We start from the raw sequence: 288358 nt of genomic DNA, 5'->3' as shown, positions 1-288358 counted from the left end.
AACCTCTATGTACTAATTTGCTTATGAACTTACAATCTAAATTTCCCATTCATGTCTTCTGGTCTAATGGCTTTGGTTTAATACATCCCCTAGTCTAGGGTTTATCTCTAGTTTATCTGGCTGACTCATGATTAAGACTTGCTTTGGATTCCCAGGCTTCGGTTCAGGAAAAGAGCTGGTCATGAATCCTTATTTCAATTTCTGGTATGAGGGGGATTGTATTTCCCTTAAAGAATAGCTAACAATGAAAGGTAATACCAGGTCCTGTCTCAATCTCTTCTGCCAAATAAAATAAAGCTCAAGATTGAGATAATTAGCTGAATAATACTCTACTTCCTTTTATTGTTTTCCTGCCTTTATGTCCTTCCTAGTACTTAAAGTTAATCATCACTTTAAAATTTGTCTGCTTTATTCATTTTTATTTGTTTTAAGGGATAAATTTGGGAATCAGTTTAATATATGCAGCCCAAACTGTCTAATGAGATACTTTGTCCTATAGTCATTCTCCATATTCAAGAAACAATTTACTTCCATTCACAAACATTTATTTTGGAATGAAACCAGTCGCTGTGCTCCTTTATAAAGATAGGAAGGATTTGTTCTGACTGGGCTTGAGAATAACTAGATTCTCACACAGAGTTGGAAAAAGTAAAACTGCCTAAATAGAATGATGATTAGTTCAGAGGGCAGGATTAGACTAACTAGAAAGGCAAGTTGAACCCCTGAAAAATGTGAACTATGAAGAAAGAGGGAAGGATACAAAGATGTGAAGGAAAAGAAGGTGGAATGGATCATCTGATTCCTTTGTACTATAAAAGAGTTGAGAAAGAAGTATCAGTGACTTTGAAAATTCAACACAATGGTCTTGCATCATGGGAATTGCCTATCTTGGTTGTCTAATCTAGGCTGCAATTCTACTGAGGTTAAGCTTCCACTTAAGAGGAAAGCTTTGGTTTATAAGAAGATAGGAGAAAACTTTTTCTTCATCTAACAGAATCCTGAAAGGTAGCCTGTGGTAATAATAATAATAATAAGAGCAAATATGTGTGTGTGCACATACATACACACACACATATATATAGGTAAACAAATACTTGTATAATACACATATGTGCATATATACATATATACACACATCACAGATATAATATATGCATATATTTATACCCTTAAGGCTTACAAAATGCTTTAAATATTATCTCATTTGATCCTTACCATAACTGTGGGAGTTGGGTACTATTATTATTTCCACTTTATAGATAAGGAAATAGGAAACAGTATCACAGATGAGGAAACTTGTCCTAGATTACGTGCTATTAAGTTGTGTGAGCTGTTTTTGAACTCAGGTCTGTCTGCTTCCAGTTCTGGTGTTCTTTGCACTAAGTATATAAACAAGTATAACCTTAAAATTAGGATGAGAAATGGGAGTTTAGAGAGATGGTGATTTGTTATGTCCCAATTCTCTCACCTATCAGTGCCTTCTCTTCCCTTTCAAAATTGTTGTCCAGTCACTTTTTGGTCATGACCAACTCTTGATACCATTTGGGGTTTTCTGAGTAAATATACTCAAGAAGTTTGCCTTTCCTTCTGCAGCTAATTTAACTGGTGAGGAAAATGAGGTAAACAAGAATAAATGACTTGCCTAGGATCATAAAAGTAAGTTTCTGAGGCCAGATTTGAACTCAGGAAGATTAATTCCAGGATTACCTTCCATCTACTTGTGTTGTTGTGTGCCTGTTGCATCTGGACATTATACCAACACCATGCCAGGAAACTGATTTGCTTTCATTTGAGATATCTTAGTAAGATTCTGAAGACAACTTGACAGAATAAGATACCAAACACCAAGATCCTCTCTTGAACTAAACAGCCAAGCATTCCAATTCCATTGCAGATAGCACAACTCTGTTGGACTGCCCACATCACTCAAATGCCACATGGATCCTTGCCAAAAAAAAAAAAAATTTTGCGGAGAACTCACACAGGTCAAGGACTCAAAAGGTGGTCAGAAAAAATGATACAAGAACATCCTGAATGTCTCTCTTAAGAATTTTAGAATTGATTGTTTGACACGGGAGACACTGACACAGGACTTCCCAGCATGGCATACCCTCATCAGAGAAGGCACTGTATTTTATGAGTGAAGCAGAACTGAATTAGTTCAAAGGAAACACAAAATACACAAAATTAGAGAAGCTATCTCATGTTCATATGGACTATTTATATTCAACCAGTGGCAGAACATTCTAAGTTCATATTGGTCTGATAAGCCACAGTTGGACATACTATAACTCAGCTCTAATGTGGTGATGTCATTTTGGTCCTTTTTGAAAACGAAGGACAAAAATCATATCTTTAACATACAGATTTATTTGCATGTAGTCTCCCTCATTAAAATGTGAGCTCTTTGACGGTAGGTTCATGGTTTGCACAGTGTTTGACATATAATGAGGGAGAAGGAAAAAACAAAGAGAAACAGATAACTCCTATGGACTATTCTCTTCCAGTCAATTCTATAGTAGGCTAGAGGAGAGAATATGAAAGTGGTATGAGGAACTCAAGACTTTCCCATTTCAGCTATATGTATCATCATATCCTCTGCACAAAGGAAAAAAGATAGGGCTCATTGGTTCAGTGAGATCACCTATGTCCACAGTGACAATTATAAGATTTTTTTCAATCTTTTCTATCAGCATAATGCTTTCCTCCATAGTCATTTAATAAAGATCTACATCTTAAGCTATTCTCTATCCTATGTCATGAATGAACAATTTAAACCTTGTAAAATCCTAGAATCACAGAATTGGAAGTGACCTAAAAGGTCATCTAGTCTGACTTTTACCCAAAGTGTGAATCTCTTCTACACTGCTATTTAAATAATAAAAATTTTGAAAAGGAATGACCTGATTTTTTTTCTTTCTTGACATATTTGCAGAAAAAAAAGACAACATGCCTTTATACAGAGAAAAAACTGTGACAGAACCACGTTTTAACCCTGGCTTTGACCTGGACTTGTTATATTATGTTGGCTATAACATTACCAGGCAGTTTTTTTTTTCTCTAATAAGGTAATGGGACACAAAGCCTTATAAATACCATATGAGAATTATAAGAATAAAAGAAGAAAATGGGTATAAATAATTTTTAAAAAGTAAAAAAGCAAATTGTGGCATTACATAAACAGTAAAACATTCATTTAATATGTTGAAAGTAAATAGAAAGAATTGTTATATATGTGCTATATGCATATATATGTACAATATATGTATACAAAATAATAATTTGTATATCCTGCTATTATTATTACATAGTACTTTAGTGACCTGAATTTTATCCCTCTTTCAACCCTATTTTGCACAAGTCACCCATGAGACTTAAGATAATGCAGAAACAGAAAAACAGTATCACTAAAAGATGGTTGCTTTTTTTTTCTTTCTTTTCTTCTTCCTTTTTTTAAAAATTTTTACCTTTTTCTCATTGAATTTCATATATTTCATGCAAAAGATTGCTGAATTTGCATTGATATATCTAGTATTCACAAGAATGCTATTAGGAATACATTACTTATCTATATTTTTGAAATATTGAAATAATTCAGTGTTGATCCTTTTCGAGATAGATTTGTTATGTTTAAACTGAAGTGATGATAGTATTGAGGCTCCCACTAGTTTCTTACAAGTTGTGGTGATACCCCAGATATCTAAACACAAACCAAAGGCTTCCTTCAAGAATTTTGATTTTTGATTTAAATTGCAATAAGACTGAAACCTCAGAAGCTCTCTTCTGGTGGAGGAAGAGAAGCAGCCAAATAGCAAAGCAATGGATAGTCATAAATCATTCAGAGCCAGCCAGGAGAAATAACAACGGCCTCCTCTTCTTGCTTGCTTCCCTCTTACCTTTTAAAGTCGATATACCTGCAGAAGAAAGGAGAATACTTAGATGTAGAAATATCGAGTTTAAAAAAAATTAAGCCCTTTAAAATGTAAAGGATTTTATATATGTTATAGGACTTCTCATGAAAGCAATCCAGATTAGTCTTAGGAAAAAAGGAAAAAGTTTTTTAAAAAAACAATTCATCACATTTATTTAGTCTACACTTTGTGTAATCATTAAGTAAAGGGAGAATAAAATGGGGTCTCAATGAAGGAATTTCAATTTAAAAATTAGAAGCTTAATATGTCCACATTTTAGCTCACAATCTGGTTTCTTGTTCTGGAGGTGTCTATATGACATTAATATGTGTTTACATATATGAAAAGCCTAGACTGGTTAATCCTTAGGGGAAAATATACTGATACAAACATGGCTTTTGAAAATAGCTATTATAGCTATTTTTATGAGCAGAATTCTAACATCCTCTCATTGTCTCCAACATAAGACAGACACTTTCACTGGCTAGTATTCAGTTCTGTTATAACATGTGGCTAATAATTCAACTGGTTCTTTCCCCCCCCCTCCTCCCTCCCCTCCCAACACCTTATGAATGATATTTAGAGATTTAGAATTGTCTTTGGGTACACCTATCCAAACAGTTATCTTCTTGGTTGTGGATTAAATGTAGATCTGGATGTTGAAGGAAATTTACATAAGTGCTGTTTGTGAAAGCAGAAGGCTCTGCCTTATATTATCAGCAGAACATTTAAATCTTAATGACTGGCATTGTTGTCTAAAAGACGGTGTTTTTCCTGCTGAGAAACTGCATTAGATTCAAGAAACAGAGCTCATTTCCATTCACTCAGCAGTCTCTCTAGAAATGACATGCAGTGCTTGAAACTGTTTATTTCCAAATTCAGGCCTCCCCCGCATCAGTCATCAGCTTCAATTACCAGTTTTCCGGAGCCAAGCCATCAGGCAGTCTGACACCAGGGTCCAACCTAATTCCCACCTTCTCCAAAGTCAAGAGCATAATGTGCAGATGAAAAGGTGGAAAATAGCCTGGACTTCATTAGCATGCAGAGCCTGGTTGTTCATTTGCTTGCCGCGAATGAAAGTTCTGACACTCGGTGCTTTCTGCAAAATGAGAAAAGTCCTCTTCAGAGTATATGATGTCCTTACTGGCAAGGAAAGGTCATCAAAAAGGCAGACACTGACCTTGCTCCCTGTTCTTCATGACTAGTTTATTGATTCCAGGAACACCTCATTACATGCTGGATCAACATATTATTGCCATGTGCAGTGACTGAATTGTTTACAAGTGTCTTTATCACCCGCAAAAGCCTTCCAGATGATGCACGACTACACTCATTTGGATGTGACCTGCCAATTATATGTTATCCGATATGTTGCTGTATGTCTTGATCCCTGACCAGGTCTGCTGCCCTGCATCAGCACAGTCCCATTTACTACTTCTTTCTAACCGCTCTTTGGGAAAGTATCCATTAGCCTGTCACTGTGTAAATTTGTTCTGGTTTTGGGTTTTGTTTTTGTTTTTTTTCCTTTACCTTCACTTCGGGAAATCTGAGTGTTATTGCTCTATCGTTTGCTATGCATTAGGTTTATAATCAGTTGGGGGAAAAGAAATTCTCTTTCTCTCTTTCTCTCTTTTTTTTTTATGGCACCGCTGGATAACCCACACAATTTGCAATCAGTATGCATGACGAGAGAGTAATGTGGCTTGTTACAAAGCTTGCTTTGCCTACATATAGGCCCTACGAGAGACCTGTCATATTTTATTTGGGCACAACCACTGCAAGCCACTGCACAGCTACCATTTTAATCTTTCATTACAGACACTTCTATGGCTCAATAAAAGAAAGAGTGGAATAGCAACTCGATTAAAAAGTCAGTAAAGAGAGATTGGGCTACAAAAGAAAAGGGGTTATCAACACAGACGGCATCACACTTGCAACCTGGACACACTCTCTCTATTGTAGCTTCTACAACTTAATTTGCATTTCCCTTCTCTGGCATTATTGGACTGGGTAACAATAGTGACAAGTCAACAAATTGTATCTATTCCCAGAATATTGTTGAGGGAAACTATAATCTGCTGATTGAATTATTTGTGTCAATTCTGCCCACGTGTTTGGGGATAAGGTCATTTACATTTCTTCTTACCATTCCCAAATAACTTTTTTGAAGGGGGAAGTTAGCCATATTACATTTGACTAAGTAAATGAAGAAAATAATATAAAAACAAAGATTGTTTTCTATGTCCCTATTTAGAAGCAATAAGAGAGGGAATTGAAACTACATCAAGGATGAATCCTTAGAAATCTGATTTCTGCAAATGTATTCTTGTAACAGCTATATGTATCACTGAATTTGTTTGGTTTCTTCCTTTGCATTTGATATATTTGCTCTTGATATATTCCTTTCACTTTCCAAAGAGAGTATATGCTTCTGTTACTGTCATTTCTTTGTTTTCCTTCACTTCCAATTGGTACTGCCTTTCTGAAATTTGAATAATTGAAGAAAATTCAATTAAAGAGCAAATAATCATTTGGGCACTTTTAAAATACCAGAAAACTTGCTCTGTTAAAGAGCCCCATAGCATATTAAAGGACACTGAATTCTGTAGTGACATCAAACCAAAAAGAGATATTGGAATATAATGACTTACAGTTTAGAAAATATGTTAGGAGAGGCTTGGAAGAAAAAGAAGTGGTTGAAAGAAGGAATGGTAATGTAGAATATTAGAAGTGAAGGAATCTACTAGATCTAGTCTAACCTCCTCAATTTATAAATGAGGAAATTGAGGATCAGAGAAAATAAGAACTGTCGCTTTAAAAAAGTTAGTGACAATACCAATATTTTGAACCCTGGCTACTGTTCAGGGCTTGCTCCCTTATAATCACTTGTATTTGTTTTAAGGATCATATGTGACCATAGATTTTGGGCTGAAATTGACCTTAAACATAATTTAATCCAAATTCTTCTTTTTTAAAGAGTTGCTACCTGAGGCCCTTCAAGGTGAAAGGATTTAACAGAAGTCATAAAAATGGAAAATGGCAGATCTAAGACTTGAATCTTGATCTTCTAATTCTAAAATGTCAATATTTCATCACATGATAAACTAGAGTTAGGTCCATGGGAAAAGCCTTTGCAGTCTAAATCTGTATTTGGTATACGAGGTATATTTAAAAGAATTGTCTCACTTCATTGCTTTTTAAAATTGGAAATCATCTAAAATGAAAGTATTTGTCATTGTCTGCTCTTTACAAAATTTTAAGAGTTTGTGACCAGCTTGTCAGCAGAATTTCCTCAGTCTTTGAAAAGCTACATAGAAATTCCTAGGCCTAGCATTCATGCAGTAGAGTAGAGCTGTGAAGTGGTCCAGTTGTACTGGAAAAAAAATTAGAATTATGCCCTGAAAATTACCCAAACTAGGGTTATAACCCATGGAGATCAAAGAAAAATAAAAAGTTTCTATGTGTACGAAGATATTTATAGCAGTTCTTCTTAGAGTGGCAAAGAAACTAAGGGGTACCCATCAATTAGGGCATTAGGGCATAGCTAAATAAATTATAGCATACTAGTATAATGAAATACTGTTACGCCATTAAGAAATTATGCAAGACCATGAACTAATACAGAGTAAAATAGGCAGTCAAGAAAACAATATATACAGTGACTACCAAAATGTAAAAGGAAAGCACAATAATACATTAAAACAATCAAAAGTGGATATTACAAAATTATAAAGAATAAGCATGGGTCAAAAGAAGAGACAGAAGAGGTTCCTATTCCATCTCTTGTGGGAGTGGTATGTATGAATATGTTAGCTATTGCACTTATTGAACTTTCTCAATGTTATTCATTGGTTATACTCATTCTTCTCTCTTTTTTAACCTTAAAAATACCTATATAAGATGATTGTCTGGGATGAGGTGGGGGAGGAAAGATCATGGGAGGAACAATGATGATGTTTGCTTTTTAAAGAAACCAACAAAAACTTATTTTTAAAAGGGAAAATATCAAAGAATCCAGAGAAAACTGAAAAGATTTATTTGGACTGATGCAAAGTGAAGTGAACAAAATCAAGGGGACAACTTTATACTAAACCAGTTACATTGTTAAAAGGAAGAGAAGAAGAAGAGGAGGAGGAGGAGGAGGAGGAGGAGGAGGAGGAGGAGGAAGAGGAAGAGGAGGAGGAAGAGGAGGAGGAGGAGGAGAAGGAAGAAGAAGAAGAAGAAGAAGAAGAAGAAGAAGAAGAAAGAAGAAGAAGAAGAAGAAGAAGAAGAAGAAGAAGAAGAAGAAGAAGAAGAAGAAGAAGAGAAGAAGAAGAAGAAGAAGAAGAAGAAAAGAAAGGGAGGGAGAAGGGGAGAGGAAGGGATGGAGGAAGGAAGGAAGGAAGGAAGGAAGGAAGGAAGGAAGGAAGGAAGGAAGGAAGGAAGGAAGGAAGGAAAGAAGGGAAATTTAAAGAGAATTAAGAATTCAGTTCAATGAAATAGTCAGTCATGATTCCAAAGAAACAATGATGAAGCATGTCTTCAGAGGTGACAGACTAATATGCAGAATTTGTTTCTCTTGATTATGCTTATTGTTGATAAGAGTTTTGTTTCTTTTCCCTCATCCTAGGAGAAGCAGAAAGATACAGAGAGGAAAGGAAGAAAAAAATGAATCTTTGGTCATTGAAAATATTTTAATTTACTTGCAAAATAAAGAAATACCTAAACATAGGGAATTGACAAAATCCATTCTATTTAACAAGCACTTATTATATATCAATTACATGCAAAGTACTGGGGACAGAAAGACAAAACAAGTAATAGTTCCTGATTTTAAGAAGCTTCCATTATACTGGAAAAATGCCAAGTAATGGAAGGTGGAGAGGAGGAAAGGAAATATAACAAGTAAAGTATCAGAAAAGATCTTGTGTATAAATAGTACCTGAATCAAGTTATTTTATGTCTAGACAAAATCATACAAAAAAATTTTTATGAAAGGTGGAAGAAGGCTCTATCTTTTTGTCACTAACCTGTGATTATATATCACCTTTTCCAGCTAAAAATGAACATCTGTGTTATTCATGGTACTGATCTCATCATTATATTATGAAATTGCCAAATTTGGAAGATATCATCAATTAAAGGACTTCTAATAGTAGTGGATAATCTTTCAAATAATAATTTGAAGCAATAGATAATTCTTCAAACAACAATTATCCATAATAATCCTTCAAAAGCAGTATATGTAAGCATTTTCTGAGGACTGATCAAACATTTTTTTAAATGGGTTTGTGCAAAATTTTTCCAAATCATTCTTAAGAGAAAGGCAATCAAAACAACTCTGAATCTTCATTTCAAAGTAAAGTATCAAAGATGACAAAATAAATTGTTAATATTGAAGAGGTTGTAAAAAGATAAGCACACTATATATAGTGTTGGTAGAGCCATGAATTGGACCAACCATTCTATAAAGTAATTTGGAATTATATTTTTAAAAAGTTCTTAGAATATTCATATGCTTTGACCTCAAAAATCCACATCTCTGCATATATTCTTAAGGAAATCTAAGACAAAAAGAAAGGTCACATATTCACAAATATATTCATGATAGGCTTTTTTTAGATGCCAGCAAAAAACTGAAAGCAAAGAAGGTGCTCATTTATTGAGACATGGCTAAACAAATCGCCATCTATAAATATAATGGAAAATTATTGTGCTATAAGATGTAAAGAATATGAAGGATTCAGAGAAGAAAGAGAAGATATGGATTGAAGTAAAATGAAAAAAAGCAGAATCAGTAAAATAACACACTCAGAAGAAATAAAAAAGAGGGAAAGAATTTTGTAAAAATGCACCTCTCTCCTTTCCTTCTATGGTATGCAATATTGTATACAGACCCAGGTGTTACTTCTTTTTTTTTTTTTGCTGAACTGCTTTTTTCCCCCTTTCTTTTTTAAGTCTTTCTAGGGAGAAGGGAGGGGATCCAAAAATAAAGATAATGCAAAAACAACATATCTAAATAAAAATTAAATTTAAAAAGAAAAAGGAATTAATAAGTGCATATGGCAATGGGTAGTAATTTCTTAATGTAAAAATTGTTTCTGCTTTGTCAAAAGTTTTGCTTTCAAAAATTTTGTTTCTGCTGTACTAAAGATAGTTATCTTCATATTACATTACATGAGTAATGATTGATTGACTTTGAGTCACATACCTTTTGTTTATCCCTCCTGATTTTTTCTCAAAAGTGGAACAATAACAAAATGGATGTGCACAGTCAGAAAGTAAGGTGGTGTAGTGAAATAATCCAATGATTACTAACAACAGATTAATTTATGACCAACATTTTAAAGGGTAGTTAGCAGGTACACTGGATAAAGTACTGGGTCTGAGTCAGGAACACTCATCTTAGTTCAAATCTGGCCTCAGATCCTGACTAATGGTCTGATGCTAGGTAATTCACTTTAACCCTTGTTTGTCTCAGTTTCCTCGTCTGCAAAATGAGCTAGCGAAGGAAATGGCAAGTCACTGCAGTATTTTTGCCAAGAAAGCCTGAAATAGGATCGCAAAGAGTCACAGGACTCAAATGATTGATGTAACTGCAGTTCCCTAGCAATTTCTTATTTTTGAGGTAGGGAAAAGTATGCTCTTTTTGACTGAATCAATAAAGGACTGAATCCTGATATAATGAAAACTGTACTGGTACATACATACTAGAATCAATCTGTCTTCTCTATCTGTCTCTGACTCTCCCTAATTATGACTGTGCTACAAGAAATTAACAATAACTAGCATATATGTATGTGGGTATGTATACTGCCCTAAGTTTTACAAAGCATTTTGCATATATTTTCTCACTTTAAATATAAGTAGGTGAGGTAGGTGTTATTATATTATTTCTATTAACTGACAGAAATTAAGTGACCTGCTCAGAGTTACACAGCTAGTATCTGAGACCAGATTTGAACTTGTCTTTCTGACCCAGTTTGCTACTCTATCTACTATGCCACCTAACTGCCTATGAAGACTATCAATAACACAAAGAAACATGGGAAGATTTATTCCCATTATTAAATAATTAATAAGCAAATTAAATTAGAATTAATATTAATTAAATAAGAATTAAATAAGCAAAACCAAGAAAACAATATAGACAATAACTATAATATTGTAAATGGAAAGAATATCAACAACAAAAAAGCCTGAAATTTAATACTTTGAAATCATAATTTTCAAACATGGTCCCAAAGAACTTTTTTTTTTAAGAGGTAAGAGACTATGTGTAACATTGCAGATAAAGACAAACTGTTTTTGGTGTGTTGCTTAGTTTTTACTAAGTTGTTTTCCCTCTCTCTTTTGTTCTTTGTTTTTAAGAGATAATTCTAGTTGGGGGGGGGAGGAGAGAGAGAGAGAGAGAGAGGTGGAAGGAAACATTGGGGAGTGTAGATAATTAAAAGAAAAAGCAATAAAAATACATTTACTGCATTCCTAAACCATAATAGTAGGTACCTTTTCCTCTAGAACTTATCTCATGGATTTATCTTTACTGACCATATCCTCATACAGTGATGATATAAGATTATAGGATTTAGAATTGGCAGTGACCTTGCTACTATGTTGATAAATATTTAACAACCAGCTCTCCAGAGGGGAAATGTACACAAAAGACATTTTACAGTTTCATTTGTATTAACATTTTCCCCATCACTTTCTTAATTCTATCAATCAACAAAACAATAAATTAGGTCTCAATTTGTAGCCTTTGCTAATTTTGAGATGTAAATCTGAAAATGGGATAGTCAGTTCTGGTAAATCAGTTCTAATTAGTTTCAGCATAATCATGATTTTAAGAGTTCATATAATTTCCATCACTTACAGATTTGTAAACTATGTCCTGGAGAAGTAAAATAACTTGGTTAAGGTCATACATATAGTTATGTATACAATAAATATGTACCATGTTCATCATAACACCACTAGGTGGCTTGAAAGACACGTTTGTATTTATTGCACTTTACAAAACCTTTTTACAGATGTTATCTCATTTAATTTTCACTGTAGTCCTTTGAGGTAGGCAATAAAAATATTGTCACATGAATTAACAGATAAGGAAGCTGAGGTTCAGAGAGCTGAACAAATTTGCTCTGAGGGCTACAGTTAATAAATTGGGAGGAGTGGGCAAGGAAGCAAGATCTTTGATTTCAAAGTGCAGTATTCTTTTTACAATAACATTGTCTTCTAGGGAAATAGAACAGATGGCCCTTGTTTTCAAAATGAATGAGAGAGGACTATCATACTGACAATTACTATTTACTATCTATGTGTGACTGAGTGAGGATAAACTTTCTGGGCCTTGGTTTCCTTTCTATAAAATAAGGGGATAGAACTAGATAGCTTTTAAGGTCCTGTTCAAATATGCGATTTTATGCTTCAGATAAGAAATACTACAGAAGCGCCAAGGAGGCATAGTTCTTTGCACAAGGTAGGCATTGAATGATAAATGAATAAATGAATGAATTAACGGAGGCACAAATTATTATCAGCTGGAGGATGATGTTATCACAGAAGGCTGATCATCGCCAATCTCATACTCTTTCTCATTACATATATCCAATCAGTTGCCTACTCTTGTCTTTTCTATCCCCACGAAATCTCTCATCTCTGTCCTCTTCTCCACTCCCAGAGGAGTCACCCTAGTTCAAGCCCTCACTATCTTTGCCTAAACTATTGCAATAGTTCTTTAATCAGACTCCCTAACTCAACTCTCTCACCACTACAATCCTCCACACACTTGTCTGAGTGATTTTCCTAATGTGCAGCTCAGAATCCTGTCACTCTCCAGTAGTTCCTTATCACTTCTAGAATCAGAGATAAATACCTCAATTTCACATTTCTAGTTCCCTACTTCTGTCATCACAAGCACCATAGTATGGCCAAACTGGCTTTCTTACTGTTCCTTATGCACAGGACTCCATGTCTCATCTTTGTGGGATTTCCCTCTCTTTGTACTGTCACCTCATTCCACAATAGCAAACCTTTCCACAGTTTGAAATCTCTACTTTCATTTAAGGCTCTGATCAAGTACAACCTTCTACATGAAGGTTTCCTAAGCATTTTTTTCCTTCGTTTCTTTTCCCATCCTAGCTACTAATATATTCCTCTCAAAATTATCTTGTATCTTGTATATATTTTGCACATACCTGTGTACATGTTGTCTATACATACACATACACACCACACACACACATACACACCATACACACCACACACACACACACACACACACACACACACACACACTACTTAGAATGTAAACTCCTTGAGGGCAGGAACACTTGTTTGTATTTTTATCCCCAGCCCTTAGCACAGTACCTAAAATACAGTAGGTATCTAATCAGGTACCTACTGATGGAAGAATCAGCAAGGGAAAGTTAGATGATACAGTGGATATAGCGCTGACCCTGGAGTCAGAAAGACCTGAATTCAAATCTAGCCTCAGACATTTAACACTTATTAGTCGTGTGATCCTGAGCAAGTCACTTAACCCCATTGCCTCACAAAACAACAAACTATATTAAAATACCCTCTAAATCACTAATAATTGAAGAAATAGAAATAAAACAAATCTGAGTTTCTATCTCATACCTATCAGATTAGTAAAAATAATAAAAAAGGAAAATGACAATTAGTGGAGGACATAAGATGGGCCCACTGGCATGTTGGAGGAGCTTGGAATTGGTCTCACCATATTCTTTGATCCAGTGATACCATTATCAGACCCATACATCAAGGAAATCAAACTTAGGGGAAAAAAAACAAAGAAAGCAACTTAGAACTAAGTCCAAAAAGAAAATATGCTATTCATACTCTGACATTATCATACCCATACACCAAAGAAATCAAAGAAAGAAGAAAAAAACATACATACTAAAATATTTATTATGGAGCTTTTTGTTGTAGAAAAGAACTAAGAACAAAAAGGTGTCTATAAATGGCTGAACAAATTACGGTTTATAATGTAATAAAATATTACTATGTCATAAGAAATAATGAAAGGCAGTGGTGTTAAACTCAGAAACAGATCTCTGATGTCCAATTATTAACTCAGAAAATTATAAATTAACATTATATTTTTATTTATTTTACTTTAACATATCTCAACTACACTTTTATCTGGTGAGTTCTAATGAAAAGGATGATTTCAGAGAAATTCTATGTGAATTGATACAGAGGGAAATAGCAGAACCAGGAGAAAAATTTATATTTCTAAAAATGTGATAATTCTGACTCTAGAGAGCCCATAATAAAATATGATACCTAGAGGTAATGAACTCAAGGCACTGAATAAGACTTACATTTTCAGTCATGGCAAATATGTGACTATGTTTTATTTGACATTATTTAGTTACTCCATAATTTAAAGAAAATAATTGTTGAGGAAAATGGAAGCTGAACTATGTAATAAAAGATAGCTAGGAGAAGGGTAAAGTCTAAGAATGGAATACACTGAATAAGAATGCAAGAAAAGTTAAGTGTAAAATATATTTAGTAAATACTGACTATCGTGGGCTGACTAGAACAGAAATGTAGAAAGTATGGTTAGAAAGGTTCAATAAGATTATATAAGATCTAGAATGCTAGATTTAGGAGTTTGAACTTTATACTGAACAACTATAAATACCGAAGTTCTAATTGGGAATTGGGAGAAATATGTTATGAAAGTACTCTTTCTCAAGATTAATTTGGTAATAGTACAGATTGAATTGGAAGGAGAAAGAGGCTAGGAACAACTAATTATAACCATGAATTGAAGGTCTATACTTCTCTTGTTTGAAATAATGAAATCAGATTTAACCAACCAATCATTCCATAAACATTTATTAAGTACCTTCTATATTCCAGGAACTGTTTTTTTTTTAATTAAAGCTTTTTGTTTTCAAAACATATGCATGGATAATTCTCCAATATTAACTCTTGCAAAAACTTTGTATTCTAATTTTCCCTCCTGTCCCTCACCCCCTTCCCCTGGATGGCAAGTAATCCATTATATGTTAAACATGATAGAAATATGTTAAATCCAATATATGCATACATATTTATACAATTATCTTTCTGCACAAGAAAAATCAAATCAAACTGGAAAAAAATGAGAAAGAAAATAAAATGCAAGCAAACAACAACAAAAAGAGTGAAAATGCTATGTTGTGAACCACATTAAGTTCCCACAGTCTTCTCTGGGTGTAGATGGCTCTCTTCATCACAAGATCATTGGAACTGGTCTGAATCACCTCATTATTGAAGAAAGCCATGTTCATCAGAATTGATCATCATCTAATCTTGTTGTTCCACGCACTGTTCTAAGCACCAGACTCTATGATTATTGATGTATTTATGGAGGTCTATCCCACTCCATTTGAACACAAAAGGCCAGGACTTCTCAGTCAGATCAATCAAAAGGTGTTTATAAGGCCAAGAGTTTCCATCAATCAAATAAAGACATAAACTAAGTACTAACAATGTCCAAGTACAAGTTGATCAAGTTGGGAGAAAGTATAGACTGTTTTACACTCTTAGATAAAATGAGCTGGTGTTATGCAGAAAGTATATTAGGACTAATTGAAGAGCTTTCAGCTGGTTTAGAACCAAGCATTCCAATGGTGAGATATTCTAGTTGTACAATAGCTTCAGTCAAGCTCTTGAGAGGGAATAGCTTTTTGGTTGTTGGATTTTTGAGGGATGGGGAATGATGAGTGAGAAGGAGGGATAATTAAGAGGGAAGGAAAGGAAAAAGCATGTCTCTTTTTCTCATCCATGCTCATCCATTGACCCCAGGAAAACCTTGCAAACTCCAAAACTTTAAAAAGTTTGAATACTTGTGATGTGAGTGATATAGATACCAGATGATGGTAGGTACCAAAAGTTGGGATTCGGATATGTGAAGAATTCTGTTTGCAAAAGGTAGATTTATATAGGGGAATAGGTTACAGACTAAATGAAGGGTAACAATAGACATCAAGAATGGTAAATATGAAATTGAATGGAAGAGCATATAAAAACAAGTTCCTCAGTGGAACTCACAATTACCCAGTAGAAAGGGAGTACTCCATGAGATTGGGGCATGCCCTTAGCTGGCAGGCTGAATCCTGAAAGGGACATAGTACTCTAAAAGAGTTAATTAGCTAGAAAGAAGATAAATGGAGTTGAAAAGCATAATAGAGTTAGGGGAGAGACTATGTGGCATGGGAAACGGGAAGAGAAAAGGGAGAATATGCTAGAAGACAGAAGCTCAAAGAGAGACAGCAGCCATGAGATGGCTTTAACCTCAAGTTAAAGATCCCTACAGATCTTTTGACATAATTTGGATTTCTGACTGGAGGATGTCCACAAAGGGTAGAAGCAGGGAGCTAAACTGATCTCTAGCAAAACCTTGGTCAGGAATTCATTTTTATCAATTCCTCTGCTAACCACACTTAACATTGAAGACCTTATAAGTTGAGACGTCCCATTTGTTCTGGTAAGAGTGTTCCCTGATGCTGACAGTAGCATCTATGTCAGGAGTTGAAAGACACTTTGAAGACAAACTATGTTGAAGAAAGACAGCTTCAGGATTCCTTTTTTTAATTTGGAAATCATTTAGAGACTAGTGTTTCATGATTTGAGCCTAGTGATTAAACTGAATACCACAATGCCAGAAGAATATTGATCATTAAAATAATTAATATTCTTAAAAGGCCAAAATGAATTACATAAAGGCATACAAGATCAAATATAACAAATCTGGAAGAATATTGATATTAAAGCAATGGGTCATGCAATGGGTCATTGATAATAGCTTACTTATATAGCAATTGATAATATATAAACTTTTTTTTTTAAAATAGGCTTAAAACAACCCTGTGACGGGGCAGCTAAGTGGTGTAGTGGATAGAGCACTAGTCCTGGAGTCAGGAGGACCTTAGTTCAAACGTGGCCTCAGATACTTAATACTTCCTAGTTTGTGACCCTGGGCAAGTCACTTAACCCAAATTGCCTCAGCAAAAGAAAGAAAGAAAAACAATCCTCTGAGGTAGATATTGCTAGTGGTTGTGTCCCCATTTTATAGATTAAAAAACTGAGCCCAAATAGTTTTATTCAAGAAGTATAAAAGCAAGCTATAAGATTAAGTGTATTAGATTGAACATATAGTAGGTAGAACTCTACCATTAGTTGGCTATGTAAACTAAGCCATATAATTTAATCTCTTTCTGTATGTTTCCTAAGCTACAAATTGGGACTGGCTCATAGTAGGCACCTAATAAATATTTATTTATTGATTAATATTTGTCCTAGATCATCACAGGACTGTTTGTGGATAGATTATGATAACAGATATTTTTAAGATGTCTTCTGAAAGCATTATAACAAGTGTGGAAACTTGTGAAGGAAGAACTTCCTTTTCAGATTTGCCTTCTTAGAAAAGGCTGAGAATAAAAACAACCTTTCTAAGGGAAATGGATTAAAGGTAGAAATCAAATTTTAAACAATGTTCCTAGTTTCATAAATCAGTGATAGTTCTCAGTAGTTTTTCCTTCCTCCTCCCCCCCAAAAAAAACTCAAGAGAAGAGTCTTCTTCCTTTTGTAAAAAAAAGATTGTGATCCTAGTAAGGGGACCCTTTCAGTCTTTAAGGGGAGTGGTCAAGGAAGGAGTGGAATACAGTAGTACTAACTGGAACTATGTACCTGGCACTCTTAAGTGTTATGTTTTGTTTGTTTTACAAATATTACCTCATTTTATCATCATAGCAACCCAGTGAGGTGGGGGCTATTATTTTCCCCATTTTACCATTTAAAGAACCTGAGGCAAATAAATTAAGTGACTTGCTCAAGCTAACACAACTAGTATCTGAGATGAAATTTGAACTCAGATCTTCCTGATTTCAGGCTTAGCATGATCCACTGGGTCAATAAATCTTTTTAGATAGTTAAAGATTAAATAACTGTATTCTGAAATGTTAACCCAAAACTGTGTTTTAAACTATCATGACATTTTCTTTGTTCAAGATTAATACAAATGTTACATCATCTTGGGGGAGAGAGAGAGATACCTGAGGGCATGGGTTAGGAACTAGGGGAAAGAAATGATGGCATTTTGGAAATTTTTCTGTCTAAAGTAGAAATTATTGAGTAAAAGATAAATGTTAACCTGAATAAAATTGTTTTCTGTCATATTTGCAACCTATATAAAGAGTACAACATTTATATTTTTTCAACCAACTGAAGCTGTTAGTGCTATTATGATTATTATTAATGATAATCATACATCATATTTATAAAGTACTTCAAGTTTTCAAGCTTTATATCCTTTGAACTTCACAACAACCCTGTGAAATAAGCACTACATGGTATTGTTATTTCAAAATTAGACTGGATATAAGCATAAGAGTAAAGTCAAAATCACCTCATCCCGTTTAACCCCATGCATTTATCTATTGAGAGCACAATTGTTCATTCTATGAAAAAGGCCTGGAAACAGGGAGTCTGTTCAGATTGGCTGAGGCACTTGGTCACACCCTCTGGAGCTAGTGTAAAACCATTTGTCATGCCTGGGATTGAAAGAGAGAACATGTTCCATCTAAACTGCAGAGAAGGAATCAATCTAGAGGAGAGGAACAAAACTCTGTGCTAGGGCCAGACCTTAACTTCAGTTACCCTTTATCACTGACTGGGTGATCTCTGAAGGATCTAAAAGAACTCTCAATATTCTATCTTCCTTAGCAGGCATTTGTGGAACAGTTCATGGCAGTGTTTATATCAGGAAATAAGAACAAACTGGAGATGATAAAATAGCAGATTCAGTCCTCCAAGAAATCCAGATAAAAAAGTACATTTATACCAAAGCAGAAGCATCTTACAGACTCCAACAAAGGAACTTGCAGAAACTCTAAATTTTCTAACACTTGGCCACATATGTTCTTGAAACTGGAGCCTGCTCTCCCCACTGATTTGTGGGAGATTGAAACACAGACTTTTGGAGAAATATTTTATATCAACTTTTCTTTATCTCTCTAGTAAATAACGCCTCTTAAAAACTAATTGAGTCTAACTAACTGACATCAACGAATAGGGGAAAACCCACTGGTGAGTACTTGTGAGACTTGTGAGCTATATAGCACTAGAAACCATATTTCTCTATCTTTCAGGTCTAACTCTAAAGTCCTGAGAGTATAGTAGCCATAATATTTGTACCTGACTCATTAGTACAAATGTGCACTGGGATAATTACTCCAGAGTTTACACCTATCACACAGTCGCAGAACAATTTAGGAGATATGAAAGAAAGAGAAAATTTTTCTCTAAAAGATGAAAGAACAGGTGACCTGGATTGGTCCAAATTTAAAGATGGGCTCTTTAGACTTAAAGGCTGGTGGTGTGGTTAATGTCTTCCCCACACTGGGATGGCTTAGTATGGAAGATAGTACACATCACAGATGATCAATGAGATTGCTCTAAAGCTATCGCTAAAAAGAGCTGCTAGATTAATCATATTGATCAGAGTGACCAATTGTTTTGGTGCTGTGCAGGATAAACTTTGATTTTTCATATTCTTCTCTTTTAAACTAAGTGAGAAGAGAAATTCAAGACCTACAAGGAGTAAATACTAGCCATGTGGACTATGGACAAGTCATTCAATTTTTCTAAACTTCAGTTTCCTCATCTGTAAAATGGGAATAACAATGCTACCAATTGTAAGGAAAAGTGCTTGTGAATTATGAAACATTAGATAAATGAGAACCATCATCAAACAAAGATCCACTTCTTAATATCTATATTCTTCCAACATTATTAAGCTACAAGATGTGGTACATTATTAGGTAATAATTCTGAAGAAATAGAATTTAAAATCACTCAAAAGATTAAAGAGATAAAGAGGGCATGATTAGGGTAAAACATATTCTCATAATGACTATGAAAAAGAAAAGTTGCAGAGATAATGGGTTCTGGGGGGGGTGGTGATAACTAAGTGCTGATTAGATGGGTTGCATTTAGATATTCAGTTAGAAATTTCCATCAGTTATTTAGAGTTATGGGAGTGGAGTTTAGAAGAGATAAGGCCTGGATGTCTCCACTTCTTCACTCCCTAGGACTATGTAGCAATAACTTCACTTAGACATTTTCTATCTTTCTGTAATGACACCATTCTTCTTCTCTATCTCCTGCTCTGAGAACTGCTATCAAATCAAGTCTCCCATTGCCTCTGAAAAGGGTATGTCAATTGACTACCCTATTATTCTAGTCAAAGTCTGTAAAATGGGGATAACAACATCATAAGGTTGTTGTGAAGATCAAATGAGATAACATATGTAAAGCTCTTAGCAAAGTGCCTGGAATACAGTAGGAGCTATATAAATGTTATTCCCTTTATCTTTCTCCTTTTCATCTTTATTACATTCCACACCTTTCCCTGGCCTTCATTCCTGTATATGAATTGTTTCCCCCATAAAATGTAAGCTCTGGGAGAGTTAGGAAAGTCTAACTTTTCTATTTGTAATCCTGGTACTTAGCATAGATCTTGGCCATAATAAGCCTTAATAAATGCTTTTTATATGTGCAAAGTAGACTAAAGGGATTAAACAGACACAAAAAGAATCAGCAGAGAACAGCATCATGAGAACCTAGAGAAGAGAGAATAAACACAAGAAGGGAATGTCAAAAAGTGTGACAAATGAGAAAGGCCACTGGATTTATCAATAAAGTGATTTTTTGAGAATTTGGAGAAGAGTAGTATCATGTAGGTAGAGAGGGAAACAAGAATGCCAAGAGATGAGAAATGACCGGGATGTAAGAAAAGGAAGACATTGAGTATAGCAGTTTTTTCCTAGGAATTTGGCTCTGCAAAGGAAGAGATATAAAATAGTAAAGAGAGAGTTTTTAAAGGGCTATGGGTCAAACTCTAAAGATGATTCCACATAGATCAAGAAGGATCAGTAAGACATGTAGAAGGATACCTGTTAACAGAATAACAGAACAGTCATGAAACCCCAGGGAGGAGAGACTATTTAGAAGAATGAAGTAGTCAACAATGTCAGATTCTATTGAAAAGATAAGAATTTTCTGAAGGGCTGTACTAGCCTTTTTCCAGAACTCTTTTAGTCCAATTGGCATCTTTTTGTTTATTTTTTTAACAGAATCCCAAAGTAATCAAAATGATGGAATGCTAACAATTCAGCTAAAAAAATTTTAATGATAAAATTACAATATGAAGGCAAAGTGTTTGAGATGATCTAGTCCACATTTTTAATATATTCTATTTCTAAAACATGAGTATTGATCTAATTCTAACTGAAAATAGATTTTTTAAAAAGATAGAAGGAAGCTAATGCAAGTGGATGATATGCAAATGTTTGTTTAATAGTTCAAAGCAATCTTATTAGCTATCAAATGAATATTTTCCCCCATTGGGTTTGCACTGTTTTAAAATCTCTTGTCCTCAGTCCATACTTCATATGTCTTCAATAAATGCATTTCATTCATTCATTCAAGACAAAATGTATATAATCTCCCTAATACCTTTGAAGTGATCACTAGTTTAAAGTAGGAAAAAAATGAAGAATGGGAAGGTGGTTGTCAATAAATGGAAATACACAACACATATTTAAATGTTAGTGTTCTCCAAAGTATCTTGGAAGATTTGAATGAGTGGCTTGTATTCCTAACTTTAAATTATCTCAAATGGTTAATGGCCACATTTTCCTGTAATACTATGTTTTTCAATCCTGTTTGGCACACATATACACACACATTCACATAATACACATACATACAAACACAAAACTCTTGGACTAAGTCTCACTTAAGCAGCTACTATTCTGTTGAAATGTGTTAAAACCGTGTGTCTAATCACAGAGAAGCCAAACATTTATCAGGATAAGACTTCCCAACTCATCAACTTTAATGGCAACCAGACGGCATTTCTGGAGAGTGCTCATTAGTTAAAAAAAAAAAAAAAAAAAATTCCTGGTAATCTCCCTATTCCATGGCTTTTACTTATCTAGTCAAAAACAGTCATATGCCCCATCTTCATTTTTAATGATGATTTTTTTGCCCATATACTACCCTGAGATTTAGTCACACAACTGTAAAGAAGATAAATATAAAGCATAAACCAACTGCAGCCAAAGAGGGATAGATAGCATACATTAAAATGAGTAACATCAGAACTGCAGTTGTTTAAAATTAGAACCATTCCCAAAAGACTCAAAACCTTGCCATTTAAGGGGGAAAGGGAGAACTCTTCATATCGTTCAGCTGACTAAGGGTGTCTGAATCAAAGTCTGAATTTAATAAAAGGAGGCAGAGAAAGAACCCACAGCATAAATAGAGACTATTTATCTGCTTACAGGACCTTGCTAAGCCTAGTAGTATCTCTGTCTATGTGGGAAGACCTAATGAAATTCAAGAAGAAAAAAAATGTTCAAAATAGATGTGAATGTGCTTGATAGAAGACTATTGTTATGCTCTTGTGACACACTGACTTATTTTCTGGAAAGGTAATTCTTCACTGAGTCCAGGAGAGCATTGTCTTCATTGTAAAGTTGGATGCTTAAACCTGTTGTCTGAAAGGTTTGCCAGTATTTAAAAGGCTGCTATCATGCTCTCATTAAAGTGCAAGAACAAAGTACTATAATATTACTGTTTCAAGATTACTCAGAATTTGGGTGTAGCTTTCAATGGCCTCAAGTATTTAGTATAAGAAGCAGAAAATGGAACAATAAGTGATTTAGACATAGGAATCAAACATATATATGTTATGTAAATGGCTGAATATATATTACTACTGAATCCTTCTCTGATACTGAAAATCATTTCTTTCCCACAGAACAATTTCAATGTAAGTGAAGGTTTGATATAAACAGATTTGCAATTTGCATGTTATAAGACATCGATCAGGTTTCCAATTTTAATTCAATATCAAATAGTTTCCATCTGAGAACTATTCAAGGAAGAGGACTTCATTTTATTAGGAAAGAAAGAGTTTCACCAAAGATAGACTTGGCTCATAAAGAATTGCAATAGTGGATAAGATAAGCAGTAGTAGCTTTTGTTTTAAACAAAAAGGATGAGAAAGAGGGCTATTTATTGGGAGGAAAACAGCTAAACTTAAAAGATATAAATAAAAAGCACAAGGAAGATTTGGTTAGTTTTGATAGAAAATTCCAAAAAAGTTTTCATTTAATATAGAGAAGCCAATCACTTTGGTTGCAGTAGATTTCTCATGAAAACTGTCCCATAATTCTCTCACCCTGTGGAAGAAGGGTAATATGTGTATGAAGAGAAATGGATTAAGATTAGAGGGAAGTTGGAAGAATGAGAAGTAGGACATAAGGGGAGCAACTGGGAAAGCTTATGTGCAGCTAAATCCTTTAAGAACAATTTACCTCTCGATTTAATGGTTATTCAATTAAAATTCATCCATAGGTAACTTTTACTCCACCCTCCTCTAATAGAAAGAGGATCAAAGTTTTCGAGTAAGAACTGGATTTGTCTCCAACACTCCACACCTAATTCCTATAACAACATGTTTAATTTAAAATTAAAGCATTGGGGTTCTTTAATAAATATTGATGTTCTCCATAATGATTAAGTCTAAGTAGGAAAAAATCTTCTGAAATTGAACCCTCTGTTAAAAAAAAAAAAAGCTACATTAATGGCTTAATTTAAACACTGCTTCTAGTGAGTTCTAGTAAAAACTTACTAATTACATTTATAAGTTAAGAATTGAATGTGACTGTGGGCAGCTAAGTTACTGCATGAACTCTGCCAGCCCCATTGTACATAGGGGACCTTGCCAAAACGTTTTCAAAACTGAATAGTCATTGGGTTGGCAGATAATTCAGAAACTATTTGTATGAGCTGTTTATCAAATTATTAACTGCACAGATGTTGTTTGGCTGAAGAGCAGCTGAACCTTCTCTCTGCCAGCCGCGGAGACAAAGGTCTACGGGAATAATTGGAGATGTGCATGGAATATTAAATTAATTTACTGCTCTTAATTCTTATGCAAATCCTGACCTCTGATAGAGCCTATCAATTACCCGACACACAGTGAAAAGGAAGGAGACAGTTTCTTTTTTTAAGAACACGGAAAAGGAAATATTTGCAATAAGCAGTAGGTAGGAGCACCGAATACTGGAATTATTTAATTGAATCTCGAAGTTGCAATGCGGTCCTTCGGGAATAAAGACGCCGGGCGACTGGGAAATTGCAGTGAGGGGATCGGAAAGGGGGAGGTAACCCGGAGTATCCAGGAGTTTGCCGAAATAGCTGCACATCTGCTTTGGGGAGGGGGAGAGAATCAGGGATCAAAGCGGCAAATAAAACATTGATTTTCAAGCAAAGGCCCAACTTAAAAGAAACAATGACAAACTTTGTATATGTAATTACCCAGAGAGCAGTCATTTAGCCTGAGAAAGGAAGAATTGCAGTAAGCTTTGTTTTGGGGGAGAAAATGAGTCGAAGGATGCAAGAAGCGAGGATTCCGTATTCTGGTCCATTTTGTTAAAATGATCATTAACTGGGATTAGCAAAAACTAATCGCGATCCGCCATCCGCAGTGTGCTGGCCAAGGATGTCCAGTGTTGACTGCGGAATTACGTATTATAGGTAGGAAATCAAGCCTAGTTAAGGCTTGGCTTGGCTTTATTTAAAGCATTAAAAGGCTTCACTGAAATCTGCCTTTTAGTCAGAGGCAGTTTTATAAATTTTAAATCACACAGTCCTATCCAAAAAAAATTAGTTGGGAGGAGGAAAAAATAACGCAGTACGCAGATACTCAATCCGGGGTTTAAACTGAAGACCTTTCCGCGGCCACTCTCCGACTGAGCTTCCGGAGCAATCCCGCGTGGTCCGAAAACCAGTGCGATGGCCGTGATGGCTCGGGATGCCCTGCAGCCTCGTGGCAAGAGCTGCTCTTCCCCGCCGGGGGCTTCCCTTGGGCCCATTTGGGGGACTTGTTCTAAACGCCGTGCTGTCTACCTACGATTTAGTGAATGTTTAAAGACTCCTGTCTCTCGCCTTTCATCATATTTCAAATGAGGATAAATAAATAGGATGCATAATGCGATCGGTCTATCCCCGACCTTTGCAAGACCTCAGCAGTGAAATGAGGTTTCCAGCTCCTTTCGTCACCTCCAATATGCACTGCCTTTCAGCTCTGCGCTGCCCAAACAAAGGCTATACAACAATATCAATTAATCATGCAGCGGGCAAACAAGGAGATTTATTCCACTACAAATAGCCTCACAGAGAGATGTTGAATGGGTGTGATTAGCATGTGAAAAGAGGAGCACAACTCCACAGTTCAACAGCTAAAGAGCAATTTGATGGGGCTGGGATGGGGAAATTACTTGATTAGCGTCTGTTGGAAGAGATCACGATTACTGCGCCTCGGCTGTGAATCCTGCCTCTGAAACAAAACACTATGCTGCTGCAGGAACTCGGGGAGCGAGCGGAATAGAGCATGAAGAAAGGGGGGAAGGGAGTAGAAGGAGGAGGGAAAGAAGGAAATGAAAGAGAGGGAAGGAGGAAGTGGAAAGGAAGGAAGGAACAGGGGGAGAAGGAAGAAGAAAGAAGGATGTTGGGGCAAATTATTTAACTCCTCTGCACTTAAATTTCCTCACCTGTAAAACTAGAGGTTGAGCTAGATAAACTCTGGGGGTCTTTTCCGTCCTCAAGTCTGTGGTCGTATGATGATCCCACGAAAAGAAGGATAAGATCATCCAGCCAGAATAAAGAATGAGTGTGTATTAAGGGGGAAAGAAAGAAGCAAAAAGGGACCATCCCAACCACAACAAAACTTAAAAATCTAGGCCTGCAAGAGATAATGGAGAATATTTAAATTATCTGTATTTCCTGACTGGTTCTTCAAAAAATTAGAAATAAGTATACCCTGATCTAGAATGCAGAAAAAATCAAGGGGTGAGGGGGAAACTACCTTGCTTCCTGAATCCTGTTTTAAGACAGAAAGTGAAAGTGAAGGAAAGGGACCTCTAAAAATCCTTCCCTTTGCAATTGTAAAGAGATTTAGGTACTGTAGAATGAGAATCCAGAGATCTGGTTTAAAATCCTGGATCTGCCCCTTTTCTCTCCCTGTGAAGCTGGGCAAATTTGTTATTTTCTCTGACTCAATTTCTTTATCTGTAAATTAGAGGATTGAACTAGATAATAACCTCTAAGATCCTCTTGAACAACACTATCAAGGATATATTTCCAAGGCCTAAATCATGACAAAATGTCTTCATAAATATATATTTTTAAAAGTATCTTCACACTTTCTTTTTTTTTCCCCTAGAAAAAAAACTTACCTTCTGGACCCAAGTCTAGTAGGGAGGAGGAAGGAGAAAAGTTTCAGTATAAAATCAAATACTCTCATCTTTTGGTATTAAGGAAGTTGTATATAGGTGGCTGCAATCACTTTGCTGCAATCACTTTGTCATCCAGGCAAAGGCTCTTTGTGGAAAAGCTATTCTGAGTATTTGGGAGCTCATTACCAGTGCAAATAACCAAGGTTTCCTTCTCAAATCTCCTTGCCATTTCTTAACCTGGACAGGGAAATACTTCATGCAACCAGCATTCGTTTCATTCAACAGAATTTTTATTTCAGAGATGAGGGGGGCTTGAAAGCTACCTATTTAATATTCCTACTGACAAGAACAGTCAGAGAACTTCACTTTCAGTTAGAAGATTTAGGTTTGAGTAACTTTATGCAGACTACTAAATCTGGTTGAATCTCAGTTGTTTATTGAATGGTCTGGCCTGTCTTGTAGTTTTTCCGCTGAGGATCAAGTAAACTGATGTGTGTGAGAGCTTTTGTCAACTAGAAAGTCAAATACAAATGCAACTTGGGGAGCAGTGTGACATAACAGATACAGAGCTTGGAATCATGAAGACTGGATACAAATAATGCCTTAGACACAGCTATGTGACCTTAATGAAATCACATAAATTCTTCCAGCCTCAGTTTCTTTATCTGTAAAATGAAGGTGATAATAGGAACTACTTTCTAATTTTGTTGTGAAGATCAAATGTGATGATATATGTATATATGTAATACTTTGCAAACTTTGAAGTATGATAGGCATGTTAATTATTTTTTATTATTTATGTGACCCAGAATCAGTCCTAAGAAGTTTTTAGGAATGAAATTATTCTTTAGTTCCCAAAACTATGTGCATTATGGCTTGATATGTTCTGACTCTCAGACTCAAATATAAGGATTGCAGGTGAAGCCAGGATGGTACAAGAGGCAGCAGTAAAGGCATAATCACAGCCCTTGGCAGGGGAAGTTTGTTTTAAGCATGGTAGATCCTTGCCCTCCTCCCCTGGATTGTAGAGCTCATAGATTTCTGAGGAGATTCACTAAAGTACTTGCCAAGATGATCTGCTTTCTCCCTATGCTTTTGTTTACTTAGGAAAAGTAAACCTCAGTAGGTTGACTCTTATTCAGAAGAAGAGTGTCCTGGCCTGAATCCAAGGGTTGGGAAGTCCTGGATGAAGAGTGAGAGTCTGGAGTTAAAGATAATCTTGGTAAAAGATTCTCTTTTAGAGTAGCCTGTGGTTCTTCATGTTTTCATATGAATCCTACTTTTATTTGTCTGAAAGAGGATTTAAATTGATTAAACATATGTGTAAAAGTGCTCTTTTCAGATGTTGTCTAAGTCATAGCTGAAGGGAAAGGAATAGGGCAGATAAAATCCCTTCTTAGTGGACCTAAACATTCCCACCTATGTCTGTAAATAGACCTCCATAGAATCAAAGTCATCCATCATTTCTGATTCTCACTCTACTGATCCCTCACTCTCCTTTCCCCTCATCTAATAAAGGAAAATTACATTGAATTTTGATTAACCCAAGCTCTCCCATATCAGAATATTTAGAAAACTATCCTTCCCTATTCCCCTTGCTCTTTTACCAGGTGAAGATACCCCCCCCCCCAATTACTCAGATTAATCCCTCTGGGAATTCTGTCCCCTCAAGAGAAATCACCCTTTCCTCACCCCACCCCTAATCTGTATATCCCACCTAATGCTTGTCCCATGCCTCATTTCTGAGGGACAGGTAAGTTGTAGGGGCTAGACACATTCCGTTTCCTTTATTTAAAAAAAAAAAGTCTAATTAGCAATCCCTAGAAAGACATTAATATAAATATGCTGAAGTCTTCGATGACCAGATTAGCAGAGGTTCATAGTCTTAAAGGAGCACTACACCTTTGCACAAATGAACCAGGAAAGCAAGGGGTAAAATCTTGCTTTAAAAAAGGAGGAAAATCGAGAGCATCGAGCTTTGTAGTTCAAGTACCAATTAACAAATTCAGCTCATTGCTGAGCACTGCTTATCAGTTTCTAAAATGCCATTGACTGCAGATTGTGGTGGAAACTTGGTCTCTTTTCTCGTCCACCCTTTTTCTCCTCCTCTGTCTCTCTTGTTTTCTCTGGACTCTGCACTTGGCCTGGAGAAGGAGCTATCAGGAGAGAAAGGCTAGTTCTCTTTTTCCACGACTTCTTCCCCTTCTTTTTTCCGGGACCACGGATCTCCGCAATCTGTTCAGTGGGGCCAGCAGACTCGGCTCAAGGATGAACAAACCTGATCGGACTGTGCGCCAGAGAAAAGGAAAGCAAAGAGCCCCGGACAGGGAGTCAGAAAGCTGGAGAGCCGTTCGGGAAGGTGTCTTGGTGCACAGCTTAGGAGTGATCCGTCTGCTTGCAGTATTTTGCGATGCGTCTTTCCTATTCAAGACCCGAAAACAAGCGTCGAAACCTAGGGGCCCTAGTTCCCGAGTTTTTAAAAAACAAAAACCAGCCCTCTGGATCACTACAGACGCCTCCGAGGAGTTGCCGATCTACAAAAGAAAATCAGTACTTTCCCCACCTATCAATTTTTCTCCACTCTAAACGCAAATGTTATTTTTTAAGTTGGAAGCTTTGGCCTGCGGCTCTTTTTTCTTGTGGATGCCGAGGCTGCAAATTTTAGTTCAAAAGCAGAATGTTTAAACCACCTCAAATTTAGGAGGGAGGAGGTGCTGAAAGGGGGAAAAAGAGGGTAGTGATAGAGAGAGGGGTGATTGCCTTTGATAATTTCCTTGCTAGAGGCCTATAACAGTGGGCCAGATTTGTTCCTCCCAATAAAGAACGCATAGAGTTGTTTTTTGTCCTTTTTTACAAAGTTATACCCGGCTCACATAATATTTCTCTGAAAAGCAAACGAGGAGCGCTGCAATTTATTCCAATGGGTGGTTTTTAAGAAGCTGGCAATTTGAAACGGCTGGGTGTTATTTAGTGCAATATGAAATCAAATGATCCTATTTCTCAAATAACAGTGTCTGTGAGTAGAAGTGAATACTCTGAAAGGGTAATTGTCTCCTGATGATATTTCCATTATACCCAATCTTGGCCTAAATGGTATTCAGCGGCTAGACTGAAAGCGAAGGGTGAAATCAATACACACACACACACACACACACACACACACACACACACACACACACACACTAAAAAGGGGGGGAGGATGCAAGAGAAAAAAGAAAGGAGAAGAAAAAAACTTGCTTCTTAGCAAGTGAAAAGGACTTTGCATTCCATGCAGCTGCCTTAAAATTGTCATCTTACAGGTTTCTAAAATTATCAAACTACCGGAATCACTTTGCTGTCCAAGAAAGAATAAAACCCTTATTTTATCACAACTTTAGGCAGGCTTTCTAAATTAGAAGTTGCCATAATTCTTAAAGTAAATCTAACATCCTTTTGTCTTTTCTATCCTTTTAGGTTCCAATATGACTATAATTGGATCAGCACAACCTAAAGCTTAGTACCCGTAATTTAATATTGAGGAAATGAGATTCTTTGCTTTGAAACTGTGTGTTTCAGTTTATGACTTACCCAGCCCAATTTCCTGAAGACAACATTCGTTTCCGTGGCCGTGAAACCTATGTCCTAGTGTTAGTGCGCGTTATTTATACATGTTGTACCTTTTTATTGATCATAGTTTATCCCGTACTTTGAAAGGGGTCTTCCCTTGGCCAAATCACTCTCATCGGTGGAGAACAGGTGCAGGGAAGTATCTTGTGTTTGAATAAAGAGCACACATTTAGTGGATATAATGGCAAGTGTGGAGAGAGATTATGGGTCCGTACAATAGAGAAGGTTTCAGCAATCTGCTAACGTACCAATCCTGTGAGTCACCAATATAAATACAGTTTTATCTTACACATTTCCCCCCTATTACATTATTCCTGTTTTTACAGAAGGAAACCGAAGTTATTAGGCCATCCTTGTTAATTATTTCGTTATTAACGTTCCCTCAAGGAGAGAGTATTTCTTATTTTAAAAATCTGGAGAAAATCAGTGGAAATTAACAAAACAATCATTGGTTACGCAGAGCAAAGAAATGAGGAGCTGTCCAGTATTTCAGCAACATATTTGTGTCTGTGTTGAGACAGGAGAGAGAGAGAGAGAGAGAGAGAGAGAGAGAGAGAGAGAGAGAGAGAGAGAGAGAGAGAGAGAGAGAGAGAGAGAGAGAAGAAAAAGGAGGGAGGGAAAGGGGGAGTTCCCCTTGATTCCTTCAACACCAACCTTGAAACCTTGGACCACTCAATAAAACAGAAGTGTCTCTCCCGGGTCATTACAGGTGTTTTCTCCAGTTAGTATTTGGTTGAGAGATAGATTTTATAGTTTAGTGAGTCTCATATTTTCTGTTAGTCATTTTAGTCACCTGTTTTGTAACTTGAACCACTTAGGAGACCTCTGCCTATCGATCTTTTCCCTATTTGATGTACTATTTCTTTATGTTCCTTAGGGGTTTCCTGCTGCCTAACTCAGAAAAACTGTGGCCGTGTGCATTTGCTCCTTGCTATCTTTGTTTACCAGACTGCTTCTCACAAACGATTTACATTTTTCTCTCCTGACATTATTTTTCAATCTCTGGAAATAGCTTATAAAGAAAGAAGAGTTAATTCCTTCAAATCCAACGATCATGTTCCACATATGCATTTAACTAACGAGGGAACAAAAGCGTCTTTCACACACACTTTTTTTCCCTAACATAGGTAAAACCTCTCAACCTTGGGGATTTTATTTTGCATTTTTAGGCACTGGGATGACTATTAGAAAGATTATCTACAGGTACAAATGACTGGGGGGGAGGGGGTCACCTCTTAAACGAAAGTAGAGTGCCGGAGAGTTGCTCTTGAACTGACCCTCCCGAAAAATCAACCAATGGAGAATTTCCCATCTGGCCATTTAGGGCATTATTAAAGACAACTCTTTCCGAGAACTTAGTTTGTCTTTTATTGCTAATCCTCTTCTCTCCTCATTTGAAAGGCAGCAGAGATTAAGTTTAATGGATATATTATTGGGACACACCTGCCTCTTTCTGGGACTTTCTCTTTCCCTCGTAGATGTTAATTTTTTTAATGTAGTCTTTTAAATAGGAGAATGAGCCTCCCTCGGTCTCACCCCATTATGTGTTATCTCACTACATCCCTCCTCCGGTTTCTCTATTGAAATGACAAAATAAGCAGAAGGAAATCCAAGGAGCCCACTAAAAAAACAGCCTCTACACATACAGACACGGTGCTCTTAATATAAGGAAAAGGAGGGACCTACCTTCATCCGCGCCTAACTGAATAAATCACGGTGGGACACATAGTAGGATTGGGAATGAGAGGCGGTTGGAGAGCAATGAATGAAGTTTACTAAGGGGTTGGCAGCCTTCTAAAGAACTGGTTCTCAGTCAGACTCCTTTAGGGAAAGAGGTGGGAATACGCCAGGCTTTTTATTCAACCCCTTTACTAGGGTGAAAAAAAAAAAAAAAAAGCAAGAGCAAAATAAAGGACTAATCCTTCACTTAAAAAAAAAAAAACATTAAAAGATAAATTGAATGATACTATTTTAGCCAGTTTCCCTCAACTCCTCCTTTTCCCTCTTTTTCCTAAGGACCTAAAACCGAAAACCATAAGTAGCAAAGCCCCGTAAAACCACAACGGATAGGCTTTGTTACTTCAAGCAGGCTAATTTTCCTAAAGGAGTTTTAAGGTGGTTATTGGTCAGCGGTTTTCACCGAAACATCTCTCTGTACTGCATGTTCCCAAAAACTATAGTGAAGGTTTCTGATGCGGGAAGTTTCTCCCTGTGAGTGAGAGGAGACAAGGGTAACGGCTTGAGAAAGGAAAAAAAGAAAGAAAAGAAAAAAAGAAGTGTGTTTTGTAGCGAGAAGGAAAACTACAAGCTGATTCCGAGACGGCTTGCCTTCCCAAATGTTCTGCTCCAACCTGATGCATCTTAGAAAGAATCCTTTCAAGAAAAAGGAAAAAGGCGACGCATTTATCTCGGAAAACTCTTAAATTCTCAGTTCCCTCGGGGGACTAGAGGTATATTGCAGCAATATTTGGTTTTTGTTTGGTTTGTTTTTAAAGATATTAAGGATTTGCCGGTTTCAAAGGACTAGGGTCACTTTGGACCGTGACCTAAAAGGTAGCTTTACCGCTAGAACTGAGAGCTGCTTCCTTTAACCTTTACCTGCTTTAGCATCTGAAGAACAAGGCAGTAACCCAGTGAAGGCCCAATGCATTTGAGTCCTCCTCCCCACAACCTATCTGCCTGCTTCTGCGATCCCATCCAGCTTCTCTTAGAAAAGATCCCGTTTTTCAAAGGCTTTCCTTTAGAACTGGATTAAATTTGGTCAGGAGTGAAGAGCCTGCAATTCTAATCTGTGGCTAGGTTGTCCTCCCTAGAAGTGTATTTTCTTTCTTCACCTATCTCTACCCCCGTTACTGCCAACTCTTTCTTTCCCTTTCCCGAGTCCCCACAGTAATCACACACCTTTTCCTCTCCTTCCCTTCACTTCCCGCCCGGCCCCTCACTCTAGGAACCCCCACCCCGCCCCGCCCTCCACGCTTCTCCTAAGTGACCTTCAGGAAACCACGAACCTTCTCACCAGAGTCACGCCCAGGGACACCAACCCCAAGGAGGCATTGTGCAGAGTCTGGCGCTTTCCTGGCTTCCCCTGGCGTTGAGTAGTCCTCCAGCAGTGTCCGCAGCTTGGAAGAAATTCTTAACCACCCCCCACCTCCACCCACTTCTAATTGAATCACACGCGATATTAAAATATCAAACATTTAATTAATCATCGCACGATTTATTGGAAATATATAAACTGTTAAGTTCCCAGATCCAACTACACCCCCACCCCCAGCCTATTGGAATTGTTATATGGATCCCCTGGGGTGTACATTATCACTCTCCCCCCCAAAGATATACACCCATTTTCCTACAGTTTTAAATGTCCCCTTTCTTCTTATCACCCTAAAATGTTTAAGAAGTCTTTTTCTGATTGGACTCTTCATTTTGGTCGAGGGTCTGTCAAATGCATTACTGTCCTCTATTTAGTATCGAATGTATATCTAGATTATTAAGAAATTCAGTCAGAATACCAATCAAAGGATTTTAATTTGCAATTTTTCGGCAGAGTGAATTCGACCTGAATTTTTGTTCGTCTTCATTACACATCGTTTATGTTGTTATGTTATGTGTTTGAAATACAGATTGACTAAAATAATTGAAGCTGTTTCAAAGGATTACTTTAGAATATAAAGAGGCATTTTATATATTAAATACTGAATAGGAAAATAAATTCTCAAATCCTTAATTTGCATTTTTCATTCTCTTTAAAAAAAAAAAAGAGTACATAAGTTTAGTATGCAATTCCAAAGCCATCCATAGGCTATTACTAGTATTACCTTCTGATTTTTTCCCTCCATAATTCTTTTAGGTAGATTTTGTTAAAGCTAACAAGCCAATTAGGAAGCAACTTTTATATACTGTTAGGTGTCACATAGTAGAAGGAATAATTGCTTCTATTGAAATATCTTATTGGCTCAGAAGATGATAATTAATAAGCATTATTTTAGATCTTACAGAACAATAAAGGAACAAAATAAAGGAAGATCCTTCCTACATTTTCCTGAAAGGAAGCTGTCTGCACATACAATATGGTTTGGGGCCTAATTCAATTGAATTTAATCAAACAGCTATTTTAAAAGCAAGCAATTTGCAATCAGCTGTTTGATTAAATTAAATTAGTGGTTTTCAAAATAACTGATTTTAATATATGTTAACTATATGTGTAGGTTAAAAATGAATCTGAAAATAGTACAACACAGCAAAGAATTTCTAAAAACTGATTTACTAAGCCCATTCTTCTATTTGGTTAGGTGTGGGAGAAAAGTTTCCTAATATTTCCACTGAGGATAGTTATGTACTTTGTCTGTCTTTCAAAAATATGCTTTATAAAAAAAAAAAAAAACTGGTAATGTCTCACCATGAACACATGACTATAAATGTATACAATTATGTATGAAATAATTATACGTAAAAGATAAAATATTTTACATTTCCAATTGAAAGTACAGTAAATTTTAAAATTCTCAAAAATATCCATGATAAGTATTATATTAAATGTTCACATTTTTATTTTATGATAAATATTTGTCTGTTTCCCATAATGCTCATCAACCCAGATTGAAGGAAGCAAGTTTAAAATTATTAACCATATAAACTCTACTGCCATGGCAATAAGCAATAAGTAATAAGTCTAGTTTTTATTGCAAACATCCCATCACTAGGAAAAGAAAGAGAGAGAGACAGACACATACACACACACACACACACACACACACAGAGAGAGAGAGAGAGACAGAGAGACAGAGAGACAATGAGACAGAGACAGAGAGAGACAAAGACAGAGAGAGACAGAGAGAGATACTTGCTACTTCATCATAATAAATACTGTATAATAATTAGCAATCAAAATGATAGTTTGCCATTAGCTCATATTGTTTACATCTTTGATCAAGCATCTTCCATTAACTTTAAGTTGAAATTAAATAAAGTGGAGTCCTGAAAATTGTCTGGTAAAATAAGTGTATTTGAATAATTAGAGCAAAATCTAGATTTTTTCTCCCATTTAATTTAGTTTGTCCAAAGGAGCCTATGAGAGTTAAAAACAAAATCTGTAACAATTATGTATTCAGTGGGAGAAGCCATTAAAACTTGTAACTTGTATTCCTTTCACTCATATAGCACTTTCATACTTATACAAATGCTTTCATAAATTATCTCATTTGGTATTCAGAAGGCTCCTATGAGATAACTAGTTCAGATAATATATCCATTTACAAAGGAGGAAATTATGATGTATAGATTACATGACTTATTCATGTTCATACAGCAAAGTCAAGAATTCAAATCTTTGTCTCCTAGTCTTGTGTATTTCTCATCTACTCCACAATTTAAGATGTGCATTTAAAAACTTAGGAATTATTTTGGGTAGAGAAGAACTGGAAACAAATCTGATACCTATGAATTAGTGAATTACTGGGGGAAATGTGAGACATAAATATAATGAAATATTATTGTGTTGGTTAATAGTGAACTTGAAGAAAACAGGGAAACTTTGGAAGACTTCTATGGATTGATACAAAGTGAAGAAGAACCAGGAAAAATAGGATACACAAGTAGTAAATATAAATGGAAAGAACAACAATAGTAAAATTAATGCTGAATGTTTTGTAATTACAATGAGCAAGCTTGATTGTTAATAAGAAATATGAGAATAGGAAATGTAAAAATGACAACCTCCTACTTTGCAGAGGTAGAGTACTATAGATGTGGAATGGAAAGGGAATAAATATTTATTAAGTGCCTACTATGTGCCATCTTTCATGGCCCAAATTACTCTTCTATGAAACAACTCTCTTGATCATTCTAGATAGAAATAACACCTCTCACATCCCAAGTCTTCAACTTTCTACTGTTTATACTGTGGTGATTTTCTTCTTTTAAAATATAATAGTTCTCTCTGGGAGAGAGCAGGTTTCTTGGGGAGGTTTTCTGAAGGCAGCCTTAGTTTCAGTTAAGAGTAATAATCACCCAAAATGCAGCCAGCTGGTAAAAATGCAAACGTTTATTTTCTCTTTTCAAAATAGCCAGGTTAGTTGAGACCTATCTCTCTGCTTGGTTCTAAGAGCTCTTGCAGCTTTGTCCTTTGCTTCTGCCTCTGCTTCCAATTCAGCTCCAAGTTGAATCTGTCTTGTCTCCGAGAGAGGGCTTCTGGCTCTTAATCTCCCAAAGTGCTCTGTGTCTGCAGCAGAATGCTCCTCCGCAATCCAATTCAGCTGAACTCTCTTGACTGGGCTTATATATATGACTCTTCTGAGAGAATGGGATTATGGGTTTTTTACCATAGTGCTCTCTGGCCCTAAGAGCTTCAAGGGAGGTGTGAATTCAGATATCTCATACTAAACCCTGAAATCTCCCAAACAGGTGAACTCCAATGAGTAAAGGTGTGAACACAAGCATTGTATCAATTAATTCTACTTAGTACCTTGTTTCAGGTTCTGGCCCAAAACAGCTCCTTGTAGGATTAGATCAATGATACTGAACGATGCTAAATTATGTAACTATTGTCTCTATCAATTCTAATGACTTAATTTGTAAAGATTCCAACATTATACTATTCATCTAATAAACTATAATTTGTACAGTTATTCGTGTACCCATCTCTCCAACTTGACTATAAGTTACAGGATAGTAATAATGTGTATATGCAAATACATACATACATATGAGTTAGTGTGTCCTTTAGCGTAGCATAAGTTGATAGAGAGTTGGCCTCAGAGCTTAGAGTTTAGGTTCAAATTTTACTTCTGAACATACTGAGCTTATGATATAAATTAGACAAGTCATTTCACCACTGGGTACCCCATATAAGAAGGTACTGTTTTGGGTAGAGGATGTTTCTCCCCTATACTGAGGAAATCAAACAATAAACATTTATTAAGTACCTTCTTTATGCCAGACAATGTACTAAGTACTGGGTGTGTGGGGAGAACAAACAAAATGAAACCATCTCCAATCCCAAAGATTCCATTAGGTGAGACAGCATGCACATAAATAAGTATAACACTATATGGATAGAATATAAATTTTGGGAAAAGGAGGACACTTGTAGCTGTAGAGATTAGAAATGGCTTTGCAGTAAAGGGGCTGCTTCCACAGTTTTGAAGAAAACCTACTAAGAGCCATTGATAAGGCAGATTTACATTCTAGACATTTGGGTGCATTTAACCTGGGAAAAGGCAGGAAGGATTGTGCATGAGGAACAGCAGTAAGACTAATCTGGTTGGACTGAGGAATTATGGAATTTTATATATATATATATGGATATATTTATATATCCATATATATATATATGGAAAGATAGGTTGTGAAGGATTTTAAAAGTTAAACAGACACTCCTAATGGGTATGTTGGAGCTGTTGCATGCCGATTCAGAAGAGTTGATAATTAAATTTTCAGTGTGAGCAGTTATACTTTAGATATTGGCAAATGCTACAAATTAGGACTTAATTTATTGTTTTGTTGATTGTCATATGTTAATACTACAGATTATATTTAAAAATGTGTCATGCATGCTTTTTTGGGGAAACTAGTTGATGAACAATTACCAATAAAGTTTTGCATTTTGATCTAAAAAGATCAAAGACAGAAGAAAAAGATTTACATTTACAAAAGTTTTGTTAGCAAGCCCTTTTTGCTGTAGGAAAGAACTAGAAACAAGTGGGCATCCATCTGTTCTGGATGAATCTAGCACCAGTATCTTATTAGTTCAGTTTTGATATTGGGATAAAAGGAGGTACTTGCAAATCATTGAACAGTTAAAACATCGACGAGTTTCTCTAGAATTCCTCTGCCAAGAAGGACCTTGTTTTTCCATGTTCATCATAGTCTGGGCATAATAAGCATTTGTGCCTACTGTGGCACAGCGTCTAATGATTTCTTCTAAAGGAGCATTTTTGCCTAGCCCCCATATAATTCTCTTGCAAATCTCATTGGCATTTTCCTTAGCCAAATGTCTAGTCATTATTTCTGTTGCTGCATTGTCTCCAATGGTTCTTATTACAGCTGTTTGTAAACGTCCCACAAAATCTGCAAAAGGTTCATTGGGACCTTGCTCTATTTTTGTGAAAACATTATTTCCATCTTTCTGTCCAGGGAGAGAATTCCAAGCTTTTATTGCGGCCTTAGAAATTTGCTCATACACTGTTATGGGATAATAAATCTGTTCTGAACTCTCTGCATACTGACCTTCTCCAGTTAGTTGGTCAAAAGTGATTTGTCCTGTTTGCCTATTGTGTTGGGCTTGAATCCTACATAATTCATGAAACTCTGAAAGCCACAATAAATTTGTCCCGGCTAGACAAGTTTTCGTTATGGATTTCCAGTCATTTGGGGTTAGGATTTCATAAGACAAATTACCAGTAACATCTTCACATAAGAGGATGTAGCCCCATAAAGAGTGCAACCCTTTTTCAAATCTTTAATTTTCCCAAATAAAAAGTGTATTTTCTCTCTTTTTGACCTGAGGAGTTGAGCTCTTCATCACAGGATATGCATTTATAAAATCAGATATATATCTCCTTCATTTTTTGCCTTAATTAATGCTTTTTCTAATCTTGTCAAATTCTGCTTTACAGGAGAAGTTGACTGTGTTTCTGTCTCTCTCTCTCTCCCCTTGTTCCACCCATGAAGGTTAATTGCGGAGGGAGGGTCATGAGATGTGAATCACTAATTCCTCCTGCTGTGAAGTATCACACTCAGAATTGTAATTAACTCCATTCTCATCTGATTCATCTTCCTTTTCACCTAGTAAAGTTGGCATTTCTTCCTCCTGTACTTCCTTTTCATCATTCTATCACTTAAATAACTTCTTTAGACAACTGTATTACATTATATGTATTAATTATTGAGTTATGCCCATTTTTATCATAGAATTTACAAAGATCCTCTCCAACCAATTTCCATTCATTTAGATCTAATTCCTTATCAAGAGAGAAACAAGGACATATGTCCTTTACAATTTGAAAAATTCAGTGATTTGCTGTAAACTTATAATTAAACCTTGCTTTCCATAATTTGACAATGCTCTCTAAACATTTCCTTGAACAGAAACAGGCTGTTTTCTAAATATCTGTCCCATCTTAGCTGAAATTCTACTTTAACTCTCTAACAAAATTCTTTGTTGCACTCACCCTAATTTCTGGGTTGAAGAGTCTTTTCCACTGGATCAGGATCAGAGGCTTTTCCACTTGAATCAGGATCAGAGCTTTTCCACTGAATCCACTGAGGGGTCTGTTTGTCCCACGTTCAGGGCGCCAAAATGTGGTGAGCTTTTTCTTCTCAAAATGCAGCCATGATAAAAGTTCAGATCTTTTATTATCCCAATATAACCCGGTTAGCTTAGAGGCCTATCTCTCTGCTTGGTTCCAAGAGCTCTCTCCGAATGTCACCAAATCCAAAGGTCTGGTCCTTCAGCCTCTGCCTCTGCTTTCTTCAGCCTCCAGCCAGCTCCAACTCTTCATGTCATTCCGCTGAAATCTCGACTTGTAGCGTCTTCACTCTCTGAAGAACTTCGACTGCCCATTGGCCTATTTATGCTCCTTCCAGAGAGAGGGATTATAGGTTTTCTCCCATAGTGCTCTCTGGCCCAATGACTTCAAGGAGGTGTGAACTCATTGAACTCCAATGAGTAAAGGTGTGAACACAAGCCTTGTATTGAAAAAGACTTTAGGTGTGCTCTATTCTAGCCCAGAACTGAACAAGAATCTTCTAAATAATATCCTCAACAAGTGGTCATCAAGTATTTGCTTGAAGATTTCTATTGGCAGAGAACTTGTTATCTCAGAAGTCATTTCAGTAATTTAGTAGATTTTAAGATGTCCTTGGCACTTAGCATAGTGCTTGACACATAATAGATACTTAAGAAATGTTTATTGACTGAGTGCTCAAAATTTACAGAATTAAATCCATTTATTTTAACTCACTAATTTATTGAATCAACAAATATTAAATGTATTTTAAAATATCGAGGGAAAGGGGCAGAAATATATACATACAAACATAAGTTAGAGAAAGAGGGAAAGGAGAAGAGAGAGAGAGTATCTAATGTAGTAGGAAATATGAACAGCAGTGTTCCTTGAAAGGTGAATTGTCCCATTTGTAAAAGACTGTATCCAGAGAAGAACTTTAGGTGAAGGAGAGCTCCAGCATTTAATAATAATGAATGAAACAGAGAAAGTTAAGGATGAAGGAGGGGAGTTGCTTCAAGGAGAGATAGTCTCTTGATTTCCTAATAATGTTCTACATGAAACTATCACTATATAAGCATAATTTTACCTCAGGAGTTTCTCTCTGTTAGGAATAATAGTTTGGTGGCAGAATGCATAGGATAATGTATCTGAAGTCAGGAAACGAGGAAGACTTCAAATCCTTCCTCAGACAATTACTAGCTCTGTAATCCTGTACAAATCATTCGGCATCAGTTTCCTCTCATGTAAAATGAAGATAATATTGTACCAGAGGACTGTTGTGAGGGTCAAATGAGATAATATATATAAAACACTTTGAAAACCTTAAGTACTATAGCTTAGCTATATTATTATATGTTAGCTATTATTATAGGGATATAACATTGCATTAGAAAAGGGTGATCCAGGGCTTTGGAGATGGTGGTGCCAGAGGCATCTAGAAAGAATGAAAAGCATGACATGACTTAAATCAAAGTGAGATAACAGTAGACAAATTACAAATTGAGTTAGGATACAAGATTAGGAAGGGATCAATAGTAAGAAGAGGTCAATAATAGGAAGACAGCTTGTATCATGACAATTCTTGTTCTTTTAAGTTTCTTTTGATGAAACTGAAGAGCAAATTTACCTTTCTTTGGTGCTCAAGATCTATTACATAATATATCATCATTATAATTTACCTAAAAGGAGATTGTTTGCTAAAAGTAATGAGTGTATAGCACTTAAATGTTAACTAGGTTTCAAATGTATACTATTGCAAGAGTGTAGATTAGAGAGTGTAGATAATTCAATATAAATCCATTTCTGTTACAAGAAAAAAAGAATTGCAAAGTGCATCTTGTTTTGATTTTAGATAAGTAATGTCATCTTTCTTGATAACATTTGTCAGAAGATGGGGGCAAGACCCTTTCTTATCTTCATTTGATAACAATATTGAGCTTGCATTCCCTTAAAACCTTCAGATCTTTTTCAAATACTTATGTCATTAGATAGCTCTCATTTTACAGTTGTGAAGTTCCTGGTTTGAGGATTTTATACTTATCCCCATTGAATTTCATCTTATTTGATTTAATTTCATTCTACTTGATCTGTACTTTTTGGACCCTGATGACTCTGCTTTTCAAAATGTTAGTACTTTTCAGCAGTTTTGTATCATTTGTATATTTGATGATCATGTCATCTATGTATTTAACCCATTGGTGAAAAATGTTAACTAAATCTAAGCCAAGCACAAAACACTTAGGGAATAGTTAACTAGAGACTTTTTTCTGTCTTGGCATTGATCTCCTAATGATTACTTTTTTAGTTTGGCCAACCAGACCCAAATCATCAAAATAGTACTACAGTCCAGCCCACATCTCTATCCATTTCTCAGAAATATATCATGAAGGACTTTTTCAAATGTTTCACTAAGGCATAGGTATGCTAAAGACATAGCATTTTCTTCATCTCCAGTTTAGAAAACTTGTCAAAAAAGGACAGAAATTAATCTGGCATATGTTTTTGACAGAATTATGCTAAATTAAAATAAATCACTTGAAGTCACATAATTACTATGGAATATATTCATATGACTAAAACAGCATTGTATAAACTAGATATCTCTGGATCTAATGACTCAAATTCAAGAGCAGTGATATCTACTATCTACTGTCTAGCTACTATCACTATTCTTTCGTTTATTTGAGGTTTCAATTCCGAGATTTCAATTCCTCATTAGTCATTCATTTTCTCTTCTTTCTAGTTCACTATTTGACAGTAGAAAGAGTAGCAAAGTAAGGATTAAACAATTTTACTCTTTTTTATCACCTGTTATAATTATCTAATTCCCCAAAGTAGAAGGCCCCTTCCTTCTTTGATCTTCTGTTTCTCCTCTATACAATTTTTAAAGTCTCTTTTGCCCTTAGCATAAGTTGTCTAAAAATGGACACTCTTGAGTGTATTATTAAAGGATCATAACACTCTTTCAAATTCATATTCCATTACTTATTCTTGCTTCTACCTTCTAACATGTCTTTTTTATGAATGTATAAATGAGGCAAAAATTTCTCTTTGAACTATATTAGTTCTTTTAGATAGTTCCCTTTTTTATTCTCACTGGAATCATTTTTATTTACAATTTCACAATTAACGATGTCCTCCAAATTCCTTGTCTTTTTTTCCTTATGTCCAGGTGGTAGGTAGATGTTTTGTAGGAAGACTGTCTCAAACATATAGCATGGACATATCATTGTGTGCTCAAAGAAAGGCAGAATTTACATCTTTAGCTTCTTCCTTTATTCTTCTCAAAAAAAAAAAAAAAAAAGAGTCAGGTAGATGGTGCAGTGGATGGAGCACTAGCCCTGAAGTAAAGAGGACCTGAGTCAAATCTGGTCTCAGACACTTAATACTTCCTAGCTGTGTGACCCTGGGCAAGTCACTTAAGCACAATTGCCTCACCAAAAACAAACAAACAAACAAACAAACAAACAAAAACTTTATTTCCTGCCAAGAGGAGAAGAAGAAAATTGGGGTTAGAAGCTGACTATTCTGTTCTCAGAGAGAAGGGGTATGGGTTTAGAATTACATCTATTTTTCTCCTTGAAATATTGGTAGACTAAGAGATATGGTTTTTTAGGTTCAAACTAACTTCTGATCATTGTTTGATTAATAAAAGAAGCAGGACCCCACACTTTGTAATGGTTCCTGGTCTTCACAATGAATACAGGTATAAGATAATATTTGCATAAATACTTAGCACAGTACCTTGTACAGTACAATAACAAATAAATTTTTTTCCCTTTCCAATCTTTCATTGGCTAGTTTACAGGGATTTAGAATTGTTCTCCTTGTCCTCAGGACAATAGCTCCAGAGTTACCATTTCAACAACACAAAGGACATTTTTTTAAAACTTGGATTACTCTGTATATTATATATACACACATGTACATATATATATATATATACACACATATGTATATACATACATACATACATACATATATATATATTACCCTTGAACTAGAATCATAGAAACTTAGAATTTGAAGGGACTTCAGAAGTCTTTTGTTGGGATTTCCCTTAACCTGTCAGTTGAGTTATAAGAATAGATTTAGTACTTCCTTTTGTTTCAAATCCTTGTAGTTAGTAGCACTTGTTGAACCTGATAAGAAGTACATCAAAGTGGCAAATAATTATGAAATCAACCAAAAATTATTTTTAAGAGAGTCTAATAATTTCAAGATACATTAGTGAGCTTACTATCTTATTGACTGACATTCACACTCCTGATAGTTCAATGCTGTAGAAGCTTTCCACATTTAGTAAAAACCATATTATTTCACCACACTAAAGACTTCATTAATCAGCACAGACAATGGTTTAGCTTTGCTTTGAGTCCAAGGATTGGATCTTCAAGCCTTTTACCTTCTTTAAGTGCTTCTCTCTGTCAACAAAGGGTTTGATCCCAGAGCCCTTGTGTGTGCATAATTCCAATTGACTTCAATAAGGGTTGTAAGCACATTAGAGCTCTAACATAGAACTTGGCAAAATAAATGAATAAATGAACGACATTTTTTTATTGTTGCTCTTGTTAAATTTTAGCTATAATAAAAACTTCATCTTTCAGAAAATTATATATTATTGACTAAAATAATAAATTACAATGTAAAATGTAAATATTCATAAATAAAAGAATGTCATTTCTTTTGTTAGACTGGGTTTAGAAAAGATTCTTATTGTGGTAAATTAAATTAGATGAGTCCCACAAAATGTTTGTGAGTAAACTAGACTTAACAACCTCATTTTTCCTGATCCATTACTATTTCTTTCTTTTCCACCACTTTTCTTCTTTATCTACCTTCCTTCTGCTCATAACCCTTCCTTCTTCTCTCTGCATTTCTGGCTCGAAAATTATTCTGCATTTTGACTTCCTCTCCATTATGCAGGACTACTGAATTTGTTTCTTCCTATCTGTTTCAGGCTTTAGGTGACCAGTTAGTTTTCTTCCTCACTATATGTACTGTACAAATGTACAGTAAATTTTTTTTAGGTCAGACAGTTGTGATAATTTAATTTAATCTATATATGTTATGTTTCTGGATTCAAGTAAGAATTGGAAAATACATGTGAAAAGTTTTTGTGATCTTGCACTAATCTTTCATGTAGTTAATGTACACAAGTGATATAATGATAAGGTTAAAAAAAAGTTATGAAGTAAAAGCCAGGGTCCAAGATCTCTCTATAGGGATGAAATTTGAGAGGGGTAAATGCAAATTCTTATACAGAAAATAAATTTCATCATTATAATATGGGGAGGGGGAACAAGGATATTTATTTTATCTTTAAAAGATCTGGGGGTTTTAGTAAACTACAAATTCAATGAGCGTCAATATTGTGATACTGACATCCCCAAAAGCTAATGAAACCTTGGTCTGCATAGAAGCGGGGTGTTCAAAATTAGGAAGTTAATAGTCCCACTGTACTCTGACCTGATCCTCATCTGGAATATTGTGTTCAGTTTGGGACATAACAAATAGAAGTAAATTGAAAATCTGAGGAACATCTAGAGGAGAACAACAAAGATGGGTTTCAAAAATCATGCTATTTGGGAACTGGGTGAAAGTAGTTGGACTATTTTACTATAACAAAGAGCAATATGATATGATAGACAGATAATAATTTTAGAATCAGAGGATCTGGATTCAATTTCCTACTCTACTACTTATTGTCTTCTACCAAAGTTATTTAATATTCATAGGTATTGATTTCAATTAGAAAATGTAGATTTTGAACTAGATTGTTAAGGTTTACTCTAGTTCTTTGATCGATAAGTAATTGAAAAGCTGTGATGAGGAAAAGGTTTAAATTTCTGTGTAACCACATAGAACAAATATAGGAGCAATGTGTGGGAGTTGAAAATAAGCAAATTTGAATTTTTAAGGAAAAGTTTCTAACAATTAGAGCTGTTCTCAGGTGGATTTCAGAAAAATCTGGAAAGACTTACATGAACTGATGCAAAGTGAAGTTAGCAAAACTAGGAGAACATTATACATAGTAACAGCAACATTCCACAGTAATAAACTATGAATAACTTAGCTCTTTTCAGCAATACGATGATCCAAAATAATCCCAAGGGTCTCATGATGGAAAATGCTACCCACATCCAGAGAAAGGGTTAATGGAGTCTGAATGCAGATCAAAATATACTGTTTTCGATTTATTTTTTCATGGTTTTTTTTTTTTCTTTTGCTATTTCTTCTTTTTCAACATGACTAATATGTAAATATGTTATATGCAATTGCACAAATATAACCTATATCAAATTGCTTCCCATTTTAGGAAAGGGAGAGAGGAAGGAGGGAGAAAAAATTTGGAACTCCAAATTTTAAAAAAATGAATGTTTAAAATTATTTTCACATGTAATTAGAAAAAATAAAATACTATTTAAAAAATCAAAACTATCCAAATGTGGAACATTCTCCCTCAAAGGTAGTATGTTGTCACTTATTTGATGTTTTCAAGCAAAGATTTATTGTATAGGAGAGATGTTTGTTTAGGTAAGAGTTGGACTAGATAACTTCTCTGGTTGCAACCAACTTTAACATGCTATTTTAATAACCCTCTACAATACCACTTACCCTAACTCTTACTTGTATTAACAATTCAGTTTCCCAGAAGTCAGTTGACTGCTTTAAGGGTCCTAAACTCAAGTCAAGAAGCATTTATTTAGTGCCTACTCTGTGGCAGGCACTTAGTAAATGCTAAATAGTAGGAATATAAAGAGAGACAAAAAAAAATTCTGCTTGGTGGGCAGAAAACAAAAGATAACATGCAAACAACTATGTGAAATGTTCTGGTTAGCTTTCTGGAGACCCTTCAGACAAGCCTTGGTATCAGTGGGGGAAGCAGGAGAGTCACCACAAGGCTGATGAAGATGGAATGTCTTTCCCTTGAAATCTTTCTGAGTCTGAGAGCTTGAGCTTTGTGTTCTCCAAGTCTGTCTCTGGCTGAGTTTGTCTCAGGTTATATGCGCTATTACAATGACATCATTACAGTATACTCAATATAAACCAATTATTATATCACTAGAAACCATTGTCTTATCAGTTCCACTGAGTTAACACTTTGTTTAAATCAATCATACTGAGCCTTAAGTCCATTTCTTCAAAGTTCCTGCCCTTTACAACTATGTGTAAGCTAGATATATACATATAAATTGGAGATAATCAGCAAAGAGAAGGCAATAAGATTATTGATAATTGGTAAGGACTTTTTGCAGAAAGTCCCTAGTTGAGACTTGAAGCCAGGTATGAGAAAATTTTATGGCATTGTTCTTAACTTTGCATAGCTGAGAAGTTACCTCTTGCTTAAAGATTAGATATATTTAAGCTTAATTTAGGACCTAGGTTATGCTGACAGAAATCCAGTCAGCTACAAAGGTTGATGCAAAGAACGTAGAGTTTTTTCCATCTACATCTCAAGTAACCTGTATTTTTATCTGAAAACTGCCTCTGTGCTGGCCAGTGATCTACTGTTTCTTGCTTCTTTGTTTGAATCCTATAATATATGTAATTTACAGATATGTGGAGAGAGTAGGCTACCTCTTTTTTGGCTCTCAACCTCTGGTGGATGACTTAAACTTTTTTCTAAATTATTTTTTAAAATATTTTTGTTCTCAGTTCATAAATTGGTGTTAGAAGTGGGATCGCTGATGATCTAAGAGGTGGGATTTAACCTAAACCCAAGACTATTCTGAAGAACTTATGATGAAAAATGCTCTCTATACCCAGAGAAAATACTGATTGTGTCTGAATACAGATTGAAACTTTTTTAAACTTTATTTTTCTTAGGTTTTTTTTTGGGGGGGGGGGGAAGGAGAATTTATGTTTTCTCTTGCAACATGACTTTTATGGAAATATTTTGCAAAATTTCACATGTGCCTTCTCAAAGAGGGGGGAAGAAAGAAAGAAAATCTCAAATTCCAAGTTTAAAAAACAAATATAAAAAACTGTTTTACATGTACCTGGGATAAATAAAAATATTAAATAAAGCAAAAACAAAACAAAAATAAAAGGAACATTCAATTTTGACCCTGGAGTAGATCTTCAGAGTCCAGACTAGATGTCTGGAAAGCTAGCGGGCTGTGCACTATCTTGACCTTACTCAAGAAGGGTTAGAATTAGCCTAGCCACCCTTTTGGACAAATGAATATTATTCTTGGACTGATTGCCAAGAGTTTTTTGGGGAAGGGATAGAAATCTGTCCTCTGTTAATTTGGCCAATCGAACCATATGAGTTTCCAGGAAAGAATCCTTTATTGGTTGATTGAGTAACTCTGAAGAACTGTTTACCTAACATTATTCCTACCTTCATTTCCTGAGGACAACCCCAGATTTATGAGGATAGTCAAAATAAACTGTGCAGGGTTGAGCCTATTGTGGGCTGAATACTCATACTCCAACAAAAAGGATCCCTTTCTTTTTTCCTTCTCTATCCTCTCTACAAGCTTCTTAGGAAAATCTTTGTCTTACTTATTTGTAGTTACTTGTTATTTGAAAATTTGCTATCTTGGAAGATTCCTGAGGGAAAAGTACAGCCAGTTAGAAAGACTAATATAAAACAAAACAAAAACCCGGTCAGAAAGTTTTGAATTGTGGGAAATATTAATGAAGTTTCATACTTGAGATAGTTTTTCCAGTTTTCTGCAATATGATACTAAACTTTTCTTGTTTTTTAATTTTTAATAGCTTTTTATTTACAAGTTATGTGCTTGGGTAATTTTACAGCATTGACAATTGCCAACCTTTTGTTCCAATTTTTCCCCTCCTTCCCCCACCCTCTCCCCTAGATAACAGGATGACCAATACATGTTAAATATATTAAAGAGATACTAAACTTTTCATTTCAGTAACAGGGACCTATTCCCTCTTCAGATATTCAATAGGAGATAAGATTTTAAGAGGAAAGAAAAATTTAAAAAAATCTTTATGATACTTGACTGTCATTTCAGCCCTGACAAATTTGGTGTTACATGGATAACGTTGAACAAGCAAAGAAAGAACATTTTTCCTGGCTTATAGAAATCTGGGGCATTCCCAACTAATTAAAGACTAAATTTACAATTAAAATATAGTATTTTCGCTATAAATTTCCAAATATGGTTTGACGATTTTTGTAAATTCTAAAATATTTTGAGAAGAATGAGAATATGAGACTACGGAGGCAGTTAGATGGTGCAGTGGATAGAACACCAGCACTGAAGTCAGGAGGACCTGAGTTCAAATCTGGTTTCAGACATTTAACACTCCCTAGCTGTGTGATCATGGGCAAGTCACTTAACCCCAATTACCTCAGCAAGAAAAAAAAATTGATAATATGAGACTACCAACATAAATTTTTGGAAGAGAGCTAACTGAAAGCAATATACTCCATAATTTGGGAGGTTGTCATCAAATTTTGATGATTTTGAGATTTGAATGATTCAATATATGACTCTTAATTCAGATTTTATTTGGTTGAGTTTGTCTTAAAACAAAATTATAATATGATTTCATTTAAATTGAGGTGATTTGATGTTTTACCCTCTATAGATATATCAGATCTTAATGGAAAATACATATTGATATCAAGGTGAAAAGTGTATTCTATACTATTCTTTTAAATGCAACTATTATAGATTTATAAAATTATTTTCTGTGTAAGAGATTTTGAACATGCATTTAACTGAACTGCTATTTGACTTTTAAAAGTTCTATGGTGTGTTTGTAAAATCCATAATATTATTTATGTTATTGTTAGACTTTTAATTGTTCTCCTATTACTATTTTTGGAAAATTAATGTTTAAGGAATATTGTTAATTTAAAAATTCATATCCAGAGAGGTGATACAATTGTATCAATGGAAATTAACTCATTTTCATGAGGATTCTTATTGGTATAGTTTAAAAAATCTACCAAGCATTTAATTGGATTTTTTTTTTTTGCTTAAAATGAATGATGATACAGTAACTTAAAATTTGGGGAAAATATCATAAACTTTGTTAATATCTGAGATGATTTTCAGAAATTTGCAAGATTTTCATTCTGGATTTTCATTCTGAGTGAGGTCATAAATCTTATTAACTCTGTGAGAGAAGTTGCTGAAAGAATGTTGTGATATTCTAGAATAATAAAAAGTAGTTTACTGAGAACCTAGGATCTCTTATAGTTGAAGTAAAGGGACTTACAAGTTGATTTTATAAAGAGTAATTTTGATCTGATATATTGGCAACACTTATGGAAAGTGAACTTAGAATAGTATGTATTTAAGTTACATCTTTGAGCCTACTTAGTATTGATTTCAGATTGAAATCTTTTATTTTGAGTTGAGTTAATATGCAATGCCTCTGATTTATTACAATGGGATACAAGTATGAAAGATCTTATTGTTGTTAATTTTGCTGTTCTGAATTTGTTGTCACTAGTAGTTATATATATTCATGTATATGATTAGTCTTTAAAGTTTCTCATTCTATCTGGGTTGTTTGAGGATATATTCTTGAAAAGGAAGACAGAGCAATTAGGACAAAAATGTGATGTGATAAAAATGTAAAAGTTTTAAATTTTAATGGAGTAATAAACTTTACTCAGAAAAAACAACAAGATAATTTTCTCTAAAAACTAATAACATATGTGTGTATACACACACACACACACACACAAGACTTTCAAATGTTTCTATTAAGAACAATGACAAAAGGATAAGTATAGCTCCATAAGGTTTAAACTGGTTTTTACCACCTGAACTAGTTATTAAAAAATCAAATTAATCATACTACTCTTTCACAACTGCCTTAGAAATAAGGCCTATTCCAGAATTTCCAAGGGAAAATGTTTCTGGCTATCAGACAGTTACAGCTACATGAGACAGCTAAGATTCATTATTAAATAAGTTGATTGTAATTTTACTTAGTTTACCTACACAGTCTTTTAAACTAGGTTTGTTTCCTTAGTTTATGACTGTATGAAGTTATGACAATTTTATGATTTTGAAAGAAGCATGAGTTTTATTAGTTTTTCCCTTCCTTACTCAAAGAGATTCACAACTCATTAAAAGATCACAAAGTGTAAATCATCAATGTTTGCTCATTTAAAACAATGTCTTGCAAAATAGTCAATAACTTTAATAATCTAGTGTTTGACAAACCCAAAGACCCCAGCTTTGGAGATAAGAATTCACTATTTGACAAAAGCTGCGGGAAAAACTGGAAATTAGTATGGCAGAAATTAGGCATTAACTCACACTTAAGACTGTACACCAAGATAAGGTCAAAATGGGTTCATGATCTAGGCATAAAGAATGAAACTATAAATAAATTAGAAGGATAGTTTACCTCTCAGACCTGTGGAGGAGGAAGGAATTTATGACCAAAGAAGAACTAGAGATCATTACTGATCACAAAATAGAAAATTTTGATTATATCAAATTGAAAAGTTTTTGTACAAACAAAACTAACGCAGACAAGATTAGAAGGGAAGCAATAAACTGGGAAAACATTTTTATAGTCAAAGGTTCTGATAAAGGCCTCATTTCCAAAATATATAGATGATTGACTCTACTTTATAAGAAATCAGGCCATTCTTCAATTGATAAATAGTCAAAGGATATGAATAGATGATTCTCAGATGAAGAAATTGAAATTATTTCTAGCCATATGAAAAGATGCTCCAAGTCATTATTAATTAGAAAAATGCAAATTAAGACAACTCTGAGATACCACTACACACCTGTCAGATTGGCTAGAGTGACAGGGAAAGATAATGCGGAATGTTGGAGGGGATGTGGGAAAACTGGGACACCGATACATTGTTGGTGGAATTGTGAATACATCCAGCCATTCTGGAGAGTGATTTGGAACTATCCTCAAAAAGTTATCAAACTGTGCATACCCTTTTGGCTTATATTCCAAAGGGACCTGTCTGTGCAAGAATGTTTGTGGCAGCCCTCTTTGTAGTGGCCAGAAACTGGAAACTGAGTGGATGCCCATCAATTGAAGAATGGCTGAATAAATTGTAGTATATAAATGTTATGGAATATTATTGTTCTGCAAGAAATGACCAGCAGGATGATTTCAGAAAGGCCTGGAGAGACTTACATGAACTGATGCTGAGTGAAATGAGCAGGACCAGGAGATCATTATCTACTTCAACAACAGTACTATATGATGACCAATTCTGATGGACATGGCCCTCTTCAACAATGAGATGAACCAAATCAGTTCCAATAGAGCAGTAATGAATTGAACCAGCTATACCCAGTCAAAGAGCTCTGGGAAATGAGTGTGAATCACTACATAGAATTCTAATCCCTCTGTTTTTGTCCATCTGCGTTTTTGATTTCCTTCACAGGTTAATTGTACGCTATTTCAAAGTCCGATTCTTCTTATGCAGCTAAATAATTGTATAGATGTGTATACATATATTGTATTTAACATATACTTTAACATATTTAACATGTATTGGTCTACCTGCCATCTGGGGGAGGAGGTGGGAGAAAGGAGGGGAAAAACTGGAACAAAAGGTTTTGCAATTGTCAATGCTGAAAAATTACCTATGTATGTATCTTGTAAATAAAAAGCTATAATAATAAAATAAAATAAAATGATGTCTTGTCTTTATATTACATTAACTGAGGTAGTGATTTAGTAGAACTCTTATTCTTAAAGTCATTAGGTATTATAAAATTAAAGTTCTTAACTGAATGGTTTGATGTTTATTTTCTTTCCCAGTTTTTAAAGCCTTTAATCAAATCGTTTTCTCTAACAGACTATTGATTTTCAAGGTGCACTTCCACAATTCTTTAACATTAGCATCTTCTTTAATAAAGATTTTGCTTTTAAAAACAATATTACTTATTTTTCAGTACATAATACCAAATGCTTTCTGTTTTCATATGTGATGCTTTTTAATTTCATATTCAATGCTAAGGCTTCTTGAAATCAATTATGCTTTTTGAAGTTAGTGAGGAACTTTTTTGAAATCATGTAGTCAAAAATTATGTAGCCACTATACTGAAATCTACCATATAGCATCCAACATTAAATATAACTTCCAATTATTGAAAATACAAAGAAACATCTATTAGAAATAAAAATCTGATTTTTTACAAGTGAGAAAATTAAGTAATTTAAAAGCAACTCAAATGAACTATTCTTACTCTAAGAAATTAGGATTTCATAAAAACCTGTTGAATTATGTTTAAATTTATTTAAATATGTTAAATATTTAATATTTTAATTTTGACTTTCCTATTCATTGGGATTTTAAGTGGGAAAATGATGCAATTACTAGGTTTCTATACAATATGATGCAGTGGAAAATGTTCGTCATTTTGAACACGGGGAGCAGAGGTTATTAGCTGTGGAATTGAGTCCTATATATACATATAAAATTCTTGCACTTCCTGCTTCATAGGGCTGTTTTGAGGGAAATGTTTAGTAAACTCTAAAACACAAGATGGACTTCAGCATAAAATGTTGCTATTTCTTAGACTGCTCCAAATTAACTCTGTTCTTCTAGGCAGATTATGTTCCTTAGTATACCCTTCTGTACAAAGGGTTTACTTTTTTCTGTACAAATAATAATATTCACCTTATCTATCTTACAGAATTATTGTAAGAACAAAATAATGCATGTGAAATTCACTGGTACAATATGCTATTTGATTACAATGGTATTACTAGCATAGTGTAGAGAGCTAGAACTCTGGAGAAGTATACTTGAAAACAAGGTGTTAAATAAGTGGAATGGATGAGATAATGGTTCTCTAGTTCACATATATATTTAGTTCTTAGTATGGTGATGTAATATTTCTCTGGTTCACACATAGTATATTGTAATGATGTAATTATATAGGGTATTTAAACTGGGGACAAAGTCAGACTTAGAGGGAGACTGATTGAGACTGTCAGACTGCTGAAGAAACTGGGTCAGACTGAGTCAGACTATGACAGACACAGACCGTGAAGGAGACAATAAAGACTTCGGACTCTATTCTTGTCCATCCTCCTGGTGTCTATCTTGCTGAGACCAAGGCCCTTCTGGAAAAGAAATGTCCAGAAAGCTAAGCCATTACAGCTTAGGGTACAAGTGCCAAGAGAAGATGGATGCGAAAGCCTCTTCATGGATAGGAGAGATTCCTGAGGCATGTATAAAAAGAAGGAGCCCTTTGTATTAGAAGGATCAAGTGGGTCTCAAAAGGGAAAAATAAGCTGAGAGCAAGTGGACTTGGAGATGTCTGTGGACAAAAAAGTTTTGTGAGACCTATTCTCACTTCAGACAATGTGTAGTTGAAGAAAGGAGGCAAGGAAGATGAAGATTTGATGAATTTATGTTAGGAAATGGTGAAAGGAAGGGAGAGATAGTTATCAGGAAAGATAAAGGAAAGTTGCACAGAGAAGCAAGAAAAATATGAAACTGAGCATATATGAATTAGTGGTAGTATGACTGTGCTGTAGACTGTCCTGATGGAGGGTAGGATTGGGAAGGGAGAAGTCTCCTCTCTAGCAATCCTAAATTCTTTCACCATTAGAAATATGGCACCAACTTGAAGGGAAAGATGACTTCCTTCCCTCGAAGCAGATCTAAGCATGTATACATCTTTAGATGTATACATATTTAAATGTATATATTCACATATACACAGAATTATGTAGTAGTATAAGTTGCAAGGATTATACAAAATCCTGTGGGAAGATTTTGAGAAGGGAGAGTTTTATTGACTATGAGTTTAGGTACAAGTTCTTCCTGTATATATAAAACCTGTTCTATGTTTGCGATGTTTTAATAACCTGGATACATGAATATGTGCAGATTTCTAGGGCTTTATACTTCTCACAGAAGGCATGGAGATACTCCCTTACTAAGCTGATTTCTTTACTCCAACCTATCATCACACTATTGGTCTAGTTTCCCAAAGAAAGACTACCATGAGACTAAATTCAAACTCTCTCAACATTCCAAGGGTAATTGTAATGTAAAACAATGTACTTTCCTTACTCACCACTTCAGCTTTCAGGTTCTCATCAATCTATTTCTTTTTATACATATCAGCTACTCAGAATGCTGACATTGTTAAATTTCAAACATAATAGTAACAATAGCCAGCATTTATGTAATAGCACTTTAAGGTTTACAAAGTGCTTTATAATTATTATCACATTTTACACTTACAACAACTCTGGTAATTGGATAATTATTATTTCCATTTTGCAAATGGGGAGACTTGTACCAGACTATGGTTAACTTATTTAACGTAATCATTAAGTTAGCAATAAGCCAAAAGATAATAATATCACAGATGCTGATAACATATTAAAAGAAAAGCAAGACTAATTCATACCTAAACTTACTCTCTTATCACTGATTCAGGATTTGTGAGAGAGTCACACAGAAACCTAGTTAGTCATACAGAATTACCTGAGTGAGAAAAATCAGTGTGCTTGAGGTAATTTACATCTCTAAACTTCAAGCTTTGATATTGGTCCATTCAGAAATATCTACAGGAACAAATCTGTTACTTTTCTCCAAATGAACAAAAATTTGATCCCTCCCATAACCTCCTCCTCCCTCCCATAGCCTCCTCCATGAAGAAAGGAAAATAGAAAACCCTTGTAAAAAATATGCATTGTCAAGCAATTGAACAAATTCACACATTGGTAAAACGGCCATATTTCCAAGAGTTATTTCATTCTGTTCTTTGAATATGCTTCATCAGGAGCAAAGTGATTCAGTGGACAAAGCCCTGGGTCTAGAGTAAGTAAGAAAGACTTAAGTTCATTTGAATTGGCCTCAGACATATGCTTCATCAGGAGCAAAGTGATTCAGTGGACAAAGCCCTGGGTCTAGAGTAAGTAAGAAAGACTTAAGTTCATTTGAATTGGCCTCAGACACTTACTATTAAAATCACTTGACCTTTGTTGTTTCATTTTCTTCATCAGTAAAATGGGAATAATAGCACCTACCTTCCAAGGTTATTGTGAGGATCCACTGAGATTATAATTTTAAAGTACTTAGCACAGTGCCTGGCACAGAGTAAGTGCTATATAGACTTTTGCTATTACTATTAATTGTAGCATGTTTTATGATCAGTCTTTTGGAATCGTGATTAATCACTCCATTGATCAAAGATCTTAAGTCTTTCAATTATAAAGTTGTCTTTATAATGTTTTTTTGTTATTGTTTAAATTGTGTTCCTAGTTCTGTTCACTTCATCATACATCAATTCATATGTCTTACTAGATTTTTAAAACAATGTCCCTTTAATAATTTATATTGGCACAATAAAATCCCTTTATATTCACATATCATAGCTTTTTTTAAGCTATTCTACCAGTTGATGTACAGCTCCTTAGTTCTCTGCCAATACATAAACTTTTCCTTGTCTTTTATCTCTGTTAATAAACCTAGTAATGATATCCTTGGGCCAAAGGGTATATACAATTTGGTAATTTTGGGAGCATAGTTCCAAATTGCTCTTTGTTCTACCTTTCTTCTTATCCCAGTAGGGAATCAGAAATTTTTTTCTCCCAAGTAAAATTCTTGGCATAGGGAAGAAAGATAGTTGTTTTTGCTGGTTAATTTTAAATGTAATTTGGCCTCAGAGGAAACAAAAAGATCATCAAGAAACATAATTCATTAACTAGATTATTAAGACTTACAAAACCATATTAAATATTAAAATCATGTGTCATTCAGATGGTGAGAAGGATTGTTTTGTTCCTTCCTGGGAACCTCAGTACCATATGTTGCATTGGTTGTCATGGCAAGTATTCTTTCTTATGGAATAATTACTATCAAAACTTCCCAAAGTCCAAATAGCAATTAAAAAAATTTTCAAGTCAGCAAATTTGTCTTGAAGAAAAAATGATGGTTTTTAACAAATGAAGTATATTTAAACCTATGTCCTTGACTTTCTTCCTACTGGGACATATATCTCAGACCCATAAAAAGGTGATCATTTGCATTTATTACTAGTTTTCACCTTAGCTCCTCTAATGTGATCCTTTGTGATCTTCTGTGATAGCAGAACTCCATATTACTAATTTAGTGAAACAAATTTACTTGCTCCTATAAGCAAGTATAAAAAGTAAGTTGACATACATAAGTCAATTCTGATTTTGCACTGATGAACAAATTAGTGATTTGAAAAGCATCTATAAGGAAATAAAAAGTATTCTGCTTGTAAAGCACTAGTGTTGATTATGTAAATGACATTTTATATAGAATAAATTATTTGTGATATGACAATGACTACTTTGAACTTCTGTCAGGGAAAAATATTACAAAATATTTAATTCACATAATTCTCTTAAAAATTCTGCTTTAAGGGGACAGCTAGGTGGCACAGTGGATAGAACACCAGCCCTGAAATCAGGAGTACCTGAGTTCAAAATCTAGTCTCAGACACTTAATACTCCCTAGCTGTGTTGACCCTGGGCAAGTCACTTAACCCCAATTGCCTCAGGAAAAAAAAAACACAAAAAAACCCCAAATACTGCTTTGGTCCTTATCTACCTTTCATGACTTCTTGATTTATTTGGTCCCTTGCTTCTATGATTATATAATGATCACTAATCATATTTCATGATGAGATTTTCCTCCAAATACAGAGAACAGAGAATTCAATTATTTTAAAAAATGTTCCATTCTATGATATGTTTTCTTCTGTGATAGCTATTTATTTTCTATAAAAATAAATATTTAAATGGTTTATATGTGACATTATATAAATACATTCTTACATTTTAAGTTAACATTGCATTTCAAGTTAATTTTTCATCTAAAATATTTGAAGAAAATTTGAAGAAAAATATTTTTATTTTCATAAGAGAGAATTTTTCTTGCCATCTATCTTTTTTTATTAAAGCTTTTAATTTTCAAAACATATGCATGAATAATTCTTCAACATTAACCCTTACAAAACCTTGTGTTCTAATTTTTCTTCCCTTTCCCCCATCCTCTCTCCTAGATGGCAAGTAGTCCAATATATTTTAAACATGTTAGAAATACATTTTAAATTCAATATATGCATACATATTTATACAATTTTCTTTCTGCACAAGAAAAATCAAATCAAACCAGAAAAAATGAGAAAGAAAATAAAATGCAAGCAAATCACAAAAAAAGAGTAAGAATGCTATGCTGTGAGCCACATTCAGTTCCCACAGTTCTCTGTCTGGGTATAGATGGCTCTCTTCATCACAAGATCATTGGAACTGGACAGAAGTATCTCATTGTTGAAGAGAGCTATGTCCAACAGAATTGATCATTCTATAATCTTGCTGTTGCTGTGCATCTCCTGGTTCTGTTCATTTCTCTTAGCATCAGTTCATGTAAGTCTCCCCAGGGCGCCTTGAAATCATCCTGCTGATCATTTCTTACAGAAAAATAATATTCCATAATATTGATAGACCATAACTTATTCAGCCATTCTCTAATTGATGGGTATCCACTCATTTTTCAGTTTCTTGCCACTACAAAGAAGGCTGCCACAGTGCACATGTGGTTCCTTTTCTCTCCTTTAAGATATCTTTGGAATATAAACCCAATAGAAACATTGCTTGATCAAAGGATATGCACAGTTTGATAACTCTCTGGACAGAGTTCCAAATTGCTCTCCAGAATAGTAGGATCCATTCACAATTCCACCAATAATGTATGTGGCCCAGTTTTCCCACATCTTCTTCAACATTCATCATTACCTTTTCCTGTCATCTTAGCCAATCTGAAAGATGTGTGGTGATTTAACACTTCTAGCTGTGTGATCCTGGGCTAGTCACTAACCCCAATTGCCTTGGCAAAAATAAATAAATAAAACGTTAAAATGGGACTATTTAAGTAATTTATTTCCTCTTCTATTAATCTGGGCAATATATATTTTTGTAGGTATTCCTCCATTTCACTTAGATTAGCAAATTTATAAAGTCTGGCAAAATAACTCCTAATTATTGCTTTAATTTCCTCTTCCTTGTTGGAAAGTTCTCCCTTTTCATTTTTGAGACTAACAATTTGATTTTCCTCTTTCCTTTTTCTAATCAAATTAATTAAAGGCTTATCTATTTTGTTGCCTTTTTTTCATAAAACTAACTCTTAGCTTTTATTTATTAATTCAATAGTTTTCTTACTTTCAATTTTACTAATCCCTCCTTTAGTTTTAGAATTTCAAGTCTGGTATTTAATTTTGGGTTTTTAATTTGTTTGTTTTTCCCTAGCTTTTTTAGTTGCAAGCCCAATTCATCCATCTTCTCTTTCTCTATATTATGCAAGTAAGCATCTAAAGATATAAAATTTCCTCTTATTACTGCTTTGGCATCGTCCCACAAATTTTGGTATGTTGTCTCATTATTGTCATTCTCTTGGATGAAATTATTGATTATGTCTATGATTTGCTGTTTCACCCATTCATTCTTTAGGGTTAGATTATTTAGTTTCCAATTAATTTTTGGTCTATCTTTCCTTGGCCTTTTATTGAATGTAATTTTTATTGCATTTTGATCTGAAAAAAAATGCATTTACTATTTCTGCCTTTCTGCATTTGATTTTGAGTTCTTTATGCCCTAATATATGGTCAATATATATAGGTTTCATGAATTGCCAAGAAAAAAGTACTCCTTTCTGTCTCCATTCAATTTTCTCCAAAGCTCTAGCATACCTAACTTTTCTAATACTCTAGTTACCTCCTTAACTTCTTTCTTATTTATTTTGTAGTTTTATTTATCTAGTTCTGAGAGAACAAGATTGAGATTCCCCGACTAGTTTAGGTTTGCTGTTTATTTCTTCTTGCAGTTATCTTAACTTCTTTAGGAATTTAGATGCTATACTATTTTGTGTATATATGTGTAGTATTGATATTATTTCATTATCTAGGGTACCCTTTAGCAAGATATAGTTTCCTTCCTTATCTCTTTTAATTAGATCTATTTTTGATTTTGCTTGATCTGACATCAAGATTACTATCCCTGAAGCATAAGAGATTCTTCTCCAGTCTTTTACCTTTACTCTATATGTATCACTCTGCTTTAAATATGATTTTTATAAACAACACATTGTACAATTCTGGCTTTTAATCTGGTCTGCTTTTTGCTTTTGTTTTATGGAAGAGTTCACCCTATTCACATTCACAGTTAAAATGACTAATTCTGTATTTCTCACTATCTTATTTACCCCAAATTATGCTTTTCTCTTTCTTTTCCCCCTTTCCCTCCTCCCCAGTATTTTGCTTCTGATCATCACTTCCCTCAAACAGCTCTTCCACTTTATAGCTCCTTCTTCTTTCTTAAACCTTTCCCCTACTATTTCTGTTTTCCCTTTTATTAGTCTCCCCCTTTCCTTTCCCTTTTCCCTTCCCCCTTCCCTATAAGGTGAGATAAGTTTCTCTGTGAAACTAAATATGTCTAATATTCTCTCTTTAAGCCAAATCTGATGAGAGCAAGATTCGCACAATATTCATCTCCCTCCTTTCTTTCCCTCAATTATAATAGGTCTTCTTTGTCTCTTCATGAGATGTAATTTCTCTAATTTTACCTCCATTTTCCTTTTTCCAGTACAATCCACTTTCCACCTCTTGTATATTTTTATATTATATATTATATACATATATTATATATGACAGTAAAATCAAATTATACCTTCATTCTCTATGTATACCCATAACAAAGATATTAATTCTCAAGAGTTCTTTCCTTTTTTGCCTTTTTATGCTTCTCTTGAGTTCTATAATTGGAAGTCAAATTTTTTGTTAAGCTCTGGTCTTTCCATCAGAAATAAATGAAATTCACCTGTCATTTGTCATGTCATTGAATGTTCATCTTCTTCCCTGAAAGATACTGTTTAGTTTAACTGTATAGTTTATTCTTGGCTATATTCCAAGTTCCTTTGCCTTTTGGAATATTTTATCCAGGCCTCTAGATCCTTTAAGGAGGAAGCTGCTAGGTCCTGGGTAATCCTAATTGTGGCTCCTCAGTATTTGAATTGTTTCTTTCCAGCTGCTTGCAATATTTTGAGCTTGGTCCAATAGTTCTGAAATTTAGCCACTAAATTCCTTGAAGTTTTCATTTGGGGGTCTCTTTTAGGAGGTCAGTGAATTCTTTCAATGGCTTTTTTACCTTTTTATTCAGTTTTTCTTGATAATTTCCTAAATTTCCTAAAAGATAATGTCTAAGCTCACTTTTTTCATCATGGTCTTCTGGAAGTCCAATAATCCTTAGACAGTCTCTCCTAAATCTATTTTCCATATCAGTTGCATTTCCAAGGAGATATTTTACATTTTCTTCTATTTTTAATTTTTTTGGTTTTGCTTGACTGATTCTTGATGTCTCATTGAGTCATTCATTTCCATTTGTTCAGTTCTGATTTTTAGTGAATTATTTTCTTCAGTTACCTTTTCATAGTTCTTTTTGCATTTGGCCAGTTGAATTTTTAAATGAGTTGTTTTGTTCTATGAGTTTTTCCCATTTCACAAATTCTGTGTTTTTAAGGAGTTATTTTCTTTTTCCATTTCACAAATTCTGTTTTTAGGGTTTTTTTTTTTTCTTTTTCCAATTCACAAATTTTTTTTTTTTCAGGGAGTTGTTTTCTTTTTCCATTTTGTCAAATCTATTTCGTAAGAACCTATATATTTGGAACTATGCTCAAAAAGTTATCAAACTGTGCATACCCTTTGATCCAGCAGTGTTTCTACTGGGCTTATATCCCAAAGAGATACTAAAGAAGGGAAAGGGACCAAAATGTTTGTGGCAGCCCTGTTTGTAGTGGCTAGAAGCTGGAAAATGAATGGATGCTCATCAATTGGAGAATGGTTGGGTAAATTGTGGTATATGAACGTTATGGAATATTATTGTTCTGTAAGAAATGACCAGCAGGATGAATAAGAGAGGATTGGCGAGACTTACATGAACTGATGCTGAGTGAAATGAGCAGGACCAGGAGATCATTATATACCTCAACATGAGGATGTGTTCTGATAGAAGTGGATTTCTTTGACAAAGAGATCTAACTCAGTTTCTATGGATCAAGGATGGACAGAAGCAGCTACACCCAAAGAAAGAACACTGGGAAATGAATGTAAATTGCTTTCATTCTTGTTTTTCTTCCCGGGTTATTTATACCTTCTGAACCCAATTCTTCCTATGCAACAAGAGAATTGTTCAGTTCTGCACACATATATTGTATCTAGGATATACTGTAACCTATTTAACATGTATAGGACTACTTGCCATCTGGGGGAGGGGGTGGGAGGGAGGGGAAAAATCAGAACAGAAGTGAATGCAAGGGATAATGTTGTAAAAAATTACCCTGGCATGGGTTCTGTCAATAAAAAGTTATTAAAATTAATTAATTAATTTTTTAAAAAGAACCTATATGCTTTTTTCATTTAATTAGATCTATTTTGTAAGGAGTTTTCTTCAGATGCTCTGAAGTTTCCTTTTCCAAACCCTCTTACAAAATTTTCATTTCCTTCCCCCCTTTTTCTTCTACCTCTCTTTTAAGATCCTTTTTAATTTCTTTCAAGAGAGTCTTGTGAGATGGGGACCAATTTATATCACTCTTTGGGGGCTTCATCTGATCATGGGGATCAGACTATCTGCTTTTTGTGACCTTGGGGTTTGAAATCTCTTTCACCATAAAAACAATCTATGGTCAGAGGGTTTATTTTATTTTATTTTAATTTTTGCTTTTTTGCTCATTTTTTTAAAAGTTGAGGTTTGCTTTTAGGGCAAAGGGGAGATGGTTCAAGCTTTCTCTAGAGGCGACAGGAATTATGCTGACTAACTTCAGGTGCTGTGTAGGCATGACCAGGTCCTGAGAAATTCTGGTGTTTAGGAGCCCACTTTTTCTTTTTGTATTTATATTGAATGTCTAATAACTAGTCTGCTGATCTACTTACTTCCAACCAGGGCAGAGTAGCCAACACTGCTCTAGATTCCTCCTAATAATCTGCTACCTGCACTTTGCATCTGTGCTTGGCCTGCTTATGCTTGGCCCATCTCTCTCTATGCCCAATTGAAACTCACCTTTTCTGGAGAATTATCTTCTGCTAGTAATTTGTTACACTCCCAACATTCATGAGTCACTACAAAACTAGTTCAGTGGCTGAATTTGCTGTTAATTGAGGATCATGGGGAGAGCTCAGAAAAAGACATGTCTCCTCTCCACCATCTTGGCTCCACCCTTCTTGCCACCTATCTTTTAAAAAATTATTGGTTTCTTCGGAATTCAAGAAGGGGATTCACAAAAAGAGAATGGCAAAGCAGTTCTTGATGATACTAGTATAATCAGCAGGTTACCTTTCCTTTCTCCTTAATGAATTCTTGTTTGTAATGGGGCAGACGTTACACTATAGGGCAAAAGCCAAGCTACTCATTCATTATAACATGCTATTTAGTTTTCTTCTTTTCCTCTCTTTGAAATTCAGCTTTTTCAGATGAGAGAAATGGGAGTAGCTGTTAGTGACCATCTTCCACCTAAAGTGATAGAAATATAGAAATATTGTATTACTTCCATTATAATTACTAAGTCAGCAGGCTGTCTTTCTGTAAATCTAAAGTAAGGCAGCACTCAACTCATACAAAAGAAGAGTCTATCATGAAGAGCAATGTCACACATGTCTTTAGGTTTACTAGAATATTTTATCCTATAGAAGAAAAATTATCCATGTTTTCAGTCAGAAGTAAGGTGTTGATTATATAAATCACTCTAGATATATAGTCCTGCATCTGGCCATTCAATCATTAGAGCTTTTTTCATTTCACCTTTTTTCCACTTCAATCATGAAATTAGCATCAAGATCATTCTGATTCAATTCTGATGGGGACACACCAAGTGTTCAGGTTTAGGACTGATTGATGGTTTAAGTTCCAACTTGGAACAAAATGGGTCATTTATAAACTACCATTTTGTGAAAAAGAAGAGGAAGAAGGTAATAAATATTTATTAAGTGCCTATTAAGGGCCAGATACTATGTTGAATACATTATAAATATTATTTGAGTCTCACAACAACCTTGTAAGAGAAGTGCTATTATGCCCGTTTTACAGATGAGGAAACAGACTGAGAGAGATTACATTATTTGCTCAGGCTACACAGTGAATATCTAAAGCTGGATTTGAACTTAGCTCTTCTTCAACGCAGTCTCAGCATTCTATCCATTGCACAACCTAGCTGTTTAGTTTACTTAATAGCATTGAGAAGTTATTTAACTAAGATACAACATTGGTTCAGATGGAGAAAACTCTCTTCACTTTTACATTTACCACAGTTTGTTGATCAGAAATATATTTGTTGACTGGAAGCACATTGAGACATAGGTCAAGCCTGAGAAACACTTTGGGTATTTCTACTTAAGGAGCCAGGAAACTATGTTAATAGTTTGAGCCATAGATTTGTGGCCAATTAGGCCACAATTAATTAAACACTTAAAGTATTTAGGGTGGTTTCATTTTTTTAGGATAAAAGTTAATCTAGTTTATATGAAGTAGATGTTATTCCTGCCACATCTAATTATCTGAGCATCAATAGTTTAGTGACATGTTTCAAATAATTCCAAATTGTTTTTAAACTGATTGGACCAATTCACAGTGCCACAAAATGTATTAGTGTGCTTATCTTTCTGCAGTCCCTATAACAGTAGCACTGTCTTTTATCATTGTCATTTTGATGACTATGAGAAGAAGCCTCAGAGTTGTTTTAATTTGCATTTCTTTTATCATTTCAGGTTTGAAGTGTTTTTAATATGGTTGTTGATCATCAGCATTTCTTCTTTTGAAAAAAACTGTTCATACCTTTTGACTATCCTTTGGGGAATGGTTCTTAGTCTTATCTCCCATAAATTTCTTGAATATTAGATGTCTATCAGAAATGTTTTTGCCAAAAAAACCTTAACTTATAATTTCTTTTCTTAGTCAAACTATATTTTTTGGTTTATGCAAAAAGTCTAAATTTTAAGTAAATGAAATTGTTTTATTTTATCTTTTATGATCATCTCTCTTACTTAAGAATTTTTCCCTTAACTAGAGATCTAAAAGATACCTCTTCCCATTTTCCTTTATTTTTATGTGACTTTTTATATTCAGTACCTATTCATTTGGAACATCATTGTATTTAAACATAACATAATACAGGCACTCTTACAAAAAATTATTTTAAGAAGTACAATAATAAATCTGCAAATTTATTCCCCCCAAATATGGGAGGCATAATCTCCCTCTCTCTTGAACTACCTCATTCTCTGTAGAAGAAAAAGGAGTCTGGTTCATAACTTGGTTCCCAGACAGCAACTTGGAGGTTCAATTCTTGGGTATCTTGACTCTCAGGGTTGGGCTGGCTTGCTGCACTACCCTGCATGCAATCCTGCCTCCAAGGTCCCAGTAGCTCAAACTCCAGGGGGGATTATCTCCAGGATCTAAAACTGAGGATGGAAATAAGAGCCAGGGTAAAAGAAAGGTGGGGAGGAGCGCGGGAAGAATTCTCCTTTCTCTCTTACTGGTTCAGTTCATGGCTTCCCAGCTGGGTACAACAGATGAGAGCTTCTGAAAAAAGCACAACTGAAAATATGGCAGCAGAGAACACAGCTGAAAAAAGAATGAATGGCTTGGTCTCTGCGGTTGTAAGGACATAGGCAGTGAAGGGAAACTATCTCTACACATGTGGTAGGCAATGCAGTGGGCTCCATCTTAGGTAAACTGGGAATGTCCAAAAGGCCCCTTAAAGGAGTCTCCATGTTAAAACTATGCCCAGAGAAGCCCAGTCTTTTTTGACAGTCTTATTTTCGGGCATTTCTGAGATAACCAACTTATTTCAAGTAAATTGGAATCAGCTAGCTAGTTAGAACATTTTTTAAAGCACTCACTATAGTATACTAGGCATTGTAATAAACATTTTGGATACAAATAAACAAGCAAAAGAGTCCCTAATTATGAGAATGTTACATTTTAATGGAAGAATCCATCACATTAAAGGGAATTAGGAATGAAGATGGAGCTAGATATGATAAAAATCCAGGTACTTCTAGCACAGAGTCCAATGTGGTAGTGGTGATGGTTAGGTAAGGGTGATGGTCCCAATGAGTAGAAGTGAGTTGATAGTTATTTCTGAAATTATACAAAAATCACCGAAAATAGCTTAAATTTTACATATTTAAATTTTTGGGAAAATAGAAAAATGCATTATTTGGTTTAAGCTGTCTATGAATTAGGGTAATGGTGTACTTGTGCTATCTACCAATAAAGTGAAAAGTTACACTCTACTCAATTATGAAACCATCCGAGCAAGTATGAAGAGTCTCTGTAACATATATTTCTTCATTCTTCATTCTGATAAGTTGACATGATTATTTTGGGATATAAGAATAGTAGGGGTATAAGGAGGAAGGGAAGGGGAAAATTTTAAAGCAGTGTGAAAAAGAAGTCAAGAACTACTTCTTATATGCCTTCTATTGACTAGAGTCAGGGTAGATAACTTCTCTGTTTAAGAAAGAAAGTAAACATGGTTTTTTCTCCTTTTCCCACAAGCTACATTGATTTTGGACTTCTTTGGAAACTTCCTTTATACCCTCAGAAGTATTCTTCCCCTTTCTCCCTCCCTTTTCATCTTTCTTTCATATATTGTCTTTTCCCATTAAATTGTAAGCTCTTTGAGGGCAGGATGTTGTTTTTAAAAAAAATGTAGTTGTATTCCCACACTTAGTACAGTATCTTGCACATGGTAGACTCTTAATATTTATTGACTAACTGACCACTATGCATCAAGCACTGGAGATAAAAAGATAAAAATGAAATAGTCCCTGCCCTCAAAGATTTCACATTTTGTCAGGGAAAATAATATACACACAAAAAAATATATAACATATACTAAGTAAGTGTAAACTAATATAATAATATAGGGGAAAAAACTACCTATTAGGTTAATAGTTTAGAAACCAAAGTTATGTCCCTATTTCTGCCACTTAGCAATCTTCAGAAGCTGAACATGTCATTTTTATTGTTCTGTGCCTATTTCCCCATCTGTAAAATGAGGAAAATAATAACTGCCTTATTTTATGGAATTCTTATAAAGACACAATGGTCTATGTAAAAGTTATTTTTAAAAGTCCTATTCAAGTACAAGATATTTTAAACTATATTCATTTGATTTAAAGAAATCCTATGTGTTCATCAGTTTATATTTTGTTAAATTGTGTATATTGATTGCATGATAACTTAAAAATGTATTCCAAAATTCATTTAGTTTTTATTTCATAAGCATATAGTTATATGACTAAGAGGATACTAGAATTTCCATTTATCTTACAATTTTTAAAAGACCTAAGAAAACTGCCATTCTGTGCTAATTCTACCAACATAATAGAGATTTTCAGCTGAACATCAATCATTGAAAGGAGAGAGTTGCAGAGAAGCTATTTCTATGATATTGAAAGTAGAATAGCTATCTTGAATCATTTCATGCAAATTTATACAGTGTCTCCCATCTTAGAATCTCAAAAGAACTTTATAAGCAAAGTGACAGTAGACATATTTTATAGAGAAAATCAAAATATTTAGCAGTTTAATGATTTACAAAGTCTAGGGCCAACTTGTGACTTAGAGGATATTTGTAAGTATCCTCTAGCCAGGTCTATATAAACCAAAACAAAGAAGTTTGATGTAATTACTGTAGTAATTTAAACAAAACCCTACTTTGGCTTAAATTAATCAGTTATTGTACTCTATATTTCTGTTCAGATATAGGATCTTTATCCTGGTTATTGAGGATAGAATCTCTTAGCTACTTAGAGACTTTTCACATCCCTGCCAGGAAACACTATTAAAATAATTGAGTTAAACTTAATAAACCACAATTAATGATGGAGATAGTTAATAAATATTTTGATATCTTTTTATTTCCAAAGATATATACCTCTCTCTCCTCTTCTCCACCAACTGTATTCCTTATAATAAACAAGAAAATGGGGAAGTAATTTCATAAAACTACACACTAATTGAATTTGATCATATGTGCAAAGTTCCACCTATTGATACTCACTTCTTCAGGGAAGATCAAGAGAGGTACATTTTTACATCTCTTCTTTGAGGTCATTGTTGGTCATTTTCTTTTCATTTCAAGTGATTTATTTCTTTGTTGTTGCCATTGTTCTTTCCATTTGCATTACTGATGTATATGATTTTTCTTGTTTTTGTGAACTTATTTACTTCAGTTCTTATGTCTTCCTATATGGCTGTATCCTTCCTATTTCTCATTTCTTATATAATAATAATACCTCATTACATTCAATGTGACAATTCATTTAGTCATTCTTTGTTGGGGGACAGGGCAATTTTCTGAGAGCCTCCACAGCTGTGGATCTGAATGAGTTGTAAGGTAAGGTAGGATTATGGCATCTGAATGAGTTGAGGACTAGGAATGAGATAAATTGGAGGCAGAGGGGAGAGCAGAGAGGTCAGAGAACAACAACTGCCTCTCAGTCTCCTTGTATCACCTTCTCACAAGAGAAGATCCATTCTGGGTTGGAGCTCCAAATAGCCACTGTCAGGTAGCCCCTGTGTATTTCCGCAGCTCTCCTGTGTATTCCAACAATTCCTCAAATCATGGGCATCTACTTGGTTTCAAATTCTTTGCTACACCAAGTAATAATCCTTTAACTATTTTTATTTTATATGGGACCTTTGATCTCTTTGGGATACATTTCTATAGCAGTGGGATCTGAGTCAAAGAGTATGAACATTTTAGTAACTTTCTTTGTAAAGTGCTTTCCATATAGCTGAAACAATTTATTTACAGCTCCACCAAATGCATTCATAGATCTATATTTTTATAGCCCTCTAATATTTGTTAATCCCATCTTTTGTCACCACTGATGATATCTTGGGTGTGAGTGAAATCTCAAGAGTTGTTTTGATCTGCATTTCTCTTATTATTAGTAATTTGGGACAATCTTTCATTTGGTTGTTAACATTTTGCAATTCTTTTGGGAATATCTTCTGATCACTTATACATTGGGGAATAGCTCTTCATCTCTGTTACCTATAGATATAAAAATTCGAGAAATCTGATGCAACTTTTCTCCCTCTAATTGATAACTTCTGTCATTTTGTTCTTGAAAAAGCTTTTTAATTGAATTTAATCAAAATCATCTATTTTATTTTTTTGTGATAATCTCTTTTCCTGGTTTGATTATTGCAGTCATAATTATGAAAAATACACGATCTGATTCTTTGCTTTTTTTTTTTTTTTTTTTTTTTGGCAAAATGAATAGAATACTGGGCTTCCTTAGTTCAAATCTGGTCTCAGACACTAGCTCTGTGACTCTGGGCAAGTAACTTGGGTTAGTTTGCCTCAGTTTCCTTAACTGTAAAATGATATGGAGAAGGAAATAGCAAACCACTCCAATATCTTTGCCAAGAAAACCTCCAAGTGCGATTATGGGGTGAGAAGTATTAGGTGTAGGTCAGTAGTGGATTACATAGGCTTTTTTGCAGAGTGCTTTTTTTTTTAATTAAAACAACTCTAGATCTTTTAAGAAGGTATCTGAAGATTGTGGGATTATAGAATATGTCTAATCTGACTAGTACTTTAGTGCCGATTATGCGCAAGGCACAACAATGAAAAGTTTAGAAGACTGTCAGCTCAAGTTCACAGTCTAATGGCTGTATAAAACTAGGATGTGTAAACTAGAAAGGTAAATTGGAAATCAACAGAGGAAGGCCCTAGAATTAAGGGTTGGGAGGGTAAGAAAGATTTCTCGTAGAAGGGGTGATTTTAGTTGGATTTTGAAGGAGGCCAGAGAAACCGGAAGGCAGAGATGAGGAAGGAAGACTTTGCAGGCCAAGGGGGTTGGGGAGAGGGGAGAAAGAGAATATCCGGTGTCGATGGCCAGGGTAGGGAGATGGGGACAGCCAACAGGCCCGAGCGTCTGCCTTCCGGGGCCAAGCAGAACAAGAGTGACCGCTTGATCCCAAGACAGCGCACTGCAGGGTCCCTCTCGCTCCCATTCCGCGTTCATTTGTGTGGACAAGTGGAACAAGAGCCATAACTGGGCAAAATTGGCAGTAAAAAAGCATTACACCTTCAGCCGCAGCTCGCGCTTTGGTTCCTGGGAAGAGAGCCTAAGGCGGAGCAAGAGCCTAGGACGCCGCAGCGTCTCCCAGCCCAGCTGGGAGCAGCGTAAACCCCATCCACCCCTCCTTGTTCCTGACCCCCAACCCCGCGAGAGAGGGAGGGGCCAGCTGAGCCGCAACGCACGCCGGGACAGTCGCTTAGGCTTTCCCGGTAAACGCAGACGACGCGGCGCGGCGGAGGGGGGGTGCACGCCATGGCGCAAGGTTTCGTGAGGGGCTCCTTTCCGAGTCCCGACTACTACGAGAAGCTGGGCCGCCTCCAGGGCGCGCTGAGGGACAGGTAGGGGGGTGGGGAGGTAGCCGGGGCCAAGGCTGGGGGCGGGGCCGGGGTGGTCGAGGTCCTCGGGACCGCCCCTTTTCCCCGGGTAAGGAGGCTGGGGGATGTTGTATCTGACGTGTGGCATCTTTCGTCCACTGTCACTGACGCTTGGTACATCCCCAAGCCTGGTATGGCAGCTGCTGCACTCTGGGGACTGCGAGAAAGACCAGCCGCTCCTTTCCTTCCCTCTTCCTATCCCTGTTCTTCTTCCTTTCTTCATCTCTCTTTTCTTTCCGTTTCTTCCCTTTACCTTTCCTTCTTCCTCTTCCCTCTTCCTTCATTTTCCTTCCCTTTCCCATATCACTTTCCCTTCTCCATTTCCTTTCTCCTCTTCTTCCTTTTCATCTTTCCTTCTCTTTTTTTTCACTTCCCTTTCCTCTTCTCTTCCCTTTCCCTTTCTTTTCTCTTTCCCTTTTCTTGTCGTCCATCTTCCCAGTTTTCCTTCTTTCCTTTCTTTCTCATTTCCTCCTTTTTCCTTCCTTCACTATCTCTCTTTTCATTTTCCTTCTTTCTTCTTGTTTTCCCTTTTTCTATTCCTTCCTTTTTCCTTTTTTTTTTTTTTTTACTTTTTTCTTCCCTTTTGCTGACCCTCCCTTCCCCTTTCTTCTTTTCTCCCTTCCCTTCATCCTCCTTCCTTTTCCTTCTTGTCCTCATTTTCTTCCTCTCCTCCCTTTCCCTGTCTCTGCCCTCTATCACTTTCTATCACCTTCCCCTCCCTCCTCCTTTTACCCCTTTTAGCTTTGGCGTTTGGTGGGCACTGAAACAATCCTATTTTGATCAGCCTTAAACTCACCACACTTGGATGACAGTGACCCTATCCCTCTATTTACTTAGAAAGGGACCATCCCCCAAAATAGAAGTCCTTAACCTGGGCAGATTTCAGGAAGTGGGAGGACTAGAAGGGGGAAAAAATCATTAGTTTCCTTTGTAATCCTATGTATTTTATTTCGTGCATTTAAAAACTGTTTTTTGAGAAGGGAACCATATGCTTCAATCAGACTTCCCAGTTCATGATGGAAAAAAAAAAAAAAAGGTTAACAATCTCTGTCTTAGATTTAAGAAGTTGCAGCTGTCCTAAGATATAAGAAATAAGATGCTATCTTATTTCAACTTCAATTCCATACAATACAATTTCACATAATATAGAGTTTTCTATTTTTTTTTTAATCTCTTTTAAATTCTCCAACTTCATGTGTGCCTTTGGGTTGAGATGAGAATGACATCTTTAGTATACAGGTATATATTTTTGCATGTGATTGAGGGAGTGGGTGAGAAGGTAAGGCATTGAGGATCAGAAAAGATTTCCTATGAAGAATCATGTAAGTTGAAAAACCTAAAGTTTTTTCAGAATGTCTTTTGTCAGATTTGGAAGGTAGGAACCTTTTGGAAACTTATAGTTTTAATAGTATAAAAATTTTTTACTTAAAGTTAAGAAAAAAAAAGCACCATATATTCCAACAATTTCTGTACCTTACCTACATAAGTAATTGAAAATGGAAGTAGAAGCTTTATCCTGAAAAAAGTTTAGAAATTCTAACCAATATTTTTGAACATGTCTTATAGGTAACAGCATCATGTATGGATCAAAGTCAGTAGCTAGTTCCAGCAAAAGATCACTGGCAAACTTTTGCCTTACCCCTACACAAATTTTTATCATCTCTATAAGTAGTTTTCCTGTCATCCAGAAAAATTCATTAAACTGATATTAGATAAATATATTCACTTATTGTACGTAATAAAGACAACACAACATTCTTTAGTACCAGAAAATACTTTTCACATTCCTATTAGAACAGTGTAATCATTATTTGTACAAGGATAGTTGGTTTATATTTATCATTCAAACATTTATTAAGCATCTTTTGTCATCCATGGACTATGTTAGACATTGAAAAAAGGAAAACTTGACAAGTGTCTGTCTTTACAGATGTCAGCTAGTTAATTTTATGATTTTGAGTTTTGAATTGACAAATTTTATTGCATATTTTATGTTCTAGATAAAGTATTTTTGGAACTAAGTTTATTAGTCTAATTTTCCATATCAGGGATATTTCCAATTCTAAATAAATGATACTGTATTATGTTTTATATTTATTTGTTTCTCTTAAGTAAATTGAACTTTGTGAAATTATATAAGGGACCTAATTAGTCCTTTATTGGTTTCATACTTTTAAAAAAAGAAGTCAATCATTATTTCAGTAAATTATTTATGTAATATTTACAATTATTTATAATTATTTTTACATGCTAAATATTAAATACATAATTTTACATTTTAAAATATTTTTAATGTTAATTTATAATTATTTTTAATAATCTAAATGTCTGAAAATCTGAATTTTAGTCTCTTATTAGCTTGTTTTGATTGTCACTTGTTTAAATGAAGAGATTCAACTAGCTAATCTAGTTAATTCGTTTTCAGCTCTAAAATACCATCTCATTGAATTTATGATCTTTATTGCTGTTGACTGCCATTGGTAAGAAGACAACTCACTACTGAGGTTCATGCTAGTGATGTATTGTGGTTAGATGACATATAATAAAAAGGGTATGGGAGCACTAATATTTTATATTTAATTTGCTTTATATGATAGTCCTGACTCAAATAATAGTTGAATCTGAAAAATTAAATTCAGGTCAACAATTATATTAAGCATTTATTACATTCAAGATACAGTACTGGGTAATAGAAATAGACAAAAACAAAATAGTTCCTGCCCTCAGGGAATCTACATTCTTTGGGGAATGTAATATTGACACAGTTAAGTTATGTGATAATTTGAGGTGGGTAATAACAATAGCTTACATTGAGGTTCTAGGATTTATAAAATGCTTTATAAGAATCTCCTCTTACCCTTAAAAAACCCTAAACTACCACCCTGCCTCTCAGTTGACATCTTTTGGGAAACATTCATGGAGGATATAGCATCTGAAATGAGTGCTAGAGAAAAATATTTTGACATGGGATTGAGTGGTTTGTGCAGATGAATGGGGTGGCATGGTTGCATGTCCAGAAATCTGGAGAACATGAAGGATAGTTGAAGTGGACAACACATGATAAGCATTATAGAAGGAGACATAGTAAATAGGCTTACTATTAACAAATTATATATTGCAATTTATTGAAAACATATATCATCTACTGCTTTTTTTTACAGTGTCCTTATTCAGATGTTTGACTATTCCAAGAGAGAACGCAAATATCCAGTCTTATTTCATGAATTTCAAAATATTAATTGTAGATTCAGGGACAAATATATTTAGCAAAAACAAACATGTTAATAAATAATTTTAATAAATTTTCATTGTGGTTAAGTTGGAGTGAAAGACCTGACATTATAGATGAGGAGGAGGATGTGAACAGAAAGCAGTGCACTACTTTAATAAAATCATCTTTTTCAAGAGAAAGTTAGCTGTGTAGATTGAATAATGGAAACTGGCCAGTAATTTATATAAACATAAGATTTAGAGGTCATAGAATATGAAACAGTAGCATAGGGTACTTTTTGGAATAGAAAAGTTACAATTTCTTGTACCCTTGTTCTATCATGGTGTGACTTTGATGCTACCTCTTATGAGCTTTATGACCTTGTATAAGTATCAGTTGCCTCATCTGTAAAATGGGAATGATAATACATACTAACCTTAAAGGAGAGTTGTGAGGATAATTATAATAATAGCTGACTTTTATATAGTGCTTTAAAAATAGTTCATTGTATCCTCAACAACAGGGGTAAGTGCTAGTTTTCTCTCTATTTTATATGAGGAAATTGAAACAAATGAGGTCCAGTGGCTCCTCCAGGATGACATAGCTAGTAAATGTCTGAAGCTTTATTTATTTGGCTACCTAACTGTCTTTATCTTATAAAATAAGATTTGGCCCTGCATAAAATTTGTTGTTTATATGAATGGTCTGCATGTGTAAGATGATAATTGAAACCCTGAGAACTGATGAGATCACTAAGTTACGTAATATGGAGAAAGAAAAGGGCTCAAGACAGAACCTTTGGAACCCCTGTGGTTAGTGGGTGTGACTTGGATAAAGATCCAGCATAGAACACAGAGAAGGAATGGTTGGACAGGTAGAAGAAAAATCAAGAGAAAGCATTATTGTGAAAACCCAGAAAGAAAACACTATCAAAGAAAAGGGTGATCAGTATCAAAGGCTGAACAGGTTGAGGATGGAGAAGAGGCCATTAGATCTGACTAGATCACTGGGAAGATGACAGAATAGAAGGGAGAAGTACCCGGAGTATATAAAATACAGAAATACAGAGAATATTCCTTACTTCTCTCCTCTCAAAGAAAAATCAAAACAAAACTAAACCTCACATCCAACCCTCTTTTTAGCTAAAAAAAATCCTCTAAAAACTCATGATGGGGAAATTCAAGAAAAAGTCACAGGGAGTCATTTTTCTAGCTCATAGCAACATAGACAAGTCAGTAAACATTGGGGAAGGGGTCTGGGATCTTATTGTAAGGAACATTCCAGCATGAGAGGTTGTGCACCAGGGTGAGAAGAGGTCTCAGACCCATAGTAGAACGTTGAAATAGATGCCAACTTGCAGCTTTATCTCCCACTACCCAGTTCTTCATCACAAGTTGAGGGATACCTGCTATGTCACAGGACCATTGGTTTTCTGATTCATCTTCCTTGACCCTGACATAACTGTCTTTCCATATACATACCTGCATAGCCCTGGCATCCTAATATGCTTTTCTGGGGGAATAGAAGATTCCAACTCCTTGTACTTGTTGCTGTTCATACGTGGTAGATTCCTGAGACCACTTGAGTAAATATTTTAGTTAGGAAAACCATGATGACTGGCCAAAGAAGTTTGCAAATAGAAATATGGGGGAACTGAGTCCAAAGAATCTAAATACCAATGTAATCTTGTTGCATATCCTTGTTATGTTAGGGCAACTTCCTCCTTTGTTAAATTTTCAGTGACTTGTGAGTGCCTTATTTTATCCCAACATTGAACTAAAAAGATTGCTAATTTTAGAGCTGTATCTGCAACATTTAGAAAGTCTTGGCAGTTTGGGATGAGAGATAGTCTAATGGCTTTCATTGTGATTAAATTGGGGTGAGAGATCTTGACATTATGGATGAGTAGGAGGAGGATGTGAACAGATAGCAGTGCATTGCTTGGCTCCCTGTGGCCAAAGCCCTTCTGATCATGCCTTTATGTGACAATGTCAGCAAACTTCCATTTAAACAGATGGGATAGCTCTCTAGCTGCTGGAATAGACAGCCTGAAAGTTAAAAGAAAGTGCCAAGAGTGTATGTGAGTGTGTGTGTGTGTGTCTATTTGTGTGCCTGTATGTATCCCCTTGAGGAATTTAATGAAATTGTAAATATCAAGGATAAATGGATCTAGGGAAGGTTGTTTTTTGTTGTTGTTGTTGTTGTTTTTTTTGGTTTGTTTTTGTTTTTGCTTTTTGAGGATATGTTTATCCTCATGGACATGTTTAAAGACAGGGAAATAGCCACTAGACAGGGAGAGATTGAGTATAAATGAGAAACTGGAGATGTAAAGTAGACAATCTGCTGAAGAAGATGGGGGTGGATTGAGATCATGTGTGCATGTAGAAGGCTTTACTACCTAGAAAAAGAAAAGTTATACTTTAAATAAGGGTGAAAGGATAGTGGCTGAAGGCATCTGAATAATGTGAATTAAGGAAGGGAGAAGAAGAAGAATTAAGGAAGGGTAAATGACTCAATTTTTTCAGTGGAATACGAGGCAAGATTCTATGGGTTAACAGGTTTTGATGTTGTAAAACAGATGGAGACAGTTGGAATGGCAACAGGTTATAATCAGATAAAGTAATTTTGAAGTTCATGAGCATGGGTGTGAAACATTTGAAGGTGATGTGGTAAGATCAAAGGTATGACTGTAGACAAGTCCATCTCTGGTGGGGTGGAGTGTAAATCACAAAAAAATGCTTAAATAGAGGAATTATGAAGGTGGTTTTAAAATTAGTATATGGTAACCTTGCACAGTCCTCCCTCACTTAAATCCAACTTACTTGCATGTCATGGCATCACCACCCTTATGCATGGTCCTCTGATAATGAAGGACAAACAAGTATATGATGAAACCAGCTATTATGAGGCCTAGAGTTGTAGGCATTGAACTCATTGAGGAAGAAATGGAGAGTACTAGAATCTTAATTGGGTGGTAGATATGGATTCAAGCAACCTCAAAGGAGAAAATATTACTGAGTCATGGTGATAAGAGAGCATCTAGAAGTGGCCTCAGGGAACAAGGAGAAATCCAACACTATGTCCTTCTCCCAGCCAGTGAGGATCAGGCAGAGTGGGGAAAGCAGTGTGTGGTATTAGTGACAATGTAACCAGTGCTAAAACAGATGCCAAGGAGCCTGTTATCAGGAGGGAACCAATTCTCAATGAATGGAAGAAGATGGAGAGAAAAGAAAGGAAATCTCTAGCTGAGGAGGCTTTATGTAAAGGACATTTAAAAATAAGGGTTAATAAGTTGGAGTCTCCTGTTATATTTGGATAGCTCCTTCCTTTGACTTCTGTGACACTGCCCTGACTTGGGTCTTGTTTAACTGCTCTTCAGTCTTCTTAGCTGTATTTTCAGTCATTTTTTTCCTAATTGATCAGTCAATCTGCAAGCATTTCTTAAGCACCTACTTTGTCCCAGGTTCTATGCTAGATGCTGGTGATACATATACAACAATTGAAACAGTTCCTAATCAAAGGTGCTTTCATGCTATTAAGAAAAATAAGTATAAAAAATAAACATAAAGTAAATAAATGCAAAATAAATATGTAATTTTGGTGGTTACTAGCATTTGGGGAGATCAGTAATAGCTTTATTCAGAAGGGGGCTGCTTGAAATTAGTTTCAAGGACATAAGTATAGCTATACTGAAGGAAGACATTCATTAAATATGACTGTCCTGGTCCTTCCCTTTTCTTAACTGTTCTCTCTCATAGAGTTCCTTTTTATTGTTTCTTTTCTGGTGACTTCTAAATCTACATATTCAGCCTTGCATTCCAGTCATGTTACTTATTTCACCTACCCTTTTCACTTATCCCAACCTTCTTAGCTCTGATTTCTGTGGAAGATGATTACCCAGGATCACAACCTACAGCTGTCCTCTATTCTTCCCTCTCCCTCTCCCTCATCCTCATAAACAATCAGTTTTCAAGCTCTTCTATGTGCCTGTTTCATGCAAGAGTTCCAACTCTTTATCTCCCCTCCTACCCCCATGGACAATGTATAGATTTCTCAAGCAGCAAATGCCCTAGGCCACATCCATTGAAAAGCCCCTATTTCCCTTCATAGACCAATTCTCTTCATCCATAGGAGGAATAGTCAATGGGATTCAGACTTACCACCAAAGCAAGACCATACTCCCCTACCCCTTGCTTTTAAGCTTTCCTTTTCCCTCATGTTCTCCCTTTTAGACTTTTCTCTTTCTGTGGTCACAAGAGTCACCTTCCCCTCTTTGTTAGCTCTTGATTTGGTCTTGCCACATCACACATTCCTTTCCTTCCCCCCCCCCCCTTTTTTATTCTCCCATGTCATAACGTAACTCTACAGAAAAATCATTGATTCACTTATAAGCATGGTGTTACTAGGTTCTATTCATAATGTCCTAGACAGGCTTCTTCATTGTTCTTTAAACTTCTTCTTTCAACCCTATCTCCTAGTTCACTTTTAGGGAAGAGAGAATCTTTATTGGTCTCTGCTGTTATCCTTGACTGCTGCATTTATTCACTCCTGTTGTTTGGGGTGTTTGAGAAGAAAATAATCTCTTCCATTCCAGTTTTCTTTCTAAAAATGTTTTAGATTCCTCTTTATTATTGAACACTGTCAACCTGAAATAAAGACTACCAAAATAGCAAAAACTGGGTCTTTCAAACTAGGCAAGGGGATTGTAATCTGGAGTCACCATGAAGCACCAAAATATTGAAGTATCTGAGGTGGGCAGAAGGGAGCAGAGTTAAATACATTTCAACAAGGAGAAAGTCTCATGGGAGGCACAGCCTTGAGAAGCTATTATGTAAATTATTTTTCTTAAAAACCAAAAGCCCATAGAGAAGACTGGGAGATGGTATGGATGACTAGAGGCTGAGACTCTAGGAATAGCAACCAGAAAACTGATTTGGACCTGCTAAGTTAAAATCAAAGTCTGTATCCTCTTCTGATGTCTGCATTCAATATCCTTTTTTAAACTGATTTCAATCACTCTTAAGCAATTTGTAGCTTTAGGATCAAGCAAGTTCATCAGCTACATTCAACATTCCCTCTTCTTGATCAAGATTGGGATATCATGATGATATGACTACAAGAGACTTGTAGGTAACATTTAATCTCTAGTGAATGAATCCTTCTGTTTATGAATTTGATATTTATCATATTTTCTTATTTAAGAAAAGTTTTAAGAGTACTTTTAAAATTGGAGTTCAAAGAGATACACAGAACCTTTCAAATATTTAGGATGGCAAGATGGCTCAGTGGATAGAAGCTAGGCTTAAAGTCAGAAAGTTCAAAATCTGTCCTCAGACACTGTATGATCTGGGGCAAGCCACTTAATCCTATTTGCTTCACTTCATCTTCTTTGAAATGAGCTGGAAAAGGAATCTCTAAATATTCTTCTCTAAGAAAATTCCAAATGCAGTTACAAATAATCAGACATGATTAAACAACCCAACAACTCCTATATATCATAATAGTTGAATGCTGAGAGCATGAAAACTCAAAATGTCTGTAAAGTTTACAGGAAAAAAGTAAGACAATTCATTACTCATTTAGGAGGATGAGAAACCACTAAGGATCTAATGACAGTACCCTTTGTATGTAAGGGACTTCTGTGCCTAATGGTCACACAAATGAAGTCACCCCAAAGAACCTTATTTTAACAAAAGTCTATGATGGAATAAGTATCTGAAGAGAGTAAATAGTAAAAACAAATTGAATGTATCAAATGAGTTTTCTTTAACTGTGATCATCTGAACTGGATGTTATACCCATATAAGTCATTGTTTTTATGTCCTTTTTCAAATCCTTATGACATTTGCTTTTATCTCAGAGCATGCTCTCCATACTACTACTAAACCCATATTAAATAATAAACTAAATTAAAAAATTGGAATGCCCTTTGAAATAGCACAAGATATTACATAAGTTATTCTCCCTTACATAAGTTAATACTATTCTTTAAAACAGAACTGAAGATTTTTTTTGTGGATTTAATTATATTTTATTTTTGGATTTAATTATAAATTAATTAATAAATATGTGTTCTAGCCCCATAATGTCTTACAAAACTGAAGATGTTTTGGATTTAATTATGAATTAATTCATATACAGATAGATATAAATATAAATTATGAACCAATTCATATATTAGCTCCATGAGCTCTTACATTGCCTAATTATTCCCATAACATTTTGAAAAATTTAAAGAGCTTATCTATCTTATATGTGAATATATAACTGTAAACAGGCAGATGACAAGATCAAATACTCATTTAATTAGTTATTGAGGGCATAGACTCTCAGTAGGGGGTTCTAAGGTATTGCACTGTGAAGACATACTTTGGGTTTAGAGATTTTGCTATGAGAAGAAGAAACAGTTGGAACCACTGAAGCCCAAGGGCACAAACTATCTAAAGTATCCTTAGTTCCAATTGCTTCCAGATGAGAATAACATATGCAGCTAAGTATATGTTAGGCTATCACAGCAAGGCTTAGAATTAACCAGAGGGGGGAGATTTCTTATATAGGAGATTGAGTAAAGATCCTAGCCTTTCAGGGTTGCCCTCCCAACTTTTTTCACAGCAGAAGCAGCAGTAGCAGTATCAAGAGAAGCAGCAAAGACAGGAGCCCAGGCAGCAGGCCAGAGTCCTGAGCAGGGGAGAGTGCGTGCAGGACCATAGCTTCTACTTCTCCATCTAGTCCCTGTTCTTCTTCCTTCCTCCCCTTCCCCCCCCCAAAAAAAAAAAAAAAGGAAGTTGGGCAATGTAAGGTGGGGGAAAAGTATAAAGGCCGTGGTTCTCCTCAGAAAGTGTTCAAGAAGGGAAGAACCCAGCTATGTTGGCTTATTTCTCCACATCTAGAAAGCCCCACTTCCTGGAAGGGAGAGATGGTTAGGCTGAGATATACTCTTTATGGGAAAAATTTGTTCTGTCCTAGTCTTGCTCTTTACTCCTTGTGCCTTCTGGAACCAATTAATGATGAATACTAAGTTATCACTATATTTCTAAATGAATAATTTAAAATTATTCTTTTTACAATGGAATCTATAACCCAAAGGAGTGTACAATTTAATCTATCACTCAAAAGAATATTGATCTAAAAGGAGTTTACCATTTTACCAATATTTCAAATACAATGAATTATTAAATCAGTGTGAGGTATTATGTTTATCCACATTACTGATAATGTGGCTAAACTGAAGCAACTTGTTTTAAGATCTCATAATTAACAAATTTCCAGTTTCTTGCATTTTTTAAAACACTTTATCTTAATGCCAAACAGTACAATAAATTCTGGCTTGTGAAAAGCATGTTACTAAGAGAGAAAAATGTTTTATTTAAAATAAGACCAGAATCAATAAAATTATACCTGGATCTATCTTTCCAAATGATGTCATACAGAATATTTAAGTAATCATTTTAATTACTCAACATTATTCTTTACAGGTCCAGTTATTTCAAGTATTTCAAAACACCTACCATTTTCAGCTAATCTGTAGTAAAAAACTTAAGATGATAACCCCTCATTTTAGATTGTAATCCCTAAAAGAGTTGTTCTGTTAAAACCACATTTTGATTTACATTCAGAACATATTTTGACTAAATCAAATCTGGGTTATTTAAATTTTAATTTATCTAAGCATTTGAAAAAGAGAGCCCATTATTAATAAATTCATTTTTATTTTTTAATAATAGCTTTTTATTTTTTAAATACATGCAAAGATGAATTTTCAACATTCATCTTTGTAAAACCTTGTTCCAAATTTTTCTCCTCACCTTCCTCTTACCCCCTCCACTAGGTGGCAAATAATCCAATATATGTTAAATATGTGCAATTCTTGTATACGTATTTCTAAATTTATTATTCTGCACAAGATAAATAGATCAAAAAGGGGGGGAAAAAGTAAGTAAACAACATCAAAAAAGGTGAAAATACTATGTTTTGATCCACATTTAGTCCCCATTGCCTTCTTTCTGGATGTAGGTGCTGTCCCCATCATAAATCTGTTGAAATTGACCTGAATGATCTCATTGTTGAAAAGAACCACATCCATCAGAATTGGTGATCATATAATCTTGTTGTTGCTATATACGATGTTCTCGTTTCTACTTACTTCACTCAGCATCAGTGAATATAAGTCTCTCCAGTCTTTCTGAAATCATTCTGTTGATAATTTCTAATTCATAATAATTGATATTTATATACCATATTTTATTCAGACATTCCCAAACTAATGGGCATCTACTCAGTTTCCAGTTCCTTGCCACTACAAAGAGCTGCTACAAACATTTTTGCATATATGAGTCCTTTTCCCTTTTTCATGATCTCTTTAGGATACAGACCCAGTAGAAACATTGTTGGATTAAAGGGAATGCACCGTTTGAAAGCCTGTTGGCTTTCCAGCATGGTTGGATCAGTTCACAACTCCACCAACAATGTATTAAGTGTCCCAGTTTTCCCACATTCTCTCCAACATTTATCATAAACTTTTCCTGTCATTTTAATTAATCTGAGAGGTATGTAATGGTGCTTCAAAGTTATCTTAATTTGCATTTCTATAAACAATAGTGATTTAGAGCATTTTTTCATATGACTAAAAATGGTTTTAATTTCTTTGTCTAAAAATTGTTCTTATCCTGATAAACTTATTTTTAGAGACATGCAATGACAATTCCCACCTCCCTGTAACTTTTTCCTATTTCTCAAAGAACTGGATCAATTCCTAGTTTCTAGCCTTGGCTAACTTTTCCCTGAGGCTTTCCATATAAGGATGAGCAGCAGCTTCCCATTCTAACCCTCCAGCTTGAAAAACTCAGGAATTTCAAGTCCTTTTGTTACAAAATATAACATAGTGTTTCCCATATCCTTTTTTTCCCCCATACAAAAATCAGAGAGCTTAAAACTTTTTTCCTTAACCCATCCCTCCTTCTCTCCCTCCCATTCTCTTTCCCTTCTTCATTCTCCATTCTCTTGTGTATACATACGTGTGTGTATGTGTGTGTGTGTGTGTGTGTGTGTGTGTTGAGGTTCTAGTGGCAGTCAGAGAGTTGTGGAAATCCCCTTTTGGTTGGCACAGGTCCTTTGTGAAAGAATTCACGAGCTCAAAATATTAAGTGGCAAAAATGGAAGTTTATTATTGGATAAGAAGTCAGCTTTGTTAAGAGATTGTCTTCCTAATGGCAAAGTCCTATTAGGGAAATGGAGTCTAGCACTGAGGAGAATGTCTCCTCAGCAGGCAAGAATCCTGGCAGCTATGTCAAAGAGACAAAGTATACTACTTTGGACATTCTGCAAAGAAATGAGAGAGCAGAAACTATTTTCTGAGCAGATATTGGCAGGGAGCTGGGGGCAGTTTGAGCTGATCAGACCAGGATCTCCCAGTTGAAATTACTTTGAAGGCTTTTTTAGCCTGACTATGAATGGAGATGGTGGGGATTTGCCTTAGAAATGGCCCAGCCTGAGAAACACACTCTCTCATAGACTTTCTGGAGTCTGGGAGGTCAGGAATCAAAGGGGACAGAATTTCAGAGTTAATTTTACAGATGAAAAGGGAATGCAGTTTCACATCCTCTGTCCATATATATACATACATTCTTTCAGTGGTCCACACCTTTTTTATTTCCTTTTTTTCCCCCCTTTATTTGCTCCAATCCTACATTCCTTACATCTCAATCATATCCTAGACTATATTCATTCCACTGAATATTTTATTTATAATTTTAGTATATATTATTGTTAAACAAAACTAATGAATTGTTAAATTTACTCTCAAGGTGCAGTATTGATGATATATATTAATACATACATACACATATGTATATGTGTATATATATGTGTGTATATTTTATTGAAATATAAAATTAGAAAATCTTGGTTTTTCTACTAAAGATTAAACTGATATATTATTCATAGATGTAACACAAAAACATTTTGTAAAATATTTATATTTCAAGTTGCTTTCTTAAATGTTTCTCTTTTTTGTGTATATGCAAGAAGCAAAACAGTTCTCAAAAACTTTAAAATGTAATCTACTATAAAAATGGGTAGAAGTCTCATAGAAATTGTGAAATTTTAAGTTCACACATACCAATTCAAAAGTCATTTCTAGATTGATTTCTCCTATTACTTTAGTTTGTAAAACTCCCAAGTATCTGAATAGATTTTCTAATCATATTCTATTTACTTTTTGACTGGTCCCCAATTCACACAAAGGTTCTCCTTTCTGTGAGTTAACACTTAAAACTGGTGGCCAAGAAGCCAGACAGTTCCCCAGATTCAAATTATCAGTTATGTTTGTAAACTTTAATTTGGGATTGAATTAAAAGCTAGATTTACATTTTCTAATATTCAAGATCAATTCTCAATTAAAGTTTGTTACTTACAAACAAATTCCTTAAAAGAAGGGAAAAATTAAGCTCTAGTCACCCTTTAACTTAACTCTCTGTATAATTACCTTTCCTGGCAGAGAGATTTGCATGAATAAGTGAGGAACTTTGTCATAGAAGAGGATCTTATTCAAATTAATAGGTTGGTGAGGGGAAGGGAAGCATCTGGGAGAAAAAGCCCATCAAGTACTCATCTCAAACCATTTCTTTCTCACTACTGTTTTTTGTTACTATGAATATTCTTTAAGGTTACCTACACTTAAAACTTTCAATTTTCACTACAGTTGGAACCAAAGGCAAGCCAACGGCTAGTCAGCACTTTCCTTTCCTCCTCCCTATGCTTGGACCATGAATGGAATAAGAAAAAAGTGGCTGGTTTTTTACTCTGGACACATATATAAACACATAGAGCACAACTTAACACATTCCACAAAGCCAGACAAAAATAGAAAGTATTCCATCAGCCATAGAGAGACCTGTTGGAGTCTCTCTCCATATCTATATCATAGACCAATCATATGGTCTATGATTACAAACCCAACAGTCATCTCTTTAGTTGAACCTGTTAGAATAGAACCAGAATTGTTTGTGGGTGTTATAGCAAACTCTCAATTAAAGAACCAAGAACTCAACCAAAAAAAAAAAATTAAGGAAATTAAAGAGACCCAGGCTAAACTGCTGAGTTGAATCTGAATTGGAACACAAAAAGATTCCTGTTGATACCAGCTGTTCCCAAGGTTGAAAATAGTAGCCACTAAGCAGGAGCCTTGAAATTTTACTTCTTGAGCCAGATAAATAAACCTGAAATTAAAAAACAAAAAAGCAAACCAAAAAACAATGAAAAACCAGTGTCTTTTAACTAAAGTAAGGTCATTGCAATCTAGGGTCACCACACAGCACCAAAGTACTGGAGTGCCCAAGATAGACAGAGGTAGCAGAGTTAAATATATTCAACAAGGAGTGTATCTAATGGAAATATTAAAATTCTTAAAATATGTAATAACTGTTGTGGCCTTATTTTATATGTCTTTCTCACTTGCTAAAAACCTGAATTTGTTTCCAATGAAACTCGTTACAAACCAGTAACACTAGTTAGTTTTAAAGAATTTCTTTTTAAAATTTTATTGATTGTTAAAATTATTTTTAATCCCTTCCATTTGTTTTGTATTCCTTTCTTAATCTTTCCCAGAGAGCTATAATTTAGGGCAAAACTTCTTAAACTGTGAGTTGCAACCCCATATGGGAATCTGGTAACCCTTTGAGGTCATAAAATTATGATTCATTATCCATGTTTTGTTTGTATGCTTATTTTATGTATGTATTTTATTTATGTATATATACCTACCTACTGAAGTCAGGTAGAAATTTCTTGGGTGAAAAAAGGTCATGAGTCGAAAAACTTTAAGAAGCTTTGACTTAGAGAATTAAAAAAAGTATACAGGAGTGGAGAGTATGCAACTGACTTTGATTTCTTGAATTTTCTATCTTTGAGTTAAGGTAAAACCCTTGAGGAAATTTTTATTTCACAAAGAACCTCTCTATTACAACTTTGGGTGGGCTAGTTTATGATTATTATGGAAATTGCTTCCCCTGCAAATTAGACCTCTGACACCAGTTAAACTATTCACTTTTAAATTGTTCTGTGACATTCTTCCTTAATCTCCTCTTCTCCTCTCTTTCTCTCTCCCCCCTCCTGTATTTCACTGTTCTTGTGTTTATGTTTATTACTGAAAAATAGTAAAAAATAGTGAAATAAAGGCATTATGAAAAAATAGTAAGACAAATTTGAGAGAGTTAAAATATTTATAGAAAACCTGGTTTGAATCCTAGCCAAAGGGACCAAACTCATCTGTGTTCTGGCCTGCCTTAAGCCCAGAATTAAGTTTTTCTTTATACCCATACCATAATCTTGTCCATAATGTCAAAAGGCACGTTAAATCGGTTTGTGCAGAAAATGTTATCCTGCCCTCATATTTGAATATTTCTTCTCATCTCCCTTTTTTATTTTTTCATGAAAATCTACCTTGAAAAAGGTTTTTCCCATGGAGGTTTCTATTTTGCTTTGGGAATCCTTTCTCTTTCTCAATCACTTTTGTCCTTTTACATATCTGACTTCTCTAATAATCTGAGTATATCTGTTGCTTGGAAGGAGGCAGTAAGAAGTTCTAAATATGGAGTCAGAATATGTTATACAAAGATACATTTTTAACACTTGTCTACTAAAGTAGCTGATTCTGAGGAAGTCATAACCTTTCTGATCCCCAGTTTTCCCATGATAATCCAATACCTACCTTGCAGGTTTGCTATTAGAAAAACACATTGTAAAACTTTGAACTGCTATATAAATGTTAGTTGATATCATTATTAAACTTGAACACTGCAAATAGTTCCAGACGCATAATTGTAAATGAAAATGTTTTATAAATCTTGGTTATTAATTTTGTTACTAATTTACTTACAAAACATTTTCTTTTAATGTTGCAGTGAAAAGAAGAGATTAGAACTGGAAAGAAAACTTTATGAGTATTCCCAATCTAATATATATAGGTAAGTAATGATAGTGATAACAGTTTTTAATATAATTGACACACATTATAACATATAATATTAAGTAAACTATTATGTAGCTTAAAATATTACACAACTTCAAATATTGTACATAATTTTCAAAGTACCTTTAATATTCTTTGTGTATATGTGTGTATATGTTCCTGAAAGATTATAAAATATATTATGTGTTAAGTGGATTCTCTTAGAAAAATTAGAATAAAATGGAAATTAGATTCTTTTCATTATATTTTTGCTATGTAATTTTTACCTTTTATTCTCATTTATTCCTTTTGGGGAGGCAGAGTTTAAATGAAATAATTTCTATAGTGGTTAATGCAGAATTTTCTTAGTTAATCTTCAATCGGGTTGCTGTACCAAGATCACCTGGCATCTATTCATGGTATATGAGAGTGCAATGTGATTGCATGCACAGTTTTTACTGAGGAAATTTGTAGAGCACATTCTTAGTATTAGGATTTATGCATTTTAAGATCTACTTTGAGAAAGTTTGGCTTTCAATTATAAAAAACATTTTCTTTATGAGATAGTATTAAAATGAAACCTCATGTCAGAATCATAAGTGAATGTTGAGAAAATATTAAGCAAAAATAAAGCCAATCGTACTGTTTTTATTATTTATTAAACACATTCATATCTCAATTCTCAAAGTTAACCCTTGCCTTTTAAATTTATAGATAGTTATGCTTCAGTGAAAAAGAGTACTGGATGTGAACTTAAAAGATCTGTTGTTTGTCAGTTAGTCAACAAGCATTTATTAAGTATTTATTGTATACCTATTAGCACTGTGCTAAACTCTGGGAGTACAAATACAAGCCAATTGAAAGACAGTCCTTGCCTTCAAAGAGCCTGTATCTTTATGTGAAAGACAGCATGGAAAGGGGAGGAACAGTGGGGAGAGAATGCCCCCAGTTTGGGGCAGGGTGGAAGAGACTAGAGAATTGCAGCCTGGTGGAAAGTAAAGAGCTGAGGAGCTCTTCAACCACCTCTTTGGACATCAATTTCCTCATCTATAAAGTGAAGGGAGATTACTTTCTGCCTTAAATATATGGCTGGCTTGGCATTCTATTGGCAGTAATGGAAAAGATAAGGACTATAGTAAAAAGAACATAAGAGCTCCAAATGCCTCAGTCTTAGGCAGTAAACTAGTCATGAAATGCTATGGAAACTGCCATTATTCTAGCTTCTGGATTCAGGAGAATATAGAACAGTAGTAGATATAGTATATTAAGTGTAAAGTAGTTTTTGGAGTTTACATGTCTGCTATTCAGCATTCATAGAACAGTGGAAAATTAGAATTAAAAGAATGTGTAGCAAATGACACATTCTTCCTAATCAACAGCTTTTACGTTTCTTAGGGTTTGACTATTTAATTGTGTCTCCGAATCTTATTTTTATTATTATATTATATTTGAATTACATGTTATAATAATATATTACTATATTGTATATCTCTAGAAAATTCAGGGAGAGACTTATTTAAAAAGGACTTAATAGATTCTGAATAATTTGACTGACTTAACAGTCAGATTTGGGAATTGGTATTAGAGAAATTATCCTTTAAATTTGGATGGAAGTTTATTTTCTGTGGGTGGATACTCGTAGAAGAGTATGGAAAAATACAATGAATAAATTTACTGAGTTTTGGCTATATGCATGGCTCTATGCCAAACTGTAAAAAACACTTATGCTAGCAATATCCCTACTTCAATTGTTGATTCCCAACTAACCCGATTTGAAGAGAAAATAGCAGAGGTCTCTCTTGAAGTGTGATGGGAAGTCATGAAGCACTCAGTTGGGAAGGGAAATTAAAGAATGATAACTTACATGAAAGTAAACTGTTACTAGCATACTAGCATAAATACAAAGAATTTATTGAAAATCATTGATATATAATAATTTATTTGAAGTCTTGATTTGAGTCATTATAGATGTTTTGAAGATGATTTTTTCCCCCTATCTTTGGAGGTTTGTTTGTTTTTTTCTTGATATAGACTGCTAAGTAAACTTAGTCTTCATTGAGGCCAATATCTATACATTTACCATTGATTTCATCCTCTCCCATCTTCTTGATTAGCCTGCCCCCACAATCACTAATATTCTCTAAGTATTTTCCCTCTGTAATGACTCCTTTGCTACCTGCAAAAGATCCTAGCTCTTGCCCATTCTAAAAAAAAAAAATTGTTTCTACTAAGTGTTCCAAATATGTTTGTATCTCTTTTTGGCATTCTTTAGTCTTGTAGTACCTGTGGTCTTTCATATATCACCAGGAGTGGTTCAGCAATCACATATGCCAGTTCTTTTAGAAGCTGAGGTATAATTTACTTGGGAGAGTAACTTGACTTTCTCTAGAATAGCTAGATTGAATAGTTAGGGATATCAGTTCCCTGTTATCCCTTTTGAATCTTTCAACAAAGTAAGATTTGAGCAACTTTGCTTTATCTTTTGTCAATTATCATCATCCCAAATACTCTAAATTTAATTTTTTATCCTTGTTGATTCCCAAATCTAGACTATCCAGCTAGCTCAGGTATCTTCCAGTTTCACACCACCAGCTGTTTATTAGATTTATTAACAACATATATGCCAAAGGCATTTCAAACCTAACGATTGCAAAATAAAATCCACTTTTTTTTTTGTTCATATCTATCCCACTTCCAAGCTTTCCTGTTTATATCAAAGTCATTTCCATTTTTCTAGTAGTCAAAATTCATCTTGAGTCATTCACAATTTCTCACTGTTTCTCACTACCTATATTTAATCAGTTGCCATATTTTGTTCTCAGTCTGTAACATCTCTTACATCTTTCTCCTTTTCACTTCATCCTAGATCAAGCCTTATCATTTTCTTCCTAGACTATTCCAGTAGTATCCTAATTGGTTTTCTTGCTTCAGGTTTGTCTTTGCGGGTGACTTATCCTCCATATTGCTACCAAATTGGATTCTTAAAGTACAAGTCATGTCATTGCCACGCAAAATACATTTCTATGGCTTTCTGCTACATCTAGGGTAAAATAAAAACTGTTCAATCCTACCTTCATAGCTTCAAAAATAACTTCTTTTTTCAGTCTGTGAGCTAATTAAATACCTTTTAACTGAAATATTTCAATCTTTTCTCCTCTTTTGTCCAAATTGCTGTTTGTGCCAAAAATACACATCGTCTTTCCTTACTTCTATCTCTTAGAATCCCTAGTTTATTTTAAAGATCAAGTCATCTTCTACATGAGTTCTTCCTTGATGCTACCCTTCCTTCTAGTTGCTATTGACTGACTAGCAAAAAACACAAATCCTTACCCTCAGAAGCTTACATTAAAAAACAATGTATATGTCATAAGATAATGTGCTGTAGTGAGAATAATGCTGGACTTTGCACATAGTGACAACAATATTGTAAGATAATCAACTATGAATGATTTAGCTATTCTCAGCAATACAATAATCCAAGACAACTCTTAAGGATTTTTGATGAAAAATGCCATCTATCTCCAGAGAAAGAACTGATGGCATCTGAATAAAAAATGAAACATACTTTTTTTACTTTATTTTTCTTGGAGTTTTATTTTGATCTTTGTTTCCTGTTACAACATGATTAATATAGAAATATGTTATGCATGACTATACAAGTATAACATATAAAATTGCTTACCTTCTCAATGAGGAAGGCGTGGGGGGGGAAGGAATTTGTAATTCTGTTTTTCTTTTACTCTATAGTATTTTATTTTTAAATACGTGTAAAGATAGTTTTCAATGCTCATTTTTTTTTGGAGGCAGGTGTTAAGATTTAAGGTTAAGTGACTTGCCCAAGATCACACAGCTATTGTTTTTTTTTGTGTGTTAAAAGTGATTCTATGCATCTTTGAAAATGTTTTCTCAAGTTTACTGCTCAAAATCTAATTTTATTTTTTAAATCTGCATTTGTTTTCTAGAACTAAAATGAAGTATATAAAACTGAAGAAATACCTGAAAGAAATATGTGAATCAGAAAGAAAGGCTCATATTCGAAACCAAGAGTATTTAAAACAGTGTCATCAAATTCAGGACCATATTGGAAGCTTCACTAGAAATTCAGACAGACTTGAGAAATTAAAGGTAAAATACTCTTATATGGTCTTTACTTTACTTTACTTCAAAAATAAGAAGTGATTCTGAATCAACCTGTCAATCATTGAGTATTTATTAAGGGCCCACTATGTGATAAAGCAACTAGAGAGTTCCCTCTTCAGTCAAATTGATTGTCCTTTGGCCATAGTTCCAAATTGCTCTCCACAATAGTTGGATTAGTTCTCAACTCCACCAACAGTGCACTACTATCCCAGTTTTCCCATATCCTCTCCAACATTAATCGTTTTTTTTTTTTTTTTTTTTTTTTTTGTCCTGGTACCTTTGAGCTGTCTTAATTTGCATACCTTTAATCAATAGTGATAGATATGTATGTGTGTGTGTGTGTGTGTATACATACATACATATATATATATGTGTGTGTGTGTGTGTATATATATATATATATATATATATATACATACATATTTGATTTCTTCATCTGAAAACTGCCTGTTCATATATGCTTTGACCATTTATCAATTGAGGGATGACTTGTTTTACAAATTTGATTCTTGTCTATATCAGATTGACATTCTTGCTGTTCAGATGTGACCATGTGATTATTCTGCATGTGAAGCTTTCGTGGCATCTTATTATTTTGAGGATAAGATACACACTCTTTTGGCATTAGCCAAGAATAAGCTCCTGGGGGCGGAGCCAAGATGGTGGAAAAGACACACTTGACCTTCTAAGCTCCTCTCATCCCCTCAACCAACTATTAAATTCAGCCTCAAAAATAGCTCTTCGCTGCTAAAACTCATGAAAATTAGAAGCACTACAATTTACCAGCCGAAGATAATCTGGAAGATCGCCAGGAAAGGTTTGTCCTGAGGGGTCAGGAACAGACTAGCACAGGCAGCAAGAGACTAGCCTCCTGAGCAGACCAGGGGCGGGGGTGATCTCTGTGGCTAGAGAAGTTATAGAGATGACTCTGCTATAGGCTAACTGCTCTGCCTTGATTACAAAGCAGTAAACTGGCAGAGAAATTAAAGCCTAAAACAGAGGGTACTCTAAAAAACCGCCAGAACTTAACAAGATCTGGCTGTAACCACTCAAATCTGGAAGTGACTCAGGTAGACCTGTAACGCAGCCCTGCAGCCACATCCTGTAGTTCGGGGCTTTTGCGGGAGGCAGGTACAAATCTGCACAGCAAGGGGGCACAGCCTGGGGCAGCCTCTAATCTGCACAGTGGTGGGCTCAGCTTGGGGCAATAGAACTTCCCCAGCAGGACTGTGCTTCCCAGGGCAGAGACACTTCTGGTCCCTGCAGGGCCATTCACTGCTCAGCTGCTAATACCCACAGCCCCAGGGCAGGCTTTGGCTTGGGGTAGTGAAACTCTCACTGCTCAGAATCTAGCCCCAGAGCAGTCATTAACCCACATAGCAGGGTTCTTTGCAGGGTACTTTCCCAGCTCAGCCCTGCAGGCCTGAGTTACTTCCTGGTGGGGAACTCTTTCCCAGAGTACTCCAGTACCTCGCTGCTTTTTGTAGCCGGCTAGCAGGACAGTTAACCATCCATACACCTATCATTGCTCTGCAGAGGAAGCTGGTAACCTCCTGGCTCTGAAGGCAGAGCCTACAGGCTTTAATAAAATGAGTAAAAAAATCAAAAGGACAATTGATAGTTTCTATACAGAAAGAGAACAGCTTTTCAACCCTGAAGAGACTAATAGCAGACAGTCTCCAGACAATTGTTGGTCCCCAATACAAAAGGCTCTCTTAGAAGAGGTTATTAAAAACCTTAAAAAACTAGAAGAAAAATGGGGAAAGGAGAGAGAAGCTATGCAAGAGAGCAACAACTTCCTGAAATGTGAATTGGAAAAAGTAAAAAACTCCCAAGAAGTACAGGGACACAAAATTTGTGAACTGGAAAAAGAAAATAACTCACTAACAAAAAAAAAAAAAATAGGGAAATGGAAAAAAACTCTATAGAGCAAAACAACTCATTTAAAAACTCAACTGAACATATACAAAAAGAAGTGTTAAAAAAAAAAAAAAAAGCTAATGAAGAACATAATTCACTAAAAGTCAGAACCGAAAAATAGAAATGACTATCATCAAGAATCAGTCAAGAATCAGTCAAGCAAAACCAAAAAAAAAAAAATGTCAAATATTTACTTGGAAAAACAGCAGACCTGGAAAATAGATCTAGGAGAGATAACCTGAGGATCATTGGACTACCCAAAAATTATGATGAAAAAAAGAGCCTAGATACTATTTTACAGGAAATCATCAAAGAGAACTGCCCAGAAGTAATAGAACCGGAAGGTAAAATAGGTGTTGAAAGAATTCATCGAACACCTTCTGAAAAAGACCCTAAAATAAAGACTCCAAGGAATATTGTGGCCAAATTTAAGAATTTTCAGACTAAAGAAAAAATATTATAAGCAGCCAGGAAAAAACAATTCAAATACTGAGGTGCCACAATAAGGATCACTCAAGATCTGGCTGCCTCAACATTAAAGGATCGAAGGGCCTGGAATCTGATATTCTGAAAGGAAAAAGAACTTGGAATGCAGCCAAGAATAAACTACCCAGCTAAGCTGAACATTTTTTTCCATGGAAGAAGATGATCATTTAAAGAAACAGAGGAATTCCATTTGTTTCTAAGGAAAAAACCAGACTTAAACAAAAAATTTGATCTCCAACCACAGGACTCAAGAGAAGTAGAAAAAGGTAAAAGGAACTCTTAAGAACTGTGTTTCTGTTGTGGATATACATAAAAATCACATGCATAATTTGATTTTACTGATATAACATAAAAAAAGGAAGTAGAAATGGAAAGGTTCAGAAAAAGGGAAAAGAGGAGATGAAAAGAGGAGATAAAAAGAGGGAAACTACATGCAAAGATGAGGCAAAGGAAACCTATCATATTTGAGGGAACTTAGAGAGGGGGAGGAACACTGTGTGAATCCTACTCTCATCAGAGTTGGCTCAAAGAGGAAATAATTAACATATTTGTTTTACAGAGAATCTTCTCTCACCTCATTAAAAAGTGGGAAAGGAAAAGAGAAAAGGAAAAAGAGTAATAAGGGAAGGGTACAGGAAAGGAGAAAGAATTCAAAGGGAGGAGGGAGGGATCCTAAAGAGGGAGAGCTGTGTGACACAAGGGGAACCAATAAGTTTAATACTAGGGAAGGGGGGAAGGAGGGCAAGAAAAAGAAAAGCATAATCTGTGGATATTAGGATGGCAGGAAATACAGAATTAGTAATTTTAACCGTAAATGTGAATGGGATGAACTCTCCCATAAAGCGGAGGCAAATAGCAGACTGGATCAAAAGTCAAAACCCTACAATATGTTGTTTACAGGAAACACAACCGGGAGATACATACAGAGTAAAGGTAAAAGGCAGAATCTATTATGCTTCAGGTGAAGTCAAAAAAGCAGGGGTAGCCATCCTTATCTCAAATCAAGCAAAAGCAAAAATTGATCTAATTAAAAGAGATAAGGAAAGGAAATTATATCTTGCTAAAGGATACTATAGACAATGAAGCAATATCAATATTAAGCATATATGCACCAAGTGGAATAGCATCTAACTCTTCCTTTAGGAAGTTAAGAGAGTTGTAAGAAGAAATAGACAGCAAAACTATAATATTGGAAGGTCTCAATCTTGCACTCTCAGAATTAGATAAATCAAATCACAAACAAAGAAGAAATTAAAGAGGTCAATAGAATATTAGAAAAATTAGGTATATATGAAAATATGCTCCAAATCATTATTAATCAGAGAAATGCAAACTAAGACAACTCTGAGATGCCACTACACACCTATCAGATTGGCTAGAATGACAGGGAATGGTAATGCGGAATGTTGGAGGGGATGTGGGAAAACAGGGACACTAATACATTGTTGGTAGAATTGTGAATACATCCAGCCATTCTGGAGAGCAATTTGGAACTATGCTCAAAAAGTTATCAAACTGTGCATATCCTTTGATCCAGCAGTGTTTCTACTGGACTTATACCCCAAAGAGATACTAAAGAAGGGAAAGGGATCTGTATGTGCCACAATGTTTGTGGCAGCCCTGTTTGTAGTGGCTAAAAACTGGGGAATGAATGGATGCCCATCAATTGGAGAATGGTTGGGTAAATTGTGGTATATGAATGTTATAGAATATTATTGTTCTGTAAGGAATGACCAGCAGGATGAATACAGAGAGGACTGGCGAGACTTACATGAACTGATGCTAAGTGTAATGAGCAGAACCAGGAGATCATTATACACTTCAACAGCAATACTGTATGAGGATGTATTTTGATGGAAGTGGATTTCTTCGACAAAGAGAAGATCTAACTCAGTTTCAATTGATCAATGATGTAGAGAAGCAGCTACATCCAAAGAAAGAACACTGGGAAATGAATGTAAACTGTTTGCATTATTGTTTTTCTTCCTGGGTTATTTTTTACCTTCTGAATCCAATTCTTCCTGTGCAACAAGAGAACTGTTCGGTTCTGCACACATATATTGTATCTAGTATATACGGTGACATATTTAACATGTAAAGGATTGCTTGCCATCTAGGGGAAGGAGTGAAGGGAGGGAGGGGAAAAGTCAGAACAGAAAAGTGAGGGCAAGGGATAATGTTGTAAAAAAAATTACCCAGGCATGGGTTCTGTCAATAAAACATTATTTAAAAAAAAAAAAAAAAGAATAAGCTCCCCATCCTTAAAAATTTTTTTAAAGAACTTTTTAAGTCATTTAGGAGCAGAGAGAGTCCAAAAAGGTATGGCTACGTCTTCTGCATGTAGGCAGTTTCTTATTAAAAAAAGATTCCTACATAAGATTGTTTAAGATGTTTATTTAGCAGGTAAGTATAAATATTTAATGTAATTTGGGGAACCTAAAATTCAAACTTTGGGTAGGCGCAAAAGAAGACCTGGGTAGGATTTAAGCATTCATTGCAATCATCTGACTTTCCTTTTCCTATGAGGTCAGCCTGATTTCTGTAGTAAGTTTTAGGTTATACAATTTTCTATCCACATAAAACAAGATTTAACAGTATTTATAATAAATACAGAATTTTGTATCCACAATCCCTCTATTTTTGGATTCTCATAAATAGAGAGCTGGGTGTCTCAAAGGAGGAAGTTCATTAAAATAAGCCAAGTCAATGCTGTTTTCTTCACTACTTATTTTATTTAAAACTTGATAGAATTTCTTTAAGGAGGGCTAGGGACCAGTTTTATGACAAGTTCTTCCAATGTCAGAATTTGAGGAATTGCTTTAGGATATGTGAATCAGGGGGCTTACATTTGTATTGGGAATCAAGTTCACTTATACAATAATAGGGAATTTTCCCAGGTATTGAAAGCAAGAGAAGGAAAAAATGCATATGGTTACAGGGATCACCAAAAAATGTTATTGGGAATCTAGTTGGTGCAGTGAATAAGGTGCTGGCTCAGGATTCAGGAAGACTCATCTTGCTGAGTTTCAAACTGAGCACAGAAACATACAATGAGTTCATGATTTAGACATAAAAAGTGATATTATAAGCAAATTAGAAGAACAATGGATAGTTTCCCTCTTCGATCTGTGGAGAAGGAAGGAATTTGTGGTCAAAGAATTAGAGTACATTATTGAACACAAAATGGATAATTTTTATCATATTAAGTTAAAATAATTTTATACAAACAAAACCAATGCAGATGAGATTAGAAAGGAAGCAATAAATTGGGAAAATTTGTTATTTTCAAGGGTTCTGATAAAAGCCTTATTTCTAAAATATATAGAGAATTGATTCAAATTTATAAGAATTCAAGGCATTCTCCAATTGATAAATGGTCAAAGGATATGAAGACAATTTTCAGATGAAGAAATTAAAACCATTTCTAGTCATATGAAAAGATGCTCTAAATCAGTATCAGCAAAAGGCAAATCAAGACAACTCTGAGCTATCACTACACACTTCTCAGATTGCCTAAGATGACAAGAAAAGATAATGGCCAGTTGTAAGGGGATGGAAAACTGGAGCACTAATACATTGTTGGTGGAGTTGTGAACTGATTCAACCATTCTGGAGAGCAGTTTGGAACTGTGCTTAAAAGGCTATCAAACTGTGCATATTCTTTGATCCAGTAGTGTTTGTAATAGGCTTGTATCCTAAAAAGATCATAAAGGAGGTTAAGGGACCCACATGTACAAAAATATTTGTGGTAGCCCTTTTTATAGTATCAAGAAACTGGAAACTAAGTGGATGCTCATCAGTTGGAGAATGGCTGAATAAGGTATGGGATATGAATGTTATGGAATATTACTGTTCTGTAAGTAATGACCAACAGGATGATTTCAGGGAGGCCTGGGGAGACTTACATGAACAGATACTGAGTGAAATGAGCAGAACCAGGAGATCATTATACATGACAACAGCATGATAATATGATGATCAATTCTGGTGGACATGGCTTTCTTCAATACTGATATAATTCAGGCCAGTTCAATGGTCTTGTGATGAAGAGAGCCTTCTGTACCCAGAGAGAAGCTTGTGGGAACTGAGTATGGATCACAAGATTTTTACTCTTTTTGTTGTTATTTGCTTGCATTTTATTTTCTTTCTCATTTTTTCCTTTTTTATTTGATTTTTCTTGAGCAGCATATTTGTGGAAAAACACACATATATAAATTGCACATGTTTAGCATATATTGAATTACTTGCCTTCTAGGGGAGGAGGTAGGGGGTAGAGAGGAAAAAAATTTAGAACACAAGATTTTATAAGGGTGAATGTTGAAAATTATCCATGTATATATTTTGAAAATAAAAAAAAAACTTTAATTAAAAAAATAAATGTTCAAAGTCATTTCCCAAAAGAAAAAAGAGAAATTAACCCTACTAACAATAGAGCTATAAGAACATCATCAAATTAGGAACCCATCAACACTTTATATAAATAAAGTAAGATTTAAATAATTGAAAAAATTTTAATTGTGCATGAGTGGGCAGAACCATTATAATAAAAATGATAATTCTACCTAATATATATTTATTGAATATATATTTATTGAAAGTCATCTCAGTTAAATTATTGAAAAAGTTTAATTGAGCTAAAAAAAGGTGATAATAGAATTCACTTGGAAGAACAATAAATCAAATTATGGGAAAAAACTAAGGAAGGCAGATTTAATACTATCAGATATAAGATGTATTAAAAGGCTGTAATTATCAATACTGTCTGACAAAGTAAGTAGTATGGAATACAGCATTGACTTGGATCATTTTAGTGAACATCCTTTGAGATCTTAACCCAGCTCTTTATTTGTGATAATAGTGTTTAAACCTTGATAGAATTCCTTTAAGGAGGGCTATTAACGTAGGCAAAAATAAAATGTTTAAATTTAAAGGTCTGTAGATACTAAAATGATTCAAAGTCTAATGTAAGTACTTTTCTAAGTACATTTTTCTAATTTTCCTAAGTGATGGCCAACCAGTCAGTCAGATAAGAATCATTCCTTTTTACAGAAATTTGTAAGCCCTTTTACTTCAGCTGTGAAAGGTCCCAGTTTCTGATCAAACCTCTTAATTAAGAGAATATCACAACATACTATGAGCAAAGGTGATAAAATCTATGACCTTGCCCAAATAGAAAGTGCCCCCAAACTTTATCCATTTTAAAGCAAAATATACTCAAGTAAATAACTATCAATTAAAAAAAAATTATGATCACATTCCTTAACAGCTTGATTCATATTAATAGCATCCAGATTAAAAAAGAAAATTAATTTTTAATGATACAGTTTTATCACTCTCTGGGTATTATTTTTCAGATTCATATGACTTCTCAGGCATAACTTTCCAAAAATTACAATAAGAGAAATATTAGAAGCCTAACAGTAATATAAATTATATTATGGATTTCAAAACATTTCCCCAATCAACATCAATTAAATTAAATGTTTTTCTGAGTCTTCTTATAGAAAATTATCTCATTCATTTCATACTAATTCTAAACAACAACAATAACAACTGAATTCCATGATTAAATTAATTTCTATATTTTATATTTGATAAATGTTGTATTGTCTATCTGAAATCGCTAACATCCATTCAAAAAGTTTTTCATATTTTTATTATCTTAATAGAATCAAAAACTTCCTCGAACCTCTTTAAAACTCTTAACCCTTACTACTTATTACTCTCCATTCACACTGTCAATGCAAAGGGACTTTCTTAAGATTCTACCCATTTTTTTTCTTATCTCTATTTGTTTAAACCTTTTAAACCTTCTTTGTGGTTCCCCGCCTCCACTGGACTTTCATTAAAGCCCCACAAACTTCAGAAATGTATTGGTACATTGATACATCATTTATTTCACTTTATCTTTGCCACTTTTATAAAGTCCATTTCATATTTTTCCTAATGTTCTAATCCACTATTTTAATGACTCTTTCTTGTACAGATTTTCTTACACAAAAACAATTAATTGGCAAACTTTTACTTTTTGAGTTGCTTATCTGTTTCAATTTAGGAAGTTGCTACTAATTTACTTAAACAATTAAAATCTGTTGAATGAAATGCCCTTGTCTGCTTATCCTCCAGTTGGTGAAATAACTTACTACTAAAACAATGCATCTTTCATACTCTCTCAGAGTAACTAACTGATGCAGTGGATAGAGCAACAAGCTAAAATAGAAAAAAACTACTTCCAGAATTCAAAGTTCAGACACTAGTTAGGTGATTCTTGGCAAGTCAGTTTACCTTCTTTGCATCACTTTCTCATCTGTAAAATGATATGGATAAGAAAATAGCAACCACTTTGGTATCCTTGCCAAGAAAACTTCAAATGAGTCATGAAGAATTGGACATGACTGAAAAACGACTATACTTCATTCTCCATGGAAGGGAAAGAGTAATAAAGCTACATACATGCCCTTTGTCCATGATCTAAATCCAAGCTGTAAACCTCCCAAATATCCATTAAAATATTTCAGCAATTATAAAAACCTTAAAACAACAGTTTGAAAATTACAATAAAAATATTGGGTTTCAATTACAAATTTAGTCTCTAGTTTATAATGCCATAAATTTTGACGAACCAGGAAAAAGATTTTCTTTCTTTATCTGTTTATTATCTCTGCAATTGCAGCCTGGTCAGGGCTTTAAAGGTAGAGAGAAAATATATCTTGCAATACTTTTTCCTTTTTATCTCACACTGAAAGTCTAATCAAAAGATCAATGAGAGTAAGTGTCTGCTCATTTTTTAGGTATGAATTTTTCTTACCTTTCTAAGCTCACTTTCTGCTACTATTTGTAACAGTCTTGGTGGCTGAGTGGATGTTCCTCTTCAAAAATCTGCAAGGTAAATATGACCTTGTGTACGCCAAAAAACTTTGGAAATCAAAGTCCCAATCAAAGCCTACCTCACTGTTTATTCTTACTAATTTAGGATTGTCTTTGTATAGAACTAATTTTAGGCAAATACCTCATCAGAGTTGTTCAGTCAACTATACAAACATCTGATAAAGTGATCCACAGTATTGGCACTGCAAAGGGTATGCATAGCCCTTTGGGCAAAGTTCCAAATTACAGCTTGGTTAATTCTAACTTCACTAAGTTTTGCCCTGGGTTAAAGCCAAACAGCTCCCTAAATTACTGGATGCCTAGAGTCCCCAGTCCTAATCCTGGTCCTTGGCTGTGTTTGATTTGAACCCAGAGCATTCACCAAGTCTGATTTCATCTAGTATTAGTCAATCTCTCCTCCCTAACCTCAATCTTGAGAATGTAGAGTCTTACTCAGCTTCCATATTCAAACTGAAGGTTTCCATGACTTGGGCTAATCATTAGGGGTCCCACTTTTGATACCATAATTGCAGGTCAAGAACAAACCTCAAAATCTGGGAAAAAAATTATATTAGATCATTTGGCAGAAAGGAGAACTAGATAAAGTATAGCTTCTTCCTCTTATCTTCTGTAAGTCTTATATTTTGCAGATTTTAGAACAGGGTACCAGCACCCAAACTGCTTATAGGCAATTTCCAGAAATGAACTATTCCCAGGTGAGGTTGCTTGAGATATATCAGCATGGCAAGTATAAATATTTAATTTGAAGAACTCCCAAACAGGTTTTGAGCAGATCCAAAATAAGTCTTGGTTGGAATATAAGTATTCCTTATATATAAATATCTTCCTTCTCTGTAGCATCTCTAAGGTCAGCCTGATGTCTGTTGTAAGCATTAGAGTTAGACAATTTTCTATCCACATAAAACTAGGTATAAATAATAAAGTAATTTCCCCACAGAATAAAGATCTTCACAGGTTTACTAACTTAGCTTTCTAGGTTGATTATACACAGCTTCTTCCTATGAACTCTAACCAAATCCCCTTATTTTCTCGTACTTGTATAAATCATATTTCCTACTTTTTTCATAGATCTTTAGTGTTGTCCCTCTCATATCATCTAATCTTAATGTCCTCTTTTTAAAGAAACCTTTTCCTGACCTGTCCTTTTCTGGTTGCCTTTTATTTACTGTGTTTAATTTTCATTTACTTATCTGTGAACTGTGATGACCGCATTAGCAACCAGGATACTTTAAAATCAGCCAGAGTCAGGATAAGCCAAAGTCTTTGATTTTCATTCTTTATTGAAGGGAAAGAAGAGCTCTTGGACACAGGAATCTCCTCTTTCTTCTCCCGATCTGAGCCACCTTGCTAGTCCTACTCCACCCTCTCCTGCCTTAATCTCTCTATAGCCAAACAGATCAAACCTGCACAGAGTAGTGGGCAGGGCCATTCTTTCTTCAAGCATATGCTAATAGAGTATTGTCCAATTGGTAATTAGCCTTAAGTGCTCAGACCTCAGTGCATCAATTCAGTTTCAGCCCAGTACAGTGAATATATTTTTTCTCTAAGTAGAATGCTCTTTGAGGGCAGGGACTGTTTTAATTTTTGTCTTTCTGTCCCTAACACCAACCATAATGTCTGTGACATAGTAGATGTTTAATAAACACTATGATAGGACTAATATTTTCCTATATTTCTTTTGCTCCCACCCACAACATGGGGTAGGCATAGGCCCCTCCTTTCCCTTTCTTTGATAGTATTAGATTTTTCTACTAGGAGTTGAAGCTGTTTTTGGAAGCCAGCTTCTTTGATGCAGCTCCCTGGCCATATACTGTTTTTTTTTTTTTTTTTTTTTAATTTTCTCTAATTATTTTATTTATTTATTTTCATAGCTTTTTATTTACAAGTTATATGTATGGGTAATTTTACAGCATTGACAATTGCCAAATCTTTTGTTCCAATTTTTCCCCTCCTTCCCCCCATCACCTCCCCTAGATGGCAGGATGACCAGTAGATGTTAAATATATTAAAATATAAATTAGATACACAATAACTATACATGACTAAGCCGTTATTTTGCTGTACAAAAAGAATTGGACTCTGAAATATTGTACAATTAGCCTTGAAGGAAGTCCAAAATGCAGGCAGGCAAAAATATAGGGATTGGGAATTCAATGTAATGGTTCTTAGTCATCTCCCAGAGTTCTTTCGCTGGGCATAGCTGGTTCAGTTCATTACTGCTGCATTGAAACTGATTTGGTTCATCTCATTGCTGAGGATGGCCAGGTCCATCAGAATTGATCATCATATAGTATTGTTGTTGAAGTATATAAGGATCTCCTGGCCCTGCTCGTTTCACTTAGCATCAGTTCGTGTAAGTCTCTCCAGGCCTTTCTGAAATCATCCTGTTGGTCATTTCTTACTGAACAATAATATTCCATAATATTCATATACCACAATTTATTCAGCCATTCTCCAATTGATGGGCATCTATTCAGTTTCCAGTTTCTGCTGGCCATATACTTTTTTTTTTTTTTAATGGGAAAAAGAAGCTTTTATTGTTGTATTTCTTCATCAGTCTATCAGCCTGGGCAAAATTGCTCCTCATAATTAGCAGACATTGCTTTTTACTTCTGAGATACCTAACTTCTTGTTCTTTCTCTTGTTATTGACTTTCTATGATCTGTCTAAAAGCTGTTTCAGGCCAACTTTCTCATTTTCTTTACTAAGAATATAAAATATATGCAATATGAACACATATTTACTCTCATTTTCATTTCAATAAATCTTTCATTTTTAGAATGATGAACAAAGAAGTGAATTTGAAACAAACCTCAGGCATTTTCTAGCTGTGTGATCATGGGCAAGTACTCATTTGTAAAATGGGAATAGTAATAGTTGTGCTATCTTCCTGACAAAGTTGTTTAAAAGAAAGTGCTTTGTAAATCCTAAAATGTTACATAAATCCTGGCTATTGTTATAATAAAAACATAAGTAGTTTTTCCCTTTAGCCTTAAAGGAAATACTGCTCTACTTTGTCCTGTGAAGCTAGCCCTTTCACTTTGGCCTTTGATCTATTTCTGAATTTAGAGGGACAGGGTTCTGGCCATATACTGTTAATAAAATTTTCCAACTTTGTGTGAGTCCGAGCCCTTTAAAGTTGAAGGGTTTCTGAAATATCTTGAGTCAACATGTCCTTCACCAAGATCCTACTCCAATCAGATGAGTTACCATGTGGAAAGGAGAGGGGCTGGGTCCAGAGAAACCAAGTGTCATTGTACCCTAGTTGCATGCCCTTTATATGTTAGAATAAAGAAACCTGTTCAGTGACTTTTAAGTGTCTCTTTTCATCTCTGCATCAAACCTGAACTAAGAGGCCTAACATTATAGCTACCTACAAGAAACATTTATTAAATTGAATTGAACATAAACTTAATTTATTTTGCTTCTAATCTGTATGGTAAGTAGTATTTCTTTTTTGACAGTCTTCCATGAATGTGCTTACCATTCAGTTTTTATATTTTTTTGGTTCCAATAAATAGAACAAATTGGTTTTGATGGCAAAGGTTAGAAGAGGGAAACAGCCAACCTTAACAAATTTGTCTCTTTTTCTTAACTTTGTGGCTTAGGAGTTCTTTTAAACTGAAATAATTGATTTGGGCATTGCAAGCTTATGATTTTTCTAGGCTTTTCTTCCTTTCTACTTTATAAGTCATATGAGCTTCTGAATAGTAGTAGTAAAACATATAGGAACTATAACAGTACTCCTTGATGTTCTTTTTTTTTTTTTGATTACTCTTTTTTTAAGTGTCTTTGGGGCTAGAAATTAGTAAGTAAAGAAGATATGGTGTAATGGAAATAGTGTAGAACTGAGTTTTGAAATGTTGGTTCTAGTGCTAGTCTTAGGTATTTTCTTTGCAGTAATCTTTAGTGATACTATTTTCATGAGTTATTCTAAATTGAAGCTGTAAAAGAGAATTAATGTCTGTGTATCAAAGCTTCTGAAATTGTTGGTTGTAATCCCACATGGGATTACATAACTGAATATGCCATGAAATTATGATGTATTATCAGTAAATGTATTTCTTCTTATTATTTCTATTCCATATACCTATATATCTGAGGTTGTGTAAACATTTCTAGGGATGAAAAGGTGTTGTGAGTGGAAAAATTTAGAAGCTCTGTTTTACATAACTGCGGCCTCACTTTGGTGTAAATGTTGAAAATTCTAGCTAAAAGCCAGGTTTCTCCACAAATAAATCAAATATTTAGGAATGCTCAAAGATTTAATTTTTAAAAGTTCTTCACTTGTATGATATCACATAGTCATCACTTTAGGTTTTGTATAATAATAATGATTCATTATATATATGTTATATATATTTTTATATATATATGTATATGTATATGCATACATACGGAGATATAGATAGTTTTGCAGAGACCTTTATGTATTTTATCTTACTTTATATTCACAACAATCCTGTGAGGTAAGTACTATTATTATCCACACTTTTCAGATGAGGAAATGGAGGCTGAGGATAGTTAATTGAGTTTCTCAGGATCATCACATAAGAAATAAGTATCTGAGACCAGATTAAAACTCAGAATTTCTTGATTCTAACTCCATTGTTTAATCCACTGTGTCACTCTGCCTTCAGATATATGAAAACTTATTTTGTCATATGGATAAAGGAGTACCTATTTGGGTTCCTGTTGGAATACACAGGAGCCACCTGACAGTGACTGTTGGAGATCGAACCCGGAATGGATCTCCTCTTGTGAGAGAATGATACAAGGAGACTGAGAGGCTGTTGCATTGTCTGACCTCTCTCCTCTTCTGTTGTCTGACCTCTCTCCTCTTCCCTCTGCCTCCAGTTTATCTCATTCCTAGTCCGCAACACCTATGTCAGTAAAGGCTGCCTTGCAACTTCTTCAGATGTTATGATCCACATCTATGGAGGCTCTCAGAGAATTGACCCGTCCCTTAAAAGGTTCCACCAAAAGTGTCAGTGAAAAAGATTTAAACTAGATTTGTGATTCAGTTTTTTCAGTTGGGTCTGGCTCTACATGACCCCATTTGGGATTTTCTTAGCAAAGATACTAAAGTAGTTTGTCATTTCCTTCTTTAGCACATTTTACAGATGAGAAAACTGAGACAAATAAGGTGAAGTGACTGCTAGTAAGTATCCGAGTCTGGATTTGAACTCATAACATTCTGACTATAGGCTTGGCACTCTATCTACTTATCATCAAAAAGAAGATTCCACTGTGCCCAAAAAGTTATCAAGCTGTGCATACCCTTTGATCCAACAGTGTTACTATTGGGCTTATATCCCAAAGAGATACTAAAGAAGGGAAAGGGACCTGTATGTGCCAAAATGTTTGTGGCAGCCCTGTTTATAGTGGCTAGAAGCTGGAAAATGAATGGATGCCCATCAATTGGAGAATGGCTGGGTAAACTGTGGTATATGAACGTTATGGAATATTATTGTTCTGTAAGGAATGACCAGTGGGATGAATACAGAGAGGACTGGTGAGACTTACATGAACTGATGCTAAGTGAAATGAGCAGAACCAGCAGATCATTATATACCTCAACAACGATACTGTATGAGGATGTATTCTGATGGAAGTGGATCTCTTTGATAAAGAGAGCTAATTCAGTTTCAATTGATCAAGGATGGACAGAAGCAGCTACACCCAAAGAAAGAACACTGGGAAATGAATATAAACTGCTTGCATTTTTGTTTTTCTTCCCGGGTTATTTATACCTTCTGAATCCAATTCTCTCTGTGCAACAAGAAAACTGTTCAGTTCTGCACACATATATTGTATCTAGGATACATTGTAACATGTAAAGGATTGCTTGCCATCTGGGGGAGGGGATGGAGGGAGAGAAGGGAAAAATCGGAACAGAAGTGAGTGCAAGGGATAATGCTGTAAAAAATTACCCTGGCATAGGTTTTATCAATATAAAGTTATTAAAAAAAAAAAAAAGAAGATTCCACTATTAGGATTTTGAAACACTTAAATAGGAAAGTTCCACATGGGAAATTATTGGAACTCCCAGAGTTCTGTTTAGTATGAATTATTGTTTTCTAGTCAGATAATAAATTAGAAAACTGTTGTAGAGCTATTAAAATAGTGTAATAAAACAAAATAACTTAGTTATACTCTGTGTACTTTTTTGAATCTGTTAAGACGAACTATTTTTCACAAGTTGATTATATTTCTGCTTTTCAAGAACATAAAAAATGTGGGAAATAAGTGAATCTCCCTAGGATACAGTCTTGACATTTTTAATCATGACTTCAGTGTCTCTAACATTACCCCTTGTTATGAGTACTGCTTATATATGCAAACTAGTGAGCAATAGCTGACATTTAGCCTTTATCAAATGCTTCAGATGAAACTGGAGTGATTTTTTTGGGGAGTGGATTTTTAAGATTTCCTAATTTCTTAGCCATAGCTACAGAGCATTTCACTCATGAAAAAAGTGAAAATATAACATTTTCTTTGTACCTCTCCTAAACATTTAGCCATACTTTATATTATATTGTGAACTTGCCTTTTTTCTCTTTCAGACTAGATTCTCAAGTTATAGGGTCTCTGTCTTATTCATCCCTTAATGCCTACAGTAGTTCCTTGTACAAAATAAGTACTCAGTAAATGTGTTTTTAATTAAAAAATTGGTCTACCTATCAAGTTGCCAATATGAGCAACTGCAGTATAAAGAAAACGAAATCAATGTGATTCTGCTCCATATAATTATAAAATTGTGTATCCAAATTTTGAAAGTACTTTTATACCTCTTAATGATATATTCAGTTAATTTGGAAAGTATTATCAAAATAACATGACTAGTTAGCTGAAGAGACATATTCAGTAGGTATCAGATTTTATAAATGATGAAACATGCAAATATTGAGATACATTGAACAATTTAGTGATTATTGAGAGTTGATATGAACTATAAACCTGAGGAAGCAAAAATAGAATGAATTCTAAGATCATAAGGATCATCTAAAGTTTCAAAGGAGTTTAGAGGCCATGTAATCCCCTTTACTCATTTGAAAAATGAGGAAGCTAAGAGGTGAAGTGATTTGCTTAGGACCAGATTTCGGATGTCTGAAGTAGTATTTGAATTCAGATCTTCCTAACTCTTAAATCCAGTTATCCACTACTGGATGATGGTAGACATATTTACAGAAAAGAGACAGAGAAGATGAAAGAAATGAAGGAAAGTACTTAGCACAGAGTAAATAAGTAAAAAAGATTTAATAGTTACACATTCATTAAACACTAACACTTATTATGTGCCAGATACAATGCTAGACGCTGAAGATACAGTTGCAGTGAATAAAATCATCAATACTGAGCAAGATAATACTAATGATTCTTCCAAAAGTAGAATCTCTTGTTAGCCTTTAGAAAAGCATTGCCTCAAAAAAGCTATTTTACACTAGTCTAAGAAACAAAAGAATTGCTTAATTTGACATTTAAGTTTATGTATATGTCCTTTGTGTGCTACATCAATCTATTTTTCTATAGTAAGTAATGAATACAGTAAAAAAGTCTTCCCATGTTCATTCTTAGTATCAAACATAATACCCAATGCAATGTACAAGCTAAAAAGTTAACATAAGGATAACATAAAAGTTAATGTTACTTTTGGGATCAGTTTAACATCCTAGGTTTTAATAGAGCTATGTTTTGCAAAGTGAGATCCGAGAGATTATTTATGGAGTTGTTTTGAATCAGAAGATACTGTATAGACAAAAATAATTTGGTACTTTAAGTTGTGAGAGTGAATAGTAAGGAATATGGTCTGAAGGAGAAATTTTGGAAGGAAAGGAGGTAGAGTAGGTTGCTTTGTGAGGCGAGAGTAAAGCATGCCATTAAGATGCTATGAAAATAAAATTAATAAAACCTGAATGGAGAAGAAGTTAAGAAAATTTGAGATGGTCTTCGAAATTTAGATAGTCCCTGAAATTTCATCCAGTGTTAAAACTTGAGTAGAAAAGGTTTTGAAAGGATTGTTGTCAAGTATTTACTGTAGGTTATATTCTGTGTAACATATAAATATGTATTCATTAGTTAATTTGTAAAATAATTTGTAAAAATAATATGACTAGCTAAAATGGAGATATACTTTTGAGTGGTTACCTAAATTTATAAATGTAGAAATATAAATCCAAATATTATATAATCCAGTGAGTAATAATGTGGTGATTTTTCTGTTACTGAGAATTTGTTCTGAAATACAAATTTTAATACCTTAAAAAGACTTGGAATACTCTCTCTATGTGTCTGTTTCTGTCTCTCTCTCTCTCTCTTTCTGTTTCCTGTCTTTGTTTGATATATACCAGTATAGTATCACTGGTGTGAGAGATTCAGTGATAAAATTGCTTCTAATAATACAGGTCTACAACTGCTCTGCTGCCTAACAATTGTCATACAGGTGACCACGACACAGAGTTAAGCAACTTCCCTAAGTTCACTCAGCCAATATGTGTCAGAAAGGGCTTTTTATCCTTAATACTCAACTGCTTCTATCGTGTATGCAAATCACGAGGCTAGGAAAGAGTAAAGAATTTTTAGAGGAGCTTGATTCTTCAGGGTAAAAAAAAAACAAAACACATTTTGTATCAATTATTCTGATTTCAAAATGTACAATTTCTATTTACAGTGTGAATTTAGAAGAAAGTAACGCCTGTTCAGTAAATCTTTCAAATACATTGATATCAATCCTGACTGGACTTTTACATGTGCTTTTTTATCTTTTTTTTTTTTTTCCAAGTCTTTATGTTGGTAGCAATTCACATTTAGTAGGGAGAATGAGTTGAATAAAACACTTATGTCTATTGAGAACAGGCACCGTCTTTGGCAATTACTACTCAGAAATGGATGAACAAAGAATGGTAAAACACTGGCTCAATTCCAGTGTGCAGGTAAGGTTTGTGAAATGTGAATGGTTATTATTAAGTTTACAGGACATAGGCAAGGTAAAATTTTCTGTATGGAAGTAGAAAAGAATTTTTGTTTTGACCAACTAAACTTATATATTTGTTGTTAATGTTTTTCTTTTAATGATACTTTTCTTTTAAGTTTATACAGAATGTTTATTTTTAACGTTAAGGGCTAAGAAAATGAAGTAGTAAGTTTGAAGGCATAGTTTCTACATTTAAAGAGATATTCCTTCATTGCTTTTTTCTTTATCTTCTTTCTCTCAACTCATTTAAAAGAATCATTTGTAATTATTTTAGGACATAAAAAATGGTATCCATTTTAAACCATCCTTTTAAAAAATATTCTTAGCATTATGTAAATTTTTAAAAACCATTAGCAAAATAGAGCAAAAATGAAATTTAGAATTTTAAAATATTTTAAGAAATTAAATATATTTCAGACACTATTACCTATTTTATATTTTAAAATAAGGTACAGATTTTGTCTTTTATTAGATTAAGATCTGAGTTAAAACTTTGTTATTTAAAAGATATGTTTTATATTATAATGTAACATGACAAAATTTTTTAATGTTCTGATATGTATATATGATAGACCACTGTCTTGAATCATGTTCTAAGGTTTTAATTAATGATATATTTAAGTAATGTTTCTTTTTGCCTAGTTAAGCAAAAATCAAATTATTTCACTTCAAATAGAAATGTATCAATTAAGATACATTTCTTATGTTATTTGTGATATTAGCAAATTTATATTTCATTCTTCTAGTTCACTGAAAAATGATATAAATTGTTGTTTGTGGTTAAATTAATGACCCTATAATTTTGTATATATAGTATCAAACATTAATAAGGTATCATAGAATATGGACAGGATTGATTTTTTCATTTTATACAGAGTCATACTTAATGAAAAGACAGCCATAAGTTTTTTAATATCATCCCCAAACAAATTTATCAACTAGCTGCTTCTTATATCCAGGCTTTACGTGCCTTGATAACTGATGATAGAAGATGCAGATAACTTTTTTTTTTGGTGTGGAAAAACATGCAAAGTTTTATAAGATGGGTCCTTTGTCTGTAAAATAAGGACATTGTAATAGATAACTTCTATAGAATCTGTGGTCCCATGAATTCTTTGGTATCTTACATATTATTTAATGTCTTTAATTTTCTGAGACATAAATTTCTAAGTGACAAAAATCACTTCTCATTTTCTACTTTGTTACTTAATTATACACTGTAATTAATTGGTGAAATTATTGTTCATACCATGATTTTTAGTATTGGCTTTATTTGTATTTAGATGGAATATAAGACTCAAATCAAGAAGATGCATCTGTCGATAAAAAATAACCTGGGAGTGAAAGACATACACCAAGACAATGATGAAAAGGTACTTAAAAAAGTTAAAATAAATAAATTTTATTCTAAGAGCTAATAAATTCTAAAGAGCTAATAAATTAAGATCAAGATTTTATTTAACGTAATTTTGTTATAAAACACATTTTGATTAAATCACATGAAATAATTTTAATGTTGGAGTTATTGCTTTCAATTCTTGTTTGATTTACTAAAAACAAATCTGAAATATAAAGAACAAAAATCAGAGAAAGGAAATCTGAATATCTTGTGGTTTACCTTTTGGTTTTCTAGGAAAAAGTGATTTTATAAACTGTAGTGTATTCTAAATGAATAAACAAAATGTACTGTTTTGACTCTTGCTTTGTATTTATAATTTTGTACATTTTGACCTTTTTCACAGAAGAAGTGAAAAAAATGATTGCATATCTAAGCAACAGACAAAAAGATTGACAAGGAATACTTAAATATATTCTGCTATATATCTGCTGTAATGCAGGCTTCTAATCCTTCTTCCTATCTCCATATAAATGATACAGTTCAAGACCATAGATGTTTTCTTCACTAAAAGCAGTAAAGCTCTTTTAGATGAAATGTCTAAAAACATCTTGTAATAACTTGGAGCATGCTGGCAAGAGTAGTCACTTGTGACTATGTGTGAAACCCCCTCAGCTAGTCGATATTGTAATAAGCAAAAATGGTAGCATCACTCCATTATTCAGAAAAGCCAACAGCATGCTTGTCCCTTAGGCTACAGCATTCATTAAGAAAAGCTTACTGGGCTGAAAGCTGGAAACAGATGATAACGGGATATGATTTTCATATTTAATGCATTCCTTGGAAGAGTATGTGTGCTGCAGATTGATAGAAGAATCAACTGCTACTTTACTAAAAGACTTTCTAGTTTGCCCTATAGCTACCGATGGAATCATTCAGCCAAGAAATTAACTTTTTCTCCTTTTACCTGCTTTATATATCTGCTAAGCAGGCTGCCTGGCTGCCAGTAAATGTTATTATGCAGTTAACTGTTTGGTATTTAAGACTCTTATCAGAAAAGAAACAGAGGCCACACTATTTTGTTTTTATAGTAGAAGGAAGGTTTCAGTTTTTCTTTCTTCAGTGCATTAGCAGGCATTAATCTCAGTTTATAGGAAGTTTTTTTTTTCTTCCCCCATAGATTAAAAAGTTAAAAACATTGAATTTGGAGCGTTCTTTAAACTATAATATACAAAGCAATGAACTCTAGCAACCTTGACCTATCCAAAAAGGCCTTTAATGACAAATGAATCATATTCCATTAAATGTATACAAAATAGGATATGTAGTATTGGACTCCTGAATCATTGAGCAGGTTTTCTTTTTTTTGGCATTTAACCATGAAATAATCAACACATTTTAAATCCAAATCATTTTATTCTTTTTCAATCATTATAAATATTGTGGTGTCAGTAATACTTAGGATGTTTTTATATTTACAATCTTGAATTTTTACCTTAAACAAAATTTGTTTTTGTATTTTTCATCTTTGTATATCTTAATACTTAGCTCAGTACTTAACATAAATACTTATTGATTGATTTCTTACATATATTGCCATTAACTTTTTTCAGAAACTGGAAGCAGGTTATTGTAGGTTTACTATTTTGAAGCAACACATAGGTATTAACATTCTTTAAAATGCCATAGAATAGAGTAGTTTTTGTTTATATTTAAGAGTATTTTCTCTAAAATTTTCTGAGTAATTTTTTAATTTTAGAATTCTGAGTCAAAATAAAAGTTGAGCCAAATTAACATTTTAAGAAAATTCTGTTTCAACTTTTCAACTTGGATACATATTCAATTTTTAAATTAAATATGCTTAATTAAAGTAATATACATCATCTTTAAGGATAGAGACTAGGTCTTTGATTTCACTGGTATAGAAAAAATTCCTTTGACCAACACAAATCTATAGTTTCTCTGCCACTTAATGTCCTAGAGAATTACCTGAGAGGTTTTGAGACTTTCTGAGCATCATAGACCCAGTATGCTTTAGAGGCAGGACTTGAACTCCAGTCTTCTTGGTTTTTAAGGCTGGCTGTCCATCCACTAAATAATTTCTTATAGTATAGATTATAATGAATTGGTTAAATTTTGTACTCAATTGGACATTCATATTAAGTAGAACATGATCTGAATCTAGAAATGACTATCTTCAAAGCATAGAATAAAATCTTACAAATTCAATTCAATACTATCAGAAAAAGAATACATAAGACTCTATAATAAATGTATATGATTCTATAATTCTGTAGAAAAATAAGATAATAAATATGATACAATACTTTTACATAAGAGGCCTATGTTCAAATATATGAGTTTAGACATAAACACAAAAAGCTACCCTCCAAGGTATAGCATAAATAATGCTATAAGTGATATGAAGAGCTTTAAAAGTTCCAAGAAATAAAAGTATATTTCTGGTGGAGATCATTAGGAAGACTTTAAGGAAGATTTTATTTGAGCTAAACACTAAAGGATGAGTGACTAGGATGTTCTTGACTGGGAGTCAGAAGTTCAGAGGCAAGAAAATGTAAATTATCCATGGAGATGAGCAGCTCACTTGGGCTAGTATAGGAAATCAGAAGTAATATCTCCTTTTTTCTGAATTCTCTTATTAGTTTATATCTCTCATATGATATTTCTCATACTCTGCCTTGCATTATTATTTGTGAATAGGTTATATATGTTAGATTAGATTGTAATCCTGAGTGAAATGATTTTATCTTATTTATTTTAAGAGTAGTAATCAGGAGAACTTGGACACTGGGATTATAGGATGAAAACATTTTTTGAAATTTTGATTATTGAATTAGAATGGGGGGGGCAACTTATTGACACTTGGCAACAAATGCTTTCTAAATTGTCTTTTTTGGTAAATCCATGGCCTTACCAAAAAATGCAAAGTGACCCAGGCCTAGAACTTGGTGTATTAGAGAACAGATCTATATAATGAAATATTGCTGTAATCAAGTGATTCTTGGAATCAATTGGTTAGAAACACAGTTGCTGAGGAGCCAAAGAGTAGTCCTAATTTGGGATGTTTTCCTAGGCCTATGAGGAATCTACAGGCTTTGAAACCATAGCATAAATAGTAACAGCTAGGAGTTAGAGCCTCAAATTTTATGTTGGCAAAAAGTCAGTATCTTGATTTTCCCTTATTTATAGAAGAGAATCTTGCTTCCTTACTTGGGCTTTCAGATTTTTGTCAGATTGTCCTATCTTCTGAGATTTAGATCTATGTGAAGCTAATGGAGTCACAGGCCAATTGTAGCAATTTTGGGACTAGAATATGTAAACAAATGTTACTATTTACCCAGGTGCAATGTGAAAGGAGGGAATTGTTTAGGTGGTCACTTTAACTAGGACTCTGCTTTTTGCCAAACAGTAAGGATGGGAGGAACTCTATAAGTCTTAAGAATTCATGCTTAGTGATGAACAAAAAAAACTTAGGCATTTTTAACCCTCACTCCCTAAAAATGTGAAGAAATACTTTTATGCTGATGTATGGAAATATATCTCTATATCTATATTTATCTATTTAGAGAGAGAGATCCCTGTTTCTGATACAAGTTTTTTTAAAAAACTAAAATTATAAATAATAAGGCATGCATTTATATAGGATATACAGAAAATAAATTGACATAGTACTAAGAAAATTTATTTTATTTTAGTACTTGCTTACAAAAGCAGGACCCTAAGCAAGGGGAGTAATCTGTTTGTTTACCTGATATTTAGGATTTACACTAGTTTAGCAGCAATCAAAGAAAAATCATTTTACTTTATTTTGTAAAGTTTCCAAAGCATTTTATTTTTTTTGAAGTCCTGCAAAACAAATTTCCATATTAGCCATGCTGTAAGAGAAACAAAATAAAACAATAAAAATAAATATATAAAAACATATTTCAATCTGTATTTAGAGTTTATCAGTTTATTCTCTGGAGGATAGTATTTTTCATCATGGGTTCTTTGGAATTGTCTTGGATCATTGTATTGATCAGAGTAACTAAATCTTTCACATTTGATCATCCTTAGGATGTTGCTAGTACTATTTATGATGTTTTCCTGGTTCTGCTTATTTCACTTTGAATCTATTCATATAAGTCTTTTCAGGTTTTTCTGAAAGCATTCTGCTCGTCTTGTTTATAGTTTGATAGTATTCCATCACAATTATATAACCACACTTGTTCAGGCATTCTCCTATTGATTGATATCCTCTTATTTTTCAATAATTTGCCACCACAAATAAAGTTGCTATAGATACTTTTATACAGATAGATCCTTTTCCCTTTGATCTCTTTGGGATACAGATCTAGTAGTGATATTGCTGAGTCAAAGAATATGCATAATTTTTTTAGTCCTTTGGACATGGTTCTGTTTTGTTCTCCATAACGGTTAAACCAATTTACAACTTTACCAAGAGTTAGTTTCCCATTTATTCCATAGTGTTTGTCATTTTCCTTTTGTGTCATGTTAGATGACCTGATTGTTATGGGGTTGTATCTCAGAGTTGTTTTAATGTGCATTCCTCTAATCAGTAATGATTTAAAGCATTGTTTCAGGTGACTATTGATAAACTTTGATTTCTTTTGAAGACTACCTTTGATCATTTATCAACTGGGGAATGGCTCTTATTTTTTATAAATTTGACTCAGTTCCCTATATATTTGAGAAATAAAACCTTAAAACTTGCTATTTTTTTCCCTTTTCCTGTTAATATTTTAATTTTGACTCTTATTAGTTTTGTTTGTGCCCAGGCTTCTTAATTTTGTGTAATTAAAATTATTTTTTTTAAACTTTCTGTAATCCTCTCCGTGTCTTTGTTGATCCTAAACTCTTCTCTTATCCATAGAAGTAATAGGCATGTTTTTTCATGATACCTAAATTTACTTATAATGTTACCCTTTATGTCTAAATCATTTATTCATTTTGACTGTACCTTAGTGTACAGTGTAATATGTTGGGTCTATCTTAGCTTTTGCAATATGCTTTTCAGTTTTCCCAACAATGTTTGTCAAATGTTGTGTTTTTACTCCCAAAACTTAGATCTTTGGGTTTATCAAGCATTAGATTACTGTGGTTATTTACTATTGTTTATTGTGGAAAGAATTTATTTCACTGATATACCACTCTGTTTCTTAGGCAGTATTATTAGACTGTTTATATTATTGCTTTGTAATGGTTTGAAGTTTGGAACTGTTAAACCACCTTACTTAACATTTTTCTTTTCATTGATTCCCTTGATACTTTTGACCTTTTGTTCTAGATGAATTTTATTCTTTCTTAGTTTCATTGTTATGGCACTGAATAAGTAAATTAAATTAGGTAGGATTATAATTTTTATTATATTGGCTTGGCCCATCCATGAACAATTAATATTTATTTAATTATTTGAATCTGTTTTATTTGTATGAAAAATGTTTTCTAATTGTGTATTGACTCTGGCTTTGTCTTACAGGTAAACTCCCAGGTTATTTGTTTGTGGTTATTTTAAATGAAATTTCTCTATCTTTTGTTACTAGGTTTCATTGGTAGTATATAGAAATGTTGATGATTTATTTGGGTTTATTTTATAGCCTGCAACTTTTCTGAAGTTGCTCATTGTTTCTACTAGTTTTTAAGATGATTCTCTAGGGTTCTTTAAGTATACCATCATATCATCTGGAAAGAGTAATAGTTTTGTTTCTTTGTTGCTTATTTTTATTCCTTTTTTTTTTTCTTATCTGATATATATCAGAAATTGTACCATTTCTGGTACAATTACAGTATTGAATAATAGCAATGATAATGGACATCTTTGCTTCACCCTTAATCTTATTGGGAAGGCTTCAGGTTTATCCTCATTATAGATAATCCTTGCTCTTGGTTTTAGATAGATACTATATATCATTTTAAGAAAAACTTTATCAATTTATCAATGCTATGCATTCTAGTGTTTTTAATAGGAATAGGTGTATTTTGTCAAAGGCTTTTTTCTGCATCCATTGATATAATCATATGAGCTCGAGTTTCACAAAGCTAAAAAAAGTCAAGCAGTCAATTACATTCATTAGTACCTTCTATGTGGCTGATACTGTACTAAATAGCTGTACTAAACACAAAGAAACATATTATACAAGTACTTGTTCTCCAGGATCTCACAGTCTGATAAGGGAAACAACTTGTAAATAATTATGTTCTAGATCTAGACAGGGATATATTGGAAATAAGAAAAAGAGACAAGGCACCTTGAATTAACAAGGATTTGGAAAGACTTTCTTTCTAGAAGGTAGGATTTTAGTTAGGACTTAAAGGAAGCCAGGGAAACCAGGGGATGGGTTTAAGAAGGGAAAGAATTTTGAACACAATGGACAGCCAGTTGAAATGCTCAGGGTCAGGAGATGGATTGCTTTCTTCAAATCAGTCCATAAATATTTATTAACCATGTAATAAGTACCAAACACTGTGCTGCATTCTGAGGATAATAAAAAAGGCACAAGATAATCCTTGATCTCAAAGAATTCACAGTATAATACGGGAGAAAATTTGCAAACAACTATGTATAAGTATATGTATAAGTAGATTTGAGAATCATCAGCATAGAGATGATAACTGAATCCATGAGAGCTGCTAAAATAAAATTATTGAGTAATATTGTGTAGAGGAAGAAGAGAAGAGGGTCCGGGACAGAACTTAGGAGAATCAACTCGATTAGTGGCAGCATGTCAGAATGAAAATAAAGCAAAGAAGACTGAAGAGCAGTTAGAAAGGTAAGAGAAGAACCATGACATAGACAATATCACAAAAACCTAGAGAGAAGTGACTATAAAGGAAAACAGGATGATTGGCAATATCAGAGTTTCAGAGAGATCAAAAAATGATGAGGCTTGAAAAAATGCCATTAGATTTGGCAGTTAAATGATCATTGAGAACTTTAGAAAGAGAAATTTTGGTTGCATAATGAAGTTGGAAGACAGATTATATAATAAGTTCAGAATAAGTGAGAGGAAATGAAGTTCAGACATTTATTTTAGATGAATTTCTCAGGGCATTATCATTTTATTTCATCATAAAAGGTAGAAGAGATAGTGGGGATAGATGGATTAAACAAGTTTTGTTTTGTTTTTTTAAGAGGGAGACAGAGTAATGTTTATAAGCAGCAGAATGTAGTAGATAGGAGGTGATGGAAGATAACAGAAAGTAGGCATGGTGAAAAGATCTTTTAAGACAAGGATCTTTTGTGCATGTAGAAGGATGTGCCTTGACACAAAGATAAGTCTCAGGGTTTGGGGAAGGGGTGAAAACATTTGAAAGAACTTCTGTGGTAAGTAGAATAGTGAATCAATAAAAGAATCTTCTACACTAAGGGTCCTATTAAGATTATATACTATTAATTTGTAGTAGACTCAGCCAGCACATTTAGTAATTTTTCTCTGGCTTTATTCAGTAGCACATGAGTAAGAATAAAACTGTGGATAATGGGAGTAATCAGTGTGAAGTTTGGTAGGACAAGTTGACAATAGATTAAAGAGGCTAGAGACTCAAGAGAAGGGGATATTTAGAGTTGAACTGGTTTACCAAGAGGTCAAGATAAAGGAAGAAAAGTGTAGTTCATGTAGGGATGATGGTCTGGGGAAGAACTGAGGGGTGGTTGGATGGGAGGTCCTGGAGTTTATGGAGTAGGAATGGTGAGTAACATGTCATGGATAGATATAAACATTAAGACAGTCATTTTGGCATTTGATTGGATGATAGATTGGAATGGTAGAGAGTCTTGAGGCAAGAAGACCAAATTGAAAGCTATTGCAATAAACTTCAATGCAGGTAGATATGAAGTCCTGAATATGAATGGTAGATGAGTATGAGAAAAATTCTGAAGGTAGAAACAACAAGCATGATTTAGCAACAAATTGTGTGTGGAGAACAGATGAGAATATGAAATCCAGGCTGACAATGAGGTTATTGGTCTGGATAGCTAGGGGGATCATAGTGTCCTCCACAGTAATAGGGAAGTATAGGAGAGGGAAAGCTTATGAATTTGTTTGGGTGTGCCTGTAGGTCATTTCCTTCAAAGCTATCAAAAAGGCAGTTGCTGATATAGGATTAGAACTCAGGATAGAGAGCCTGGGAATATAGATCCGTTTCCATAGAGATTACAAATGAACCCATAGTAGTTGGTACAATCACAAAATGAGATAGTATAGACTGAGAAAAAAAGGAACAGGGACAGAACCTTGGAATGGATATTCTGTGTTTGAAGATGTAGCAAGATGACTGAGGAAGAGTAGTAAGAGAAGAGGAGAATTAAAGAGAGCAATGTTAAAACAAAACAACAACAAAATCCAAAAAAATCTAGCAAGGAAAGTTCAGGAGGAAAAGTGAGCAATGTTGTCAAACAATGTACATAACTCAACAAAGATCTGAGTTGAGAAAAAGTCATTAGATTTGACAATGAAGAGGTTTATAACTTTGGAGAAAGTAGTTTCATTTGAATGATGAAGTGAGATATCAGATTATAGATGACTTAAAAGAGAGGGAGGGGAGTAGAAATGTATACATCTTATGTAAACAATCTTCTCAGAGTTTATCTGAGAAGGGGAGAAAGGTTGAAGGAATGGTTAGATAAAATGAGTGAGGGTTTTTTAAGAATAGGAGAAGATTTGGTGTGGCGTCAAAGTTGGAATAAAGAAAATAGTGGAGGCAAGATGTTAGAGAAGACAGTGATCTATTTTGGGATCTTTTGTTCAATTAACTCCTAAATCAATATGTCTAGTTATGACTTCTTTTCAAAGAAGTCATATTTTTAACTCTCTATGGAATATCTGGATGTCTTGAAGAGTACCTTAACTCATTATGTCTAAAATTGCAATTTTTTTTTTTTACCTAACATCTTCCCTTTTTTCAAAATCTTTGGTTTCTTTTGCTGATATCATCATTGTCCCAAACATTTAACCTTGAACTTTCTGTTATTAAATTCAATTCAACAGATATTTATTGATAATTTTGTGTATGCAAGACATTGTGGTAAGTTCTGGGAATACAACTGCAAAAATGAAACAATTCTTATCCATACAAGGTAGTTATGAAATGTACATAAATACAAATAATTCAAAACAGTGATGATAGATGATGAATTGAAATATTCAGTGTGCTTCCTGAATAATTCCTGGAGAAAATATTTTGCTCTGGTCAAATCGGAAAATACTACTTGATCAAAGGGACTGAGTTGACTTGAAAGGACAGAGGAATTCTGACAGGCAGTGATAAAAAGATATGCAAATAAATACAGGCAAAAGATAGCTAGCATCTTGGATTTGGAGAGCAGGTAGAAGTTCAGTTTGACTAAATAAAGTATTTTTATAGAAAATAACATCAAATAAACTTTGAAAGATAGATTGGGTAAAGTCCTGGAGGACATTAAATTCCAAACAAGGTTTTACATATTTCATTCAGTAGAGAGCCATTGAGATTTTTGAGCAAAGGAGTAATGTAGAAACAAGGGTGATTATGTTGGCAAATTATAGTTATTTTTTGACTTTTCCTTTCTCTCAATTTCCACATACAATCAGTTGCTAAATCCTGTTGACTTTGCCTCCTTGAATTTATTTTATCCTTTTTATTCCCACTGAAGTCATCCTAGTTCAGACACTTAATACCTCTTGCCTAGAAGATTATAATAATTTCTCCCAAGGCATCTTGCTGCCTTAAATCTCTCACAATTCCAATTTGCCCTTTACACCATTACCCAGAGCTATAACTAAGATAAAGCAATTTAGAAAGTTCTAACTTAACCCTGTGGCCAGAGTGGCAAGTAGATATTGATCCTTATTGGAGAAAGGTGGTGGAAGGAAGAATAGAATAGCCAACTCTTCCAGCTTCTCATATGAGGTTTATATACCACTGATTAGAACTTCAAGATATAGGGAAGTTAGAGCCAAGCATTTATTGTCTTTCTCCCTGGACCAAAGCTCCAACTCTGTAGGTCCCCTCTATAAAAGCTCAAATTAGAAAGATGATGAGAAAAGGGCATCCTGGGATTGGCTCCAAATCTATAAAGCTATATAAGGGGATGAATATAGACATGGGATAGAAGTGATGATGATAAGATTCCCTGGATCATGCCTTCTATTTTCTATCTGTATCCAGACTGTCCTCAGCTTGCTTAGAATATCCCTAAGGAAGATGAGTTGAAGGCCAGCATTAAAAGACTTTTGTTGCAGAGGTAGGCACCTGTGCTGGGTATATTACTGACAGAGTAGTAGCAGAAGCTCTCTGGTACTGTCAAGAATGGAAGAAAAAAATGGGTGTATGAGGCTGGGTTCATAGATACAGTATGTCATCTAGCCCATAATGTGTTTCCTTCAGTCAAACATTTAGTACATTACTACTGTGGGATAGACTGTGCTCAGTACTGGGGATACAGAGATGAAAATGAACCAATCTTTTTCCTCAAGGGACTTACATTTTATCAGGGGGAAACAATAGGAATACATATAAATTTACACAAAATCCATACAAAACATATACATAGTAATTTTGGGAAAAAAAACCCTACAGTTAGAAGAAACAGGAAAGGTCTTGTCTAGAAGTTGTACTTAAGCTGAACTTTGAATGCAACTAGAGATTCTAAGAAGTGAAAGTGAGGAGGGAATATATTCTAGGCATGAGAGACATTCTATAAAGATATGGTGAAGGAAAATGTGATGTCTTGTGTGAGGTGGCTATTATAGTTACGGTTATAGATTGTACACAAGAGAATAATATGTAGTAAATTTGAAAAACTAGGGACTAGGTAGCTTGTGGAAGCCTTTAAATGTCAAATAGGGGTATTTGTTTTTGATCCGATAGTCAACAGAGAGCCATTGGAACTTACAGAAGAAAGTAGTGATGTGTTTTAGGACTATCAGTTTGGCAGTTATGGAGAGATTCAGTTGGTGAGGGGACAGATTTGAGGCAGGGAGACAAATTTAGAAGCCATTTTAATAGTCCATCTAGGTAAGAGGTAATAAGGATCTGAAGTAAGGGAAGTAAAGAAAAAGGGGGCAGATGAGAGAGAGATGTCATTAAGTTGAATTAATAAGATTTAGTAAGTTTGAAAGTAAGTAGTGAGAAAAAGTAAGGATTTGTGGATTACTCCTTAAATTGTAATTTTGGGTGACTAAAAAGTTGGTAGTGACCTTGACAGAAATAAGGAAATTGGACTGAGGTATCTTTGTTGAAATTAAAGAACAAGAGGGGATGGAGATAATAGTGTGTTCTGTTTTGTGTAATGTTCTCTCTAAGATGTAATGTTCTCTGTTGAGGTTTTCTTGGGGTCTCTGGAGGCAGCCTTCATTTCAGTTCAGTAATCACCACATGAGTAGCCAGGGGTTAAAGTCCAAATCCTTTATTATCTCTTTCAAAGTCTTGTCTCCTTCCGTGGTTAGCTTTCTTAGAGGCCTGTCTCTCTCTTTGGTTCCAAGAGTTTAAGCTCCTGCCGCCAATCCTTTGCCTTCCTGGCAAATCCTGGCTGAGGCTCCTAGCTTATATGCTCTACACTGAGTATACACCAATCATTATATCACTAGGAAACCATTATTTGTAGGACTAAATCATTGCTAAACTAGATTTAACCATTGTCTCCTCAGTTCCACTTAGTACCTTGTTTCAAGTTCTGGCCCATAACAGTTTTGGCCATGCATATTTAGTTTTAAGATGCCTATGTGATATTTAGTTTGAATTGCCTGGCATGTGATTGGTGATGAACTTAAGAGAAAGACAAAGGCAGACATTTAAGTTTGAGAATCCTAAGTATAGATGAAAATAAATTTAAACCCATGGGAGCTATTTAGGTCATTAAGATAGAATGTAAATTGGGAAGAGAGTACAAGGTAGAACCTTGAGATATAGCCTTGTAGTGTCCAGACTAGCTTTCTGGAGGATCTCAGGACCAGCCTTAGTCTTAGTGGAGTAGGCAGAAGAGCCACCAGGAGGATGGTCAAGGATGGAGTCTCTCATTTCCAATCCCCTCAGGTCTTAAATACCTCAGTATGATTACACCCTTACAGCACATTAAGTATGTGCCAACTAGAGAATCATTCTCTCATCAATCACACTGAGTAATAGTGCTAACTATAAGCACCCTGCTGCAAGTATCTCTTCAAGTAGAACACAGGTGGTCACACCCTCCTTAATTTCTCAGGAAGGGAGGTAAGAACACCAAAGGGAAATGGGGAGCAAAACCAGACATTGTTAGCAGGTTTCCTCTGGGCTAAAGGGTCTTATTCTTTACCCAGAGTTCCCCCACGATACACGGCCCTCTACATAGCCTCATTTAGAAGTCTAGCAAAATAGGTTGAAAGGTAGTTAGAAAGACTGGGAGAGATCCAAAAAAAAAGCAGTGTCACAAAAACTACAAAGAGCAAAAAGCATCCAAAAGGAAAGGATAATAATAGCATTAAGATGTTGCAAAGGACTAGAAAGATCAGGATTGAGAAAAGGCCACTGGATTTGTTATTGACAATTTTGAAGAGAGCAATTTCAGTTGAATGAAATTCAGATGCTATATAGATTCTAAAGGATTGAGAAATGAAAAGGAAATTGAGACATTATGAGAATAGATAGCTTTTGCCCATTAATGTTGACTGAATTGGGAGAGGCCTTGCCCTGTGCCTGAGGTGCACAGGGCTGTTGTTTCTTCACCCTTCATTGCCTGATGTCTCTCTCCTAGAGAAGATGAGCCTCACCCTTTTATCTTCACTTCAAGTTGTTCTATGACAACCTGAAGAGATGTTGACAAAAGGCTGTGCTGTGTTCCTCACTGGAAGTTAATTGGTCAGGAAGCATTTAAATAGGTGCTCACTTTGTCCCAAGCACCGTGCTAGGTATTAACAATACCAAGAGGAAAATTAAGCAACTCATATTCTCAAGGAGCTTACATCAGATTAACGAATGTTATATATAGACCTTTGTTCTGTTCTTGGCATTTCTTCTGGAGTTGTCTAGTGGCAAACACTATATCATCTGTTCCTTGGCCCTTTCTGAAAACTTTGCAATACGTGACCATTTTCCAGGTGAAGGATCGGCCTGAACTTTGGTGAGAATCTGACTAACTATGATTAGGAGAGCTCTCTATAATTGTCATTTTTCTTTATAGAGATGGTCAGTAGAGGCATCTCTGAATTCCTGAACTCCTCTTGCCATAAATTACCTCTTGCCAGAAAATTTCAGTTTATTTTTGTATGAACAGTGGAGTCCCTGCTTTGTAAACCTTAGCTGGAATAGAATTGATATCAGGTGCTTTGCCATACCAGAAGACCTTTAAAGGCCTTCAAAACTTCTTCTTTTAGCTAAGTTACCTTGTAACTCCATCAGGGTAATTTAGGAATTTCTTAATATCTCCTAAAGGAATGGCCACATGCTTCCAAATACTAGCCAAAGTATAAAAGGGGTATACTTTTTACAAGGTAAAAATAGGACATCTCAAGGTCCTAAAGGGATGATTCATTATATTTTATATATTTATCACTTGCTCCTATAACCTGAATTTAATAAATAGATTGGTAAAGGGAAGAATTCAATGAACAAAGTTTTCTAATCAACCTCCTTTTGTATTCTATCCTATTCCACCTAGGGCTAAATATATAAATATATACTTTTTATTTACTATGCCCAGCAAATTTTGTTCCATTTGCCCATATTCACAATTTTGGATAACTCTGGTGATTTGGGGGAGCAGAGATTTAGAAGAGTAAATTTTTTTTTTTTTTTTTTTAGGATTGCTTTAGCAGCTACTCAGAAATTTTGTTATTGTCTCATTTTAACTTTAATTGTCTTGGATTTTTTTTTAATGATTTGCTCTTTGAAATATGATTTGTAATTAACTTTTTCAATCATGATTTAAGTACAAATCCTATGTTTACATTTTCTATATTAATAAAAATTGTTGTCTTTAAAGAATGTGATATATTTTTTAATTAAAGCCACAGATAGTGGGGGAACTTTGGATGAGGTAAAAAAAATCTTTCAGCCCAGCCAGGGAACCTGCTGATAGTATCTGTTTTGGCTCTCATCCCCTTTGGGGGCATCTCAGCCTTCCGGAGAAGTCAGGGGGCTTGACCACCTGTGTTCTACTTGAAGCAGAGATACTGACTAGCAAGGACAATCTACATAAGAATAGCAAGTTGCTTATGTGGCTCCCCATTCACAGTATCCTATAGTTGGCGCATACCTAGTATAGTTATCACATGCCCAGTGTGCTATAGTGATGCAAGTGTACTAGTATCTTTAAGAGTGGAAGAACTTGAAATAAACAGACTCCATGTTTGACCATCCATGTTAGTCCCACCTCTTCACTCTTCTCCTAAGATCAAGGACTCGGGCTAGTACCAAGATCTTACAATTACATTTTATTTTCAAAACATATGCATGGATAATTTTTCAACATTGACCCTTGCAAAATCTTATGTTCCAATCCCCCCCCCCACTTCCTCCCACTCCCTTCTCTAGATGGCAAGTAATCCAATATATGTTAAAAATGATAAAGATATATGTTAAATCCAATATATGCATATTTATACAATTAACTTGTGGTACAAGAAAAATTCTATTAAAAAGGAAAAAAATGAGAAAGAAAATGAAATGCAAGCAAATAATAGCAAAAAAGAATGAAAATATTATGTTGTAATCCATACTATTACCGCAGTCTTCTCTCTGGGTGTAAATGGCTCTCTTCATCACAAGATCATTGGAACTGGCCTGAATCATTTCATTATTTAAAAAAGAGCTATGTCCATCAGAATTGATCATCACATAATCTTCTTGTTGCCCTGTACAATGATCTCCTGCTTCTGATCATTTCACTTAGCATCAGTTCATCTAAATCTCTCCAGGTCTCTCCGAAATCATCCTGCTAATCGTTTCTTATAGAACAATAATATTCCGTAACATTCATATACCATAACTTATTCAGCCATTCTCCAACTGATGGATGCTCACTCAGTTTCCAGTTTCTTGCCACTACAAAGAGGGCTGCCACAAATATTTTTGCACATGTGGGTCCCTTTTATTTTCTTCACTATGTTTTTCTCCTATCTTGCCAAATTTATTTTTTAAATAGTTGTTTTCTTCAGTCAATTTCTGTGCTTTCTTTTCCAAGTTGTTGGCTTTCTTCCCCCAAACTTTTATAATTCTCTTGTATAGCTCTCATTTATTTTCCCCATTTTTCTTCTATCTCTCTTTTAAGATTTTTTTTTTTTTTGAGCTCTTCCAAGAGAACCTTTTGAGCTTGTGACCAGTTCCTATTCCCTTTTGAGGCTTCACATGTAGGCATTTTGCTATTGCTGTGCTCTTCTGGGTTCATGTTCTGATCTTTCCTTTTGCCATAGTAGCTTTCTATGGTCAGGATTCTTTTTGCTTTTTTGCTCATTTTAAAATTTGAGCTCTGCTCCTGGGGCACAGGGAAGATTGTCCTAAGCTACTTTTGCAGGAGGACAGGGACCTCTCACTGACTTGCTCTTGCTATGGGAATGCTGCAGGCTTTCCCACTGCACTACTTTGGCCTGGCCAAATTCCACCTGTTATGTACAATTTTGGGGACTCAGAATTTGTCTTCTGTGGTTGAGTTGAAGTCTTAGCTGGATCCACTAGTCCTGTAAACCAGGTCAGAATAACCAATGCTGTTGTACCTTGGCTAAGAGTCCTACTGCTAGATTCCTCATGCTGGGCCTTCCTACTTTGGTCTTTCCTATGCAATACCAGCGCTGGTTTGCATTCTTCCCTACCCAATTGAGACAGACCTTTCTTGGAGTTCTTCCAATGTATCGTAAGCTAGAAAATTATTGCACTCTGACTGGTGGGTTCTGTCACTATTTCAAAGTCTGATTCTTTTTGTACAGCAAAATAACTGTTAGGACACGTATACTTATATTGTATTTAATTTATACTTTAACATATTTAATATGTATTGGTCAACCTGCCATGGGGGGAGGGGATGGGGGAAGGAGGGGGGAAATTGGAACAAAAGGTTTAGCAATTGTCAATGCTGTAAAATTACCCATGCATATAACTTGTAAATAAAAAGCTATAATAAAAAAATAATAATAAATAAATAAAGTTGGCTTAGGGGGCCTCAAACTAAGGCCCGCGGGCCCCATGTGGCAGCTGAGGACGTTTATCCCCCTCACCCAGGACTATGAAGTTTCTTTATTTAAAGGCCCACAAAACAAAGTTTTTGTTTTTACTATAGTCCGGCCCTCCAACAGTCTGAAGGACAGTGAACTGGCCCCCTATTTAAAAAGTTTGAGGACCCCTGTCTTAGAATGTAAAAATGTCTCATCCCAACATTTTGTTAGCTATGCTGCTCTAGAATTTGACTTGATAGGTTATTTTAAATTTTTGGAGAGGAATGTTGGTAGAATTCTGCTTGAGTACTCCTTCTATTCTGCCATCTTGGCTCTTCTCTTTGTTTTTGTATGTGTTTAAACAACAAATTGTAAGGGTCTGTTATCTCATCTAATCTGTCGCTTTTTTCATTTTATTGTTTTATTTAATTCATTCACATTTAATGTTATGAGAGTTAGGTTTATGTTTTTCTTCATCTATCTCCAATATGGATTTTTTCAAGTTATGATTTTCCTTCTCTTGTATTATAAACACAGTAGAGTGTTTTTTAAGTTACTTTACCATAATTTTTTTTAGCTGAGGCAATTGGGATTAAGTGACTTGCCCAGAGTCACACAGCTAGAAGTGTTAAGTGTCTTCAGACCAGATTTGAACTCAGGTCCTCCTGACTTCAGGGCTGATGCTCTATCGACTACATCAACTAGCTGCCCCTACCATAATCTATCTACTTATTTTCCAATTCTTTGCCAGCACAAAAACGGGCTGCTTCAAGCATTTTTGCATATTTGGGTCCTTTTCCCTCCTTTATGATTTTCTTGGCATACAGATTCAGGAGTGGCACAATTGATTTCAAAGGGTGTGCACAATTTGATAGTCCTTTGAGCATAGTTCCAAATTGCTCTCCAGAATGGTTGAATCATTTCACAAGTCCACCAACATTGCATTAGTGTCTCAGTTTTCCTACATTCCCTCCAATGTTTATCATGATCTTTTCCTGTCATCTTAGCCAGTCTGAGAGGTGGTACCTCAGAGTTGTTTTCTCTAATCAATAGTGATTTAGAACATTTTTCATATGATTGTAGATAGCTTTAATTTCATCATCTGAAAATTGTTCATATTCTTTTGACCATTTATCAATTGGGGAATGATTTGTATTCTTACAAATTTGACATAGTTCTTTATATATTTTAAAAATGAGGCCCTTCTCAGAAACAGTGGCTATAAAATTTTTTCCCCAGCTTTATACTTCCCTTTTAGTCTTGTTTGTGTTGGTTTTGTTTGTGCAAAATCTTTTAAATTTATTTTGCATTTTATAATGTTCTCTAGTTCTTTGGTCATAAATTCCTCCCTTTTCCAAAGATCTGATAGGTAAACTATCCATTACTCTCCTAATTTGCTTATGGTATCACGCTTTATACCCAAATCATGCATCCATTTTGACTTTATTTTTTTATAGGGTGTGACAGGTAGGTCTATGTCAAGTTTCTAACACATTATTTTCTAGTTTTCCCAGAAATTTTTGTGAAATAGAGAGTTCTTATCCCAGAAGCTAGAGTGTGGGGCTTTATCAAATACTAGATTACTATAATCACTGACTTGTATCATATATATCTAGCCTATTCCACTGATCCACTACCCTATTTCTTAACCAGTAACAAATGGTTTTAATGACTTCTGCTTTATAATTTTAGAATTTTAGATCTAATACCGCTAGGCCACCATTCTTTGTATTTTTTTTTTATTACTTCTCTTCTTTTTCTTGACCTTTTGTTCTTCCAGATGAACTTTTTAAAAATTATTTTTTCTAGTTGCATAAAATTATTCTTTGGCAATTTGATTCATGGGGCATGAACAAATAGACAAATTTAGAATTATAGAATTGTCCTTATTGAGTTCCTTGTAATTAATCTTTGTTGTTTACCTTATATTTCTCTTGGATTTTGTAATTCAATTTTTCTGTAAGGTTCAGGTCTTTTTGCAACAAAATTCTAAAAGTCTGGCAATTTATTAAATATCCATTTTTTTCCATTTCAGCATTGGGCTTAACTTTGATGAGTATAAAATTTTCAGGTATAAATCTAGTTCTTTTGCTTTTTCATATATAGTGTTATGACATGATATCTTTGTGTGGGACTAGATTTCTAGTGATTCTAGTTGTGGCTCGAAGTTTCAATGTATTAGATGGATGAGTCACAGGTATCCTTAGGAGAAAGGCAAGAAGGAATTCAATAGAGTTGGTTTTAATAGAGCAAAAAAAAAAAAAAAGCCAGATTTCTTAGGACATTCTCTCACTTCATTTTAGAGTACTAATAATACATATTTGTAAAAAGACTATCATAAAAAATGACTGCTTATATATCAGTATCAGTTGCTGAGAATCAAGAAATACCTTTATATTTCCAATTAAATCAGCATATGCTCTGGAACTCGCTTTCTTGATTAAAAATAGGGGGAAAATGAGATCTTAATATTCTCATGAATGAGAAAAAACATATGAGAGTAGCCATAAACTTGTAAACTTCACAGACACATCACATCATGAGTACTCTGTTTCAGAAAGGTAGTTGTAGGCATTAGGCCACTAATAATAATATAGAAGATTACATTTTGACAAGAGAAAAAACATTGATTTGAGAGATATTCATCAATGATCTGTATATATGTAGTGAGACTACCAACTTTTTAGATAAAAGATTTGTTTACATAAATAATTTGCAAGGAAAATGTGAAATCATCAACAGATATGGTGACACCTATTATAAAAGTTATTGTAAAACTTGACCACCATAAACTTATTTCTATAGCAAGAAGACATAAAAAATTTAAAAATTCTGCAACTATTTGATTTACTTGTCAAACAGAGAGAGTGGTCAAAAACATTAATGTAGAATTTTGAATTTGTATCAAAATCTTACAAAAGATTATAGAAGATTCTGAGTAGTATCATCTCATAAAAGCAGAGAGAAACAGTAGAGGATAAAACTAGTTTAAAAAATCTTGGCAAGAGATTAGCCTCAGGTCAGCCAATCCAAAGACACTAAGGGATGAATACAGAACAATGAATAGAAAAATATGGAAAATATCTTTGATTATAATAATAAACAATTTTCAACATCAAGGACAATAGAACCTCACCATACTTGGACCCTGGGATCACTTTCCCAGATGTATCTAAAGGAAAAATGGAAAAAGCTGTCAGAATAGACCAAGTTCACATTGAAGAGATTCATGATAGAAGAAACATAATTTTGAGAGTGCTGAGAGGTCAGTATGTGAAATAGCTAAAGAAAGGGACAATACCAAAGATGTAGGGGGGAAAATCTTATACCTTCTTTAATACCAAAAAATGGTTACCAATAATTACCAATGACAACCCATATGCCTCTTACCTCTGCATAAATTTTTACATGAGTCATCTATATGCAGAAATCAAGGTACCCTCTGTGAGCTTATAATTAGGGGACAAACATGCTTTTCACAAGTGATATTCAAATGATTGGTCATATCTTTACTATTTCATAGCTGGGATAAACAGCATTTCATTGTGGTTTGCCACCATCAGATATTACAAATAATAAGAATCATAGCATTGAGTGTGGATGAGTAGAGGTACTACGTGAATTTTTTTTAGGTAATATTACATGACGTGCTAACATGAGATTATTTTACAGTGATTATACTAAAGGATGTTTTACTAAACATGATATTAAATCCTGATTTACTTTAGATGATATCAATTTGTATATATATTCTTCAATTAATTTAAGAATGATGTTTAGTTAGTCATGTCTGACTCTTCATGACCCTATGACATACTAATTGTCCATGGGTTTTCTTAGCAGATACTAGAAAGGTTTTCCATTTCCTTCTTCAGTCCTTTTTTATAGATAAGGAAACTGGAGCAAACAGGGATAAGTGACTTGTTCAGGGTTACAGCTGGTAAGCATCTGAGAAAAGATGTGAATACAGGAAGATGAGTCTTTCTGATGCCAGGTCTGGTGCTCTATCCACTGTACCACATAGCTGCCCTATGTTAAACTGGAACAGGCAGCAAGTAAAAGACTTGGCAGAGTTTGTTTTACTCAGTATGCAAAGGGAACTTAGAAACATCTCATAGCATAGTGTAGTCATCTTCATATTTCAATGTTCATGAAAAGAATCATAATGTATGTACCAACATATATTATAGAGGATAAGAAGAGAAAAATTCTATGAAGAACTGGTATAAATCCAATATGATCATAGTGAAAATTTTTATGAACATTTTGTTGCAGTGTTTTTGTCAGAAGCACCTATGTAGAATGCTGAAATAAGTGCCTTAACAGTTCCCAGCCCCAGTTTCTGGAGGTTTGATTTATAGGATGAAGCTACAAGATGAAAAAAAAAAAATCCCAGCATTGGTATAGTCTTAAGAAGTACCAACCTCAGTCATTTAGCTCCTCCCAGGCAGGATCTTGGAAGAAGCAATATCATTAAAAGAGTTTTCTCTTTCTCAATTATTGAGAATAATTTATGTAGTATGAGTATTGTTCTCAAAAATTTGGTAGAATTTACCTGTAAATCCCATCAAGATCAGGATTTTTTTGGCTTGTTTTTTTTTCCTCTTTAGTTTCTTTATAACAGGTTCAGTTTATTAGTCTGAAATTGGATATATGATTTTTATTTCATCTCTATTAATTTAGGTATTTCATAATTTGTAGTGACTCCTTTTAAAGAATCCTTTTTACTATTATATAATTATAGATAGTAATTTCTGATAATTCTCTAGCTTTTTTCATTTTTTTATTTTAATGATTTGATTTTTCTCCCCTTTTAATTAGGTTTGCTGAGTTTGTTTGAGTTTATCTTTTCAGTGATCCTGTTTTTAGTTTGTTTAATAATCTATAATCATTTTTGTTTCCAATTTATGTATTTCTTTTTAAATATTCAAAATTTCTTATTTTGTAATTATTTTGGATATGTTTATTTTTTTGTTTTCTAATTTTTATAATTGCATATTAAGTTAATTAGTTCTCTCTTTTCCCATTTTGTACATGTTTATTTTCACATTTAATAATTTTTCCTTTGAGAACTGCAAAATTGGACCCAGTTACTACAGTTATTGGAATGAGGCCTCCTTGAGTTCAAAGAGTTTCAAAATGAAACTTTTCCTACACACTTCACTTATTTCATTTTGTGGCAAATATCTCTCCAAGTGAGTGATAATTCACATATACACACTAGAGAATGTAACGAGCTGAAGCTCGAGTTGATACTCTATTAATATATGCTTGGAGAAAGATTGGCCCCGCCCACTCTTTGTAAGTTTTGATGTGTTATATAGGAAATGACGGAGAGACTATTTTGGTGGGTGGAAAGAGAGAGGCAGGGAGAGAGGTAGAGAGGCTGCTAGTGAGGTTCCTGTCGCAGCTACTCCCACTTCCTACCGCCATCCCGCTTCATCTTCCCAAATTCCTGACTTCGGCTGATTTTAAAATATGCGGTCATCACAAGAGAAGGAAAAGGATACCTATTCAGAAAACTTTCATGTCCTGAAGAGATTTGTTAAAGAACATTCTTTATAGCTGACTGGAAATAGTGATGAGATACCACTGGCTTCCAAATCTGTATCCATATTGTAGCAGTAAAAAGATCATTCCTCAGATTGTGATGGTGGTAGAAGTTCTAAAAGTTAACTTTACACCTTTTCTTTTTTGTATAGGAAAAGTACTACCTCAACATGTGCAATATATGCTTTCTACTATTTTGTTGTTGTTATTGTTGTTATTGCCTTTTGGGAGGAAAGAATTTCAAGTTGGTGATTGATGGGAACAAATAATTATCTGCTACCTTTGCTGGGCAGGTCACTTAAACTTTTTTGTACATTAGGCAGCAAGGTGGTTTAGTGGATAGAGCACTGGCCCTGGAGTCAGGAAGACCTGAACTTAAATGTGGCCTCAGATACTTACTAGCTTTGTGACCCTGGACAAATCATTTAACCTTATTGTTTTATTCCTCACCTCTAAATGAGCTAGAGACAGAAATGGCAAATCATTACATTACCTTTGCCAAGAAAACCCCAGAGGTGATCATGGAGGGTCAGACATAACTAAAACATAACATATACCAGGTTCTGGGAGGTTTACTAGACCCAGAAGGATATTTTCTCTTTGGTATTGCTGTTGGGAAAAGAGGGGAAATTTTCTTGTGTGGTTATAGGAATGAAAGCAAGAAAGAGTCAATTAACACTTAGAAAATAACATGCCAATTTCTTGCCAAGTGCCCAGAGAATGGCCTTGAATTATTTTATGAAGCCAATCTGGGATTCTACATACGAAATACTGTCACAGGTTTCAAAAGGGTATAAATTTCCCATACACAATCTTTTAAGAAAGAGATAAAGGCTCTATTTTTTAATTTAGTTACTTATGTGTGAACATATATTTTCAATAGCAAAAAAGAGTAATTCATTTTCTTTTCTCAAAATGATAAATAATAGCACTTACAGATATGAAAATGTAAGATGCAAAACCATATCTTTATACACATAGTAAGGAGGGGCAAAAAAGCAGAGAAAAGGCATATAAGCATTTCACAAGTTAAAGTTTTGTGGGCCTTCCTCAGTTGCTCTTAGTTATATTTCAGGAGTTATGACATATAGTCTCATCATTATCATTTTTTCCACATGGTTTGTACAGTTCCTTTAATTATGATGTTACAGTAAACATTTATTTGACAAATTACTAGATGCTAAGCATTATGCTAAGCACTGGGGATACAAATAACAAAAATAAGCTCCATGCTTTTAAAGAGTACAATCTAAAGGGGTAAGGGGTACAATATACAAAAGGAAACTGAAAAAAGGAGGGAGAGTGCCAGAGGATATCTGAGTGAAGGCATTATGAAGAGACGATGGAAATTAAACTAAGCAAAGCAGCAACTGACAAATGAAGAGATGTCTGGGATTTTGAACCCTGTATGTGAAGTGTTTTTGCTCCACCCTCTAGTCTTTCAGTCATAGAGGCAGAAGCTACCAAAGGAACTGGTGAGGTAGTAAAATTGAAGCAATATGCATAATGATACATTTTCTGATGATGAAATGATGGAGTTGTGAGCAAAAATGTTTGTAGCAGCTGTTTTTATATTGGCAAGGAATTGGAAATTGAGTGGATGTTCATCAGATAGGGAATGAGTGAATAAATTATTGTATATGAATGTAATGGAATATTATTGTTCTATGAGAAATGATGAGTTGGTTGATTTTAGAAAAGCCTAGAAAGACTTAAGTGAACTGATGCTGAGTGAAGTAAACAGAACCAGGAAAGCATCATACATAGTAACATGAAGATCACGAGATGATCAAGTATAATAGACTTAGCTTTTCTCAGCAATGCAGTGATCCAAGACAATTCTAATAGACTTGGGATATTAAATATCAGTTGCAGAGAGAGAGAGAAAGAGAGAGAGAGAGAGAGAGAGAGGAAGACTGAATGTATATCGAAGCATATATACTATTTTTACTTTTTTTTTTAATTTGGTTTTTCCCCTCCTCTTTTTTTTTTCCTTTTTGTTCTGATTGTTCTTTCCTAAAATGACAAATATGGAAATACTTTTAGAATGATTGTGCATATATAACCTATATCAGGTTGTTTGCTGTCTTGGGGATGGAGAAGGTCAGAGAGGAAGGGAAAAAAAATTTGAAACTCAAAATCTTACAAAAATGAATGTTGAAAACTATCTTTGCATGTAATGTAATACTATTGAGAGAAAAAAAAAATAATAATAGAGTTGAAGCCAAGGAAAGGGACTGATAGCAAATTACACCATTTTTCTCTGAAAGTAAGACTTGCTTTTTTAGTACCCTATTTCTCAGGTAATATTGTCTGATGATGAATTACAAGAATTTTTGTTTTCCAAAGATTGAAAGTTGAACACTACCCAAGAGAAAATGGAGTGTCATGAGCAAGATTGTAAACAACAACTTCCTCAGATGTTGTATAAGATATTTCCATCAAAGAAATATATAATTGAAAGAAGACAGTGAGGTAGTAATGTGGTGAGAATGAAGAATAATTGGTAGACCAGTTGGTATTATAGCATGCTTCATTGTTAAAATTTTGGTATTTAGAGAGCATGAACAAAGCTTCAAGTAGGTTGGATGGATCTCCTGTGGAGAAATTGTGGATGCGAAGCTCATAGAATAGTCAGATATGAACAGACTATAATCCTCTGATTGGAGGGAATACTCACATCAGTGCTATTTTAGAACTATTTGGATTTTGAGAGGTCTTATCAAGTTTTTTTTTGAAGAGTAAAAGTAATGTGCATAAAGCTCCATGTAAGCCTTAAAGGGATTTATAAATGTTACTTATGTTATGTTGTTGTTTTGGACTGAAATATAACATTAAAGATTACTTTAGAACAGAGATTCTTAACCTGGAAGCTGTGAACTTGTATTTTAAATATTTTGATAACCATATTCTACATAATTAGTTTCTTTTGTAACCCTATCTGTTTTGTGACTTTAAAATTTTATTCTGAAAAGGATTCTGTAAGCTTCACCTAAATGTCAAAGGGATCCATGACATAAAAGTTAAGAACTGTTGTGCAGTCATCTTTTTTTAAACATTTTTTTTAAAATACGAAAAAATTTTTTCAAAATAAGATTTAAAAACTAATATTAGAAGTTGGGAAACCAAAAATTTAATCTTTCCCCCAGTCAGGAATATGAATTCAAACTATATGAAAAGTTATGACTGAAAGTGATTATGCTAAGCAATGTCATAGTAAGTGGGATAAACCTGCTATCTTACAGTGGCCTTCTTTGGAAACGGCTAGGAAGAATCAAAGCATGTAGAAGCTTAGAATTTACATAATTTGGGTATGATTTTGATCATAACAAAGCTCAGAGAATCATGTGGTAGAAAATACTACATGATTCTCTGAGCTTTGTTATGATCAAAATCATACCCAAATTATATAAATTCTGCTGTATCCCCAATAAATGCAAATAGCTGCTACAATGCTGCTAACCAGTGACTTTTGTAAAATAAATTAGTTTATTCTTTTTTTGTAGGTAGAAAAGTATATGTATCTCTTAATCAACAGATTCAATGAAAATAAAATTGGCTTTGGAGCCAGATCTGGTTTTAGGTCACAGGTATCTTGTACAAATTACTTAATCTCTTTTGACCTCATCTTCCTCATCTATAAAATTAACAGGGATTGGAGTGGGAGAAGGAGAGTTGGCGGAGTAGATCTCTATATCCTCTTCCAGATCCAGGTCTTATAATTCTGGCAAAAGTCTGAGAATTAATTTCTACCTTGGTCTGTTCAACATTGAATGGACCATTAATATTTTTACTTCTCTTTTCAGCCTGTCTCAGTTTCAAAGCCATTTTGTAGGAAAAGTTTATATTTAACAAGTTGATGAGCATGGCTCATAATTTGAAGTAGTGTGATTATGTTGAGATTCTTCAATAATAATTGGATAAAGTCTTAATTTTCCTAGTATCATTTTTATAACTTAATTTTCATACCTTTGTTATTAGCTTTGCATTTTACATATTAGATTTTTTTGTTTTGATTCACAATATAAAACTTTATTTTAGTCTTAACTATGAGGATGAATTTTAGAAAGAAATAGCTGGAGTAAACAGTTGCAATTTTGGTATTATTGCTGACTTATATGTATGACTTGGTTTTCAAGTCCTTCATCTGTAAAATAAGAATAATTGTATTGTTCCCTTATAAGTTCATTGTACTATTAAAGTAAATAAAATATATGTGGAATTTTAAATAAAGATACTTCATAAACCCTAGGCATTATTGTTATTTTCAGGCCTACTTCTGACTTATTATATGACCCTGATTAAGTAATTCTACTTTTTTTCAATAGGAAAAAGATATTTCATTGAAATTATTTGTAAATTAGTTGGTTTGTAAATTACTTTAAAATGTTGGGCAAAGAATTTTCAATTTGAAATAGGAGTCATGATTGTCATAAACAGTGATTTATAATTTTAAACAGGTTCTCTAAAAGTGCTTATCAAATTTTATAATAGAAGGTGTTTTGAAAGTCTTGGTGCAGTTTTAAGCTTTACTAATAGCTATTATTATTGTTGTTATAATGTAATTGATGAAAATAGCCACCATTTAAGCTATTAAAGCTTAAAACTGCATTAAGAGTTTGTGGATGTTCTATATTACATGAAATAAAAATATATGTACTTTAAAATACCATTTTGGGTCACTAATTTAATTTGCTTTTGAAAATCTAGATTTCAAGTTTTTAAACTAATACTGACTTCCTTAGAGTTGAATTTTATAGAATATTTCCTTTTCTGTATTGATTTTATTTTTTAGAAGCAAAATTTTTTTTGAATGTGATAAGTACTATTTTAATTATTTTTATAGTATGACATGACATTGATTTTGAAAACAGCTTTTTTTATTTTATACAAAATGTGTTTAACTTTAAACTTCTTTTTAGGTGCCGCAAGTTGTGAAGCCAGTAGGAATTAACCCGGGGACAGTCATGTCAAGAGGATTGTATCATCCAGCAACAATCTTTATGGGCCGCCAAATGTCAGCAATCTCAAGCACTGGAGATTTCAGTACACAGTGGAAATCTTCCCAGCCCACAAAGAGCTTTTCAATTTCTGACCCACATTCATGCCAACAGACAGCAGAGAGAAGTAATGTGACAGACAGCTGTGGAGTACAAATGAATAGTGATACACAGTGCTTAAATAAGTCTGACAAAATAGACGGAAAGACATCTCTCCAGATTGGTGAGAAAATGCCAATCACATCCACGGCATTGTCTGAGCTTGAACAAACTCATTGCTTAAAGATAGTAAGCGGCGCAAATAATGGTAAGAGTCATTTACCCCAAAGCAAAAAGTCTGCAAAACTCAGTTCTCTGTTACAGGGAAGATTAAGTCCAGAGCACACAGCTGCTGATTTAAAGGATGACAATTCTTACATATCAGAGGGGTCAGAAGAAAGAATAATGACACAGGAAAATATTGAAAGAAAGAAAGAAGGAACTAATAAGCAGTCAGGTCTGCTGGTATCTTTCTCTGAATGTTATACATCTGAAAATGTATATTCAGAAGAAAATCATTGTGCTTGGGAAACTCTCTCAGGTTAGAACTTTGTGTGTGTGCATGGATGAGTGTGCATGGGGTGTTTGTGTGTGTGTGTGTGTGTGTGTGTGTGTGTGTGTGTGTGTGCATGCACATGTATGCTCTTTTTGTATTATACAGACTGAGTATAATGAAGAGCAGAGCAAGCTTTATAATAGTATTTCTCTCATCAATGAAAGAGGCAGAAAGTGGATAGTTTGTAGTGGTGATGGTGGTGGTGGATTCAGATAGCTGTGTGACCTTGGGGAAGTCATCTCAGTTCTTCTGTCCTCAGCTTCCTTGTCTTCATAGTTTTCTACAGAACTTGAGGGGAGTTGCTATGAGGATCAAAGAAGATCATGTTTGCAAATCTATATAGATTTCTATTATTGTTATTATATTACTTTAGTTCTGTTGATTTTTAACATGTATATATAAGTGAAAATATTCATTGCCCCGTTTTAAATCTGCCCCATCTTATCTGAAATTCTAAAATAATATGTATAATAACATATATACTGTATGCAGAAGTAAAGTTTAAAGTGCTAGAATATAATTTTCTTATTACTTAAAATTAACTTTCCACTATATGAAATGAAAGATCTTAACTGCCTTGAAATTAGTGAAAACTAGCCTCTTCGTTTATTGTCTCTTATAGATCACGAAGACCTGAAACATCAGAGTTCCATTAACCACATGCAGGAGCATGAAGAGGAAAGTTTAAATAGTAGCAGTGACCTTACTGTTTCTGTGAGTGGAGATGATCTAATTATCCATACTACAGAAGTATATCCAAATCTGAGTGACAGCAGTGATGAAATAGATGAAACAGATGCCTTAAAACTAATCTGTACCAAGCAAGAGAAAGATGCCTTATCTGCTGAAAAAAATAATTGTACCTTGCAAACTGTAAGCTCTCGTGCCTCGGAAAAGGAATCCTCGGCTAATTCACCAACAAGAGAGTAAGGCTTTCAATTTTTTCCTGTTTTGTTTTTAATTGTAGACATTTTTGGGGAGACTGTCCCTCTAGGAATGTATTATAGAATATACAGCCATGAATATGAAACTTCCTTGATTCTTATAATAAAGTCTTTTCTCTAAAGGTTCATTTCCTTTGTTATGAAATAGCTTTAAGAAATATTAATATTGTGGAATCATAGTGGTTGCCAGTCAATAGCATTTATGTCTAAATAATATCTACTAAGTTTGCAAGTCTTTCTTTTCTCTCTTATTTTAGAAGAGAAAAGTCTGTTTTGCAATTATGATGAAGTAGACTACATTTTTCAGATGGCTAACTTTTCTGGAAACCCAGCTAATAACTAAAAACCTTGTATAAAACACATTTTGCATAATGGTTTATTCTTTTATTTGTGCTCTTTTTGTAGGTGTCATATCAGTATATTTGTTTGTAGACCTTCCAGATATTCCTTGCAAGTTGTCCATTTTAGAGTGTGAATTCCAAAGGATAAATAAATAATTCATGTTATATACTAGCTAACATGTACCCTTAGACACTTGAGTTCAAATTTATGAGACCATACCTAAAATATTTTTGCAATCATTTATTTTGGGTATGAAGATATCAGATTGGAACAGTTGGCATTTTAAGTTGAATAGAATGTTTACTCAGAAAACTGAATAAATTCCAAAGTGTAATCATAGCACTTTTAGAGCTGAAAGGAAGACTAGCTTAGAAATAATCTAGTTCCAACTGCATATATATCACTGATAAGGAAAGAAAGCCATAGAAAGATGAAGTGGCCAGTATAACAAATTAATGATAGAATTCAAATTAGAAATCAGGCTTCCTGATTTTATTATGAAGTCCTTTTACAGTTTATTATTTTGTCTTTTTTCAAAAATTAGTATTGATAATATAAATTTACTCAATGTTTTTGTTTGACTTATATATCAGCATATTTGCCATCATTATTCAAATCATACTGGAGTATTAATTTTGGTTCAGAACTAGAGAGAGAATGGGTAGAGACTGTACCATATAGCTTCTTAAATAAAGGGGGAATTAGCCAGAGCATAGTAGAAGCTTAATAACTGCCTATGTCTGTGACTTTCAAAACAACTGAAGGTAGGTACTTTGAATTTAATAAATAGTAGATTAGAGACAATAAATGGCCTATCATTGGAGGTCTTCAAACAGAGTCTGTTTTGCCATGAGTATATTTTAGGGGAAATTCCTCTAAGCTTCTTTCCAACATTGAGATTTTAGGATGTTATTTTTGCCTCTTCCAGTATATTAATTGCCCATATGGACAAAGTTTACTCTCAAAGTTCAATGTTACTTTGGATAAGCAATCAAAAAAATACTTTTGTCAAAAAGGAGGAAGTTCTTAAAGTATACATAAAGTCTTTATATTTCTTTTCTCTTTCTTCTTTGATTTTATTCAATTTCAACTTTTCTTTTAAAAAAATGATTCTCAAATCTATATTTCTAGTCATAACCTTTCATTTAAGTTTTTGTATCATATTTTTTAGCTTCAGAATTAGTCATCTAGGGATATACTTTTGACCCCTCAAATTCATTGTGTTCAAAATTGAACTTATCATTACTTTCCTGAAATTCCTCCAAAAAATATCCACTCTTCCTTCTGATCTCTCTGTTAATGTTACTACCATAATTTTGGTCACCTCTGCTTTGGTTATTTTTTACTTTTGTCCTTAGCCAGTTCTCCACATTCATTTGGTTGCCAAGAATTCTCAATTCCCTTGATATATCTTATACTCCACTCTTTTTTTGTGTCATCAATGCCACTATCTTATTTCAGGGTCCCATAATATCTCACCTAGACTGTTGTAATATCAGCAGGACCTTGTCTACAAGCTCTACCCTCACAACTGTTGCAAAATTAATTTTTCTGATACACAGTGTGGAACATATCACTCCTCTCTCTATACAAAAAAGCTTCATTGGTTCCCAAGAACAAAGTCCAAAATTCTTTAGATTGCGTTAGATTATTTGGTACCAGTTTATATTTCCTAACAAATATCCTATAGTACAACCAAACCAGACTATTCATTGTACTTTAAATAAAACTAGCACTTTTTTATGTCATTGCTGCTACTTATGTAATGTCTGAAATTTCCTTTTCTTTTCATTTCTGCTGAATTTCATTTTTTTCTTGTTAAGGCATATTTCCACTTTCTTGACAATTTCTCTCCTGATCCTCCTGAGCCAAAGCTCATAACATTTCGTGCTTTTTTTTTTCTTGACTTTCACAGACTGTGTTGTATCATATTTAGTTACAAATTATTTTAAGTCTTCTTTTATTTTCCTATACTAGTGGGCATAGAATCCTTAATCTTGGAATGATCTCAATCTAGTAGTTGAGATGAGTTACACTATATAATCAACATAAATGTCATAATATCCTCATTAAAATAGCATTCCATTGACATATTTATTGTTAGAAATTTAATTATCAGGGGTATAAATAAGATGAGTCATAGGATTAAGTTGCAGTCTGGAAGAAAAAGATTATACTGTGAAAATAAACTTACAACTAAATAAAGCAAAGAATATTGGAGTAAATTTGGAGGAAGGGAATATTGTAGAGGAAAGCATAGATGATGTATATTTCCTTGACCCTAGAAGCTTAACATCCTTGATCCTTGTGCTCTCTGGACAAGAGGAAAAGTTAACTATCTTTTCTCTAGTTTCCAATTTAACTTCATTATTTCTTTGAAATCTCTCATATATCAAGTTTATTTTCAGTTGCTAGTCAGTCATCCAGTCCTATCCAATTATTCACAACCTTTTAGACCATAGCACACCAAATTTTTCTATCTTTCACAAGTACAAGTTCATGTTCATTGTTTCTGTGATGCTATCTGTGCCTCTTATCATCCTCCATTCCCTTTTCCTTTTGCCTTCAATTTTTCCTAATATAAGGGTCCTTTCTAATGAGTCCTGTCATCTTATTATGTGGCCAATGTATTTAAGCTTCAGTTTCATCTTCAGTATTTGACTTTCCAATGAATAGCCTGAATTAATTTCTTTAAGTATTGGCTCATTTAATCTCTTTGCTGTCCAAGGGACTCTCAAAAGTCTTCTCTCGCACCTAATTTGAAAGCATCAATTCTGTGATTCAACTTTCTTTACAATCCAACTCTCACAGTAATACATTTTTAAAAATTTTATTAAAGCTTTTTATTTACAAAATATATGCATGGATAATTTTTCAACATTGTCCCTTATAAAACTTTCTGTTCCAAATTTTTCCCTCCTTCCCTCCACCCCATCTCCTAAATGGCAGATAATCGAATACATGTTAAATATGTTAAAATATATGTTAAATCCAATATATGTATACATATTTGTGCAATTATTTTGCTGCACAAGAAAAATTGGATCAAGAGGGGAAAAAAAACTGAAGAAGTAAGCAAAATGCAAGCAAACATCAACAGAAAGAATGAAAATCCTATGTTGTGGTCCACACTCAGTTTTTATACACCTCTCTCTGGGTGTATATGGCTTTCTTCATTACTGAACAGTTGGAACTGGTTTGAATCATCTCATTATTGAAGAAAACCACATCCATCAGAATTGATCATTGTATAGTCTTATTGTTGTGTGTAATGATCTCCTGATTCTGCTTATTTCATTCAGCATCAGTTCACGTAACTCTCTCCAGACTTCTCTGAAATCATCCTGTTGGTCATTTCTTACAGAACAATAATATTCCATAACATTTATATACCATAATTTACCCAACCATTCTTGATGGGCATCCATTCATTTTCCAGTTTCTAGCCACTATAAATAGGGCTGCCACAAACAGTTTTGCACATGTGGGCAAGATTTCTTTGGGACTTAATCCCACTAGAAACACTGCTGGGTCAAAGGATATGCACAGTTTGATAACTTTTTGAGTTTAGTTCCAAATTGCTCTCCAGAATGGTTGGATCCATTCATAATTCCACTAACAATGTATCAGTGTCCCAGTTTTCCCATATCCCCTCCAACATTCACCATTATCTTTTCCTGTCATCTTTTCCTGCCAATCTGAGAGGTGTGTGTGGTGGTATCTCAGAGTGCTTAATTTGCATTTCTCTGATCAGTAGAGATTTGGAGTACCTTTTCATATGAGTAGAAATAGTTTCAATTTCTTTATCTGAAAATTGTCTGTTCTTATGCTTTGACCATTTATCAATTGGAGAATGCTTTGAATTCTTTTTTTTTTTTTTAATAATTATAACTTTTTATTGACAGAAACCATGCTTGGGTAATTTTTTACAACATTATCCCTTGCACTCACTTCTGTTCCAACTTTTCCCCTCCCTCCCTCTTCCCCCTCCCCCAGATGGCAAACAGTCCTATACATGTTAAATATGTTACAATATATCCTAGATACAATATATCTGTGCAGAACCGAACAGTTCTCTTGTTGAACAGAAAGAATTGGATTCATAAGGTAAAAATAACCCGGGAAGAAGAACCAAAATGCAAACAGTTTACATTCATTTCCCAGTGTTCTTTCTTTGTATGTAGCTGCTTCTGTCCCTCGTTGATCAGTTGAAACTGAGTTATATCTTCTCTTTGTCAAAGAAATCCACTTCCATCAGAATACATCCTCAAAAAGTATCATTGTTGAAGTATATAATGATCTCCTGGTTCTGCTCATTTCACTTAGCATCACAAGCCTCTCTGTATTCATCCTGCTGGTCATTTCTTACAGAACAATAATATTCTATAACATTCATATACCACAATTTACCCAACCATTCTCCAGTTGATGGGCATCCATTCATTTTCCAGTTTCTGGCCACTACAAATAGGGCCTGCCACAAACATTTTGGCACATACAGGTCCCTTTCCCTTCTTTAGTATCTCTTTGGGGTATAAGCCCAGTAGTAATAATTTGAATTCTTATAAATTTGAGTCAATTCGCTATATATTTTAGAAATGAGGCCTTTATCAGATCCTTTGGATGTAAAAATGTTTTCCCAGTTTATTGCTTCCCTTCTAATTTTGTTTGCATTAGTTTTGTTTGTATAGAAACTTTTTAACTTAATATAATCAAAATTATCTATTTTGGATTAATAATGATTTCTAGTTCTTCTTTGATCAGAAATCCCTTCCTCCTCTACAGATCTGTGGAAGTAAACTATCCTCTGTTCTTCTAATTTGTTTATAATATCATTCTTTATGTCTAGATCATGAACCCATTTCAACCTTCTCTTGGTATACAGTGTTAGGTGTGGGGTCAATTTCTGCCGTACCATTTTCCAATTTTCCCAGAAGTTGTTGTCAAATAGTTAATTCTTATCCCAAAAGCTGGAATCTTGGGGTTTGTCAAACACTAGAATACTATAGTCATTGACTATTTTGTCCTGTGAACCTAACCTATTCCATTGATCAACTACCCTATTTCTTAGCCAGTACCAAATGGTTTTGATGACTGCTGCTTATAATGTTGTTTTAGGTCTCGTACAGCTAGGCCACTTTCATTTGTTTTGTTTTGTTTTTTCATTAATTCCCTTGACATTCTTCCAGATGAACTTTGTTATTTTTTTTCTGGGTCAGTAAAATGGGAGTTTGATTGATATAGTACTAAATAAATAGATTAGGAAGTATTGTCATCTTTATAATATTCGCCCAGCCTATCCAAGAATACTTGATATTTTTCCAATTGTTTAGATCCAATTTCATTTGTGTGAAAAGTGTTTTGTAGTTTTGCTCATATAGTTCCTGACTTTCCCTTGGCAGATAAATTCCAAAATATTTTATACTATCAAAAAATATTTTATTTATTTATTTTTTAAAGAACAATTTAACAGTTTATTAAATGGAGAGATTTACTGGGACCAAATATGGATCATTTGATCCCAGGGCTGAACAAGATTATCGTCTTAAAGAATCCAGTCCTGAATGTCAGACAGCAAGACTCTTTTATAAGATAACAAGAACAGTGACATAATGGAGGAGGTACCTGGATGGGGATAACCTAATGGGGGAGGCACCGAGGATGACATAGTGGAGGGGTACTGGAGAGGTTACTGATATTCTAATGATGTCTAAAATGGATAGACCTTTATCCTGTCAAACATTAAGAAGGAATGATTATAGCCTAACGATATAAACCTTTATCTCATCAAACATTAAGAGGGAAAGGTTATAACCTGAGGCAGAGTAACTAAATAGAACAATTGGGAAACTAAGTCAGGACATTAAAAGAGAACTGTGGCACAACATTCCACGCTCTCTTCTAACTATTCAAATCTTTGAATTGCCTTCCTCTAGAAGGTCTTAAGCACCATAATTTTGACCAACCCTATGTGAAGTAAGTAGACTAAATAAAAATCAAAATAAAGCTATAACAATGCAAGGACTTATGGCAAGGACAAGTCTGTTCCTGATAACCCCAGAGTTAATCAGCAATACACAAAGTTCCTTATTGCAATCATGTCAGGTCCTCTGCAGTTAGGGAGGATATGGACAATTCACTGTGAGTTAGGTCTGTAGTCATTTGTGCGTGACTCAGCCTCTGCTTACAGAGCATCAAGACAGTTGTGCTGCCCATTCAGAGGGGCAACCCTCTGCAGGGAAGAAGGATGAGGTTTGGAGTAGCTCCACCTGTCCCTTCCCAGAGAAACAGACAGGGCTGCAGAAAAGATCAGATTTCTGAGCAGATTATGCACAGTTAGACCAAGGCAGGCAAACCCCAAACTTTTGGAGGCCCAATATCAACTAAAGATCCTTTTAAATATGCTGAAATACTAAGTAAGGACCTGGGGTAACAGGAGTAGAGAAACAGATCAGAGATACTGCCAGTCCCAAGACAAGTATCTGATTTCTGGTTGTTTCTAAAAAAAAAAAAAATCCTAAAAACTGAATCTGCCAGGGCAATTCCAACAGAATAAGGGGTTTCAAAGTTAAAGCATTACCAGCAAATCACAGTCCAGTAAATTTAAGCAAGGAGTTAAAAATGAAAAGGACTGTTTAAAGGACTTCCAATTAAATCTCAACTAGTAAGATAAAGGATAGGGCAGAAGTACCTAAGAAAATACACCAGTTTCCCCAGTTTCCTATTTCTTCCTTCCCCATTTTTTTCTTTCGGAAAGGAGTTATCAAATAATCATCCCACTATAAATCATATACATATACATATACATAACAGACTAAAAATCTCTCAAACATAACAGCAATAGTTACACAAGTTTAACAATTTCCATCCGAAGTCTTAAACACACAGTAATTCAGTTAAAATTCTAACAATTCAACTACTTTCCCACTCCCTCATATCAGTCCAAATTACATCAGGAGAAGGGGCGATGGTTTTCTCAAAAGCTGCTTCCTGCTGAAGATAAGCGGAGATGCTCAGTCCAGGGAGGGGGATGGGTGTGGTGTGGCATGCTGACAATCAAAGCTCTATCTAGGTCCCAGAAGCAAGTCAGTATGTCTGTAATTTGACCAAATCTAGAAACAAAAACAAATCTAACAAAGAAAAGTTAGAACAGTCTGAGATAGAAAGACTGGTTCACAAGAACTGTTACAAGATGTGGTCTCTCATTAGTTATAAACCTTAAAAAATTTGACTATTCAGACACAATATCTAGTAACCGATAGATGACCACACTAAATACTTGTTTGCTCAAGTATTTAGGATATAATGATTACAGATAACCAGATTGGAAACAGCAAGGTATGACATAATTGGATTGCATTAACAATTTCTTATTGACCATTCCTCTGATTATAGAAATCAGTTACAGGAGGAAAAAAATGCAGTGACATATTAACTACAAACCCAAGAAATTTTATCTCCAATAAAAAATCCCATTAACCAAAGTTTTGGACAAATCCTAAACAGATATTTACCATAATCTTATATTTATACAAATCAGTTTGCTCCTTTTAGCCAAGAACCAGGTAGCTACAACTTGATCAAAACAAAAAAAGTCTGGAACAGTTTAGAGGGACTGGGGAGGAGAGGATTCCATGTGGCCACTCTTCCCTCCACTCTACCTCCAAAGAGACAGGGGGAGAGGGAAGTGGAATTAAACGTCATTACAGGCTAACTAGATGCTTCAATAGCTGAAGTAATAACAGTGGGGAGTAAGTTTAAATCTTTACCTTTAAAGACAAAAAATCCCTATCCCACCCAGCCTTTAAAATAGCAGAAATCAGTGGGAGGGAGGGGAAAGATTCCATAAAACCCACATGTCCAGCAGAGCTGGATTTAAAACATAACTTATAATGTTATAATATAGGTAACAAACTCTGAATGAAACTAAATACAGCTTTAAATTCCCAATAATACAAAACTGCTTTTCCTATCATATTTCAAATAATGTAACAGCATAGTTTCTTTCTCTCCCTCTGGCCCCATGTGGCCATTATTTCCAATGGACTTCTCCTAAGTTTTAACTTGGCCAGAATTGAAGCCTTCAGAAGTCAGATCTTTTTTTTTTTTTTTTTGCTACATACTTTACCTAATTAGAGGCACATGACCCCTTTCAGGTAAGTTAACAGAACTTCTTTAACAAACTATTGTTCCTTTTAAGACCTCATACTTAAAGTTAATTTAATCTAGCCTGCCTTTTTTTTTTTTTTAGCCAGATGGTGTCTTAAAAAAAAAAAAAAAAAAACACGCAGATTTATACTCTGGAATGCCCAGAATTGTGCCAACTGGCACACAGAACCAGATGATGTGTCTTAGGATACACTCAGGTAGTGTCAACTGCGTCCAGTTTTAACACTAATCAAAAACCAGAGCCAGATAGTGTCTTAGGAGACACTCAGGTAGTGTCAACTGCATGCAGTTTGGCACTAATCAAAACCAAAGCCAAATGGTGTCTTAAAAAGACACCCACATTTATACTCTGGAATGCCCAGAGTTGTGCCACACACAGAACCAGATGTATCTTAGGAGACAGTCAGGTAGTGCCAGCTGCACCCAGTTCAACAGTACTTCTCAGAATTTTAACACCTGTCAGTGTTCTGTTATTTTGAAAATGCAGGTGCTAGCACAAGCAGGTAACCAGATAGTGCCCAAAAGGCACTCAGAATCACATCAGATCAGGTGTCTAAGAGACACAAAACCAGAGGGTATTATCCAGCATCCTGAATAATAACCTTATCAAAATTCAATGCCTGTCAGCATTCTATTATTCTGAGAATCCAGGTACTAACACAGACAGACAGATAGACAGACAAACAGATCAGATTGTGTCTTCCGACACTTGGACTTACTCTCCCCTGGCCAAATCAAAAGTATCCACTGTTGGGTGGGGCTACAGCTGGTGAACTGCTCTTTTCCTAGAGCCTCTGGAGGAATCCAGAGGACTAACCTTTCCCAAGAAAAAGAAAACCCAGATCCCCAACTGTTTCCAAGCCCAAAGTGGAAATTTGAAATGTCTCTAACCCCTAGTCCCATTCTCAGTTTTTAAAATCTCACTGGGGAGCTCCAAAATGTAATGCTGAAGAAACTGAGCAAGACAGAGATTAGAGAACAATTTAATAGTTTATTAAATGGAGAGATTTACTGGCACTAAATGATCTATGTTTGGTCCCAGGGCTGAACAAGACTATCATCTCAAAAAATCCAGCAATCAGTAGTTATTTTAAATGGAATTTCGCTTTGTATCTTTTGCTGTTGGATTTTGTTAAGTGATGTATAAAAATGCTGATGATTTATGTTGATTTATTTTGTATTCTGCAACTTTGCTAATGTTGTGGATTATTTCTAATAGTTTTATAGTTGATTCTCTAGGGTTCTCTAAATGTATCATCATATCATCTGCAAAGAGTGATAATTTGATTTCCTTATTACCTACTCTAATTCCTTTAATCTCTTTTTTCTTCTCTTATTCCCAAAGCTAGCACTTCTAATACAATATTGAATAGTAATGGTGATAGTGGGAAACCTTGTTTCACTCCTGATCTTGTTGGGAATAATTCTAGTTTATCTCCATTACATATGATGCTTGTTGATGGTTTTAGATAGATGCTACTGACTATTTTGAGGAAAAGTCCATGTTTTTAATAGGAATGGATGTTGGATTTTATCAGATGCATCCATTGAGATAATCATATGTTTTTTGTTAATTGGGTTATTGATATAGTCAGTTATACTAATAGTTTTCCTAATATTGAACCAGCCTGGCATTCCTGGTATAAATCCTACTTGGTCATGATGTATTATCTTGGGCATGATTTTCTGTAATTCCTTTGCTAATATTTTATTTAAGATTTTTGCATCAATATTCATTAGGGAGATTAGTCTTCAATTTTCTCTGTTTTTGTCCTACCTGTTTTAGGTGTCAGTATCATGTCTGTGTCATGAAAGGAATTTGGTAGGATCCTTCATTCCCTATTTTTTGAAGTAGTTTATATAGTATTGAATTAATTATTCTTTAAATGTTTGGTAGAATTCAAATATGAATCCATCTGATCCTGGGGGGGATTTTTTTCTTAACTGATTAATAGCTTGTTCTATTTCTTTTTCTAAAATGGGACTATTTAAATAATTTATTTCCTTTTCTGTTAATCTGGGCAATCTATATTTTTGTAGGTATTCCTCCATTTCACTTAGGTTATCAAATTTATTGACAACCATACAGTTTTTTTTTAATTAATTTTTTTTTATTTTTGTTTTTTAAATAACTTTTTATTGACAGAACCCATGCCAGGATAATTTTTTACAACATTATCCCTTGCACTCACTTCTGTTCCGATTTTTCCCTTTGTCCCTCTACCCCCTCCCCCAGATGGCAAGCAGTCCTATACATGTTAAATAGGTTACAGTACATCCTAGATACAATATATGTGTGCAGAACTGAACAGTTCTCTTGGACAACCGTACAGTTTTACTGAAAAATAATAGCTTTGACTACATTGGCAAGGTGATATCTCTACTTTTAGTATGCTGTCCAGATTTGACATAGTTTTTCTTACAAGTACTGTGATCTTTGAGCCCAGAATATAAAATATGAATCTGCTTTCATTTCTTTTTCTCTATTAAACAGGAAATGATAAAACCAATTGTCAAGACCTTAGTTTTTTTAAATTTTATTTTATAATGTCTTTATTTAAATTTATATTAAATATGTGGTGTGGTTTAATCTGTTTCCTCTAATTCTATTCTTTTTTTTTTTTAATAACTTTTTATTGATAGAACCCATGCCAGGGTAATTTTTTATAGCATTATCCCTTGCATTCACTTCTGTTCCGATTTTTTCCCCTCCTTCCCTCCACCCCCTCCCCTAGATGGCAAGCATTCCTTTACATGTTGAATAGGTTACAGTATATCCTAGATACAATATATGTGTGCAGAACCAAACAGTTCTCTTGTTGCACAGGGAGAATTGAATTCAGAAGGTATAAATGACCCGGGAAGAAAAACAAGAATGCAAGCAGTTTATATTCATTTCCCAGTGTTCTTTCTTTGGGTGTAGCTGCTTCTGTCCATCTTTGATCAATTAAAGCTCTCTTTATTGAAGAGATCCACTTCCGTCAGAATACATCTTCAAACAGTATCATTGTTGAGGTATATAATGATCTCCTGGTTCTGCTCATTTCACTAGCATCAGTTCATGTAAGTCTCGCCAGTCCTCTCTGTATTCATCCTGCTGGTCATTCCTTACAGAACAATAATATTCCATTCATATACCACAATTTACTCAACCATTCTCCAGTTGATGGGCATCCTTTCATTTTCCAGCTTCTAGCCACTACAAACAGGGCTCCCTCAAACATTTTGGCACATACAGGTCCCTTTCCCTTCTTTAGTATCTCTTTGGGGTACAAGCCCAGTAGAAACACTGATGGATCAAAGGGTATGCACAGTTTGATAACTTTTTGAGCATAGTTCCAAATTGCTCTCCAGAATGGCTGAATGTGTTCACAATTCCACCAACAATGTATCAGTGTCCCTGTTTTCCCACATCCCCTCCAACATTCCACATTATCTTTCCCTGTCATTCTAGCCAATCTGACAGGTGTGTAGTGGTATCTCAGAGTTGTCTTAATTTGCATTTCTCTGATTAATAATGATTTGGAGCATATTTTCATATGTCTATAAATAGTTTCCATTTCTTTGTCTGAGAATTGTCTGTTCATATCCTTTGACCATTTATCAATTGGAGAATGATTTGATTTCTTATAAATTAGAGTCAATTCTCTATATATTTTGGAAATGAGGCCTTTATCAGAACCTTTGATTGTAAAAATGTTTTCCCAGTTTATTGTTTCCCTGCTAATCTTGTCTGCATGTGTTTTGTTTGTACAAAAACTTTTCAATTTGATATAATCAAAATTTTCTATTTTGTGGTCAATAGTGATCTCTAGTTCTTCTTTGGTCATAAATTCCTCCCTCTTCCACAGGTCTGCGAGGTAAACTAGCCTATGCTCTTCCAATTTATTTATAATCTCATTCTTTATGCCTTGGTCATGAACCCATTTTGACCTTATCTTAGTGTATGGTGAAGACCTTAGTTTTTTTGATGTTAAGCTTCAAGCTTATTTTTGTACTCTTTTCTTTTAACCACAGCAAGAAGCTTCTTAATTCTTCACTTTGTGCCATCAGAATAATATTGCCTGCAAATCTAAAAATGTTGATATTTCTCTCAGGAGTCTTCCTTCTTTTGATTTGTTCAGCCTGGTATTTTGCATGCTGCACTCTATGCATAGGTTAAATAAGTAAGGTGACAATATACAACATTATTGTATTTTCTTTCAATATTAAACCAACCAGTTGTTTCATCTTTGATTCTAATTGTTGATTCTTGACTGCGTTCAGGTTCCCCAGGAAACAAATATGTGATACTCTCATCCCTTGAGAACTTGCCACATTTTGTTGTGATTCACACAGTCAGAAATTTTTGTGTAGTCAATAAAGTAGAAAAAGATTTTCTTTGGAGGGGAGGGACACTCTTGCTTTCTCCATAATCCAACAAATGTTGTCAATTTGGTCTCTAGTGCCTCTGCTTCTACAAAAACCAGCTTGCTCTTTTAAGGGTGGCTTCAAATAGGGATGATATTATTTCCACAATTCTTAACATCACTGAAGCATTTCCTAGCCTAATTGCTCATTCTGAAATTCCTTTTATAGGGTTTTGTTAAGTCAACAGGCATTTATTAAGTAATGAATATGTGCCAGGCGCTATACAAAGCACTAGGGATACAAAGAAATTGACTACTTCTTTGCCCTCAAAGAACTTTCTAACAGAGAAAAGACTTTTTTCAAAGCCCAAAATGCTAATTCCTGGTTATTCTAATACAACTAAAATTCACTTACTTGTTTAGTCAGGCAATTAACAATATGTAAATTATTATTGATATTAGATTTTTTTTCTGTTGTATAGATAAGGAAGAGAGGGGTTAGAAAACTAAAGAAATGCTAAACCGTCAAAGGGGAAGAGAAGATTGATATTGAAGACCATAGAAAAAGGAGGCAAAGAAAAACAAAGCAAAATATAATTAAACCCAAAACTTTTCTTAAATCTGGCTATATGTACAAACTGTTCTCACTTTACATATTCAACTTTATATAAAGAATTCTGCAAGAAAACTCACGTGTTAACATTACTGTATAGTACTCTTACCCCTGCACTAAGTTTTTTGTCTTCCTTCTCTCCCCGATCTTTCCCTTAATCTCTACTCCTCACCCGCCTGCAAACAAAGGAACAAAAATCCTTTAAGTGAAAGCAGAAAATTGGAAGGGCAGAGAGACTACCATGTCTGCAGAACTGGAGCTTGGCCTTAGACCTCCACAGAGAAAGACCTTTGTTCTAATTTGCTCACCCACCTGATGTGGCATACCTATCTGTTTTCTTGTCCCTGTTTGTTTCCTCTCATTTGAGGCCAGGTCACCATATGACTGGTCTTGGCTTCTTTGTGTTATTTTTCCTGCTTCTTCTGCTCTCACTTTTCTGTCCCCAGATGCCATATGTCTTTCAACCATATTCTAATTTCCACCTTTCATGGGTGTATGACTCCCTTCCTTTCTCCATCCCTTCTAGGTCTTTGCAAATTCACATTTTGTAAAAATCACTTTACCTATAAGTCTTTTGAACTTATATAAAGCAAGATCTATCTACTTTCATTAGGTTTTCATAACTATAAACACATATAGTTATTAACTTTCGATTATATTCTAGGAACTGTGGTTAGTTCTTTGGGGATAAAGAGGGAAAAAATGACATTTCTCTTCCCCTTATGGAATTTATATTATGTCATGGGAGACATACATGTATAAGTCAAGTCAGCAAGCATTTATTAAATGTCTTCTATGTAACAAGCACTGTACTAAGAGTTTAGGATAAAAAAAAAAATCTCCCACTGAGCTCAGTGTAATGAAGGAAACAACCTTCAAACAACTATAAAGAGAGAAAGGAAGGGAAAGGGAACAAGCCTTTATAGGTACATAAGTTGTCTATGCGTCAACATTGCATAAAATACTTTTTATAAATATCATCTCATTTGGTCCTCACAATATTCCTTGGAGGTTGGTGCTGTTATCATCTTCTTTTTGAGGAAACAGGCCAATAGGTTAAGTGTAAAGTCTGGACTAGCTCCCAGGAGGCCTCAGAATCAGTCAGTCAGGATAAGCAAAAGTCCTTGGTGTTTAGGGGGAGAAGTGAAGGAGATAGATACAACTGCCAGGAGTTTTGCCAAGGATCCTTCCTTGATTCTAGGGTTCAGAATCTCTATACTTTCCTCTTCCTCCTCCTGAGGCCAAGTGAAGTTCTCTGGCCTCTCTCACTCCACCCGCTAATACTTCCCTACAATTCTCTTAACCCTAAGTATTGAGCTAGCAATAACTGTGAGAAGAGAAATTCCAAACATATGCTAATAGAGTTATTGTCCAATAGGTAATTAGCCTTAAGTGCTCGGTTGTCTGATTCAAGCACACCTTTTAAGAGTTTTAGCTCTTTACAGTTAAGTGATTTGTCCAAGGTCAAACAGTTAGTATGCCTGAGACAAGAAAAAAGAAGTGCGAATTGGAATTGGTAGAAGCACTCTGTCAGCTGCTACATGTCACTGATGCTCAAAACCTGATATATAGTTTCAAGTCCACTTCCAATGGATAGCTCTCTTCCATCTTTTTGCACAGCCTTGTATTTTTTGACTGGGGTTTCTATCAAGAGAGTTCCTTGTGATCGATGTTAAATACGCAACTGTAATGTTCTGGTTGGTTTTCTGGAGGTCTCTGGAGCAGTGTTCATTTCAGTAGAGTAATCACCACAAGAATAACCAGGTGTTAAAGTCCAAATTCTTTATTTTCTCCTTCATAGTCTAGTTTCCTTGCCTGGGGCCCAGCTAGCTTTTTTATGGCCTTCAAGATGGGCCTTGGTCTCAGTGGAGAAATGCAGGAGGCCAGCTACCATGGTGGTGTGAAATGGAGTGAATCTGTCTCTGAGTCCTTCTGAGTCTATACCAGTTTCTCCCAAAATGCAGGAAGAAGGAGAGCCACCAGGAGCCTGATCAAAGATAGAATGTCTCTCTGAGTCAGAGGGCTTGTGCTCCAGCCTCTATGTCTCTTGAGTCCCACCCTGGCTGAGTTTGTCCCAATTTATATGCTCTATTATAATTAGATCATTTACAGTATACTGAGTATAAACCAATCATTATATCACTAGGGAACCATTATTTATTGTAAGATTAAATCAAACATACTGAACTAGAGAACTATTAATCACCATGCTAAACTAGATAACCATTGTCTTATCAATTCCACTGAGTTAGCACCTTTTAAGAATCCTTGTTTCAAGTATAGAGTCCTGGCCCATGACATCAGAGGACTTCCAATTTGATGTTGGAGCTGATAAGAGAGCCAGTGATGGTTCTTGAATAGAGGAGTGACTGGGTCAGACTTCGATTTTGACAGGTAAGTGGAGGATAGACTAGTGTGGGCAGGGACTTAAGATAGGGAAGTTGAACAGCAAGCTATTGCCATAGTTTAGATATGAGGTAATAAGGGCCTGCGCTAGAATGGTTGCAGTGTCAGAAGAGAAAATAGATATATAACAAATGTTTCAAAGGTAAATTGGTGGGACTTGGCAACAAAAACAAAAGTTGATTTGCTTTGTTGTAATGGCCTAAATTGTAGCTGTGGAGAAGAAATTGAGTTCGATGGTGAGTTTTGAGGGTCTAGGTAAGTCACTGAACTAGCAGATACACTGCTGAGTCATTCCCATGAACTTTGTCTACCATGATATGGAAACTTTTTCACCCTGGAAGTTTACTCCATCCTGGACTACTTCTCACATTGGAAGCACCCTGAGCCCCTGTGCCTTTTCCTTTGAGTGGGTAATTGTAGCCAGAGGGGGAATCCAAATCAACCATGTATTACTTTCTCTCTCTACCATGCCCCACATCTTTTCTTAAATGTGCCTAATCATTGTTGTTAAACTTGAATTTCCAAATTTAGTAAGTATAATAGTAAACTTACCATCTCATCCATCTATTTGACTTTTTCCTTTTTCCACTTTCCCTGTCAAATCAGTTGCCAAATCTTAACAGTTTATAACTTTACATTTTTTTCTTTCTAGTCCTACTGCTTTCATTGTATAACCTCATTGCTCCCTTCTCAATTTTTAAAAAAATGTTTTCTTTATTTTGCACTTTTTAAACAATGACAGGGATGAACATTTCTATGGAAAAAAGACTTCATGTGAAGCCATGTTCATATGCCTTTAAAAACCAAAATTATGTAGCTCTTATAAGTTTGTAGGGTATTTCTGAGGAGTTAGGAAGGTATGTCTGGCTAAGTAGCACAGTACACAAGTACATTGGAGTTGAAATCAGGAAGACCTAAATTTACACCCTGTCCCTGACACATCACTAGTTATGTGTTCCTAGGCAAATCACTTACCTTTATCAATTTTAGTTTTCTCATTTATGAAAATGGCTTTAATAGCATCTGCTTTCTATGATCATTGTGAGAATCAGATGAATAATGTATGGAAAACACCTTATAAGCTTCAATCCCCTACAAGAAATGCTATTATTTCTTCAGGTGACCATTCTTTTTTGCCAAAGCCAGGTTCTTCTGTGTGTGCACTTACTCCCTTCCCATTGTCTTCAGAAGAGTGCCTTCTCAATCATCCCTACTCTTTCTCAAGTGTTAATCCAAGAGGATCAACTGGTTCCTTATGTACTTTCAAATATGCTCAAGTTTTTCCAGTTCTTGAAAAACCTTCCCTAGATCCTGTCATCTTCTCAAGCTATTGTCTCTTTGCTCCACAAATCCCTTGAGAAAGTTGTCTACATTTATTGCCTTTACCTCCTCTCTTGTCACTTCTTAACTCTTTGCACCTGGCTTTTGATAAAAGCACTCAATTGAAACTGCTCTTTCCAAAATTACTATTCATTGTGAGGATTGGCCTATTGCTAAGACTGATCTGATAGAATTGACACCATGTTTTATCATTCATTAATCTAATGATATCCTGGAAAATTCCTATCTACCAAACAATTAGATTGGTCCAGCTACATTTAGGGTTAGGAATGCAAGGTTAGTAAACTGTCAATTAAAAAACTGTCTAATCCACATATATAAAATTATCAAATTTATCTAAATACAGTGTCTTTATTGATAAGGAAGAAGTCATAGTCCAGACCACCTGCTAATTCATTGCTTCTAATACCCCTTCCTAACTTGATCCTATGAATCTGCCCAGCAACAGCAAGCACAGAAACTCAGGAGAATTGGGCTTTCTATTGAGATGCACAGCCCACTCTACATATAAGCCACTGGTGTGTCCCCCTGAACCTGAAGAGAAAGGGAGCCACATATACTTAAATGTCTTTAAGTAATAAACTACCTGACTGATTCTTTGAGTGCTTATATTCCTTCTTAGTACCCCTTCCCCCATGATTGTCTCATAATTGGTAAATCTATTGGTTTTAAGATTAAACCTAATCTATCTGTCTGCTAGATCTGACCTTGTTGACCTTTCCTTCTAGATATGGATAATCTTTATTTTCTGTGACACCATTGTTTCTTGGTTTGCTTCCTTCTGATATAACCACTTCTCATTCTCCTTTGCTGATTCATCTTCTACGAATCCCAATTGAGGGTATTCCCAAAGGTTATATCCTGATTTTTCTTTTCTTCTTCCCGAAACTCTTTCTTGGTAATTTCTTAGCTTCTATGGTTATATTTATCATTTCTCTGAAGATGATTTATAGACCTAAATATTTAGCTCCAGTCTCTCCCCTGAATTTCATTCCCATTTCACCAGTTGTCTATTGAATATTTCAAACTGGATATCTTATACACATCTTAAACTCAGCATCTCTAAAACTGAATACCTTATGTTTTCCCCTAAACCTTCCCATCCTATAGACTTTGCTATAAAATCATTCTCTTTATAATGTCTAATGTCTCTTCACACTCTCTTGCCCCATATATTCATTCAGTTGTCACATTTTATTGTTTCTACCTTCACATCTTTATTAAAGTTCAGGCCCTCATTACTTCTCATCTAAATTATTGGTACAGCCTCCTAATTGATTTCCCTATCTCAAGTCTCTCACCATTCTATTCTATTTTTGTGCCTTAGTATGAAAGTAATTTTCCTTAAGTGCAGATTTGACCATGTGACTGCTACTCAACCAATTCTAACGGCTTATTGTTGCCTTTAAAATAAAATATAAATACCTTTGTCTAGGTTTTAAAAGTCCTACATAACCCGAACCCAGGCTACCCTTTTCAGGCTCCTTGGACATTATTAATTTTATATGTGTGTGTGTGTGTGTGTGTGTGTATGTGTATGTGTGTGTGTATGTGTATGTGTATGTGTGTGTTATATTTACATATATCTATCTATCTATATATGTATGTGTATAATTTATATATATTTATATATATATATATATATATATATATATATATATATATATATATATATATATATATATTATACACACACATATAAAACACTTTTATCTCCCTTTTATACTCTGTGATCCAGTCAAACTGACTTTCTCTTGATTCCTCACTCACTGAATTCCATCTCCCATGTCTGTGCCTTTTTATTGGTTGCTTTGCCCTCCTGGAATGTACTCTCCCCTTACAGGTCTGCCTTATAGATGCTAGGACATCATTTCCCACATGGAACCTTTCCTTATTTTCCTAACTGCTAGTACCATCATTCCAATAATACCTTGTTTTTGACCACTTTGTGTACATTTATTAACTTTATATTTTATGGATACTTCCCTCTCTTATTAAAATGTAAGCCCAGTGTAAGTAGAGAACATTTCATTTTTTATACTTGTATCCCCAATCTGTAGCACATGCCTGGCCTATAATAAGTGGTTAATAAATATTTGTTGATCTTCCCTGTAACTAATGTCTCCTTCAGAAATAACCTAGTATTTACTTTGTATATCTTGAACATTCCTATGCAAGTTATCTCATCTAATAAAATGGAAATTTCTTATGGGTAGGTCCTGTTTCATTTTTGTCTTTGTATCACTAGTTCCTGGCAAAGTGCATAGTACATAATTGATGCATAATGATTTTTTAAATTTACTTTTAAATTATGAAGCATTTCTTTTTTTTTTCTCCCTTCAATTTTCTCCTGCCCCCATAAAAAAAAAAAAAAAAGCAAAACTGTTCTAACGAATATGCATAAACAAGAAAAAAATAGATTCCTTTATTAAGCATTTCTAAAAGTATGTGTCTCATTATGTATATTTAGTCCTTAACTTCTCTTCCAAAAATATTTGGGATCATATTTGTTTATTGTGTTAATCAGTTTTAAAGTATTTTCAAAAATATTCTTTTTGATAGTTACAATATATATTATTCTGGTTCTACCCACTTCTCTCTGTATCAGTTTATGCAAGTTCTTCCTAGTCTTTTTCTTTTTCTGAAACCATCTCTTCCATCATTTCTTAAAGCATAGTATTATTCTGTTAAATTAAAATACCATACTTGTTTATCCATTCCTCAATTAATGGGCATCTCTTTAATTTCTAGCTTTTTTTCAATATAAAAATAGCTGCTATAATTTATTTTTATGTTCCATTTTTCTGTGATTTCTTTGAGATATAGGTTGTATAGTGCACTTTCTGGACATATTTTCAAATTGATTTCCAGAATAGCTGTACTGATTCATATCTCCATCAGTATAGCTGTTTTGTCAGAATCTCTACAACATTTGTCACCAGGCATACTTTTAAGCTTACTTTCCACAGTTATCATAGAGGGAGAAATTATTGTGAAGAAGAGGCCTATCTTTCTTATTATTACTCATAAAACTGCTTACCCACTGCCATGGATGGGAAAATAGATGAGTGTTAGGATTCTTACAAGGTGCCAAGTCAATGGAATTGATGAGATAATGATTCTCTAATTTAATGTACTTAGTACTTACTATAATTTCACAAGATTCACACCTTTAAGAGAGCATGTATAAGGAGGAGCTCTCAGGGCCAAAGAACACAAGCCCACTCTCAGATGTGGAGACAGATTCATTCCATTTTTAACCTTTGTGCTGCTGGAGAGATTTGGAGGGAGCTAGAGGCAGAAGCTGGAAGAGACAAAGGACTAGCAGCAAGAGATCTCAGAACCAAGGAGAGAGATAGGCCTCTAAGAAAGCTAACTGGGATATTTTGAAGGAAACAATAAAGGATCTGGACTTTAATAGCTGGCTGCAGTTGAGGTGATTATTACTCTGAACTGAAAAGAAGGCTGCTTCCAGAAGCCCCCCAAGAAACCTGCTCCCAGAGAACATATTTTAGAGAAGAACATTACATTTTGGCGCCCGAATGTGTGACCAAGAACCTTCATCTGTGACCCAGAAATTAGGGTGAGTACAACAAGGAAACTTTGTTAAAGGGCTAAAATAGCATTTCATCTAAAATGGGACAGATGTTTAGGAAACAGCCAATTCAAGGAAAATGTGTAGAGAGCATTGCTAGACTTATGAAAAGCCAAGGTTTGATTATAATTTGGAGCAGATCACTGAACTTTTAGAAACTGTACAGTACACATCTCCTTGGTTCTCTAAGGAAAAAGAATTGGGTCCAAATGAGTGCGAATTAGTAGGAGAGAAACTATGTCAATTCTACAATGAAAATGGACCTGACTCAATTTCCAAAGATGCACTTTATACATGCAATTTAATACAACTGGCTTTAGAAAATTATATAAGTTATAAGAAGAAGGAGCAGGAGGGGAAGGTACCAAATAAACTAGGTGAAAAGGATGAAGAATCAGATAAGAATGGAGTTAAGTACAATTCTGACTATGGCACTTCACAGCAGGAGCATTTCCCATCCCATGACCTACTTCCCTCGATTAACCCTTCATGGGTGGAGGGAAAACGAGGAGAGGGAGAGGCAGTGACACAATCAGCAGCACCTATGAATTAGCTTTTGACAAGATTACAAAAGGCATTGGTTAAGGCTAAGAGAGAAGGACAGGATATATCTGATTTGAAAATAAATTCATACCCTGTAATTGAAGAGCTTGACTCTTTAACAAAGGAGAAGATACTCTCTTTTTGAGCTGGAAAAAGGCATGGATTTGAAAAAAGGTTGCACTCTTTATGGGGCTATGTTGTCTTATGTTAAGATGTTACTAGACAATTTGATTTATGAAATCCTAATCCCTAGTGATTGGAAATCCATAGTAAGGACATGTTTAGAACCTGGACAAAACTTGTTGTGGCTTTTGGAGTATCATGAATTATCTAGGATTCAAGCCCAACAAAATAGGCAAACAGAAGTTAATATACAAGTCACTTTTGACCAACTAGCTGGTGAAGGTCAATATGGAGAGAATTCAGCACAGATTAGTTACTCCACAACAGCTTATGAACAGATTGCTACTGCTGCTATAAAAGCTTGGGGTACCCTTCCAGGGAAAGAACAAGGGGAAGCCTTCACAAAAATAGAGAAAGATCCCAATGAACCCTTTGCAGATTTTGTGGGATGTCTGCAAACAGCTGTCACAAGAACTATTGGAGAAAATGCAGCTATAAGAATTATGATAAGACAACTGGCTAAGGAAAATGCTAATGAGGTTTGCAGAAGAATTATATGGGAACTATGCAAAGATGCTCCTTTAGAGGAGATCATAAGACGCTGTGCCACAGTGGGCACAAATGCTTATTATAACCAAACTATGATGAACATGGGAAGACAGGGTCCCTCTTGGCAAGGGACTTCTAGAGAAAATTATCAATGTTTTCAGTTTCAGGAAAAATAGGACATTTGAGAGCCCAATGTAGGTATAGAGCTAGAGTGAGAAGACAGGCTGAGAGAAGACCTAAAACCCTATGTCAAAAATGCCACAAGGGCTTCCACTGGGCCTCAGAATGTAGATTGACCCAGGGAAATGAGAGGCAGGGCCCAGCTCTAAGATCTCAATCCAAAAACAGGTGGGGCATGATGGCAGCTAAGTTTACACTCAGAGAGTCTTTAGAGTTCAAGACTCTGATATGATCAATCAGCCAAAAAGCAATCACATGGGAGAAAGGGATTATATGATCAGTCATCCAAAAAACAATCACATGGCAGAAAGGGATTAACTGGGGAGAATACAAGCTTTTTAATCCAAGAGAAGGGTATTGTCCAGTGCAAGCAGCTCTAATGTAATTACTAGGTGATGAGGAGAGATTTAGAAAGTGGTAAATAGAAGGGACTAGATAGGTTAACTGCTTGGGGAAAAGAGTTTGTTTGTATTCCTACAGTTGGAGAAGGAAACAGATGGGTGCCAACAAGTTGTATTCACCTTGTCCATCAAAGAGAGACAGAAAAATAGAAAAATCTGGAGACAAAGGCGAAGACCTAAGAACAAGATCTGCAGGAATCATTGGATTCCCTAACACAAGATAAGACTGTTGCAGGACTTGAAAACCAGCAGGAATCATTGGGTTCCTTGAGATGAAAAATTGTTGATGAGACTATTGCAGGACTTCAAAACTTGCAGGAATTATTGGATTCCTGGCACATGAACTAATGGACAATGGATTCCTTTTGGACTATTTCTAGGACTTATGGATATGTATAATTCTTCATGTTGATTCATGTTATTTGTTACATCACTACTAGCCTGTGTTATGTTACTATGTGATTTATGTAATTATGTGTAATATCTCCCATACTGATGGATTTATGTATGCATACCTGTTTTAAGAGTGAGACCCTTCAGAAACCCGCTAATCTGATTTGATTTCCCATTTTCTTTGATATTTTTGTCTCCCTTCCTGAGATGTCAGAGAGGGCGTGATCACCTCCTTTTTATGGTGTTTTCACTTCTTTTTTGAGCAGTCAGGGAAGGTGTGATCACCTTCTTTTTAGGGTTCTCACCTCCTTGAGAAGTCAGGAAGGTCATGCCCACCTATGTTCTAAATCAAAAGAAAGTGGGAGGTGTTAGGATTCTTACAAGGTGCCAAGTCAGTGGAATTGATGACATAATGATTCTCTAATTTAATGTACTTAGTACTTACTATAATTCCACAAGATTCACACCTTTAAGAGAGCATATATAAGGAGGAGCTCTCAGGGCCAAAGAACACAAGCCCACTCTCGGATGTGGAGACAGATTCATTCCATTTTCCACTCCTGTGCTGGCTGGAGATTCGGAGGAAGAGAGACAGAAGCTGGAAGAGACAAAGGACTAGTGGCAAGAGCTCTCGGAACCAAGGAGAGAGATAGGCCTCTAAGAAAGCTAATAGGGCTATTTTGAAGAAAACAATAAAGGATCTGGACTTTAACACCTGGCTGCATTTGAAGTTATTATTACTCTGATCTGAAACTAAGGTTGCCTCCAGAAGCCCCCCAAGAAACCTGCTCCCAGAGAACATTATATTTTAGAGAAGAACATTGCAGATGAAACCTAGGAGTGATTGTATACCCTCAACCATCAATCTTGCTTCCAACCCAGCCCTCACAGCCATCCTCTGGGAGTAATATTCTATTACATTGATGTACCACATTGTTTAGTCCTTGCCCAATCAATGAGCATCTACTTTGTTTCCAATTCTTTGCTATCACAAGAAGTCTGTTTGAAAATATTATTACCGGGGCATCCAGGTAGTGCAGTGATTAGAGCTACCAGCCCTGAAATCAGGAGTTCAAATCTGATCTCAGACATTTAACACTTCCTGGCTGTGTGATCCTGGGCAAATCACTTAACCCCAATTGCCTCAACAAAGTATTACTAACAAAGGCTTCCTTAAGTCAAGTATTGGAATCTCTGGATTAAAGGTATTTTAATCATTTCATTTGCATTATTCCAAATTTCTTTTCAAAATGGTTGAACTAATTCACAGCTTGATAATGCTATCTTGATAATGTCTATCTTCCTGCAACCGCTGTAAAAATGATTATTGCCAATTTTTTGTCATCTTTACCAATTTTCAGATTGTGAGGTGAAAATTTTTTTTAATAACTTTTTGACGGAACCCATGCCAGAGTAATTTTTTACAACATTATCCCTTGCACTCACTTCTGTTCCGATTTTTCCCCTCCCTCCCTCCACCCCCTCTTCTAGATGGCAAGCAGTCCTTTACATGTTAAATAGGTTACAGTATATCCTAGATACAATATATGTGTGCAGAACCGAACAGTTCTCTTGTTGCACAGGGAGAATTGGATTCAGAAGGTATAAATAACCCGGGAAGAAAAACAAAAATGCAAGCAGTTTATATTCATTCCCCAGTGTTCTTTCTTTGGGTGTAACTACTTCTGTTCATTCTTGATCAATTGGAACTGAATTAGCTCTCTTTATCAAAGAGATCCACTTCTATCAGAATACATCCTCATACAGTGTCATTGTTGAGGTATATAATGATCTCCTGGTTCTGCTCATTTCACTTAGCATCAGTTCATGTAAGTCTCGCCAGTCCTCTCTATATTCATCCTGCTGGTCATTTCTTATAGAACAAAAATATTCCATAACGTTCATATACCACAATTTACTCAACCATTCTCCAATTGATGGGCTGCCACAAACATTTTGGCACATCCAGGTCCCTTTCCCTTCTTTATTATTGTGAGTTGAAATTTAAAGATTATTTTGATTTGCACTTCTTTTATTAGTGGTAATTTGGAGCATTCTTTCCTGTGATTGTTAATTCTTTGTTATATTTCTTTTGGTAACTATTTATCCTCTCTGTTTACCACTTATATCTTGAGGAATGGCTATTGATTTTATATATCGCCAATACCAAAACCAATAACAGAAATTTAATACATTGTTGTTGTTTTTGTTATTTTACCCCATTTAACTGCCTCTTCTTTTTCACAGATACATTAATTTTGCTTGTAGAAATTTTCAATTTCATGTAATTAAGTTCCAGTGTTTTTTATTCCTCTCCTAGTGTGATCCATTGATCTACCTCCTTGTTTTTCAATCGATATAGTTTTGATGACCACTGCTTTATATATAGTTTGAGTCTGGGAGACCATGTTTCTTTCACAAAAGTATTCTGATAGATGCTTTCTTTTTTTAGGTTTTGTAAAACATTTCTCCAATATTGATACTGATTATTTTTTAATAATTAAAATTCTCCTGAATATCCATTCCTTTGATAATTCTGTTATAGCTAACTCTGTATTCTTTTCTGTCATTCCATTATTTAAGTCTTTCTGATCTTTTATCAATTTGGTCATTTTATATTTTAGTTTTATTTTATCCATTTAATTATCAAATCCATTATTTCTGGTTTTTTCTTCTTTTATCTGTTTCTCCTGCAATTTTAATATATCCTCTTATGTGTTTGTTTTAGTTTTGCTCATTTATCCTTTTTCTAATAAAAAAATAACACATTCAGTCCTTAGTGATCTCTTTTTCTGTCTTTATTAGTAGAATTTTATAAGGATGTGATTTTTTTTTCACCTGAGAATAATTTTAGTTGTATCCTAAAAATTTTGGTATACTGCCATATTATTGTCATTTTATTTTGCATAATTATTTTTTCTGTAGTTTGTTTTTTTAACCACTCATTTAAAATCTCATTTTAAAAGTCTTTATTCATGATCTGTATCTTTTATTTGTGGCCTCTGAACTGATTTTTACTTTGTTATAGTTTATAAAAAGGTGTATTTACAGTTTCTTCCTTTTTACATTTTTTTAAATAACTTTTTATTGATAGAACTCATGCCAGGGTAATTTTTTACAACATTATCCCTTGCATTCACTTCTGTTCCAATTTTTCCCCTCCCTCCCTCCACCCCCTCCCCCAGATGGCAAGCAATCCTTTACATGTTAAATAGGTTACAGTATATCCTAGATACAATATATGTGTGCAGAACCGAACAGTTTTCTTGTTGCACAGGGAGAATTGAATTCAGAAGGTATAAATAATCACGGAAGAAAAACAAAAATGCAAGCAGTTTATATTCATCTCCCAGTATTCTTTCTTTGGGTGTAGCTGTTTTTGCCCATCTTTGATCAATTGAAACTGAATTAGCTCTCTTTATCGAAGAGATCCACTTCCATCAGAATACATCTTCAAACAGTATCATTGTTGAGGTATATAATGATCTCCTGGTTCTGCTCATTTCACTCAGCATCAGTTCATGTTAAGTCTTGCCAGTCCTCTCTGTATTCATCCTGTTGGTCATTCCTTACAGAACAATAATATTGCATAACGTTCATATACCACAATTTACTCAACCATTCTCCAATTGATGGGCATCCATTCATTTACGTTTGTTTATAATATTTTTATGTTCTAATACTCGGTCATTTGTTTTAAAAATGCCTTTATGTGTTGCTTAGAAATATGTGTATATTTTTTTCCAGTCCTATTTAGAAGATGCCATTAATCTTTTAGTAATTTCTTCAATAGTTTATTGAGCTCTGTATTTTCTTTTTTTGTTTACATTTCCTTGAGACTTAATTAAAACTAAAGGAGAGGTGTTGAAATCTCTTGTTACTGTTATATTGTAGTCTTTGTATTCTTGAAACTCAGTTAATATTTCCTTTGTAAATTTGGATGTTAATGCATTTAGAGCATATAAATTTGATAGTGATTATTTTTTGTCTGGAGTGCCTTTCAGCATAATATAGTTGTTTTTTTTTATCATTTGAATATTTATGTATTGTCTTATAACATGATTGCAGCTCTTGATTTTTTCTGAACTTATTTAATGCTTAGTACATTTTTTCCCCCAGTACTTAACCTTTTATTCTATATTGATCTTTGACTTTTAAATATGCTTCTTGTAAGCAGCAGATTTTAGGGTTTTATTTTCTTATCCAGCCTCTTACTTTTTTTTCCTTTTATTGGATTGTTTAATCCATTCAAATTTAAAGTTTGAAAGTTAGATCTATATCTTCCTCAATTTGTCTCCAAATTATTTTCCCCCAAAATTATTATTTTTTTCACTTCTACTAAAAACAGTACTTCTACTGAAAACAATATTTTAATTATTTTAATTTAATCTTTTTTTTTAATAGCTGTCCTATTTCTACTGGTTTTCTTTCTCATCCACAAGCCCTCTCTTCCCCATTGTTTACTCTTCCTAGTTTTTGAGTTTTGTTTATTGCCTACTTTTTCTACCTAGCTTTTATCTGATTGTTGAGTTCTCCTTTTCTTTCCTTCTTATTAAAAAAAAAGAGAATCCTTTTTTCTTTTCCTCCCTTTCAATTTTTTATTTTTTTTTAATTTTCATTGTTTTGTACCTTTTTCTCAAAACTCTCTCTCTCATTCCCTTAATTGTTTATTTTACCTTTCTACATACTCTAAACTTTTGTTTTTTGGTTCTAGCTCTTTTTATTTATTTTTTTATTTTTTTCTTGTTCTTTTGTATTCCTCATTGAATTAAAATTTTTATATTATTTTAGGTTTTGTTTTCCAACAGTCTCTATTGTTGCCCTGTAGGACCTGTCCCTGGATCTCTTTTTCTGCTGTACTTCACCATTTGAAAACTGCCAATTTGAAAAATACCAGTTTTAACAGATAAGAAAAGGGGAGGATTGTATCAAAGTAGGATTCTTCCACATCTCATATTGTACAATTGATTTTTTATCTTTGCCCTCTCATAGAGCTTTTTTTTTTTTATTATTCCTATTTGCTTCAAAATTCTTTTCCTGTTCCATTTGCCCTTCTCTTTCTTGCCCCTTCTGCTCTATTCTGGGTGTTAGTTGTCTTTAGGAGCTCATATTTTCCTTTTCCTACAGGAGGAGTAGTTTCTCTAAGCACCAAAATCTTGTAGATAATATACATTGTAAGATTTCAATTTCTTTTTATAAAATGTCTTTATTCACCTGAAAAACTATTAGTCAGTGGTACTCCCTCCCACCACTGAAACAAGGTTCCCTCTTCTTTATCCCTTTTTCAATCCCTTCCTTTGCTTCTTCATCCATTTTTCTGTAGGATCTTTTTTCCTGAGAGAATATAGGAGTTATTTTACCTTCATTATTACTTTTGACTTTGTTTAGGGTACATCATATTCCCCTCTGTTCTTTTTCCCCTTTCCCTTTTTATATACCCATTTCATTTTGTAATTTAATCCCACAAAACAAACAAAAACACTGATTCCTCTATAGGCAGAATATTATAAGGATTATTCCATGATGTTTTAGGTCTGTTTCTTCACCATCTGTTTTATTATATGACTTCTGCTTTATCCTTGTCTCCTTATGTACATTTAGAAAGAAATCTCTTGAATGACCTCTCTTATTATTTTCCTTGTTTGCTGTATTTGTTTACCATTCATATATTTCTGTACTATAGGGTATTTGAGAAACAAATAATCTCTTCAGGTTAGGTTTTTATAAAAAGAGTACTTTGAACTTTTTAATTATTGAAAAATTAATCTATTTTTTAAATTTATTTTTGGCTCACATTTCTAGGATATATAGGTCATTTTGTGCTATATCTTGAGCTCCATTATTCTTAACTCATTCCATCCTCTCTTACATTATCTGATTGGTGCAAAATAGTCTTGTGTTATTGAAATTTCCTTTATATTTGTCTGTCTGTCTCTCTGTCTCTCTCTCTCTCTTTGTCTTCCTCTCTTCCCTTTCCCTTCCCTCTCTCTGCTTTGGGAATTGAGGGCAGTTTTCTTGTATTTCTTGCAGTATGATCAGGATTTTTTATGTTGCACTCTACTCAGAGTCATTCTCCTTATCTATTCTGTATGTATTCTGTGTTCAATATCACTGTTTTGTTTGTATGGAGAGCATGCTTTCTTTTAATTTTATTGCTTTTTGCTTCTTTTCTTTTTTTTTCTCAGTCTTTCACTTATCTATATTTGTCTTCCCAATGTTTCTTTGGCATGTTTTGCCATCCTAGATTCAAATTTTGTTTTGGTTTGCTTTCCTCAAAATCCACAAGGTTCTCTGCCTCTACCTCATTTTCCTTTGTTTATATTTCTTAATAACATATCTGAATCCTCTTACAATGGCATAGATAGTTTGGTGGATAGAATGTCAGGTCAGGAATTAAAAAGACTTGAGTTCAAATCTGGTCTCAGATACTTACTAGCTAGTTGTGACTCTTTACCTTTTTTGTCTCTTTTATTTGTGATGACTGCATTAGCATCCTGGATAGCTTAGAATCAGCCAGAGTCAGGATAAGCAAAAGTCCTTAGTCTTTATTCTTGGTCTTTAGAGGTAGAATTGAATTGAATGGAAGCAGAATCTCCATGACCTCCTTCTCCCTCCTCTACCACCAAAGTGACTCTGGCTAATCTTACTCCACCTCCTCATCCCTCCTACAATCCTCTGTATACACCAATCATTGAGCCAGCACAGGATAGTGAGAAGGGCCATTCCCCAAGCCCATGCCCATAGAGTATTGTCCATTCGGTAGTTAGATTCAAGTGCTCTGCTGTCCTGATCTCAGTACATTGATTCAAGAGCTTCAGCCCTCTACAGTTATCTGTTGTGTAAAATGGGGATGATAATAGCACCTACTTCCAAGTTGGAGATCAAATGATGTAATAATTTTAGAGCATAGTACTTGGTACATAATCTAAGTGCTATATAAAAGTTATTATCATCACTAGATCTGGTGTCATATTTCCTTCTGCTGGTCATGTCTTCCCTTGTGCTCAGCCTTTGAGTTCTCTTCTTTTTGAAATCTTTAGCAATTTCAGTCTTTTCTTTTTTCTCCCTTATTTTCCCATATTGCTTATTTTTTGTCTCCCTTCCTTCAGATGGCAGTTTCTTTATGGCCTGGATAGTAATGATGATGATAAGCTAACATTTATATAATGCTTGTGATAGACCAGACACTGTGCTAAGCATTTTGCAGTTATCTCATTTGATTCTCATAACAATTCCCGGGGTTAATTGCTGTTATTATCCCTACTTTATACATGAGAAAACATGAAGCAAACAGAAGTTAAATGACTTGCCTACAGTCAAAGAAGTAGTAAATGTCTGAGACTAAATTTGAGCTTCCAGTTAATCAGGAGGTCTTCTTTACCTCCAACCCTAGCACTCTATTCACTGTTCTATTTTCTGTCCCAAAGCATTTTGCCCTTCTGGGCAGTTGACAGTTTGGATCTCTGTTTTTGGTGACTTCCGGGGAGACAGAACTGGTCCCAGATGGATTCTAGGCTCATTTATTCAGGTTTGGTACAATGTCACACTACCCCCTTATCACCACCACTACCATCACGTATGTCTTGCATGGTTTCCTCTCATCCTCAGGTCTTTGTACCAAAAGCAACTGGAGTGTAAAGTTGAGCTCTATTATGAACCTGTGGGTCAAAGTGTGCAAGTGTGCAAAGTGAAGCAAAATTGCTTCATCTCTCATTTTAGAAGTTATGATCAGTTACAATGTCTAGGCTTCAATCTGTGTGAATTTATTTTATATCCAGAAATATTACTGATTTACTCTTTCAATTTTTGATAATCTTTCTAGGATTATCGAATTATATTTCATCTGCAAAAAAAAAATATTCTTCTTTGCCTATGCTTATTCCCTAAATTTCTTTTTCTTATTGCCAACATTTTTGTCACTAATCAAATGGTACTAGTGACATTAGACATTTTGATTTACTCCTGATCTTAATGGAAAAGCCTTGAGATTGCCCTTAACATGTTGGGTGAGCAGAACAGATACCATCAATATTTCTGTAAAGAACCAGTTAGTAAATTTTAGGATTGTGAACCAAGAGGCAAATTTAAGGATATTTTGTTGTTACTTAGCAAGAAATAAAATTAAATTTTCACAAATTTTTAATTGACTAAATTAAAAATATATAGTAAATAGCTATAACTTTTTGTTATATGGATTTAATGAGAAGAATGGAATTCCTTTGGGGCTATAGCCACTTAATTAGGATTCACAGTGTTCTTTATCAATATCAGTTTCAAGCATTCATCTGTTATTGCTGATCTGCAATGAGATTTTGTGTTTTTCATGTTTTTCATCTTTGAAATTTTTTTCACATAGATACTGCCTAACACTGATCATTTAATTTTAATTGAACATATTCATCACTTGGAAGAATTCTTTTCTTAATATTTGCTTTCTAGGGTGTCATATTATAGATTGATCATTCCCAATTAAAGGTTAAGTGTTACAAATAGATTTTGAAATATGGCTTTTTTTTTTAAAAAAAAACATTTACACTGAGGTCTGCCAAAGGCTGTTGGAATTGAAGTTTGAGCTCAGAAAACATATGTGCTGCAAATTTGCAGGAAAATGGATATTTTGCTTCTTATTTTAATTTTTGTCAGCATAGGAAGCATATAAAGTAGCTTGACATTATTTGTGATCTAAATATTAATTGCCATCAAATTGCCTTTTTGCTGCATGTTTCATGTATTTTAATTTTAATTTTAATCCATTTTTTAAAGCATCAGATTTGTGGGAAAAGCTACTTTCCAAAGCTATGTGTTTAATCATAGGGAGTGAAAACAATTATTCTCATTCAGGAAAAATTTAATTTTAGCCAGGGTTCAAAAAAATGGTCATAAAACTTCTTTTCCCACTTTTCTTGTTTTGACATGATGGATTTACACTGGTAATAAAAATAAAATAAAAAGTTATTTAAAATAAATAAAATGTTTCATGTCACTTGAAATACTATTATAACTGTCATTGCGATTTGAAGTGTGCTACACAGGAATACAAAGCCATAACAGCGTTATATACTGTCTCTGCCTCAACTACTCAACTCTGATGTTGTATACTGAAAGGAGCTTTAGAACAAATTCTAATAAAATTTTTTTCATGAACACTAAAATTTGAACTTCATATAATTTTTACATGTCACAGAATACTTTTATTTTTATTTTTTTCAACTACTTAAAATTTTTAAACCATTTTTGGCTCACAAGCCATATAAAAACAAGTAGCAGGCTGTATTTTTCTCATAGGCCAGAGTTTGCCAATTTATGACATAATATTTTATCTTAGATTTTGATAGCTGTTATTTACCACATTAAGTGATGGCCCATTTCTCTGTTTTATGATATACAGTTACATCCTTAAAAAGCTTTTTCTACATCTATTGATATGATTATATAATTTTTGTTTTGATGGTAGTTGTGATTGTGTCCTATGTTTTTGAAGACCAAAATGACATCGCTGTGTTAGAGTAAAGTTAGACAGGCTAACCTGAGACCAATCCATATATGTTCAAAATGCTTTGCCACATGTTGGACACAAATAATCTGTATAAACATTAGGGTGGATTCTCTAACTTTATGCATCTTGCATTTTCTCTGAGCTACTTCAGTTCTGCTTTGTTCATAGAGCCTGGCACCTTCTCTGATGATGTGGGCCATCCTGTGCCTGTCTCTCCCGTGTCATACAATCAATTCTAGAGTTCTTAAGAGATCTTGAGAGTATCTTTGTATCACTTTTTGTGACCACTTTATGAGCTCTTGCCCTGTGTAAGCTCTCCATAAAACAGTTTTTGGCAAGCATACTTTTGACATTTGAACAATATGGCTAGCCCAACAGATATGTGTTCTCTGTTGTAGTTGGAATGCTTGGCAGTTTAGTTCAAGAAAGGATCTCAGTATCTGTATTTTATCCTGTCTTATGATCTTCAGCAAATTCCTAAGGCAATTCAAATGGAAGCAATTCAGTTGCCCGGCATGGTGCTGGTATACTGTCCAGGTTTCACAGGCAATGCTCTCGAACTTTCCCAGTCATTAGTGGAGTGCAAGGCTGGGTACTTGCATCCGTGCTTTTTGGCATGGTGTTTTCAGCCATGTAGTCAATCACCTTCAATGAGGACAAATATGGAACCAAGTTCAGCTACTATGGTGATGGTAAATTTTTCAACTTGAAAAGACTACAAGCCAAAATGAAAGTAGAGGGAGAGTGGTGCATGATTTTTTGTTTCCACATGATTGTGCACTCAATGCAGTCTCTGAAGCTGAGAGGCAAAAAAGTATAAATTGATTCTCTGCTGCTTGTTCCAATTTTGATCTAACAGTTAACACCAAGAAAACATAGGTATTCCATTAGACAGTACACATCATCCATATGTGAAATCACTGGTTATAGCAAATGGAGAAGTTTTTGAATGCTGTGGATAAATTAACTTACCTTGGTAGTATTCTTTCCAGGGATGTCCACATTGATAATAAAGTTAACACAAGAATTGCCAGAGCTAGCTCAATGTTTGGGAAGCTCCATAGAATTTTTGTTTTATTGTTAATAGGTCAACTATGTTTATAGTTTTCTTTATGTTGAACCTACATATATCATTTTTGTGAAATGTTGCAATAATTTCTGCTATTTTATTTTAAAATTTTGTTTTAGACTTTCTTCTGTTTTGACTTTCCCTAGTTTAGATAGTAAGTCTCTTTCTTCATCATAGTAGAAATTTATTAAGGTCACTTCTTTCCCTATTTTTATAGTTTTTTCAGTATCAGAATTAATTGCTCTTTGAATATGTGATATTAATTTATTCATAAACCTGTGTGATTTAGGATTTTTTTCCTTTGGGAGTTCATTTATGGTTGTTCAATTTCTTTCTCTGAAATAGTCATTTTTTTCTTTTTGATATTAATTTGGATATTTTATAATCTGTAATGTTTATTTCATTTAAATTGTTAGTTTTATTCTTATATGGTTGGGGACAATTAGGTGGCCCAGTGAATAAAGTGCTGGGCCTGGAGTAAGGAAAATTCATGTTTCTGAGTTCCAATCTGACCTCAAACACTTACTAAATGTGTGGTCCTAAGCAAGTCATATAATCTTACTTGCCTTAATTTTCTCATCTGTAAAATGATCTGGAGAAGAAAATGGCAAACCACTCCTGTATTTTGCCAAAAAAACAAAAAAACAAATGAGGTCATGAAGAGTTGAACATGATTGAAAAATCATTGGATGTTGGGCAAAGTAGTTTCTAATAATATCATTTATTTATTTTTATGAATTTTGTTTTGGTTTTGGTACTGATAATTTATTTTGTTTTTAGAAAATCAAATTAGCTAATTGTTTAATAGTTTTTTAAGTACCTAAATTTTATGTTATTTTATTGTTTTGTATTCCTTTCAATTTTGTTAATCTCTTTCGTTTTCTGAATTTCTATTTTAGTGTTTGATTAGGATTTTCAATTTTTTGTTGATCTTTTCCTTCTTTTTTATATGAAATTGTTTAGAAATATAAAATTTCTCCAAATGGCTGTATTGCCTGATATCTTAGGATTAAGTTGATTTTTCATCCTTTCTTCAAATAGCATTTACTGAACTTAACTTTTATTACAGTATATTAAGTAAGGGATGTGTTTAATATTATTGCTTTTCAGAATAAATGAAATTTTTATTTCCTAATACAACGCTTATGTTTGTGAAGTTGCCATACATTGATGAGACTACGTATATGCCTTTTTACTACCATTGGCTAATCATCAGAAATCTGTTATATAGCATTTTCTCAAACTCTTCAGATTCTTAACTTCTTTTTTGTTGTATGATTAGGTTTATCTAGGCTTGAAAGGAATACATTGAAGACCCCCCCCCACTATTGTTTAGTTTTACTATCTATTTCTCATTTAACTTTTTTTTTGAGTTTTTAAATGCTATACTAGTTGGTACATATATGATAAATATTCAGATGAATTTAATGTCTATGATAATGTTTCTCAAATTTCTTAGTTTTAGATCCCTTTTTGTTGTTGTTCAGTCATATTTCAGTAGTAATTCACGCTTCATGACCTCTTTTGGTATTTTCTTGGCAAAGATACTGGAATGGTTTGTTATTTCTTTCTCCAGCTGATTTTACAAGAAGAGGAAACTGGGCATACAGGTTAAGTGACTTGCCCAAGATTATATATCTAAGTATCTGAGGCCAGATTTGAAGTCAGGAAGATTAGTCTTCCTAGCTCCAGATCTGTTGCTCTATCCATTGTGCCACCTAGCTCCCCTTATATCTCCTTTTCAGTCTTAAAAATACTAGAGAACTCTATAAAGAGTTATTCATTTGTTTGAATCATATCTACCAACATTTAATGTATTAGAAATAAAAACTGATAATTTAAAATATTTATTAATTCATTTTAAAATAATAATAAAAATAAAAATATTTAAAATTATTTTAATTTTAAATAAAATAATGAAAAATAATTTTAAAATAATAAACCTATTACATGTTTATATAAATAACATTTTTTTAAAAAACCTAGCACAACAAATAGCAACAAACCAATAAGAATGGCATTATTTTATATTTTTGTGATTCTCTTTGGTATCTAACATAGTAGAAGACAGTTGGATTCTTAAATCTGATTCTGTATTCAATCTGTTGTGATATGATATTTTGGTTGAAGAATGTGAAGAAAATCTCACTTTATGAAGATCTATTTATTGGTACACATAGGTAGAAAATGTTAAGTAATTGGAAAATGGAGGGTTTATTTTAATAACTTTTTCTTGTAATTGTGTTTATTCTTCTTAGGTACTATAGCTTGACAGAAGATAGTTTCTTAAAGATTAATTGCAATGTGGAGTCATAAATCATATCAGTGAACTTTTTGTACTTTATTCACTAAAAATCCACCATCATATTCATTCACTAAGTTATTCAGATCTTTAAAATGTTGACACTTTTTTATATAATAACTGAAAATCATTTTCAGTAATATCATCATTGATCTTATAAAAAAAAGTCTTTTAAGGATTATGTAGTTGTCAGGTTTCGCAAAATTTTTTTAGAATTCTTTTTTTTACTTGAAAGTTCAAATTTTGGTAACATATATTGTGAATTGTTTTTCTTGAAGTAACAAATCTATTTTTCTCATTTTTGGAAAAAAAAAAATCCAAAACCAAAGTTTTGTCAGTTGTTCTTTCAAATAAAAATAGTTTGTTTCATGAAAAAGCAGTTAGTTTAGTCCATAATTCAAACAATTGTATATGTGCTTAAGACTATTGTATTTTATTATGCAACAGAAGTGTTTTATTTATATTTCCTATTTCCTCTCACAGAATAATAAAAATATGTTATTCAAAGGTCTAGACTAAATAACATTTCTAATTCTTTTTGTATCATTAAGGACATTCTTAAATGTCTTTTTTTTTTTCAATTGTATGATGGTAAAGAATTCAAGTGCCTATTAATGCCATTGCCTCAATTCATGTTAAGAGTGTTGAGAATACATTTGTTCAAGGATAACCTGTGAGATTCAAAAAAGTTATTTAGCACTTAGAATATTATAGCACTACTTGTATTTTCTTGCCACAAATTCACATTACAGTTTCAGTGATTCATTGGTGCTGATACTGGACAAAACCTAAAAAAGTAGCAAGTCTAGGTACAAGTGTGGATTTGTTCATCTGTAAGACAAAAGTACAATTCTGCTAAGGAAATATTAACTTAGTGTTCGTGTTTAAAGCTAAATATTTCATAGATCATGGAACATCTAAAAAATTCTACTAAACACTAATGAGAGAATGAATAAAAGGGCAATAATCCGTATTATTATGAAAATAGTTTTTATTTTACAGATCCCATGAAAGGGTCTTTGAGTTTTTTTAGAGGTCTATAGTCCACACTTTGAAAACTACTGGTCTATGATAACTTAGTAAAAAGAAGTTTCCCCATTTTACTCTTTTGATAAAGTCTATTTTTGCTGTTAGTTTGAGAGATCATAATTGCTAAAACTAATTTTCTGAGTTCAGTTTGAGACAGAATAGATTTTGTTCTTGCCCCTTATTTTATGTCTTTTAGTCTCTTTGTTTTATATTGGTTTCTTATAAGCCAGGCTTCTTACACTTTTCCCACTCATGACCATTTTTCATCTGGGTAATGTTTATGTGACCCTGGATATATAGGTATATAAAATAGATATACAGATCATATATACATATAATTTACTGATAATAAATCTTAATTTCATGACCCCCACATTCTTAGATCTTTGTTGTAGTAGTTATGGAGGAACCCGATTTTACTGCATCTTTCTACTCACTCCATTGTCTTTGCAGCTCTCCACATGCTTAATATAATTTTTAGGTGAATTGTTAAGATATAGTACCTTACCTAAAGTCATTTGCGTTCTAGCTGAGACAATGAAGACATGAGCCCATGAAAATAAAATCACAAAGGCTGGAAGGCCTTTCAGAGAACAGCAAATAGACTAGCTCCACTAGAGTATGAAGTTCATAAAGGAGAATTAAGCATGGAAACATATATTCAAGTCAGTTTTTTTTTCTGATTAATCAACAAGCATTTATTAAGCATTTTTTGTTTGCAAAGCACTGTGCTAAATGCTCATGAATACAAATGATTAAAAACTTGATCCCTGTCTTCAAGGAATTAACATTATGATAGAGAGAAAACCTCTAATAATGTATATATTACATATATATATGTGTGTGTGTGTGTGTATATATATGTGTGTATATATATATATATATATATATATATATATATATATATATATATATATATATATATGAGATATGCAGAGAAGGCACTAGTAATAGAAGGTGATAGGGAAAGGACTTGAAAAGACTTTCTAAAGGATGTGGAATTTGAACTGAATCTTGAAGTAAGCCAAGATGTAGAAGTAAATAGGAAATGAAGGACCTAGGATGTTGAATGGCTTTAAATTCCAAAAAATATTTTATATTTGATCCTAGAGGTAAGAGGAACAATTGGAATTTATAGAAGGAGGGGTGACAAAATCAGACCTGCATGTTAGGAAGATCACGTTGGCAGCTGAATGGAGTTGGAAGAGAAAAGTAGCATAACCAGAAAGTTATTGGAATAGTCTAGATGAGAAATGATGAGGTCCTGTGCCAAGATGCTGGTTGTGAGAGATGGGGGCATGTATAGAAGATATGAAGGTGGAAATTGGGAAGAAAAGAAGGTTTAGGAGAAAAACTAATGAATTGTTTTTTGCAAATGTTTAGTTTGAAATGTCTATGGGCTACCTAATTTGAGATTTTTACTAGGCAACGTGAGACTTGAAGTCAGGAGGGATATTTGGTCTGGATAAATATATCTGCATAATAATGATGATTGAACCTAAGGGAGCAGAAGTCACTAAGCAGAGTGGTAAAGAAAGAGACAAGAACAGGACTAAAGTTAAGACACTTGAGGAGGACACCCACAGTTAATAGATATGACCTGAAAGAAGATCCAGCAGAGGAGACTGAGAAGTAGTCAGGTAGATAGACAACCAAGAGTGTAGTACCACGAAAACCTAAAGTTTAGAAAATATCTAAAAGGGTGATCAACAGTGTCAGAGGCTAGTGAGTCAGCAAGGATAAAGACTGAGAAAAGGCCTTTAAATTTGGCAATTATTGTGTTGCTAGATAATTTGTGATGCAAAAATATCAACCTACTTGTAGGTTAATATAGTATTATCATAGTATAATAGGTGGTATAGTTATTAATAAGATTTCATTCACTTTTTTCAGTTTTGAAATTATTTTCATTTGTAGCATTTAGAATTTTCTGTGTTCCCCAAAGGCATTTTGTAGTTAAAAAAATAATAATTTTAAATAAAATACCTTTATGGAAAATTCCTTTCCTTAATCCTAGTTTATCACAGTATTTTAAATAATGTTGAATAAACTAGCTATCTTTACTCACGAAGTCAAAGTTGACTCTTTAATAAAAATACTAAGCAGTAGTAATTCGACCTTTTGTTCTTTCCTTATTGATTTTAGTGCTTTCCAGCTGCTAGTAAGCTGATGAAGTGTTATGTGTTCTTCAAGCTTGAATAAATTATTTGTAAAGTTTCTTTGTTCTCAATACCCCTGGAGTTTGACTGAAAGCAGAATGTAAATGTTGTCTTTTAAACTAAGTTAAATGGAAGTCTTAGTTTCTCAAGGTCATACAAATATATTCATTATAGATTGAATCTTACAGAACTGGCAATGATTTTAATGTAGTCCTTTTTTTTAAAGTTAAATGCATGAATGAAGCTCTTGTATCTCAAATTTATTGTTGAAAATCATGTGTTAAATTTGGTACAGAAGGTTAAGAATAAGTTCTTCTGAATTTACCATTTTATTATCTAAAGTTCAATATATGGTTTTTAAAAGTTAGATTTTTTTATACAAATTAAGTATTTGTGTCATCCTTTTGTAAATATTCTTACAATTTAAATAAATTAGTTTAAATTTAACTAGTTAAAAACATTTCATTGTTCATTTTCTACAGTATTTTTACTCACCAACTCTTAAATAAATGTTTTTAAGCACTTAATTTTTGCAAAGCAGGCAAGCTAGATGGTGCAGTGAATAGAATTGCCGGCCTGGAATCAGGAAGATTCATCTTCTTGAATTCAAATCTGCCCTACTTAGATTCTTACTAGTTGTGTGACCCTAGGCAAGTCACTTAATCCTGTTTGTCTCTGTGTCCTCATCTATAAAATGAAATGGAAAAAGAAATGGTAAGCCAGTAAATTTGCCCAGAAAACCCCAAATGGGATCATGCAGAGTCAGAAATGATTGAAAAAGATGTGAACAATAAAATTTGCATTGTATTGTGTTAAGTGCTGAGGATTCAGATAGAAAGGAAAGATAATCCTGGCTCTCAAAGAGCTGTAGGTTCTGATTAAAGAGAAACAGTCAGTCAGTAAGTCTCAAGTGCCTTGTATGTGTCAAATTCTATGCAAAAGGCTCTGGTTATTTAAAAAAAAAAAAAAAGACAAAAGACAATCTGCTGCCCTTGAGAGGCTCACCATTTAATGGGGGATATAATATGTAAACAAATTTGTCCCAAGTATATACAGGACAAATAGGAGATAATTAATAGAGTATTCCGGAGCTCTGAAAGACTTCTTATAGAAGGTGGAATGTTAAGACTTGAAAGAAGTCAGAAATTGAGGCTGAGGAAGGAGAACACTTCTGGTTCTCCAGTTTGAGGGGCAGCCAGAGAAAATACCACACAGGAGGAGCAGTTTGCTTGAGGATCAATCAGGAGGCTAAAGTCACTGTATTGAAGGGTACACAAATAAGTTGTAGAAGACCAGAAATGTGAGGGAGGGCAAGGCTTTAAAAAGTTTTGAACACTAATTAGAGGATTTTTTGTTTGAACCTGGAAGTAATAAAGAATCATTTGAGTTTATTGAATACTAAAATGACATAGCTGCAAATGATGGAGATGATCTAACTTTGGGTTTAAGATGGGCATGATCTTTTATCAGATAAAGAGTAAGGACTGAAGTGAAGAAGACTATGTAGAGCTGAACTGATTCAACAAGGGATAACAACAAGGGAAAAAGAAAAGAGGATAGTGCAAGGGTTATCACCTTGGGAAATATGAAGTATAAAGTTCAGAGAATTGGAGGTCTCAGTGAGAACAAAGAACAGGATTTGAAGTTGCTAGGCCTTGAAAAGGTGAGATGACCATAATGTATGATTAGATGCAGGATTTTCTGAGTTCGTGAATATGGATATAGAACAATTGTAAGCGATAGAAAGCTTAATTCTTCTCTGTGTATAGCTGAGATGGGGGGGAGAAGTTATGGGAACTGAGTAAATTGAGGAATTGTGAGGTTAGGTTATTTAAGGGAGTATTAGTATGTATGATGAAGTTCCCGAGTTTGGGGGCAGGAGTTGGGGATGGGGGAAAAAAAAGTTTGAAGTAGGCACTGAATTCATTGAGGAAGAAAGGATAGTATCCTAGGGAAGTAGAACCAGAATCTTGACTAAATGACAAGTGTAGATTCATTAAAGTACAAAGGAGAAGTTACTGAGTGATTATGGTAGGAAAGCCTGAAAGAAGTTATTGAGAGCAAGGAATAATTGAACTTTCTCATCATGACCATTTGGGTGAATAAGTGACAGTGAAATCAGTTCTGGAGGACACAGTAAGGTGGTACATGGACAGGGAAGCTGGATCTGGAATCAGAAAACACTGACTTCATATCTGGTCTCAGACACTTAATAGCTTTGTGACTCTGGGCAAGTTACTTTTTGCCTGTTTCCTCAATTGTAAAATGGAGATAATAACAACACCTACCTCATGGGGGGATAATATTTGCAAGGTGCCAAGTACAGTGCCTATCATACCGTAGGTGTTATGTAAATGTTGATTTGCTTTCCTTCTTTCCTTCAGTTTCTTCACTTCTATCCTCCCTTCTTATTAGAGAGCTAAATCTCAGTGAGTACAGCAAGAAAGAAAAAGGATTAAGATGAAATCTAGTTTGTTACCTATAGAATAAGTATAGAGAGTTTATGAGAGAATAGAGGGAATGGGAATAGGAAAACTGTTAGTAGAGAATTGAAAATGATGGAGCAGTGGCAACTTGGGGCTCAGAATCACTGGGATGGGGTGAATATGATAAGGTAGAAGTATATTAATAAGGTAGAGGAATAAGTTCAGGTAGGTTATCATTATGCATAGGAATTTGTCTGACAACTGTGTGTGGCTAGAAGGAAGTAAAATGCTGTCCAGGAGAAAACAAGGCAAGTTTGAGGAGTTGTAGTTGGCAGAAATGGTATCTGCCTGGAATGTGAAGAAAAGGTAAGGCAGGCTTACAGACTGTGCTTGCCTGGATCATTTTGGAAGGGCTCAGGCAAAATAATCCTTGAGAACATGTAGGTAGCCACAAATAGTGTCTCCCTGGAGTGCCTCACAGGGTTATTGTGAAAGCAAATAAGATCATTATGCAAGGCATTTTATGAATCTTGAGATAAAAATGTCAGATATTATTAGTTACCCAATCTTATTTTTCCTATTGTAAAAAACAGAACCTTCTACAATCATTCCTTTCCATTTAATGAATGCTGGCAACATGGAGTAGGCACTTTTTATTATGATTGCTAATCATCAAATCTCTTGAGCTGGTTGTTTTTTGGGGTGTCTGATCAATGTCAAGTATTGCTGTGTTTCCTTGGAAATTTTAATATATCCCCTGAAAATCCTGTGAATTCCTTGAGGGATGCTGCAGTGCCTCATTTGGGAAATTTGGATATATTTATTATACCCTTAGTTCTTTTTCTACATCTGAAGATGATCACAAAACAAAACATATATATATATATATATATATATATATATATATATATATATATATATAATATATATATATATATATATATTGTTTGACTGCTGTGTTTCAGATAGACAGTATGCAAAAAATTAGGATATGTCGGAGGTGAGAAAGAGAGGATTCAAAGATAGAATGCCTCTAAGAATTGGAAACAAAGGTAATGCCTCTGAAGAGTGGCCAAGCAAGTTATGGCACATAAAGGTAAGGCAGTGTTACTAAGTTTCAAAGAAGAGCTAATGTGATCAATACAATAGATACCCAAGGAAACTGCATTAAGACTTGTGGAATCTCCTGTCATTCAGCAATTGCAACAATATAAATGTAAAGAACACTAATAGAAACTGCTAAAAATGTTAATAACAAAGTTTCATCTTTCTCCTTTGCAGAAGTGGAGACTGTGTTTGGGAGACTGGGTACAGAATCAGAACTGGTTAATATATATTGGTTTGAAATAAACTTTTTTCCCCACTTTATTCTTTGTTTTAAGGGATAGCTTCCAGGAAGGGGATGGGATATATTTGGAAATATAGATAATGTAAGAAAAAATAAAAAGATACCAATATGATTTTTAAAAAAGAATCACATGCTCTCTTGACCCTATTCTATCCAGTGGTTAAATTGTTTTAGTAGAGGAAAATTGTACAGCTATTCAGTTATCCTTAAAAACACTTTGTGGCAAACTGTGCATACCCTTTGATCCAGCAGTGTTTCTACTGGACTTATACCCCAAAGAGATACTAAAGAAGGGAAAGGGACCTGTATGTGCCAAAATGTTTGTGGCAGCCCTGTTTGTAGTGGCTAGAAACTGAAAAATGAATGGATGCCCATCAATTGGAGAATGGGTGAGTAAATTGTGGTATATGAACATCATGTCTGTAAGAAATGACCAGCAGGATGAATATAGAGAGGACTGGCGAGACTTACATGAACTGATGCTAAGTGAAATGAGCAGAACCAGGAGATCATTATATACCTCAACAACGATACTGTATGAGGATGTATTCAGATGGAAATGGATTTCTTTGACAAAGAGATCTAACTCAGTTTAAATTGATCAAAGATGGACAGAAGTAGCTACACCCAAAAAAAGAACACTGGGAAATGAATATAAACTACTTGCATTTTTGTTTTTTTTCCTGGGTTATTTATACCTTCTGAATCCAATTCTCTCTGTGCAACAAGAGAACTGTTCGGTTCTGCACACATATATTGTATCTAGAATATACTGTAACCTATTTAACATGTAAAAGACTGCTTGCCATCTGGGGGGAGGAGTGAAGGGAAGGAGGGGAAAAGTTGGAACAGAAGTGAGTGCAAGGGATACTGTTGTAAAAAAAATTACCCAGGCATGGGCTCTGTCAATAAAAAGTTATAAAAAAAAACAAACAAACAAACAAACAACACTTTGTGGTTCATTCATATCCATGAGCTAAAGTTGAAAGGCAAAAGAAATTCCATGCTGTATTCATAAACTGTGATTTTTGAACTGAATCTTAAATTCTATATCTAATCTGAAATTCAGGAATAATTAACAGCAATAAGTATTTATGGTTTTGAGTTTTTTGTGTTTAGAAGCTACTAGGTAGCATATTGTAGCTAGATTGTTAGACCTGCAGTCAGAATGACCAGAATTCAGATTTGCCTTCAGACAGTAATTTTGACCCTGGCCAACTCATTCAGCCTCTTTCAATCTTAGTTTTTTCATCAATAAAATGAGGATAATAATAGCACCCACTTCCTAGGTTTATGGTGAGGATCAAATGAGAAAATATTTGTATAATAATAGTAGGTTCTTTTCCTTTCATGTGTTCAATACTATGCCATATTCTCTAGTTGTGGAGAAAGTATATATACTGTAAGCCTGACTTGATCTAGAGGTTGAGTTTGAAAATGGTGAGATTCTGGAAGGAATAATAGTTTGATATTATAATATCATTTTTGTTTGCCATGTGATATTGTTGGTTCATATTATAATTCTCAAAAACTCCTACATTAGGGGTGGGAAACCTCTTTTTTTGCCAATAGCTATTGGACTATTTATAACATCATTCATGGGCCATACAAAATTATCAACTTATAGAACTCAAGCAGTAGGAGGTTGTTGTGTCTAGCTTTCAGCTCATCATTGCCAGCAGTTGCCTTAGCAAATGATTTCTAGGGGCCTGACATTCCCTATTCCTGCCCTAGTCCTTTGTTATCTGAGTTGTGTTGCCTATTGTCTCCTCTCATTTTATACTGGTTTACCTAAATTCTTAAATTCAAGTGAAAGACTTTGCCATTATTCTTCTTATACAGGGTGTTCCAAAATTTTTAGGGCAGTAATAAGCTTTAATAGCATGAAACTGCACTAGGACTTTCAGGATACCTGTATTTCTTCTTTTTTAGAATCCTTTTTAAATTTGCCTTACTGTTTTAGGTTGCCAAAATATTTTTATATCCAAATTCTAACATCTTAACATATTACCTATAACTCCAAGGTTTTAATTATTAGCAAATTTGATCCAAAAAAAGTTACATAGATTAGAACCCAGGATAGAGCACTGCCGTGTTTCAAAAGATACTTTGATCCCAAAAGGATATTTATAAATTTAACATTCTTTTGTTAGGTCATTCACCCATTGAAAATTGATTTATGTTAATCATCCATTTACCTAAATGGAATGTTATGAGGTTCCATTGAGATAATATATTAACATTTGCTTTGCAAAAATATTGAGATGTAAGCTCATCTTCTATAAATTCACTGAGAAAATCATCCGGTCGATTGTAGGATTAGACAAAATGATAGGGCTGCTATATGTGTCTTCCTATTGCTGCATTGTTTTTATTTTGTCAACTAAATCTTTAGATCTTTTTTTCAATGTATCCTTCATTCAGTTGTTTAGATGATTTTCTTTACATAATTTGTTATTATGTAACACACACACTCTTTAGTAAACTCCAGTGATTCTTTATTACCTCCAAAATAAAAAAAAAGTCATCTGTTTGGTATTTAAAACCCCTCACTGTTTGATCCCTTCCTTACTTTCTTCTTGCACTTTATTCTGCTTTATGCATGCTCCGGTTCAGCTGCATTATCTTGCTTATAGTTAACTAGCACATCATACTCTTTCTCCTGATTTTGTGCCTTTGATAACTTAGCATATATATTTTTTGAATACTTGGAACTTTTATCTTCTCTGGCTTCATTCAATATTTGGCTTAACTCCGTCTGCAGAAGGCCTTTTCTCATCTTATTCTCACCTCTCTTTCTTTGAGATTACTTTGCATTTAGTCCTCTCTCTATCTTATATGACCCTAATTATTTACCAATAATGTTACTCCTTAGATACGGTTGCCTAATTTAGAGTAGGGATAGTGGTTTTTGCCTTTCTTTGTATCCTTAGCACTTAGTACAGTTAATTATTCCTAATAAATGCTTCTTGACTTCTTTATTTGACTAAATAGAACTGAGTATGGCAGAAAAGGAGTCATTCCAAAACATCTCTTCCTCTTTTCACCCCTCTTCTCGCTTCCTTCTAAGGTTTTTAAAAACATAACTTATCTATTTGGGAAGGGAACAGATTCTAAATGAGGAATAAAAGTCATCCAATTATAGATTTAGATTTTGAAAAAGGCATTAGAGACCATCTAGTAAAAAATCTTTTATTTTCCAGGTAAGGAAACTAAAGCCCAATAAAATGACAAAACTTTCCTAAGGTTACAGAGATGGCTTTAGTGGCAAAGCCCCTAAATTTTAAATTCATCATTTTCCCTACTGTACCAAGATACATCATCTGGCATAGTAATTCATGTATGATTAAGTAAAACATAGTGTGAAAAATGTAATTTTTCCAGTTGGGATAAGTATAAATATTTAATCCTATCCAGCTGATATTTTAACTATCAGAGGTAATCAGTATTATAAGTCTGCATTCAGAGTTTGCAGGTATGATAACAATCTGTATTTTGTCTGAGAGTTTACCTACAAAGTACCTCTTGATCCATGTTTTCAGGTAGAACTAAGCCATGCTTCAGTTCACTCTCATCTTTTTGACAACATGCTACCAGGCCCAGAAATTATATTTTTACTGTTTTCTTCTATTCTGATTTGTATTCTATATCTGGCTCACTATTTCAGGGATAACCCAGCCATCCTTCATTCATCCCCTACTCTTTGACCCTCCTTAGCCCATCTATCACCAAAAATACTTACTTACTCCCTCTGGATCTAAAAACCACAATCAAATCAGTTCTGCCCTTGTTCCTGGAAAGATCTGTCTACTTCCCCCATAGCTCTACTCACCAAGTCCTTGTTTCTTTTTATTAGATTATAAGCTCCTTGAGGACTGGGTCTGATTTGCATCTTGGTAAATACTTCACACATAATACATTTTTGATAAGTTCTTTTTCTTTTGCTCTAGTCACAATCCTTTGTCGTATGAATAACCAGTTTCAAAGAAATGAACTTACTTCAATTACCTCATTACTGAAAGCCAGTCAGTCAGAATGTATTAATTAGAAAGATAGGAAGGGGCCATAATGTAAAAGGCCTTAATTGCCAAAGGACTTTACATTTGATCCTGGAGGTAATAGGGAGCCATAAGGGAATGATACCATCAGATTTGTATTTTTAGGAAAAATCACTTTGGCAACTGATTGGATGATGGATGGGAAAGGAGAGAGATGAGTCATGGAGACCAATTAGAAGGCTATTATAATCACCACAACAGGTGATAAGGGTTTGAACTGGGATAGTAGTATTTGGAAAGTTGGAAGAGGATTTTGAGGAAAAAACAATGAGTTCTGTTTTGGTCATATTGAGTTCAGTATATTCTGAGACATCCAATTCAAAGTATCTAAAAGGCAGTTGGTAAGGTGAAATTGTAGTTTTGGAGGAATATCAAGGATGAATATATAAGTCTGAGAATCATCTGAATAGAGATGATAATTGAATCTATCAGAACTGGTGAGATCAAGTAAGTTAGTTTAGGGAGAAGATAAGAGAACTTAGAAAGAAAGCTGTGTTTGACCTATTTGCTGTTTGTGAAACTTTAATATGTGTTATTGGGGGCATTGCAATGCTATCTTAAGAGGGTAAGTGAACTCATAAAAATATACTAATTTTCAAATGATTTCTTAGTTATATGACTAGTCACATGTAATAGCTCTTTGGATGTAATTAAATTCCATTATGTAAATATGTATTGGAAGACTTTGCAATGATCATTCTTTTATCTACTGTGGTAGAAAATAATGGACATTTAATGGCTCATTTTGAGCTGTCAGTTGAGCTGTCACTAACTATAAATCTTAGGAACTTAAAAAAAAAAAAACTGATTTTGACCCAATAGACCATAACATCTCTGAAGGAGCTTTCATGGACTCATTTGTCAGTAAGCACTTAAGGATTCTAAAAGCTCAAGATCACTTGGTTACTGGGTGCATGTACTTTGTTCATGTGGAAAAACCTTTATAAAATATTTTTTAACAGAGTTTATTCATATAGAAGGTATGTTAAAACCCGTTTCTACATTATTACATTCTTGTGTTTCCCAAAGTATAAATAAGGGTGAAGAAAATATGTTTTTCAAATTAGTGATAGAATTTGTGAGGGGAAAATTGAAATTCAGTACATTTTTTTGATCTAGTTTAAATGCTTTGTTTTATGTGACTTGAACATAATTTGATAGTATTCTTTGTTCTTCTTGTAAAAAAATACATTTTCAGAATTTGGGTGCCAACTTGATTTTTTTCCTTTGAAGTTAATTTTTAATGATGTCATGTTCTAATGCTTTTGTGTAGAATGGAGATGAACCTCCATGACTAAACTGTAAGGGTCCAAACTACATGTATCTTCCCATCAGCTAGGTAATCTAAATAATTTAGAGAGGCTTATCTCTAGAAAATTAGACACTAAATCAATAAACATTAATTAAGTGCATACTGTTATTAGTCACTGTGGTAAGTGGTGATTTTTTTTTTTTTTAGTTATAGCAGCTCTTGAATATTGAAACATGAAAGAATTGTATTGTTGAAGTAAACGATAAACTATAAACAGTGAAGTATTTATTAAATACCCACTGTCATAACAATATTTTCTTTCTTTTTTTAATCTTTAATAATCTTTGGAGTCCAGGGCTATTTTTCCTGGTTAGGGGGCTAGTTGAAACTTGTCCCATTATATATAAAAAATATGCATAAGGTCTTCAAAATTCTTCAGCTAAGAAACCAAAAGGGAGATAGATACAGTATCTCAAAGTAATTTGACTTGCTTTATTTGTGGAAGAATCCCATTTAACTCTAGCCCTGTAGTTATCTTTATGGAATGTAAATCCCCTCTTTCATTTAGCTTATTGTGAACTCTGAACCTTAAAAACCTAACTTTAATACAGAACTAAGTCTGTTTCTGGAGTGGATGTATGAAATTATGATTTTGTTTCAATCTTTTTAATTTTTATGGCTTAAGAGGATGTATGAAATTTTTTGTTGTTCAGTCATTTTTTTAGTCATATCCAACTCTTCATAACCCCATTTGGGGTTTTCTTGGCAAAAATACTGGAGTGGTTTGCCATTTCCTTCTCCAGTTCATTTTAAAGATGAGGACACTGAGGTAGAGTGAATTCACTCATTCAGGGTCACCCATCTAGTAATTGTCTGGGGTTAGATTTGAATTCAAGTTTTCCTGACTCCAGGCCATCTTCACTGTGCCACCTAGAGATTGTTCTGTATCAAAAATTATTTATCTTTAACATAATTTGAAACTATAATTGTTTTGTTAGAACCTTAATCATGGTTTAGAGTTATTGTTCTATGCTTTGAAGCTGTGCTTAAGCATAATAAAAATTAAGTTTTGACTTCTGGAATCTTTGATACTTGATAAGTATTATGTGGTAGTAGTAAACTATCATATCAACTCAGTGGAAATATTTTTCCCATAACACCATGAGGCATCTTGGCAGGCAATGAGAAAACAAAAACATAAAAACATGAAATAATTCCTTCCTTTAAAAAGCTGACATTCTGTTCGGTAAACACAACATATTTACAAAATTAATATAAGGCATATTTGGGGAAGGGGAAGGCATTGTTAGTCTCTTCTATGTGAGAAGAAAGACCTCATATAGAAAGAAAGTGGCACTTGTGCTGAGCTTTAAAGCAAAAGAGAGACTCCAAGATACAGAAATAAAGATGAAATTCATCCCTAGGTAGGCCTGTAAAATGTGAATGTGGGAAATGGAATGTGACCTCTGTTTGAGCAGTACTCAAGTCTTACATGTTCTCTTTTCTCTTTCCTCTGCTCTTGATTCTCCATACTTTTCCACCATCACCCCAGCAGCCATTTTATCCTATAGATGACCCTATCTCTGAAGTTCATTCCTTTTATTGGTGAGTTCCTCTTTGGACAGTGATTGTGCTTTCAATGCAGCCTCTGAGGCAGGGATGCAACAAAGATCTACACGCAGGGGTCCTCAAACTTTTTAAATAGAGGGCCAGTTCACTGTCCCTCAGACTGTTGGAGGGCCAGACTATAGTAAAAACAAAAACTTTGTTTTGTGGGCCTTTAAATAAAGAAACTTCATAGCCCTGGGTGAGGGGGATAAACATCCTCAGCTGTTACATCTGGCCCATGGGCCGTAGTTTGAGGACCCCTGGCACTTTACAGAGTCATTGTGCTGACTTTATTGTTGTATACGTCTGAAACCTGGACAGTCTGCCAGAGCCATGCTAGAACTCTGAATCACTTCTTTTTAAATTGTCTGAAGATCACCTGGCAAGATAAGATACTAGTCACTGAGGGAACTACTGAGCAACTACTACTGGTCATGTTGTTCAAATGTCAAAAGTACATTTCTCTAACAAAGTATTTTGTACAAAACAAGCATTCGTATGGAGGTTGGAAGAAACAATACAACAATACTCTGAAGGTGTCTCTAATGAACTTTGAAATCTATTTTGAGACTTGTCTGATGCTGGCACAGGACTGCCTAACATGGCATGTACATATCAAAGAAGGTGCTGTACTCTCTGAGCAAAGCAGAATTGTAGTAGCACAAAAGAAACACAAAATGTGTACATTTAGAGATATCTCCACTGCAAATGTTCATCTGGACTGTTTGTAGATGACTTTGGTGTCTTCAATGTCTCACCAAGCTCTAAGCATTCCATAGCACTTTCTTTAGCCACCATCCCAGCCTTATGGTAACCAATTGCTCTCAATTGCAGAGGGAAGAAGGGAGTTTTCACATACTTAGGTTAGACATCCCTCTAATTTCATTAAAAGGTTTGAGACCTTTCCATTACCCTCAACTTTGTTTAGCCTATTTGCAGGCTACTTTTTCACAGGTCCAGGAAAGGTTCTTACTGAGTTGTATAAAGTTTAAAGTATATTTATATTAAAAATAAAGTATAAAGAAAGTATAAAGTTCTGATTCTATCTCAAAAGAAGATTTCCACTTTCATAGATTTCTAATGCCACCTAAATATTCCGATGAGTTTAACTAGAGATTTCCTCCCTACCAAGATGATCTGATGAGATTTACTATAGAGAAACACCTCCCACCCACATACACTGGAACAGAACAAAGTTAACAAGTTAAAGCGGCAAGGTTAAGACATTTCTCTCCCTCACTCCCCCCTCTCCTCCCCAAAAAATCACCTTGGAAATAAAGTGGCTAAGCAGGCATTCCTGATAGTCTCCTATTATTGCCTGTACTAATATATAAAACCCTATCTATATATGTGTGTGTGTGTGTATTTCCCTTTGTTCTGGAGAGTTGCTAGTCTAATGATGCTAATTAAACTTTTTCTTTTCTAACCTGGTCTCTTGATTTATTGATCTCCAGGCAAATGGAAGTGGGTGAGAAATTACTTTCCTGAAGGATTTCAGGACTGTTAGCTCTAAAAATTCTCCAATAAAAACAATAAGATGAGTTTAACTGGGTGGTAGAGTGAAGGGAAGTAAAATACAAAGCAAAAAAGAATGATTGGAGCCAGGTTGTAAAGGACTTTAAATGTCAAAGTAATATGTATTTGGTCCTAAAGTCAGGTAACTGCTGTAATTTGAATAGGGAAGTGACATGGACATATTTGTGATTTAGGAAAATAACTAGCAACTATATGGAAAGCAACATAAAGAGGTGAGAAAGTTAGGCTGGCAAATTAAGAGGTTATTACCATAACAGGTAAAAAGTGATTAAACCCATTACTAGGGTTATGGCTGTGTAAATAAAGAGAATGGTATAAATGGAAGAGATGCTGAGGAGGTAGAAATGCCAGGCCATAGCAACTTATTTTGATATGTAGAGTGAGAAAGGGTTAGGAGCCAACTATAATTCTGAGGTTGTGAAAGGGAGTGACTAGAATAATGGTGGTCTTGACAGAAATAGGGAAGTTTGGAAGAGGGATGGGTTTCAGATGATGTTGTGTTTAAGATATCCACAGGATATGTACAACAGGCAATTGGTAATGCAGGACTAAAGCTCAGGAGAGAGACGTAACTGGATATATAGAACTGGTAGTCATTCTCATAGAAATATACTATAGGAACAAGTTAATTCTGATATTGATGGGCTATTTGTGATTGATTAAGATGGTTTAATGGAATGTAACTTAAAGACCTGTGTGTTATATATCTGTCTCTGAGTTCATAGTAAGTCTTATTTATTCAGAACATCTCTAAAATATATATCTAGAAAATTTCAGAGGCATAATCATAGTGAAAGACATCAGAAAACTGAGTTTGTAAAAGAAATTAGGGCTGTCCTATCCTGACTAAGATGATTGATTACAACTAGTTTGAGTCAGAGACTAACTTTATATCCTTCAGACCTGCTTATCTCTTTACGTTCAATTTGTCTTTATGTGAGTCTAAATCTAAAGTTTTCCTGACTTTGAACAATTGTGTGGACAGTCTTGAGTAACTTCTACTATTTGGAGCTAACTTACAGGGATCCAACAAATATTTACTAAGAGAAAATATAAATATCTGTCTAATCTTAGGTAAATAATTAGACAAATATCTCTTTACAGTTGTATCCTTCACTCTTTGTTGTAATGAAATGTTTACTAATATTAGTTAGGAATAATCATGATTAATTCTGATATTGAATCAAAAATTTTAGAAGAGTAAATTTTACATTCCATAGGCTGGGGAATAGAATGATACTATTACCTTATTATTACTGATTTAAAGAATCTACATAAGAGTAAAAATGTTTTCATTCTTTCAGCTTTCTTTCTTATAGCCACTTGGTCTGATTTATCTTCATTTTGGATAGTAAATTTGTGATTCAGGTGATTTTTTTCCAAGAGAACTAAGACCATCTGCTCTTTGGAGGAGAGTAAGGCAGTTTTCAGTAATGACTTTGGGAAACTAATAACCTGTGATGGATTTAAGTTGTCCTAATTGAAAGCCTTCCTAGCCTATTAGGAACTCTCCTTAACTCATCCAGTTGTATTTTAAAGGACTTTGATAGTATTACTTTATTTTATTCCATTGTTTTATTTTATATTAAAGGAGTCCTGAGAATTAAAGTAATGATGAGATTGAGGACTTGAAAAAGGAGAGTAGGGGAGGCAGAGGTTTTGCTTATGCTGCTTCAGCTGCATTGAAGAGGACTTAGCACAGATGGATTGTGCACTACAAAATGTAACACATAATTCAAGCTGTCAGCTTACTCAAACTGTTTCCAGGAAGCAACCTGTGTAAAGAGAAGGAGCCGTTGTTTGCTGACCCCTGATCCATAGCCTGCTGCAGATTGTCATACATTCTGTTTTCCTTTATGTTGGTGTCCCTTCCTTCCCCTTCTTTTTAGTATTGTATGTCCTTCAAGTGGCACCCTGGAAAGACCACCCACGGATAGTAACACAATAGAAAATGAGGTCTCCACTAAAATAAAGGTTTTGTAAGACATTTAGCAAAAAGAAAAGTACTGTTTAACTATGTGTTTGTCCTTTCTACAGTTGTTTTGTGTTGCCAACACAGTCTACAAATTTATACTTCATTGTTATCACACATATAGCTGTTGAAGCCATCGGTTTACGGTCCTCGAAATAAAAAAATTCAAGTATAATTTAATATGTACTAATTACTCATGTAGCTTACAAATAACTTTTTTGGATTTATGGTAAGGAATTTGAAATCAAAGTGAGCAAGTGCACTAAACCTAAAAAAGTCTTAATAAATTATTTGTTGTAATACCAGATTTTAGAAGTGGTATCATGGCACTGATCTTTAGTGAATTCTTCTATTTAACTCCTGAACAAAGCAGGCAGTCTGGAATCCAATTCTGAATAGACATTTACACCTCTGTAAAAGGATTAGCTGAATTCAATTGTTAAACTGTTTAAATCTTAATTTGCATCATTATGGAATTGTTGCCTCCACCAAATCCCAGTTGGTTCTCCAATTCATTTGTTACCTATAGGTGGTAACTAAAGGTTTTTCTTCTTGGTAGAGATTCATGAAGGTGCTACTTTGCTTAGAATTGCCCTATCAGTTAATTAAATTGAACTAAAATCAGATTGTGATTGATAATAGTTCATATTAATTTGTTAATGATATTTTGAAAGAGGAACTCTTGTGTATTTGACTTATCTTTTGTAAATAGAAATTTGTTTTGTTGGCTTCATTTATACTTTAAAGAAATTTTTAGATCCTTTTGAGATTACTACTTTATTAATTATCTTTATAAATAAGTTTACTTTAAGATTAAATGCAGTTATAAAGCAAAATGTAAATAATATATTTATAACATTTTAATATAATGTGAATTATATATATTGTATGCATATGATCTATGTATATTTGATATATATATATATATATTTGAATATAAGGACCTTTTATATTTTAAAGACATCCTTTGCAAATACAAATATGAAAAGAAATCTTGTTTTTAGTACTCAAAAAGCTCTTTATAATTTTGTATAATGTATATATGAAGGCATTCATATATTTTTAGTTTCTTTGCTTTACCTATTAGTTCCAGTTACTCTTCAGTGAAGTGGTTAAATTTCAGAACCTTGAGCAGAAAGGATACTGGACTAGGTCCTAGGTTTCCCTTCTCTATTCTTTAAGAAGTTGTATAGCCTTGGACAAATTGCCTATCTCTTTTGTCTTATGTGATAAGTCGTTGGACTAGATCTGAGGTTAGCAAAACACCTCTGGAGAAGGCCCAATTTCTTTCTCTCTCTGTCTCTGTCTGTCTGTCTGTCTGTCTCTCTTTCTTTCTCCTCCTCTCCCCCGACACACAGACACACACACACAGACACACACACACACACACACACACACACACACACATGCACACATACACACATTGTTTTTATTATATTTTAAAGTGTAAAACTCTTAGCTCTAGAACCTATAAAAACTGGCTGCTGGTGGATTTAGCTCTGGGACAGCACTTATCCTACCCCTACACTGGAAGCTCCTTTCTAGCTCTACTTCTTATTGTTAGAGAAGAATAAGATAATTTGGTTTTCTAAAGTAGACCAAAAAAATGGTGAATTAGATGTTTGGCAGCATTATCCAGTGGTTAGAGACTGATTTTTTTTTGGGGGGGGAGGGTGAGTAGGGGGTGAGAAGGGTTGAAATAAGAAATGTTTCCTCGTTAATTTCTAGTTAAATAAAAATTAAATCACTGTATTTGAACCTGAGCATGGGCTTAGATTTTGAAGTCTAAAAATTCATCACACTACTCAGTTGCCAATCTGCCACAAAAGCCAATACTCATTGATATTTTAAACCATTAGAAAGTCTAGTGAGATTTTAGGATTCTACTTTTCACAGACAAGACATTTTAACAATTAAATGCATTACACAAAGAATTAGAGTCTATTTTTCAAACAATATTTCTAATACAATGAATTATTAATTTAGTGTTAGGCATTACCTTTATAGAAATTATAAATCTCATAACTGTGGTAACAGCTCAAAATCACATAGCTAAGAAGTTTCTTAATATTAATAAATTTCATTTAAAATGATAGTTGAATTAATTCAATTTCACTTGGATCTATTTTCAAGATAATTTCATAGAGAATTTGTTTGTAATTTTAGTTATTTAATATATTTTACACAAAGGCTATTTATTCCAAGAACTTCATATTGTGGAATTCACTATTTCCAGCTAATCCACTGCAAAAGATTATAAAATTAATGTATTCCAGTTGTCACATTTAGGAATCCATTACTTGTCAGGTTTCTTCCACTCTTATCTAACTTTGTCTATTGATTTTCAAATAAAGCTACAAAGTTTTAATTCTCAATCTTTCTACTTTAACAAAGTCAAAACTTCTCACACCCTTTGTATCTTCTGGTTCAAAGGCCAGACAGAAGAAAAACAAACTAGGATCCCTAGTTTGTTCTTGAATGCTTTGAAAGTAGTTACTGACAAAAATCACACATCTAGTTAGCTTTCTTGAGGATGGGTCAGGTGAGACTATAATTCTACTTAACTGGCAGTTTTGATGTAACCACAACAGGAAGTGGGTACCTTGTTGGCCAAAGCAGAGACAACCCCGTTAGAGGTAGGAGGTAGTCTAAGACAATGCTGTTGTCTAGGACTACATTGATTAAGGAGTCAGAGGACATTTGGGGATATTTGATGGATTTGAGTGACATCATTAAGCTCCCACTAACCAAGGTATGGGACAAGGAAGGTTATTACTTCACCAAGAACTATTTTAAAAAAAACAAAAACTTTTGCATGGTATATGGGAGGAACAGACATATTATAAATAGGACATTGGGTGGTTGTAGATTAATTACTAAAAGTAGCAGGTAGGCATTAAAGGAGCCACCTAGTATAAAGGTCCATGAGCCATGGGACAGAAGGATACATTTAGGGGAATAAGTAAAAGTACAATTGAGATCAGTGCATGCAGCATAGGTGGGATTAAAAACGTAGATGTTGGGATTATAATAGTATTGCTCATTAGTAGTTAAAAAAAAAAAACTTCCATTTGGGAAAAGAATTATATGCTTAGTTTTCACAGTGGCATTAGATGTAATGAGATATACAAAAATCATTGAAGCAAGGGGAGTTATTGGTGAAGAGGCTCCAGAGGAGAGTCATCAAAACCAGGAGTGAAGTGGTTTTCATTGGGTCAGTGGTCACTTTCAAGAAATATCCTTTAAGAAAACTGATTGTACTATAATTCTCTTTTTTTTCTCCAAACCACATTGAAAATGTTTCTGATTTACTTTCTATAATTAATAGAATAATAGCTAGGTCCCCCAAAATGTTGTTTAAGTACCCAATTATTCTTGAGTACTCAAATTATTTTGAGCACCTTATTTCATACAGATATATATGTATATGTGTGTGAATATATATATATATGTTTATTTATATATCTAGCAACATATTTATATGTATATATCAAGTCACTGATAGATGTATAGTCCAGATACTAATTTACCTGATGTTTAGCGTATAAACTTACATTGTTAACAGTAAGAGATTCATCACAGAAAATTCGCAACTTCTTTTGATATCTAAGTTGGTGGTTTTAGGTTCAACATTATACAGTTGATTTTTCTAAACATAGACTACTACTGCTCATAGGATTCCTTTAAACAATGGGAACAGCTTTAAGATAACTCAAAACTGCCATTAAATTAGCCTCATCACAATAATAAAGTTTACCAGGACTCACACACATAAGGGATTTCATCTAACATCTTTCATTTGTTTGAGAATTTCATCACCCATGACATGTCCTTTTTCCAGGATTGGTGATCTTGCCCACATTAGTAGTTTCAAGAAACCTGGCAAACTTACAAATTAAGGAGAATCAACAAGATTCCTTGGAAGAGGTTGAACCTGCTGTTCTTGCCCGCCCGCCTCATCTATCCTTAGAACTGCTGAGGATCAAGTAGCATTTGCCCTATGCCAAGCACTTTTACAATCATGTTATCCTCACAACTACCCTGGGAGATTGGTAATTCCTTGTGGTAATAATTGAATTTATCACCATAGGGAATACAGTGGCTAGTATTCTGTGGAACACAAGAGTGGGATTCTAGCTACTCCCAAATCCTGTTAACAGATTACAAAAGGCTTGACTGCCTACTTAATAAAATTGTTTCAAAATCTTTTTAGATTAAAAATCATATTCACCTTCCTTTTTATCTTTTGCCTTTTAGAATTTGGAGAGAATTAATAGTTTACATATCAAGAGAGCTGTATTTCTCTCATAATTTTCATCAACATTACTTATTAAAAAACAGCTTTTACATTGTTAATATATATATTTTTAAAAATTACTGAAGTCCTAAAGTAATTATATTCAAAACTGTGATATGAAAGCCTTGGCCTGATTAAAGTGTATTACAAGATTACAAAACAAAATAATTTATTTTGTATCCTGATTTCTGATAAATTGAGGGGCAGAGACAGTTCCTGAGATTTAAACAATCTACAAACTTCAACTTTGGAATCTAATTAAAAATGAATTCATTTGATTTTGGAGCAACAAAAAAACTCTTAGCTTTCTCTCATCAAAAGAATTCTAGACACTGCTTTTTTCAGGGTCTAGAGCCAAGTTCTTAGGTGGGGAGTAGTTTGTTCCATTATGCCAAAAGCAAAAGGAATTTTAACAAGCATTAGGACTCAGGAGATCAAGGAGTCAGCACAAAGTTCCTAGACAGAGAGCTCTCTGAGCACAGGAGTTTATGAGTACTAGGTCCCAGGAAATCCTTTTTCTCAGGTATTTGGAGGAATTTGGGAATTCCCCCTTAAGTCACACCAGTTTCCATATACAGTGTCTTATGGGGAAGAGAGGAGATATATGGTCTTAAACAAAATATTCCCATCTAAAGAGAACTTGTTGATGGGGTGCAGGGGCCCAAAACTTCCCCCAGTCTATCCAGTTGGCTACTATGGATGCTGACAGTGAGGGAGTGAGTTTTTACCTTGAGCTGGAGAGGGTCAGAGTGAAAAGATTTTGTCCCACTCCAGAAATGTTGGAGTACATCAAAGATGTTGAGTTACTAGGTATGAGTTGCAGTGTCATCTCTAAAAGAATTCAGACTTAAATGGTCTCCAAATCAAGCATAGGCATTTATTTGGGGTAAGACCTGTGAGCCTCCTCCTTAAGGGGGGAGAGTCACCCAGCAGAATGAGACAAGGGTTTAGATAGAGAAGGAAAAAACAGGAGAATTGGTCAGAGCCAGAAAATTGAATTATCTCAGAGGAGATTTTGCATACAGTTTGAACAATCTCAGAAAAGTTTCTGTGATTGATTAAGATTGTTATGCCTCAGTTTTTCAAAATTATAATTCCTCAGTTTCCCTGCCTCAGTTTTCTTGAATTGTTCCGCCTCAGTTTCCCTGGTGGCAACCTCTTCCCTGGCCATTAGAACTGAGATAATTAGGGCTGTGAAGCTCTGGCCACTGTGGCATTCCAAAGAGCTATAAAACTCCAAATGGTTTATCTCAAACTTTTGGTTATCTTCTGCCTCAGATTTCCTATCTTCTGTTCAACCATCTTTTTCACTCCCAACTTATCAGAATTAGGATCTGTCCTCCTGTAATGCCAGAGAGACTGAGGCAGGAGAGAGATTAGAGAGTTTTAAAATATTTTATTAATGGGAGAGTAAAAAAAAAAAAGAGACTCTTGTCTCAAATTATCCAGTCAGAGATAAAGATATACTGAGACCAAGGAATCCATGTTGGTCCCAGGGCTGGAGGAGACTGTCATCCAGCATCTAGCCGCCAGCCGCCAGCCTTCAGCCTCCAGCAATGAATGGAGGAACCCCAACTTCTTTAAATACCTTTTCTCTAAACAAAGGAAGGGGTGAGAAGCGCGGGAAATTTTCTATCAGGATAGGGGAGGCCACAAATCCTAAAAACCCAGAGACAGGATGTCTGAATACACAGAGATAAAGATGTCAGTGAGGTATCTTGGAATATTTTAGAGGGATATTGTAAATTCTTGAGGACAAAAAAGAGTCAGGAAGTCTACTCTCTTGTTTATCTTGCTTGTGCTAACAATTTGTAACTTTAGAGTAAATGGTCCTCAGTCTTAATGGACCAGAGAGTAGTTTACAGCTTAGGGGATTGACACAGAACAGATAATAGAAACTGAGACAAGGGAAACTAGTGCAGGGAAACTGAGTCAGGACAGTTAAAGAGAACTGTGGCATAACACTCCTTACCCCCAACCTGTCAGAACTGAATTTATGATCCTTTCCTGGAACTTCCACTCAACCAGTGCTCTGGAGGTATTTTCTCACTGCTGGATGCTTTGAGAAAAGAGTCTGATCCAGCCAGCTGGCTAGTATGGCTTCACTAATGCAACTTCTCCACCATTAAAATACTAAAAACCTCTAATCTTTGTCTTGCCTCAGTTTTTCCAGCATTATATGATATGAATGGAAAAAGGTAAAAGTTAAAGAGCAGAGAGGGGAAGAGAGGAAGAGAGAAGAGGAAGGAAGAGAATCAAAGATTACATTATTATTATTAGATTTATAAGATGACTTATCAGTTCATACAATCAGACTTAATTTACTATTCAACAATTCAAATATCAACCTCTTTAGGAACAAATCACCCACCAAATTCTTAAAGGTCCTAATAAGCATTATTAAATTATACAAGAGTGCTTAATTTATTACAAGAAAACACTTACATAAAGGACCAAAATGGTATCATCATGTTGAAGAGTCAAGTTACAGTATGTCCTATTGTGGCTAATCAGACCCATAGAGGCTCAGAATGCTCTGCCACAGATTGGGCACAGAATTCATATAATCCTTTGGGGGTGGATTCTCTAAATTTGTGCATCTCACATGTCTTTTGAGCTATTTCAATTTTGTTGTGCCATAGAGCACAGCACCTTTTTTGACCCTGTGACAGTGTCTCCCATGTCATACAATTCCAAAGTTTTTAAGATGAGAGCTCTTGAGAGCATTCTCATATGTTTCTTCTGATCTCCGAGAGTACTTGTCTTGTGTGAGTTTTTCATAAAATAGTTTTTTAAGCAAATATACTTTGAGTATTCAAATAAGGGGGCCAGCTCAATGTAGTTTCACTCTCTGCAGTAGAGTTCAAATACTAACAGTTCACCTTGAGAAAGGATCTCAGTGCCTAGTACCTTATCTTGCCAAGTGATCTTCAGGATCTTCCTAAGACAATTCAACTGGAGGCTATTCTATTTCCTGACATCGTCTCTGGTATACTGTCCAGATTTCATAGGCATACAAAAATGAGACTAGTACAAGGGACTCTGTAGACCTTTAGTTTGGTAATCAGTCTAATATTTCTTCTCTCCCACACTTTCTTATGCAGCTTCCCAAACACTGATGGAAAGATGTTATGTGTGGGACAGTATTGTCCACAAAAACAGAGAATCTCAGAGTAAGAAAAAGCAGAAAGTGGTTTATTAAGATCTCGCCAAAAAGGGTATCTTCAATCTAACAAGGTGTTTGTTAGCAAAGAAGTGCCAATGTGAAACACAAGATAAAATAGGTCTCTGAATGCAGAAGCCCCCAAAGCCCTCACCCCCCAGCCTGATCTTTTTTCCCATTGTTTGGGGGAATCTAAGCTTACATTCCAGCCCAGAAACAAAAGAATACAAATAAATAATAATACTATAAGAGAATTCAAAACCATTGTTACCTTTTTTAAGTACTTAAATACCAGTTAAGAGATTGTGGGAAATAGGAAGTGTTTGTCCCCTCTTTTAATCAACTTTTAGCTATAGCTCTATTTGTTATTATAAAGTCTCAAGTCACAATTAAAGCTTTACTCAGTTAATTCCTCACAGATAGAGCACCAGATTTCAAGTCAGATGAACCTGAGTTCAAATTTGGCCTCAGACACTAGCTGTGTTACCCTGGGCAAATCATTTGACGCCAATTGCCTTCCCCAAAAAAATGTCCGTGAAATATATAGTTCAAGATGTCCAGTAGGTAAAATCCATAACTGCTTAACTCTATGGAACAATTAGTCACCAAATGGAAACATAAAATAAAATGGAGTTGTTTTTCCTGTCTAAACATATAGGCTTAAGTTCCTGGGCAAATAATAGAAAGATTCATACAGTTTGAGGACTTGAATTTAGTCTTGAAGTAGTAGAATTATGACAGGTGAAGGTAAGGGAACCCATACCAGGTATGGGAGTCAGTCAGTGCAGAGGTATAAGGCCAAGAGGAGATGGTATATCATGTGGGACAAACAATAAGAAGAGCTCCAGTTTGGCCAGACCATAGAGTTAAATTAAGGAAGTAGACATTTAAGTACTTACTAACTTATGGGGATAGAAAGAAAAAAAAAGAAAGAAAGAAACAATCCTTATGCTCAGGAATCTAGTGCAGGTACTGTATAAAGCCCTGTACGATGGGAAGTGGGTGCTTATTATCCCTGTTTTACAGATGAGAAAACTGAGAAAGATGACTTGTAGTCACACAACTGTTGTCTCAGGCCACATTTGAATCCACATCTTTCTGACTCCAAGATTGGTACTCTATCCATTGCACCATGTAGATGTAGTAAAGTATAATAAAGTTAGAAGGGTAAGTATGGGCAGCTTATGAAGAGCTTTAAATGCCAAACAATAGAATTTATCTTATCTGATTTTAGGGGTAATAATAAACCACTAGTATTTGAGTGAAGTGTTAACATGGACAGATTTATGCTTACTTGATCAACTGCATAGAGAATGATTTGTGGCAAGAAACGTTTTACTGGAAACATTGATATTCCTGGAACCGAGCTCTGACCATGTCACTCACTTCTCTGCTCTGGATGTTTCAACAGATCATTGTTGCTTCAAGAGCAAAATACCCTGGTGTCTGGCATATAATGCTCTTCATGATCTGTTTCCAATGTATTTTTTGCAAACTTATGTCTAGTCAAGCTGGCCTAAGCTTTGTTTCCTGAATACATACACTCTTCCCTGAAATGCTTTGATTGCTTCGGTTTACTTTTTGGAACATTTGACTCCCTTTAAGACTAAGTTCAAGTTTTTCTTCTTATTTGAGACCTTTTCTGATCCCCTTATGTATTAGTTCTGTCCTCTGGTTTCATTTTGTATTTCATTCCCTCTTCAATCCATTCTCCTCAGAGTTGCCAAAGGGATATTTCTAATGTACGTGTCTAATGATATCACTCTTAGACTCAATAAACTTCATTTGTTGCCTTTTGCCTTTAGGAAAATACAAATTATTTTATTTGACATTTGAAGCCCTTCATAATCTAGTCTTATCCTATCTTTCCAGGCTGTTTTTACATATTTTTGGTATTTCTCAAACTTGAGATTCTGTTTTCTGACTCTGGGTCTTTTCCAAGGCTGTCTTGCCCTGTCTTCCTGGAATGTATTTTTTCTGAACTCTTGTCTCTTGAAACCTCTAGTTCATTTAATGGCTTATTTCACATTCTATCTCTTTCAAAAAGCCTTTCCTGATTTTCCCAGTTGTTAGTATGATCTTACCCAATCACTATGCATTTGTTTTGTATCCCCATAATAAAATATACACATTTGTGTTTGTATCTCCAGTACCTAGCAAAGTTCATACATACTTGGCACTTAATAAATAGTTGATTTAAGCAACTATATGTATATGTGTAAACATGCATATGGAGACATTGAAGTGACTCAGTGGAAAAAATACCAGGCCTGAAATTCAGTAGAAGGAAATTCAACATATTTTTTATAAAGGGTATTTCTTTTACTTTTTTGTTAGCTTATCTTATTGACCAAGATTGCCCACAGCACATTTTGGGGACAATTTGTTTTTTGTAATTTAAAAATATGTAAAATTGTAATATTAATCATCTTGAGGGAAATGTTAAATTTAGTATATACTTCCTTCCCAACATGTGACTGAGATAGGTTTTTAACTTTTTTATAGAAACTGAATAATAAAGAACCAAGTTTAAAATCTTATTATTGCATCTTTATAGCTAAAAAAAAAAAAGAAAAGAAAAAAAATTGAGCCTATGTTTTGAAAGATTGCATGTGCTTATCCCGATTTGGAAACTTAGCATTTTTTGTGTTTTTGTTATTATTCTCTTGTTTCTTAAAGCAATAAAGGATGTTACTTACATAGGTTTGCTACTAGTCTTCAAATGAGGAGGCTTGACTGAGAGCTTCTTAAGCTCATCTAAATTTTATGATGCTAACTGTTCAGTATATGAAAGTGAGAACTAATTGGAAATCTCATCTTTGAAAAAGGAATTTCTTTGTGTGTGAAATTTGGCCAACACATTCCTGAAAGAGCTGTAAGTGAAAGAGTTCAAACCACTAAATGTTTATTAAGCAAAACCTTTTCCAACCCCAAACTTGATAAGTCTGAGCAACAGCTAGTAGTCCAGTTTGATTGTAACAATGCAAGGAAGAAGAATATTATGAACATAGATTTGGAGAAATAGGTATATCCATAGATACTAATATCAGTTTGTTTTTTATCTTTGAGGCATTAGAGAGCTACTGAAAATATTTGAATGAATATTTGAATGAATTACATTGTCAGGCCTATTATTTAAGCATATTCATTTGATAGCTGTGTGGAGGATAGATTGGAAAGAAATGGAAAGAGATAGATCAATTTAGAGCTGTTGCAGCAATACAGATGGGATGAGGAGGCTTTGAACTAGATTAGTGATGGTGGAGAGAAGGGGAATAATGTGAGATATATCATGGATATAGAATCAATAAGACTTGGCAATTGGTTTGATATTGTGGGAAAGAAAAGGGTCGAGGATAATTGAAGTTTAGAACCTGCAAGATTGAAATAAAGACGGTACCTTTGATGAGGTGGAAGAATTGAGGGTAAGAAATCCCCTAACAGCAGTGGGATCCTCTTGGCTGGTGGTAGGTTTTGCAAAAGAATTTGCAAACCCTAGTAAATATAGGTATGAGGTTTGTGGCAATGAATGGGTTTATTGATGCTAAGAAAACTGTATGCTAAGAAGACAGCTTTCTTAGTGGGCAAACTCCCTGATTAGGAATTTAGCAAAGATGGGTTTACTCTGAGAAAAAAAATATCTTCATCAGTGGGCTAAGTCCAGAAGAGCATATAGCAAAGATTTGGCAAACCCTTGGCTATGTTGGGTTAGTCTTGGCCTGGAGCTGGGGAGCAGATTTCCAGTTGAATGAGATTACTTATCTTGGGAGTTGTCTGGGAAGGATGTGTCCCTCCCAGAGGCTGGGAGGGTTTGAGATTTAGGAGCACCCTTCCCCCCAAAGGGGACACAGTTTATATCACTCTCCCCCCCAAAGATTAAAGACGACATAATTTACATCACCCTCATTAGAAATAGGGAAATTACAGGAAGTTGGACAATAGTCATAGGAGGAACACGTTGCATTCTCTTGGGCGCATGTGGAATTTGAAGTGCCTACATTTAGGTGGGGATATCCTTCAGGTGGTTGGTAATTTGAAACTGGTATTCTATTGAAGAAATAGATAAATAATATGTATTATATTTCAGGGGAGGAGGCAAATATATACGATGTATTAGAGGAAGAGATAGATCTATAATAAGTAATATCTCCTCCAGTACATAATTTTATGCATTGTAACTATATATTAAGAGAGGACGAAGATATATAACATGTATTATCTCCCTAATACATAAACATCACATGTATATATCATGTGTATATTCTACATATATATCATGTGTATACATTATAGATTCTGTGTATATATTTCTTTTATGTATACATATATGTTTATGGATATGTATGTATAGCTATATGAATCATTCATGTAGTGATATAATAATTAAAAATAGCAGAGGAGGAAAAGTTACAAAGAAACTTATTTCATTGGAAAGGGAAACTAAAAATAAAATTTCCAAGATAGATATTCTAAGAAGTGCTCTTGTCATTGGTGCCCAAGCTTTTCTCTTCTCTAGGTTTTTCCCTTGCTCTAGTATCTCCCTTATAATCTATCTTCCCTAAGGTAACCATTGCTTAGGTACCTTACATGAAATTTTGTCACTTGGTAATATTCTGATGAATATAATTCACAGTAAAATATAAAAAAGCAACAAGGTTTAATGTGTCTTCTATTAGTATTAATACTTTATTAGATGGTAAAAGAATAAAACTAAAATTGTATATTTTGTTTTTCCTTTTCAAAAGGAGAAAAAGAATTTGAAAGTAAAGATGAAGGGAATTTCAACCTCTTTGGTTCTCAACTGTAAAATGAGGGAATTTGACAAGGCTCTGAGTTTCCTTCCAGCTCTAGATCTTTAATATGATAATTCTTTTTCCTAAGAGTGCAGTCTTTTTTTTTTAATGAGATGAACTTTTAAAACCTATTTTCTTGATTTGCACCTATGTAAAGATGATTGGTGACTCCAAATTATAATATAATGGCCATTGGAGCCTTTGTTTTGACTATAACCTGGGCTATTTTATATAAATAAAATAGTTGCCTGTTTTAGTAATAATTATTTAGTATAAAATTACTTGCACAAATAGCCATTGGAGCCTTTGTTTTGACTATAACCTGGGCTATTTTATATAAATAAAATAGTTGCCTGTTTTAGTAATAATTATTTAGTATAAAATTACTTGCACAAATATTTCAAAAGTAAAAATATTTCCCCTGAATAGTGAGGGCATAGGTCAAAATCGGGATACAAAAATTTATTATTTTAAGATGTGGGTAAGGGCAGAGATTTATATATATATATACATATATATATATGTATATATATATACACATACATATGTATATATGTATGTATGTATATAAAAGATATCACCTTATAATTATATTTCTGTGCTTTTGCAATTCTGACATTTCAGATCTCCTTATATCATTCTTAAAGGTTTAGCATGTTGAATTAATTAGGTCAGAGAAAGACCTAGAAAATTAGGACCAGAATAAAAGAAAGAGAAAATATTGAAATAAGAATTGCATTGATCTAAGCGTAGGGAAATTTTGTTATAAAAGTATTGTATTAAAAGTTAAACCTAAATATAAAAATTCTTTCACTTAACCAAAACTTTTCTGACTGCTTTTAAAAATATTGTTTGCTCATTTTGATTTGGATACTTATAAAAGGTTTTCAATTCTCACCTGTTGAAAAGATGATTTTATCTCATGCACTCTAAAATGCCCATCATCTGTTCTGTTTTCCCTCCGACTCTACCAAGAACATCACTTAAAACTTTTGTAGTAAGAATATTAGGTGTACTGCGCTATAATCAATTTCTTTACAAAGGGATGTAATATTCTAATAAGTAACTTCAATTCATTCTCCATCTAAACCAACTGTTACTTAATGGCAGATCTTTTTATTACTTTCCCTCAGCCTTCTTGACTAGGGGATTAACTTCATCCAGCCCTTCTTGATTTAAGGATTAACTTCAAGATAGCCTTATATGATTTGAGTAGCTCTAGTTCATGGTACCTTATTGATTGCATTCTTGCCTGTTTTGCTCTGAGAGATGATCCTAATCCAACATAATTCTCTTTTTTTCAAATCTTTCCTTAAAATGATAAGCTATCTTTTTAATATTTATGGAAATATAATTTTTTGGTACAGTTTTTAAGAAAAATAGAAAAAACTTCTTATTGTACATTTTTATCTGACTTTTTGGGTCTAAATAAAAATTTAGTTTTTCTGAAAAACAAAAATAGATTATTAGATTTGATACACTACTCAGATATAAATTATTGTTACCTTTAAATTTCTTACCCTGTTTTCAGACTTTGATAACAGTTATGTTCAATGCATATCTCAGAACATCTAGAGGCGAGGTTTCAAACTTGGCCTGGGTTTTATGGGCTCCCAAAACTTTTGAGTATGACTTGAACCAAATTAAAATGTAATTGGGAAATGTTTAACAAAATAAATTAAAAATACACAATAACACATAATGTTAATTTGTGGTTTTCTAAGTGAACATGCAGGCTTTAGAAATCAGTTTCTGAACTCTTTTATAATAAAAATTATAAAATTTAAACACAAAGTAAATTAAGAAGTGAGTTGTATTCATTTTTTAATTATTTGGAATTTAGAATTTATTTTCCTAACATTACAGCAATTTTTAAAAGATAGAAGATTTTATAGGTCTGGAAACTCCCTGGCCTGGCATTTTCATTCACCAACATAGTTCTCTTAATTCCTAAATTTACTAGATAATCCTATGGGAGTTGCCTTAGGCATTGAAAAGAAGTGAATTGCCCAGGTCACACACTTGTATTAGTATAAAAGTCAGGATTTTTCTCCACCGAAGGAATCAGCAGTGGGGACTCTCATTATCCTCCCACTCTGAACAAATGAAAGAAAAATGGAAATATACATGAAACAAAGTGTTTTAAACACATTTGTATATAAGAAAGATTCTCTAAGTTAGGAAATCACTATATACTTTTTTTTTTAATTTTTATTTAATAATTACTTTATATTGACAGAATCCATGCCAGGGTAATTTTTTTACAACATTATCCCTTGCACTCATTTCTGTTCCGATTTTTCCCCTCCCTCCCTCCACCCCCTTCGAAATCACTATATACTTTTAACTAAACAATGGACTTTTAGGATTGAGTTTTTAGAATATGTGGAAAGAGATGCTCCTCCCTTCTTTCCTTTCCCATCCCCTTTTCTTAAACACTTATTTGTTAAAAAATAACAACATTTGATTAATATAGTGTGCTGGTAAATGTTTAGCCCATCCAAAAAATATGCATAACACACTTTTAAGTTTAATCTTCACTATTAACATTTTCTTAAATCAAAACAGTTTACAAAACAATAAATCAAGCCCTGATTTTTAGCACTTGCCAATTTCTAGGATGTAAATGCTCACATTTGAAAAATTAACAATCAACTTGGTCAAATTGACTAAAATATAAATAAGACATGATCTTTGCCCTTAATCAATAATCAAGTATAAAAGAAGATATATACACATACATATGTATAAATATGTATATATCTATGTCTGTATGTGCTTCTGGGTATGGATTTATTTGGTGGGCTTGACTGCACTTAGTACAGATAAGAGTATAATATAGATGTATTATTTTTTTTTCTGATGAGAGGGAAATCACTTTTGAAAGGGCATCAGAAAAAGAAGGAATGATGATATCTGAGTTGGATATAAGATGGTTGTTAGTTAAGTTTGTCTTCGTTTTCTTTTACCAAGTATTCTTTCCCAAATAAGTTTTATCCTTTATGATCTTAAATACGACTAACTATAGTTATTTATCATTCTTTTTCATCTGACTAACCAGATTTTGAAGAACATTTTGAAGAAACAACTTTTTTTCTAATAACATAAAAATATTTTTACTTGCACTTATTTGTGGCTATTAAACATCACTTAATTTTATTGAGCTATTCCCTAAAGAAAACAAAATCTAAACCACAATTATTCACATCCTTGTTATTGATATATATTGATATATAATTCAGTGTCCAAAAGATACAATATTCATAGAAGTATGAGAAGGTTATTGTTAGAATAAAGGGAAGAATTTTTTTCCTTATAGATCTGACACAATATTACTTTTTACTGGGAAGTAATTCTTAGTGTTGCTAAATATAGGAACAAATGTCTACATAATAACTTTTTTCCCTTAAAAAAAATTCTTTTTATATAATGTCAGTCTTTCTGAACTTTATGCTCTTCTAAGAATCTTATGTGTTTCAACCTAAATTGGAGTTTAAACAAATGAATGTTTATGAATTTGTTTAAAATTCAAATGAATTTTGAATAATATGAAATTTGAATGAAAATTGAAAGATAAATCTTAAATTTTCCTTAAAGACAGAAGTTGCTCAATAATATGTTTAACCTTGGTTAGAAAAAATGAAATATTATTACTTTACTATTTATTATCTTTCTACAGGAATTATTTGACATTCAAAGGATTCACCTATCTATTACAGTTCATAGAAAACAAGTTAGCCCAAGAAAGCCTACATTCTGTGGAACTATATCAAAACGTGATCATAGATCAAGAAAGAATTAACTTGCTAATAAGGTTTGTACCATTTAATTTTTAATAGAAATGAATAAGAATAAGGTTACTTGATCTATGATTTTGATGTGGTATGAGATTTGAGGATTAAAAGATCCCCTCTGGTCCAGGTCACAAATTTGTGAAAGAATTTACACACCTGAAGTTTATGGCAAAAGGGGATTTATTTACACTAAAATAGCTTTCTTAGCAGGCAAATTCCTGATTAGGTATTAGCACAGATGGATTGAGAGACCTTTGGTTGTTGTGGGGTTTGCCCTGACCCTAAATTGGGACTAATCTTCACATCAGTAGGGGAGGTAACTATGCCCCACACCAAGATTTCCAATTGAATGAGATTACTTATCTGGGAGTTTCCCTTAAGAATGGGTGTGGCCCCTCCCTGAGGCCAACAGGGTTTTAAGCCCAGGAGCACCCTTGCCCCAAAGGTTCCTTTCTGCCCCTTCCTCCAAAAAGGGGACACAGTTTACATCAGGACCCCCCAAAGATTAAAGGGGACACAGTTTACATCATTCCCCCTCCCTCAAGCAGTCACGCCCAAAGAAGCAAAAGTCTTATCTTTTGTAGTTGCTTCAAGCTGACAAGGGTTGTAGAGTTGTCCCTATGTTCAATGGGGGTTCAGGCTTGGAGGGCAAGTGGGAGATCTGAAGATAGCAGCATCGGCATCTAAGGGGTGTTATGTGTCCAAGTCAGTTGTCCCATGATCTCCAGACTGAATGATCAATTGAAAGTTCGTAGCTTGGAGCCTGAAGGAAACAAATCTCAGGAGCAGGTTAAAAGTAGGGTGGCATCCAGGGTGGAGATGGAGACATTTGGGAATGAGACCTTTGCAAATAATGCATCAGGTCCCATTTGTGGGTTCCTTGATGATGCTAATGGCCCTCCCAACAATCCTGAATACCCCACTGGCCACGGAGCTCCCTAGCTGAAAGGCTGAAAAGGAGTTAACTACTGACAAGGGCCATAGAATGACATCAAGAAAAGCCAGAAAGAAAATGCTAGGAGCAAAGTTCTCATCCTTGGAGTGAGAAAGAATTAGGAAGAAGAGTGAGAGTGAAGGAAAGAAGGACACAAACAATTTCACCATTCTTTCTCCTGAGTGCTCATAGGAGTACTCTGAAATATCTGAGAAGTAAAAGCTGGACTATTTGTGGCTCTGCAAGGAGCTAGGCAGGTTTAGGCGAGGTATGCTCTCTTTTAGCAAGCACCTTGATACCTCCTGAGCCTTCTTAGTCCTGCAGGGCAAAGCTTCTACCCAATTAGTAAAAGTGTCAAAGACCAAAAGCAATTTGAAACCAATCACCCCTAGGTATGTGCCCCTTCTCTGAAGGCTTCAGGACAGGGGGAGATTTAAATCAGCCAGAAGGATCAAGGATTTGTTCCTGTGGGTTATAAAAAGGGATGTAAAAATCAGGGAGTTGGGAGATTAAAGGTGACATAGTCAGAGGTGAATGAGCAGCAGCTTTAGCTGCAAACCCATTCCCCTTGGCTTGAAGTGAATCTCCCTTCTGTGTCCTTTACAAAACTTCTCTGTGTTGGAATCCTTACTAACTGCTAAGTAATTAGAGTTGATCTAATCTTACAAGAAGTTGTTTTGGCCAGAACCTGAAACAAGGTACTAAGTAGAACTAATCAAGACAAGGCTTGTGTTCCCACCTTTACTCATTGGACTCCACAAGTATGCTAGCTTCAAAAAGTACACTTTCTACGCCACACCTTAAAAGCTCTTTGGGCCAGAGAGCACTATGGGAGAAAACCCATAATCCCATTCTCTCAGAAGAGGCAGATAAAAAGCCAGCGATGAAGGATCTATGGCAGAATACATTTTTTCCTCTTGGCTGGCTGATCGCGCTAGACTCGAGAGAAACGACTCTGCTGCAGAGAACACTTTTGGGATTTCAGTGGAGCTACGCCAGAAGCCCTCTCTCCGCGGCAAGTTGGTGCTGGGCTCCCCAGAAGGAGATAAGAGAGATCTTCCATCTCTGTTGGAGGCAGAAGAAGGCAGAGGCAGAGGCTGAAGGACAGAACCTTAAGATTTGGAGACATCCGAAGGGCTCTAAGCCTCTAAACCGGCTGCCCTGAGAAGAACAAACTCCAACATTTTGAACTCTTAACATTTGGCGACGCTTGCAGACAGCTATCATAAGAACAAATGGAGAAAATGCAATAACAGACATCTTGATAAGGCAACTTGCTAAGGAAAATGCTAATGAGGTTTGCAGAAGAATTATACTAGGACTGCGCAAGGATGCTCCTTTAGAGGAACTCATAAGACGCTGTGCCACAGTGGACACAGGTGCCTTTTATAGCCAGGCTATGATGCAGACTTCCCAAAATCCAAACATGAGAAGACAGAATCCCTCTTGGCAAGGGACTTCCAGAGAGACTCGTAGATGCTTTCAGTGTGGAAAAGTAGGACATCTGAAAGCTCAATGTTGGTATAGAGATAGAATGGGAAGACAAGGTGGGAGAACAAGACCCCAAACCCCATGTCCAAAATGCAACAGAGGCTTCCATTGGGCCTCAGAATGCAGACAGATTCAGGGAAACGGGATGAGGGGCCCAGCCCCAGGGCCCAAGGCAAAAAACACTTGGGGCATGATGGCAGCCAATGGTGCACCCAGAGAGTGCCTAGAAGTCCAGTACCCAGACATGACCAATCAGCCAGAAAGCCATATGATGGGAGAAGGGGATTACACAGTCAACCAGCCAGGAAGCAACCTAATGGCAGAAGGGAATTACAATTGGGGAGAATAGAGCTGTATGCAGCTGGGACAACTGAGATACCCCCTGGAGAGGTGAAATCTGTTCCTCTCCAGCCTATGGATCCCTTACCTCCAGGCACAGTAGGCTTGACCATTTCACCTTCTTGTATGTACAAAACAGTGTCCATCCACACACTGATATGGGAAACTGGGGAATGTGTAGATAATATCCCAGTCACTAATACAGGTAGTCAATGTGTGACTTATCACCCAGGAGACGTAGTAGCATCAGGGTTACTCATACAGAATCCTAATAAGCAGCCTCGTGATAGTCACCCAGGTTCTGACTCCAGACCACAAAAACCAGAAATATACTGGACAGCAGCAGTAACGGCTGACCGACCTATGCTCACTATCTATATAAATGGCCTACCATTGGAAGGATTGGTAGACACAGGTGCGGATCGTACAGTTATTAGAGGTGCCAGTTGGCCCAGTCACTGGCCAAAGATTAAAGCAGATACCTATATGTCTGGAGTAGGAGGATCAATAGCAGCTGAAGTTAGTGCTGCCCCTATGAGATGGACTTTTGAAGGCAAAACAGGAATTTTTACTCCTTTTATAGTTGAAAAAATCCCCATCAATCTGTGGGGAAGAGACGTTTTACAACAATTGGGGTTAAAAATGAGTACTTCGGTTTTTTAAGCAGGGCTGCTGTTGAAGGCCTGCCAACACTAAACAGAGACATTAAGACACTCCTCCAACAAAAGAAAGGAGGAGCCACGGGTAACCCTAGAGAACTTCTAAATTTAGTTCTCTATACCATTAATTTTTTAATCTTTGATAAAGATGCACTGGCTCCAGCAGACAGGTTTTATAACCCACCAGAAGAGCAGTGTCCAGTGCGAGCAGCTCCACTATCTTTAGATAATCGCCAGGTGATGTGGAGAGACCCAGAAAGTGGTGAATGGAAGGGACCAGATAGGCTAACTGCTTGGGGGAGAGGATTTGCTTGCATCTCTACAGGTGGAGAAGGAATCAGATGGGTGCCTACGAGCCGCATTCGCCTTGTCCATCGCAGAAAGATGGAGCAGACCCTTGAAACAAAGGAGAAGACCCAAGAAATATCGGGTGGTTCTGTTGCTGATTGTGCTCATAAGAATTATTAGATTCCTGGCACATGAACTAATGGACAATGGAATCCTATTGGACTGTTTCTAGGACTTATGGACATGTGTAAATTTTCAGATTGATTCTTGTTATTTGTTACATTACTACTAGCCTGTGTTATATTGCTATGTGCTCATGTAAATTATGTATAATGCCTCCCATATTGATGGATTTATGTATACCATGTATATCTGTTACAAAGTTCTGGCCCATATTGATGGATTTATGTGTACCCCCTCAGAAACCCCCTATGTTTTAAAACAAAAGAAAGGGGGAGATGTTGGAATCCTTACTAACTGCTAAGTAATTAGAGTTGATCTAATCTTACAAGAAGTTGTTTTGGCCAGAACCTGAAACAAGGTACTAAGTAGAACTAATCAAGACAAGGCTTGTGTTCCCACCTTTACTCATTGGACTCCACAAGTATGCTAGCTTCAAAAAGTACACTTTCTACGCCACACCTTAAAAGCTCTTTGGGCCAGAGAGCACTATGGGAGAAAACCCATAATCCCATTCTCTCAGAAGAGGCAGATAAAAAGCCAGCGATGAAGGATCTATGGCAGAATACATTTTTTCCTCTTGGCTGGCTGATCGCGCTAGACTCGAGAGAAACGACTCTGCTGCAGAGAACACTTTTGGGATTTCAGTGGAGCTACGCCAGAAGCCCTCTCTCTGCGGCAAGTTGGTGCTGGGCTCCCCAGAAGGAGATAAGAGAGATCTTCCATCTCTGTTGGAGGCAGAAGAAGGCAGAGGCAGAGGCTGAAGGACAGAACCTTAAGATTTGGAGACATCCGAAGGGCTCTAAGCCTCTAAACCGGCTGCCCTGAGAAGAACAAACTCCAACATTTTGAACTCTTAACATCTCTGGATTTATGGATAGCCTGTAGTATCTGTAGTTTCTCCTGCACGTTTGATAGGAGAATTCTTTGCTATCAAAAGTCCCCTTTCTTTCCATATAGCCCTGTGAGCATGGAAAATATGAAAAGCATATTTGGAGTCAGTGTAGATGTTCACTCTCATTTCCTTCCCCAGTTCCAAAGCTCTGGTTAGGGCTATGAGTTCAGCTTTCTGGGCAGAAGTCTCAGGAGGCAGTGACAACTTCCAGGGTGCTATTGAGAGTAAGCCTCCTACTAGTAAGCCACTGATGCCCTTTGACTTTTAAAGTGTTTCCGTGTCCTGCGATAAATTTTGAGGGGTCTTCTCTAAAGCACAAGAGCCCTTCTAGGGAAAATGAGTCCATTTCCTTTGAGAAATAGGCAAAGGTCTGGAATCCCTCAGGGCCTGAGTTAAGACCCCCAGAGCCTGGACCTACCTTTCATCTACATACAGAGTGAAAAGCTTTTCTAAGTTAAATAGGACCAAGGTAGGAGAAGAAATCAATTTGGCCTTCAGGGTTTTAAAAAGGCTTGGCAGTAATCCCCAAATTAGGAATCTAAATTCTACAAAAAACAGCCATGCCCAGAAAAGTGCATAGCTGTTTCTTTGAGGCAGGGTCAGGAAGGCCTAAAATGGTCTGTTTTCTCTTCTCGATTAGAGAGCGAGAAGTGGGGGTAAGATTGTGGCCCAAATATTTGACAAACTGGCTGGTAGTGTGGGCTTTTGGGTAAGGGGGTAAGCCCCTCGAGGCTAGATAATTTAGGGTTTTTAATGGCTACATTTAGGGACTCTTATTTGGTGGGACTGCAGATCAAAATATCATCTTCGTACTGGATGAAATTGTTGTCAAGCAGCTCCAAATCTCTCAACTCTTAAGCTAAAAGTTTGTGCTTAAGAAATTTCTCAATCCTGACAGAGGGAATATGGGAGGGCTTTGAGGGCAGCACAGAAAGACCATCAGGAAATCTGAAAAGGAGAAAAGGAGTCTTCAGTTTCACCATTAAGTGACACCCCAATTAGGGAGCAGGATAGGAGGGAATAATAAGAAATGAGTGTTTAAATAACAGGTCACCAAACAGACCAGGCAGAGGGAAAGTATCAAAACAATTAAGTTTTCCTTCTAATCTCATTCTGTAGGGGGAGGGGCAAGTGAGATAGAGTGCTGGAGCAAGAGGGAAGGAGAAGTCCCTGTAGCAAAAAGAAATTCAGTGGTCTTACCAGCCACATCTGGGTGTTGGGCTGTTGGGTTGGCTATCATGGTGGAGTGAGGGGGAGATTGACCAAGCCCCAAATTCTAGCCGTAGAGTAGGGCATTGAGGGAGGGCAGCTTGTCCTCTGTAGGCAGTCCCTCCTCCAGTGCCCCTCCTGGTTGCACTCAGGGAAAGAACTGGGGAGTTTCCTTGGAGGACTGTTTTGGGCCTGTTGGCCCTGTCCATGACACAAACCCCTAGATTTCCAGAAATGTCAGCAGCCAAAAAAAGTAGAGACTGTTCTCCATTTCTCTCTTTAATTCTGCCGTCTTTTGCCTCTGCTGCAGTTTGCTCCCTATTATTAGAGACTCCAACAGCTGTTTCTAATAGCTGAGTGGGAGAAGTTTGAGGACCTAAAGCTGGCTTCTGCAGCTTCTTCCATATATCTGGGGCAGATTGTTCAATATTAACATTTCCCCAGGAAAGATCAAACTGGAGGGCATTAGCCTTGGACCCTGGAAAAACTGGGTGGGGTCCTTAGAGTAATGGTCAAGTTTTTCTGACCATTAGTCTAGCAGAGATTTAACATCAAAAGAGGCACTTCTGCTCTGTGTATCTCTCTCCCTAAAAGTCTGCTGCTTCTCTCAGGGGGTAGAGGTTAAAATCAATATCCTGAGGAGGATAAAAAGGGGTCCCATTCCTTGTATCAGAGAGATTGAGGATGGGGGCTGGGAAGTCTCAGAATCTGGTTCAGGAGGTGAGGGGGATAGAGTTAAAGAAATATTGTCAGACATAAGATCTTGTTCTGGAAGGGATTCAGAAGCCTCCTGATAAGGACTGCATAGAGGTGCAGAGGAGGGATCCTGTGTCCTTAGAGGAACAGGAAGGAGGGAGTTTAATTTCCCTCCAGCAAATTTAAGCAGCATACTGCAGTGCTATTTTAAATTAAGCTTTTTAGTTTTGAGGCTTTTTAAGCCAAATTTGTCTCTTTTTTAAGAGACTGCCTAAGGAAAAATCCTTAGGAATAGAGGCAGAGATAGATTGTCCCATTTTGCCACAAGCCTTAGATAATCAGCAAGAGAAGGCTTACCTCCTCAGTCAGAATTTTGAGGATCCCCATTGCAGGCCACCAAATGATGAGGTGCAAGAATTGAGGGTTGAGAGATCCCCTGACAGTGATAGAATCCCCCTTGTCCAGTGGCAGATTTTGCGAAAGAATTCACAAACCCCAATGAATACAGGCTCAAGTTTTGTGGCAAGAATGGATTTATTTATGCTAAGAAAACAGCTTTCTTAGCAGGCAAACTCCTGATTAGAATTTAGCTGAGATGGATTGACTAGCCTTCCAGTTTTATTGGGTTTGCCCTGGCCTTGAGCTGGGACTAATCTTCAACTCAATAAAGGAGTTGACCATGCCCCAGGCCGGGATTTCTAATTGAATGCAATTACTTATTTGGAGTTTCTCTTAAGAATGGATATGGCCTCCCCCTGAGACCAGGAGGGTTTGAGACCCTGGCTCACCCTTACCCCAAAGTGGAGCATATTTTATATCAGACCCCCCCACCCCCACCCTGCTCAAAATATTAAAGGAGAAACAATTTACACCGATTTCATTGGCAAATGGAACTTCCAGATGAGGAAACTCAACCAGTACAAGCTTGAATCTTCTCTGTAACCTAAAAGAGAATTGTCTTGAGATGTTAAGTGATTGACTTACAGAGTTGCTTTAATAGAAATGAAGTGATTTATTAAGTCACATAGCCAGCAGTTTATAGCAGAGTCAATTCTTGAATTCAGGTCTTCCTTACTCTGAGGTAGTGGACATATAAAGAGAAGAGGCTAGATTTAAGAGAGAATGTTGACAATAGAATCAACAGAACCTGGCAAAGAATTGTATTTGTGAGGCAAGGAAGAAAAAACAGGCAGGGATAATACCAAAGTTGTGAACTATCCAGATTCACTGGAATGATAGCAGTGACCTCAGCAGAAATAGGGAAATTTGGAAGAAAATAAAATATAAAAAGGAAGGTAATGAATTCTATTTTGAATAAAATGAGCTTAAGAGAATGATGGATAAGAGAAAGAAGAGGAGGTGGGAAAGGATGGGATTAAGGGTTCAAGTAGATGGGTTGACATTGACTAGAAGAACTTGTTCTTTTTTAGAGATTGGAACAAAAGAGATAATTGAGTATGATGCAGAATAAAGGAGAAGCAAGGAACTTTTGATAAACATTGTTTCTTAGTAAATTAGGAGACAAGTTTCTTTATTGGATCTTGGCTGAGCAGGAAGGAGAATTGGTATTAGCTTAAGGAGAGGTAAGGCAGTGTGGTTCAGTAGCAAGAGAACTGAATTTAGCATCAGAAAACTTAGGTTCAAATCTGAGCTCTACTATTATAAGCCAGAACTTGAAACAAGGTATTAACTCAATGGAATTGGTAGAAACAATGCTTGTGTTTACACCTTTGAGAGGTCACTTAGCTCACACATTGTAAGTTCACAAGTCGTGAGATATCCAAGTTTACACCTCCCACAATCCCACTCTCTCAGAGAAGGAGTCAACTTTTGGATTCACACCTTTAAGATATCATATATATGAAGCTCTCAGTCTCTGCGAGGGTCCATTGGAGATTGAGAAGCCAGGAGTCGGAGTTGAGCTAGAGGCAGAAGCTGGTAGAGCTAAAAGACAAGCTGCAAGAGCTCTTGGAACCAAGGAGGAAGAAAGGCCTTTAAGAAAACTAACTGGGCTATTTTGGAAGAGACAATAAAAGATTGGATTTTAACTCCTGGCTGTATTTGAGGTGATTATTGATTTGAACGGAAACTAAGGCTGCCTCCAGAAACCTCCCCGAGAAACCTGCTCTCAGAGAACCATCATATTTTAGAAAAGAAGAACACTACACTCTACCTCTTACTATTTGTGTCCTTGGGAAATTTACTTAAGCTCTGAAGGTCTAAATTTTCTCACCAGTTAATGAGGTTAAATTAGATGTTATCACAAATATATGTATATTTCAATATGCACACATATACATACATCCCTCCCTGTATGTTTCTACTATATATTTAGCTGTTATGCCACGGTTCTCAATCTCCCTAATTATCCTGACCAAGTCCTGACTCAGTTTCTCTGCTTCAGTCAAAGCTCAGTCTTGCAAAACTTCCCCTCCCTCTTTATAAGAATATTTGATAAGGATAAAAGATCTTATGTTTTAGAATATCAGAATGCCTCTCCCTATCCCAAGGCTACTGTTTTATCAAGATGCCTTTCCCCGTGCATGGGGTCCCTCCCCCTGATTATGTCATCCCTTCTCAGGTGGCTCACCCCACCCTGTCAAGAGTCCTGTTCCTCTCAGTACCCTGACTCCGCTCCTGCCTCAGTCTACCCTCTGCTTCTGAGTCACATGTATATATGTCATTGAGAACTCTCATTGTTTCCTGCATTCTTGGAGACAATAGTCTCATTCAGCCTGGGAGCAAACCCTGGGATCCATTTGGTTCCAATATATCTCTCCATTTATTAAACTATTAAATACTCTCTAATCTCTATCTTGCTCAGTTTCTCCTAGCAACTATCTTAGATACTGTGAGAGCACTAAGTCTTACTTTTTAAGTAGTTTATAATCTAGGTGAAGGAACAAAATATGGTATGAAATAATTAGAAGAAGCTTACAAGATAGTATGCAGTTAATCACCAGATTATGTCACATGTCACACAAAAATGTTTTAGGAATTCTGAGGAATGAAAAGATCATTCTTTCGCTCTAAGCAGGAAAATCCCTTCTGGAATTATTACAAGTATTGGAAAAAACATTTATCAAACACTTAGAATATACATAGGTTATTATTAAGGGTATGCAGTACAAAGGCAAAGACAAAGGACTCAGTCCTCAAAGAGTTTATAGTCTAATGGAAGGAGGGAGAGAGAATACTTATATAGACACATATATAAATGTAACATATATACAAGAAAGAGACAGGGTTAATATTATTGGGGAGATCAGGAGAAGCTTCATGTAGGAGGGGTGAACAATGTCTTAAAGCTAGGGTTTCTTCAAGTGAGGAATTCCAGATATGGGTGACCACTTGGGCAAAGACATGGGGGCAAGAAATATATTGTGAATGGGAAATACCTAGAAATCCTGTTTGTGTGAAATAAACTATTCATTAAGTAATATGAAATAAAACTAGAAAAGTAGGTGAGAACTAAATTAAATTAAGAAATTAAGAGAAAAAATTAAATGCCAATTCAGTAAGTGTTTGTAACATAAATAGAAGTGGTGATTTTTGGAAGATACATATACCTCATCTAATCATTTTTTAACTCCCTACATCCATAGCAATAGCAGTAACAACTTTAAAAAATCTTTATGAATTATAGAGATTATACTTTGATGAGAAAAAAATTAACTCTTGCTATTTCTTTAGTTCACAGATTTAGAGCTAGAAAAGACTTTAGAGATCTTAGTCCAGTCTCCTCATTTTACTTATTAGGAAACCAAGACCCATTGAGCTGCCCAAGATCACACAAATAGTAGGTGGAATCAGCAGGATTCAAGTCCATGTCTTCTGTATATACAACATCCTTTTTACTCACACTTGTTATTTTTATCTAGATAAGCCAATGCTTTCATGTAGTTCATTATCATGTGTACACCAAATGATATTGCCCAGCTAAAGAATTGTTTATAGTTTTAGGCATCAAGGAGTTAAAGGTGGGTTTGATTACCATGTTTTTAAAGCAAATTTTCCAACACTGCTCTGTTTTACGTATTTGTGAAGAGACATTGTAGTTGCTGCATTTTTATGTCTAGATTATATTACAGATATATTTCAATAAACCGTGAAGAACTACCATAGATTCTATAAGCTGTTGGTCTGTGCTTAAATAAACATTTCATGCAGCACCTGTTTTATTTTATAGCCTTTGTAATCAAACTGACATTTTGAAAGAAGAAGACCTTGAAGCATGTGGAGCAGTTGTCCTTCACCAGCTTCAGAGACTGTTACAGCACACATCCACTAAATGCCTCTTACCTGAGGAAGCTCTTATTGACAGAGGTAGTGGTGTGGATGAAAAGCCAGTCAGGTATTATACTAATGAAATTAATGCTATTGTGTGGTTGCCATTCTTATTCTGTTTGTCAGGATGCCATACAGAGTGATTCAAAATGAAAAGTGTTGCATAAGATTAGTCCAAATCCTATTTTAAGTGATCTAAGCCAAGGGCTTAGATTTTTGTTTGCTATATTGTATATGACTTTCTGATTGATTACATCCTCTATTATTTGATTTTTCATTTCCCCATAGTTTTGTTTGGCTTATATAGACTCATAGTAACATGTTGATTGTATACTTTATTTCTTGTGGGGTAAGTGGATATATCTGCTTATGGCAATATAAACTGCTTATATAGATGTTAGCTACTATTATTATTTTTTTAATATTAATTTATTCATGTTAGCAAAGTTATATGTAAAAGCTTTTTGTTTGTCTGTTTTTAAATTTTTAAGCATTCCAGCAGCCCCTGGGTAGGTCACTTCAAATACCCTATTATATAATCAGTTGACCACACCAGGGTTCTGGGATTGCTTTAGTCTTTAACTTTTCTGAGCTCTAGGCTCTTTTCTAAACTTCCAGTCTAGAAATTTGGGCAGTCTAAATAAATTAACTATGTAAAATAAAATTCTTTCTCGAGGTTCCCTGAGAACATATTGTTGGACTAGGATTGAAGCACATCTTTTAAGCTTCCTGGGTTTATTTTCCCCAGAAACTTTTATGTATTTTAACCATATGAGTTGGTATTAGTTGTTTTGCACACTGAAATATGTATTCAAAAGTAACTTTGAAAACTAAAAATTGTACTGGTTCTAATTTTGTTTAAGCCTCTAATTATCAGTCCCCAAGAACTGACTTTCTTCCCCTTTACAAAGAACCACCTCATTAAAAACAACAACAACAACAACAACAACAACAACAAAAACAAAAAAAAAAAACAGTAGTTTTTGAAAGATTAGAAAGGAGGAAAAAATCAGCATAATTTATTACTACATTGAAAAAGTCTGAACAAACAGTAATTTTTAGTACTTTGTGAACTTCCCACCTCTGCAGAGATAGAGTAGGATATTTCTTCTTTCTAAGCCATGTCTGTTCTTTATAATTTTACAACATTAATTTTTTATTTGTGTGTGATTGCTCTTTCTTTTTAAGTTGTAGTCATTGTATATATTCTTTTCTTAACTCTACTTCATCCTGAATCAGTTCATATAGACTTTTCCATAATTCTTTTTTTTTCAACACATTCATTCATCATTTTTTAAAGCAGAGTGAAAATCCATTTCCCATTTGACAGACTTTTACTTCATTTCCAATTCTATATTATCACAAAAAGTGCTAATATCACTCTTTTATGGGGACTTTTTTTTTTTTAAATCAGTGTCCTCCATGGGGTATAAAGCCAGCAATAGAATTTCTAGGTCAAAATATATGGACTCTTTAGTCACTTTATTATATAGGCCTATAATTAGTTTTATAAAATAAATGGAGAGGCATCTTAATAAGAATAAATGAAATATTATAGGTATAAGTAGAAAATATTTTCACTTAATTGTTATATGAAGTGAGCAAATCACTTCATTCTTTTGGGCTTCAGTTTTCTTATGAAGAAGGTGCACCAGGTGGCTTTTAAGAGCTCACCAATCTAAGAGATTCTAAATTCACATTGGTTATTAGCCCAGCAAAAGTTGTTGGACTGCATAACTAAATAGAAGAGTGGCTATTCACAAAACTTATTTAAATTACTATAAATGATAATGTGATTTTTTTTTTATTACACTTAACTTTCACCTGGATTCTTTCTTTAGCCCTGCCTCTAGCCCAATTAGCAACTGATAATACTGCTTTATTTAAGTGGAATTTATATATTATATTTATTATATATATAATAAATATAATATATAATGTGTATATTATATATTATATATTATATATATAAAGTAGGTCTGCTTTGGACCTTGCTCAAGAGAATTTAGTAAAGATGCTTCTAAAAAGATTTCAATTCAATTTAGAATACAAGTTCCTTGAAGGGAAAGGGTTTTTTTTAAAAACTTTCTTTGTAGCTCTAGCACAGTGCCTTACAAAAATGCTTGTTGATTGATCCCATGAACTTATTAGATGATGGCCCAAGTATATTTTTTATTGTAAGCTAAATCTAGATTAAATAGTATACAAAATGTAGGAAATGCTAGAAATTTACCAAATTTCCTTCTTTTTCATTAGTAGTAGTTTCTGAATTGGACAATAAAGGCAATGAAATAAAATCTAATTTTAATTAGGAAAATAAAAATGACAGTCTTACAATATAACATGTTTTATAAGATGATGGAAAGAATCTGGCAAGGGAAATCTTTTTCATCCGTATGTGTGTTTTGTTAGATACCCAAAGCCTTACCAATCCACTAGCTACTTTCTCCAAGCTGTTTTTATAAAATTGATATACTGTTAGTCATAAACTATAGTTTTGGTATGACATAAAAAGCACATATTCATTTATAATTCTGTTTACAAACAGATTTGTTATATAATATGATTCATTGCATTATTCTCTGCCAAATTGAGATTGTGGGTGCTAGAATATGATATATCTATGTCTAATGGACTTAAACTTGTTATAGTTTCATAACATTCATAATAGAGCATCTGACTGTTGATCTATAGTTCTTCATCCAGCTCTGCCTTTCATAAGAAACCATCTTTCTTTATTACTAGCAAAGATCTGTAAATTAATATCTGTAGCCTTCAATAGCTATCTCTACCAAAACAATTTTATAAAGCCAGTTAGAAATACCAGGTGTGGTTGTTAATAACAGTATATTATTGACTTACAGTTAATTGCTATAGGCTAATACATTCTTACCATTTATTAAATAATCACTTAGGTATGTGTTACTTGATGTGTTCTAGTATTTAACAATTAAACTCTAATTTGGATTTTAGCTTTTCCTCCCAAAGCAAATTTGTGAAATAATTTTCCTTCTGTATCTGCTCCATAAGGGTTACTATTTCTTCAGATCTGTTGTTCTTTCCCCAATAATTTTCTGTTGACTCTTCAGGAATACCTCATTCCCAATTCAATGTTATCTTTTCTGTAATCTGTTCCTTTTTTTTTTTTTTTTTTTTTTTTTAAGTATCACCTTCCTGGTCCAGCATGTCAATTAACTAATCTAATAGACTCATCCTGAGACACTAATTTCACTAATTTGGGGCAACTAGGTAGTGCAGTGGATAGAGTGCTGAGCCTGGAGTCAGAAAAACTCATCTTCATGAATTCAAATCTGGTCTCACATGCTTACTAGCTGTATGACCCTGGATAAATTAAATTAAATTAAACTTAACCCTGTTTGCCTCAGTTTCTCATTGTAAAATGAGCTAGAAAAGGAAATAGCAAACCACTCCAGTATCCTTGCCACGAAATTTCAAATGGGGTCACAAATACCCAGACATGGACATGACTGAAAGTACTAAACAACAATGAGACATTCATTTGGAAACAGTACCTGGCCTTTGTTGTATAACCTATAGGTTATATAATTCAGTGAACATTTCAAACTACATCAAAGGGGAATATTGTGATGAGGGAAATATTGAGACAAGTACACCTTTCTGTGTTCATCAAATTAAATGAAATAAATTGTCTACAGCATTTTCATGTAGGGCTGACATTTTTTTTACTCTATTACCACCTCCTTATAAGTCATGTCAGTCAATCATCAAGCAATTAAGAGCTTTCTGTATATTAAAGCACTGGGCTAAGCATTAGAGATACAAAGAAAGATAAGAGACCTGGTCCCTGCCCTGAAGGAGCTGGCAATCTATTATGGGAGACAACATGCAAATATCTACATTACATATAAGATATATACATTCAAAATGGAATATAATCAGTGAAGGAAAGCTCTAGCGGTGGGATAGGGAAGAGACAAGAAGAGGCTTCTTGCAAAAGATAATATTGGACTTCTATCTTGAAAGAAGCCAGAGAGGGGAGGTGAAGAATGAGCCAGTAAATAAATACTTATTACTTGCTTACTATATGCCTATTTCTGAACTAAGATCTGGGAATGAAAAGAAAAGCAGAAAATAGTTCTTGTCCTCAAGTAGTTCACATTCTGATGGGGGAACAACATGCAAACAACTGTACATTTAAGATACTACAAGATATATTAAAAGTTAAGCATTCTAGAAATGGGAAATAGCCATTGCAAAGGCAGCGTTTATTTTACTTAGATTATGAATGTATATACCAATTATTTTATTTTCCTATTTTCTCATAAAATTGTGACAATTGAAAATTCCATTTTCATATAAAACTTTGATCAGAATATTAGGCTATTGTCGGTAAATTAAAAATAGGAAAAATTTGGTAGAAATCACATAACTATAATAAAAAAACAAGAAAAAACCCCAAAACTCATCTATATAGAATTAATTATAGACCATTTCAAGCATGTTTTCTTTCTGTGTCAAACCAAAGAAATACATAATTTAGTTCTCTATGGTATTAATTTATATTATATAATTTTTCAATACAAAGTAAATATTAATGATCCCCTCCAAATTCTTATTTTTTTTTTATTTAGAATTTTTGGTTTCTTTTTATAATGCTGTAGAGCCCAGGTACAAAGAGAAGTAGAATCAAATAAATGATAGACAACCACAATCCCAAATCAGTACTAAAATTACTACTTTTAAAATACTTTTACTTAATTCACTTAATTTTTGTCCAGTGATCTTGGATAAGAAAGTTTGTGTTCTTTAAGAGTTAGGACTCTTATCATAAATAAAAATCTAGTTTTGTAGTTTCAGTTACCATTCATTTAGTGTGTGACTTTGTACAAGTAGTTTAGCATCATTTTTCTTAGCTTCTTCATTTGTGAATAGCAATCATAAATAAAAAGTGTTATATAACAATATAATAATTGCCTTAATCCTATAATGTCTGGTCTTTGGTTTTGTGGATTTAGAAATTCATTTTTATCAGAGAGATGGCCATAATCAATTGCTTTTCTTTACCTGAACTCACAAAAAAACTGATTTAGAAATCAAAATACCAACTAATTAATTTGATAAATTTCTACAGAATTGTACATTTTGGGTATTAATTGAAATAATCAGTCTTAAAAAAGAAAATTTGTTTCAGTTCTTTTTTGTAACATTAGAAAATAAGATGTTTTCCTGATACCAATCCCCCCCCCCAACAAAATAAAATACTTGAATTTTTAAACTTACATCTTTGTTGCTTAATAACCTAATATCTCTGTTCAAAGATTCGATTTAATTCTTTTTAAATGATTCCCATAGCCCTATCTCCTTTACTCATCCTATGCTAGTGATTTAGTTACCCCTGGGAATGCCTGCTCAATAATTAATAAATCTTCCTCTCATCTTAAATTAATTAAAGTTTAGCTCTTCCAATCTTGTATTCTTCAAGTAGAAATAATGCGCTCTTGACAACATGTTCCCCATCACCTTTTCCATTACTTATTACTCTTTTTCTAATATTCTCCATCTTAATAATCATGATTGAAATATTGGAATACTCCTTGTTTCCTAGTACCACTGTCAGTCTCTCCTCCCTCCTCCTGGAACCATCTTAACCAATCTCTTTTAAGGTTCATAGTTTTCAAATTTATCATTTTATCTAAATCTTGATAGGTGTTATCTGTAATCTTGTAGGATTTTCCTTCCTTCCTCAATAAGTTGAATGCCTAACTCACAATCTTTCCCGCTCCCTATCTCCCTCTCTTATACAAGGAGACTTTTCTGTATACATTGGTAATCCCTCAAATATTCTAAAGGTTCTTAATTTATTCTATCCATTTCTCTTTCATTTGACCTCAGTTAAACAGATAGGCATATCTTTGATCTTACCTTCATCCAATAGTTTTCCAGTTCCATATTTGTGAATTTCTAAATTCCTTTAGATTAGATAATTAATCATAATCTTTTATTATTTCAAGTTTCCCTTATTATGATTTACCCTTAATCTGTTTTTTTTTTTTTTAATTGTCATCATAATTGCTATTGCCTTCATCCCTCAGATTTTTCTAGGACATTTTCCCTGCAATGACTACATTCTCTTCCCTATTTATCTCAACCCTTTGATAAATCCACTCAACTGTATACCATCTTTCACCCTCAATTCCCTTTTCCCTTTTTCCTATTACATCTTGGCAAGTCTCTGTCCTGGAATATTCCCAACATCCACCTCCATTTTTTTTCATTCATCTGATGTTAAATAAACTGAAAGAAATTTAAAAACCACATTGAGTAGGCCAACCACAAATTTATGTTATCTCATTTCAAGTGTCCCTTTACTTGAGCAAGGCAAATCTTCTCTTCCTCCTGAATTGATTTGTTTTGGAGGATGGATTGAAGAGAGAGACTTGAGTTATAGGGATTCAAATTGATGCAACAAAGGGAGACATAAGAGATGATTATAGTAGCTTAGTTGAAAAATGATGAAGCCCTGAATTGTGCAAATAGAGAGAAGGAAGTAATAAAAATAGATAATAATAGCTAACATTTATATAGTGCTTATTATGTATGAAGCACTGTCCTAAGTGCTTTACAAGTATTATCTCATGTGATCACAACCACCCTAAGAAACAGGTGCTATTATTATCAATGATTGAAAGATGAGACAACTTAAACAAACGGAGATTAAGTGTTTTACCTAAAGTAACACTGATAGTAACTGAGATCAGAGTTGAACTCAGATCTTGATTCCAGGCCCACCACTCTAGCCATTAGACTGCCTAGCCATCAGAAGGATGGGAGAGAAATTGTGGAGGTAGAATTGACAAGACTTGGCAACTGATTTGTGTATATGGGGTAAGGGAAAGTAAGTAGTCAGAAGTGACACCAAGATAATGAGAATTTGGGTAATTGGAATGGTAGAGTGCCCTTCAATAATAATTGAAGAATTTGGAAGAGGAGTGGTTTTGGAAGGAACTTTAATGTTTTAATCCATGATGTAGACAAAAATTCACCTGTTGTAGGTAGTCTAGCAGGTTTAGGATATTTTCTTTTTTATATAAAATATAATAGGCATTTTTAAACTGTGATGTCAAATTAAAACATTACTAATTAAAGTTTAAAATATAATATATGAATAAAAAATATATATAAAATATACTTTTCTTCCTTAGGGACTGAGTCAGAAACTGAAGGAAGTGACATACAAGCAGTTGGAGCTCAGAAAAAGATTCTGACAACCCTCCCTGAGCCTAAGCTTATCCTTTTGTAGTTCAAATCACTAGGTATATAAAGCATCAGGGGAGGTGTGAAGAGAGTTAAGCCTGAGTTGAGGAACAGAGGATAATATGTGACCTGCAAACTATAACCACCACAGGAGCCTTCCTTTTAAGAGCACCTTACATGGCTTTAAGGTTTTGGGGTGGAGGAATAAGGAAGTTGAATTTTACCTATCCTATCTATGCAGATAACTGCTAGGGGGTGCCTGGCAGATTGAAACTGTTTCAAAAGGGGGAAGATTGGAAGTTTACACGGGCCAAGGAAGGGGAGTGTTGAGAGATAAGGATAGATATGGGTATATTTGAGACAAACTCAGGTTTGGCTGTTATCATGAAGGTGAGTTAGTGCCTATTTTCCTATCTTCCAATTGTTTGATCACACACTCTTAGGATTAGTTCAAAGAGGAAGGTGAGTAATGCCTTTCAGGAAACCCTAACTCTTAACTTTGGAGTCTTGCTTCAAAAGGAATATACTTAAAGTTGTGAAATGCTGTGTGTAAGAATTTGTGACAGAAAACTGATCAGAAGGGTTAGAGCTATGAATACCTTTCCAGAATGGTTTTGACACTGAGTTAAGAAGTAAAAATGAATTGAAAAAAGTATTTACTCAAGCATGTGAAAGCATACCAAAGTCAGAAAAAGTAGCAGCCAATATGTATAGTTAAGGATGGTATCTAATTAAACAAGAAGTTACAGCATCATTCTGTGGTGTTTCTTTTACTTTTGATCTTGCTGTGATTTTTAGCTTTTCAAATAAAGTATTATTAATACTAGTTAATACTTTTACGTTCAGCTTCTTAAAATAAATGTTATTATTAAAAGAAATCTGGTAGAAAATAAACTAATCAGCCCTGTAATCAGGAGGATCTGAATTCAAATGTGGCCTCAGACACTTAACACTTCCTAGCTATGTGACCCTAGGTAAGTCACTTAACCCCAATTGCCTCAGCAAAAAAAGAAAGGAAAGAAAGGAAAGAAAGGAAGGAAGGAAGGAAGGAAGGAAGGAAGGAAGGAAGGAAGGAAGGAAGGAAGGAAGGAAGGAAGGAAGGAAGAAAGGAAGAAAGAAACAAAGAAACAAAGAAACAAAGAAACAAATAAACAAATAAACAAACAAACAAACAAACAAACTAATATCTTTCAGATTATATGCTTATGGAAAAACAGCTGTAAAGACCATGACACTAAATCCAAAGTAGCATATTCTGATTGCAAGCAGAGTTAACTAAGAAGGCAGTAAAGCTAAGGTTAAGATTATATTTTGATTATTCCTATTTTAAAAGTTTGCACTTAATTTTGGAGACCTTGAAAAATATTTCAGACCTTATTCTATAAGTGATCATTAATCAATGCGAAAAATTGATATTTTTTTCTATATTTCTATTTTACAGCTCTGAAGAACTATTTAACTCTGGCACATTAAGAGATCAGTTATTAAAACATGTTTCTGCCTTAAAAAAACACAATATCTCTCTCAAAGAAGAAGTTACCAAAATGTTTGAAGTCTTCTTAGCTGATAACAGTGACCAAAGTTCTACGGTTAGTAATTTTTGTAATTTTTTTATGCTATGCCATTATTCATTTTGGAGCAATATCTAATATCCTTGAGAACTACAATGTAAAGGAAAACAGTCAGATATCTTCAGCAACGGTTTTCAAAAGTTATAGAAGCCTTTGTATTACATTTTATACCCTAGAAGTCCAGCTCTTCACATAGTAGCAACACAGATCTTTGTGATAGATTGTCTGCTACAACCATTTGTTTACAGGGAGCTAACAGTAGGTATTGCCCTTCTGAAACTCTGAGGATAATATAGAACACAGTTTGAAAACTTATCTTCTCAGTAGAGTGTAGAGCTTTCTTTCTGCTCTGTAGCTGTTGGTTGGAGAATACAACAGAACTCACGATGACTACCAAAAATATTAAACATTTACAGGACCTAACTTTGGGATTTTTCTACCTTTAGAATTAACCAAAAATTGGAGGCAGAGGCAGTTAGGTAGCTCAGAAGGTAGAATGCTGGATCTGGAGTTAGGAAGACCTAATTTCAAATCCAGTCTCAGGCTCTTACTAGTTATGTGAACCTAGGCAAGTCATTTTGTCTCTATTTGCCTTATTCTACCAGAGAAGGAAATGGCAAATCATCCCTGCATCTTTGCTTCTGAGTCCTACCCCAGATTATCACCTCTGCATAGCTGACTTCACTATAGGCCCCATGTTAAATTAGTTTAGATCCACTGTCTCTTCCATCAAGTCCCTTGCCCCTTTTATACTGTAGAAGGTGTTCCCCCTTTCATATTATTTCCATAATCTGCTACCTTTACTCTTTTAAAAAAGGCCATTCACTGCCTAGCCTTAATTACTGACTGGGTTGTTGCTTCAGTCAAACTGAGACCTCTTTAAAAAAAAAAACTTAAAGAGGCCAAGATCTCCTGCTGCATCGAGGGCCATCTCCAATAGTCCTAATCTATATCTGGCCACTGGACCCAGATGACTCCAGAGAAGAAAGTGAGCCTGCTGACTACGTAGTCCTTTCTTACTTAAATCCAATTCACTTGCAAATCCTGGCATCATCTCCTTGGTGTCATGATCCTCTTCAAGAAGGAAGGACAAATTTTGACAACAATATGAAACCATGATGACTTAAGTCCCCTACAAGTTTATAGTAAATAATCTCAATTGAACCCTCCCTGTGGCAAGACAATTCTGTTATGTTTCCAACCCATTCACTATCCCACTCACCACCATGACTTTTTTCAGACCTTTTCATCCCTCCTCAAATCCCTCTCCCAAGCCTTTTAATTTAAATCTTGCTTCATCTTTTGTCGAAAAAATTGAAGTCATTCACTGTATGCCCTCCTCATTTTGCACCAGTTGGATACTTTCCATGACTATCATGGCCTGTAGTCTTTTCTCACATGAGGAGATATCTCTTTGCTGAGATAAATCTCTCTATATGCATATGTGATTCTATTTCATCCAACCTTATACCTCTCACTAATCTCTTCCCTATCAGTGGCTGCTTTCTCCTGCCTACAAATATGCCTGTTTCCCCCATATTCAAAAAGCCCCCTAGTCTTCTTTCATCTTCCCCCTTTTCTCCCTTACTATGTAATTTTACAAACTAGTGGCTTCTTACTGTTGCTAATACTCAGTATTCCATCTCCAGACTCCATGTATTTTTACTGCTAATCCTCCAGACCTGGAACTCTCTTACTCCCCAACTCCATTGCCTGCTTTCCCTGGTTTCCTTCAGATAGCTACTAAATCACACCTTTTTGACTGTGTTGTAGCACCCTTAATAGAATGCTGCACTTGGAATCAGGAATCCCCAAGTTCAAATCCAACCTGTGGTATTTACTATCTATGAGACTCTAGTCACTCACTTAATCTCTATTTGTCTCCCAGTTCCTTTTCTGAAAAATGATAAATATACCTCTAAGAATTATAGGGAGATCAAATGAGATAATATTCGGAAAATTTTTTGCAAACCCTAAAACTCTGTGTAAGTGCTTATTATTACCTTCTTCAAGAAACCTTTTCCAAATATTTTATAAATATATCAGTCTATTAAGAAGACCTGATGAATATAATTTCTTTATTGAAGATTTTTTTAAATGTAGGTACAATTTTATGTTTTTAGTGGTATGAATTATAAACAATGTATTAAATTGTCTAACATGTTATAGTTTCCCACCTCCCAAAAAAGCCTTTTGCAGTCCTCCTCAATCTTATTCCCTTCCCTCTGAGATTGTATCCTTCATATATTTCATTTTTCCTAATTATTTAAATATTGTCTTTCTCAATAAACATTGAGTTCCTTGAGAATAAGGATTCTATACTTTGCTGGAAATTTTCTTCCCTATCTTATAAAACCCTTTGTTCCTTTAAGGCTTAGATCAAGTACTGCTTACTAAGCAAAATCTTTCCTGAATCTCTCAGTTCCCAATGGTCTACATCTATTCCCTGCCTAGTAATTACCTTGTATTTTAAAAATATTTAGATATGGATATATTGTTATTTACTTATCTTTGAACAGATTGTTTCCTTGTAGTATAGCTAAGCATTTTGATGTCAAGAATTATTTCAATTTTGTCTTTGTATTCCTTCCTCGCATAATTTCTGGCACATAGTGGTGCTTAATAAATAAATATTGAATTGAATGATATATGAAATTTTAAATTTGCCACATTTGTATAATATTAAATGACATTTTTGTTAGCATATATTTTCCTCTTATTTAAAAAAGATATGTTTGAAATATCAAGTTTCAGTTTATAGACAGAGGAATGATAACTATTTGTTCCCTGAAGAGATCTTTTAGATTTTTTAAACGTATTTTCAGTTGTATGTTTGATTTTATACCCTTCTTGAAACATGTATTACTAACATTCAGTAGAGAAACAATGAAAAATTAATCAGAATCTCTTTGAAGATCAATGTAGCCTCTTATTCTCTAAAGATTAATAGCTTGTCATAAATTTTTTTCTTTTATCTTTTCCTTAAAATATTGTAATACCTATTAAAGCCAATTTATGACAATTTAATTTTTAAGTTCATTGTATGTATTTTGATTTTTTATTACATATAAAGTAGCTTATTACATAAAAGAATGATATTTCTAAATGATAGCAGCATGCTGTTTTTCTTCCTTTAAACTTTTCCATTTGCTTTAAACAGTGGTAAGAAAAAAAAAAGTGATAATTATGTTTATCCAGTATATATTTCTGTTTCCTGTGAATTATTGGCTTAAATCATGACTCATGTAAATAGAAAAATGCTATATCCTAGTATTCTAATGTATTAGATGGAGAAGTTCATTTTTTTTAAGGCTCTATAAACTATAAGGTACTATGCTTTATGCTTCTTTAAATTCCAAAAAAGAAAATTTAAAACTTCTGTAAAATAACATTTATTTATTTAAAGCATTATATATTTCCTGTATTCACTTTCTTTTTTTTTTATTTTTATAACTTTTTATTGACAGAACCCATGCCTGGGTAATTTTTTTACAACATAAAATAACGTTTATTAACTTGTTTTATTTATAATCCTTAAGTTTTATTTTACTTGTAATTATTTAAGGAGTTCTTAATAGCAATGTTTTTTTAATTATCAATAATCAGTCAATAATGATCAATAATCAATGTCATTAAACATTGACTAAACACCTGCTATATTCCAGGCACTGCATTAAATACTGAAGATAAAAAAAGCAAAAGATAATCCAAGGTCTCTGTACAAACAAGATATATACAAGATAAGTTGGATATAATCAATAGAAGGCAATAACTTAGGTTTTTTTATTCTGTGAAAGAGTAATTCAATACTTATTAACTAATACTAGTAAGTAGTTTGATTTTCTGTATATTTCATTTGACTGTAGTAATCAGAAATTTTCTCTTGCATGCAATATGAATTCTAATTTAACTTTTATCTTTCATTTCAACATTGACTTTATTTAACTTACTTGTTTAACACATTATTAGAACTCATAGTATCAGATTTAAGAATTCTAAAGGCACACTTGATTTTATTTTATGAAGTGAGTGAATACAAAGGTTCATACATTACATTAGCTTTCATTTGATAGTAATCTTTGCTTATTCATTGAGATTTTGTTTTAGTTTATTCCTGATATTAAGTTTCTTTGATGTGTAATGCCTTATTTCCAAGGTTGTACTAAATAGTATATAAAGCAAAATAGCATTTCTTCTCAGGACCTCTTCACATACTTAAGTATTAAGGACATTAAATACATGATTGAAACTATTTGGTTCAATGCATTGAAAAAGTTTTTTATATTTTCTTTTAGTCTATCAAAGTCTTTAGAATTAGTATTTGTTTTCCTTGATGTGAAATCTCCTCAAAGCAAAAAGCTTTTATATATAGAGAGAGATTATACTGATGGGGCAGTTAGGTGGCATAATGAATAGAGTACTAGTCAGGACAACCTGAATTCAAATCTGGTTTCAGACACTTAACTTCACCCCAATTGCCTAGAAAGAAAGAAAGAAAGAAAAAAGGAAGAAAGAAAGTACATATTGGCTATATTTTTCTTGATAGAACTGCAAATTTACTTTTTATATGTTTTGTTTGGAGTAGATGTCGCTAAAGTGGGGGAAAGCATAACATTCCATATTGACATGGTTAGGATCATGTCAACAGAAGACATGATACTTAAATGATTACTTAAATCTATTTGGCTTCTCAGTTTTCTGCCAAGGAGAATGATCTTTGAAATGGAAAACATGGAACAATAATGGCTAATAGGAAGGTGATCCCCAGCTCAAAAAAGGCAAATAGTAAGGGAGAATTAGCAGTTCTTAATGAGTTCAAGTCACAGCTTACTAGGGAATTGAAAAAAATTGTGATAATTTGATTGCTGAACTGTTGTCAGTAATCTCGAAAAACTTTGTGGAATACTAAAGTGATACATATGTGAAGATAGGCATTTCCAGTTTTTCAAAAAGAAAACTGTAGTGACCTCAAACTTATCCTATAATGTTTTTGTAGAGTCATAGAAATTACAGTCTATAAAGAATTAAAGCTGAATATCATTTAGAAAATTGTTTGGACACACAATATAGATGAGTAAACTCAAAGTACGTAGCAGAATTATGGCTGGGTATGATAACAAATGTCTATTATTCCTGATACTAGGGAGGCTGAGATTGGTGGATCACTTCAATTAACAAGTTCTGCACTGTTTCCACACTAAGTCCAGTGCATAATGAGAAGTCCTTGGGAATGAGGCTCCACCAAGCTGCTTAAGGAAAGGGGAACTAATGCAGGTCAGAAATAGAGTATATCAAAGTTCCTGTCCTGGTTGGTAGTGGAAGCAAATTGAATGGATGCTATACTTCCAACCTGAGCAAGACCCAATGTCATCTTCGTTATCATCACAACAGGAACAACAACAAAAATTTAGTGCTGTGTATAAGAACTAAAGTAAAGGTTGTTATTAAGGAGATATATTATGCAAAAAGAAAAATACTGATTATATAGGGGAAGAAAGGGTAAATAGTGGACTCATACGTTCCACTGATAATTCTCTTCCATCAAGAAAAATAAAGGAAGGCTCTGGGCATATTGTGACCTTTTTGGTAAGAAGAATAGACCAAAACTGCATAGAATGGGAAGGAATATATGTGTTGCTGTCTGCATATTTGGAGGAAATTTCCACCTCAATGAGATCACAGTTTAAGGTCTGAGCATATGATCTACTTGGTAGGTAATCTCTAATATAGTTCCTTAAGAATCTATGCTTGGTCCTTTTCTATCTAGCATTTTTGTTAATAATTTGAAGAAGGCATAGATGGCATGTTTTTCAAATTTGCAAATGTCAGAAAATTAGGAGAGATAGCTAATACTTTGGATGATAGACTCAGGATCCAGAAATGGAATATTAAAAGAAAACCTATTGTAGAGACAGCTGAAGGATTATAGGTCTCCAGAAATACATAATGCCAGTGAAGCAATGTGTTTGGGATTTTTGTTTGTTGGTTGGTTTTGGTGTGAGACCAAAGTTGCAGGGTGGGAGGATGCATAAAAAGGGAGAAAATAGGAAAAATATAGAGGACAATGTGTTATATGCTTTTTTTTTAAAGATTTTTTATTATAGCTTTTTATTTACATATTTATATGCATGGGTAATTTTACAGCATTGACAATTGCCAAACCATTTGTTTGAATTTTTCCCCTTCTTCCCCCCCTCTCTTCTTCCCCCCATGGCAGGTTGACCCATACATGTTAAATATGTTAAAGTATAAATTAAATACAATATAAGTATACATGTCCTAACAGTTATTTTGCTGTACAAAAAGAATCGGACTTTGAATAGTGTACTATTATCCTGTGAAGGAAATCAAAAATGCAGGCGGAGAAAAATATAGGGATTGGGAATTCTACGTAATAGTTCTTAGTCATCTCCCAGAGTTCTTTCACTGGGTGTAGCTGGGTTCAATTCATTACTGCTCTATTGGAACTGATTTGGTTCATCTCATTGCTGGAGATGGCCATGTCCATCAGAGTTGATCATTATATAGTTTTGTTGTTGAAGTATATAATGATCTCCTGGTCCTGCTCATTTCACTCAGCATCAGTTCATGTAAGTCTCTCTAGGCCTTTTTGAAATCATCCTGCTGATCATTTCTTACTGAACAATAACATTCCATAATATTCATATACCACAATTTATTCAGCCATTCTCCAATTGATGGGCATACACTCAGTTTCCAGTTTCTTATCACTACAAAGAGACCTGCCACAAATATTCGTACATATACAGGTCCCTTTCCCTTCTTTAAGATTTCTTTGGGATATAAGTCCAGTAGAAACACTGCTGGATCAAAGGGTATGCACAGTTTGATAACTTTTTTAGCGTAGTTCCAAATTGCTCTCCATAATGGTTGGATAGATTCACAATTCCACCAACAATGTATCAGTATCCCTGTTTTCCCACATCCCTTCCATCATTCCGCATTATCTTTCCCTGTCATTCTAGCCAGTCTGACAGGTGGTAGTGGTATCTCAGATTTGTCTTAATTTGCATTTCTCTGATTAATAATGACTTGGATCATCTTTTCATATGACTAGAAATTGTTTCAATTTCTTCGTCTGAGAATTTTCTATTTATATCCTTTGACCATTTATCAACTGGAGAATGGCTTGATTTCTTATAAATTAGAGTCAATTCTTTATATATTTTGGAAATGAGACCTTTATCAGAACCTTTGACTGTAAAAATGTTTTCCCTATTTGCTTAAATCATATTAAAACATTAATAAACAATAAAGAGGAAAAGAACTTTTCAGGAAGAAAAACTGTGGGAAAATGGGTGAAATAGCAAAGGAAGTCTCAATTCAGTAATAGGAGGGGGTCCCCTTGAAGAAGATTCCCAAGGGAAGATGAAGATGTTCTAAGTTGATAGGGACTTTTAGATAGCTCATATTTAAACGCTAAAATGAGTAAAATATGCAGGCATTTGTAATTCAGAGAGACCCACTACCTCTGAGAGAGAGTTGTACCTCAGGAAACGTGGAATTAGTTCTTGGAAACAACTGACTATCCAAAAGAGTAGGAAGGATGGACTCATACAAATAGGAAAGAAAAAGGTCATGAGGAAGACACAGGGTAAAAATGGATCTCATGATCAGAGCCACAAAGTTATTAGCCTCACTCAGAGAAAGGATTGTCAAACAGGAGGATGTGAGAGACTTGAGGTTGAGAGGAAGAAAGCATTTGGGTAGTTTCCTTAAAGTAGAGTAATCAAAAATAACTGGAGGGACAAAAATGTTGTTTTTAAAGAGGAACAAAAAAGTCCCTAATATAATTGTGTGTGTGTATGTATGTGTGGAGGGCCACAGATAGTGTGGAATCCTGGGCGAGATATACCTCTTATAAGACCTCTGGTAAGGGTTCTTATAAGACCCTGTAGTAAAAGTATAAGACCTGATGACGATATGCAGAGTGCTATAGTTATGTAAGGGTATTAGCGTATATAAGGCTGAGAGAATTTGAAATAAATGGACTCCATGTTTGACCATCCACATGAGTCCCACCTCTTCAAAGACCAAGCACTTGGTTCAAAGACCGAGATCCTTTAGAGAGCTAGTCCGAACTTTACAGATTATATATACATTTTATTTATACACACACACACACACACACACACACACACACACACACACGTGGATTAAACAACATCATCAAAGGAAAAACAAAGATTGAATAAGAAAACAAAACCCCATAATCTACTGCTTACAAGAAATATATGTACAGAGTAAAAAACAGGATTTTTTTCCCCACAGAATGAAAATGAGTGGCTAGAACAAAACTTTCCATGCATCAGATATATTCTTCAAAACATATTACCCTATTAGCAAGAACAAAAACTCACAGCATAAACAAGAAAAGTACATTTATGCTAAAAGGAGATATGGACTACAAACCAATATCAATATTAAATTTATGAACACCAAGTACCTTGCAATTTATAGTCATAAGCAAAAAATTAACTGAATTATAAGAAAATATAGACAGTAATAATATCATAATAGGAAAATTCAATTTTTTTTTTACAAATCTAAAAATTCAATAGGAAAAAATATGGAATTCAACAAATTTCTGTAGAAACTAGATCTAAAGGTGAAAATACTATATTGTGATTCATTCTCAGTCCTCACAGTCCTCCCTCTGGGTGCACATGGATCTCTCCATCACAAAACTGTTGGCACTGGCCTGAATCTATGTGATTTATTGTTCCACTTGGCAAAATGCTTTTTCCAACCTTTTCATCCCTCTTCAAATCTTTTATAACTCCCCATACCTTCCACTTTCTCAGTTGAAAAACTTGCCATATTTCAATAAAAAACAAAATTAGAGGCCATTTCCTAAGAGTTCTCTCTTCTTTCTTCACCTTACATCTCCTAAATATGTTGCTATCTCTTTCTTTATTTTGTCTCACAGTTTGTCATGGCAAAACTACGTATGTGTACAAGTAGTTCCAATCTATCCTATCTTTTTCCAGCATATTACCTTTCTATCATCTCTACTTTCACTAATTTTCATTTCTCTCCCTATTAGCCTACAAACATGCTCATGTTTCCTCCATCCTTAAAAAAAAAAAGTCCGTCTGGGCTATAAAATTGTGCATAGCCTTTGATCTAGTAGTGCTACTACTGGGTCTGTATCCCAAAGAAATCATAAAAGAGGGAAAAGTATCCTCATGTTGAAAAATGTTTGTGTGGTGTTAGGGAATTAGAAATTGAGTGGATATCCACCAATTGGAGAATATCTGAATAATTTGTGTTATATATTCCATTCACATTATTATTCTATAAAAAATGATGAGCAGATTGATTTCTGAAAGGACTGGAAAATCTAACATGAGCTGATGCTGAGTGAAGTGAGCAGAACCAAGAGAACATTGTACACAGTAACAGCAAGATTGTGTGGTGATCAACCATGACAGACTTAGCTCTTCTCAGCACTAAAGTGATCCAAAACTGTTGTGTCCTGCTTTCTAGAGCCCCCAAATTGGGGTAATAAACATATTGTGCTTTATAGAGCCCTCACACCAGGGTGACAAAACATAGTTTTAGTGAAAGAGTGATTAGGTGAGACTCCTGAAGATGGTTAAAATTACGGAGATTGTTTATTCCATGTTCTCACACCCTTATATATTCTAATACCCTTATATATAGCTGCACATGTGCTAAGTATCTATTGTGCATGTGGAACTGCATAAACAACTTGCTATTATATACGTAGTTTGCTACCTGGTATCACTCTTTGCCATCTGATAGCATTCTGCTTCAATCACAACACTGGTTGTCACCACCCCCTGATTTATTAGGAGAGATGGGGAACTGAACCAGACACTGTTAGCAGGTTCCTCTGAGCTGAAGGGTCTTATACATCACCCAGCGTTCCCCCACTATCTGTGGCCCTCTACACAAGACAATTCCAGTAGCCTTAGGATGAAAAAGGTCATTAACATTCAGAGGAAAAACTATGGATACTGAATGCATATCAAAGCATACTATTTTCACTTTATTGGGGGAGGGAGATGCTTTTTCTTTCTCATGGTTTTTCCCATTTGTTCTGATTTTTTTCTACAACATGATTAATATTGAAATATGTTTAAAATGATTGTACATGTATAATCTCTATTGGATTATTTGCTGTACATGTATAATCTCTATTGGGTTATTTGCTGCTTTGGGGAGAGAGAAAAAAAATTGGGAACTTAAAATCTTAGAAATGTGATGTTGAAAACTATCTTTACATGTGATTTTTAAAAAATCTTTTAAGAGATCAAATAAACCAAAAAAAGCCATATTTCTGATTCATCTATCCAATGTTAGTTATTGATCCATATTTCTCCTCACTTTTATAACTAGATTCTTGAGGAAAATTGTCTCAAATAGGTTCTACTTTCTTTTCTATCACTTGCCTTCTAGTAGTGCGGTATCTTTCAACCAAAGGTACTCTTTCCAAAGTTACCAATGATCTGTTAATTGCCATATCAAATAAATTTTCTCAATCTCTTTTCTTCTTGACTTCTCTGTAGCCTTGGACACTACCACTTAACCTCATATTCTCAATACTCTCTTTTTTTTCTAGGTTTTAATAACACTGATGCATTCTAGTTTTTCTACCTATCTGACCATTCCTTTTCTGGGTCTTTTGTTGGATCTTCAGAACACTAACCATGAGTGTTCCCCAATATTCTTTCCACAGCCCCCCAGCTCCCATCTTTGGGATGATGATTCTCAGATCTGCTTATCTGTCCTTAATCTCTCTTTTTATCTCCAGTCTCACATCTCCAACTCCAAGAGAAGTTTGGAGAGCCCAGTAACTTATAAAGAAGCCAGAAAAGTCCCAAAGTCTGATGAGAAATGAGGACTACTGTGTATATATATCTTATTATACATAGCTGTTTGAATGTTGTCTTCCCCATTAGACTATGAGCTGTTGGAGAGCAGGCACTATCTTTTGCCTTTCTTTATATCCCCAGCACTGAGTTCTATTAAATACCTATTGATTTGACATTGCTACTTCAGCTATAGAATGCTAAGATTTTGTGAAATATCAAACTCATTTCATACATACATGATTCTAAACTTGATCATGTATTTAATGAGTTCATCAGAATCCTTGATAAGTATGAACTAAAGAATTCATACTTACTATATATGCTGTTGATATTAAAAATATCTTGATAAACTGAAATAGTAGTCACTATTAATAGAATGCTCTATCATCTTATCAAACCATATTCCTTTCCCAGTGTACTAATCCCTTATCTCTCTAAGAGAATGGTCTCATTTCTGTTAGCAGAATCTTTTTGATCATGACTTTAGGCCACAGCTACTGAGGTTACTGTTTAGCAGAATCAACTGGGACCACTAGAAAGTAGTCTTTGTTTATTTTATATTAATTCAAACCACATATCAAAATATTATTTGCATGGTTTAGACATAAAAGGTCACAGAGGAAACAGAAGAGCAAAGAAGAAATTATCATTCAGTTCTATAGCTAGGATAAGATCTCTTAACTAAACATGGAATAAAGAATAATAGAATATAAAATGAAAAATTTTGATTATGTTTTTAACAGACAGTCCCTTTGTTTTAAAAAGCCCACATTTTCTTTCAGATGATTTAGGTTTTGAATACCAGTTCTGTCTTTATTATGAATATGACCTTAGGTAAGTCAAATGCTCTCTCTGCCTGGATTTCCTCATTTGTACAAAGACTAGATAAATTCTCAAATCCTTAGAGTAAAAGTTAGGAGCAATAGGGGGAAACTGCAGATAGGTAGATTTAAACTCAGTGTAAGGAATAAACTTCCTAATAATTAACCCTATCTAACATTAGAATGGATTGTTTTAGGAGGTACAATCTCCCATACTCTAGAGTCCTTCAGATGAAAACTGAGTAGCTTGTTGGGGATGTTGTTGAATTTTGAGGATATTGTTGAATTGATTCCTCTTCAGATAAAAGTTTTAATAAATGGCCCTTGAGGTCTCCTCCCTTTTAATAATCAATCCCTTTAATCCAGAAATTTAATTTAATACACAATTTAGGTTTCAAAAAGCTTACATGAAAGAAAGAAAGAAAAAGGGGAGCAGCAAGAGTCATAGTAAATAGAGCACCAACCCTGAAGTCAGGACCTGAGTTCAAATCCAGCTTCCAGAACTTAATACTTCTTAACAATTGCTTTGCAAAAAAAACAAAAAAAGGAAAAAAAAAAAAGAGCATGCGGAACATAAACCCTACCTATTTTTCAGAAAAAATACCATTTTCTAAGCAATTTCATGTCAGATGAAAATTTTTTTTTTAGATCTAAAAGTGTTACTTCTTAATTGTTAAAGCTAAGAAGCATTAACAGAAAAGTTAGATTATCCAGAATAGACCTTTGCCTATGAGTAGTAACCATAATACAATTAAAAGTAAATATGTAATTGTATTTAACATATACTTTAACATATTTAACATGTGTTGATCTACCTGCTGTCTGTGGGAGGGGTTGGGGGTAGGAGAGGAAAAATTGAAACAAAAGGTTTTGCAAGGGTCAATGCTGAAAAATTACCCATGAATATATCTTGTAAATAAAAAGCTATAATAAAAAAGTAAATATGTAAACATTTGACTACAGCATTGCCTTTAAAATATAACTGTAAAAGACATTGGTGATTTTTTTTTTTAGCTTAGCCAGAACTAGTATTTACTGCCTAAGGTAGAATGTGGGATCACCTTCTCTCATTGTTCTGCTAAGAACTTTACCTTAATTAAGCTTCTCTAAGCAATATTAATAATGTTACTATGTTTTTACTTAATCATTACATGTTTTTTCAGAGTCATCAAATTTATAAAATAGTCAGGTTGAGCTTATGTAGATGTGTTAATCCTTCATCTTCTTCTAAGGAGACCATGTAGTACTGTAGGAAGAACTAAAAATGTAGACCAAAGGAACAGTTCTCTGCTGCTTAATAGCAATATCAGCTGTCATTTATATAGGTTTGCTATATGCAGTGCTTTGCAATTTTTACTCCATTCAATCCTCATAATAACCCATGGAGGTAGGGGATATTATTATCCTCACTTTATAGATGAAACAACTGAGGTAGCCAAAGTTAAGTTTAAGTGACTTGCTCAAACATGGTCACTTAACTAGTAAGTACCTAAGACTACTTTTGAACTCAGTTCTTCCTGACTCTAAGCTGCTCTATCTTCTGTAAAAGGACCTGTAATTCTTAGATCCTGTATGAGTGTTGGCCCATTATTTAACTTTCTGGCCTCAGCTTCCTTTTTTCTATGGGAAATTAGAAGACTTTGTAGATCCCTTCCAGCTCTATCATTCCATTTCTAAAATTTAATAATCCAATTAAATCTTTCCCCTCATTTAAGGCCCCCATCAACTGCCTCTTTTATTGATTTTCCTGGTTGAAAGTAATTGCTATTTAACAATGGTGTGGGAATAACTTCAGAAACTTAAAAATTGCACTAAAACTTTTGGAATATCCCATAGCTACAAAATAAATACAAAGTAATTTCAAGAGGGGAATACTAACAGGCTCAGAAGTGGGCTCTTTAGGAGATTGCACTTGTGGCAAGCTTAAAAAGGACAATAACTTTCAAGAGGCAGAAAAGAAGAGAGTGCTCTAAGTCTAGAAGATGCTATCTGAAGGCACCAGGATAAGATAGAACAGCCAGTAGGCCAGTTTGGCTAGAATTAGAACACTGGGGATACCTACAGGTTTGTTATATCAAATGTGAAAATGTATATGAAAGGAAAGCACTGTATAAATGCCAATGACATTGGCAAACTGTAAAGCACTATATAAATGCCAATGACATTGAAATATTGAAGGGGAGGAATGATTACTTTGAAAGTGTTATCATGTATTAAATAATATCCAATTGGTTCAAAAACCTTATGAGTAAAACTTTTATTTTTAGTTGTTATGAAGACTTGACTAAAAATCTGTGGGTGCTAACCAAGCATCACCATTGACTATGTGGCTTCAGAGTTTAATTTTCCATCTGTAAAATGGGATTAATCAAACTTGTTCTCTACCACCTTCTAAGAACCAGATCAGATTATATATGTAATTACATTTAGAGCTCTTTGAAAGATAATTTAGAAATACTCTTAAATAGTCCAAATTAGTTTAGGGGAAAGTATATACATTTTCTACATCTTACATAAAGCTAATATAGGTGCTCAGTGTAAATAATCTTTTGATTAGTGCATCTCCTCCTTAGAGAAGGCTTTCTACAAATTGAAGGTAACTTTTGTAAAGTTTGGGGAGCACAGTCTTTGAAGAATAGGAAAGGAGAGTCGTGGTCACCTTTCTCCCAAGTGCCTTTCTCAGCCCAAATCAGCACTAATTTGAGTGATTTTAATTAAGAAGATATTTTCTTTTTTGCCATTTTGATCCCAAAAAAGTGTTTAACAGAAAATCAAGATGGTATGAACTTTCTTTTATTCTGTCTCTCTTTGTCTCTGTGTTTCTCTCTCCCTTTTCTGCCTCTGCCTATGTGAATCTCAGTTTCAGTCTCAATATATTTGTATATATTTATATATAAATATTTTTGATTTGGTAGGGTATTGTGTTCACACACAAGGGAGAACAAACCAATCCAGATTAGAAAATAATAAATACCTTAATAACCTCTCTCCAACTTAAATGGCACAATACTATATATTATAGAAAATATATTCTCAAAATGAAAATAAGATTTTCCTTGTTAATGAATTTTCTTGTCAAAATTGAAGTATGATGTAAAATAATAAGAATTTTAACTTAATTTGAAGATCATTTTTGTTCAATGTCAAACCCAAAATTATTTTTTAACTGATATATCACAAAGACCAAGGGGAATGTGGCAGCAATTTATTTTTATTTCTTTGTGTAAATGTGTGTGTGTTTTAATACTGTAGGCTACAGCATTATTGAAAAAAGCCCTTACAGAAGAGTGTGAAGATAGGTCGTCTATTCACAGTAATGAATCATCTTGCAGCTTGCCATCTATTCTGAATGACAATAGTGAAATAAAGCAAGCAAAACATGTTCAATGGCTTGACAGCATTGGTACAAGGAAACAAGGTAACTATTGTTAAAGGGTCTTTCCTAACAAAAATGCATTCATTTGATACTGTTTCTCAAGGTATATTTATAAATTAAACATTGAAAACTATAGAGAAGTAACATTCTAATTTTGTTGAATAAATCTTTCAGTTTTGTAGTTCCCTTCTGATAAAAATGTCCCTTTCCATTCTAATAAGAAAAATTAGAGAAATATTAGGGAAATATCCACCAGACTTTTGTACTATATCCTTTCCCCATCTGTAAATTTTGGATAATAATTTTACTAAATTTTGAACTTCTGGGGAAAATGGATTTTTTTTAAAGTAAGACATCTTTTGTGGCAAAAGTTCTTGTACAAAAGTAGAAATTTTAAAAAGTGGAAAATATTCTGTAAAATGCTATAAAGTATTTTAAGGATCGATTAATTGAGCTTGCTTCTTTTTACTACCCTGAAATTATTTCTTTCAGACTGTAAGCATTATGTTATTACTTCAGAGCATTTCTCATCAAAGAATGAGTCAAATAATTTAGCTATGGTACATTTTACTTATAGTAAATGTTCAATTTTTAGTTTCAGAAATTTGTGGTATTCTGTTATTAATATTAATAATACTTTTAATCTAAACCAGTTATAATATTTCCAAGATTCTTGTTAGATGTATACTTTTGCTATTGAGAGATAGGGAAAATATGGGTTATTCTGTGTCTTAATTCTGTAAGAACTTAGGATATTTCCATTGAAGCTTCACAGAAAGAGTAGAAATATTTGACTATAAAGTTCACAGTAGGTTTCCTGTTTAAGAACAGTATTGGATAGTTTAGACCAATAAACAAAAGATAATGAAAGTGAGAAATTAAAGGGAATGGGTCTTGAAAGAAAACAAAACCAGATTGATCAGTGTGACTTTGAAACATGTTATCTGTTTCGTTTTCAGAAGTCACTAGCACATGTGAAGATGAGAGCAAGGAAGAAAGCTTGATAGAAAAGATTCCTATTACAGGTAAAAGTAATGGTTGCCTAACAGTCTCAAATACAGTATCCCATCTTATTATATAATTAAAATATTCTCTTTTGGGGGCTTATGAATCTCACTAACAGTAAATTCAGCTAATACATACTAAGAAGAAAGCTTAAACATAATATCATGAAGTAAAAGCTTATGTTAACATAAACTAAGGTTGAAAATGACAGCGTCTTATTTAATTCCTTGTAATCATGTTATACATTTAAACCATGTGAATATCATCTGTCATTTAGCCTTTCAGATCCTAGTTATCTGTGTTAAAAGGTCAGTCTCCATGGGGAAGATCCAGTAATTATATGGCAAACTACAGATGTTTCTGATTTGATTCTTTTCTTTTCTGTAGTAATTGAATGTGTATCATTAGAATAAGAGTAGGAAAAAAATGTGCTAGACAAGAAGCCATGCTTGTGCCTCAGTTACAAAGCCAGTCTGATAATTTAAAAATTTTAGCAATAAGGTTTCATCAAGCCTTATTAAGATCTCCCTGGAGTAGCTGTATTAACCTTGTTTAGATGGAATCTGAATGATATCATTACTTTTTTGGTCTATCAACAGCATAAATTAGTATTCTGAACAGAGTTCTATTTGTCATACATCTAAAGTTACTATTTCCTTATTTTGTAACGTGGTACATAGTACTTCATTATAAATTCAAAGGTTTGACTTTTAAATATTTATGTAAGCGTATATACCATTGTGTATACTGAAACATGCATCTGTATCTATGGTATTTTTTTTTAATAAGTAGAAAAAATAATAGATTTGCAGCATACTTCATGCCATTTTGATTAATATTTTAAGAAGCATATTCATGATTAACTCTGACTTTCAAAAAATTAATAGAAATGATTTTATGTAAATTACATTTGCTAATATTTCTTTTGTAATAATGTGTTTTTTTCCTTTTAAACCTTTATGCTGGAATTATTTTTCATTTCTTTTGAATTTTGATTTGTAGAAAATGCTGATAGGAAAGGTTCAACTCATTCTCATTAATGGGAGCAAAGATATGAATAGTACAAAATAGCAAATAATCTAAAAATCATTTTTATTTAGATTTACAACATGTGAGAATTTCCATTTGAATGGATATATGTGATGTTCTAGAAATTTTCTTCAAACAAAATAACAGCACATTACTGGTTTTAGGAAGAGATCGAAAACTATCTAGCTTTCCCATTCTGCTCCTTCTTTCATGAGTTCTAAAGTCCTAGATTATTAAACCTAGACTAGACCTTAGAAATTAGTTAGCGCTTCCCTCCAAACTATTCCTTGTCAAGAGTAAACTATTATTCCTTAAATTAAATCACAGTTTACTTTCTGTCATATGCTCCCTTGAGTAAGAAAAAAACAGATGTTTAGGTTTCAGTGTAAACAGATAAAGGTCAGTTGCCAAAAGAAATAAGTAATTACTTAATAAGACTGGATTTTAGTTGTCAATAAATTTGAAAGCAAGGTGAGAATAAACCACAATTCACTTAGTCCATCACTAGATAAACAGTAATTGACAATTTTTTAAAGTGTAGATTTGTGTGTTTGTAGTTCTTTGTATGCAATGGCACTTAAAGGTTTATTCACACACACACTCATATTTGATTCTGGCAATGTATGTATTTAAATGGCTTCCTATTGGAAAACATGTTTTGGGTTTGATATCTTTTTTTTAAATAAGCTTTTAAGTAGAGGACTGAAACTATTGAGTTGATGAGCTGAGGTCAGGACATCGGAGCACTTGAGGCTAACTACTGATTGGACAATACTCTATGGGCATATGCTTGGAAAATGGTCCTTCCCACTATCCCGTGCTGGTTCAATGATTGGTGTATACAGAGGATTGTAGGAGGGACTAGGGGGTGGAGTAAGATGAGCCAGGGTCACACTTTGGGGGTAGAGGAGGAAGAAGGCAGTCCTGGAGATTCTGCTTCCATCCTGTTTAATCCTGCGTCTAAAGAGCAAGAATAAAGACTAAGGACTTTTGCTTATCCTGATTCCGGCTGATTCTGGGATGTCCTGGGTGCTAGCACGGTTGTTACACTTTTATTGAAAGTTTTTTTCTCAAATCATCATCCCAAGTATCTCTATCCTTCCTCCCTAAGCACCATTTTACGTGACAAATAGTATTTTTTTAGAGAAGGAAAAAATAGCACAACTGATACATTGAAAAAGTGCAAAAACATGTGCAAAGTTTTGTAACATCTATGGATGATCTCTGACCTCCATAAAAGGGTAGGCTGGGAATATCTTCTCATATCTCTTAAGTCCTGCTTAATCTTAATAATTTTTTACATTTGATTTTTTTTAGTGTAAAACTCTTCTCTTTATATATGTTGTAACTGTGTATATTTTTTAAACTTTGTTAACTGCATTCTTTATCAGTTCATAGAGAACTTTCCATGTTTCTCTGTCTATATCACACATTTCTTTTCTTACAGAACAGTAATATTATGTTCATGGATCACATTTTGTTTAGCATTTCCCCAATTCATGAGCATCAACTTTGTTTACTTTTCTTTACTATCAGAAAAAATGCTGCGATGAATATTTCATTGTATGTGAACTTTCTTCTTTTCCATGGCTTCCTTGGTGCATAAATCTGGTAGTAGAATCTCTGATTCAAAGGATGTGAACATTTTTGTTTTATTTTTATAACTCCAAAGTGCTTTCCAAAATATTATACATTTCACAGCTCCACCAACAATATACTGATGTGCTTATCATTCTACAATTCTTTCAATATTAAGCATTACCAAATTGTTATTTTGCCAATTTACAGGGTATGAGGTCAAAACTTCAGGGTTGTTTTGACTTACGTTTCTCTTATTATTAGTGTTTTGGAGCATTCTTCCATATGGCTGTTCAATTCTTTGGCCTTTGGGAAATGACAATTTGATATTTTTCAAAGCTATGTTGGTAATAATTTAACTCTGAACATTTTTTTGATGGTCCAGTATCTCCACAGATAATTTGATTCCTTCATTTTATCTGGATATCCAGAAATTATTGCAGTTCATGGCACATGATAGACATTTATTGATTGATTAGTGAATTGATCATTTGCCTAATATTTATTGCTTATTATTGAGAGGCTGAGCTGCCTTATGAAATAAATAAGTTTGGAGAATTTCTTGATTTTTTTTCATTTTGTTATAACTACCATCCTAGTTTTCCTAAATTACCACAATTTTTCCTTTTTATTAAAGTTAGCTATCTTTTTGGCAGTAAACATTTGTAACTTTCAAGTATATAATACATTTATTTAGTTTGAATAATATTTGATGTTTAAACAGCTTGAAGGTTTACCACACACACACACACACACACACACACAAACACATACACACACACACACACACACACACACATACTCACATTCACATTTGATTCTAGCAAAAATCCTGTCAACTAGATGTTATAGATATTATGATACCTATTTAAAGAGATGAGGAAATTGAGGCTTAGAGAGACTAACTGACTTAACCAGAGTCTCATATTTAACAAGTATTGAAGGCACAATTTAAATCCAGATCTTCCTGATTCAAGTACAGTTTTCTATCCATTGTGCCACAATGATTTTTAATATAGTTTTATACTTTAGCTTGTTTGTTCTTTTACAGTTGCTTTCATTCCTAAATGTTTGTTTATTTATAGTTTGTATATAATGTGCATTCATTGTATTTTTTGTGTGTGTGATTTAGTCCCAAAATTAGGGAATTAATCACTGGTCATTAGTTAGGCTATCTCAAGTAGATTGCCAGATCCCTGAGTAAATCAATCCCTGTGTTTTTTATATACATTTTATATAAGAAAAATATGACTAAAAACCTCTTTTTTGAATTGCCTTAAAGGGAAAGAAGTATCACAAAAAAAAGCACATGCCCCCAAAGAAATGGGTGAAGGGAAAAAAATGAGAAGATTGGGCATCTGACTTCAGAATTGTTGATTATATATACATGTATATCTTAGGTTTTATTTAAAATCAAGTGACAGGTACTAACATCTCCATTCCCATTCCTTACTGCTATAGCAAAGTAAAAAGCATAGAGTTTGGACTATTACCCTAGGGGTAACTTTGTCTCCTACTCTTAAAACCACCTTGTCTATAGAGAAAAAAAAAAATCTCTTCCCTTTGTGAACACGATTAATGATTTTATTAAGGAAGGTATTTACTGATCTATAATAAAGATGTCACTATATATCTAAGTACAATCTTGTGATACTTAGACAATCTCTACCCTGAAGTTTCCAGTAAGTTTTTTAAGAAAACCTTAAAGAAGTTATCACCAAAGCTGATGAAATAGCTATTCTAGCTTCTGATAAACATTTGTGATGAGAGAAACTTTTCTCTTTCAAATCTTCATGAAATATTTAAAGATACTTTAAACTTTCTGGACCATAACCAACATATTTTACTATTTCCAAGAATAGATTCTTAGAGCTAAAAGGGACCTCAGAGATTATACAATCAAATCTATATCTGAACAATAATTTACTCTTCAATATTCTTAGTAGGCAGTTTTCATCTGAAGACCTCTAGTAATAGGGAAATCACTGCTTTCTAAGATAGCTCATTCTACTTTTGATAAATTTAATTTTTAGGTAATTTTTCCTTATATTCAGTTAACACCTACCTCTGAAACTTGTTTTCATTGCTCCTCATTATGCTTTCTTGCTCAAAGCAGAATAAATTTAATCCTTACTACATATGACAGCTCTTCAGATACTTGGAGATCGCTATTTTGTCTCCTGTAAGCAAAAGGAGATGAGAAACTGCTATAAGGAATATGTAGTATTTTAGCTAAGCTTAAAAGAATTTGTGGGATTTCAGTTTAACCTATCTTTATCCCAGCCCCCGTTATAGAACTCCCATGCACCCTTTAAATCCCAACTCAAAGATCTCCTTCTACAGAAAAGTTTCTAGAGGAGGTAGGACAGAATTGAACAAAAACTCAAATAGGGAGGTTAAGCCTAATGTGAAATAAGAATTCCTCTTTGCAAACAGATAGAAAGAGGAGAAATAGGTAATGATACAGAAAAATTGTGAGGACTGATAGAAGGGAGCTGAGGAGGGAGTTCATTTTGAACTTAGCCTTCTTAAAGAAGTGAAAGGCCAAGTTATCTTCTATATATTAAGATTTAGGAGAAAAAGTTTTAGAGAAGTATTGAGGATAAAATACAGGGACAAAAAAATGGGGAAAAATACTTAGTAAGGTACAAGAAGAACATTCCTTATGACTAAGCGGGAAGAGAGATAAGACCTTCTGTAAGTTATATGGTATTAAATTAGATTTTAAAGGGAATCATAGGAATTTCACAGGGAGAATGGAAAGATAGTTGGGACCATCAATTGAAAACCTACCCATCTCCTTCAAGCCTTAACTGAAATGGTACTTCTTCTTGGTGCCATTTCCTTGATTTCTTCTAGGCAGAAGCCGTTTCTCCTTCCTATGAGTTATATTCCTTTTATGAACAATCAATCCTCACCTTTTTTATAGTATATTTATTTGTATATATATCCAATTTCCCTTCTTCTAGATTGTAAGCTCCTTGAAAGCAGATATCTTTCATCTTTGTATCCTCCATAGTACCTTGGAAAGTATTGTGCACATATTAGGTGTTCAGTGTTTGTCACATTGCATTTGGACACACTTTAGTGTATACAGAGGAAATCAACTAGGGGAAGAATCTAGAAAATAATGTCAATATGAAGCAATTAAAGGAGTTAGAATTGTTTAATCTTAGAAAAAGAAAAATCTAAGTAGAATGCAAAAGAGCTATCTTCAGACACTAGAAAGGCTGTCATGTAGAAGGAATAGAAATAGTTTATATTGTTACACAGACAAGGCCTAAAACAAATCAGTAGTATTGTAGGAAAATGTTTTTCAGTTCATTATAAGATAGGATGTATAAATTAGAAATAGATAATTAACAGTTAGGATTATCTCATAGTGAAAAGGGATGCCTGAGGAAGTGATGAGTTTCAGAATATACTGACTGCTACCTCCCTCCCATGCCAAGGAAAGGACAGTATGAATGTTCTAGTTCCTCATCACTAATTGTTGGCTTCCCTGTTTTCATATCTGCCTAACTGACCCAGGGTTTTCAATAGGTTTAAAATTTGGAAACACAACTATCCATAGTATAACTTTAAGGTACATAAGTCTAAAATTCAATTACTGATATTCTTTTTTAGTTTGAAGACTTTTGGGAATCCAGAAAGGATTGGACAGAAGAGGGTGAAACCTGATTGCAAGCCAAGTATTTGAAATTCTCTTTTATAAAAAGGATTAGGTGGATTTTTCAGGTACCTAAAAAGACAAATTTAGATTCAATATAAGGAAAAACTTCTCAACATTTATAGCAGTTCAAAAATAGAATGTACTGGCCAATGAGATAAAGAGTTCCCTCCCTCTGGAGGTGTTAAATGCAAAAGAAGATTCTTGTTCAGGGATGATTTGGACTAAATGGTCTCCAAAATCCTTCCAGCTCTGATACTCAGTAATTTGGGATTTCTTTATATATGAAAAATTTGAGATATAATCTGTTGTTCAGATATAATTAATGATTTCCTCATGTCAAACCTATTATTATAATCATAGTTCTGTATTTAGTCTACGTTTACAGGGATGCTACATTTTATTTACAGTCCCCTATTTGAAGTTTTGGGAATAGTGAAAGAATGATTAAATTCATCAAAATTTATTAAATACAAGGCATTATTTTTGGTACTAAGGACTGAAAGATGGAAAAATAGCATAGCCTATTTTTCAAGGAGATTGCAGGGTACAAATCAGAAGAACTCAATGGCACATCAAGCCGGTCTACTGACAAGTTGCATAAGGGGTGTAACTTAAGGATTAGTGTGTGTCATGCAGAACAGTCTTCTTGGAGCTAATGCCTTTCTTTTTTAACTTAGTCCTAGAGCAATGAGTAATGGGGTAAAATTTCCAAGTGAAAATTATAGAAGAAAAGTATACTTTATCAGATAATGTGATATTTATATCATCTCTTTACATCAATTCCCTTAAAATAAGAACAATCTTGTGCACATTTAAAACTTTGAAACCATGTCTCAAATAGTAGGATAATCAGAAAATGTTTTGCCAAGACAGTTTCAACAGGATTAATGTAATTCTTATCAAGCTGATGAAAGCCTCCTTTGAACTATTTCTAACATTAAAATTTTTATTTGTGGTCACAATTTAACTTTGAGTAAGTGAACTTGAATGACTGATTCTAGCAACTGATTCAGTCTCTATTAAGTTTCATCAAGATAAAGAAGTATTAAGGATTTCTTTATAATCTTCCTAAAGTTAAGGTCAGAGTTCTACCTAAATCACTCATTCATCCTGCCAACATTTTTCCCGCTCCACGTGCCCATCCTGGCAAAGCCCTTCTCGGTAAGCTTGATGTGAAAAGGGCCCTCAGCTTTTATCTTGAGAGGATTAATCCTCTGAGAATGTCCATTCAGTTTCTTTTTCTTTGACACTGGTTCACTTGGTCAAGCTGTGTTGAAAGTGGTTCCCTGGCTATGCCATTTCTCCTTGTTATTCCTTGATGAGTCTACATAGTCAAGGTCATATTAGAGTATGTTAGTTCAGAAGCTTGTCTGTACATCAGATTCAGAAGGGCGCCAGTTGGAGTTTTGTGTAATATCTTGGAAAACATTTTGCTTGGGTTTGTTATCACACATGAGAAGGACTTGAAAAATGCAATATTGAAATAGAGCAAATATTGGAAAAGGGAGTTTTTTAGTTAACAAAATACCCATGATAACATTTATCTTTATTTCTTGCTCACTTTCATAGGGTAAAATATGTCATTTTTTCCTTTGTAGTTAAGGGAGCTTCTCGTTGTGGTACATAGTCAAAACTCTTTTTGGTCTCCCTCTGCTTTCTATTAATCCTCAGGCTAGTATGGACCAGTAGAGGAGAACTTATGAGTTACTAAACAAATCTCTTACTGTCCTTGATTACATTCCCTTTGTCAGACTTCTATAGTTTACATGCAACAGACTTTAAGCTTCAGGGACCAAGTGATCTATCTACATTTTGGCATTGCTTTAGATCTTTATAAAATATGTAGAAATGGAATACTGGGTCAAGAATCAAGCAGACTTGAATTCACACACACAACCTCACTTCAAATACTTGAGCAAGTCACTTAATTTGTGTTTGTGTTAGTTTCTTCATCTGTAAATGGGGATAATGATTGGGAGTAATAATAGCACCTACCTCCAGGGATGTTGTGAGGATCAAATGAGAAAATATTTGTAAAGCACTTAGCACAATGTCTAAGCTCTATTACATAAACTATTATAGCCACCATCATAATTATTATAATTTAGTACATTTCATATATCTATATATGTATGTGTATGCATACACACACACACACACACACACACACACAAGCCATTCTTTTTTTGTTTGTTTAAAAGTATTTAAGCAGGTGTACATTTGCATGTAAAAGAGAATAGCAAATGAGAAATTGTGGTTTTTCTAGCTTCTTTTCTTGATACCTTCTTTCTTGGCTCTCTTTATTCAGCACATATTCTGAATGCCTATCCCTAGTCTTCTCTACTTTACAAAAATACATATGCAAAAATATTCCCAGTAATCCTTCACTATCATGCAAAAAAAAAAAAAACTTAGATTAAGTAGAAGACGTTTACTTATTAAGATATGAAAATAGTATATTTATTTCATTATATATTCAGAATAAAATAATTTTTCCTCGTAGTTTGTTTGACATGTTGCTTGAAGTAGGAGAATTTTGCTTAATTTTCTGTTGTTGCATTTTCCTCTACCAAGTTTTTGGGTGGTTTTTGTTTGTTTTGTCTTGTTATAAGACTAAATGTTAATACAGACTTAACTAAACAGGTCTAAAACAAAACATGATCTACATATTTTGTAGGTATTTTCATTCAAACTAAGTATTTTACTATTTTGTGGAAATAATTGCCATACCTCAATTTTTAAGATTTGATAATTTTCTGAAAATTAGAATTTATCATAATAATTTAAAGCTGTTCAAGTCAGGATCATGAGTTCTAAAAACAGAAAACAGGACATCTACTCAGAAGAAATCATTTAGTTCTGTGTCTCTTAGTTTTTAAGGATTTGGTCCCATAATCCTATAATGGCTGTTATCTTGATAATTTCTGGTTGATAATGGAAACTTTAATGTCTGATCATATTCCTTATTACTATTTCCTAGTTTGGGACAATGTAGAATCAAACTTTATGCTCCATCCCAATCTTCTCTCCCTATCCACATAGAGCTTAAAGGTTGCCTTAAACTTTTCATTTGTAGCATGTATTTCGCAGTGTTAGCATGCTAAAGAACTTTTCTAAGTTTTTGAGAGGGAATCTTATTTTCAGAGTCCCAGGATAAAACTTGAATAAACTTTCTACATAAATTTAAATAATGCTTAAAGATTCAAGAAATGCTGAAGACAGAATTATTCCACAGTTTTTACTATATATCTTTTTCTATATCCCTATTCAGAAAATGTGGAATTATTTTATCTAAATTTAATTTGAAGTTCTCTTAGAATTTATATTGCCACAACAAAACAAAGCCTTTTCTTTCTTTTTCTTTTTTAAAAACATTTTTATTGATATTTTCTGTTTTATACATTACCATAGTATCTCATGTATTTTTCCTCCTTCTCAACCATGAAAACCATCCCAAAAGACAAGTAGCATTTATTAGAGAAGGAAATGTATTCTCCCTTTGAATTCATCTGGTTCAGGATTTAGTTTGTTTTTTAATTTGATAGTTTCTTTTTAGCTAGCTCTATTTCCTTGTCTGGGTTAAGATTTCTATCTGGTCTTCTGATAGTTTGGATATTTTTATACTTTTTTAACCTATTTCTCTTTCTTCTGTGGTCTAATTTTTAGTAGCATATAACTGTCACAATTTATTAATAGACTGAAAAAGTCCAAAAACATGTGCAAAGTATAACACTGGTGGACCTCCCACGTTGACAAAGGGGGCATTCTGGGGATGTCTTCTCCTTTTTCTTCATTTGAGTCCTAGTTGATCATTATAATTTTGTTATATTTGCTTTTGATTTTTTGATGTTACTGTTCTTTTCATTTACATTGTTGTAGTTATTACTACATATATTACACACACATATATAAGAAATGTATTAAACAATAATAATTATCTTGATGGCTATAATAGTTTATGTAATAGAGCTTATTAAGAATTGTGCTAAGTGCTTACTTTGCTCTGCATCACTTCATATAGATTTTTCCATGCTTCTCTGGGTTTTTCACATATTTCACTTCTTAGAGCATAGTGATATTTTATTATAATTATGTTCTACAGCTTGTTTGGATTTTCAGTTTTAATTAATTAAAGTTAAATGCTGTTGATTTTTGAGGATTTATTTTGTAACCTGAATTGTCACAATTAGTACCTTTGCTAATTTCCTAGGGTTTTCCAAGTAAACCATTATATCATCAATAAAGAGGGATAGTTTTATTTCCTCTTAATTATTTTCTCTGGTCTTGTTACTATTGTTAGCATTTCCAGAACCATATCTAATAATAGTGGGGAAAGTGGGCATCCTTGCTTCAATCTATATTTGTTAGAAAAGATTCTAGTATAACCTCATCTTATATGATGCTTATTTTTGGTTTTAATTGGATTTTTTTATGATGTATTCTTTAAAATATCCCTTTATACCTATTCTTTATAGGGTTTTTAGCATAAAATAGTTTTGTACTTCATCAAAGCTTTTTTGAACATATAGTGAGATAATCATGTGGTTTTGGAATTCTAGTTTTGAATTTGATTATTTATGTTGATTATTTCCCTAATATTAAACCATCTTTGCATATCTAATATAAATCACTGTAATTTGTTTGGTAGGATTTTAATTTAAATTTTTTTTGTAATTATAATTATATTAACCTATAGTTTTCTTTCTGGTTTTATTTTTCCCTGATTAAGGTATTAGGATTATAATTGTCTTAGAAAAGGATTCTGATAGGATTTATTCTCAATTTTGTAGGATAATTTGTGAAATATGGGTATTGTTCTTCAAAAAAAATTTTTCTTTAATAGTTCCTTTATAATTAGAGCTATTTGTTTTCTTTACTGAGATTGGGTTACTTAAGATCTCTATCTGGCCTTCTGATAGTTTGAGTATTTTATATTGTTTAAAGTATTCTATTTCTTTTTGTTCTCAAATTTGGTAGCATTTAATTGTACATAATATGTTCTGATTATTCTGTTTATTTCTTTTGACTTCTGTAATTTTATTCATTTGATTTTCTGTTCTTTTTAGATCAGATATACTTAGGATTTATCAATTTTATTAATCGTTTTCAAAGAACTGGCTTTTAGTATTATTTATCATTTCTATGGGATTTTTTGTTTCCAATTTATTTCCCTTTTAATCCTTAATATCTTCTCTTTTGTACTTAGGTTTGTTGGGGTTTTTCACTTTTAATGCATATTCAGTTCATTAATCTTTTCTTTTTATATTTTTGTTGAGGTATGATTGTAAAGATCTGATTTTTTCCCCTAAGAAATGCTTTAGCAATTTTGATAATTTTTTTCATTATTATTTTGTTTTACTCAGTGTTTCTATAACTTGCTTTTTGATGCAAATAAGATTTCATTGTTAAGTCTCAATTTGAATCTGTATTTTTTGTTTGTGGCCTCTGTTCTTCATTATGGCCTTAAAAAATGTATTGATTGTTTCTATCTTTATATATGTGTGTGTGTGTGTATTTATAATATGTCTGTGACCATATACTCTGGTCAGTTTTTGTAAAAGTTCCACATGGTGCAAAGAAGTATGTATGTTCTTTTGTTTTACCATTTAGAAGATACCATAAAGCTTTTAACTTGAGTTTCTCTAGAAATTTATTTAGTTCCATGTTTTCCCTTTCATTTATCTTTCTGTTAGACTTCCAAAACTGATAGAGGAATATTGTGAATTCTGTCACATTAACTGTATATATCTTCAAGTTCAGATAATGTATCCTTTATGAATTTGGATGCTAAGGCATTTATTTGCATTATATAAAGTTTAATTCTGATATTGCTTTGTTGTCTCCTTTCAGCATTACATAGTTTCTTTGTTTATCCATTTTTATTTTTTGCATTTTTTTTGCTTCATCTGCTAGCTAAGCAACTTCTGCTTTTTTGAATTCACTTGATGCATAGCAAGATTGTTTGTTTTTTTTTTTTCATCTCCTCATTTTCATTTTAAGTATGTCTTTGGTTTTTTATGTTGTTGAGTTATTTTGTTTTTTTTGTAAGCAACAGATTATAAAATGAGTGGCTTATTTCTTAATTTTTTTGTGTAATATCTTAATAATTTATGGACTCTCAAAGAATAATAAAGTAATGGAGATAGTAAAGAGTGGGGAAGGAAGAATGCAGAGAAATTTGGAAGATGATAGTTCATGGATATGAAGGAAGGGGATTGAGAGTACTATTATAGGGAATAAAGGTGATATAGCAAAAGGGAGGAAGTAAAAAGGATAGGAAAGTAGGCTGAGAATATTTTGTTGGAAAGAGTGCTGGCCTTTTAGAGAATTTGGACTTGAATTTAAATCCCTATTCTGTACTTACTCCCTTATGTCAGGTACTTATTTACTATCATGCAAATCATGTCTTCTCTTTAGGCTTCAGTGTCTTTTTATGTAAAACAAGATTAGGCTCAGTGATCCCTAAAATCCCTTTTAGCTCTTAATTTATGATCCTATGTCTTTCCTAAAAAATAGTATATGGGATGTAATTTTAATATTTAAAAAGTGACAAAACTTTATTTTTAAAGAGATATTTGTAAAAAAAAAAAAAAATTACAGTGCCCAATGAAATAATTGTGGAGCACCTAAAAATGTGTCACATTTGAGGTCAAGAATCACTGTTTTTACATTTATGTGAGTTATGTAGAACATAAAATCTTAAAGTATGACATCCAAGTTTTTATTTTTGTTATACTCAAATAGTATAGCATTACATATCATCTCACTGTTTTGATGTTGGATCTTTAGTATAAAAGAAAAGAAAATATTCTAAAATTTTTCCCATAAACATTTAAATTTCTCATCCTTACTTTATATTTGTTGCATTCACTTTTATATTTGTATCTTTACAATAAATGCTTATTTATAGTAAGGGCAGCACATTGCTTACTGAAGCCCTTAATTGCTTTTCCCAGAAACCTTTGTGAGGCAACTTTACTTTTATCTCCATTTTGCAAACAAACAAAAAATCAAAATTAAAAGGCATACAAAGAAAAGGATAACAGAATAAGCACTTATCAGTACCTATAATGTATCAGACACTATACCAATAATGTGCCAGACATTATACTAAGGACTTTTTTTACAAATATCATTTCATTTGATCTCCATGACTGAAATGCATGTGCAGTTATCCTCATTTTACCGTTCAGGGAACTGATGCAAGCAGAGTTTAAATCACTTGCTCAGTCATACAGCTAGAAAGTGTTTGAGGCCTTATTTGAACTCAGGTCTTCCTCATAGTAAGCTTGACACTTTGTGCACTGTGGCTCCTTCTGGCTGCCTTAAAAAAAAAAAAAAAAAAAAAAAAAAGGCTCAATATAGCAAATCAGAGAGAGAACCAGTCCTGTTATCTTGTTATGTTGTTCCTCTCATATAGATACTTGGGCTTTTCGCTATCCCATAAATAAACAAAACACAAAAGTGAATGTTCTGGAACATCAGAACTTGTAGTATTCCCTTGCAGTTTGGTCTTACAGTTATCACTTAGACTGGATAGAAATTTCCCCTTGCCATACTGTTTACTCTATCCATGCCATATTCTTGTCAGGTAGGTGTTGTGGTGGATAGAGTACTAGACTTGGAGTCAGGAAGATGTGATTTCAAATCTTGCTTCAGAAATTTAACAGTATTTATTGCAAGGATCAAATTAAACAAAGCATTTGGCAAGTCTTAAAATGTTCTATGACCATATATGGCTATATGTTGGGAGAAGGGAAGAAAACAAACATTTATACAATAACTACCATGTGGTACCATTACTAAGCATTGTGCTAAATGCTTTACAAATATTATTTCATTTGATCCTCACAATGACCCTTGGGAGGTAGGTGCTATTGTATCCATTGTGTAGCTGAGGATATTGATGCAAACAGAGATTAAGTCACTTGGCCAGGATTACACAGCTAATAAGTGTCTGAGACCTGATGTAAACTCCACTTTGCTGTCCAGTTGCTTCAACTGTTATTAACTTATTAAATGTAATTGCCATTATTATCACCCAGACCTCAAGGCAGCTAGCTGGTATCATTGAGAGTACCAGGTCTGAATCAGGGAGACCTGAGTTCAAATCTGGCCTCAGACATTTCCCAGCTGTGTGATCCTGGGCAAGTTATTTTACCCTGTTTGCCTTCTTCTGTCTTCTCATCTGTAAAATGATCTGGAGAAGGAATGGCAACCACTTTGCCAAGAATATTCCAAATGGAGTCACAGAGTTAGACAGCTGAAACAACTGAACAACCACCACCACTACCCATACCCCACTCAAATCATATATTAGCAATATTGTATGGCTTGACTCTTAAATCTTCAGTGAGTCAACAAGTATTTTTTTTTTTTGTGCGTTTACCATGTCATTGTGCCAAGCACTGGGAATAGAAAAAAAGGCAAAAATCTGGTTCCTGCCCCAAACTCAGATTAAAAGGTAACTGAAAACATTCCAAAGTACCTTTGAAACTTATGAGAACATCACTCTCTTTTCTGACTTTTTTACTTCTGCTGAAAGGACTGGAGTAGAAGGGGAAATGCGAGCTTGATTGCAGCCCTATCTCCAGAACCACTGAGAGAAATTGATATAAACATTGGGCTTCTTAACTATTCCCATATATCTATCTCCTTTTAAAGGGTTATAGTATTCAAATCCATTGGATTTAATCGAGGTTTTTACCTTGATAATTACTCAGAATTCATACATTAAGAAATATATGTTTATATGCATCATTTAAAGACTTAACCTGCTGGTATGGCATCTCATTTTCTGCTTTTTATATTTGTTTCTATCTAGCGTTAAAGGCTACAAGATTACATTCTTAAATTCAACCATTTTAAAAATAAAAGGAATTGAAAGCCTTCTTAAATTTAACTCTGTTAAAAAAATTCTTTAGCAAAATTAAAAGAACACATCTTTCTGGACAAGAAAGGTTTCAGTGTTTTTCATGTTTTACTTTTGCAGAAACAAAAGCATATCAATTATTGAAGCAGTCCACATTACAGGATAATAAAAATCAAACTGAAGAACATTACCAAAAGGAAAAAAAGGGAGCTGTGTCTAAATTGGAATTGGCTGGTAAGTTATAGGGAAGTACATTCATTCTTTCAAGCCTGACAGACTATAGTAGTAATTTGTTCATTATCAATTAGTTATTTGTCAACCAATCAACAAGCATTTCATTATTATATGCTATGTGTTAAACACTATACCAGGGTTTCAAAGACAAAAATAAACCATTTCTTGCCCTCAAGAAATTTACTTTTAACATATGAGACCACACACACACAAATATGCATATATATGCATATATCTACATGAACATAAAAAGCATGTTCAAAATGAATACAGAGTAATTTTGGTAAGGTGAACCAGTAGTAGCTTTGAGGTTCAGGAAACACTTCCTGGAGAAGGTGACATATGACACGAGTCTTGAAGAAAACTTGAGAAGAATGAGAAGAAAATATATTTCAGATTCTGAAAGCCACAAATTCCAAAGCACAAAGGCAGTAGATAGAGGGCCACATAACCATAGAAATGAAATTAAAGAAGTTTCTAGACCTAGAAATGTCCTTAGCAATCATATAATCCAAGGGTTCCTAACTTGTTTATAGACTCCAAAAAGGCCCACGGAGAGATTTCAGAGGAATCCATGAACTTGATTGGAGGAAAAATTATACTTTTGTTTTCACTAACCTATAATCAAAATTTAGCATTTCCTTCCATTATGAATGTTGATAACAAACCATAATATTATTAGCAGTACCATTCCTCTGATTTTTTTCACTAATAAAAATCACAGATTTGTTTTCTTTCAAGTTATAGATGTTGCCTTTCCTCTAAAATTACTTTCCTTTTACCTCTTTATCTTTATCTTGAACTTGAATTTTTATCATAAATCTTGAATCATGTAGTTGGGTTCTTATTCTTTCCCCTATTAAATAAAATTGAATTTCCCCAACACAGTCCCTTGAACATAATATGTACTTAATACAGAATTATTGACTGATTGAATATCTTTTACACTCATCACTCCTTCAAAATTACTGCCATATTAGGCCTACCACTAAATGTAATCACAGTCTTCCTATCTACAGATACTTATATGACGTAGCTGGCCAGCTGTTGTCCGTCCATAGCACCAGAATGACATAGGGGTCCATAACACAAAAAAAGGTCAAAACCCCTTCTTTTGTAACATCCTCATTTTTCAGATGGGGAAGCTGAAGAATGAGGAGATAAAGTGACTTTCCCAAAAATCGCACAGCTATTCTGTAACAGAAATACGTCTTTTTTTTTTTTTTAAACTCTTTTTGTGTAAACTTTACTTTGGAACCTGGGAAAACTTTCATGAAGTGATGCAGAATGAAGTGAGCAGAACTAGAAGAACAATTTATACTATAAGATTTAAATGGTTAAAACAAGAAATAATTTTGAAATAATAAGTGATCAATAAATGGTCAGTGAACAATTATGATTCCAGAGGACTGATGATAAAGCATGCTTCCCACCTCCTGACCAAAAAAAAAAAAAAAAAAAAAAAAAAAAAAAGACAAATATGCAAAATGAAACACATTTTTGGACATAGGCAATATGAGTTGCTTGACTATGCTTATTTGTTATGAGGGTTTTTGTTTTTTCTAGTGAGAAGAAGGGGAGAAATAATTTGATAATTGGAAAAAATAAAACTTAATTTAATAAATAGCATTTATTTTGTGTACAAAATTGGCCAGGTTTAAGATGTGAATTATTATCTAGAATTGTTATACTATCTGAGTCATGTTTACATATTTTGATACTATTCAATATGTGGCAGAGCAGTAGTAGGTGACTAGCTTACAGTAAATTAATTTCCTTGTCCATGATCAAATACTGCATTGAATTTAGAGGGGCATATAAAATAAAATTTAGTTTCCAGACTAAAGTTACTTGATCCATTTTATCACACTATATTTTTTGACAATAATTTCTTACATTAAGATTCTAAAAGTACTTCAGATTTAGTGTGTGTTAATGGAGTTATGATCTTTATATTTTCCTATTCATCTCTTTTAACTGTATACATATAAACTTTTCTCAGCATTTTCTTTAAGTAAAGTAGTGACCTGAAGAAAGAGAAAGAATAGATAGGTATTTGTTGGGGGAAATGGAGAGAATATGTGTTTTTGTGCTGATTGCTTTATATGATATTGAAAAGTCTTAACTAGTAAAGTTCCCAGCCTTCAGTGTCTTTGATTTTTTTTGCTTTGCTCTTAGACTAGTTATGTGACTAATACCTTATGCCTTAATGTCCCTTCTCAGTAAGTCCTGGCTCATTAAATGTTTTGATACTGGTTATGTGCTTGACAGATACAAATTTTCATCATAACTGTTTTACTATTGAGGTTAAAATGGACTAAGCTTGTGTAGACCAGGCAGATTAGAAATTTAACAGATTCTTTTCTCAAAGAGACCTCTCTCTGGAATCTATTCTCAACAATTAACTATTAGGAGCAAAATTAGGTAGCAAAAACATACAGGAAAGAGGATCATAAAGATGCGGGACTCAAGGATTCCGTCCACAGGCTAGGAGCACCATGGTGACAGTTCACCAGACTCCTGGGAAAAGACTGACTTTTATATTGCCCAGCAGTGACCTTTCAGACTGGTTAAGGAGTGTCCTTGGTGGGTTTCAGTGGGAATTGCATTTTGTTATTCTCAACTGGAAAGATAGGAGATTTAGCATTGAGGTTTGAGGGTGAGTGACATAGGTAGTTTAGTCTAAGAAAGTCTGTAGTTTTCCAAGTCTGACTCAATATCATTTATTGTGGCAAATGATCCCTGGCCATGTATCATAAAACTTATTTATTATGCATTGATATAAAACATTCATAAGACTTCTCTAGTCATTTATCGTCATTCAAACTAGAACATTTATGGCTATTTTATTCTCCCCGTATTGTTGCTTTGTCTAAGTATCACTACCTACAGATATTCTGCCATGTGCTTTTTCCAGTGTATGAAGGTTCCTTTTTTTGTGTGCCTGAGCAATCTCTTCTTCTCTTGACAGTGTTCCCAAAGTTATTGTGTGTTCTTTTTTATTCATCTCATTTCATTGTTGAGGATCAACTAAACGTTTACATTTAGCAATTTTGCTTATCACAGGCTTGAATATTGGCAGCAGTACTTTGAAGACAAAGACAAGTAACGAAATCGATTCAGAAGCTAGTTTTTCATCTAGTGAAGGAAGTCCTTTGTCAAGGTAAAGTCATGAAAAGCATTACATTTTTTGAAAGGCTTTAACAATATGAGAAATGTCATTAGAAAATGAGTAAAACTGACTATTATTTTGTTTTGAAATTTGATAAAGGGGTTAAGTTTTGTGGTTTTGTTTATATAAAAATAGGAGCTTAAACTTTAGTACACCTTTGAAAATATTTGCTCCAAAGGCAGGTATTGTTTTGCAGCTGTTGTTTTCTCATTTTAAGACTCAATTGACATCTCAGTGAACCACAAATTAGCGTGTACAGCTGCTCGCAGTAGGGCTACTTAGAGACCAGACAATGGAAGTTGTCAGAAAAAGGGCAGATATAGAACATAAAGTCTTAAAAAAATAAAGGGGGTGTATTTCTTCTTTTAGAGGCTTCTGAGATACAAACTAGTCATAGCCAGATATTCATTTTTGTATTCCTTTTTAAAAAGTCTTTAGTACTAGACTATACTTTTATCTGTCTTTTGCTTTCATATTGAATGCATTTAATTAATTACCTAGTTTTCCTAAAGGACACAATTTATCTTTTTTTTATATGTGTTAACCAAAACACTTCAATTCTCATTTTGTTGTTCCCCTGGTTTTTCATTAGTGTGAAATATTAATCAAGCTACTTTAGAAGAATCAGTATCTGAAAATATAAAAAGGCAAAATATTCCTTTGTTTTAGATTAAATAATTAAGAAGAAATGAGTGCAAAGTCTATACTATACTGCTTTGTTGGGTTCAGTTTACTTCACTTTATTGTGATATTTTGTATTTCTTTATTATATTTGTAATACTGTGTTGTGATATTTTGTATTTCAATTAACTTGTAAAGTTATTTTTAAACATAAATTTTTGTGCTGTTCAATTCAAGTAGTCTGTATTTTAAAAAACTCATTCAGAAATCTACTTTTTCTAATTAAGTTTTATTTTAATTTCTATGAAAATATTAAAATTTTACTAAGTAAGGGTAAGGAAAAGCAGGTTGATTTTTTTCATTGAATTCTGTTCTTCATAAAAACTTGACAAATTGCAATATTCAGATTAGGACTCTGAATTTTTGAGTTTTCATTCATATAATAGAAAATTTGTTTTTTTTCCCTGTACAAGTAAGCCTTAATATTCTATGATAAGTCATTTAAAAAAAAAGTTGTCTTTTTTTTAAAATAATGATCCTATACATTAAAAGCATGGACTTTTCAGAGAGAATATGAAGAGACAGTAAACTCTGTAAATACTTTGTTAGTTTTACTATTGGAGCAATTTTGCAATTCTTAATTTATAAAGTTATTTAATTCATTGATTCTATATACTATATATACAATTGGGCAAATTCTTAAACTTGATCTTTATACATGTATTTCAGCAAGTTTTCAAACATGCTTCCAAAGCAATTGAATTTTGGATACCAATTTTATGCAATTTTATTTTCATTTTCTTATATTGCTGATACCTGCATTTTTGTTGTCTTTTCTTTAAGTTGAGGAGAATAAATATTGCATAATAGTTTTTTCTAAACAAATGACACATAATAATTAAATAAAAACCTGGTTTGTTAAGGTTAGTTGATTCTGAGTACTTGACTTTCATTCTATACTGAGGACATTTGTAAATTCAGTGTTTGAGTTCTTGTTTTTGTTTTTAAAGAAAAGAAACATGCAATATTGTAACTAGAGAGCTCAGGTTGTTGCTTATTTGTGATTGGGACACACTGATATTTCTTCGAGGCTTACATTTAAAGATTCCACTTATTGCAGTCACTTCTTGTGCTTTATTGCTTTTACAAGTGGTCTCGAAATCCAGTACTTGAGAATAAACATAACAGTGCAGGACTGCTGTAGTACTTTTAAAAATTCTTCTTTGCTCTATTTTGTCAGTGAGCTGATGAGTGACCTCAAAAAAGACCCTGCTGGACCTAAATAAAAAATGGCTTCCTCTGATGTCCTAGAGACAATAATTATGATGTGCCAGTTAAGCCCAAACTACAGCTGAGGGATTTTACTTTAAAGCAGAGGCTTGGGCGCAAAAATGCATTTATAGCTCTTTGTCTGGCACCTCATTATGTGTGGGCCTGATTCATTAAGTAATTGGTTTGCAGTTGTTTACATGAGTATTAAGGCTTTCTATTCAGCAGCCTTTGAGAGATACATTGTGCAAATGTTGCATGTTATGAATGCGGAATGAGGGGCAGAGGACCAGTCCTATTGGCTAAACACTGCACTCTGTTGAAAACCAAGAGAAAGAGATTGGGTGCTGCTTTGCATAGCAATGACTTTCTTAATAAGCTTTACAGATTAATACACACAAGCTATAAAAGATGCAAAGAGATACTCTTAGCACATTTATACATGCTCATTTCATTATTATGGAAGTGGAGATGGGAAGAATTGAGTTCTTTCATAGTCAGTTTTTCAGTGCAATGTCTTCAGTGCATGAGACTTAATAGAATCCGATGTTTATTGTATTATAAATCATGGGGAAGTAGGCAGATCTGCAACAGTTTATTATTAAAGATTCTTTCAATGTAAATCTTTTTCTACTATTGTATTTTCTACAGCAAAATCATTTTGTGGTTGAGTGGGGATGAAAGGCATAATGTACGAAGGAGTGAGTCTTAATAGGAAGCTGCTCTCTGAGTAAAGACCACTTGTTCCCTTTTGTTCAGAGGTGCATGCCAGAGCTTCCTCTTCTCTAACAAACATTGTCTTGTTTTACCTTCACCAGAAAACTATTTTTACTCTCCTGGATTCATTTACTGAACTGAGAATATATTTTAACAGTCTGACATATAACTTAAGTTTAATGGTTGGATAGTGATAACATTTTTTCCAAAAGAAAAGAATGTGCTAATGTAATATAATTGCCTGGGGAAAAGGTATCATAAGTCACGACTGAATCTCCCTGGAAGAACAAGCTAGATGCTATGTGTGTGGCATTTTATAGCCTTGTAGCAACAGAAACAGCCAGTGGAGGTCACTAGCATTCTAGCTAATGTTGCACTGTATTTCAATGATTTATTTCTTTTTGTTTGATTGACTTTGTCATTTTTCTGGATTACATGAATATGACTGAGGACTAATAAATCAGCATACCTGATTTGAAAGGTATCTTGTGACTCTATAAAATATATGTGTATACATAATATGCTAATTTTTTATTTGACTTAACAAATCAGTATTATCTATAAATTCTACCATACAAACTGCTTTTTATGTGAAACCATAAATTTTATCTTTTGAAAGGTAAGTAATATATGAAATCATGCTTATCTTCTTAATTAAGTAAAATTATTTTAAAGAATTAATAATAGGTTGATACCTTTAAAAAGAGGAAGTGTATCTTAGTGTAAAGGACCTGGTTAGCCATCAGGGGGCACTCAGACTTTATAAAATTAAAACTGCTTCATGCTTTTGGTTACTTAAGACTAAAAAATATTTTCTAAAATTTGTTGATTTGGGGGATGGTGTCCTTTTATAATTCTAAATTCAAATGTTATTTATTTCTTTTAAACATTTTCTAGGAATGACTAAAGAGTCAGAGAATAGGCAAAATGAATAAAATAAGTGTCTTCTATGTGTCAAACATTATGTTGCAGTTATTTTAAGATTCGTAAAACTATTTTGGATCTTTCTTTTGCTTATGGCAAGACATGTTATCCCACATTAAGAATCATTCTAAGTCCTATCTAGTATAAGTCTTGTTTTGATGTATGATAACACAGGCACAAGAGCTTACCTCCTTTCTCCCCATATCCTATGCACAGGCTTACAGGATGTTAGGACATCGTCTGTCTTTATCCACTTTCTTAACCTTTTCTTATCCATCTAAATTCCTGAACATACTCTCTTTTGATTTTAGTGATTGGCAGTATGGAGTGAATTCAGGAAAGCTACATTTGACAGTAAGAGAAGATTGATGAAATTTAGTGGAGGAAGTAATTAAGGAATCACTGCTATAGACAGGGTGTGGAAATAGTTGTGGAAAAGAATTCTGTCAGAGTTAGAGCTAATAAACATTTATTTAGCAACTCGTATGTTTTAGACATTTTATTAAGTGCTAGGGATACAAAGAAAGGCATAGAACTATTCTTGCCTGTAAGCAACTTACAGTCTAATGGGAGAGACAATACATTAAAAGAAATTGAAAAGTCCAGAGTGGAGGGTTGGGGGGATAGAAATTATCTGTCTTATAGAAGCTGTGGAGAGGGGGATGAACCAAGGAGGTATGAATTTCTGAGTTGATTTCATCTTGCAGAATGATTTCTGAACATGATGAAGTCCAGGAAAATAGCTAGGTGGGACATGGGAATGATGGGGAGAATTCAAAGTGCCTTTTTAAATGGAGAAAGATAAATAAGGAGATCCCAAATGGCCATCTCCTACCTCTGTAACTAGAGGTGGGGTTTGCTGAGGACTTATGAGTTTTCCAGTTGATTTCATCTTGTAGAATGATGATTTTTCTGGAGAAGATGGAATCTAGGAAAATAGCTGGATGGAAAATAATTCTAATGAAAGAAATGCTAGATTCTTCAGTGACCCACTGAAAGATATAGATATATCTATATCTTAGATATGTAGATAGAAAGAGAGAGAGAGAGAGAGAGAGAGAGAGACAGAGAGAGAGACAGAGAGAGGGAGGGAGGGACGAAGGAAGGAAGGAAGGAAGGAAGGAAGGAAGGAAGGAAGGAAGGAAGGAAGGAAGGAAGGAAGGAAGGAAGGAAGGAAGGAAGGAAGGAAGGAAGGAAAAGACAAGACCTTAGAAGTTATCTTGTTCAATGACTTAATTTTATAGATGAGGCAACTGAAATATAGAGTGCTTCAGCAGCTTACCAGAAACCACACAGGATAAATCCTGCTATTTAAAAATAGCAGAGCCTGGATTTAAACTCTAGATGTGAGACTCCATCATACCATGTTGCACATTTTAAATTTCAACGTCCCTTATCAAATGTAACTTTCCCAACTTGAAGAAGAAAATTCACATTTCTGATCCTTATCACTACAGTGAACTTCATTTCCCACCATGATGTCTATCATCTTTGAAGTTGCCATCCCATAAGGTGAATTTCTTCTCAGCAAGAATCCTATTCCTTTGACTCTACTAACTAACTCAATTATTTGATTTTTAATCTAATGAGATGAAGGGCAAAAGTTCAATTCTGGAATGATCAACTTTGAACAAAAAAAAAATTCTTCTGTTCAGTCAACATTTAGCAAATATTTATTGACTCATACTGAAGGTTTATAGGATACTGGGACTGGGGGAGGGTATTACTGATCAAGGTCAGGATCACTTGAGTTCCCTGAACCCATTTGATGAAATTATAGAAAGAATACAGCAGGTAATGGCAACAATGAGATGTTAAAAGTTTTTTTCCCATTGAGACTTAGGTGGCTGCATTTATATCATATCAAAGGTGAGCCTCTTAAAATTTAAAAAAAATTTTTTTAACCTTGTAAAGGGTACTTGAGTAGCTCACCCCTTGATGGACTTTTTACAGATTGCAGTGGTCATGTAAAGAAGTGTTTCCATTTCACTGTTCTTTGTGGAAGTATTAAAAAGTTGCTTCATTTTGAAGAAATGAAATAACTGAAGAACTAGAAGAAAGGCCTCTGAAAGGCAAGCTAGTCAGTCCTATATATTCTCCCTCTAATCATGAAGAAAGTCTTTTTTGTAGGAAGAGCCTAATTTTTAAGAGGGGATCATTTTTGAGCTTTTCCTTTGTGCATCTTCCAAAGTATAGAGTGGAGAAGAAGATTATTTTCTTACCATATAGATGGAGCTGAAGAAAAGAGACCCAAAAAAATCTAGGTTTGGAGTAATGAGTTATGAAGAGGAGTAGATTCAGGACAGGGACATGTCCAGAAGGTAGATAGTCTATACCCAAAAAGAGCAGCATAAAGACACTACAAGAAAAGAAAAACATTGGGACCCTTCAATGTTGGAGGTTGAGTTGCCTTGGCTAAATGTGAACTTTCTCAACTAGTATTCTCTGGATATAATCACTCTTCCTACTGACACTGTGTGTATCTAAAAGAAAATACACTGAAAGGTTTGTAGGCAAAATGTTTGCTACTATTCTTTATACTACGCCATTTCAGTTAATGCCTTTACTTCAATTTAATTACAATAGTTGAATGACTGTCAGCCAAAAATATTAGTAGGGGCTTCTGAAACATAGTTTTAGAAGTGTAGATTCACAGAGAGCCCTGAACTTGGGGTATTTGCCATCCTGTTGAGTGTAGGCTGAAAGGCTAGCCCCAGAATGGATGCTATATATACACAAAGGACTGTGCTAGCTTCTGTGAGATAAATAATGATGTACAAGGTCTCTGAGCGTATGAAATTTTCAACTAATATTTGCCATACTTTCTTATTTATGAAACATATGCATATGTATATAATGCGCACACACACACACACACACACATACATACACACACCCTAAATCCAAGAGCTAAGAAAAGAAATTGGAAAAAGGAGATACTATAACACCTTTTCCTATTCTTTTGGCTTCACAGTATTTCATTCATTATAGACGCAATTGACATCATTTTTATTTCGTTCTACAGAACAATATTATTAAGAATAATAATTAAAAAGTCCCTTCTTATAATGTATATAAGATTTACAGAGCTGGAAGAGACCTCAGAAAATCAAAGGGTCCATTCTTTCTTCCTTGCTCCCCCTCCCTGATGTTAATAGGTAGATGTGGTATAATTATCCTCATTTCAAGGTGAGATAACCAGAGAGATCACATACTTTGCCTATTAGTAGGTAGAAATATTATATCATGATGAACCTAGCATAAAATAAAAGTAGTAGCCTTATTTTATGGGCAAATCAGCCAACCTCTCTAAGTTTCAGTTTCATCACATATAAAATGGAATAATAAAGCTTTCATTATCTATACACAAAGGATTGTTGTGGAGAAAGCATTTTGCAAGCCTTAAAATGGTATAGCATCCAGAACTACTGCTAAAACTACAACAAGTAGTAATGGTTTTAGGTATTCATAAAATACCACTTCCTTGGTAACCATTTTTGCCTAAGATGTAATACTAGCCTAATTTGTTTCTTTTGCATTGTTATTAAATTATATAATTATTAAATTGGAATAGGGACTAGAACTGGAATTGCCATCTTCCACATATTTTCTTCTTTTCATTACACCAAAATTCTATTACAAGTTTTTTTGATGTCTCATATTATCTGTGAAACTATATTGACTAATCCAGTAATGATCAGAAATCAAGTTCCTTATGGTATGTTTTTTAAAGTGAATATTAATGTATCAGCATGTAGCATTTAATAGAATGGATTCTATTCCATAAAAATTAAATTACATTTTTCCATCAATTTTTATTCCATACAAGGTATGCAATAGGAGTAATGGGATTCTTTTTTTTTTTTTAGCAAAAATATTAGAATTCATTCAAATGATTTTTCCTTTAAAGAGATTAGGAAGCCACAGCTCAAAATACCAATACATTGCATTTAGGTATGGACAGTTTAGTATAACCTATTCCCATATCTTTCTTATTTTGTGGCAGCAGCAATTTTTTATACATAAACAAGTTCAGTGACTAAAATTGTTGGCCATATCCCTGAATACATATTTAGTATCTTGACATTGATTATTGTTTTCAATGTATCATAAGTTCTCAGTAAGAACTTACTAACTTAGTTATTTGTATTGGTCATACTCTGTCCAATATTTTTCCTCCCCTTCACCTCCAGTTTCTTGGAGAGTTTCAATTATGCCCCACTGTATGAATTTATTCACTGCCAGGTCTTTTATTCATGGCTTCTGCCACTACTCCATTGAAATCCCAAGGTACAGGAAACCTCATTTTGAAAGCAATAAATAAAATTATAACTTGTCTTTCCTTGATATTTTTTTCAAATTTTTGATGACACAAACTAAGTGTTTTTATTATATGTGGACCAAGTAATGAAAATATTAACCCCATCTAACAAATGAAGAAACTGAAAATTAGGTCTCTCACTTACTTCTTAAAGTACCCTTTTTGCTACCACTTTTTAAAATGTAATATTTTCCTATTTTGTCTTTCTGATCATATTTATAACAGCTCCTTTGAGATTCCCCACTAAATTGTGCATCATGAGAATTATTCTCTTAGGAATTTGATCTTATTTTCTTACTTTTCTCCTATATACCAAGATACTTTATGAAAAGTGATCTGTTTAGTTTGGATTTAGAGTAACTCAAATTCGATATTCCATCATCAGTTATATAAAACTCAGAAAGCTTATATAAAACAAAAGCAATGGGTCCAAATACCCCCATTCATAGATTTTTACTTCTCACTTATCAGTATCACCACATCACTGACTTTTGAAGAAAAAAGGCAAAGTAATTTTTGACCTTTACTGATATTCTCTTCATATATCTACTCTCTTGTGAAATTTATCATTTTTTCCTTCATGATAGCCCAAATTTTCTCTTTCCTTTCTAAATCTTATAGCCTTAGTTCTGTTCACTTTTCACAGTGCCTGACATATAGTAAGTGCTTAAATAATTATTGGAGAGTTCCAGGTATACCTCATCTTCCTCCATCCAGTCCTTAATATCACAACTAAGATTTTAGGCCACCTTAGGCCCAAGAGTGGCTGCAGCATATTTTTAATCAGCTCCAACATCCCAACTCTCTGCTTTATTTTTAAAAATGATTATTAGGGGGTGAAGTGGGGATTAAGTGACTTGCCCAGGGTCACATAGCTAGGAAGTGTTAAGTGTCTCAGATCAGATTTGAACTCAGGTTCTCCTGACTCCAAGAATGGTGCTCCCAACTAACTCTCTGCTTATAACCCTTTACCAGATTACCAAAACTATCACATATCTCTTGTTTTTACATCTATGGTTTTACTCATTCTTTTATTTTCAGAATCTTTTTTTTATTGATTTATCTCCTTATATGTTGGGCTTATATTGAGGTAGTTTTTCTCTTGATACTTTGGTATTTTCCACCACTTTGGTGTTTCCACCATTTTCTTGTATTCCACTATCAATCACTGATATTGTGAGTATCATATCAACTTGAACTATTCATTTTTAGTTAGAATCATAACAGACTTTGCATTTATCTAGTCTTTCATTGGCCAGGAGAAAAATCTTTTGTTCAGTCGCCAAAGCAGCATAAATAGTAAGGCAATATATTTTATCATGACCATATCAAACATGAAATATTAAATATTATGTTAATAATTTACCTTTAGATTTGAGTTTTGTTGTTGTGTTATATTTTGTTATTGCCCAAAATGGTTAATTTTGAAGAGATTTGTACTTTCATTCTAGAAATGTAAGTAATCTTGAACCTGTTATCTCAGTGTCAAATAGTTACCTGTGAAACTTGCTCAGGGAAGAAACATGGATTGCTATTGTATAATTATGTTTCAACAATGCTTTCCAAGATAGATACATTGCTTTCAAGCTTCATAAAAGATTAGGCAGTCTGACTCTAGGCATATTTTATAGTGCAGTCACCACATTCCTTGACCTAAAAACCTTCTTTCTTTCATTCTACATGCTTTTACAAATTTTTTTTCTTTTTTTTTTTTTTTTAATTTTCTATAGTGGTTGAATAAGTTGCAATTTCCATCACTCAAAGAAAAAGCTTTCTGGTGCTATATTGCTTCCCCATTCCCTCAATAAAGCAGTCCTCAAACTTTTCTGCAGTAAGTGAAACCTTTCACTTGAAGCAAAACTTCAGTTGATTGCTGAAGTAAAATCTTGTTAAATGATTTTTATATGCTTTCTAACAGTTTCTAGCAGTATTAACAAAATAACATAAGAGGAAAAAGGGAGGGAGGAAGACCAACAAGCAGGCAGAGAAAAAGAGGGGGTGGAAGTAGGTACCAAGACCTGTGGAACATCAGAACTCCTTTGGACCTGCTTGCCACAATTATCAGCTGCATTCTGAGGGCACTGCAAAAAGAAGGTGGGTTCTCTAAGAATCATAGTTGTTTTTCTCCTGAGCCAACCTCTTACTTAGAACTAGTGGGAAAGAAGGACAAGGATACCGAGCTAAACATAGCAGGTCATGCAGAGTGTATATGGAATTGAAGTGGAGAGAGAACACTCTTGTTCCCTTTAGGGCCCACTACAGATAAGAGGCTGACAGAGCTAAAAATACAGATAAGAATAGCTTGCTAAAGGGACCCAGTGTTGTAGTTTCTCTCTCTCTCTCTCTCTCTCTCTCTCTCTCTCTATGTATATGTATATATATATATGTATATATACATATATATATACACACACACACATATATACATATATACATATATATATTAAATATATTTAATTATATACCTTAAATGTGCATTTTAACAAAGTTGAAGAGTTGGGATATGTAAGCTGATGATTTTTATTTTTCCTAATTGACAAATGGGAAAGAATATTTTAAATTAGAAGTGTCCTGGAAAATCCTACAATCATTGTCACTATAAACATGGGATGGTTCCTGGTGTAGGAAGTAAATAAAGAGAAAGAAATGTAGAAAAATACATAGAGAAGGAAGTGAAGGAAGACTGGGGGATATCATATTAAGTAGATGGCAGAAAACAAGAACTTATGGAATAGGCTCAGGAATGTAATAGGACAACATAGGGAAAATGAGAGTTGCTGCAGAGGTTTCTGACAGTATGTCCAAACTTATTTTCCATTTTTTGTCCCTGAGTTTGAGAGGTTACCAAAACTCCAGGAAGAGGTCACTTTTTCTCTGGCACCTCCTTCTTATCTTTAAATTCCTAGGATTGCATAGGCAAAATTTCAAGGTCTGCGAAACTTAGAAAGAAGCATTCCAGCATTGCTGTCTGTCTTGATATATGTACCAAACACATCATGCCCTGGTCGTCACTTTATGCAATATCATCCTATTAGCCTCCAGATTAATTTCAAAATATTTTGCTAAAAAATCTTTTTGATCCTAGCATGAATTTTAAATCTGCTTTCCCTGATATGGGAAACAAGGTAAAGAAATAGAAAGATCTAGAAACAGCACTAGAATGTCAGGTTTTATGTGCTTATTTCTATCACTGTGATCTGTGTGACCAGGAGTAAAACCTAGCTTACCCAAGCATTCTACTCAACCCTACCAGGCAGTGAAATGAGAAAGTACTTTATAAACTGCAATATGCCATGTGAATGTGAATTGGTATTAGAATGTTTGCACAATCACTGGAATGTCATCTAATTCTAGGAATATAAATTGTAATTGGGGATATCAGTGCTCATTAGGTTGGATAATATTAGTATTTTAATATTTGTGTTCATTCTAGCTCAGCCCTGGAATTCTTACATACATTTATGTGACTTATTTGACAGTTTAAGAAATTTTTTTTTAATTTTGCTGGCCAAGATAGCTCTAAGTAGAAACTATAGTGTGCTGCCACTGCAGTTATTTATTAAATGTTCTGAAATAGAATCATGAAAAACAAAATATCCATTTATTCAACAAATGTTAGTGAAGACTGACAATGAAAAGGCACTGATGAGTTTTATTTTATCTGATTGACAAATGGAAAGATAAATTGAGTTACAACTAGCCATACCCTGGCAATGGATAGGTCTAATTCTTATAAAAATGAGGTTAGCCACTGTCCATTTTATGATCTATTGAATGATCTTTAGGAGGAAACCACCCTCCTCATCAAATGCATCATAGGGTCATAGATTTCCCACTTCATTTCACAGATGAGAATTCACAGAGAAAGACTGACCTAAGACCACAGAGATAGGAAGTGTCAGAAACAGAATTTGAACTCAGGTCCTCCGATTGAGAACCAGGCCTCTTTGCTGGCCCACTACAGAATCATTTAGCCTAATGGTTATTTTTTGTTTACTTTGGTTTTTGTTTTTAGCTTTATGGTATTTTACAGTATTTACAGCATTCATACTAATCCCTCCACCTGGATTTACTCCATTTTTATCTTTAGAAATTTCATGTCCTTCCAAAGACCAGATAAAAGGCTTCTCCATGAGTCTTCACTCAGTCACCCAAGCAAAACTCTTCTCTCCCTCCTCTGAACTTCTCTAGCAATTGTTATTTGTTCTGCTAACATTGCATTTATAACATCCTTCCTTACATTTTGTCTGTTGTTAAGCACAATTTTCTGTAACTAATTAGATGGGAAGCCTCTGAAGGGCAGCTTCTATCTCTCTCAATCCCCAAGAACCTGGACTAAGTCTCCTTGCAGAGTAGGCATTCAATAAATGTTTATTGAATGAATTATTGAGTAATACCAGGCCTTTACTATAATCTGCCCTTGTTATATTGAGTCGCCATGCTCTCATTTTAAAAGTTATTTCTGTCCTGCCACTTGTGGTACTTATTGTATGACTGGCATCGTTTATATTGTCAGCTGTCAGCACTACCCCAGATGTTCACTATGTTCATGTTTCTCTTGGAGTAGCAGCCATGGGTCACATGCCTTCCAAGTGAGTTTCCCTTAGGGCTGAATTAAAAGACTCATTACTTGATCACGGAAAATGAAAATGTAGGCAATGGCCTAAAGTGAGTTCTGACAAACAGTGGCATGAGAAGTGAGCCTAATGGATCTCCCAAAATAATTTAATTGACACTTATCTAAGCAAAGGGAAAAAGATAGTTCATAGTTAATTCTTTGCCAGAAATATTTAAGTTGCTTTGTAACTTACTTTGCTGTGCAACATCTTTGCACAGATAAATCCAAGATTCTATGAAGTGAGCATCTTCTTTTATTGATTTCAGTCTGATTACAAAGCAGTAGAATATATTTTAAGGAAACAGTTAAAAAAAAACCTAACAGTAAATAAATTATTTGGCAAAAACCTAAGTAGAGTAACCAAAAGGTCAAAGAACACATATTTTAACTCTTCATTTGCAACTTCCCCAGTATTTATGATTAGTCTTACAGAAATAAACAGTTCTTTATAAAATAGAGATTTATTTATCAAAAGTAGAAAACTTCCTAATAATGATAATAAACAAATCTAGAATTTTCTTTGTAAATATTCTGTGCCTTAGTAAATTCATTTACACAAGTAAAATTATGAAGTATATTCTCTAAAGGATTTTATATTGAATTACAGACATAAACCATTTTGATAAGTAGGAACTTCTACTAAAGTAATATCAATTTTCTCCATTAGTTTTCAATCAGGCTTTTTAAAAATTAAACTAAACTTATGGGTTTATCTTGAAAATCTTTTGTTAAATTCAGTCCTATGTTGAATATGATGAGCATTTCCAACTTGTATATTCTCTTCTTTTTTATTTCAGTAACTGGAATGATTATATCATATATTTCATGCTTCATCTTCACAACCAAATTGATATGAAGTTTTGTATTTTTCTACTTATCACAGGATTGTAAATGTGACAATTAATTCTCCCACATCACTGCCCTTGTGTTCTTATTTCATAGCAGCCACACAATACACATTCAGCACACAAATGATCAAAATGATTACAACTTGTTTGACAGATTCTAAAGGATCTATGATACTCTAGATTCAAAAGAATCTGCAATACTCTAGATCTGAGAAAAGTCATTTTACACAAGCATGAAAATCCATCAAGTAGATGAAAGACTCTGAAGACAGGTTTTTACTTTGGAAACATGCAGTATACTTTGGGAGCCTATTACAAAGGTATCAGACCCATCAGATGACTTATTAACTAAAGAGGAAATGTGTAAGTTTTCTTTTTCTTCTTGCAACAAGATCTACAGGTTTAAAATGTATGTGCTGATCAATGAATAGTACTGATTTGGTTTCTCATGGAGAAAAGCCTTCGATACTAACCTAACTTCTCTTTTATGAACATATTAATCTCTACATTTTTGAATGTCATTTATTCAATACTTATAATAATGCTTTGTTTATAGGGATGAAAGTAAAAGGAAAATGACAACCAATTTAAAGTCAAAAGGTAAGCAAAAAAATATGTGTGTGTGTGTGTGTGTGTGTGTGTGTGTATACATACTGTATGTAAGTTAAATATTAACCAGATTTCTAGTTAGAGATGAAGTGTATTATGACTTTGTTTAAGAAAAATAAATCTTTTGTAATTTAACCATGGTTTCAGAAATTCTGGGTGACAAAAGTTTATATGGTTTATGTATGTCTACTTCTCTCAGTGTTTTCCAATCTAAACTGTACTGTATACTATTAAAATTAGGTAAATTTTCAGTTAATAATTTCAGATACAATCTCTTAAGGCTCAGAGGTTGAGAACCAAATAAATAGGAAAAGAAAGAGCAAGAAGTAAAATATAGTAGAAAGATTTGTTTTTCTTTTTTTAATTTTTGAAAGTTGAGAAAGAAGTAACAAAAGTTTTGCAGACTGGTAAAAATCTGCCATAGACCAGTAAGTTGGACTTGGCTTTAGAAGATGTGTGATCTAATGCCATTTAAATAAGCAAATGTGGCATGGAATTAATTTAGTAAGAATTAGGAAATAGTTTAGAAATAGCTAAACAAAGATTAGAATAAATGTTCCCCTGAGAGAATTTACCTGCTTTCTATTACCTTAACGTGATTAGTACTAATAAATTCACCAAAAAGCAGGAAAAATGGAAGAAATAAGCAGTGAGGTGTGAATATTCTGTATTGGAGAGTTTAAAGGGTGTTTTCATTTTCACACAACTCAAAAGGTCTATGATCTTTAACTCATACCAAAGAGAATTTACAAAGCCATTTTAGTTTAAATTCATTTCAACAAATATTTATTATTAAATATCTGCTTTGGGCCAGGCACTTTGCAAGATGTTAGAGACGCAATAACAAAGTGAAAAGCAATCTTAGCTTCAAATGGCTCATATTCTAAAGGAAAAAAATAATACAGATAGGTATATAAAAATATAGGATCTCCCATTTCCATTACTGTAAAAATAACAATAACAATAAACAAACCACAAAACAAAACAAACTAATTTTTTTTGCCCTTTTGAATTTCACCAGTGTAAAATGCAGTGAGATTTCTGGGAATATGTGTTTAAGAGTGGAAGTATTGTTGTTTGTGCCGCTGTGCTATATTTGATAATCACCTATTCTATAGACCAAGATAAAGTGTTGTTGAGTAGTTATCTGTTTTTCTGTCTTAGCTTTTTGGGGAGAATCTGATGATAGCAACTCTGAAATTGAAGCTGCTTTACGTCCTAGAAACCACAATACTTCTATTGATGATTTTGATGACTTCTATGACTAACAAACATCACCTGCTTGGAACTGAAAAGATTTTAAATAAAAATATCAAGTTTCAAATTGGAATGTGCTTTGTGTGTGGCTGAAACTCTGTTTTACATGTTTGGTATTCAAAAGCAATATATCCTTTTAAATTCTCTCTTCAGGTGTGAAAACATGAAATTATATAGGTTTTGAAATAATCACCATCTTAGGATCCATGAAATAAATATAGGTTCATTTCTTAAGTTCTCTAAACTAAATTGAATTTCTATTTGGAAAATGTGTTTGTACTTAGAAGGAGTGAAGTGGGAGAGAGAAAGGGAAAGTATATTAGAAGATTAGAATATCCTATTATGCATTTTCCCAAACTTAGCTCTGTATTATCTTCTTAGATGACTTAAAGGTGGTCTTGTATAGAATCTGACGGATTTACTCTGTGACCTTTCCAAGTTTCTTCTAGCTCTATGCTTTGTTTTAAAATTTCATTAAGTCAATTAATAATTAATTACAAATACTTATCAAGATCCTACCCTGTGCTAAACACTAGGAATATAAAAAATAGGCAAAAACTAGTCCCTGCCCTCAAGAAGTATACGATCTAGTGAGAGAGATAGTGCTCAAATAAATATATATAAAGCAAGCTATATTCAGTATAAATATTAATGGAGGGAAAGCACTAAAATTAAAAGGGTTTGGAATGGTCTTCCTTTAAAAGATGAGATTTTAGTTGAGACTTAAAGGTAGCCAGAGAAGTCATTGGGCAAAATGAAAGAGGGAAGAGTGTTTGAGACACAGAGGACAACCAGTGAAAATGTCCAGTGCCAAGAGAAGAAATTTCTTGTTTATTTGTGGAGGAAACAATCAAGTTCTGATAATAAGTGGTTATGAAAGGACACTTTTAAGTTATCAAACTGTGCATACCCTTTGATCCAGCAGTGTTTCTACTGGGCTCATACTCCAAAGAGATACTAAAGAAGGGAAAGCGACCTGTATGTGCCAAAATGTTTGTGGCAGCCCTGTTTGTAGTGGCTAGAAACTGGAAAATGAATGGATGCCCATCAATTGGAGAATGGTTGAGTAAATTGTGGTATATTAACGTTATGGAATATTATTGTTCTGTAAGAAATGATGAGCAGGATGAATACAGAGAGGATTGGCGAGACTTACATGAACTGATGCTAATTGAAATGAGCAGAACCAGGAGATCATTATATACCTCAACAGCGATACTGTATGAGGATGTATTCTGATAGAAGTGGATCTCTTCGATAAAGAGATCTAATTCAGTTTCAATTTATCAAGGATGGACAGAAGCAGCTATACCCAAAGAAAGAACACTGGGAAATGAATATAAACTGCTTGCATTTTTGTTTTTCTTCCCGGATTATTTATACCTTCTGAATCCAATTCTCCCAACAAGTGCAACAACAGAACTGTTTGGTTCTGCACACATATATTGTATCTAGGATATACTATAACCTATTTAACATGTATAGGACTGTTTGCCATCTGGGGGAGGGGGTGGAGGGAGGGAGGGGAAAAATCAGAACAGAAGTGAGTGCAAGGGATAATGTTGTAAAAATTATTCTGGCATGGGTTCTGTCAATAAAAAGTTATTAAAAAGAAAAAGAAAAAGAAAGGAGACTTTTTAATACCTCTGTCATTGTAAAACTTATTTTTTATAGAACTCCTTCACTAACAATGGTATGATCATTTGTAATTATCCAATGATTGGGAACACTGAAGTCTCTTAATCCTTCACTGCTTTGGATTATACATTCAAAACAAAGTAATAACTCTTCAGGATATAGTAGCCAGCCTCAATAGAAAGAGATGAGTAAATTGAGGCTCAGAAAAGTTGTGACTTGCCCAAAGTCATTATTAATTTTCCTGGTGCTTGCAAAGGCTTGATCCATTCCAAAGACAATAAAGAAATAAGAAAACTAGGGATTTCTTCTTCATAGAGGAAGCAGAAGAAATAGGAGTGAGGAAGGGACAGTGTTAGCCATCTCTGCTATTCTAGATACCCCAGCTTTTTTCATAAGCATGGTTAGAGGATTGAGGATGGGACAAACCATTTTGAGCCTACTCTGCCATAGGCCAACAAAGACAGAGATACCATCATCTTTTGAGACAAATTCACAAAATTAAAAATATGCATTATGGTTTTATAAATAATATTCAAATTTAAATACAGAAAACATTTTCACTCATGGAGAGAAGCTATATAATACTATACATTAAAATATAATATTGAATAATGTGCAGATATGTTGTAATTATCACTCTTGTAAACATCACTCTTGATTTGGCATTTTATAATTTTAAAAAGTACATTCTCATGCAATGTCTCATTTGATTTTCACAACAGCCTCTCAAACAGAAAGACAGCTTTGCTATTGTTTTTCCTATTTATAAATATGGGGATTTGTTCATGCTCAAAGAGTTCAAGTGACATATCCAGTGTCACAAAGATAATAATCTTTAAATTTGAGATAGTTAAAAAACCAATTGAGAATTAGAGAAATGGTAGAGAGAACTGCTCCAATCTTAGGTTTGGTTTTAACATTGGTATCAGGAAGATTGGAGACCCTGAAAATAACAGAGACTTTGCAGATTTCTAAGGATACCTATTTGTTGATGACTTGATTCATTTGGAAAACCTCAACAAAGCAACAAGGAAACTAATTGAGAAAATATCTTTAATAGCAACATACCAACTCAACCCACAGAAATAATCAACATTTACAAATCCCAATCAAAATAATTATAAAAACATATGTAGAAGAAAGGGAATGTGAGAACCATAATTCCCACACTTCCATTCTTCCTCTTCCTACCCAAACTGATCTCTGTTCTTAAGCAGCCACCAACACAAAGGAATTTGGCTTCATATTCTCCATTTTTGTTGAGACCAATCTTTACCTACTTTTCTTTTTTCTTTATTGTTTTGGGTTGGACCAAACCTTTGCAAACACCAAGATAATTAATAATGACTTTGGGCAAGTCACAACTTCCTTGAGCCTCAATTTACTCATCTCTCAAAATGAAGGATTTGGATTAGATGTCAACTGAGCTCCCCTTCAACTCTAGTTCTATAATTCTATGACTTTGCCAACAAGCCATCCAGGTTAATTTTCTTAACAAATATTTAACTTGGAAGAATCTATAGGGTAGGGGGATTTTGCTTTTGCACCTCCTAATTCAATTGGTATGATCATAAATTGGTATGATCAATTAGTATGATGATAAAATGTCACCCTATTGACAAGGAGTTAAGAGGTAGCCATCTTTGCATGTCTCTGAAAAATCCCTGAAAGAATTTCTTCCTGCTTTTTCACCTACCCTACCTCCACCTTGATCAGCTATGGCCTTCAGCAGCAAAGTTACTCTTAGAAAAAGAGATTTCCCCTTCACCAATTAGAAAGTCAGTTCAAGGTAATTCATGGCATAGTTGAAGGATCAGAATCATACTCCAGACAGGCAAGGGCACAGGGTATCAATCACTGGGAGCAGTTTCCAGGAGCAAACCTCTATAGTAATGAGGAGATCCAGAATAAATGCAAGCAAGAGAACTCACCCAGGCCATCAATAGTGTGGCCACAAAGAGGCCTGCACATAATGAAAGAAGCTATTTGAAGGTCAAACAATGCCAGGAGTTGTTAGTTGTCTTGGCCAGAAGTTCCTTACTTAAATGCCTCACTACATTTATATTTGGTGCCTATTCTTCCCATGTATGCTGTATTAGAGGAAGAGTATTCCATAGATTTATGCAGTATTGGGGGAGGGTGTAAAGAATTAATGTTTTGTAGTTACTGTTTTTATTTTGCACACTTGGAAAATGTTATCCTAAGAGATAATTTTATCTACTAATTTCTATGGATAACACATAAATGGAAAATGCAGGTTTGAGATTGGGATACCCCTGAACCCAAAATTAGCAGCTGCTTTCTGAGGATTCTACCAGTGAATATGAATGTAAATTGGGGGAATACCCCAGAGGGAGTGCTACTCATAAAATATTAGAGAGTCAACCCACCAAAGCACAGGGAAAACATAAAGACAATTACCAGATCCTCTAAAGAAATAATGACCTTAGCTTGGATAATGAAGCAATATCAGTATTAAACACATATGCACCAAGTGGTGTAGCATCTAAATTCTTAAAAGAGAAATTAAGAGAGCTACAAAAAGAAGTAGACAGCAAAACTATAATAGTGGGAGATCTCAACCTTGCACTCTCAGAATTAGATAAATCAAACCACAAAATAAATAAGAAAGAAGTCAAAGAGGTAAATAGAATACTAGAAAAATTAGATATGATAGATCTCTGGAGAAAATGTAACGGAGACAGAAAGGAGTACACTTTCTTTTCAGTAGTTCATGGAACCTATACAAAAATTGACCATATATTAGGACATAAAAACCTCAAACTCAAATGCAGTAAGGCAGAAATAGTAAATGCATCCTTTTCAGACCACGATGCAATGAAAATTACATTCAATAAAAAGCTAGGGGAAAGTAGACCAAAAAATAATTGGAAACTAAATAATCTCATACTAAAGAATGATTGGGTGAAACAGCAAATCATAGACATAATTAATAACTTCACCCAAGAAAATGATAATAATGAGACATCATGCCAAAATGTATGGGATGCAGCCAAAGCAGTAATAAGGGGAAATTTCATATCTCTAGAGGCCTATTTGTATAAAATAGAGAAAGAGAAGATCAATGAATTGGGCTTCCAACTAAAAATGCTAGAAAAGAAACAAATTAAAAACCCCCAGTCAAACACTAAACTTGAAATTCTAAAAATAAAAGGAGAGATCAATAAAATTGAAAGTAAAAAAACTATTGAATTAATTAATAAAACTAAGAGTGGGTTCTATGAAAACACCAACAAAATAGACAAACCCTTAGTAAATCTGATTAAAAAAAGGAAAGAGGAAAATCAAATTGTTAGTCTTAAAAATGAAAAGGGAGAACTTGCCACTAATGAAGAGGAAATTAGAGCAATAATTAGGAGTTATTTTGCCCAACTTTATGCCAATAAATTCGACAACTTAAATGAAATAGAAGAATACCTCCAAAAATATAGCTTGCCCAAACTAACAGAGGAAGAAGTAAATAGTCCCATCTCAGAAAAAGAAATAGAACAAACTATCAATCAACTCCCTAAGAAAAAATCCCCAGGACCAGATGGATTTACATGTGAATTCTATCAAACATTTAAAGAACAATTAACTCCAATGCTAAATAAACTATTGGAAAAAATAGGGATTGAAGGAGTCCTACCAAACTCCTTTTATGACAGAGACATGGTACTGATACCTAAACCAGGTAGGCTGAAAACAGAGAAAGAAAATTATAGACCAATCTCCCTAATGAATATTGATGCTAAAATCTTAAATAAAATATTAGCAAAAAGATTACAGAAAATCATCCCCAGGATAATACACTATGACAAAGTAGGATTTATACCAGGAATGCAGGGCTGGTTCAATATTAGGAAAACTATTAGCAAAATTGACTATATCAATAACCAAACAAACAAAAACCATATGACCATCTCAATAGATGCAGAAAAAGCATTTGATAAAATCCAACATCCATTCCTAATAAAAACACTTGAGAGCATAGGAATAAATGGACTTTTCCTTAAAATAGTCAGGAGATATATTTAAAACCATCAGTAAGCATCACATGCAATGGGGAAAAATTGGAACCTTTCCTAGTAAGAGCTGGAGTGAAGCGAGGTTGCCCACTATCACCATTATTATTCAATATCATATTAGAAACACTAGTCTCTGCAATAAGAGTCGAGAAAGATATTAAAGGAATTAGAGTAGGCAATGAGGAAACCAAACTATCACTCTTTGTAGATAATATGATGGTATACCTAGAGAACCCCAGAGATTCTACTAAAAAGCTATTAGAAATAATTCATAATTTTAGCAAAGTAGCTGGATACAAAATAAATCCCCATAAATCCTCAGCATTTTTATACATCTCCAACAAAATCCAACAGCAAGAGATACAAAGAGAAATTCCATTCAGAATAACTGTTGATAGCATAAAAAAAGAAATAATGACTTGACAAGGATATTCATTGCTCATGGTTGATTTATATCGATATAAAAATTATACAAAATTACATATGTAATAGAAATATTACCTAAATTTTGTATCTTCTTGTGGAGAGAGAGAGAGGCAAAGAGATACACAGAGAGATTGAGTTATTAAATTGCCAAGGAGATAGTTCTTATTTTTGTTGTTGAGTCTTATTCTACTCTTCATGACCCTGTGGATCATAATGTCCATGGGGTTTTCTTTGCAAAGATACTGTAGTGGTTTGTTATTTCCTTCATCAGTGGATTAAAGTAACTGTAGTGAAATGACTTGTCAAGGGGTCAGGCCATGCAGTGGCCTAGCACTGTATTCACTGAGCCCCCCAGTTGCCGCCAGATACTTTTCAGAGCTAGACAGAAATCATAAAATCTAAAATATGAAGGGAAACAAAAGGGAAAAAAGTAAAGATGAAAAGGAAATAGTATTTTCAGGCTTCATTATTTTGCAGTAATCATCCAAACTATTTGATCTTTATTAGAAATAGAAAAGTAGATCACTGGAACAAACTATATAATGAAGAATCAAAAACAAACTCAGGAACCCAGTGTGTATTTAATAAACCTGAGGGCATAAACTTTTAGGAGAAGAACTTATTTGATGAGAACTGTTGGGGAAACTTAAAAGCCATTTGATAGACAGAATCAATTTTTTTAAAACATATTTCCTAAACTGGGAAAACATTTTTACAAAGGTTCTGATAAAGGCCTCATTTCCAAAATACATAGAGAATTGACTCTAATTTATAAGAAATCAAACCATTCTCCAATTGATAAATGGCCAAAGGATATGAACAGACAATTCTCAGACGAAGAAATTGAAACTACTTATAGACATATGAAAATATGCTCCAAATCATTATTAATCAGAGAAATGCAAATTAAGACAACTCTGAGATACCACTACACACCTGTCAGATTGGCTAGAGTGACAGGGAAAGATAATGTGGAATGTTGGAGGGGATGTGGGAAAACAGGGACACTGATACATTGTTGGTGGAATTGTGAACATATCCAGCCATTCTGGAGAGCAATTTGGAATTATGTTCAAAAAGTTATCAAACTGTGCATGCCCTTTGATCCAGCAGTATTTCTACTGGGCTTATATCCCAAAGAGATACTAAAGAAGGGAAAGGGACCTGTATGTGCCAAAATGTTTGTGGCAGCCCTGTTTGTAGTGGCTAGAAGCTGGAAAATGAATGGATGCCCATCAATTGGAGAATGGTTGAGTAAATTGTGGTAAATGAATGTTATGGAATATTATTGTTCTGTAAGGAATGACCAGCAGGATGAATATAGAGAGGACTGGCGAGACTTACATGAACTGATGCTAAGTGAAATGAGCAGAACCAGGAGATTATTATATACCTCAACAATGATACTGTTTGAGGATGTATTCTGATGGAAGTGGATCTCTTCGATAAAGAGAGCTAATTCAGTTTCAGTTGATCAAAGATGGGCAGAAGCAGCTACACCCAAAGAAAGAACACTGGGAAATGAATATAAACTGCGTGCATTTTTGTTTTTCTTCCCAGATTATTTATACCTTCTGAATTCAATTCTCCCTATACAACAAGAAAACTGTTTGGTTCTGCACACATATATTGTATCCAGGATATACTGTAACCTATTCAACATATAAAGGACTGCTTGCCATCTAGGGGAGGGGGTGGAGGGAGGGAGGGGAAAAATCGGAACAGAAGTGAATGCAAGGGATAATGCTGTAAAAAAAAATTACCCTGGCATGAGTTCTATCAATAAAAAGTTATTATAAAAAAATAAAAAAACATATTTCCATGTTTGTCATGTTATACAAGAAAAATCAGACCAAAAGGGACAAAAAAAAGAGAGAAAACAATTTTTTTTAAAGTGAAAATGCTATATACTTCAATCAATATTCAGTCTCCATCATTTTCTCTCTAGTTGTGGATAGCATTTTCTATTCCAAGCCTATTGGAATTGTCTTTAATCACTGTATTATTGAGAAGAGCCAAATCTATCATAGTTAATCATCACAAAAAAATATGTTGTTATTGTGTACACTGTTTTCTTGGTTCTGCTCAACTCACTCATTATCAGTTCATATAAAGTCTTTCCAGGCTTTTCTGAAATCAGAAAAGCTCATCATTTCTTATAGAACAATTATATAACTTATTTAACCATTCCCCAATTGATGAATATCCATTCAATTTCCAGTTCCCTGTCACAACAAAAAGAGCTGCTACATTTTTGCTCATGCGAGACTTTTTCCCTCTTTTATGAATTCTTTGGGATACAAATCCAGTAATGATACTGCTCAATCAAAGGGTATGCACAAAAAAACCAAATATTAACCATATACTTTCACAATAAGCTCAGGATGCATACAAGACCTGAATATAACAGCTTACACCATTAAAAAGAATTTTAAAAGAATCAGATCAGGTGCCTTTTACATCCATAACTAAGAAGATAATTGTTGACCAAGTAAAGGATAGCAGCAATAACAAAAGATAAAATAAATCATGATGTGAAATTGAAAAGCTTTTTACACAAATCTATGGATAAAAAGAGAAAACATCTTTGAGTCATAGGGATTTCTTACAAATATATAACCAAGAACTATTTCTCAGTGGATATGGTCAAAGAAAACAAACATTCAATCACTTCTCCTTTGGCAAATTGCCTCCTCAATCATTCCTACTCTTCTCTACTGTCTTATGTACTGGTTTCTCTGCTGATCTCCAGTCTCACTTTACAAAGTGGGTATTCGACTTCTCAAACTAGATGTCCTATAGACATTTAAAACTCAACAGGTACAAAACTTATTCCAAACTTCCCTGTCAAGGACACCATCATTCTCTTAGGTGTCTTGAATTCCTCACTATCTCTCATCCCTCTGTACCAAGTCTGTTGCTGTATACCTCAAATATGCTTCCTCCCCTTTCATACTGGTACAGGTCTTTATCCCCTCATGCCTGGAAATGTTCAGTAGTTAGTGATACAACACCTAAATTCAAGAGATTGATTTTGATATGATATGAAATGAGCTCATGAATTTCTATATCATCTACATTTAAGTGACTCACATGTGTGTGTGTATTTCAGTCACTTAAATACAGATGATAATTGATTCCATAGAAACTCATGAGCTCATTTAATATCACATCAATATCATCCTTATCATTGTTATAACCCAGTCAAAATGGCCAGGTGATTTTGTTCAGCAATAGGAATAGGACTGGAGAAGTCAGAAGTTTGACAAGGGGAGGCCTGGCAAGATATAACTGATGATAAGAGACAAAGGAATTCAAGATTATCTGAGGAAAGAGGATTTTCACAATCAGCAGATGTTGATGATTTATGGAAAGAAAGAGAGCAAGAACAAAATAGGGAATAGCCAGTTCTTAGTTATCTGCCCTTTTGATCCTATGGTAACTGAATTTGGAATTAATCTCATTTTTTTAACTTCCACCATCATCTCACTCACTAGTAAAACTCTCACTAAAACTCTTGATATTATTCCTTTACTCCATTCACAACCACACGATGGACCTCTCCTCCCTGGGCCTTTGTACAACTTATCCTCTCCCTAGGATGCTGTGCCTCCTCACCTCAGCTTCTTGAAGTATCAGTTCAAGTGCTGCCTCCTACTAGAAGCTTTTCCTACTCCTCCTAGAGATGAGTGTTCTCAACCCTGAAAATACTTTGTATTAACTTTTGTGAATACATGCTATATTCCCCCAATAAAATGAAAGCTGATTGAAGAAAGGGACTATTTTGTTTTTGTCTTTTCTATTTGATGGAGATCCTCCAATATCTTCTGGTAATATCATTGTACTGCTTCCCCTAAACCTGCTCCCTACTGATCTCATATGGTATATAGTCTCTGTCAAGTAACATTCTTGGTATTTTCCTGATCGCTGGGAGGCAATATCTACATTGGACATTGCTCCAGTAAGTACATTGTTATTCTGTTGTTACAGAGCACAGTGTTGCTCTGTTGAGTGTATGACTGGGACAATTTGATGACTCTTTGTCATAGCAGAAACTAAGAGTCACTATAGTCAGCTAAGACTGACTCAGGTATGAATGGGGTGGGGAAGCCAGCAAAGTGTTCTTAAGCTGTCTTTTATTTTGGCTTGTGTCTGTGTCTGGGCCTGAATCAGAATTCTTTAACCCAGACAACCATCTGACTTAGAAGTAGAAATTACTAATTTTTTTTCTCTCCAGCTTGGCTAGCAAATGAATCTGTGCCAAAACAGAAGCCAAAGGAAGCAAAAAAGGTCATTTTCCTCTGCATATCTGGGCTACATTTCTGCCCTTATACAATATTTAGGCCTCCTAGGCTTTGAACTGTTTTACATGTTTACATATTACATGTTTACATGTTACAGGACTTGGAAAGATTCTTAGAGATCACCTAATCCAAACCCCTTAACTTCAGATTAGGAAACAGAGGTCTTGAAAAGGATAAATAATTTGCCCAAGATCATACATAAACTGAATAGAAATCCCAAACCTATATTCTTTAATTCTACAAAGTTCTTTAGATTACACAATGCTACTTTGCAAATAGGACGTTCAAATATTACAGTGAATATAGCCTTTTGTTATTGTAGCTAATAATAATAGCTGGGGGAAAAAATGTGCCAGGCACTGTGCTAAATGCTTTGCAAATATCTCATTTGATCTTCTGATGACTACTAGCTAATAATAATGTGCCACCAAGGCATATTAATAAAAACTTCAGTCCTTCAGCAAAGTTATTGATCTTATGAATAAATAAAGTGTTGACAATAATAGTGGTAATAATACCATCTATAAAGCATTTTTAAAGTTCACAAAGCACTTGGCAGATACTGTGTTATTTTATCCTCCCATCAATCCCAAGAGGCAGATGCTATTATCCCTATTTTACAGGCAAGAATAAACTCTGATAATTTTGATACTTCTATGTCTTATTAACACATTATTATAATAATTTATGCAACTTTTAAAGTTTTACAGAGCTCTTTGCCTCATAACTGATGTTGATAGCGTTAACTATTATGATCTTTCTTTTTTTACAGAAGAATAAACCAAGTCTCAGAGAAATTAAAAGACCTGATCAACATCTCATACTAGAAAGTAGCATACATGAGGCTCAGTCTATCTTTAGTGTAGTATGCTTTCTTCTTCATCAAACAATAGAGCCTCTATGAGTTCTGGCCTTTTTCTCAGTGAAATGAAGCAAGGAACACTATAAATCCTAAACATTTTTATACTGTTCTCAAATCTTTGTCCACTTTTAATATTCTTACAGTTAGTATTTATGTCATCAGCAGAGTGCCTCTGTGGAAATCAGATTTTGATGTATCAAACTGGGCAAAAACACATTAAAGAGGCTACCAATAATTCCAGCCAAAAACCACAACAGATAAGGATTATATTGCTCAAGAATTTCCAGTGAATGGCAGAAACTGAATTCATCTGGGGAAACTCTCATTAGCATTCAGCCGCAAAGACTTGCAGCCTATCTTTTGGTGAAGTTATATATATATATTTCAAAATCATCTTGAAATCTCTGACTCTTCAAGGTAAGCTCCCTTTTAAATCTCTTCAAATGATGCAGTGTCGTTGTCTCCATACTTAGGTATTTTCCATTTCCTCTATCCAGTATAACTATTGACAGAAAGACTAATATTTGATGACAGATGGCTCTATGAGTTTCTGCTAAGGCAATATCTCACTTTGGGAATGCAAGTGA

At 34.3% G+C, this 288358-nt stretch overlaps 1 protein-coding gene across 2 annotated transcripts; it reads left to right on the top strand.

Moving 5' to 3' along the window:
- The first annotated feature begins 69329 nt into the window (after positions 1 to 69329).
- KIZ (kizuna centrosomal protein) lies at positions 69330 to 276586 on the top strand. 2 transcript variants are annotated; one of them, XM_051975850.1, is made up of 15 exons: positions 69332 to 69469; positions 85616 to 85678; positions 89625 to 89787; positions 109354 to 109443; positions 136000 to 136384; positions 137295 to 137598; positions 206808 to 206942; positions 217803 to 217967; positions 226578 to 226725; positions 241643 to 241808; positions 242726 to 242791; positions 258044 to 258157; positions 261224 to 261320; positions 275204 to 275247; positions 276421 to 276586. In XM_051975850.1, exons 1-15 carry the CDS (start codon positions 69384 to 69386, stop codon positions 276522 to 276524), a joined length of 2130 nt encoding a protein of 709 aa, XP_051831810.1. In that variant the 5' UTR covers positions 69332 to 69383; the 3' UTR covers positions 276525 to 276586. The 2 variants fall into 2 exon arrangements, with proteins under 2 accessions (XP_051831811.1, XP_051831810.1); XM_051975851.1 differs by lacking the exon at positions 258044 to 258157 and having other exon boundaries at positions 69330 to 69469.
- Positions 276587 to 288358: the final 11772 nt, after the last annotated feature.

The sequence above is a fragment of the Antechinus flavipes genome, chromosome 2 (assembly GCF_016432865.1).
Source record: "Antechinus flavipes isolate AdamAnt ecotype Samford, QLD, Australia chromosome 2, AdamAnt_v2, whole genome shotgun sequence".
NCBI classification, from domain to species: Eukaryota; Metazoa; Chordata; class Mammalia; order Dasyuromorphia; family Dasyuridae; genus Antechinus; species Antechinus flavipes.
Note: the sequence above shows the minus strand (reverse complement) of the source record. Positions and strands in the feature narration are given on the sequence as shown.

What these genes read in the sequence shown, in the direction of transcription:
- KIZ (XM_051975850.1), top strand. Translation starts at nt 69,384, where the DNA reads ATGGCGCAAGGTTTCGTGAGGGGCTCCTTTCCGAGTCCCGACTACTAC. An exon ending in TCCCAATCTAATATATATAG is followed by an intron (nt 85,679 to 89,624) that starts GTAAGTAATGAT and finishes TTTGTTTTCTAG; the next exon opens with AACTAAAATGAAGTATATAA. An exon ending in CATTGGTACAAGGAAACAAG is followed by an intron (nt 241,809 to 242,725) that starts GTAACTATTGTT and finishes TTTCGTTTTCAG; the next exon opens with AAGTCACTAGCACATGTGAA.